The 234025-nt window shown below is 41.9% G+C and overlaps 2 protein-coding genes and 1 pseudogene across 5 annotated transcripts; 2 read left to right on the top strand and 1 right to left on the bottom strand.

The window, feature by feature from the left end:
- The first annotated feature begins 1651 nt into the window (after nt 1–1651).
- On the top strand, nt 1652–154842 carry LOC141540964 (limbin-like; annotated as a pseudogene).
- A 34442-nt stretch (nt 154843–189284) lies between these two features.
- Nucleotides 189285–202094, bottom strand: YBEY (ybeY metalloendoribonuclease). 3 transcript variants are annotated; one of them, XM_074264491.1, is made up of 5 exons: nt 201964–202094; nt 199922–200147; nt 199222–199353; nt 198422–198490; nt 189285–189562 (listed from the first exon to the last, which is right to left on the bottom strand). In XM_074264491.1, exons 2-5 carry the CDS (start codon nt 200129–200131, stop codon nt 189431–189433), a joined length of 543 nt encoding a protein of 180 aa, XP_074120592.1. In that variant the 5' UTR covers nt 200132–200147; nt 201964–202094; the 3' UTR covers nt 189285–189430. The 3 variants fall into 3 exon arrangements, with proteins under 3 accessions (XP_074120592.1, XP_074120593.1, XP_074120594.1); XM_074264492.1 differs by lacking the exon at nt 189285–189562 and adding an exon at nt 197719–197957; XM_074264493.1 differs by lacking the exon at nt 189285–189562 and adding an exon at nt 197968–198105.
- Nucleotides 202095–202190: 96 nt separating this feature from the next.
- Nucleotides 202191–232768, top strand: MCM3AP (minichromosome maintenance complex component 3 associated protein). Of its 2 annotated transcripts, none has more exons than XM_074264488.1 (29): nt 202191–202322; nt 203417–204663; nt 204784–205007; nt 206616–206694; nt 206986–207139; nt 208384–208580; nt 209565–209704; nt 211264–211461; nt 212051–212323; nt 214744–214902; nt 216203–216363; nt 217096–217337; nt 217702–217934; nt 218656–218756; nt 219037–219168; nt 219288–219401; nt 221125–221277; nt 223038–223235; nt 224940–225008; nt 225095–225229; nt 225553–225706; nt 226619–226874; nt 228014–228111; nt 228522–228912; nt 229597–229854; nt 230080–230212; nt 230742–230945; nt 231757–231907; nt 232476–232768. In XM_074264488.1, the coding sequence occupies exons 2-29, from the start codon at nt 203508–203510 to the stop codon at nt 232632–232634; spliced, it is 5922 nt and encodes a 1973-aa protein (XP_074120589.1). In that variant the 5' UTR covers nt 202191–202322; nt 203417–203507; the 3' UTR covers nt 232635–232768. The 2 variants fall into 2 exon arrangements, with proteins under 2 accessions (XP_074120589.1, XP_074120590.1); XM_074264489.1 differs by having other exon boundaries at nt 212051–212319; nt 214740–214902.
- The last annotated feature ends 1257 nt before the right edge of the window (nt 232769–234025 follow it).

A 234025-nucleotide genomic window follows, 5' to 3' on the forward strand; every position in this document is an offset into this window, starting at 1 on the left:
TTGACCAAAGGCAACCCCAAAGAGAAACTTGAGAAAGACACAAGCAGTGGTCAGAGCCTTAAGGGACCCCGTACTAAGAGAAGGTGACCGAGTCAATGAAGCTCATCTTGGCCTCTGAGCAAGAGGAGGAAGAGGAGGAGGAAAGATTAATTACAGAAAGCCAAGGAAGGAATGGGAGAGAGCGGGTGGGCAGAATAATGGCAGGAGTTACAGAAGGGTAGAGAAAAGACCAGAAGCAATTAAGAGATTCGGTGGTAAGCCAAAGAGACCAGTTTCAACGAGTGGTGAAGATGTCCCTAGAAAACCAGCAGAGAGCAGTTTGGGAGGAGTCGTTTGAGCCTGACTCCAAGGGACCGAGGAGCTGGTGGGCAGTGAAGAGGCAGGGACTCCAGGCTCTGCCTGGTAAGAGCAGGGCACGATGCCCGGGGAAGGCCAAGGAGAGCCCGAAGAGCTGCTGTCCCCACATATGCTTTTTTCCCTATGACTCAAAGGAACCGTGAGAGTATTTAGGGATGTTAGAGTCAGCCTGCATAGGTTCATGTTTATCGTGAAATTTCTGTGTGAGCTTTTCTTCCTCAGAAACAGGCAAGCTACAAATCAGGGCTTGCTTTATTTTGTTGATTGTTTTGACTTAAGAGTGATGAGGAAAATGTTAATAACAAAGGCTAAACTTGGGACAACTACATGACCCAGTGGGGAGAATTCTGTGTCTGAGTGAGGAAAACTTTTCTTCATGAGTTCAAATCTGACCTCAGACATCAGCTGTGTGACTCTGGGCAGGCCACTTAACTGCAATAGTCTTAATAAAAACCAAACAAAAACAAACAAACGAGCTATTTTAATGGACTCAAAGGAGCTGGGAGTTAGGATAATTTAATGGCACTGGAGGTTAGCAGAGAACAGAGCGTGAGTCCTGCCAGGACCACAGGCACAAACCGTATCTGTGAGACATATACCTGTGGCCAAGGAACTGATTCTAATTCACAATAGCCTCATCTATAAAAGGGGGAGAGTTCTCTGTAGTATTTACTTTGCAGGGGGCTTAGAGGTTCAAGAGATGAAGTACGTGGCCCTGCAAATATAAAGAATTATACACATAAAGGCCAGTTGTGATAGAGCTGCCAGAGCCCTTGGAGATCCCGCAGCTGGTCCGTGTTCCTCGTTTTACGGATGAGGAGGCAGTGGACACAGCAGATAGGATGCAGCTGGTCCGTGTTCCTCATTTTATAGATGGCAGAGAGAGGCAGCAGGACCTAGCAGAGGGGATGCTAGATTTTTTCAGCCGGTAAGAGGCTAAAACTCCTGATCTCAAGGTATCTTAAAGGTCCTTCAGGGGCGTGCTCCCTGTCGCACAGCGTCCAAGCAGAGGAATCCAGACTGGAACTTGGGTGCATTGGAACTTCAAATCAAATGTCCTTTCCATTGCAAATCATGCCTTCTCTCCTTCGCTAGCTTCCAGTATGGCATTAATAAAGTTGGGGCCTGAATTGGCTCCTACGGGGACTTTCCAGATCAAATTTTCTCCAGTCTCCATGGCTCTAGGACGTGGGACAATAACGCGCTGTTTTATTTTGGTTTGGTTTTGAACTCTTGCTTTATACCAAGTGCAGAGGAGGGCATTTGAGAGCACCACCAAAATGCAGACAGGAGGATGGCGAGCATCCAGCAGTCGTCAGTTCAGATGCAGCCCCCACGCTCACTCGTTATGACTCAGAGCGAGCCCCAAGTGCCCGCTAACTTTCTGGGAAGCCAGTGGAGCAGATGTGTGCGGGGAGCGGGGGTCCCCCCCCAGCTGTGCCCAAGGAGAGGGGGACTGGGTGTCCCAGCCCCTGCAGCCTGCAGATCCCGCCTGTGCTCAGGCAAACCCCAGCATCCTTTCCCCTCTGACTCATTTCCACCCCCCTCCTTCCTCCCTCCCTCCGGAGCAGACTCTTTTCTAAACAAAACCCTGCCCTAGGAGCATGCCCAGTAACAACTCCCCTAAGTCTTTTCAGAGAACACGTAGAAGTATTTGGGCAGCTGGGATCTAAAAGGAACCTGGATCTAGGATTCCAACCCTCTGTGAAAGGGCCTTGGCTTTAGAGAGAGGCTCTGCACCTTCTGGGGAAGCCTGGGAACAAAAGCACCTACAGCTCTGGGACTCAGTTTCCCCTTTTGCTAAACAAGACAGTTGACTGAATCTCTGTTTCCCTCTAGCTTTAAGCCAAGAGGCTCAGGATGCTGGAGCTGAGAAACTGGGGCTGATGACTGAGGAGAAAGAAGAGGGACTGAGGCGGCCTCCGCCCTGCATCACGCCAAACTTTGCCCACCGGCAAGTCTTTTTCACGGAAGAAACGTTTTACACAACCCGGGATACACAGGTAAAGAAAACGGGACTACAAACGTTTCCTGAATCGTGATTGTGTGAAGGCCACGTTCAATCCCGTGACTCCCTATGGGCTGTGACCCGCGGTTTCAGAATTCTTGGTTTAGGTGACGGAGCTGAAGAGAGCAGGAGAGGGAAACTGCTCTTTGGAAGCAATTTTGGCGACATGTGGTTTCCTCTTCTTAGTGCTCCATTCCTTATAGATTCATACTGGAAAAGACAGAGTAAGAATTAGACTTAGAGCCTTGAACGCTGCCTTCCAATTCTCATTTCCCTGATGAGGAGATGGAGATATTGATTGATGGAGAGATTGAGTCCCTGTAGTATTTGGGAAACAGGCGGGCGGATCATCGGTTTTGGACTCTGCCCGCTATTTCTGGGCCGCTGCTATTATTGACCATTTCTTCTGGCTTTCCTGCCTGGAGATAGGGCTGGTTGTTGTGATACAAGGTGACTTCCAGGCCACAAAGTGAGGGTCGGGGTAAGGTCTCTGAGCTACTCAGGACTGGCTCTTGTTGCAGTCGGGATCCAAGGAGGCAGTAGTGAGGTCACAGGTCATGTCCAAACGGACCTTCAGTTGTCTGATAGAGGGATTGGGCTCCTTGGGAGCACGGCACCCCGCCTCTAATGAGCGGGGACGTGGTTAGGAGAGGGAATGGAGCAACATTTGCCTCCTCATCGGGTTAGCTGAGTCAGAGAAACTGGAAATTCAATAAGTAGCTTTAGATGGCTCCCCTTCAGTGTGACAGTGGCCCGAGAGCCCAGAACAGCTGGGTTCGAGCCCCTCCTCTGGCACATGCTGGTTGTGCATCTCTGCTCAAGCTACTTGATCCTGCGATTTCCCAGAGAAGGTTCTGTCCAGCATTGACAGAAGGGGGTTCTTTGCTTAGGACTTCCCGACCTTAATGAAATCACTTGTAAATTCAGTCCCTAGCTCTTTGCATCACGAGGATGCAAAGACTGATACGAGCCAAAGTAAGTCCTTTCTCAAGGACCACAGGATATAAAGGGGAAGGAACAAATGCACAATTGAGGGTGGTGCGAGGAGAATGAAGTAACCAGTGAAGCGAGATGCGTCCATTGTTGAGTTTTCTATCACTGCAGTCTTCTGCTCTTGTTCAGTAATGTCCGACTCTTCATGACCCCATTTGGGATTTTCTTGGTGAAAAATAAGTGGTTTGTCATCCAGCTCATTTGACAAATGAGGAAACTGAGGCAAACAGGGTGAAGTGACTTGTCCACGAGTGCAGGACTAGTGTCCGGTCCAGATTGGAACTCGGAGAGATTCTTCCTTCCTCCGGGCCGGGCACTGTATCCACTTCACCACCTCGATGCCCACGGGTGGGATTTTAATTGGCACTTACAGGAACTGTAGTAAAGGGAGGCTTAGGAAAGCTACCTATTTCTCAGACCCTGGGTAATTCCTTTGAAACAAAGTATGATTATAGATTTAAATCTGGAAGAGCCTTTAGAAATCATCTTGACTGGGCACTTGGCTGCTTCCAGGAAAACAAAACTCGCAGGAGGTAAGAGACTTTACTGAAGTTCATATGGGCCAAAAACAGCAGGCACAGGTTTCAAATCCGAGTCTCCAATTCCAAGTTCCCCGTGGGACTGGAAATCTGGCTGCCAATTCTGGAGTCTGGGGTCCTTCTGCTCCTACATACCGCCTCTCACAGAACATTTCATTAGTTAGAAATGAGTGACCCCCTTCTCTGAGCCCCAAATCAAACCATACAAGGCCCCAACAAGAACAAAACTTCTTAAAATCCTCATTCGAAACCCGTGCTTTGTTCATGAAGTTCAGATTGGCCTAGGACATTAAGAATGTGTAGAAATACATATTAGTAAAGGGGTCTGCACAGGTCGGACAGACCCAAACTGAGTGCAGCTCACTTTTAAGCTTTCTTAAGTTTAAAAATGCACTAAGATTGTGTCTCTGTGTGTCTGTATGTCTGTCTGTGTGTCTGTGTAGAGAAATTCTGCCTCTGCGCCTGTTTTCTCATAAAATAAGGAGGCTGACTAAGGAGTTGTTATTTACCGTTTGTTGTTTCCCATCTCTAAAACCTATGATCATCACCATAAATTAGGGTTTGGGGGATCTCTAAGTATTGAATGTTCTACTTGATTCCTTTTATTTTTTGGTGGAATTTTTCTTGGAATTCCCGATGATGGAAGCTCCGGTAGCCCTGCAGAAGGGCACCTTTTACACAGTTGTTTGGGACACTCTCAAGGGACTTGCCTAGAGCCACATAGCTAGAGTGTTCAAAGGGAGGACCTGAATCTTCCTGACTCTATTCTACCGCCCCAGATCCATCCTTCTCCTCCTCCCTCTTCCCGACTCCCTCACTCTCTTTTCCTTCCTTTTCTGACTTCTGATTTCATTAAGTATAGATCAGTAATGTAAAAGTCAAATCAAAACAGATCTCTATAGAGCACAAATTCACTTAGAAAACCAGGAATGGGCATCATTTCTGCTGTATCGTACTTTGATGGAGTTTGTTGAGCATTTTCCAGTTACACTGTAATTCTCTTTGGATGTACTGGGGAAGTTTGCCATTTGCAGCCGTTGGTGGCGAGCTTGACGCTTCTGGCGTAGACACTTCTCAGTGATAAACTTCCTGAAACATTATGGTTCTGCATTTTCTCTTCCACTTCCACTTGGTGTGGACAGGTGAGTGAGGGATGGAGAGGTGAAGTGATTTGCCCCCAGAGTCATGAGGCCAGTTACTTGTCAGTGGGGAATCTTAAATCCAGGTTTTGTCTTGTGAGTATTTATAAATGCTTTTTAGCAAATGTTTATTTACTTTCCAATTATGATCTAGTAACCACAAAAAGCTTTCGAAATGTTTTATTGGCATCTGGGCGCCGGACTCAGATGCCTCTGGAGGGGAAAGTGAGACAAGTGACCTTGAATAGCCCTCTCTCACTTCAGTCCAACTCACTTGCATTTCATGGTGTCACCTTCCAGACCTCGTGGTCCTTTTTTAGAAGGAAGGACAAACAACTCCAACAAGAACATCAACAGTTTAATTATTCTAAGAAGGTTTTTTCCCCTCATCTTAACTCATTTTATCCTCCTAATACTACTGTGACTTAGGTAGAATAATTATTCTGTCATTTAAATTTTTTAAAAATTTATTTTAATACACATTATTTAATGAATCATGTTGAGAGAAAAAAATTAGAATAAAAGGAAAAATAATGAGAGGAAAAAACAAACAAACAAAAGTGAACGAAGCATATGATGATTTACATCTAGTCTCCTTAGTTCTTTTTCTGTTTGCAGGTGGCATTTTCTGTCTAAAATTTGAGATTGCTTTGGATCATTGAACCACTGAGAAGAACCATGTCTTTCATAGTTGATCATCACATATTCTTGCTGTTATTGTGTACAATATACTCCTGATTCTGCTGGTTTCAATCAGCATCAGGTCATGTAATTCTGTCCAGGACTTTCTAAAATCAATTCGTTCATCATTTTTTAATAGAATAATATTTTGCTACCTTCTTATACCACAATTTATTCAGCCATTCCCCAATTGATGGGTATCAACTCATTTTCCAATTCTTTTTTAACCCAAAAAGAGCTGCTAAAACATTTTTGTGCATTTGAGTACTTTCTCCTCCATTATGATTTCCTTTGGATACAGACCCAGTAATGGCACTGTTGGGTCAAAATGGTATGTACATTTTGATAGTCCTTTGGGCATAGTTCCAGATCCTTCTCCAGAATAGTTGGATGCATCATTGGTTCACCGACAATGCATTAGTGTCTCAATTTGTCCACATTTCTTCCAGTATTTGTCATTGTCTTTTCCTGTCCCCTTAGCCAATCTAGAGAGGTATGGGGTGGTACCTCAGAGTTCTTTTAATGTGCATTTCTCTGATCAATAGCGATTTAGAACATGTTTTCATGTGATTATAAATGGCTTTAATTTAATCATCTGAAAATTCTGTTCATATCCTTTGACCATTCATCTATTGGGGAGTGACTTGTATTATACATGTGACACAGTTCTTTATATCTTTAGAAATGAGACCTTTATCAGAAATACTGCCTGAAAAGATTTTTTCCAGCTTTGTACTTCCCATTTTATCTTGTTTCTGTTGGTTTGGTTTGTGCAAAAACTTTTAATTTAATGCCATCAAAGTTGTCCATTTTGCTTTTCATAATGTTCTCTAATTCTTCTTTGGCCATAAGGTAAATTACTCTTTACTCTTCTGATTTCTTTATGGTATCATTTTTTATGCCCAAATCATGTAACCATTTTGACTTTATTTTGGTATGGGGTGTGAGATACAAGTCTGTTTCAAATGTCTGACATTATTTTCCAGTTTTTTCAGCACTTTTTGTCAAATAGTGAGTTCTTACTCTAGAAGCGGGGGTCTTTGGTTTGTCAAACTCTAGATTGCTGTAGACCTTGAATATTGTGTTACATGTAATCTATTCCACTGATCCACCACTCTGTTTGTCAGCTAGTACCAACGATGATTGCTGCTTTATAATGTAGTTTTAAGTTTGATACTGCAAAGACACCATGATTTGTCTTTTTTTTTTTTTCCACTAATTCCCTTGATATTTTTGACCTTTTGGTTTTCCACATGAATTATTTTTTCTGGTTCTATAAAATAATTTTTTGGCAGTTTGTTATGACATTGAACATATAGATCAATTTAGGCAGAATTGTCATTTTGATTATATTAGATCAACCTACTCATAAGCAATTGATATTTTTGCAGTTTTTTAAATCTGACTATTTGTGTGAGAAGTGTTTTGTAATTATGTTCATATAATTCTTGGGTTTGTCTTGGCAGATAGACACCTAAACATTTTTTTTGTATTGTTATAAAGAAAATTGCTCTTTCCATCTCTTGCTTATGGACTTAGCAAGTAATATATAGAAACGCTAATGATCTGTGAGTTTATTTTATATCCTCCAACTTTGCTAAAGCTGCCAATTATTTCCAATACATTTTTGGATGATTTTCTAGCATTCTCCAAGTATAACGTCATACCTTCTACAAAGAGTGGTATTTTTATCTTTTCATTGCCTGTTCTAATTTCTTTAATTTGTTTTCTTTTCTTACACAAAAGCCAACATTTCATCCACAATATTGAATAATAGTGGTGACGATGGACATCCTTGTTTCACCCCTGATCTTATTGGTAATTTGTCCAGCTTCTCTCCACTACAAATAATGCTTGCTGTTGGTTTACTGCTTATTTTTTAAAAATAGTGCCTTTATTCCTATGTTTTTAAAAGGAATGGGTCCTATATTTTGTCAAAAGCTTTTTCTGAATCTATTGAGACTATCAAATGATTTTTGTTGGTTTTGTTATTGATATGGTCAATTATAATAATAGGTTTTTTTTCCTGATATTTAACCAGCCCTACATTCCTGGTATAAATCCCACTTGTCCTATCCTGCTGATAAGTTGCTATAATCTCTTTTCTAATATTTTATTTAAAGCTTTTGCATCAATATTCATAAAAGAGATTAGTCTGTAATTTTTTTTCTCTGTTTTGGCTCTTCCTGACTTAGGTATCAGAACCATTTTTGTGTCATTGAAATAATTTGGCAGGACTCCTTCTTTACTTATTTTTCCAAACAGTTTACATAATATTGCAATTAATTGTTGTTTAAAATGTTTAGTAGAAATCTGGCCTTAATGTTTTTTCTTAGGGAATTTGTTTAATGATTTGTTCAACTTCTTCATTTCTAAAGTGAGACTATGTAAGAAATTGATTTCATCTTCCATTAATCTGAACAATTCATAATTTTGTAAACATGCATCCATTTCAATTAGATTGTCAGACTTTCTGCCATATAGTTGGGCAAAATAACCTCTAATTATTGCTTTAATTTTTTTTCCCTTGGTGGTAAATTCACCCTTTTCATTTTTGATGTTGGTGACTTGGTTTTTTCTTTCCTTTTTCTAATCAAAGTAACCAAAGGTTTATCTATTTTGTAAGCTTTTTTGTAACACCAACTTAGTTTCATTAGTTCAATAGTTTTCTTAGTTTCAATTTTACTAATTTCTCCTTTGAGTCTCAGATTTTTTAATTTGGTATTTAATTGGTGTTTTTAAATTTGTTCTTTTTCTAGCTTTTTTAATTGCACACCAAATTCACTGATCTCTTATTTCTCTAAGAATTGCTTTGATGGCATCACATAGCTTTTGGTATGTTGTCTCATTGTTATTCTTAGATGAAATTATGTATTATTTTTGTCACTTGTTGTTTTACCCATGCATTTTTTTTAGGATTAAATTATTTATTTTCCAATTAGTTTTTAGATTTAGATTTTGCTGGCCCTTTATTGAATATAATTTTTATTGTATTGTGGTCTGAAAAGAAAGCATTTGTTATTTTTGCCTTCTTGCATTTGATTTTGAGGTTTTTATGCCCTAATAAATGGTCAGTTTTTGTGTAGGTGCCATGTACTGCCAAGAAAAAGGTGTATTCTCTCTGTCTCTATTTAATTTTCTCCAGAGGTCTATCATATGTAAGTTTTCTAGGATTCTGATAAATTCTGTAGTTTCTTTCTTGTTTACTTTGTTGTTAGATTTATCTGATTCTGAGAGGGGAAGGTTGAAGTTGATCACTAACACAGTTTTGCTGTCTATTTCTTCCTCTAACTGGCTTAAAAAATTCTATAGGAATTTGTAAGTTCTACTACTTTGGTGCATATACTTTTATTATCATTATTACTTCATTTTTATGGTACCCTTCATCTAGATCAACTGTTCTTCCTTATCTCTTTTAATTAGACCTATTTTTACTTTTGCTTTATCTGAGATCAGAATTGCTACCTCTGCTTTTTTTTCTTCTTCAGCTGAATGATAATAAATTCAGTTCTATTATCTTTACTCTGTATATGTCAAATGTATTTGTCATGTAAATAACATATTGTAAAATTCCATTTTTTAATCCACTCTATTTGCTTCCTTTTTATGGGAGAGTTCATCCCATTCACAATTATGATTTCCAGCTGTATATTTCCCTCCATCCTATTTTCTTCCTGATTATATTTTTCTCTTTTTCTATCCTGTCCTCAGTAGTTGTTTTTTGACTCACTCTACCCATTACTTTATCTCCTATCACCCCTCTTCCCTTTTCTTAAGTGCTTTAACCAACTCATTTGAACTTTTATCACTCTATCCCCTTCTCTTACCCTTTTTCCTATTGTTTCTGCTTACCCTTCTATCTAACCCCCCCCCCCTTTTCTTTCCTCTTTCTCCTCCTACTTATTTATATGGTTAGATAAATTTGTATACACAATTGAGTGATTAAGGTATTCCTTCTTGGAGTCAAAATTACTGAGATCACGCTTCAGATAATGTTGATCTCCTTTCCTTCTTTCCCTGGATTGCAATAGCTCTTTTGTGCCTCTTCATGTGATCTAATTTGTCCCATTTTACCTCCCCTTTGCTCTTCCAGTACAGATTTTTCTCCCCCTTGATGTCTTTTCTGTTGGATGCCATTACATTAGAGTCTATTCACAACCACACTGTCCATCCATGTGTGTCAGACACAGTGCTCAAGAGGCACAGATATCATTTTCCCATCTAGGAATGTAAACAGTTTGGGCTTTTAATAACATATTTTCCCCTGTTTACCTTTCTATGCTTCTCTTGAGTCTTGTGTTTATAGATTAAATTTTCTGTTTAGTTGTTTGTTTTTTTCCAATAGAAATGATTGAAAGTTTCTTTCTTCATTTCTTCATTGAAGATCCATCACCTCCCTTGTAGGATGATTCTCTGTCTCACTTGGTCTTTAATTCTTGGTTATAACCCTGGTCCTTTACCTTTTGGAATATGGGATTCCAGCTCCTTTGACACTTTATTGTAGAAGCTGTTGGATCCTGAATAATTCTGACTAATGCTCCTTGACATTAAAATTGTTTTTGTCTGTCAGCTTGCAGTAAATTTTTTTTTGAGATTGTAGTTTTGGATTTTTGCAACAATGTTCCTTGGGATTTTCCTTGGCAGTCTCTTTCCAAAGGGGATCAATCATTTTTTTTTCTTTTTAAAGTCTCTTATCAGCACTTCCAAGAAGTCTCTTTGGGTCTGGGACTAATTCATATCCTTCTTTGAGATTTCCTCTGTGGACATTTTGTCCTCATTTGAGTTGACACATTAGTTTTCCCTGTCATCATACCAGCTTTCTCTGGTCAAGGTTCTTTTCTGTTTCTTGCTCATTTTCTTTCTTTCTTTCTTTTTTTTAATGGTCAGATGCTCTTGGGGCAAAGGGAGTGCTTCCCAAAGCTTTCTGTGCTGCTCTGAGCCTTGGCTTTGAGTCCAAGCTTTGAAGGAATAGCTTTGCCTGTTCTTCTCAGGAAACAGCCTGGTTTCCCAGAGGTTACCTTCTGAGGTGAGACTGAAGGCTGCCCCACTGATCTGCTCTTCTATTGAGCCAGGACTGAAGTCTCAGTTGCTGATTTGCTGTGATTAAGACCTCTCATGAGTTTCCCAGAATCCATCTGACCTGGACTGAACACTTTTCACTCCAGTGAAAGACTAATCTTTCTTTTCCAGTCTGTCTTGAACTGGAGAGTGGTCTCATTCTATCAGCCTCCACTCAGAGGTTCATGTGGTTTTCAATGGAAACTGGGAGAGCTTGAGTAGCTTCTTGGCTTTATTCGGCCATCTTGGCTCCACCCCCAGAACTTCATTCTGCCATTTTTGCAGATAAAGAAACTAAGGCTAAAGGAAGTAAAGGGATTTGTCCAAAATGTCACATAGAAGCTAGTGGGTCAGAACTTGAAACTACTTAGAATTGCGTCCAAACTTTTGCTTTGTCCTTTTATTTCAATAATACAAGGTGTACATTTTGGCAGTATCTACAGCGAGAGCTATTTTGAAAAATAGATCTTCTATGGAGGTAATGGATTTCCTCTTACACTTGAATTGATGCTAAAGTGTTAAAGAAGACTTAAGAGTTACTTGGACAGTAAGGAGGTCAAACCATCAACCCTTAAAGAATTAATTTAAGTGATTCACTGAAAAGTCAAACACTGAAGCTGAAATACTTTGTCCATACAATTAGCTGGGGACACAGTGGGTACAGATCTGGACCAAATCTTTCCCCCACTACTTACTAGATGCAGAACGTGGGCAAGTTACTGAACCACTATCTGCCTCAGTATCCTCATCTGTAGATTGGTGTTAATTACAATATATATCTCCTGGGTTCTTACAAGGATCAAATGAGAGCGTATTTTTAAACCTTAAAACTCTGTAAATGCAGCAATAGCAGATCCCGCCCGATGACTATTACCACAAGCTGCTTCCCCAGCTCGATCCTCCTCTTGGTCTGACTTTCATCCTTGGGTTTCAGTGGAAAAGGCGGATTCTTGGAGTAGCTCCTTTCAGCATCTGTCATCTCTGGTTGTCTTGGATTGGTCCTAAGCAGCAACCTGGGAGAGCTTGCTAGCTAGTAGACATTGAGGAATTCATTTGTGGCCTCTGTGGCACATTTTAACTCTAAGTCCACAAACCCCATGCTCTGCTCTTGTGCCTGCTTTGCTGTCCCCTATTTCTCTCTACTGGGCCCTTACAGTCTGTACCACCCTTCTCCTCTCATTTCACATGCATCTGTCATGACTCCTAAACTAACACCACATCTCTAATCCAGAAGCAATTTTGTGCTCTGCTTCTCGATGATTCGGGTCTTAGATTTCTAACTGTAAAAGGAGATGATGGAGTTCAATCTCTGGTTCTATGAGCACAAGACGGCAGAGCTGGTAGGGTCCCTGCAGTGCTGGAACAGAGAGCACTGGGATGGGAGGAAATGTAACTGTAGAGTGTTGGAACGATAGCTCACTTGAGTTGTGCAATGGAGAGAGCACTGAGCCGACAGCCAGAAAAATTTGGACACTTCCTAGCTGTGTGACCCTGAGCAAGTCACTTAACCTTGTTTGCCTCAGTTTCTGTAAAATGAGGTGGAAAAGGAAATGGCCAGCACTCCTGTATCTCTACAAAAACCACAAAGTATAAGTGGGTGGAGGTCCAGGGAGATGTTACAAAGGATTTCAGAGAGGTGGAATTAATAAGGCTTGACTCATAATTGGATACTGAGGAGGATATTATAAATATTAAGTGCCCACGATGTGAGGGTGTCAGTGAATGGCTACAGGCTTGGGGATGCTCTAGAGGGAAATAAGCAAGTCAGGGAAAGGGGTCAGGGTGGGTGTGAGGGATCGATTTTACAGACAAGCTCAGTTTCCCGCAGAAGCCTTTTTCATGTGGAGGTGATGTCCAGCAGTCAGGTGATAATGGGGGAATGGGGCCCATGAGAGAAATGAAGTTTGGGAGCTATCTTCATAGGGATAGTAATTGTTCTCTTCAGACTTAAATCCAGAGGTTTAAAGAGGGAAGAGAGGGGATCCTTAGCTGAGACCCCCAGAACTAGGTGCCATAAGGCAGATGATGGTCTAAGAATGAGGCTGAAAACACAAGATGCAGGGCAGAGCAAAATGGCAAAAATTCACAGAGAAGAGTTTAGACAGTTGAGGGGAATGATGAATGTCAGAAAGTGCAAAGGTCAAGGACAGAACAGTATCATCCCCTGTGGCCGGCGGCAGAGTCTAAAGAGTTCCAGGCTGGTCAGAAGATGTGGCTTAATCCTGGCTCCACTCTTTACCATTTTTAATGACTGCTGGCTTCTTAATTTTCATATTCCTGAGTCTCTGTTTATTCATTTATGAAATGAGAATAATAATCCTACCTAATTCACCAGTTCGTGCAAAAAGTAGTATAGACATATCAGTTATTAGATCCTTTGTTCTCATGAGACAGTAGTCCTCGAAAGCACAGACCAACCATTTTTGTCTGGAAAATTTAAAATGACATTAGGTCATTTGAAGAATAAGCCAATTTAAATTTTGGTATGCCTTCTAATGGTTTTGTGTTCTTTTATTCTTATATTGTATTCTTTTATTAAGAATCCTGGGTAAGACTCAGGATTCTTAATCTTTTAGTGCAACGTTAATTCTCTTCAGCCCTCTCTAATGCTGTGAATTCTAAACTTACCATAGCCCCTTCCTTATTTACAATAACAATGGCAAAATTGGGGAGTGGAAAAAGGCATTTTAAATAATAACATATTCTTAGAGATTAAAAAGTCAGAGATGGAGGGAACTTGAAACACAAAACTGAGAATATTTGTGCCATAAGGAAATCTAGAATATCTGAGATGAAAGAACTTTTACTACATAGAACAGATTTGACAATCGAGGTATTTGTCCCTTTTACTATTGATTGGTCTTCAAATAGATTTCATGGACATAACTAAAGAAAATGGAAGGAGTTCAGCCTTTGAATACGCAGCGGCTTCATTTTATTTGGCTAGGAATGGAAGTAGCATATGAGTCATAGGATGGGGCGAGGAACAACCTGGGAGCCCACGTCCCATAAGCCCCTCATGTCACATGTGAAGAAATTGAGGTTCAAGGAACTTATGTGACCTGCCCAGGTTGACCAAATACCAAGCAAGCCTTGGGCTGGGATGTTTGTCTGTTTTGTGCTTTTAAGTGTTGTGTTGAAATTGGAAATTTCTCTTGTATGGGTCTCTGTCTCTATTGTCTTCTAGTTTCTAAACATCTGAATATAAAGATTATTGCCAAAAAAATCTCTTTCTTTGCTTCTCTGCTTGTCTCTTCTCTTGTGTGTGTTTTCTTATTCTCTATATAGATGAACACAAAGACTAGTCCCCCAAAACATAAGAATCTGTCTATTTTCTCATCCTTTTAATTATTATTAATCCTTTAATTATTAATTAATAATAATTAAATATTAATTAATACTTTTGAAGAATTTTTAAAACCTTAATATACCTTACTAATTCTAGCTACATGTTTACCTGCTACATTCTGGGACTTTGCCAGTCTTTGCCTTTATCATGGTTTAGGATGAAACACTGATTCCATCAGGAAGAGCTGGATTTGAGTACAGAGGTTATCTTAGTTGTACAACTGATGATGTCAATGTCCTTGAGCCTTAGTTTTCTTGTCTGTTAAATGGGAATATTACTGCTTGCAGAATTTACCTCAAAGGATTGTTATGTAGAAAACACCTTGAAAACTTTCAATTATGATGTGAACTTCATCTGCTCTGCCAGCGCTCTTCATATCCCTGGGCCTTTCCAGCTGCCCTGAAACTACATTGTCCAGATGCATAGAATGAGGATGTAGTGGTTGTTCTGTGCCCTGCTCCGGTTAGAGCACATCTGGGATATTGCATTCCCTTCTGGACTTGAGGAAAGCCATAGAAGTAACTGGAGAGTTCCAAGAAGAGGGCCTCCAGGATGGTGAAGGCCCTTAAACCATTCATCCAGACTAAGGAAATTAAGAAGATGGGGGTCTGAGGCTCTTGGCAATTCAACAAAAGGACTGGGGATATTGCTTAGGAAGACCCGGTAAGGGAAGCCAGATTATAGTGGTTTTCAAGTGTTTGAAGAAATTCCATCTGGAAGAAGGGTTTGTTTTATTCTCTTTGACCCCAGAGAGGAGAATGAGTTTGGAGCGATGTGTGGACATTTTGGAAGCAGATTTTTGGTTCAGTGAGAGGAAAGATTTCCAAATTGTGGTTGTTCTTCACTCATTTTCAGTCATATCAAACGCTGTGTGACCTCATTTGGGGTTTGTTAGCAAAGATTCTAGAGGCCTTTGACATTTCCTTCTCCAGCTCATTTTATAGATGAGGAAACTGAGGCAAACAGGGTGAAGTGACTGGCCCAGGGTCACATAGTTAGGAAGTGTTTGAGGCTGGATTTGAACTTGGGAAGATGAATCTTTCTAACTCTAGACCTCGGATTCTATCTACTAAACCATCTAGACATCTTCCAAATCATCAACAATCTTGCACAAGTTGAATGTCTGAATGAAACAGGAGGACTGACATTCATTCCACTAAAGGGCAACACCTCGTCCCAGAACCTTCGTTATTCAACCACTTGCTATAGATTTTTTTTTAATCATCTTCTAGAAAAAAAGCCTGATTATTTAAGGAACAGTACTGAGAGATCCTGAGACATGGGGGTCTTTTTAAGATTAACCTGGAAAACCTGTGTTTTTGATTCTTATAATTCATGTTCTTTGTCAAAGGAGGAACTTTGTATTGTTGGAGCATGCTATGAGCTATTGGAGCGTGCATGAGCTAGCTCATCCGTGACTGGCGGTCATAAAAGTTGCTAGAACATCCCAAATGGTGATGCTGAAACCAAGCAGTTCCCTTTGTAAACCACTTCAGTTATTAGAAAAATGCCCCCCTCTTCCCCCCACACAATGCTTTAAAATCAGACTCCAACTTGCCTGTGACAGCTCTTTGGATCATTCTAAGACAATGTCCTTCCTAAGCCTTCTTTCTATCTCAAAATGATTCAACAGGTGCTTGCTTCTAATATAACCCTGAGAAAATGATTGGTAAAAATATTAGTTTATATAAAAATATTAGTTTATATAATCAACTCTCTTTATGTATATATATATTTATAATCTTGTATATTTATGAAATAAGGTACACACTCATATATGCTATATATATCTAAGGGATACATATATTGTATAATACGTATATATATAATATACCTAAAATGTGTATGTGTGTATATGTATGTGTGTGTGTGTGTATATACACACACACACACACACACACACACACACACACACACACACACACATATATATATATAAAATTTAATCTTGCATTATAGTGAAGCTAAAAGAAATATGGGCAACTTGATGTCTCAATGGATAGAGTACCAGGGCTGGAGTCAAGAAGTCTCATCTTCTTGAGTTCAAATCCAGGCTCAGTCTCTTAATATCTGTGTGATACTGAGCAAGTCACTTCACCTTGTTTACCTCAATGTCCTCATCTATAAAAATTGTCTAAAGAAGGACTCTAATACTGCTGCCAAGAAAATGCCAAATAGTCACAGAGTCAGATACAACTGAATATAACTGAACAAGGACATAAAAAGAAAATGAAAGCTTGCACCTTATGATTTATAGTCACCTGCAGCATCCTGACAAATGCCCTCCTAGCTCTCCCCATCACTTTTATTAGACAGCACATTCCACTTTTGTATAATCCTAGTGATAGCTGGCATCCTCTTCAGAGCTCCAACTCGTGGCTCTTCGTTTTGCTTTCTGAGACTAAGGAGAACATATTTAATCTGTCTTCTCCATGGCGGTCCTAACCTCATGGTATTCAAATTTTGCCTTATTTGCTTGCATTTATTCACCTCTGAGTACATAAAATACCCAAAGCAAGTGTGTTTAGTTCTGAAAGAACCTTGATTCTGCTCAGAAGGTGTCACTGAAATAAGATAGTTCGAAATCACAAAAACAAGCAGATTTGCATATGGCATCCACTTTCTCAACTACCTGTTTTATTATTTCTTTTTTTTTTCTCCTTTCTTTAGCAACCAAGTTCCTTTAATTGTTTTGTGTTACAGCTAGTTGAAACACCAGAAATTGCGATTTTACTTCTCAGTAGTAAAGGTGACTTTAAAATGTCTGGAGTAATGTTTGTCCATGCTTTTTCTTTTGAACATTGGCTATAAATGGGGTGGGGAGATGAATGCCTTGGGAAAAGAATTGGCAAAAACTCCAGCCCATCATTGCAGGGGGAGCAGAGATCCAGAAAGATTGTCATACGTAATAGAATGAGACGTTCCTAGATGCCAGGGAAGGGCATTAGGAGGTTAAAAATGTGTTAGGACTATTTCATGTTGTGTCCTGCTTTCTAAAGCCCCCAAATTGGGCTGACAAAATGTACTGTTTCTTTCTAGAGCCCCCACAGCAGGGTGATTAAATATCCTGCTTTCTAGAGCCCCCAAGCTGGAGTGACAAAACATACCATTGCTTTCTAGAGCCTTCACACCAGGGTGAATAAAATATCCCGTTTTCTAGAGCCCGCAAGCTAGGATGACAAAAACATACCATTGCTTTCTAGAGCCTCCACAGCCGGGTGATTAAAATATACCTTCCTTTCTGACAAAGGTCTCATTTCCAAAATATATAGAGAACTGACCCTAATTTATAAGAAACCGAACCATTCTCCAATTGATAAATGGTCAAAGGATATGAACAGACAATTCTCAGAGGAAGAAATTGAAACTATATCCACTCACATGAAAGAGTGTTCCAAATCACTACTGATCAGAGAAATGCAAATTAAGACCACTCTGAGATACCACTACACACCTGTCAGATTGGCTAAGATGACAGGAACAAATAATGACAAATGTTGGAGGGGATGTGGGGAAACTGGGACACTAATACATTGCTGGTGGAGTTGTGAAAGAATCCAGCCATTCTGGAGAGCAATCTGGAATTATGCCCAAAAATTTATCAAACTGTGCATACCCTTTGACCCAGCAGCGCTACTACTGGGATTATATCCCAAAGAGATCTTAAAGAGGGGAAAGGGACATATATGTGCCAAAATGTTTGTGGCAGCTCTTTTTGTTGTAGCTAGAAACTGGAGGATGAATGGATGTCCATCAGTTGGAGAATGGTTGGGTAAATTGTGGTATATGAAGGTTATGGAATATTATTGCTCGGTAAGAAATGACCAGCAGGAGGAATACAGAGAGGCCTGGAGAGACTTACAGGAACTGATGCTGAGTGAAATGAGCAGAACCAGAAGATCACTGTACACTTCAACAACAATACTGTATGAGGATGTATTCTGATGGAAGTGGAAATCTTCAACATAAAGAAAAACCAACTCACTTCCAGTTGATCAATGATGGACAGAGGTAGCTGCACCCAGAGAAGAAACACTGGGAGGGGAATGAAAATTGTTAGCACTAATATCTGTCTGCCCAGGTTGCATGTACCTTCGGATTCTAATGTTTATTGTGCAACAAGAAAATGATATTCACACACATGTATTGTACCTAGACTATATTGTAACACATGTAAAATGTATGGTATTGCCTGTCGTCGGGGGGAGGGAATAGAGGGAGGGGGGGTAAATTGGAAAAATGAATACAAGGGATAATATTATAAAATATATATATATATATAATAAAAAAAAATTAAAAAAAAAATAAAATATACCTTCCTAGTGGAGAAGTGATGAGGCGGGACTCTGAGGATGGTGGGAAAATGGAATCTGTTTATTTTAAGGGCTTTCCCCCTTTTATAATGTAACAAGCACAACTCTGAGCACGTGGGACCACACAAACAACTTGCTAGCAGTTTGCCACCTGCAATCCCTCTGCTTCAATCTCGACATGGCTTGTCATCGCTCCCTGACATCTCCAAAAGGCCGAGAGCCCTTAGGGGGAGCCGGGGAGCCGAATCAGACATTGCCAGCAGATTTCTTCTGGGCTGAAGGGTTTTCTACCTCACCCAGAATTCCCCCACTGACTGTGACCCTCTACTGTTTCATGGCCAGTCTTTTTATTCTACTTTGTGATGGAAATGCTTGTTTGATTTCTGAAGTTCAGAAGGAAATGAAAAATAAACAATTAAATGAATGCTGAAAAAGGAAAGAAAAAAAAAAAGAAACAACTGAAGTTCCAAATTAGACATAGCTGAGCCCTGGATTTGCCTTTTACTGAAGCTAAGTTGTGAGTGGAGGGAACACCAGCCCTGGAGGCAGCACAAGTCAATCTGGCTTCAGACACTAACTAGTTGTGTCCAGCAACTCACCCGCCCCCCCCCCCCCCCAAAGGCAAATCCAATTCCACATTGACATCTGGAAATCAGATGTCTGGAACTATTCATTGGTTCTTCAATCAAAATGCTCATTAAGCATCTACGTGTGTCAGTCCTTGGCCAGGTGCCGGGGACACAAATACAAAGGACGACACAACCTTGCTTGGCCAGGTGCGCACCTTCTCGTGAGCAGCACACCAAGTACGCGGTTCTGGTTTTATTCTCTAGGTTTTATGTATTTGTATTTCTTTTTATATTCATACATTTATAGCATGCTATGTGCAATAACTGATCTAATATACATAAATACAAATATTTGGGCACATTTCTGTGTATTTGCACATGTGTATAATATACATACAATACATGTACACATAGATATCTCAGTATATGCAGATCTATGTAATATAAAGAAAATATATACCTATGTAAAAGCAGTCAGGTGCATGTTTGAAAGGGATGATACTCTTGGTACCTTTTCATATAGTAGAAAGGCTGCCTATAGTAGGGCTTGCTTGAGGAACAGTTGGGTAGGAGAAGATATTTTCTGCAAACAGGTGAGGTATGGAGGCAGTCTCCCTGAGGTTGGCCAAGGAGCCAGATACAAGGACAGACGGGTAGGAAAATGGGATGGAAGCAATAAGGCAGGAAAACTCCTCCCAGCTCTTCATGGGGCTGGTTATTCCAGAATAGCCTCCAACTGTTCCAGGGCCTTCGGCTGCTCTCCCTCCAACTGAATGAAGAACTGGCTAACAATGTGCATTTCTTCATATGCAAACTAAAGGGGTCACACCCATGGCTTTCTAAGATCTCTTTCAGATCCAGGGGCTTGTGGGCTCTGATTTTCTATTCAAGCAGAAGGGTAGTGATTTCTCCTTAGCACCAATAGTTTCACTTATATTTTAAATTCTTTAAAAAACAAAATTGAGTTATATTACCTAGCTGTGCCTTTTATATTTTGTATTTAATTAAAAATCCTGTAGTATACATTCTAAAAAGGCCATTTCAAGTTAAAAATATTGATTTGTCATCTACCAGATGGAAACTTTGTGGGGACTTCAGAGTTAGTCATTCAGCACGCATTTTTAAGGGTGTGCTAGGAGCCAGGAGGCAGGTGGGAAGCACAGTGGACATGGCTCTGCGTCTGGAGTCAGGAAGATGTATCTCCCCGAGTTCAAATCTGGCTTCAGACACTTGGTTGTTTTGTGATTCTGGGCAATTCATTCACCTAATCCTGGTTGTCTGTCTCAATTGGCTCATCTGTAAAATGAGCCAGAGAAGGAAATGGCAATCATAGAAGAGATCCCAAGAGTCTGTCGCACAGTCATAGAATGAGATGTTCGTAGATGCCCGGCAGGTCAACAGGAGGTAAAAAAAAGGTGTGAAAACTGTTTCATGTTTCAGAGTCTTTTTTCTTTTTTTTTCTGTTCTACTGTATGATGGAAATGCTTGTTTTATTTCTTAAAGAAATATTATATAAATATATAATAATATGATATTGTTATAATATAATAATAAAGAAAAAATTACATAAAGAAGACATTTTTTAAAAAATTGAATGCTGAAAATGGGAAGTAAAAAACAACTGAAGTCACAAAGAGTCCCGGACAGGACTGAACAACAGCAGAACTCGACATTAGTAGGAAACCAGAGTGGGACGTGCAAATGACGACAAATGCACCAAAGTGTAATGTGTCAGGAATAAAAGAAAGAAAAAATAACAGCACAATCCCTGCTCTCAAGGAGTTTATTGTCCAGTGAGGAAGAAATGCGCAAAACAACAATCATCAAGAAAAAGTGGGAGCAGAATCCAAGGGAAAGTGCTAAGATTAGGAAGGACTGGAAAGTCATCTTGCTCAATGGAAACTTTACAGAGGTCAGGGAAGCTAAAAGGCCAAGAAAAGCAGAGAACATAACAGGGTGGTCCATGTTCCTGGCCTTCAGAGGACCTGAAGGGACTCAGGGCTCAGAAAACTGCAATAATGGGCAGTGGTTGGGCTGTGAAGGCCGGGGAAAGTCAGGCAGCAGCTCTCCACATCATCTTGGAAGTGAGCAGAAGCCACTGAGATGCCTGCAGTAGGAAGTGACATGGTCAGATTTATGCTTTAGGAAGATCGGGCCGCCCACCAAATGGGACGTGGATTGGAGGGAGGAGAAAGCGGAGGCAGATCAGCGGCTATGGCGACAACCCCACCTGAGAGCATGAACCACGGCCCCCATCCTCCCTCAGGTCATCAGTGTGGTTAAATAACCATCTCATCCGAATAGCAATAGAACGAAGTATAATACATTAATATAATGACATTAAAGAGATGCCAACTAAGAACTGTCTTTCTGGAGGAAGATTGTCCTAGGCCTAAGAATCGGCAAAGGTTTCCTGGAGGAGGTGGAGTTGTAGTTGGCATCCAGAGGACGGGTAGGAATTCCCTGAGGTAAAGAGGACGGGGGTCATTCTGGCTAGAGCCAAGTAGACAGAAAAAACCCAAGAGACAACAGAGAGGCAGAAGGAAACTTAGAACGACTTTGGTCGTGCTAGCTCACTCTTACTCTGACCTATGACTGGGAGTTTTCTCATTTATTTTTTCTTAACTGCACTGCAATTTTCCCTTCTCATTTATTTATGCCATTAGCGACAATCCTAATGGAAAGCTTGCTCTGCAGAAGGGCCCCGGACAGCAGTATATTTTTAATAGTGCCAATATTTTCATTAAAAGTGATAAATGTTGAAGACCATTCATGAATTGAAGTCATTCAGTACTCTATCTCCTTCATGCCCTTCAACTCAATGTTAATGTTTCCGGTCGGTCCGTTTTTGGATTCCTTGCTGAACACGATGACAATATGGTTCTCCTCAAGATCAAAAATCATTCTGGGATGCCCCCATTTTGTCCAAACAATTGAACCATGAGTTTGTCTCGCTGTATTTTGGCTTCCTGTTCGTTTTAGCACCATTGGACTCAGTTCACAAATCGAAATTTGTTGTCTTTCTGCCATCTTTGCTATGTGACTTAACTAATATGTTTATTATTAGTTTTATATCTTTTGTGTTGTATATCACTGTCATTTCTTGAACCTACCCCAGTGAAACTTTGTGCAAACACTTAAGCCAAAGTGATTAAATGCTTGCATCTGGTAGAATGTGCATTATTTCATTCCATCACCCCCCACTCTCTAATCAGCCGAGAAATATTTGTTTCTTCACTGGTTCTCTGAAACAAAGAGCCTGTGTCTCTGTATGTGATAAGTTGTCTCTGTACCATCTGCCACCCAGATCTTTTGAGAGTGGCATTTGTCACACTATCACGTGAGAAGATTAAAGGTGGCTTATTTTATAACAATTCTGTAAGGCAGAGGTGTGCTACTGTTAGCTCTAATATCCTGCTGGAACATGGATTGACTTGTCCAGGAATTCTTATCCTAAGCATGCATCTTTCCCGCCCTCTCCTATCCCCCTAAGGATTAGTTCATAAAGCTGTGCCCCATTTCAGCGCTGATGATTTAGTATCGTCAACAAGAGCTTCCGATTTTCTCTCATCCTTGTCTCTTGGGGCTCAGTAAATGTGCTGGCTACATATAATCTCTCTTGGAGGATCCTAAAATCAAGTTGCTCTATTGAATTGTAACCTTACTTAGAATATTATAGATTTATGTATAAGAGATTTATTTAAAGTTTCATTTTTTCATTAGATATATGACATTACACGTCCCTAAAAGAATAGAGTTCTCAATCAAATAATGTGTACTACTTATTTATTGTAAATGTTTAATACTTATAAGTATTATGAATGTTTAATAATTAATATTCTTATAAGTATTAAACATTTACAATAAATAAGAATAGCATAATAATTACTGACATGGAGTTGGGACAATGGCCCATTGTCCCAACTCCAAATCAATAATTATTATGCTATGCTCTGGGTGCTGAAAAGAAGGTTCATTTAAATCCTTGGTTCCAAGTGACATTCCCAAGTTCATGCCACTGCTAAGTGGCATCTGATTCCAGGGCCATTCCTTTCACTCCATCTACAACTATTCTAAACCTTCTCTTCCTGTCTCAGATCTCTCCCTTCCTCCTTTGCTCTCTCGTAGTTGAAGATTTCACCTTTCCATCTTAACAACTTCTCCAATTCTCTTCATTTTCAAGTCCCTTAATGTGACATCCAACCTATCCCCCCCCCTCAAACTATTGCCTCTGTCAGTATCTGACAATATGGTAGCATTAGTCCTTACCAGAACCATTGGGTGCTTATATATGTTCTTTTAAAAAGTATTTTATTTACTTTTCTATTAATCTGGGTAATTTATACCTTGGCAAATTTCCATCCATTTATCTTAGATCGTCAGATTTATTATTATCCATTTGGGCAAAATTTCTTCTAATTATTGCTTGATTTTTCTCATCATTTGTGGTGATTTCACTTTTTAAAAAAATTGATACTGATAATTGGGTTTTCTTCTTTCTTTTCTTTTAAAGCAAAAGAATTAAAGGTTTATATTACTAGGTTTTTTTTTTTTCATAAAACCATTTCTTTGTTTTCTTAGAGTTAGGGCTCTATAGTTTTCTTTCAATTTTATTACTCTCTTCTTTGATTTTCAGAATTTCTAATTGGGGTTTTTTAATTTGTTAAGTTTTTTTAGTTGCCTGCCTAATTCATCCATCTTTTCTTTCTCTGTTTTATTCATGTCAGCATATCAAGTTTTACAAAATTCCTCTAAGAATTGCTTTGATGTATCCTATACATTTTCATGCTGTCTCATTATTGTTATTCTCTTTGATGAATTGATTTTTTTCTGTGGTTTGTTGTTCCACTCTGTGATTTTTTTAGTTTTCAATTGTCTATTCGAGGCCTTTAATGACTTAATATTTCTGCCTTTCTGCATTTGATTATGAATTTTTATGCCCTTCTACATGGTCTTGCTCTTATGTTTGCTGCTTTAATTAGGTCCCTTGCCTTTCAAAAATTCAACCTTTCCATATCTGCTGCCTCCATGTGTCCAAGTCTCTCCCATCATTGAATACTGCCACTAGGCCCCCTATTAGCTCTAATTACCCTACGTTTTCCCTAAATTTATCAAATGCCTAACAGTAACCCGTCTACACTTGGTGCCTGTCCTTCATCTCTCCTCTTCTGTTCCTCAATGCATTGCAGTCTGGCTTCTGACCTCCCCACTCCACCGGAATTGTTTTTCCCAAAGTTCCTGCTGATCTTTGATCACTCAGGAGCATCCTTCCCAGCCTCCCTTCCCCATTTCCCACCTGTGCCCCTTCTCTCCTCAGGTCCTCCTATCTCCAGGCTTTCATGACACGACTGTCTCCTTCTTCTCCTTATCTTCTTGTTCCTTCTCCATCTTCTGTTCTGGCTCACGGCTATGTCCTCCCCTAATGATGGATGCTTCCTGAGGTTCCGTGCTGATCCCTCTCCTCTTTTTTTCCCACACGTTCTTCAGGCAGCCTCATCAGATCTCGTAGATCTAACCCTGATCCCTCTGTAGATGTAGCACATATCTGTGCCTCTGGCCGTGGCATCTCCCCAAACTTCAGTCTGGCTTCCCTGATGGCATTTTAGATACCGTAAACTGGTTGCCTTAGAGATATGCACAAACCAAACGTGTATTTTCCATGAATCTTTCCCTCCTCCTTTAGTTCTCTTACTGAATGCTTCAGGACTTGGAGTACAGTTTGAACCTCTCTCCTATACTTCCCCCATCTTTGCAAACAGGTGGGCAGAATCGAGGTCTACTTTCTCTGCCACAAAATGGTCTGGGGGCAGGGATGCTGACGGATCCTGCAATCCCAGGAAGAAGATGATTGGATGGATCCCAGAGTGCAGGCTCTTGGGTCACATTGTGGCTAGAGAAGGGGAGTAGTGAATGAGTAAGCCTGGTAGGAGCCCTCATGGCTTCTTGATGTCTGAGCCTGTGGAGGTAGTTGTCATTGCTTCATCGTGGGCACATAATTCTGATTTTGGGAAGATTGAGAGTTACTAAGACTTGGGTAAAAGTCTCAGTCTCTATCTTGTTGACCCCGAATTCGGTCTGGTTGACTTTTGACCAAACCCATGAGGTTTACCCTCTCCCCGCTGTTATTGAACCGGCACACAGACCAATTTAAACAAGCAGGACAAAAGACATGCGTGTTGTATTTTATTGCTTTTCCTGTTTCCTACTTTCATCATTGGGAGGGAAATTAAACTGCATGTATCGCTGCAGCCCAGACAATTTATTTGTGAAGCTGCAAACCAAGCATGGACATCGCCTAAATATTAGTAGCTGAGGCACAGAAGGGAAGCTGAATGAACTGACTTGGGTAAATCATTTCCATCTGTCGTGACTCTGGATATCTTAGAATCAGCCGGAGTCAGGATAAGCAAAAATCCTTATTCTTGGTTTTTTGGGGTCGCAGTCAGGGGATTAAATCTAGGAATCTCAACACCTGATCCTGCTTGTCCTACTCCACCCTCTGATCTCCCTTCCCCTTCTCTGTTCACACCAGCACAGAGCTGAGTAGGGTCATCCTCCAAGCATAAATTAATAGAGAATTGTCCAATTGGTAATTAGCCCTAAGTGCTGGGTTATCCTGCATTAAGTGCATCTGCTCAGTTCTAGCCCTTTACATCCATCAATCATGAATATTCAGATGATGATAGACATAAGGACCGGCAAACTTCCTTTGGATCCTTCCCTTCCTTGTCCTAGTGAAGGGAACCCACTCAGTTGGGCTCCAATCTAAGATCAAGTGTTGTTATATTGACTTATTTGGAATGGCAAAGCCATTTACAGCCCACAAGGCTGAGCATGTCACTGGAGTTCTCCATCATTCTCTGAAAAATGGAGTAGCCTTCTTCGGGGAAAGCCACCGTGTAAAAACTTGAACTCTCCGCAGTTCTGGCTAATGCCGTGCACTTGACTGCAGAGTTTGCCATGGTGTCCTTTTAACTGATGCTGTGACTCCTGTGTGGTTGAATTTTAGCTGAAGGGCCCCTTGGAACAGGAAAGGACAGAAGAACTGAGGATTCTGATCTGCTCCTGACTTCAGCAGCCTCCAATGAACCTTGGAGTCATTCAGTATTTTCTCTGATCAGCTCATGGACCAAGAAGACTTTATTCAAAAGAGATTCTTCTATCCCGCACAACCCGGTCAGTGAACCATTTAACATAGTAAAAATTGACATTATTGCTTCATTGTCATTTTTACAGACTTCAAAAATGTACCCCAAAGACTCAATCGATGGCACATCTCTAGTGATGCTTAATGCCCATTTAATATTCTTCAGAACATTCTTGTGGCAGTTACAGGGAGACAGCTCAATGAGGGAAAACACTATTGAAGTTTAGGGCTTGCCAACCCTAGGACGGCGTGCCTCATGGATTCCTGGGGATCTGGGGGGAGAGGAGAGAGTTCAGTGTAGCAGATCTCCAGACAGTCTTCTGTGAAATGAAGGTACTTTTGTGGGTAGAGAATTGGACCTGAATTGGGAAGACGCAAGTTCAAATCTAGCTTCAGATCCTGTGTGACCTTGGCAAGTCACTTAACCCTCTTTGCCTCGGTGTCTTAATATGTAAAATGAGCTGGAGAAGAAAATGGCTGTTCCAAGATCTTTGCCAATAAAATCCCCAAAGAATCCCAGAGTCATGCAGGACTAAAAACAACTAACCAATCAACAACACCAAAAGCCAGGTGTTAAATCTGTTGGCTTCTAAGGGCTCTGCCGTTAAGGCAAGCTGTATGTAGGTCTAAAAATCTGGGATGCTCAGTAGCAGCCAATGGGAATCTTCCCTTAATACGGAGAAGCTTTTGATTAAAATGAGGGCCTGCTATAGGAAAGGACAGTCAGGCAAGGAACATTGCCTTAGGTGTTGAATTTTGGAGTCAGGATCTGAGAAGCTGTTGTCTTCGATGTCACAAAGCTCCAAGTCATCGAATTAAAGCTGCAATGTGTCTTTGGGTACAGTCCTGAGAGGCTGAGAGTAGAATATATTAGTAGCCTCATTTTAAAAGGGGGCAAATTGATTCTTATAGAGTGGAAGTGAATTGTCAATGGTAATGTATGTGCAAAGTCTAAAATAGCCAGCTGTGCCTTTTTCTCCATATTATTGATCTCCCACACACCCTCAGTCAGTTTCTGTTCTCACACAAAAGCAAAAGCAAAGAACAATTGAGATATTTCTTACGGGCCATTTCTTCAAGTTTTACAAATTATATATGCCTCATAACTAAGCAAATATATTTCTGATAGAGATTATGAAGACAATGATATTTCCCACAATGCTTTCCAAAAGTTTTCATTATTTCATTTTGAATTTTATTTCATATTGAATTTTGAAATAAAAAAGAAATAAAGAAGATTCTCTGTCTTTAATTTGACATTCTCATTACATAAGTATTTTGGAATTTACAAAGTGCCTGCATAGACATTGTCCAATTCTATCAGCAAAACAGTGACATGACTTGGAGAGATTCGGTATTATCCACATTTTTAGGCATCTAAAATTCAGGGGAAATATTAAGCGTCCTGGTATAGAGGAGGAAACATGCTTTAGAGTCGGAATATAGAGAAGTTTGGAACTGGTTCATTGGCATTGAGGAGTCCTTGGTAAAGAAACACCTTCTACCAATGCACGTTGGCAGTTGTCTGTCCCTTTGCGTTTTACAGAGATATCTAGAGCACTTTAAATAACTTGCCCAAAGTCACAAGCTTCTAGTGTCAGTGGTAAGACTTAAATTCAAGTCTTCTTGACTTTGAAGCTCACTCACTTTCTAGTATGCAACATTTTCAGGAGACTTAGGTTCAAATCAGGACTTTGCTGTGTATTTTGTGAATGGCACTGATCATAATATTTCACCTCTCTGAGCCTCAGTTTCCTCATTCATAAAATTAAATCACTGAGTAATTTGGTCTCTGAAGCCATTTTCTGGTCTAAATTCAGTAACTTGTTCTGGAATCCTCCAGATAAAGTGGCAAAGCCGTTGGACAGAAGCAAACACTCTGCTTGTGGTCATTGGCCTTTCATTGTCGCCGCTTCTCATCTTCATCTAAGTGTTCTGTAGCCCCGTTCTACAAAGAGTACATGCATAGAGTGGATTTCTCTGACTGAGTCTTTTTTTTTTTTCCAGCATAAATTTCCAGAATTTCTGTGACTTCCGAGTATGGGATAGTTTTCCAAAAATGTGCAATGGTAAATTTTCACGTGTAGGTTACATTTGAGGAGAAAAATGCATTTTGTTTCAATAAATGATAGTAATTTTGTGTATTAAAGATGAATCCTCCTAGTTCCATACATGTAATAAAACATAGGAACCTTGAATGATGTAATATTCTTTTAGAGTTGATCCTGAAACACTCACCATTTTATTAGGGACACATTTCTTCCATAATTGAGAACTTTAGCTTCTTTCTGACTCTGGAGACAACATTCGTGCCTTTCTGTAGCTGGAAAATGATGTCCTTTGGTGGCTGCACTTGAGACCATTGCCTTCCTGAGCTTCAAAGAATGGTACCAAGCCCTGTCCGTTTGGCAGGAGAGACCGTGGAGTAGAGTAGAAAGCACTCTGTCAGGGAAGGGAAGACCAAAGTTTCGGTGATGCTTTGGATACTAGCCTGTCATCCTACCCACTGTTTGTTTCTTGTCTGTAAAGATATTATGAATGGCCTTTTCAAATTCTCCGCTCAAATGCAGGTGTGCTTTTCCCCGTGGTCTCTACCAGTCTTGTAATTCAATCAAAAACAGAAAATGAGTCTAGTTGGGCATAATTTCATCATGAAGAAGCCTTCTGACTCTTAAAGATCATTGATAAATAAAGAGACAAAGCTTCCTTAACATACTTTGTCTCTTTAATTATTTATTCTAAAATTTCCTAAGGAATCAGAGAGAAACTAATCATATTATGGTTTGGAAAGTATCCTTTATCCTTTTAAAAAATATAGAAATAGCATTTTCTCCCTTCCCGTGGCATTTCTTCTCCTCTCCATGAAATGGTTATTCGCAGTGCTTTTACCATGTAGTTTATCTCAGCCTAGTGACTTGTATTTACTGATGGTAGCAATGGACTCTCACTATCTCCTCATTAGTCTTGAGTTTCACTTTGTAGAAATTACGTGTATTTTCTTTTTCCTCATTTGAATTAGTGGCAAATTCATGAACAAAATGACAGCTGGTTCCTTTCTTTTTTCATCTGTTCTCATCCCACCTTCCATGAAAAGTGTGCTCTCACTACTTGGACCCATCCCTCCAGGGTAGCAGATGAAGGCTTTGTGCTCATCTTGCATCCCTGGACTTGGTTTGTTCCGATCATCTAGGTTCCCAGCCCTTTGTAAAGGACCACATCACCCTTCCAGAGGCAGCCTTCATTTCCATGGTCTCAGCATCTTTTCTGGTTGGTCGACGAATCCCAACTAAAATCATAGAATCCTGCCATTCTTCTTTTACCTATCAGAGAATCACCATACAGACAAGTCATGAATTTCATCATGTCTGTTTGTGGAAACGAAAGAAGCCTAGCAGATGACTGAGGCTTCCCTTCATTACTGTGTCATGCTCCATTGGTGTAATCTATTTTTTATATTTCCTAAACTATCTGTTTCCTTTTCTACCTCAGTAGTCTGTACTATACATCTAAGACTGTATTGCTTAGTTTCTCCCTTCTTTCATCTTCCACCAAATATTTCTTTTGAATAAATTATTCCATTATATTGCCATATTCCAGTCATAATTCATATTCTACCAATTCTTACTTATAGGAAAAGCATTCAGATGTTTCAGCAGTGATAGAATGAACATCTGTCATATTTATTACAGAAGGGACTCTTGAATTAGTTCAGAGGTCAAATATAATGATCTCCAAGGTACTTTTCAAATCTAAAACTATGAAATATTATGCTGAAATATATCAGCTAAAACACGACCAAAGGATCACAAGTCACATAGGGGAAATAATGAGGGTTGTGTTCAACAAGAAAAATCTTTACGACATATCAGGATGCAAATACAAGCAACAGTCTCTGCCCCTCAGGAAATTATATTCTAATAATGGAAGACAAGGTACAAAGTTGAAGGAAAAGGGCTTAATTTCCTATGTAGTGCTCTCCATCTTTTCATTGCAATAAGCTCTTAAAGATAAGAGAAAGCAAAAAAGCAGCTATATTTAAGACCTTATCTTGATCTTCCACTGAGGCAGGCAGTCCATAATGTTTCCATCATAAGGCTGCTTCTTTTACTCCTATTAATGTTCACTCAGATGTTTTCCATCATGTTTTTTAAGTGAGATTGTTATTAAGACATCCTTTTGTTTTAGATTAAATTAAAACTTCCCTCATGATCCCCAAATTATCAGCACAGAATCTGAGAGCAGTAATAAGTGTAAATTAGTTTCACTTAGGTCCTTTAAAGGAAAGATAGTTTCCATTTGGAAATCTAATTAATATCTTATGTTTTATCTTGCCTGTTTTTTAAAAAAATATTTTAAATATAGCTGAACAGATGCTTTGTGAACAGTGGTCAAGTTAGCCATCTGGGTATTTCCTTATCATTTAGCTGGAAGACAACCTTAAAGTTTTTAATCGGTCATCTTCCTGGAAAACATTCATTTTATTGATTTCTAAACAGTTGAGGGAATCATCGTTACTATTCCCCAAATATGTCTTTTTTTAAAAAGGTATTTGCAAAGTTCTGTTAATGATGTTTTCTCTTGGAAAGGATTTGTGGCTCATTGGATTTCTCTCTTGCCATAATTATAGGCCATTATCAAGTGGCCAGTTGAGCCTTTTGGTCTAGTAAGGAGAGATATAGTCACCTTTTTTTTTTAGAACTGCTGTAGGTTAGAGGCAGACATTTTACCTAAGTCAGCAGGGGTGATTTAGGCTCCTCTCCATTAGCACCAGGCCAGTCTTGGACTGAGAAGGGACGCCTGTTAAAAGACAACAAAAAGCTACCTCCCCAGCTCAATCACATGGGACTCTCTTGGCACCTAACCAATCCTCTCCCACCTTTTCCTAATCACTCTTGTTCTCGACCTAGAACTTCCCCACAGCTAGAAGATTGAGATTATGAAAAAATATCAATATTGGGATTTTCTTCAAAGCTCTTTCCCACTATGGCTTGCCCTCACTATTTGAAACTTGCATTTCTTTTCCAATCACCAAATGATCAGAACCAAAGTTTTAGCTGGAATGGTACTTGGAGGTCAAGGAGTCTAACCACCTGCAATCATCCCTCATAAAGCTAATTTCGGTATATCTTGATTCCTTGCCCCGCCATCGTAGTCATCACAATTACATCCATGTGTTAAGCTTTCCTAAATATCGAATGTAAAATGTCACTAGTGGATTAGAATATCCGAGTCTTTTCTGTGCATGTTCTAGCATGGCCCACCATGCTACAAAGGCCTCGAGTATCACCCCTGTACCCCAGATAGAGAAACTGTCTCACAGACATGGGAGTTTGTTCACAAGAACCCTGATGGGAGCCAGGACTAGAACACGGATCTGTTTCTCTTGGGTAGCGAGGCAGCACAGGGCATAGAGTGCTGGACCTGGAGGCGGCGAGACGCTTCTTTGAGTTCTGATCCGACTTCAGACACTTCCTGCTCTGGGCCAGTCATTTCACCCTGCTGTCCTCAGTTTCCTTCTCTAGAAGATGAGCTGGAGAAGGAAATTATAAACCGCTTTAGTCTCTCTACCAAGAAACCCCCCAGGGAGGTCAGAAAGAGCCAGAAACGACTGAACAACTTGTGTATGCCCAGGGCTCTTTCCACTATGCCATGCTTCCCGTTTAAATATAATGGAGAGATTAGGCCAGGAAATGTCTGTGGGTCTCAAAAAGAGAAAGCCACATAGCCTAACTTCACTTATAATTCCTGAAGGATTCTCACCTTAATGATAGGCTCTCCGTGCTAAGTGATGGGGCGCCGGCCACGCTCTGATTTTGACATTACACCTTGTGCCTTTCCCACCGGGCGGGGGCGTGGGTTCCCGAATTCCTAATTGCACCCACAGCTAACATTTCTCTGCAAAAGCTGCTGTGCTCTATCTTAAAATGGGAGGTTTTCCATCACGGGGTCTCCAGGCAACAGCTCGTCATGTATGAATTCCCACCTCCCTGGGAGTTGATCATTAGCACGGTCAACGCCCCAAGCAGCCCCCTTGCCAGAGCTCCCATCTCTCTGGCCCATTTGACTGTGTGCCCCTGGGGGGAGGAGCGCCCCACTGATTTCTCCTCCGATTTGCTTTAGGTGTCTGGGCAGAGGGAGCCCGAGACGGCCTTCGTGAGGCTGCTCGTCAACCACTCCAGGACTCCGTCCACAGCCAACCTCTTGGACCTCGTCTTGCTGGACAACGTTACGGGTCTCACTGGACTCCTCTGGAAATAAGACTTCAGAAGGGCTCCAGGTGTTCAGAAAGAAGTTTCTCCAAGGTAACTCTGGCCTGGGCTTCATATAATAAAACCCCGCTAGATTAGATTCCACTTATTACAGAGGGAGACGGCGGCGTGGTAAAGCAGAAAAGGTGCTGCCAGGCTCTGGAGTTAGAAGACCTGGGTCCAAAAGCTGCCTCTGAAGCTTACGCCCAGAATGACTTCAGGAACTCCTCTATTTTCTAGTGCTTCCTTTTTTTTTTTTTGGCTAGAGTTGAACTAGAGGGTCTCCGAAGTCTCCGATTCCACAGTGTATGATCCCACGTAGTACACTGTGTCCCCCCTTAAATGTGTGTAAGGGAAAATAAATTAGTATGTATAGTATATATACTATTACATACATATTATATAGACTATAAACACACACATAGTACATACATGCACGTATCCTATTCATTTGGTTGTTGAACTGCAATACAAAGAGCTAGTTTTGGAGTGAGATACAACTGAGTTCGAGCCCTGTCTGCAGCTCACGTTGGCTGTGTGACCAAGGGTAAGCGGCTTAGCCTCTCAGTGCCCTGTTTGTATATCTGTCTACACACACAAACCCGCACAGATGTGAGAACGTATTTATTGTGACTCTCGAGTTTGTTCAATCACGTCCGACTCTTCACGAGCCATTTGAGGTTTCCTTGGCAAAGATAGGAGAGCAGGTTACCATTTCCTTCTGCAGTAGGTTATTTTACAGCTGAAGAAACTGAGGCAAGCCAGGCTAAGTGACTTTTACAGTATCACACAAATAATAAGTATCTGAGGCTAAATTTGACCTCGGAAGATGAGCCTTCCTTACTCTAGGCCTGACACCCTATCCACTGTTCCTCCAACTGTCCTTTTGGTTATTAGGTGGTAGGAGATAGGATCTCACAGGGATTTTATGGTTACTAGGTGCTGGGAAAAAAGTTTTCAGTCTGATAGAGGAGATAAGTGAAGTAGTGATAGAAGTAGCTAAAATAAAAGGAAAGTGTGGTGGAGTCACCCAGGGGAGAACTCCCTTCTAGGCCGAAGCATCCTGTGAGCTTTATGTACGAGCTGCCACGTCTAGAGAAGCTCTCACTGGTTGTATGTGCAGAGGTAAACGAGCAAAGAGTTGGGAGGAAGGTCATTTTAGACACAGCAACGATGGAGTTTGCGAGGCAGGGAAGCCCCAGATGCATCTAAGAGATGGGGAGGACCAAGAACTCGGACCCGTACCATGACCAAACGGGAGTCCCAAAGCCTGAAGCCCAGCCTGCCGCTCTTCCTGAGACAGAGGCCACAGAAGTACGTCTAAAATTAGGCATGCCATCTTAGGAACTTGTTTTGTTTTCTTTGGCATATTTCTTTTCTTTTTTTAAGAAGAGAAAAAAGCCTTCTTTATAGAATTTAGAAGCAATTTCATTTTACAGAAAAGGAAATAAAAGCCCTGAAATAAGATCATACAAATGATTTAACTGAGTCAAGATTCATATTTGGGCCCAAAGATTCTAAATCCATTGTCTTTTCCAGTCAAAAATAATGACATTTATATGGTTCTACAAAATTTTGCCAAGCATTTTACCTATCTTATCTCATTTGATCCTCACAATACCTGGTGAAATGATTGCTATTCACTATACAGATTAAAAAAAATTAAGGTTGGGAGAGGTTGATCGTCACTGAACATTTATTTTGAGTGCCTAAAATGAGCAAAAAGGCCAGCTAATTGGCATAGTGGCTAGAATTCCAGGCCTGGAGTCAAGATTTATCTTCCTGGGTTCACATCCGGCCTTCGACACAAGATGTGTGGCTTGAGCAAGTCATTTAACCCTGTTTGCCTCAGTTTCCTTAGATGTAAAACCAGGGTCATCTCCAGTTATCTCGATCATTATCTTTATTTTAAGTTTTCAAGAGTATCTTATTTTCCCAAATACATGTAAAGTTAGATTTCAGCATTCGTTTTGTGAGACTTTGCATTCCAATTTTTTCCCCTTACGTCTCCCCCACCCCAAGACAGTAATCTAATAATAACCAAAAGGACAGTTGGAGGAACAGTGGATAGGGTGTCAAGCCTAGAGTAAGGAAGGCTCATCTTCCGAGGTCTAATTTAGCCTCAGATACTTATTATTTGAACATATTTGAAACATATTTGTCATATTATGCAAGAAAAAAATGAAACCAAAAGGAGAAAGCCACAATAAAGCAAAAACAAACAAACAAAAAGGATAAAATCTTATGCTTTGATCCACATTCACTCTCCATGATTCTCCTTCTGGATATAGAGGACATTTTTGTAACCCAAATCCATTGGAATTCAGCATATTTCTTTTTTTAGCTTTTTGCTTTCAAACATATGCATAGCTAATTTTCAACATTCACTCCTGTGCTCCAAATTTTTTCTCCCTCCCCTAGACAGCAAGTCATCTAATGTATGTTAAATATTTGCCATTCTTCTATACATATTTTCACAATTATCACAACATATTTATTTCTTTCAAGAGATTTTTTCTCCTTGACGAAGAAATGGGAAGGACAAGAGGATTAGGCTTTAAAGTGCAGAGAGTGAGAGAGACAGGGAGAAAGCCAGAGAGTGTGAGAATGACAGAGAGCCAGCGAGATGGAGAGAGGCAGAGAAAAAGGGGAGAAGGAAAGAGAGGCAAAAAAGGAATGAGAGAAATGGAGAGAAGAAACAAGGGTCATTAAAGGATGTTTAATAAATGCATATAAAAAGACCACAAAGAAGGCCAGAAGTAATCACAAGACAAGTAGGAAGCTTTGGAAGTAACACTTTTAATTATATGCCTACAAAGAAAAGCAAACTATATGTAATGGAGATTCAGCATTTCACGTAGTCCTGCTTCAATTCTACCAGGTACATGAAAATGTATTTTTATTTGGTGTTAAGTTCAGAGTTCAACAAAATTGAAAAACAGAAGCAAAAAGAATCTTTCAAAATATATTTGGGAAGCAGAGAGGAGGCTATTTTGGCTCAAACGTGAAGTACATAAGGATTAGTTTTATGAGCGAGAGTCAAAAAATAGGTTGGATTTTAACTAAAAGGAAAAAAACTTAAAATGCCAACATCCAACTCACCATCCCTCACCTTTCGTACCCGCATATAGAGAGACAATACAAATGGTGAGTATGAGCCATAAACAAATGATTCCTTCTCACGAATGAATGTTATTCTAAACTCAGCTAATCTAGTTTAGGCCTGAAGTGCAATTCCCTCTATAGCAACCTGGCAAATGACTATCCAGCTTTTGCTCACAGTTCATAATTCTGACCCTGAGATGCTGAGCCTGTCAACTGATGCTCAGCTCCTGAAGAAGGACGAGGGTCAGAGTCAGTGTTAACCCTGCATTAGCCACAAAATCTAGTTAATTAACATGCCATTATCACAGGATCTCCTCAGAACCCATTTATTCCATTGCAGTACCTGAACAAACCAGAATCCCATCTACAAATCCCTTAGTGATACCCAGGTCTTTGCTTTAGGACCTCCAAAAAGGGGGACATCTACCTCGCTGCTTCTCTGGACAGGCTATTCCACTGAGGCACGAAGTTAGGTACTTGATAAAAAATACTTGACTGATTAAAGGAAGACCAAAACTGCCTTTCTGGATCTTTTCTCCCTTCATCTAATCCTGCCTCTCCAGGCCAAGCAAGAACACGTCTGATGAGACTTTTCCCCTAAGACAGTCCTTCAGGTGTTTGGAGAGAACTTGAAATTTTGTCTTCTCTAAAATTCCCCATTTGAGTAAGCCAGCAATGCAATTTATGACTCAATAGTTTTGCAGATGTTCGCTATTTTATGTTTTACATATTAGATAATGTATAGCTTATATTATTAGCCAAAAGACTTTATACGTTACATGGCAAAGCCTTTTGCAAACTTGAAAGAACCATGTCTTTGCTCACTATTCCTCCTCCCCATTGTGCCATCAGGGTTGTTGTCACTGGAGCAACAAGACTGACAGCCATGCGCAAGTCTTTTTACTCCTCAGGGTGTTTGATTCCACAGCCTCTGCTGTTCCAGATCTGCAGTGCTATCATCCACTGTCCTTCAGAAAGTAGCATCTAGTACTTACAAGATATTCTAGGTATGACTGGAGAGCAACCTGAAGTGGTCAAGAACTGACCTTGGGCCAAAAAACCTGGGTTCCATTTCTCCTGGGAAAGTCCCAACTTCAGTTCCCCAGGACACATTTTAAGACTCTTGATTTGCAAGCTGATTCTAATCATTCCATCAATAACCAATAAACCTTTAATGAGCATCTGCTCTTTACCAACTAGATGGCACTTTGGGTACAACGCCAGGCATAAAGATAGGACGATCCATCTTCCCGAGTTCAAATCTGGCTATGTGACCCTGAGTCACTTCACCCTGTTTGCCCCAGTTCCTCATCTATAAAATGAGCTGGGGGAGGAAATGGCCGATCACCCCAGTGTCTTTGTCAAGAAAACCCCAAGTGGGGTCACAGAGCCAGATGTGACTGAAATGACTGAACGTACGTGCCAGACATTGTGCCACGTGCTGACTGACAGTGGTAGAGGGAATTCTTTCTCCCTATAACAATAAATAACAGATGGAGTAAAATCAGTGGTTTGTGCTGGGCCACGTACTGAAGAACCAGCACTTCTTTATTAGAGATATTATTGGTTTTCTTAATGCAGCCTACATTTGCATGAGCTTCCATGGTTGCAGTGTCACATTATTGAGTCAATTTGAGTTTGACATTCATTAAAACACTACTAAGTAATTAAAAAAAATTTTTTTGGTGTATTTGCCATCTTCCCACGTCCTCCTTGTGTGGAGTTTGCAAAGCTGATTTTTTTGAACCGAAGTTTAATGTGACATTTTCCACTATTAATTGTCATCATATTGGATTGGACCCAATTTGGATTATTGAGATTGTTCTTGGATTCTGTCTCTTCACCAAAGGTATTAGCCATCTCTTCCAGTTTGACATGCAACAGCAAGCTTTTTTCTTTCTTATAGTTGACAAACATGCCATTTTCTATTGTTTATTCTCTCAAATATAAACCATGTAGTATAGAAGAATGAGGATTTGACTTTGCTGTCAGAAACCAGGATTCAAATGATGACTTTGATGTGATCTCTTGTGATTTTGGGGTACGTCCCTTCTCTTTCCTTGGCAGGTCAGTGTCCTCATATGCAAACTGAGAAAGTTGGATTACATATTCTTAAAGTGCTGCCAGCTCTATGTGCACAACTGGTTTCAATATATCATCACAGAGAATACTTTGCAATCTAGTTAGAAGTTCTGCTAACTATGGGGATAGATAGAAAAAAGGAATTCATCTCTTAATGAGAAATTATGAATACATTTTAGTGTTTCCTAAAGATGATGCTGGTAAAATAGTTTAACACAATCTTTTAATTTTCCTCTACCTTTTTTTGGGGAAAAATCTTTTAAAATCATCCAGTTTCCTCAACTTGTAGCAGTTTTTATAACAAACCAGAGGAGAAAAAATGACTAAAAATAGCTTTTTTTGTTTTGCAATACTCATCTCTAAATATAATGACAATATCCAAACTTTTTTACGTACTTAAAAAAAAAATTGATGAAGTACTTTCATTTACACTCATAAATGCCTTATTTGGTTATAATACTTTTTACGGGGCAGCTAGGTGGCGCAGTGGATAGAGCACCCGCCTTGAATTCAGGAGGACACGAGTTCAAATTTGGTCTCAGACATTTAACATTCCTGGCTGTGTGACCCTGGGTAAGTCACTTAACCCCAGCCTCAAAAAAAGGAAAAAAAAAAAAAAGAAAAAAAGAGAATAATATTTTTTACTAGCTATAAAAATAAAAAAATAAAAAAAATATAAATAAATATAAATATATATAATAATATAATAATAATATAAATATAATATATAATAATAAAATATAAATATAAAATAATAAATAAAATATAAATATAAAAATAAAATAATAAATAAAATATAAAAATAAAATAAAATATAAAAATAAAAATAGCTTTTTACTAGACAATCGCATCTCAACTTTGTAGCATGAATTTATGTACATTGCCTTGATTTTCATTAATACTCTGCGGATTAGAACAAATTGTATCATCAACATTGTACAGGTGAGGGAAGTTAGCGTCAGAATGGTTAAATGGTTTCTCTAGAGTCTTGCAGATTATAAACCGCATTCTGGGTCATAAATAGACTAGAATCTAGGAATAATGGCAGCTCTATTGATTCTTAGGTTAAAGATCGAAGCCTTTGGCAAAGAAAGGTCGGAATTGAGCCCATAGTACAACATGCAGATTCATTAAGAAAAATAAACTCATGATTCATAAGACAAATCCAACTTACACATTTCACTCGGTTTGACAAATTGGAACCATTGTGTGGGTTGGCAACAACTGCTGAAAAATTGCTCTCTTTCTTCATGAAGAGAGAAGAAGAATGTAAAAAGAATTACCAAGGGATGGAAGTCAAGGGTCTATTGTAATATTCACGATGGATACTTTATAAGTAATAGTTCTCTAGACCTGGAGTCATGAACAATAAGATTTAGATTGAAAATAATGGGCATGATAATAAGATCAGGGATTTAGAAAAGGATTTAGAGATCATCTACATTTACCTCCTCATTTTATAAATGAGGAAACTAGGATTCAGAATAGCTTAAGTGACTTACCCAAATGGTAGAGCTAAAACTTCAACCCATTTCCCCTGACTCTAAATCTACATCTCTATCTATCCATTTGGAACTTTAAATATTTTTGGTATCATGGAACTCTTTTTTTTTTTTTTTTTAATTTTTGACATAGATTGGGTTTTTTTATTCATTTTTATAATTATAACATTTTCTTTGACAGTACATATTCATAGGTAATTTTTTTTTTTTTTACAACATTATCCCTTGCACTCCCTTCTGTTCCAAATTTTTCCCCTCCTTCCCTCCACCCCCTCCCCTAGATGGCAGGCATTCCCATACATATTAAATATCTTATAGTATATCCTAGGTACAATATATATGTGCAGAACCGAATTTTGTTGTTATTGTTGCAAAGGAAGAATTGTATTCGGAAGCTAAAAATAATCTGGGAAGAAAAAAAACAAAAAACAAAAAATGCTCACAGTTTACACTCATTTCCCAGTGTTCCTTTTCTGGGTGTAGCTGATTCTGTCCATCATTGATCAATTGGAACTGGATTAGCTCTTCTCTATGTTGAAGATATCCACTATCATGGAACTCTTTTGACCATTTATTGAATCTGTGGCCCCCTTTTAAGAACAATTGTAATTGTCTAAATGAAAATAAATAGTATTTCAGGCAAAATAAGTTTATATTCAAGCACAGTCATAGCAATGTTCTTTTTTAAAACCAAGTTACTGACCGCCATACACTATCACATTAACCTGCTAAATTTATAGATAAGACAAATGAAGACCAAACAAGTGGCCTTCTTCAGGTCACACAGGTGATACAGAGGAGAAATGGTATCCAAAGCCATGTCCTCCAATTCCACATCCAGTGTCCCAAATACGGCATCAAGAGAACCCGGATAAAATTCTGACTCTGAAGCAGTTGTGAGCTTGGCTACGCTCTCAGAGTCACCATTTCTTCATCAGGAAAACAGAGGACATTATACTTATAGTGCCTTTTCCATAGCACTGCTGTGGGAGAAAATCAGTTTGTGAATCTTAGAGCCTTTTGCAAATTTGAGGAATTATTTATATAACCCTTTCTAAGACCCAAAGTTTTTCAATTCCAATTTGTGGCGTATAATATAGGAGAGGGAGAGAACAGAGTTAGAATATCACATACTTTGTAAGGATGAGACGGCTCAAAAAGGCTACAACTTACCCCCATGCGTGAAAGGTGACAAAGCTGGGAATAAAATACAACTTTCCCAATTGCTGTTCTAATACTTTTCTAATATTAGTGCATTGTGTGTAGATTTGTGTAATTTGCATAGAAAAATATTAGAACCAATCCAGCCATTCTGGAGAGCAATCTGGAATTATGCCCAAAAAGTTATCAAACTGTGCATACCCTTTGACCCAGCAGCGCTACTACTGGGATTATATCCCAAAGAAATACTAAAGAGCGGAAAGAGACATATATGTGCCAAAATGTTTGTGGCAGCTCTTTTTGTTGTAGCTAGAAACTGGAAGATGAATGGATGTCCATCAGTTGGAGAATGGTTGGGTAAATTGTGGTATATGAAAGTTATGGAATATTATTGCTCAGTAAGAAATGACCAGCAGGAGGAATACAGAGAGGGTTGGAGAGACTTAAATCAACTGATGCTGAGTGAAATGAGCAGAACCAGAAGATCACTGTATACTTCAACAACGATACTGTATGAGGATGTATTCTGATGGAAGTGGAAATCTTCAACATAAAGAAGATCCAACTCACTTCCAGTTGATCAATGATGGACAGAGGTAGATACACCCAGAGAAGAAACACTGGGAGGGGAATGTAAATTGTTAGCACTAATATCTGTCTGCCCAGGTTGCATGTACCTTCGGATTCTAATGTTTATTGTGCAACAAGAAAATGATATTCACACACATGTATTGTACTTAGACTATATTGTAACACATGTAAAATGTATGGTATTGCCTGTCGTCGGGGGGAGGGAATAAGGGAGGGGGGGTAATTTGGAAAAATGAATACAAGGGATAATATTATAAAATATATATATATATATAATAAAAAAAAAATTTAAAAAAAAAAAAAATAAATAAAAAATAAAAAAAAATAATAATAAAAAAAAAAAATAAAAAAAAATAATAATAAAAAAAAAAATAAAAAAAAAATAAAAAAAAAAAAAAAAAAATATTAGAACCTCAAGTATTATTAACTTCATTTTGCAAATGAGGAAACGGAGTCTCTCAAGATTTATTTGTTCAAAGCCCTTTTTGTATAGGCAGGGAACTGGCAATTGAGTGGATGCCCATCAATGGGGGAATGGCTGAATAAGTTAATGTATTTGGATGTAATGGAACATTATTATAAGAATTGATGAGCAGGCTGATTTCAGAAAAGCCTAGAAAGACTTTCATGAACTGATGCCGAGTGAAGTGAGCAGAACCAAGAGATGTTGTACACGCAACAACAAGCTTATGTGATGATCGCCCATGATGCACTCTGCTCTTGTCAACAATGAGATGATTCAAGGCAATTCCAATAGACTTAGGATGCAAAGAGCCATGAGACAGAGAGGGGGAGAGAGCGAAGGATCAAAGCATAATCTTTTCACCTTTTCTCATTTTTCTCTTTTGATTTGATTTCTCTTGCACAGAATGATTAATATGGAAAGATGTTGGGAAGAATTTCACATGTTTAGCCGGTATCAGATTGCTTCCTGTCCTGGGAAGGGGGAAGGAAGGGAGAGAGGGAGAAGAATGTGCAACACAACATTTTTTGTAAGGGTGAATGCCGAAAACTTTGCGTGTAATACAACCAGTGAGTGTGATCAGGGTTCAGATCGTGGGCTCTCCTATTGCCAAATTCCCAATAACTGGGTCTCATAGGTGACCATCTTGGCGGTTAGCCAAGGAAGCATTCCATTTTGTGCAAAAATTGTTTCTTTAGTGTCTCAGATCCAGGTCATCCAGCCTCTGAACCACATGATCAGAATAATAGAGATGGAAAGGGTCTAAATGACGATCTAGCTCAACCATTCATTTAGTGAAGAGGAAATGAAGGCTTCTAGAGCTGTGGAGGCTGGTATAAGGTCTCTGCTCCTAAATCTTGGGCAGCCCCAGGACTCCAGGCCTAGTCTTCTGGCTCCAAGGCCAGAGACTGCTCTCAAAGCCCAGGCCCCTCCAAAGCCCCACTGGGAAGCTTTGCGGTGATTGCTCTGGGCACCACAAGCATTGTCAATGCTGATGGAGAACAAAATGTGACTTGTTTTCTTTCCTTGGGAGCCAGGAGTCGGCCGTCAGTCAGACTTAAAAGGCTTTTCCTGCTGCCAAGACTGGCTAAGAGAGTTGCATTATCATGAACTTCAACCTCTGGGATGAAGGAGGCTGGTGGGAAACGGACAATTTATTTTGTGTCCAGTGCTTCTAATGGTGTTTCTTGTGCTCTCTGTTTCAGCAGCTGGTGATTTCTACACAGTCACTTACCGCGCTCGGCTGACGGCCAAAGAAGCCGGAGACGGCAAGATTCTGAGTCTCCCTGCCCAGCTGACCTTTCAGACCCATCTCTGGTACTTGGCTTTTGGGATTTTTCCTTTTGGCTTATGATTGGTCTTGGGTTTTGAGGAGGACCAAAGACATCTGGTGCCTTACAAACAGTAGGCATTAATAGGTGCTTGTTCAATCGGGTGCTTTTAAAGTGGCTCAACAAGGAAAACAATGGTCCTTGACATCTGTATATCTCTGTGTATTCCTCAGCTCATTTTTGAGTCTCTTCTCACTTGATTTTCCATGTAACTGTCTACCCTGTGCAGCAGCTGGTATAGGTAAAATCATCCTGGTTTTATGGGTAAAAGAAAGATCAACTCATGGGCTCCCATAGACACTGATCCATGGCTGGGGTTTGTTTTTCTTGTTCTATCAGAAACCCTCATTGCCTGTGTTGTATTTCCCAGCTGGAGTTGGATCTCGAACCCACATTTGAATTTGATCTCGGGTCCTCGCCATCATGGGATACGCTGAGCAATGATCAGTTTCCATGAATCCTTACTACTGGTATTTCTGTCACAAAGGCTTAGAAATGGAACTGGATTTAAAGTCTGTGGTCCTGACTCCCAGCCAGCTTTGCAATCTCAGGCAAATTCCTTCTCTCTGGGCCTTGGAGTCTCATCCATGAAACAAAGACCTCTCCAGAAGGTCCCTTCGCGCTCTGGCATTCACTGCTTCCTAGGTACTACGGGGATGACACAAGATAACCTGCCAAGTACTCTAATTAAATAAGCTTAGTTGTCTTCTTCTGAAACTGGCTAGTTTCAGCTCCTTTCAGAATGATTCCCCATTAATGGGAAGTTATGAGTTAGAAAAAGAAGGACTCCTAAGGATTACCGAATTTGGACCCTCTGCCCTCATTTTAAAAAAGAGCTGAAGGAACCTGGCTGAATTCCCAGAGGTAGTAGGAGGTTTAACATTGAAATCAAGGTCCTTGGGCCCCAGAGATATCGTCATTTCCTCTCTGCGGCTGCCCAGAAGATCCTAGCTCTGTCTTTCTTGTCTTTGCTTTCATGCAATTGCAGAATCAAATATTTGAAACAGAGAAACTAAACTGAGCTCCTCTTCAGTGTTTGGTCCCCCAAGCATCCAACTCCAAACCCCAGGATTTTGCTGAAAGCTAAACAATCCCCAGATTTAATTTCAGGCCATCGTTAGCTGTGATTCTTGTACCTATTAATTATTCATGTGGGAATGACTTTGCAGGCCACATGGGCTGTTGTACCTAGGAGGAAAGAAGCTGTCATCTGGAAATGGCTGGCACTTTGCCTTGAGTTAGAATTTTTTTAAGTCAGAATTGAATTTAGTGAGCAGACCAAAAAGTGTAGTTGATAAAAGTGGTAATGAATCCTCTGACCATGCAAGTCGAACGCTGACCCTTTCCCATTCATTTGTTGTCTCATTTCGCGTAGTAGATTCAGAATGCTTTTTGGCTGGGATGCACCGAAGGGAATTGAGATTCTTTTTCTATGTAATAATGGCTGGCCTTTGTCTTTAATACCTACTGTATGCCAGGTATTGTGCTAGCTATTTTCCAGATATCTCATTTTGATCTCAGAAATGGTTGGGAGGTAGTTCTATTATTATCCCCATTGTACAGCTGAGAAAACTGAGGTAAACAGGGATTAACTGGCTAGCCCAGGAGTACACAGCTAGGAAGTGTTTAGGCCAGTGTGGAGTCCAGGTCTGCCTGACTCCAGACCCAGCTTCATAAACCTCATCAACATGGCCTCGGTTGGAATGGAAGAGGCATAAATCCTCCCATCACTGGAATTCTTGATTCCGGTTCCGAGGTTTTGTGCTTTAAGTTTCCTTTCATGGGAAGCTTTGAATCCCACATTCTTTGGCTACGAGGCCCTTGCTCCGGAGCTTTAGCAGAGATCTTGTCACTGTAGGCACGTGCTGGATGAGTCAGAAAAGCCGAGTTCCCATGCAGGCTTTGGCCCTCACACCCTGAGTGATGTGGGGCATGTTATTTAACCTCTCTCTGACTCAGCTTCTTCAATCTCCTCATTCAGGGAAAGGGATTCTGAGTTCCCTTACACCTCTAAGGCAGTTATCATATAATCCCAGTTATAATCTATATGATTACAATCCTATAATAAATCTAGCCCCATTATTTGACTGGTAAGAAAAGTAAGTGAGAGAGCTGGCCTGAGGTCCCACAAGCCAAATCTGAATGCAGGGCCTCTGATTCTAAAATCAGCACTCATCCCACTCTAGTTCCCTTAAGGGCCTCCTACCTTTGCCATCAAAGTTATATGGCTAAGATCTCATATACCAGAATACTGATCAATCTTTTTTTTTTCCCCCATTTCCTAGAATAAAACCCAGCTGAAGGCGCTTTTGACTGTAAGAGGACAAGGAAGGACAAAGGTAAAAGCAAGACTGTAATTTGTCGTACTCAGCGTCTCACAGGGATCTTCCCCCCATCTCTCTAGAGCTGGTCTCCCACACAGTGTTTGAGCTACCGAGGGATGACATGCAACCGTGACAGCAATTAAGTGTCAAACCGAAGGCCTTTAAATGGACGATGTAGCCCAGTTGGGTTTCTAAAAATGTGCTGGGGCTTGGTGTGCTGCGGGACTCTGAGATTCAGCCTGCAGGACATGTTCTATAACTTGTGTAGGAGGAACAATTCATTTTATTTCAACCAGCTTTCATTGCACTGGAATTGGGTTCACAGGCTCAGGAGTCAAATCCTAGAATTCTAAGGCAAAATGAGATAAATTCAAAGTAAGGTTGGCAAAGTAGTAGGAGAAATTTGGGGAGGATGAGATCACTGGCAGGGAAGGAATCATGGATTCCTTAACTAGATTTCTCTATGGAAATGGCGTTAGAAATAGTGGCGAGCTTCCCATGTGAATTCTCCCAAGGCTTCATCCTTGGCCCTCTCCAAAGCTTCCCTTTTCAAGGAGCCCATCTACTCCTGGGGGTTCATTTATCTGGATGCAGATCACTGCTAACCCTAATTTTTCTCCTGACTTCTAATCCTGGATCATCAAATACTTGTGACCCTCAGTGCATTTCTAATTCATCATGACAAACAGAAAATTCTCTCTGACCCCCAGATCCGTTCCTCCTTTAAGTCCGCCTCTTCCTGTTGCAGGGACCTTTCTTGTCCCTTCCATTGTCCTCTTCTCTCCCCTATGCTTGGTTCCCAGGTCTTGTCCCATTTCCACACGTCCCTTTCCCTCTGTTTCTCTCACTTTCTTTCAGCTTTCTTTTTTCATCACTTAGATTTCTTCTTTTTTCCCACTTTGTGTTTGTCCACAGAGAATCATTCTTTTTATATGTTTGTTGTTCTTTTTAAGAAAAAGAGAATGAAGAAAAACCCAGCAAAACCAATCAATATATAAAAGAAATAGGATAATGTATGCAATGTTTCACATCCCCCAACTCTTGAGGAATATGAGGGAGGGAAGAGTATTTTTCACACTTCTATTTGGGGGTCATCTTTGCTTTTATGATCTTGCAACATCAATCTTTAATTATTTTGTAGTTGATCTTTATATTTATGTTGTTGTAGTCTTTATGTGGGGGCAGTTAGGGGAGCACCATAGTACACAGAGTGTCAGACTGGTGTCAGGAAAACTCTAAGTTAATATGTGACTCCAAACACTAGCTGTGTGACCCTGGGCAGTCCACTTAACTCTGTTTCTTCAATTGTAAAATGAGCTGGAGAAGGAAATGGCCTACCTATTCCTTACTTGGTCAAGAAATCCCCAAATGGGGTCAAAAAGAGTCAGATGAAGCTGAACAACAGCTCAGTACGTCTTGATATGTGTTGCTTGCTTGGCCTTATTTTATTTTTCCTCAGTTCATCTAAATCTTTCTGTGCTTCTTAATATCCATCATATTCTTTGTTTCTTACATCCTGACAATTTTTCATTTTATTGATGTGCCAGAATTTGTTTAGCCATTCCTCAAACAGTAGTCATCTACTTTATTTATTTATTTATTTTTGTGTGGTTCTTTGTAACTATAAAAATGCTAGTGTAATACTTTAGCACATAAAGACTCTTTTTAGCCATGATTTCCTTGGGATATATGCCATTATATGTGCTACATATAGCACAATATCTGGTTCAAAGTTCAAGGACATTGTATTTACTTTATTTACATGATCTAAAATTGCTTTTAAGAATGGCTGAACTAATTCACAGGTCATCCACCATTGGTTTAGTGATTCGTCTCTCCCAAACACAAGATTATTTTTCACTTTGTTTTCCTACCCCTCGGGCCTTGAAGAACTTAGATGCTTGTTTTTTGAACTGAATAGATAGGTTCATAAGATATTAGAATCTAGAACTAGCAGAAACATTAGCGACCATTGAGTCTACCACATTTGATTTTATACATATATGAATAACCTCCTGCCCTAAAGAGCTAGTTTTCTGGGCATTTTGCTTTCTTTGAAATGGAAAGATCACTGGCTGGAGAGGCAGGAGACCTCGGATCTCCTCTTGGCTACTCTATCAACCTGACTTTGGACAAGTTATTTTTCACTGGCCCTAGCTTCTTCTTTTTTCTTTTTCTTTTATTAATTTTATAATTATAAATTTTTTGACAGTATATATGCATGAGCAATTTTTTATAACATTATCCCTTGTATTCATTTTTCTAAATTTTCCCCTCCCTCCCTCTACTCCCTCCCCCCGATAGCAGGTAATCCCATACATTTTACATGTGTTACAATATAACCTAGATACAATATATGTGTGTAAATCCAATTTTCTTGTTGCACATTAAGTATTAGATTCCAAAGGTGTAAGTAACCTGGGTAGATAGACAGTAGTGATAACAATTTACATTCACTTCTCAGTGTTCCTTCTCTGGGTGTAGTTATTTCTGTCCATCATTGATCCACTGGAAGTGAGTTGGATTTTCTTTATGTTGAAGATTTCCACTTCCATCAGCATACATCCTCATACAGTATTGTTGTTGAAGTGTATAATGATCCCCTAGTTCTGCTCATTTCACTCAGCATCAGTTGATTTAAGTCTCTCCAGGCCTCTCTGTATTCCTCCTGCTGGTCATTTCTTACAGAGCAATAATATTCCATAACCTTCATATACCACAATTTACCCAACCATTCTCCAACTGATGGACATCCATTCATCTTCCAGTTTCTAGCCACTACAAAAAGAGCTGCCACAAACACTGTGGCACATACAGGTCCCTTTCCACTCTTTAGTATTTCTTTGGGATATAATCCCAATAGCAGCAATGCTGGGTCAAAGGGTATGCACAGTTTGATAACTTTTGGGGCATAGTTCCAAATTGCTCTCCAGAATTGGTGGAAATGAGTGGAATTAAGGAGAGTAAATGTACCCAAAATGGCTTTGTTGAATAATTTTTCTGATTATTTATTATGCATGAGAAATCTTGTTGGACTGAATCACATAAAGATACCATTGCAACTCCACCATTTCCAGTTGTGCTTAATTGCTTCCTCTAAGATCATTTTTAAAAAAGTTGACTGATTTGGGGGAAATATATATATATATATTTACTATCAAAAGTACATGTAGGGATTAGACATGATGATACCTGAGTTTCTGGTTGCCTCTAAAAATAAAATGCTATGACCTTAAGTTAGTCATAATATGGTCTACCGTAATGGAAGACAATGGCAACCAAAAGAAGTTTTCCAATGGGGGAGATAGATAAATCCACACACATGACATGTCTTTTTAGGCACACGTGTGTGAATATGGATATGTATCATACATGTAAGTAAAAAACAAATACTTCATTTATTAAATATTTTAAATATAATGCATACACTAATGCCAAGCGTATCTCTGATGAGGAGATTAGAGAAGGTGCAAAAGGTGGTCTACAGAAGATCATTTTAAAGAAGATTTTCTTTAAAATCACTTAATTGACTGAAAGAGTAGATCCCTCTATATTTATAATTTCAATATATTTGATTCAATAGAGTCGGGTGGCTCAGTGGATAGAATACCAGACTCTATGTGAACCAGACATCATGCTAAGAGCTTTATGACTATGATTCCATTTGATTCTTACAACAACCCTGGCCGAGAGATGCTATTATTACTTCCATTCTATAGATGACAAAGTAGAGGAAAATAAAAGCGGTGTGAGAGAATTGTACCATAATCTACACAAGTATTCAGGAAAATCGTTATAAAAGATGGCATCAAATAAATACATGATGAAAGGAGGGGCTAACTATGTGTCTATATAGACTGTGTGTGTGTGAGAGAGAGGGGGGTAGAGGGGAGAGGAGAAGAGGGAGCAGGGAGAGAAGGGAAAAGGGGAAACTAGAAAGAGAAAGAGAAAAGAGAGAGAGGGGGGAAGCAGAAGAAGAGGGAGAAGGAATGGCAGGCAGAGACAGGGACTAATCCACAGAAAGGCTTATTATCCACAGACCCTAGCAATGAATACAGGCAAATTTCTGCTTTTATGTTGCAGTCTTGTAGAATTCACCTCAACGTGGATTATCATGAGACTCAATTCCCCTTCATGTAGACTGTTACAATCTCCTGATTCCGAATGGTTCCATTTCCTCCCTTACAGTTTCTACACGACACCATCCCTACTTCACTAGTTATCTCCCATGAGTTTTGACAATTTCTCTTTCTATAATCTTTGTATTTATGGTGAAGTGATGTGGGCCAGCTTCCTATGGATTTAGTTGTGCTTATGACTTGTTAAATACAAAGTAGTAGGGGTGTGTGTCTGTCTGTGAGAGCAGAGATTATTCACTTAGGTTTTGGGTGACTCTTAGAATTAGGTATTTTCAGAATTGGAAGGGATCTCAGGATCTAGCTCTTCTAACCTATTTTTACCATGTCGGTTTTATGGATAAGAGAAAAAATTACGACCAACTAAGAGAGAGCATGTATGTAAAGTAGGTGATTTTGATGCATCAAATTTAAAGATTTTTTTGTACAAACAAAGCTAACGTGGACAAGATTAGAAGGAAAGCAGAAAACTGGGGGAAACATTTTATAGGAAATTTCTATCATAAAGGCCTAATTTCTAAAACTTTATAGAGAATTGTTGCAAATTTATAACATCATTCCCCAATTGACAAATGATCCAAGGATATGAACACATAGTTTTTAGAAGAAATCAAACTATCTATAGTCATATAAGATATTCTTTTTTTTTTTCCCTTCCCTGAGGCTGGGGTTAAGTGACTTGCCCAGGGCCACACAGCTAGGAAGTGTTAAGTGTCTGAGACCAGATTTGAACTCCGGTCCCATATAAGATATTCTAAATCAATCACTCTTGATTAGAGAAACACAAATTATAATGGCTCTAAGATACCACCTATACCTATCAGATTGGCTAACGTGACACAAAAGCAAAATAAGATGTCGGAGGGGACGTAGAACAATAAGGACCCCAAGGCATTGTTGATGAAGTTGTGAAGTTATATGTAAACTGATCTAACCATTCTGTTGAGCAATCTAAAATTATGCCCAAAGAGCTCTAAAACTGTACATCCTTTGATCCAATGATACCACTATTGGGTCTATACCCCCCCAGGAATCAAAGAATAGGGAAAATGATCTCTATGTACAAAATGTTTATAGCTGCCCTTTTCATGGTTGCAAAGAATTAGAAACTGAGGGGATGCCCATCAAATGGGGAATGGCTGAACGAGCTGTGGTATGTGACTTTAACAGAATAATTTTGTGCCTTTAAAAATAAAAGGCAGCTAGATTTCAGGAAAAAAAACCTGGACAGACTTACATAGACTGGTGATAATGAAGTGAGCAGAATCCAGGAGAACATTTTCTACAGCAGCAGCAACATTTATGATGATTGACTGTGAATGACTGGGATATCTCAGCAAAATAATGATCTAAGGCGATTCTGAAGGACTCGCAATGAAAAATGCTATCTACCTCCAGAGAAAGAACTAATGGAGTCCGAATGCGGCTTGAAGCATACTATTTTTATTTTATTATTCGTCGTGTTTCATTTTTGGTTTTTATTTGGTCCATGTTTTCTTTTGCAAAATGGTTAATATGGAAATGTTTTGCATGACTGCACATGTGTGATCTATATAAAATTGCTTGTTTTCTCAAGGAGGAGAGTAAGGAATTTAGTAAGTAAGAAATATTTTTATAAAATAATTATCTTTTCAGCATTTTCCTGCATGGTTTGCTTTTATAGAAGGCTCTACCCTAGACTTTCTTCTTAACTACCCAGTGATTAATACTCAAATAGGAATCTTAGATTATATGGGTTTATACTTCCACATATAAAAAATAAAATTTGTCCTTATTGATTCCCTTATAATTAAACTTTGGTGTTTACTCTTTATTTCTCATAGGTCTTATATGTTAAATTTTCTTTTAAGTGTAGGTCTTTTTTTGCAACAAATTCCTGGAAGTCTGGCAATTTGTTAAATGTCCAATTTAAAAAAAAATCAGCTTTATGCTTCACTTTTCTGGGTTCCCTGCTTCTTTATGATTCAGGCTTACATATCCCAGGAGAACTGTATCCTTCTCAAGATTAGATAGCTAGGGATGTCAACATAAAATTGAAACAAGCAACTCAGACAAACAAAGGGAAAAATTAAGTCTACTTTGCCCATAGAAGCCATATTCCGGAACCCATAATACTGTATTCCTAAGCTCGTTGTTATAGTCAAAGTTTCCCTTCCAACCAATTAAAAGATTATAAGTTCTAGAGAGAAGAGGTGTTGCATAGGTAGATGAAGAAATATGGTGCCAGATTTCTGATTACTTCTATGGAGTAGAATCTGGCTTGTGGATTTTGTTTTATTTTGTTTTTGCCTTTAAAGTCCTTTACACTTTGTCTAGATTAATGGAGAACCTTAAGATGGGTTTATGAAAAAGTCATTTAATGGGAAGGGAGGCTATCACATTGAAGGACAGCTTGGCTATATTTGCTTGTTACCTCATGCAATAGACGACTTGAATGAAGTATTGAAAAAATGAAGCCTGGATTAAAAAAATAAAGGTGCCCATATTTATTCCCAGCACCATGGAAATGGTTTTATGTAAAAATAGGTTCACGGAAACAAAATTGGCTTGGGCGTTTCCAGTCCTGTCCATATCTATTTTCTTGACTTATGTGATCACCTGATCTTATCCTGCTTCTTCAAGTAGGTTTCCCTAATGAAAAGAAAAAGGTGGGCTGTTTTAGGAAAGCATCTTGGGTTCCTATATCGTGAGGCAGAAGGGATCTTAGAGACCATCAAACTTGATCTTCATATTTTACATAAGAAGAAACAGGTCCAGAGGAATTAAGTGAAGTCTAAAAGTTCACATAACTCATTTATTCAAGTTGAACAAATATGTGCTAATCCTCTACCATGTATAAGCCATTATGATAGGGCTAGGAATAGAAAAATGAAAGATCCTCTACCTTCAAGGAACTTAAGAGTCTGGTGGCAGAGGATACAAAATAGATACAAATCAGAATTATATGAAGTCCAGCAGGGTGACAGAGGCAAAGGAGATAGTCAAAAAGTAGACTAAGAAGACTTGAAAAAGGAGAAAATGCCTTCTGCTGGGCTTTGGCTATGGCTTGTCCTTTAATCCTTCCCCTTCAGGAAAAGGCAGCCATGGGAGAAGATGCCATATGTCAGTGGCAATAGTACTCAATGGAAGTTACTCATTTGTTTCTCTGATCTAAAGCTCCTCATGCCAGTTTGGGCAGTGTATTTTTTGAGAGGATCATTGAAGGCAGAGCCTTCAGTGGGCTAGTGGAATGGGATTTGAATTGGGATTTGGAAGGCATGGATTTCAGGTCTAGCTTTGTCACTAACCAGCTGAGTCATCTGGGCCAATCAACTGGAAATCTCTGGCCATGATATTTCTAGTTCATAAGATAATGGGCTTTGTCATCTTCAAGGTGCTTCCAACTTTGAAATCTGTGGTGGTTCTTCTAACGTCTAAACCTTGTCACATTTGTAGTTTATAATAATAATAATAATAACAACCCACTTCTATAGTATTTTGTTCACTATGATTCTGGAAAATAGTGATTATATTATTCTGGATACATTACAAATAAGAAAGTTGAATCCTTGAAAAAAAAAGTGACTTTCTTTGTGTTACCCTGAGATTTAAGTGTATGAACCTAGTTCTTCTAGGCAAAGTAAGGGACATTCCCTTGATCCTTTCAGATGACTGTGGAAAAAGTATCGGTGGCTTCTGTTATGTCCCCAGCTTTTACAGTTTTTATTCCTTGGCGTGGATGCATTGATTTTATTTCAGATTCTTTTACCACCCAATAAAGCCCGTTTATGACCACAGCTAAACAAAAATGTCCAATAAACCATGGCCATTGGATGGGCATTAATATACCTAGAAGCCTTTGGATTCGTATTTTTCCTGAGATACTGGGGAGAGGAAGCAGCTTTGATAGCTGATTTTATTATGCATATAGAAATTACTGGGTCCTCTGGCCACTCTAATCCCACCACAAGCTGATCCATCCTGAGCTTATAAATTGTCTCCCTTGCTTTTTAAGGGTAGTACTCCTGTTGGTACATGTGACATGAATATGCCATGAAGGCAGGATGTCGCCTATCAGTTATTACAATATTTTAGGACATCCTGTGCTGTGATTTAATGGGTGCTTAGACAGATGGCTGGCCCAAAGAATTCTGCTTAGAACTACTCGAGCTGGGAGACAACGTAACACAAAGAAAAGTCCGCCAATATTGGAATGAGCATCCCTAGGCTTGCGATCACATCACTTCCTCTAGCTGTGGAATTTGGGGCACAGTCTTCTCTGAACCTCAATTTTATTTTTTTATTTTTATTTTTATTTTATTTCATTTTTTAGGCTGGGGTTAAGTGACTTGCCCAGGGTCACACAGCTAGGAAGTGTTAAGTGTCTGAGACCACATTTGAACTCAGGTCCTCCTGACTTCAGGGCTGGTGCTCTATCCACTGCGCCACCTAGCTGCCCCTGAACCTCAATTTTATCATCTATATTTTTTATTTCCCTAGCTTTCTCTTTTTGCCTGGGTTTGGTTAGTTACAAAAACAACAAAGCCAGGCACATCGAATGTTAGTGCTGAAAAATAATTAGTCCCATTTCTGGAGTACTTTAAAATTTACAAAGTGTTTTCTCCTAACAGTCTATGAGATAGGCAATACAAAGATTGACAGAGAGGAAAATGAGCCTCAGAGGGGAGGATGCTCTTGCTCATGCTTACAGACTCAGTGTCCAATACCATGGAAACTCTGATGTCAGAGCAGGACCCTGGAGAATATTTCTTTAAACTCCCCAAATTCATAGGTAAGAAAACTGGGATCCAGAGAAGGGAAATGATACAATTTGCTAAGAACAATGTTCAGAATGCCAACATAAGTCAGGAGACTCACAGCTGAGTTCTTCTCACTGCCCCATGTGCCATCAACTTACTGGAGATTGAAAATGGGTTGCTGGAATAAATGACTGTGAACATTATGAGTTTCAGGCAATCCCTGGGGTTTGTGCACTAAGTTCATACCAAGGATGGGATTTCCACTTGCAGTAGGAGTTTCCCTCTCTGCCAGAGCCCACAGCTTTGAGGATGTGCATGCACTTGCTTTGATCACAAAGCCTCTAAAAGGTTGAGAAGCATATGAGACAAAGTTAGGTCTAGAACATCAAACATTTATGACTTTACAAATAATTTATGGCACACTTGAGCTTTCATTTATTCTTTCCATGCCTTATTTTACTCAATCCTTCCAATCCATTCCCCCCATTTTTGTGAGGGGCGCAGGCTCCGAGAGGTTTAATAGTTTGCTTGACACAGCATCACAACCTAGATTTGAACCTGAATCCTCTTAACTAAGTACCAAACATTCTCTTTCGCCTTACCGCTTCCCAATTATTTCTCTTTCTTGAACTTCTTATGATCTAGAATAAATTGGCCTTATATTTTTATGTCCTCTGTAACCTAAAATTCCTCTAACCAGCAAGGTGGCAGAGCAGAAAAAAAAGGATTAAATGGGGTCAAATTATATTAGAGGGCTGAGCAAGAGCAACTTTTCCAATGGAGCTTCCCTTCCTTAGATGCATTCTGCTAGCTATACTACTTGATTTATATGTTACAGTTTTAACATTGGAAGGTATCTTTGTCCTACTATGATTTAAACTGGGAATCTTTTCTACTTAAAATCAGAAAGTAAATGTATTTTGCCTGAAGAACATCTTGGAAGAGAAACTCGTTATATCCTCGAGGACTCTTATTCCACTTTTGGACGAGAAAAACTTTCTCACTGCATGAAAGAATCTCAGTTGGGAGGTACCGCGAGATCATGCGGTCCAGTCTGTTTTTGACCAAGATTTCTCCCTTACAACTTCCCATTCAAGTCACCCTCCAACCTCTGCATCTGGGCAGGCTTTCTATTGATGTAGAAGGGATTCATCCTTTAGATAAGGCTTGAACTCTGAAGCTCTTTAGTAAGCACTGAATACCTCCTAAAGCAAACCATTCCCTTCTCTGAAGAAGTTATGATTTTAAGAAGTCTAAATACATCTGCCTCTAAGTGCTACCCATTGTTACTATTTCTTCACTTCATTTCCAAGCAAAAAATTTTTAAAAATGTTTTGTGCTTTTCCCACATGGCAGTTAATAAAATACTTAGAAAAGTGATCCCAGGCTTCTTAAAGATTCTCTTGGTGAGATTGATGTTTGTAGTTCCTTCATATGATCCTCTCATGACGTGGTCTCTTGTACTCTCCATAATTTCTTTACTACCCTTTGGAAGTACTATAGAAAATCATAGCTTTGTATCTGGAAAGGATATTAGAAGGGATCGATAACATCCCCCTCTTCCCATTTGTAGATGAGGAAACTGAGGAATAGCAGAAGCCAGGGACTTGACAAGGATCACACAACTAATTAAGTGTCTAAGATGGAATTTGAACTCGTGGCTCCAGATCCAGTGATCCTTCTGAGACATGCTATGTCTCGGTGATCTTAACATGGGGCACTCTGAATAGGGTATGGCATTCTGGCTGTAATTTGATTATGGAATAAGTGAGTGATACATCCTCACCAACCGCATTCTGTAAGTTAGTTTTGTTATTAATATCAATTAAGATGACAACGGAGCTGTGAATGGCCACTTCCCTTTCGGGTTATATTGAGCCTCCTTTCCCTAAGACTCTGAGTTCTTTGTGAGACTTGTGAGCACACACCATCTCCATTATGGAACTTCACCATTGATTTTGTGAGCCAAGTGTGGGATTTTGTGGAACTAATTTAAACATTATTAAACATAGGCTCTGAAAAAAATTCTCAGAGGGGAAACTTTCCTTCAACACAAATATTTTTTTTATTCATTTTTCCAAATTATCCCCTCCCTCCCTTCACTCCCTCCCCCCGATGGCAGGTAATCCCATACATTTTACATGTGTTACAATATAACCTAGATACAATATATGTGTGTAAATACCTTTTTCTTGTTGCACAGTAAGTATTAGACTCCGAAGGTACAAGTAACCTGGATAGATAGACAGTAGTGCTAACAATTTACATTCACTTCCCAGTGTTTCTTCTCTGGGTGTAGTTGTTTCTGTCCATCATTGATCACCTGGAAGTGAGTTGGATCTTCTTTATGTTGAAGATTTCCACTTCCATCAGAATACATCCTCATACAGTATTGTTGCCTTCAACACAAATATTGATGTCAATTTCTCGCTCCCTTAAAACTGCTAATAGAATATTATCTGAATGATATATGTTTTCTCAAGATGTTCCAATGGATTGAATAGTTTTTCTTGTGTTCTTCCAAAAAAAAGAACCATTTCTAAATGATTGGCTCCCCTTAGACATTTTAAATTGATTTTTGTAACAGTTGTTAGTATGTGTGAAACTCAATAAAAGGTTAGCAGTTACTGCCGAATCATGGAATTTTAAAGTCAAAGTAATTGAGTATCCATTTAGTCCAACCCATTGGGTTGGCATTGGGCAAGAAAACTTTTCACCTTTCACTTGAATGGAATGAGAAAGTCATTACCTCTCTTTGCAGTTCAATCTATTTTGGGGGCAGCTCTAATTGCTAGGAAGATTTTGACTTGAATCTTGAATTTGTCGCTTTGTCACTCCCACTTGGGATAGCTAGGTGACACAATGGAGCACTGACTTGGAACGTGAGAGGTACAGGTGGGACGCTGTGAAGATGACTCAGTGGAGAGCGATTGCAGTATGAAATCAGAGTCTTTGCTGGCAAGTGCCATTCACTAATTAGGATGTGGGGAAGGTTAAAATGTGGTAAAGACGACATTTTACTTCTACCTCTGTATGACTTTCAAAATATAAATGATCTTCCAAGCAAAATGAGAGTATTGGCTAAATAAAACCAATAATAGATGCTGTTTCTACCGAGCTTTAAAGTTGACAAAAATGCTTTCTTCATAACAACAGTGTGAGACAGGTAATGAGAGTATTTTTATCCCCATTTGGGAGATGAAGAAACTAAGACTAGGAGTTATATTGTGGCTTACTCAGTCATAAAGTTTAGAAATTGGCAGATCTGAAATTCAATCTAATCTCTATTTGCTAAAATCTAACTTTTAAAGATTCCTTTGGAAAACTGATTTATTTGCCTATCTCTAATTAACTTAGGATCTTTCCCATTCTTTGCAGTTGTTCAAAGATTGCTAGAAATGATTCTATGATAACCCCACAAGCTTTTCAAATTTTAGCACAAAATAATGGACAATGTAATAAATTAATTACTACTAAGTGAGAATATCCAAAAATGGAATAGTAATAAAAAGTAGAGAGTTCTGTCAGTAAGTGTACCTTTTTGTCACATATATAATTGGATGGATTCTTTTCCTGATTAGAAAGGTAGAAGGGGTGACTAGGTGACTTTTTACTTTCTTTCTAACTTTGATCATTTACAGTTCCCTCCATTCATCTTCATTATCCCCTAGAGAAACAATTTTGTCCCTCTGAGGTATATCATAAACCTTCACAGACTTCTAAATAAAAATTTCCTGCCTTTTTTCTTTGCCAAAAAAGTAGCATCAAATAAATTATGAAAAAAATCAAGAATTTGAAAATGAAATAAAAATGCATTTTTCTTAGTCTTATATCTCAAGCTTTATAAGGATCTAGGAAGATTTTGAATAATTTAAAATATATATATATATATATATATATATATATATATATATATATAGTGAATGTCACTTTATCCTGACTTCTCTATCAAGGAATCTTCCTCCAGTACATTGGGTTGATTACTCTGTGCCAAACAGATGGGAGAACATGGACCAGAGGCACACAGGGCAGGCAGGATGGGTTGTGTTCTGCATCAATGAAGGGAACTTCCAAAGTCTTGGTCTTAGATCCATTTGGGTATAGTACAAAATGAGAGAAAATAGATAAGGAGCGTGGGAAATGACTGTAAGCTTGGCAGAAGCCACAATGGAGTATCAATAAGGGAGTTTGCTTATTGGCCTCCAGTTGGGAGCTTTCTCTCTACAAGCAGTAAAATTAACAATTTTTAACTTGCCTTAATGAAAATCTGGTCTTCAAAAAGTGGGGAATCAGTGAGGACAGCTGTCCCTTAAATTTTAATCCTAACTAACAGTGAAACTAGGGTTGAATATGTGAAAGAGAAAGATAGGAAAACCAACAGAGTCCAAAATGCAACCTAGATTTTGAAACTTCAAAAGGTTTAAGAGCAAACATGGGCAGCATTTTATGCCCTGAAGTTCTTTGAGGAAAGTAAATCTAACAAGAGTGGGGAGCTCTCGGGAATGATTTCTGAAAACACAATGAACTACAGAAGGAAGGAAGCAAATATTTAGCACTTACTATGTGCTAGACAGTGTGCTATAAATTTGATAAATGTCTCATTTGAGCCTCTCAATTGCACGAGGCAAATGTTACTATTTTTCCCATTTTACAATTGGGGAAACTGAGGCAAACTGAAGTGACTTGCTCAGGTTACATAGCTAGTAAAAGGAGGAAAAGGAACCATTGTTGAAAGAGTTTGAAAGGAAACAGCAACATAATACTGTTCAAAAAGGGAAAAAAAAGATCGACTCTTTGTGAGTCCTTTTAAAACATAGTATAAATTTTTTCCAGGAACTGAGATCATATTTTCTGTCCTAAAGATTAAAAATCCATTTTCTTCCTGTTTAAAAAAGAAAACATTTCCACTTGCATACTTCTTCTGTAACTCTCCTGTTTTCCTTAAGCTTTCCAAGATCCCAGAGACTCGGCAACCACAGATGCCGCAGAAAACCCTCCCAACTTCTGGGACATGAAACCAAGGGGAGGGAAGTATTAGTTTAGTGTTCATACCAGAGAGTGTCAAAGAAAGGAATTAAGAAATAGAAGGATTTTTAAAAGCTAATAAACTGAGCTAGGTTAAGTAAGCAAGTCTATGTTGGGACAGTGACCCCCAAATGCAAAGACAGAACTCTTGAACAGAGCATATCACTATTCAGCATAACACACTTTGGAAGACATGGCCAATTTCAACATTGAAAATGAAGCATTTTAAGGGAAAAATTCAATAATGGCAGATGTGTAATAGGTCAATTTGATCTATCTTTAAACTTTAAACTGTATGTGTGTGTGTGTGTGTGTGTGTGTGTGTGTGTGGAGAGAGAGAGACAGAGAGAGAGAGAGACAAAGAGAGACACAGAGAGAGAGAGAGAAAGGAGAGAGAGAGTGTGTGAATGAGAGAGAGAGAGAGAGTGAGAGAGAGACACAGAGACAGAGAGAGAGAGAGAAAGGGGAGAGAGAGACAGAGAAAGGAGAGAGAGTGTGTGTGAGTGAGAGAGAGACAGACAGACACACAGAGAGAGAGAGAGAGAGTGTGAGTGAGAGTGTTAGTTTTCTATTATACATTCTATGAGCCGTGCTATAAGGCAGCTCAGGGACTTGATGCATACAAAGAACACCATGCCTGAATTCAGGTCAGCCTTGTCTCTCTTCCTAGTTATGTTGTGCTGGATAAGACACGTAATATCTGTCAGCCTTATTTTCCTCAACTGTAATATAGGGATAATAATAGCATCTCCTTTACAGATTTGTTGTCAGGAGCAGAGGACATGGTATTCATAAAAAGGCTTGGCACGTAATAGGCACTTTGTAAAGACCTTTTCCCTTGCTTCCTCCCTTTCCCAAATATTTAGACATATCAATGCACCTCTTTCGTAATGGATATTTTGGGGTAAATTGGATATGTGTGAGGGGGAATTATCCTAGTCATTAATTACTTTATTGATACCCCTTCCATTAGAAAATGAATTTCTTTGAGTTGGGCTTTGACTCCGAAGGTAAGTATAATCTGTGGATTAGAGACACTCTTTCCCTCTTAAATATTTTGAATATTCCAAAGAGAAAGCCACAAAGAATGTTCTATAAATATTTATCTCACAAGTTTTTTCTTTTTCTTTTTGCAAAGGAACTGTAATTTTATGATGTTTATTATTTATGTTGTTTAGGTTATGAGTTTTATTTCACATCTATATAATGCAATTCATGGAAAACTGAACTTGGCATTGGGAAGACTTGAATTAAAATCCTACCTCAAATACTGTGTAAATGAGGGAAAGTCATTCAACCTCTTTCCCTTAGCTTGCTTCTTTGGAAAATGAGTAAGTTAGATCTGATGACTTGTAAGGTTATTTCTAACTCTAAACCTTGTTATTCAGTCATTTTAGTCACGTCTGATTCTTCATTGCCTTATTTGGGTTTTTCTTGGCAAAAAGTAGTGGAGCAGTTTTCCATATCCTTCTCTATCTCATTTTACAAATGAGGGAACTGAGGCAAAAAGGTTTAAGACTGGATCAGGTTCAACCAGTGAGGAAGTGTCTAAGGCCAGATTTGAACTCATGGAGATGTCTTCCCGATCCCAGGCCTACCCCTCTTTTTACTATGGAACCCCCTAACTGTCCCATCTCAAAATCTGTGATAATAATATGAAAAACAAGACTTGAACACATGTCTTTGACTCCAAGACCAGCCAGATACTATCCATTCCACCTTTCAGGTAAATAGTGACTATGAAAAATGGAAATTTACCTCAATTCATCATATCATCTTGCCATAGTATTTCAAAATGTATTTAAAAAGCATAAAAATTACTTGAAAAATATTTGGGTTTCTAGCTTTATTTTTAACATTATGATTTGCCATCAATAAAATTTCTTCCACTTGGATTGATGCTTTTCATTTTGACTTAATTCTGTCATTTGCATCATTAAAGATATAGAAGATGGAATTACCCCTAAGCCTCTGCTGCCAATCACCTAAAATCCATAGCTCATGCGAATGATTTATAGGATGTGTAGAAACTTACCATATTATCTTTCTCTGTAAATTAGTTTAGGGGAAGGAGCGCAAAAATCAATTTTTACTAATATTGAATTCATATTTATCAGTCTTACAACTTTTATAACAACCAAATTTGAGACAGATACATTTATACTGTAACTTTGTCATAGCTATTTGAATTTTCCTTTGGAATTAATTACCATCTTCATAAATAAACGGTGCTCCTCCTCATTCAAGAGAACATTCATTGTTCTTTGTCGGCCATCTTGTCTTACTTTCCTTCCAGATACTTGCTGATCTTCAATGTGAAAACTTGATGGTTTTCAGTGGACAGAGGATGTAGTAAGGGCATGATTTCCTTTTTTTATAGTCAGTCGCTAATCAAAATATTCATCATATTTGGGCCGTTTTAAGCCATTGTACTTTTTTGAGGGGGAGATATGGACCTTCCACAGTTCTTTCAGGAATTATTAGTATTCACTGATTGAAGGAGGGATAATTCAACTGGAGCAACTGCATATGTATTCAATGTACTCATTCAGTCAATCAATGTTTATAAGGTCCCACGAGTAATGTCTACCTATTGGAAATGTGCTGTGTTGGGAGAGGAAAACCATTGTCCTCAATGATATTATCACTTAATAGGGTTGGTGAGCCAGATACAATAGTGAAAATTAAAATGGGACAAGAGCAGAAAAGAAGGCCAAAATACAAAAAAGCAAAAAGACGGTATATACCGGGGTAAGCACAAAAGTCCAACAAGTGATGAATTAAAAGGAAAGAGAGATCACTTCCAGAGAATGGGTTTCTCTTTGAATTATATGTTTGTGAAGAGGCAGAAATCGGGGAATGGGAAATCTAAATAACAGAAAAGGGCAGAGCCAAAAGGTGGGTGTTAGGAACATGTTCAGGTGGATAACAAGTAGCTCGCTTTATCCTGGGCAGGGATTGTAAGGTGGGCAGCTAGGCTGCTTCCTGGTTATGAGGATCTTAAAGTAACTTGATTTTATTTGGTAAACAATGAAGAATCATTGAAGATTTTTCCAAGAGAAGTGATAGAATCCTATTGTACCCAAAGCAGTGAGAGAGAAAATAAATTGTTGTATTTGTTAAATCATGTTATGCATGGCATAATATATTATAACAATAATAATATAACCTCTAATAATAACAATAATTCACATATAGATATTTTGGGGTTTTCTGGTTTACCTAGACACCTTTCCAAACAATACTCCCACAGGGTTATTAATGTGAATATTACTCCCATTTTATAGATGAGGAAACTGAGCTCACAAAATTTATTTAAAAAATGAAAAAGAAAAAATTCTTGGTTTGAGGTGAAGCCTAGATTTGAAACTGGCCTTTTTGATTCCAAACAGTTGTCTTGTGCTAGGTGGTGCAGTGAATAGAGTTTAGAAGCTGTTTTGACTTTCAGATATTTTCAGCCCTGTCTGACTCTCTGTGATCCAACACTGTGATTTTCCTGGCAGAGATACTCGAGTCGTTTGCCATTATATTCTCAAGTTCATTTTACCAGTGAGGAAACTGAGGCAAACAAGAGTTACGTGACTTGTCCAAGGCCACATAGCTGGGAGGTGTCTGAGCCTGGATATGAACTCGCAAAGCTGAGTCTTCCACTCCAAATTCAGGGCTCTGTTCACTGAGTCTAGAAGATCTGGGTTCAAATCCAGTATTAGATACTGTGTGACTCTGAGCAAGTCATATAATTCCTGACTGTCTGTTTTCTCAACTCTAAAATAGATGTAAAAATAGCTCCTATCTTCAGAGTGACTGTAGACCAAAGCACTTAGCATAGTGCCTGGTATATAGTAGGCATTTAATAAATGTTTAATCCCTTTTTCTGACTCTTTTCTTCTTCCTTGTACTATGTAGAATCTTAGTAAAATCCTAGAATCCTTTCGCCTTTAATAAAAATAGCAATGATTCATGTTTATTTGTCCTTGATCGTTTTAAAGCACTTTTGAATACCTTAACTCATGTAAATTCAACTCTGTAAAACAAATCCACATTGAATTCACAAGTCCCAGTGCTAGACACTATACAAATTATAAAAAAGGACAGTTTCTGCCTTCGAAGTGCTTCCTGTCCAATCAAGGAAGGAAGTAGAGTAAAAAGTACTTGAGAGCAAGGACTGTTGGATTTGTATTTTTCTTTCTATTCCTAGCATGTACCTGTCCCATAGTAAGGTGTTAATAAATGCTGGGGAATTTAATTGAAAATGTTTTAAAATATTGGAAGTTGGAACTATGAGAATACCACCCTTCTAGTCCGACCTCTAAGTGAGTGAGCTCCCCCTCCTTTATAAGTCATTCAGCAGACTTTCTTGAAGAACCCGTGATGGAGAGGCTAATAATTCCTGAGGTAGCCCGTTCCTCCTAAGTGCAGGGGAGATTTTGCTATTGTTTTGTTCCTTATGTGTGACTAAAGCCTACCTTACCCTGCCAGTAACGCACTGCTTCTGTTTCATTCCCTTCCAGTAAGGACTTAGTCATCAAATGCTTCGTCCTGTACGAATCTAGTGGACTGACTAGTCACGGACTCAGACTTAGTCACAGGGTGATGGATTGAGAGCTGCAAGACATCCTAGAAGCCATCAGCTGCCACTTCCTCACATTACTGCTGAGGAATTGAGGCCCAGGGTCACACAAGTATCATGTGCTGTGGGATTGTCCTAAAAGGCTTCCTTCCTTCCATTGCTCTGTCTCTTGTGCACACTGCCTCCCCTGGAATGCAGCCTCCTCATCCTCGGTTAACCACCCTGCTCGGGACATGTCAGATGATATTATCCTTCCTCAAATGTGTCCCACAGAACTCTGGACTCCTTCCCATGTGTCTGTGATGCTTTTATGATATAGATTCATCACAGAACCATATTATCTTGAACCCTAGAGTTGAAGGGACCTTGGAGACCAGCGATTGGTCTCCATCTCCCTACTGCTCAGTTGGGGATCCTGAGGCACAGAGGGTTTGCAAAACTCCTCCAAGTCATACTGCTAGGTCTGGGGAAGGTCCTCCTGACTCCAAGTCTTGGGCACTTTAACCACTAGGCAATACTGCCTTTCCCAGTTTTTAATTTTCTGTAGATCCCATACTCATATCAATAGAGAAATAGAGGCTGGATCACACTGTGGACTCTTAGAAAACTTGGAGATGTTTAGAATATGCTCCTAGTATGGTACAAGATAAAGTACAAAGGCAGGCGATCTGAAATGGAGAATCTTACAAAGATATCTATTTCCATAGGCAATGTAGACTTTATGAAAAATGTTCTTTTCTCATAAAACCTTGAAGCAAGTGGTCTGTGTGTCACTGAGCATGCTGGATTGCCGCCAATTGGCCACATGCCCATATTTAACCCTGAGCTTCATTACCACAGTTAGGAGGCGGCAGGACAAAGCAGGGAAACCCTCTCCCTGCAGGCTGGCAGCCAGGGTTTGGGGACTGGCTTTTACCTCCTGTCTGTGTGACTGTGCGAGGACTTCATTGCTCCGGATCTTGCTTTGTTTCTGGGAGTAAGGAATCGGACTGGATCAGCAGCTGGTCCCTTCCGGCACTAATGCTCTCCTGTATGTGGGTGTGCACACTCAGGTTCTTCCCTAGTCCCTTTCATTAATCAGGCAGGTTAACAAATAGTGGCTGGAAGCATTACCATTCCTACTGTTGGCTTCTTGGAACACCTTTCTTTCTTTTGGAGGGTTTGGAGCTAATGGCTGTTCCTTTCTGGAAGTACATTTTATCTCTACTGAAATAAATGCTATGAGCTCTGGCAGAATTGGGGGGGAAATAAAATAGCCTAAGTTGAAAAATCTCTATGCTTGAGGGGCCAAAATTGAATTGGGAGGAGGGAAGAGAGCCAAGCAGAGAATATTGCCGTGAGCTATATAAACATTTATCTCGTCAGAGTATGATCTATGGTGGGAGCACTGTTCATTCCGGGTCCCGGGAGGGAAAGCAATGCCATTAGACCCTTTGGAGCTTGAGGGCTCAGGCTGGCAGAAATTATGGGGGCTCCTGCGTGCCTTCTTTTCCTGCCATGGTCTGCTCTTTAATGTGCTCCTCCCTCAGGTCAATGCAGCCTGCTGGGGAGTTCCAAAGCTACAGCATTTAGCATGAGGAGGCCACAAGCCGACCCATGAGGCAGCCCTCATGCTAGTCAATTGACTTTGAGGGACTTATTTGAAGCTGCTTCCTTCACAGTGGAGGGCTCCACTATCCTGGCTCGCAGCAGGAAGCACACCCTTGTCTAGGAGAGCATAGTCTGCCACCGTAGTGACACCCTGGTCAGAACCCTGGAGAGCTACAAGTGTGCTGGGAGTCATTGCAGGGCAGGGTGAGGTGCCACAAGTCCCTTCTTGGGACATGGATGGCTCCCTTAATGTCATCAGATAAAGGAGCTTTCCGTGTTGTGAGCAGGCAGCAGCACCTGGATGAGGGGGGGGTGGGGCAAGATGCCAGGGCTCTGTCCAGACCTGTGCTGTGCCTGTTTTACGTAACTCTTGGTTCAGAGCTCAGCATCGAAAGTTTTAAGCTGCTAGCCTTCTAATCTTACAAGCACACGTGCGTATTTGAGCACATACACACACAGATTTACACATGGGCATACACACCAAACATACATGTACCACATGCACACAGAGCACGGGCCTGTCTCTAAGACTCCCAATGAGAGACGAGACTGCTAAGCTACCTGCATGGAGGGTTTTCCCAACTGATGAAATGGGACGGGACTTTGCAAATGTTCACACGTATATAGTGTTCCCGAATGGATCCATACACGCCTGTGTGTACAATCAAATGTGCAGGGCAGCCCCTGCATTCAAACTCCAGTTCTGAGAGAGTTGCCTCTGGAGATACTCTGTCCTTTGGATGGATTGGGTGCAAAGCAAGTGCTCCACATGCCAGCAATCGCTCGTTTCCCATCCACCCACAGCGGAGGAAAGCTGTAATCACTTTAAGAAGAGCTCTAGCAATTAGCATCCAAGAGATGCTTTTGAAAATGATATCAATGTGTTAACAGAATGGATGACATTTTAGTTGAATACTGCGGCTAGGTCGATACGAGTCCATTAGCTGAGTGAGCTCCTGGAATAGGCCCTCCATAACCCTGAGGTCTAGGGGAGAACGTTTGGAGGGACTCCTCTGTGGCCCCATGCACTATTCGGGGCCACATCCCATAGGATTGGCTGCTACCTCACAGCACGATATCAGGCGATTCCCTTCTCTTTTCTGGGCCTCAGTTTCTTTACACACCAAGTGAGACGGTCCGAATAGCTGATCGCTAAGGTTTCTTCCGACTCTAGTGTTCTGTAATTTTTATCATATTCTGTGATTTCCCTCGCATTTGTCAGGAACTGAATGAATTGCCGCCTCATCTTATGTAATTACGTGATGGTAGCTCTTATTCTGGTAGAGACCTCCGAGGTCACCTAGTCTGGTGTCCTTCTTTTAATGACAAACATAGTGCGGCTGCAGGAAATTAATTTGACTAAGATAACGTAGGGAGTGAAGGAAGGCAGGCGGGATTAGAGGCTGTGTGCTCTTTCTAGAACCAATCCTCTCTCCTTATCTTTGAAATGTGGATAAAAACAGCATCTACCTCACAAGGTGGGGTGAAGATGGAATGAGAAAACATGCACATGTACATGTATGTGTATGTATGTATCGCATACTCACGGCTATCAAGTTATATATCTTTTCAGTAGGGTATAACTGCTAGCTGTTGTTGTGGCTGCCATACCGCGGTTTACTGTTTTACATTTACACTGAACTGTCTTACATTTGAAAGAGTATTGTTATCCTAGATGCATGGAAAGCACCTCGTGGGCAGACATCTCATAATCCTATTTCCCCATGCACCTAGCCAAGTTTCTTGTATCTCATAAGGACTCAGTGAAGTGTTCTTGATCTAGGGATGGGTTTGAAGCTAGATCTTTCTGTCTAGTCATGCAAGCCGGGACACTTACAGCAGTGGAAATTGCATGTGTTCCCAGGGTCTAAACATTTCTCCTTCCACTCTGTAGCATGGAGATAGCCACCCTGCCCCGGGCAGACGCGGACCTGCAGGCCTGTTGGATGCAGATCAGCAAAGACAAAATGGGCATGCCATTGAAAAACCCGACTCTCCATGGCAACTTCTCCCCCCACATGGAGAAAAGGATGAGCCCCGTTTTCAAGAAGCAGTTTCTCATGATGGAGACTGAAGTCCAAGAGGAGGATGATCGGAAGATGGTTGCTCTGACGGCAGATGCACCTTGGAGATGAGGAAGAGAACAGAGGCTCAGTGTCAGAGGGAGATGGCAGCCATGGAGGAGGCCGAGGAGCTGCTGAAGCACGTCAGTGAGAGAGTAAGTCGGCCCCCCTTCCTTTAGTTCTGTCTCTGTTTCTGAATCTCCTTCTCTGACTATACGAGGAAAAGTGCTTGTTGGTTCACAGTTTTTCACGGAATATCATCGTTTTGCCACGTAGCGGTTTCCAGCTGTGCCTGAAAAGCTTTTTGTTGGAAACTTTAATGCCTTAACCACGACAGCTACGCAGCCTCTTGTGATGAAATGAATGAATAGAAAAAAATAAAACATATTAAGCATTGAGAATACAAAAAGAAAAGTACAAATAGCCTTTGCCCTTTGAGAGCTTAAATTCTAATGGGAACCACAACTCACAGAGCGGGGTGGTGAATAAGGAGCAAGCATTTGGTTCAGAAACTTGCAGAAATGGGGAGTGGAACTGAAAGGGCGTAGTTTGACATACTCCATCCTGGGAAAATGGCAGAGCTGCTCTGCTCTTGACTCATAATTCGAGAACTGGACATTGTGGGGAGGTAATAGCAAGAAGATGGCCAATATGGAAAACTCCCTCTGGGAGGGCCTTTTCCATTGTACTAGAGAATGACTCACTAATGTGCTAAATAATATAAGGGTAATGATAATCATAACCAACATAAAATAAATAGCTCATATTTCTATACTGCTGTAGAGTTTACAATGTGCTTTCCTTAGAACAATTTACTTCATGGAAGTATTATCCACAGATGCAAAAAGCTATGGGGGGGGGTAAAGAGTTTGCCCCAAAATTACAGTTAGTAAGTAAAGCTCAAACACTGATTATTCAGTCTCTGGCAAAAATATTATTCCACAGAAACTTATGAAAGATTACTTTGGAATCGATTAAACTTCTCCTTGGTGAGAAACTTAATAGTCTGTTTCCCCCCACATTTCATCTCTATTGACCTAAAAATGAATGGTTCGTGCCTGTCACATTTGATCATATCAAATGAGGGGATGACATTGATGGAATAACAAGTGTCCATCATCACTGAATCCTGGACCCTTTTTCATCACATGCTCTTGATCCTGCTTATCTGTTTTGTGTAGGATGAAAAGAAGCCAGGAATGATGGTCTGAAACAGACGTTAGATATTTACTCATTCAACATTTTGAGCCCAGACCCATTTTCCAAGTTGATTTTCTGTCTCCCACTATTCCCCTTTGTGCTTTGAAAACTTTATCCAAATGGGACTTCTTGGGCTCCTCTCAACTGTAGTCAAACTGTTTCCCACATGCCCGGTGAATTCTGACCCAACATTCAAGCTCGAACATCATCTCTCCTTTTATAAACTTTCCCACATCCTTTTCCTAGGAGCGATCCTTAAATTTCTGCTGCATTTTCACATTTTGCCTTGTACTGTAATGATATATGAGCATCTCTTAAGTCTCTTATTCAATAGTAAACTTCTAATTCCCCTGAAGACAAAGTCTATACTTTACTCTATAAGAAAAATGCTCATCTTTGCCTTGTCCTTAATACAAAATAACCCAAAAACCTCCCCATGCCATTTCTTACTGTTATCCCAATACAGTTCTATTTTGATTGACTGCTAAACTCCCAGTCTCCCCTGTATTCACAGCTCCTACCTCTTTGCCACTTTTAACCCCTTTGCAATATGACTTCCAAAAATACCACTCTTCTCAACTGTTCTCTCCAAGTACTCTGGGCATCTTTTTAAAAATTATATCACTGAAGTTGATAACAGTCAACAAATGTAAACAGCCCCAAACAAAACGGAATAGGAAAGAGGACCAAAAGAGCTGTATATTAAGCTAAATCTCTACTTTAAAGATACATGCGTGTATTCAGTTCTATGTGTTCCTGGGAATACTACTTCTTCCCGTGGCAGAAAACCAAAAGGCAAAAGCTAGCATTGGCAGGGAGAGGACCAGGTCCTCTTCAGTGCTGCAAAGCAGCTCAGCCAGACGATTGAAGAAGAAGGAACCAGAACAAGATGGTGACATTTGTTTGTATATCACCACACTAGGCTGAGGGAAGGAGTCATGTGTCCAGTTGGGACCAGATCTGTATCACTTAGAAGTTACTGGAGGCATAGAAACTGATTGTAAAGCATGCAAGGAGAATGTCTGGAGATCTCCCCATTAAGGAAATATCTATTGAAGGGGAGAGAGTCCAAAAATGAACAATAAAAAGGAACATAAGGGGTCCAGGAATGGAGAGATTGAAATTGCCAAAAATCTCAGCAGGAAGAAAATTCAGTTCAAGTCCTTGAGCTCATACACTGCTAATCACATAAGTCAATAAGGAAAATATTAACAACAGGGGGGAAAATGGCCTCCAAATGAAACAAGGCATCTATAAATAAGTGGTGTAAAATTAATTAACACCTGATGAGGCCTTGTGGATTTCTAGGAAAGCATGGAACCACAACATTATGTTCTGATTGATTTAGAAGAGAAAAAAGAATTGGGAGAGACTTAAGTATTTAGAATTTCAAGGGGATTTACCATTGATTTGTCCAACCCTGTTGTATTACAGATATTCAGAGATATAAGGTGATTTATTCATAGTAAACATAAAACCACATATTCACACATTTCCTTGAGACAATATATTTAAGACTATTGCTACTACATTACAATACATATATTTTACAAGAGCCTCACTTATAGTTAAACATAGATCTTCTAAAGGAGGACACATTTTGATGATATTTCTGTAATCAACAGTTTTCTCATTGTTCATTGATAAATATATTTGTATATGTGTGTGTGCGTTTTAGATCTGTTAGCCATGAAATAGACATTTCTTTTCTTCTTTCAACAGTCTGCTTTAGAATATAGAAATTTGCTGCACAATCCCGATGTGAGCAGGACCACTTGAGGAAGTCTCTCTTGCTCAAAAGAGAGGAAGATTTTGCAGAGAGCTGGCAATTTTCTAAACAAATGAACTGCACAACATCTTTTTTACACAAATAAAAAGTGCTGTTTCGAAGGGAGACCTAAAGTTGGAAGCTGCTAAAATGCTCCTTCAAGATTATTCTAAAATACAGAATGTCATAAAATGTAACCTCAACATTATGATAGAGTAATTTTCAAAAATGTTTCCTTAAATGTCACTGTTCAGAGAGACCTTTTGTATGTTTACCACTTTTGCTGTTGTTGATGACTATTGAACTCTTCCCCATCCTTGTTTCCAATCTGTTAACTCTTCTTTCTCCCTTCAATGGCTCTCCTTTTCTTTCCAATTCCCCCCTTTCCCTTTTTTTATTCTCTATGCTTCTCTTATTCATTCTCTCTTTTTCTCTTTCCACATCTTCACTTTCTCCTTCCTTCCTTTGCTCCCTTATTCCTTCTTTTCTTTTCTTGCTTTCCCTGATAATCAGCACAGAGGCTTTTAGCTTCTCCATTTACAACTAAGCTGGTTCACCCTTCCTTAGGCAGCCTGATGACCCCCATTTCCCAAAGGCTTATCATATTGGTACTGAACTTAATATGGATACAGTAAAAATTTGGTCTACTGCAGTTCTTAATGTCCAAGATTAAGCAATATAATAGCTTCACGTTCCCCCAAGGCAGAGAGTTTACAGGCTTATACCATCCTTTCTGGAGATTTCCCTTTGTTGTTCATTAGTCTTCTTTTCCCTCTCTTCCCTTCCCCTTGTGTTTTCCATTTCCTTTTCTTCTTTCTTCTTTCTCTATATTATAGACTCATGAGACTCATGAATATCATGAATAAGAGAAAAGCATGTCAGTGATCCTCTAATCTAATCGTCATTAATTCTCTCTGTAGCATCTCTACAAATACCCTGGTATTTGAGTTCTTAGGAAGAAAGCAAAATAATTACATTTATTAACATCTAATAAACCTTAAAACAATATATCTTTCATAACTATTAACATAAAGTGCATCCTATTTTTTATATAATTATTTGTTTTATATTACTTACATCAAGTTCACAAGTATTTGACCCTTTTCCTTAATTTTTCATCATGAAATTGTATTCTTCTCATACTGAATATTAATTATACCTTTGGCATAATTTTCCAAGTCTATCCTTGATTAAAAGCCATACTTTTTCAAAGGTGTTTAAATGACTGGTTCCTAGGCCATTGTAACATGTTTATCTACATCACCTGGATAAGCTTCTTAACCTTTTATGATGTGTGATATGGTGAAAGGTTGTGTTACAGTCAGTGTTCCATCTCCTTATTAGTGAAAGATCAAGGCTATTTTTCTCAGTATTCTCAGAATGATCCTACGCTTATCAGAGTTTGTCAGTCTCTTAAAATGTAGCAGATTTCCAGATCCCTGGAGAGTAAAAAAAAATATCCCCAAATATTTTTGAGGTAAATATTTTACACTTTTATAAAGATAATCAAATTCTTTAGTTTCACCTACCTTCTCTGACAGTGGTTTTAGTATAATCTTGCCCGAAGGAAGTAAGTTTCTTTAGTATAGACAATTGTTTTTAAAAACCTTTAGCAATCCACTCTTGGTATTATCTTGTCCACTATGACGAACATTTTTTCTTTATAGCAATGATTAAGTTTTCTTTTTTCTTTTTGTTTTCAGTGTTCCTCTGACTTAAAGATAGATAAAGGTGCATTGTAAAAGGTTCTTTAATAATACACTTCCCCTTTTCTCTAAACTACCTGTTCCTTTGGAGCTTTTCGCTTATTTTCTGAGAGTTATTTGGACTGCTGTGCAACGATGGTTTCTCATTTATTTCTACCAAGAATTGGTTTCATTTTGGACTCGAATAATATTTGGAATGCTTGATTTCTCCAAATCAACAATGGCTAAAGCAGTATGCTCTTAAAATACGACAACTTGTGTATGTTCTCTTGTAAGGAAATACTTTCCTAAAAATCACAGAATTTAGATACACAATAAAAACAACAATCCAACAACTATATAGAGCATGAAATCTTATTCTCACTGGACTGAGAATTCACTACAGTTAGCGGAAGCAGCTCAGTCTAACTATTTCTGATCAAAGTTGGATGATCTGAGTCAGCCATCAGTAGAAGGACCCTCACATGGTCATTGCTGTCACAAAAAGAAACAATCAAAATTTTCAGTTATCCCAAGTAATTTGCACATAGTCTGGTCATTCTACCTCTACTTGAAAATCTTCAGAAATGGAACACTCTGCTTCCTAAGACAGATTGTTTGGAATCTCTCCATTTTCTCTCTTATATTGAGCTAAAATGCCTCCTTATAATTTCTAGACTTTGGCCCAATTTTTTTTTGCCCCTGGGGACAAGCAGAATATATCTAATGTTTTTTTTGTTATTGTTGTTTTTGTTTTTGTTTTTGTTTTTTTGTTTTCCTGAGGCTGGGGTTAAGTGACTTGCCCAGGGTCACACAGCTAGGAAGTGTGAAATGTCTGAGACCAGATTTGAACTTGGGTCCTCCTGAATTCAAGGCTGGTGCTCTATCCACTGCGCCCCTAACTGCCACCTAACTGCTCCCTATCTAATGGTTTTTTAAAGTGTAGAAAGTGTCCTCTGCCATCATTTTGATTCCCTGATTAAGCACTTCTGGGAATCCTCTGGATTTGCAGTTTTTCCTAAAACCTTATATCCAAAATAAGACAGCACCCCAAATGGGCCGTGGCCAGATCTCAGTGATTTCCTTTTTCATTTTGAGTGATGTCATTCTCTTCCTCAACTCTACAACTTAATTACAGCTCTTGCCTCCTCTTTTTCATAGGCAAACTCCTGGAAAAATCTGCCGTATTTGTCACCATCACTTTCTCATTTTTACTTATTCCTTTATCCCTTACAATAGAACTTCCTTTCCTATTACTGTTACAATATCTCTAATGTCCCTATAATCTCTTTCTTGCTAAATCAAATGCTCTCACCAATCCTTATGCTTCTTGACTGCTCTGCAACATTTGGCACATTGATAATATCACCTGCCACATGACCTCTATTTGTCTTGCTGGTCTTCCAAAACTTGCTATCTTTGAGTTACCCCAGGACTCTGTCATTATCCTTAACGTTTATTTTTACAGTTTTTCTTATAGTAACCTCATTAGCTTTGATGTATTCACTTACCATCTCTACAAAAATAATAGAGTAATTTTGGTGTGTAAAAAAAATATAACTTCACACAGTTTACGCTCATCTCTCCTCATGAGCTCCACTACTGTGTCTCTAGCTGCTAGCTGGACCTCTCCATTTGGATATCCCATAGGCTTCTAAAACATGCCCGTGTGTCCAAAGCAGAGAACTAGATGTTTCAGAAGATCCAATTGTGGCCTCTTTGAAAATATCCTTGAGTTTTTATGTAGCCTGAAAGTTTCAGAAGAAATGAGCCTTTTTATGATCCCTCTTTTTTCTACTCTCCAGTGGGACAGTACTGATAAGAATTTTTCTCTGCCTTCTCAGAGCTCTCTTCTTAGTTATCATGTTTAAATAATACTCCCATCTGATGAAATAATACATCATTCTTCAATTTTTAAAAATCCAGTGGGGGGGGACAAACCTTTTTACTTTTTATTTCTAACAGGAAGACAATATGTTTATATACCAGTCGTAATGGCTCTGGGTAAAACACTATTTATCAAAACTTGCAGAGCCAAACTAGGATAAAAGTGCTTGGGATTTTGGTCTTCAGTATTGACATCTAAAGGAGGGGGGCACATTTCTTTCCTGAGGAGTTAACCTCTCAAGCTGTGTTCTCTTGATCCCTTCCAGTAGCCTCGTTTCTCTTGTGAGTTCGGCTAAGATAACCAAACATAAACATGTAGACAACTGGATTTGCACAGGCACCAGAATTCCTGCTTATTTGTCACCAAAACATTCTCCTCGTCCATCTTCTAACATGGAGATCCACACTTATGTTTTGGCTGTGTCTTGACCTGTTCTGAATATAGCTTAGGTGCGTAAGCTATAAGATTATTTTCCCCAGCTTTCCTTATATAGGCAGATTACTGAAGCGTGACTGAGAGGGCTTAGCAGGCAGGACTTTCAGGTTTGCCATTTGCTACCAATGTGACCTTGGAATACTTGATTTCCTCATTTGTAAACTAAGGGGTATAATACCTACATGTTTTAGGGATATGTCATAAGGTTCAAAGGAAATGAATGGTTGTACGACCTCTATAATCAAAAGTCAAGTTCCTTCATATTTAAAGCCCTTCCCAAGTCCTTACATCTGCAGTCTTCTTACATATTTCTTCCCCTCTCACATCCACTTTTTGATCCAGCTACAATGACTTATTTGCTGTTGGTTTACTGCACTGGAATTCCCGTCCCTTCTAACTCTGCCTTTTACCTGGAACGCCCTTGCTAACCACCTTTCCTGGCTTGCTCAAATCCCCCCTTTTGCAGGAGGGCTTTCCAGGTCTCTACCCCTAGCACCTTCCCTCTAAGATTGTCCCCCATCTCTGCTGTAGGATCTTCTATCTGTCTGGTTATTTATGAGTTGACCCCTTTTAAAAAGTGAATTCCTTGAAGATCTGTTGGATAGTGGTTTTCCTTTTTTATCCCCACTTCCTGGCACAGTGCTGAGACTGACTGATTCCACACATCCTGGGGCACAATCATTCAACCTGCTTTGTGCTCCTTGTGCATGATGCTCTGGCTTTGTACCGACTATTCAACACACATGGAAACACTCTCTCCTGTGCCTTCTGTTCCAGGATCCCTGATTCTTCTTAAGGTTCCATTCAGATGCTGCATCCTGCAATCAGATCTCCCTGGACTCCCAGCTGCTAGTGCTGCCTTCTTCAAGGGCACTTTCCTCACCCTCTGAATGCATTATAGAGATTATACCTATCTTTATTCACGTTGCCTCTCCTTTAGAGTATATATTTTATTGAGGGCAGTGACTGTTTTTACTTCTTTTCTGTATCTACTGAGCTTCACAGAGTGCCAGGCATATAGCATGCACTTTACAAATGCTATTTGATCCATATTGTAATTTGCTAATATAAAAGGCAGAATAGACTCTGTGAGCGCACATTATCTTCTCACTGGCTCCCAAGTCGGAGGAACTGGATTCAAGATTACATTCATGTCCTTCAGAATCTGCTCTTTGCCTAAATGTGATTTCTTATTGAGATGATACAGTTGGATGGATTCTTCCTCACGACTAGATAAATATCATGTTGGCAGGAGGAGGTTTCCAGTGGTGTATCCCAGGATTCTCCTTGGATCTGAACTATTTAACTTTGGTAGCAGTGATTGCCATTTGCCATACGAAGACACCTTTCTAAATTTTGTGAGTCATCACAACCAAAAAGAGCGAATATGATAGCTAATAGAATAAAATTCCAAATTGTTTTCACCAATTGAAACAATGATCCGAAACCAACAAGGTAATGTTCAACAGTCATTTAGGTCAATCAGTGAGTTGTAGAACTATAGGATGGAGGAAATATGCTTGGTCAGTACTCCATCTAGGAAAAAAATCTGCTGATGACTTTGGTGGACTTAAAAGTTTAATAGGAGTCAGCATTTAGATACAAATATTAAAAATATATTTAAAAGTACCTTAATACTCCTACTCTGCTTTAGTAAAAATATTATTCAGATCAGGACTGAGGACTGTCCTATTATACCCTGCATTATTTAGATTGCACCTGAATTATTGTGTCCTGTTTTCAAGGGCTTTTTTTTGAAATAAATATCAACAAATTAAAATGTATTACAAGGATGTTTTCACAGTGACTTCAGTAGTTATGGAGCACAGACAGTTGTAGAGCAATAGATGAAGGGACAAGCTTGGAGAGACTTATATCAACTGATGCTGAGTGAAAAGAGTAGAACTAGGGGATCACTATACACTTCAACAATGATACTGTATGAGGATGTATGCTGATGGAAGTGGATATCTTCAACATAGAGAAGAGCTGATCCAATTCCAATTGATTAATGATGGACAGAATCAGCTACACCCAGAGAAGGAACACTGGGAAATGAGTGTAAACTGAGAGCATTGTTTTTTTGTTTTGTTTTGTTTTTTGTTTTGTTTTGTTTCTCTTCCCAGATTATTTTTACCTTGCGAATACAATCCTTCCTTTGCAACAACAACAAAATGTGGTTCTGCACATATATATTGTATCTAGGATATACTATAACATATTTAACATGTATGGGAATGCCTGCCATCTAGGGGAGGGGGTGGAGGGAAGGAGGGGAAAAACTCGGAGCAGAAGGGAGTACAACGGATAACGTTGTAAAAAAAAATTACCTATGCATATGTACTGTCAAAGAAAATGTTATAATTATAAAAATTAAGAAAAAAAAAGAAAAAAAAAGGGTTAAGGTAGAATTAGCTATAAAACTGCCAGAAAAAGTAAGTTTTCAAATTATAGAAAACAAAGAACTTGTGAGCAACAGATATATTTTGAAAGTAACTTTTGAAAGTCAAATTTCCAATATGCCTTTTTTTTAGATAGTGATCTGTATGTAGTAGAGATGCATGGTTTTTCACATATCCCCTCTGTATATAGAAAAGTTCTCCTTTTTGTAAAATTTAGAATTATAAAATTCAAAATAAAAAATTATAACATTGACCTCAAAGTTCTTATGGAAATCTGATAAGATGTTTCAAAAATTCTTCACAATCCTTGAAGTACTTTAGAAATGATATAAATGTGTGATATGAGTTATAATTATCATTATTTAGTTTTAAATTTGAATTGTTTATTATGTGTCTTTGTTATGTAGAATGTTTAAAAATAAAGAAAAAAGGGAATATTAAAAAAATAGATGAAGGGACAGATTTGAATTTAGTGAGGACTTTCTAAAATTGGAAGTGAATAAGAATGGTTCATACTATCATACACTAATTTACCTACACTATTCAAATGTATTTATGAATACAGTCAGTATTCTAATGACAAATTCCTGGTTAATTTCTGTCTCCTAGAATCATAGATTTAGAGCTGGAAGAAAGTTAAGAGATTCTCTAGTCTAATTTCATCAATTTATAGGTAAAGAAATTGAGGTTCATAGAGCTTAAGAGATTGGGTCAGGGTGATGTAGTAAGTTGGCAGAGTTGGGATATTAACTCAAATCTTCTCAAGTCAAGATTGGGCGTGCCCAAAGTATTCAGTGTTATTGACCTAATCCTCAAAGGTCCTTCGTTATCCTTGTGGCCAGGAACGGATCACATAATCATCATCTCAAAAAGCAAAGACATCTTGGGTGGTGGATGAGAGCCCTTCAGTAGAAAGCAAGGAAGCTGGATTCTGGTGCCATCCCCCCTAGGAGCTATATGACCTTGAAAAAAATCACTTAAGGGCTCAGTGCTAACATCATGGCTGCCTAGAAGCAGGGTCAGGGTAAAAAAAAGTCTTAAAGTCCCTTTGAACACTAAGATTTCTTAGGTTCGTACAATGTAGTCATACCACCATGGAAGATCCTTGCAGATGAGATGGTTTTAGGAAATCTGAATCTATTAAGTCCCAAAGTCTGCTTTTAATAATGGCAGGTTAAGATTACAGAAAGACTACTGAGCTCACAAGTCAGAGATGGAATTTTCAGTCCTATTTCTGTTTGATGATTTGCTGACTTTGGCTTTGGATAAGTCATTTAAATTACAAGCTACAGTTTCCTGATTTGTAAATTGGTCTTGCAAAAACTTCTACTAGTTCATAGAATGATCATGAGAAATTTTCTCAGATGAAAAGACTATGGAAATCAAAAATGTTCTCGTTGTCTTTGCTGTTGTTAATAGAATGTAGAATATTGTACACTGGTCTCTGAATGAAGAAATTCTGGGTTGTGGTGCAATTGATAGAACATTGGGCTTAGAGTTATGGAGGTGTGTTTAAATTTCTCCTCAGACACTTCCTTGTTGTGTGACCTTATCTTAGTCTGTTGTTCATTTGTGAAATGGGGGTGTTATTATCCATAATACCCACTTCACAGGATTCCTATGAGGACAAAATAAAATACTAGATATTACTCTGCAAGTCTCAAAGCTTTTAAAAATACCTATCATTACTGTTTACTTTTACTCCTATTAAGATATGTAAATTTAAAACCATATTTCTGTGATTCTGAAAATATGCTGGGGATATCACAAGCTGTTGAGTCTAGAAGCTAGGAGTTCTAGTCCGAACTATTACTAACTAGCTCTGTGATCTTAGGAGAAGAAAAAGTCAGTTCACCATTGTGGGCCTTAATGGATAATGTCACTGGATTAAATGACCTAAAATTACCCTTCAACCTTAGTTACAGTGTATGCTACTATTCAGTTAATGAGTTAATTGAAAAAAATGTTGCTAGAAATGGAAAACAGTAATTAAGAAACCTAGTTCCTCTTTATCACCTTTCATGAAGACAGTGGTAATGATCAATAATATCTTTGAGTTCTTGAGGTTGAGTATCTGCCAAGAAGTTTTTCAGTCCTTCTAGGACACACAAATTTATTTACATGATGTCTTCCTTATAAATAATGAGCCCAGAGCCTCCATGATACAATGGATTATTTTATGAATTAATTGTTATGACCAAAACAATAAGATAAAATTTATCCCATGGGGGGGGTCAACCTTCTGGTTGTGAGATTTTCTGAATTTTGCTATTGTGTTCCTCAAATAATAGACACACAGATTCTCCCTGGGGCTATACTAAAACTCACTCTTGCTCAGTAGGGCCTATTAAATGTTCAATTCCACTGACATAGTTTTTGAGAATCGAGGGTAATCTCTATACTACAATAAATCATCACAAGAGGACTGAGGTCAAGTATGTAAGTCATTTACCATTTATTCCTAAATGGCCTCGCCTTTATAATCTTGTTGTTGTTCAGTCTCTCCATCATGCATGAACTATAGCACCTTGGATCTTTCTATCTTCTACCTCTGGAAATCTGTCCAAGTTCATTGTTTCGATGGCACTCTCTATCCATCCCATCTTCTGCTCGGCCTTTCTCCTTTTGCCTTCAATCTTTCCCGATATCAGGGCCTTTCCCAATGAGCCCCTTCTTCTCATTATGTGGTCAGAGTATTTAAGCTTCATCATCAGTATTTGAACTTCCAGTGAATAGCCTGAATTAATTTCTTTGAGTATTAACTGATTTGATTCCTTTGCGATCCTAGGGATTCTTAAATTAAAAGTCTTCTCCAGCACCACGATTAGAAAGCATCAGTTCTACAGTGCTCACTTTTCTCTATAGTCTAACTCTCAGAGTCATACATTGCTACTGGAGAAATTTTAGTTTTCATCTTAAGGACTTTTGTCAACAAAATGATATCTCTGCTTTTTTAGTCCAGATTTGCCATAAGTTTCCTTCTAAGAAGCAAGCATCTTTTAATTTAATTTCATGGCTGCAATTGTTGTCTTAATGCTTTATAACTTCTACCTTCCAGAAAACTGAAGTTTTCAGTCTTAAATATTAATTTGGAAACTATGGTTTAAATTGCATGTATTTTTTATGTAGAGCCGGGTATTTGGATGAAGACCAGATGGAAACACTGTTGGCTCGAGCTCAGGCAGAGATTCTTTCTGTTCAACATAAGCTGGAAAATGATTTGAAGCAAAAAAAGAAAAAACTTTGCCACAAACTGATAATTAAGAGAAGATGTGAAATGATGCAAAAAGGTAATATAATTAATGGCCAGGATACTAAATAGCTCTTTTTGATATATGACAGCAATGCTATTATTTGTCAATAAGGAGAAATGCTAACCTTAAACACAGATGATAGTTGGACATTTCAGTTCAGGACTTGTCACTGATAGTCCCCTAGGCATGAAATTCTTAACATCTTCATCTCTGTCTCCTGGGATCATCCACTTCTTTCAAGTTCCAAGTTAAGTCTTAACTCCTCCAAGAAGCTGACCCTGATCTCTTTCCTCTATTTGTTATTACTGAATGCATATCACATACATGTGATAAAATACATATTATTTACATATATTTACCAGTTACCCAGCAAACAGCTATGTACAAATAAAATCGGTAGGAAGATGTTATTTGTATATAGTTTTTTTTTTCCACCATTAGACTGTGAGCTCCTTAGAAGCAAGAACTCATTTGTGTGTTTGTTGCCTTTCTTTTTTGTCTTCAGTCCTTAGCATAGTGCTCAGAACATATAAACATATAATAATCTTTAATATTGTTGAGTCGTTATAATCATGTCCGACTCTCTACGATCCCATTTGGTGTTTCCCTGGCAAAGATACGTAAGTGGTTTACCACTTCCTTCTCTAACTCATTTTTACAGATGAGGAAATGAGGCATTAGCTGGCTTGGCCAGGATTGCAGTCTAGTCTGAAGCTGGATTTGAACTTGGGTCCTTCTGACTATAAGACCAGCACTCTGTCTACTATGGCACCCAGCTACCCCAATTTGGGTTGACTGATTAACTTGCAATCTAGGTTAAGCACACAAATTCTGGAAGGAACAACTTTACTTGCCCCAGAGACGGTGAGCATTGTCTAGTTTAGTATATAAATTATAGCACATTATTAAAGTTCTTCTGATATGTAGGTTAGTATTCACAAGCATTTATTCATCAATCATTTAGGTGAGGTTCACTGTGTTTATATGAAGAATATAAACTTGAATTTAGACGTGATTAACTCAATTTAACCAAAATTGATTGTGTTGTCTCTGCTTTGTTCAGAACTTTTCTAAACTCCTGAGGGAAATACAAGCTTTTCATAAGATTTATCCCATGTGGTATTTGAGGCACTAGAAGGAATAGGAAGAGAGCCTCAGAGTCTGGAAGGCCTAGATCTAAGTATCGCCTCTGCATGAGTTTGGAAAACCTACTTAATCGTCCACTATCCAAAGCAAAGCTCTAAGACTATAAGTTAGAAATGAATTTCTGATGCGCATCTGAGGAAGGAATTTCCACACTGGGAATTTTCTTATTAGATGAAATTATAGTCCTAGAATAAAACAAAAAAAGTTATCTAATTCAATTCAGCTAACGTATTTTAGCTCACCACTTATTGTGTGTAGAGCACTAAGATACAGGGTGTCTCAAAAATCTCAGTGCCAGTTTAAGTTTTGTTAGCCAAGAACTGCCTTAAGACTTTTGGGACATCCTCTATAAAATGTGGATAAGACATAGCGAATACAAGTAAATTCAACGACACTTATTAAGTGCCAACTGGATGCAGAATCTTGTATTATTAGTTCCTGGTATCAAGCAAAAACTCAACTCTTGTACTCTTGTCTGTCTGCAACGACTAGGCTAAGAAGGAGATATGCCGTCAGCCAGGATGTTTTAAAAGTTAAGGGGATCATTGGAATGATTGAGCTGTACCATGCTAAATGGAAGGGGGCTGTTATCATGGATATGGTGCTAAAGAAAGTATCCATTGAGAACTCTCCATAACTTGTCCCATGCAAAGTGAGCCTCCTTGGGTCATCTGAAATTCAAGCAATGATGCTGCTCTGTGGTTGCACAAAGCTGGAGCGTAGAAAAGGGACTAATGTATTCAAAGCAATTACTTTACTTTATGCAAAAATGCCCAATTAAGCAATTTAGATTCTTGCATGCAGATTTCTGTGAATTGAACTGGCCCTGCTGTGTAAATTGATAGATCAAACTAACTGTCTATGCAAGTGAAAATTATTAAGGCTCTTCATGGAAGGCAAAAGCTTTTTGGTTCCATGAATCATACCCAGAGACAGTTTTGGGAGAAAGGATAAAATTCCTTTCAGAGACCTTAATTACCGTACCGTGAGAGACCTTATTTCGACCTAGAACCATCATGAATACTAAAGAATTGTCATTCTTTCTTCATCCTTCGTAAGAATTTTTTCTTTCCTTGGGAATCATAAAATATCAGAGTTGTCATGAATTTCAGAGGTCAGCTAGTCCAATTTGTAGCATTCATTTTTTGCAGATTTGGGTTTCATGAAGCTGGCCAATTGGTCAGAAAAATATCATCTAGGATGACAGGGACAACCCGTCTTTGATGCAGAGGCAAAAAGTGGATAATTTATAAATAAATCCATGAATAAACAGTTTTAGTAGTATTGTTGTAGTTTAGTATGAGCCAAATACAACATCTGTGACAAGCAGTTGTCCAACCTTTTCTTGAACATTTTCAAAGAAGAGGAATTTACAATCATTCAAGACAGTTCATTCCAGGACTGGTTGTCTTTCGTTGTGAGGAAATTTTCCCAGCTCCCCTGCCATTCCTCTACCCAACACTCCCTACCCCTTAAATTGAGCCTGACAATCTTGTCATTTCTGTTCACTAGTTGGAGTTTTCCTCCTGAAATCAAGTAAAAATCTCATTCCTCCAATATTTGAAAAATTTTAGCTGACCTTTGTATTGCCTTTTAGAGTTTACAAAGCATGTTTCCAATACCTTTTGGAGCAAGTCAGGGAAAGAATTATTATTCTCATTTTAAAGACAGGGAAATTGAAGAAGAGAGAAATAATATTCTCATTCTGCTGCTAAGGCTTTTCTTTTCTGGGCTATATATCTCTGGTGTCTCCAGCAGATTCTCTCATTCCCTATTTTCTATTCCTCTCACTCATCTGGACAGCCTCTGGCTTGTGAAGGTTTTTCCTAAAGTGGCTCCCAGAACTTTATACCACATTTCAAATGTGGCCAGATAAGGTGATAGTGAAACCATCAACTCCTAATACTAAAAAAAAATGCTTAGTTATTAGTCAATTAATGAACTTTGGCCTGAAAATGAAAAGTGGTAGAAAGAAGTTCTAATTAATGCCAGATCATGAAAAAAAATTGCTAAAATTACAGAAGAAAGCCTTTATAATATTGAGAAGATATACCAGGGAAGATTTGGGGGATGATATGAATGAGAATTATATAGGAGAAGTAGGCATGGAAGGAAATGGCCATTTTGTTCACATCATGGTTCCATCAGAATCAATAACTGACCCAGAAAATGGATTTAAAATAACTCCTTCTTGGTGAATCTGTCTTTATTTTGTTACTTTATCACGGCTTTCCTTCTTTGGATAATAACAAGATTTATGTAGCACAATCTCCTTCATTTCTTCAATTCTAGTCGGTGGTGACTACCCCACTTCTGCACTCTCATAATTACTCCTTACCAGTCTATCTCTAAGCCCCTCCACACACACTTAATATTTTACAAACTATAACAAGATAGCACACTCTTCAGTATGGCTTTGCTTGTAAGCTTAGCTTTTTCAGAAAGTTGTGTTTGTTCCTGGAAATTGTGTATATCAAATTATAGTGCTTGATAATGAGTTGCAAGGTCCTCCCACAATCAATGCCAGATCCAATTGTATCTCCTCCCATCCCCACTAAACTATAGCAACACTGACAACACTTTTTATTCATGCTCTTATTTACAAACTATCCTATTTCTGCCTCTGCATCATACACAGGTTGTCCTTCTCATCTGAGATGTCATCTTTCTGACCAAGTGGCCACCTTTAAGAAACCTAATTTCTTTTATTGGAAAAACATTTCCTCCATGCAGCCATCCCAGATTAATCTCATCAATCTCTAGTTTCTTCCTTTATTCCAGAAGCTCAATTTAGCCAATATCTTCAAGTTCCTAATACGTACATAGCAGACTGAAGCAAGATATGGCAGAGAAAACAAAGATTATTGTTAATCAAGAGGAAGAAGCAAAGGTATCACTGAATACGATATCAGAGGGCTCAGCTTTGGTGCTCAGCTACTGGCATCTATTAGCTTTGGGGCTTGGGGCAAATTATTTAATATATCTGAGCCCTCATTTCCTTATTTGGAAAAAGAAAATTCTATTTCACTCTAATAAGAGGTGTTAGTTTTAGAAAAGTTTTTGGCAAGCAAAGTTCTATATAAATATGAAGAGGAGGAAGAGGAGAAGTTATATTGTTATCATTATCCCTGTAACTCTTGTTTCTCTACTATGATGATTGATCCACTTGAGATTTATTACACTGAGCTTTAGAAATAACTCTGTTAAATTGGACTATTTTTATAAGGGGGGTTATCAGGATGATGAGGAGCCTAGAAGTCAGGTAACACAAAGAACAGTGGAAGGAAATGGGGTTGATTAGCTGGGAGGAGAAAAGAGTTAAGTGGGCCATGAGACCCGTCTTCAAGAATCAAGACATGTGGATATCATGTGTCCTATTGGACCATAAACTAGGAGTATTGGGTCTAAGTTGCATTTTTGGCTTGAGATGAAGAAATATTTTCTATGAACCAGAACTGTCTGTGTTTTATCTTAGAATCTTTAAGCATGATCTATCCTATGATCGTTAACTAAATGCTCCTTGTTAAACAAAAGAGATTATTTTTTTTTCTATCAATATAGATTAGACTTCATAGTAGCTAAGGTCTTTTCCAATTTTAACATTGTTATTCTGTTAACAAGGGAAACTACATGCCTTCTAATATGGATACAGACAGGAAAGAATAAATATTAGTCTATTATTTTTTCTATTAATTAATAACAGTATTTTGATGGGAAAGAGTTTATGACCATCACTATCTACAGTACTTGAGACATAGGGGACCTTTCATCAAGGTGATGATCACGTGATCCTAATGTGATAATTCAGAATTTTCCCAAGGAAATTTGTATGATGCAATAAACATTGTCATGCTAGCTGGGAGCCACAATCTCTTTAGCCCACACACTCTTCTCTTGAGATTATCCATGGGAAATATACTATCAAAAATTCATGGTTGGTCTTCTTGATATGAATCTATAGGAAATATAAAACCTTGTCCTCAAAGATATTATAGTCCAGTAGAACATAATTAGAAGGGAAATGCTGTGATATGGTAAAGAAAAATGAGCGAGATGAAAAATTACCAGATGGGTAATAAAAAATTAACAGGTTTTTTAACATTATTTTTTTGAATACTTTAGCAAAAAGAACTGCAGAAGGAACAGCTTTCCATGAGGGATGCCATTAAAACCTCTGGAGAGGTTAGCCATTACTTGTTCCACTGGCGATCCATGCTATCTGAGCACAATGCCGCACTGGAAGAGCTAGTTGAAAGACTTGACTATGATGCCCTGGAAGAACTGAAGACCTTAAAGCAGGGGCTTACTAAGAAAGCGACTGATGAATTGAGACGCATCCAGAATGGTGTGATGACACAAGAGTTACTGAAACTCAATGTGTCCTGGCTCTTCTTGCAGCAAATTTTAGAAGAACACAGCAAAGAGATGGCCATCCACACTGAGCAGGTTGAAGGGGAAGAAAGGGACAAGAGTCAAAATTGTCCCTAAAACGTGAAGCAAAATCTATCTGATGAACTGGAGAGAAATGTGGCAGAACAGAAGGAATTAAGGCATTGGGAACAGCTAGTATTCACGTGAGTGTCTCAGTTGTTGATTTTTTTAATATCAATGTCTAAAACATGAAATTATTCAAATCAGGATATACAATCACAAACATGCATTGAGTACCTACTATGTGCAGAGCTCTGTGGGTGGGATCTGGGCTTGGAGGGGTAGAATTTAGGTAAGACACAGTCTATTCTTACAGTGCCTACCAATCTAGGAGGAAGATAAAACTTGGACACATAAAGGCTATATACAACATGACTTGTTAAGTGCTTAGGAGATTTAAGATAAAATTATATGTGGGAACTAAAAGAAAGGTCATTATTACTGCTTTGAGCGGATCAGAGTAAACTTTGTAGGAAAATGGTGTTTGAATTGGGCTTTATAGGTTAGGTTGTGAACCTGAAAACTATTGCTGTCCCAAAATTGATAATATATTTTAGAATTCAAGTGTTTTAGACCCCAGCTTTGCTACTACAGCTTCTGCACCTTTACTAAGAGCAATCAGTTGTAATAGCAGATCTGAGGATGACATGGAGCCATCTTGCAAGGCTGTTCTATAAGCTACACAAATAATGGTCCTCTGTTTTTCCACCCTCGTCCTATCCATCTTCATGCTTCATAGAAGGGAAGGAAAGAAGTCCCTGAAAGTAGAGACTGCATTTTTAAAAAATTGTGTTAATAGGTCTGCAAAAATGCTCCAACAAGGCAGATGCTTGATGAATGATAGTTTCATTTTTTTAAAAGAAGTAAATAAATAAAAGCAGGGCAGGAATCTCACTAGGTAAGGATGGGGAGGGAAGACACAAAAGGTTAGGGCACTCCTTGAGCAAAGGGACAAAAGCAGAAAGGGACAGGATGGGAAAATGCAGCAGAGAGTAGCTCAGTTTGGCTGGAGTATAGAAAGCATAGTGGCAAGTAGATAAAATGAGGCAGCTAAGATATGGTAACATCACCTAGAAGCAGCTAGGAGATGCAGTACTTGGAGAAATGGGCCTGGGGCAGAAATCTTGAATTCAAGTTTCAGCTGGAGACAGTCCTAGGGCAAAAGTCACTCGGGGTTACGGTTAGTCCATTTTGCTTTGCTCATTTTTGCAGTGGTGATGAAAATAGGATTTATTCCAGGATTGTTCTAAGGAGAAACAGAAATAATATATTACAAACCGATAACATAAAATGCTTTGCAAACCTTGAGGTGGTGTACATACATACACGTATGTCTTTATGTGTTTTTGTGTATGGATGTATATGCATATGTATGTATATTATTACTGTGAAGGTCTCAAATTTGGTTCTTTGAGCACAAATTGGAGCAGGTTTCTCTTCTCTTTTCCAGAGATTTTCTTTTTTGATGGGGAACAGCTTTTAATTATTCCTCATCACCTACCCCTTGAGGTAACTGGTTCAGTAGATAGCATTATACAGCTGGAATCAGAAAGCCTGGGGCTCAAATATGGCTCCAGAGATTGACAAGCTGTGTGACCTTGTTTGTCTCAGTTTCTTCAATTATAAAATCGAGATAATAATAACACCTAACTTCTAGGAATACTGTGAATCAAAAAAATTAATATAGGAAAGGTACTTAACATAGGGTCTGATGCATAATAGGTATTTGCATTCCTTTCCTCTTTTATAAAATCAATTCCAAACTTTAAAATGTGTGTGTGTGTGTGTGTGTGGGAGGGCAGATGGATGTCAAAGGATATGCACATTTTGATAACTTTTTGGGCATAATTCCAGATTGCTCTCCAGAATGGCTGGATTCTTTCACAACTCCACCAACAATGCATCAGTGTCCCAGTTTTCCCACATCCCCTCCAACATTCATCATTATTTGTTCCTGTCATCTTAGCCAATCTGACAGGTGTGTAGTGGTATCTCAGATCAACAGGCCTTTTTAAGAACCTCCTATGTATCAGGCACGGTGCTAAACAGGAAAAAAAATCTAGTTAAGACTAATTACTATCTAGTTATGATAGTTAATATTTAATGAAAAACTAAGTGAGAATAGTTGAAAAAATAACTGAATGAACCAATTAGCCCATGTAATCAGCAAGTTTATTTTCTACTGGATGAAGAACGAAGGGAATAAATATTTATTAATTGCCTACTAGTGCCTAAAGTACTCAGCACTTTACAAATATTGTCTCGTTTGTTCATCACGATGACTCTGTGAGGTACATGTTATTATCATATCCATTTTACAGATGAAGAAACTGAGGCAAACAGATTTAGGCGACTTGTCCAGGGTCCACAGCTAGTAATTGAATGAGATGAATTTTAATTCAGGTAGGTATTCCCTGACTCCAGGCCCAGAGTTCTATTCACTACCATACTTGGCTGTCTCCAAAGAGTTTCTAGAGATCTCCAAGAAATGTTTTCTTGTATTTCTTGTTTTTATGTGACATATGTATACACACACACACACACACACACACACACACACACAGAGTTGTGTTTATAATGTTTCCTAACTAGGCAGAATGGCAAAGGAAAGGACTGAATTCCAAAAACATGCATGAAGTATATAAAAGTTTGACTCTGGAAGTGGCAGGATTTGGGTTGTAGTTGGGGATAGAGAGAGAGAAAATAAGAGTAGGGGGAAATATTGAAAGACAAATAACATATGGTCTCAGGCTTGTGAAGCTCATAGCTTGATCATTAATATAATGAATGGCCTTGCTACTGTCCTGCTCAGTATTTGGACTAGCAAGTTGATGTGTAGTATTGTAGTAATATTATCTCCCTTAATTTCTTATATTTTGTCTATCCACACAAGACTGAGAGAGAGGTATTACAATATTCCTTTTACAGATGAAGAAAGGAAAGGAGGCATTTATTAAGTGTCTAGTTCATACCCGGCATTGTGCTAAACACTCTGTTAACATTAGTTTGTTTGATCCTTACAACATGAGGAAACTAAGGCAAACAGAAGTTGCCCAGATCCTGCAGCTACATAATATTCGAGATCAGATTTCCACTTTGGTCTTGGTGCCTCCATGCCCATTTTGGTATTCCTCGATTTGACAACCATTCAGGGGAAGAGACAAATTCAATATAAATTGACAGAAGGACAGAGTGGCTAGAACACGTATGGAATTGTGAGCAGCACTAGCACAGGAGTAGCATCTAGGTGATAGTCACAAGGCTGAGAGAGAGATATTACATTATTCCTTTTACAGATGAAGAAAGGAAAGGAGACATTTATTAAGTATCTATTTCATACCAGGCATTGTACTAAATACTCTGTTTAGGAAGTGATAATCGTGCAATACTTTGCCATTTCAAGTCTTCACCTGCACCAGTGTGTGACAGTCTAGGTAGGACATTTTGTATGACATTTGTCATGTGTGATAAGTTAGAGGATGACCTGAGGAAAAAGATCAGGAAGGGAAGAATCATCATTATATGAATACAAGTTGAAAAAAAGGGAGCATTTAGCCCGGAGAAGGGGAACCTCCCACCTTTCCTTGGGCATCCAAAGAACCATCGTGCAAATGAGGAATTTGATTTTTTTCCATGTTACTACAGATTGTGGAAATGGGAGTGATGAGAGATGGGCTCAGGGAGGCCTATCTTGGCTCTGTCAAAGCTTTCCAAAAATAGGACAGCCAGCCTTGCATGTTAGGGCAGTCCCGGTGCTCGTGCTGAGGATAGATGGCCATCTGTCAAGGATGTTTAAGTTGGCCCCAAAGGGGAGGAGTAGGAACAGTGAGGGGAAAATGTAGAGAGGCAAAATTTGTAGAGAGCATATAACCCTGCCCTATGTGAGAGTGACTTCATAATTAAGCAGAGATTTTCAAGACATTCCCAAATGGGACTGATGGAACACTTGTTGGGGAGTTGTAGGGAGAGTTTTTACTTAAGTACAACTTATATTAAATGAGCCCCTCGAAAATTCCTTATAACTCTGAGCTCCAGATATCTGAGAGGGAGTAGGGCATAGGAATTGGAGCTCTGGATTTGGAGTCAGGGAAATCTGGGTTGCCATCCTATATTGGACAGCTCCTGGTTCTGTGTTGGCAAGTAAGAACTTCTCCAACTTCTCCGAGACTGCTCATTTGTAAAATGGGGTTTTCCATGCTTTTCTCTTGGGCCTATTGAGTTCTTCAGATGGAATAATGATGCTATCTATTATGATTATTTGAAAAGAACTTCCTGCTTTGGGAGGGATCAAAGAATTTTAGGAGTAACCTTGGAGAGCAGCACCTCATGTTTTGCTCAAGGTGAAAGAAAACAAATGGCCAAATGAAAAGACAAACGCAGCCTTTCTGACTCCCAATTCCATGAGTTTATCCCCTATACCACTATACACAACCTTCAAAATCTTTATGTCAGAGTAAGTTGAATTAAAAGTTGATAATCCCATTGTCAGACTAATATACGTGCAATGACCACAAAATTGCCAAGATTGTTTAAAATGTGGAGAGGTTCTACTGTGGGCTCTAATTAGCAGCCCTGCAGAGAAGATTGAAAGATATACTGAGAGGCGTGTATTACAATCAACCCATCTGTACCAAGCTGTCATGGAACCAAAGCAAAGTCACTTCATCATTCTTGTTTTCAGATTCTTAACCTTTAAAATGAGGAAAATAGCATATTCTTATATATTTTCAAAACTTGAAGGATTGTATGTCAGCTATTAATAATAATATTACTCTTCTGACCATCATCTAATTCTTCTAGACTCTTTTGATATAATTCCAATAGAAAATCTCAGGATGAACCCATGTCCTGCTCTTATACTCTTATGTTGAATATTTTCTGGACTATCACCAGTCTACCATATCTTACCTGAGTGACCTTATGCCAATAACTTTGATATTCTTAGCCTCAGTTTCCTCAGTTTCCTCATCTGTGAACTAAGGATGTGGGATCAGCTCCTTTATAGGAGTCTAGCTTTTGCCATACTACCAATGTAGTATTCCAATTTTTCCAGCAATTTTTGTCAAATCCAGAAGCTGAGGTCTTTGGGTTTATCAAACACTATATTATTAATCATTGACTATTATGTCTAGTGAACCTTACCTATTCCACTGATCCACCATTCTATTTCTTAGCTAATACCAAAATTTTTAGATGACCACTGTTTTATAATTTAGTTTTACATCCAATACATCTACGCCACTTTCATTTGCATTTTTTCATTAAGTTTCTTGAAATTGTTGACCTTTTGTTATTTTAGATGAGCTTTATTATTTTTTCTAACCCCTTAAAGTAATTTCTCGGCATTTTGATTAAGTAAATAACTTTAGGAAGAATTGTCATTTTTATTATATTAGTTCAACCTACCCATGAGCACTTGCTATTCTTCCAAATGTTTAGATCTAACTTTATTTGTGTGAAAAGTGTTTTGCAATTGTATTCACATAGTTCTTGACTTTGTCTTGGCAGGTAGAAGTTAAAATATTTTATATTATCTCCAGTGATTGTAAATGAAATTTCTCTTTTTATCTCTTGCTGCTGGATTTTGTTGGTAACATGTAGAAATGCTGATGGTTTCTGTGGATTTATTTTGTATACTGCAACTTTGTTATAGTTATGAATTTTTTCTACTAGTTTTTTAAGTTGATTCCCTAGGATTCTCTAAATATACCTTCATATCACCAAAGAGTTATAATTTGGTTTCCTCATTATTTATTCTAATTCCTTTAATTTCTTTTTCTTCTCTTATTGCTGAAGCTTACATTTCTAATGCAATATGGAATAATAAGGTGATAGTGGGCAACTTTATTTCACCCTAATATTATTGGAAATACTTCTAGTTTATTCCCATTACATATGATGTTTGCTGATGGTTTGGATAGATGCTACTTGTCATTTTAAGGAAAACTCCATTTATTTTTATGCTCTCTAGTATTTTTAATAGGAATAGGTATTGGATTTTGTCAAATGATTTTTTTGTATCTATTGAGATAATGATATGATTTCTGTTTCATTATTGATATAGTCAAATATATTAATAGTTTTCCTAGTATTGAAACAGCCCTACATTCCTTATATAAATCTTAGATGATATATAGTATAATTTGCTGCAATCTCTTTGCTAATATTTCATTTAAGATTTTTGCACCAATATTGATTAGGGAAGTCAGTCTATAATTGTCTTTCTCCATTTTGACCCTACCTGGATTAGGTATAAGTACCATATCTGTGTCATAAAAGGAATTTAGTAAGACTCTTTTCCCTATTTTTCCAAATAGTTTGCATAGTATTAGAATTAATTGTTCTTTAAATGTTTGGTAGAGTTCACTTGGAAATCCATCTGACCCTGAAGATTTTTTTCTTAGGGAGTTCATGAGCTTTCTCAATTTTTGTATAAAATGGGACTACTTCAGAAATTCATTTCCTCCTCTGTTAATCTGGGCAATTTTTTTAAACATCCATCCATTTTAATTAGATTATCAGATTTGCTGGCAAAATAGCTTCTAATTATTGCTTTAGTTTCTTTTTCATTGGTGGTATGTTCATCTTTTTCATTTTTGATGTTGGTAGTTTGTTTTTTTCTTTCCTTTTTCTAATCAAATCACAAAAAGGTTATCTATTTTGTTGGGTTTTTTCCATAAAACCAATTCTGGTTTATTAATTAATTTAATAGTTTGCTTAGTTTCAATTGTATTAATCTTTCTTTTAAATTTCAGAATTTCTAATTTGATATTTATGGGTTTTTAATTTGTTCTTTCTCTAGCTTTTTTAGTTGTATGCCTACTTCATTGATCTCTTTTTTCTCTATTCTATTCACATAAGTATTTATATATAAAATTTCCCCTAAGAACTGCTTTGGTTGCATCCCATAGGTTTGGGTTTGTTGTCTTATTATTGTTATTCTCTTGCATGAAATTATTGTTTCTAAGATTTGTTGTTTGGCACAGTCATTCTTTAGAATTAGATTATTTAATTTCCAATTGGTTTTTAGTCTATCTTTCTCTGACCCTTTATTGAAGATAATTTTTATTGCATAATGGTCTAAAAGGAAGCATTTACTCTTTCTGCATTTTTGTGCATACTCCCTCCCTCTTTACAGCAAGGAGTAGAAATGAAAGCAAAAAGTCAGCCCATACCCTAACCAAATCTGACAGGATATTCAATGATCTCACCTCCACAAAGAAGAGAGGGGATTTTCTCCTGAAGTCTCAGAGTCAAACTTGATTTTCCCAGTTACACAGTGTTATTCACTTGCGTATTCTGTTCTTTTGAGTCATGTTGTTCTGGTCATTGTGGATGCTATTCCTAGACTTTGCTCATTTCACTGTGCATCAAACTTCTTTAAGTCTTGGCTATGCATTATGTCCATTGTTTCTTATAGCAATATTCCATTGTGTTCACACACCACAATGTTTGCCTGTAACTTGTTAATTATTGGCCATTAGATAATGCCATTTTGCAAGAGTTCTGAGCCCACAGTTGGGAAGATTCATCTTGCTGAGATCAAGTCCAGCCTCAGATACTCACTAGCTATGTGACTCTGGGCATTTAACCCAGTTTGCTTCAAATTTTTTTTTAATCTGTAAAATGAATTGGAGAAGGTTATGACAAACCACTGTAGTGTTTTGGCCAAGAATACACCAAACAGGGTGAAGAGTCAGCGACAATTGAAACAACTGAACAAAACTGAACAAAAACAATAACAAATGTCCCAGGCTTGGTGGTAGACATTAAAGATATCAATTCAAAGACCAAAATTAAAAAGACAAAATATATCAATAGTCTCATTAATAAAAAGAAAAGAAATGGGCTTAATTTTCCCATGTTTATTTAGCAGGTCTTTGATTCCTAATAACAAGTAATGTCTGAAAGCAAAGGGTCTTGTTGTAAATAAAACAAGTGGAATGATACAATTCCAGAGCATTATAGAATACTTCTGTGGTTTTGAAATGCTAAATTTTTAAGACTTTAAAAATGCAGGTTATTGGTATGCTAGAAACAATATCTTTTGATAACAAGAGGTCCATTATCTACTATTGGCTGAGAAGGACTTCAGTATTCAAAGCCACAGGATATAATTTCCTTTCCTTGCACTGAATAGTTATATTTTTGTTTGTCATTGATTCTCAAATAGGAATGTGCTGAGTTGAATTGTCATGTAGTTTTCCTATTATGAATTCATTTATATTTTAATATCACTTGCAGATTATTTGTCATACCTGACATCTGAATCATTAAAATTTAAAAATCATCTAAGACCTTGGTAAAGACCTTGTACAATCTAAAACTTTAGGCACCACATTTGTGTCCAAGTTATCACTTGATGCTTGTTTGACCTTCCTTTTGGGTTAGCACATTGGTGAGAAAATAACAATGATTCATTATAGACTGAATAGTGTCTATGAATGGTGGGGGAGGGAGTAGAACTTAATAATCTACATGAGTTATCAGTTCCATGAGACCTTGATACATAGAAGTGACATCATGGCAGTGAAATGGATAAATGAATCATTGAGTTCTAAAGTTGGATAAAAACACATTTTCCTCCCTACCCAAGACAAGCCTGAAAGAAAGCCAGACTCTAATATCATATTGTAAACCAATTGTTATCCAGTTTCTTTTGATGTCCTTCAAGGAAAGGGGAGACACTATTTCCTGAAACAGTCTGTGTCTTATTTAGGCAACTCTAAATATTAGGAAGTTTGGTTTGTTTGTTTTTTTTTTCTCATAAAACCAATAATTTTCCTCTTTGCAAGTGAGATAAATATTACCCAAAAAAGGAATTGCATTTGTTAAGTGAATCATTCCTCATACAAAGTTCTGTTGGTAACCAGTGGAGCATCCCAGACATAGAGCTTACTGGTGGAAAGAACCATATATCTGGAATTAGAAAAGTTCAAATGCTGCCTTTATGTGTACCAGTCATGATCCTCGAACACCTATTTCTCATCTAGGTCCCAGTTGCTTTATCTTTAAAAGTGGGTTGGGGGCAGCTAGGTGGCGCAGTGGATAGAGCACCAGCCCTGAAGTCAGGAGGACCCGAGTTCAAATCTAGTCTCAGACACTTAACACTTCCTGGCTGTGTGACCCTGGGCAAGTCACTTAATCAACCCCAGCCTCAGGAAAAAATAAAATAAAATAAGTGGGGTGGTAGATCTATGAGTTGGTCCACCCATCCTGGAAAGCAACTTGGAACTCTGCCCACAAGTTACTAACCTGTGTGTACCCTTTCACCAAGGAGTACAATTCTAGGCCTGTCCTCAAATAGAAGAAATAAAGAGGGAAAGGACCCCAAAGGTTAATATATACGTGTGTGTGTGTTTATAACTTTGAAGAGATCAGTTTGGGTTGAATCTCACCATCTGAAGCCAGACCATGGGGAGTACAGAAGAGAATAAAAGGAGAGCAAGTGAGTGCACTGATGCAGATGATAGTCTGAAATTTAATAACAAAAGGCAGGAGAGAAGTATTAGATAAAAGTTAACAGGGATTGGTGAATCAAGTGAAAGCTTTTTGACCATATGACATGTTTATAGGCAGTAAGGAAGCAGCCAGTAAGCAGAAGGAGACCGAATGACAAGAGAGACAGAAGGAATAACTGAGCTCTGTACTATAAGAGGCAGAGTGGAATATCACTCTTATCATTGCCTCCTGGGGAAATCTATGTAGGTTGCGCAGAAGAGGTGGCATCTCACATTGTGAACATATGAAGAATAAATAGAATTTTAAAATATTTTTTTCTTTATTTCAATAGGAAACTTCTATGTTTTCCTCTTTCCTTATCTGAAGAAGAATTACTTAAAATGAGACAGGAGTTTCACAGCTGCTTTGCTCAGATGGACAACAGCTTAGCCTTGCCACGGATCCGGGCCCGGGTTTTGCTGCAGAATTTTCAGACAGATTGGAGAGAAGCTGAGTTTCTGAAAGTGGACCAAGCCTTCACAGCTCCAGATATTCAGGTAGGATGCTCCCAGAGGTTGAATTGTACAGTTTCAGAGGCACCAAAAAGCAAAAAAGGTTTGAGCTGAAAACGACATTAGAATATGGGTTGTAGAATGTTGGAACTGGGATAGACCTTAAAGCATAGATTGTTGGCAGTTGGGATGGACCTCAGGGATTACTTAGTCCAACTCCTTTATTTTATAGAGGAAAAAATTTTTTTAAAGAAAGAACATATTTGCCCAAGCTAATGGCAGAATTCAAAACAGAAGCTGGTCTTTCTGAATAAACAGTCAAGTACATCATTTTGTGTAATATTCTTCTCCAAAGTATAATGATCTCTGGGAGCATGTTTCTCTGGGGGCTTCTGGAAGCAGCCTTTCCTTCAGTTCTATGTAAATACCCCAAATGCAGCCAGGAGTTAAAATCCAGATCCTTTATTGTTTCCATCAAAATCTTGTCTCCTTCACTTGAGCCTCCAGCCAGCACAAAAGTGGAAAATGTAATGAATCTGTCTCTCCTTCCAAGAGTGGACTTGTGGGACTGGCCCTGAGAGCTTCTTGCTTATATGCTGTACACACACCAATCATTACATCACTAGGAAAGCATTATTTGTTGTAGAATTAAATCCATGCTAAACTAGATTTAACCATTGTCTCCTCAATTCCACTCAGTGCATTGTTTCAAGTTTTGGCGCATAAGATCTCCTCGCAGGATCAGATCAATCCCACTGAACCACGCTCAATTAGATAATTATCGTCTCTATCCATTCCACTGACTTAGCACCTTGTAAGAATCCTAACAATTTTGCATTGTAGGAATATCATTTCCTAGCATACAGGAGATATTCTTACAATTGTCATGTGAGATTAATTAGTGAGGACACGAGAATACACGAGAAGCTTTTAGGGAATGAAAACTGCAAAGCTTCTGAAAGAATGCTAACAAATACAACAGAACCACATCTAGATACTCTCAGATTTTAAGAAAATCCTACAAATTTGATTTTTTTCAATGACTGGACAAAGGTTGGACATGAAAAGTTGAAAATAGTTTATATGGTGGAGCAGGGAATGGTGAATGAAGCAGGGGATGAGAAGTCAGGAAACCTGGGTTCATCTGCAGGCTCTGTTGGGGCTGCTATGTGTCCTATCGTTATCTTTCAGTTATTATGTGTAAACATACATATATATGTAAACACGTATGTGCATACACACGCATGTATGTTTATTTACTATGTTCATTGTGTTTATACCTTCCCTCTATAGCATTTATTTTATATATGTATGTTTATACATACATGCATATTATTGCTTTGTAAACCTTTATTCTCTACATAAGTACTATCCTTATTCATTAATTTCTGTGAACCTCAATTAACATGGGCTTGGTAGAGTTTTATTCTTTTATTCAAAAGTTAATTGGAAAAGTTATATGAAAAACATTGACTACTGAGTTGGGATTTTAGAGACAGGCATTCAACCATCTTGCCCCTAAACATGAACTGCATACCTGTGGTAAGGTAATTGCAGAGGGACTTTTAAAAAATCAATTTAATCAATCAAAAGACATTTTAATTGCATTTTATGAATCTGCGCATCGTTTTGAGAGCTGGAGAAACTGATAAAAATGGAAAAGTTCCTACTCTAAAGAAACTTCTATTCCAGCTTCTATTTGGGGGTGACAGGAAAATAGAAAGCAAAATTGCCCATAAGTCTGTACTATCTCTATATATTTAATCAACTGATTACAAAAAAATACAAAATCTCTTGTCCCTTGTCACTCTTGTCAGGGTGGTAGACCCTGAACTAGATGGACTGACGTGCTCTTCAACTCTGAGGCATTTTGAAAAATCATTTGAAAATAATTGAAATGTTTATATTTAGCTTTTATTTTTTTAGCTTTTGAGATAATCTAATCATATCAGAAAATTTTGAAGTTCAAGTTTTTAAATAGTTTTCCAATGATCTTGTTTGCAATGAAAAAGTATTTGTTCTTGTGATAAAGCATCATACCTGGAAATATATTCATTTTCCTTTGTATTTGCAAGACAAAAATATAAAAGTGAATTATGATTTGGTTATCCAGGAGCAAGTCTTACATGATGGTACAACAATTAATTTATAATTCACAGACTGCCTCAAAATATGCAAAAAGAGGGATCATTTTAAATTGGGAAATATACCTTGTGACCTATTCATGGGGATTGAAAATTACTTGCAAAAAAAGAAAGGCAGAACCTAAGAATAGCTCATCTCCTAATAAATCTTCTAAAATAGAGAATTTAGGTGAAGGACAGAAATGTGTTTACTTTTCTAAGCAAAGAGGCCAAAATTAATGTTAAGCTCCATTAAAATAATTCTCTGATGTCTTAGGAAGACTGGTTCAGTTATACCAGGAAGCAGCATAGAAACTCTTCTGAGTCATCTCTAAGTTGAACATCCCCAGTTCCTTCTTATGGCACAAATTCACCATATTGATTCCCCTTCGCTAAATATGCTTCAGTTTTTCAGTGACATCCCAATATGTGGTGCTTAAAATAGCACATATGGTCTAGATCTGGTCTCTGACCCAGGCACACAGTGTACAGCAGGACTATGATCTTATTCTGGTTTGCTTTGCTCCTCAAAACAGCCCAACTGCCACATCACACCTTCAGCTCGTGCTCAAAGTCTTCTAAATTTGCCATATAATTCTTTGAGTGAAGTGCATCTTTGATTCCTATGAGTTCTTGCTTTTCTCATTGAAGACATTGTGCCAGTGTGGGTGAGAACTGAATATGATGTCAGGGTGCTCCTGGGTTCAAATTCTGCCCCTTGAAAGTTCCTAGCTCTGTGACCTTGGGCAATTTACTTAACCTGAACTATAAAATGAGGGTATTGGATCAGAAGACTTTCAGAGTCCCTTCTAGTCCCAAATCTGAGATGCCATGATTGGTAATTTTTTTTCTGAATTGTCGATTAACCATGCCTCTTCTGTCTTACATTTGTAGAGTCAAATTGCAAGTTCCAATTATAAGACTTTACATTTGTCCTATTGATTTTCATATTTTAAAAAGTCCAGCTGAAATGCAAAATCTTTTCCTATTCTTTCCCCAAATAATATTTTGCAATTAGATGGAAAAAAAAACACATTAAATGGATTTTGGCTTCAAAGGGTTTTATTTAATTTAGTTAACATTTATAAAAGGAAAAAGTGAAATAGAATTGAGAGAGCACAAGATCTCAAATTGGGTGTGGATTTGAATTCTGGTCATTACTTATTAGCTAAATGAACTGGAGTAACTCATTTTAATATTATTAAGCTTTAAAATGAGGTGGTTGAATTAGATCATTTCTAAGATTGCTTCTTATATTGCTTTCTATTTTTAAAACTATGATCCAAGATATGCACTTTGTAGAAAATACTCTGGTACTGGAGATAAAATACTGAAATAGCATAGAGGTGCTCTGAAACTTACATAAATAGAGTTGATAAGAATTATATATAAATTACTATTACATGAAGAGAGGAAGTAAGAAATACAACTGTAACATCCAGTTAAAGTATTCTAAAATTTTAGAAGAGATTCTCTTTGCTGACGGGTCATAAAAGTTTCCATGAGTGAAGGAGAAATTGAAGGGACACTTTTTCAATAGGCAGAAGGGAAAACAGGGAAAAGTCATTTCCTGGTTTGGGAGATATTGTGAGCAAAAGCTAGGACATGATGGCTGGACTCTATGTAGAGATAATTAACTCTACTTTGGCTGCAATAGTATGTGATGAAAAAAATCTTGTGAGGTAAGATTGGAGCCAGAATGCTAGGATAAGGAATTAATATTTAGGCAATGGGTAGCCACTCAAATCCTGCCAATCTTTTTACATAGAGGTACCTTTACTATTCTAAATAACATAATTATTTAGAGAAGAGTGAAAAGATGGGAGACTGAAGGACCAATTAGGAGAATGTTTCAGTAAGTAAAAACTGATGAGAGCCCTAATCAGAGTAATGATCTATGAGAGAACAGAAGGGAGAAGTTGGACAAATTTGGTGATAGAAGCAATAACAACAATGGAGTCAAATAGGTGTAAAAATGTAGAAGACCACATCAATATTTTTATTTTCAAAATACATGCAAAGATAGTTTTCAACATTCACCTTTGCAAAAACCTTGTGTTCTAAAATTTTCTCTCTTCCTCCCACCCCTCTCCCCTAGACAGCAAATAACCCAATATATGTTAAACATGTACAATCCTTCTAAATGTATTTCCACATTTATCATTCTGCACAGATCAAAAAGGAAAAAGCAAACAAACAACAATGAAAAAGGTGAAAATACTGTGCTTTGATCCACAACTGGTTCCATAGTCTTTTCTCTGGATGCAGATGGCTGTCTCCATCACAAATCCATTGGAATTGTCCTGAATCACCTTATTGTTGAAAAGAGCCAAGTGCATTAATGTTGATCTTTACATAGTCTTGTTGTTGCTGCTGTGCATAATGATCTCTTGATCCCATTATTTCAATTGGCATCACTTCATTTAAGTCTTTTCAGGCCTTTCTAAAATCATCTTGCTGATCATTCCTTATAGAACAATAATATTTCATAACATTCATATACCATAACTTATTCAGCCATTCCCCAACTAAAGATTCACTCAGTTTCTAGTTCCTTGCCACTGCAAAAAGGGCTGTTACAAACATTTTTGCACATATGGGTCCTTTCCCTTTTTTCTCAATTCCTGGGGATACAGGCCCAGTAGAGATACTATTGCATCAAAGGGTATGCACAATTTGATAGTCCTTTTGGTCAAAGTTCCAAATTGTTCTCCGGAATGATTGGATCAGTTCACAACTCCACCTCTAATGTATTAGTGTCTCAGTTTTCCCTCATCCCCTCTAACATTTATCATTATCTTTTCCTGTCATCTTAGCCAATTTGAAAAATGTGTAATAGAACTTCAGAGTTGTCTTAATTTGCATATCTCTAATTACTAGTGATTTAGAGCATTTTTTTTCATATGACTAGGATTGACTTTAATTTCTTCCTCTCAAAATTGTCTGTTCATACCTTTTGACAATTTATGAATTGGGGATTGATTTGTATTCTTATAAATTTGAGTCAATTCTTTTTATATTTTAGAAATGAGACCTTTATCAGAATCCTTGGATGTAAAAATACCTTCCCAATTTTCTGCTTCCCCTCTAATCTTGGCTGCATTGATTTCGGTTGTACAGAAGTAATTTAATATAATCAAAATTATCCATTTTGCATTTCATAATGTTTTCTAGTTCTTCTTTGGCCATAAATTGTTTCCTTCTCCACAGATTTGAGAATTAGACTATCCCTTGTTCTCCTACTTCTAGTATTATCCTTTATGTCTAGAATATGAATCCATTTCAACTTTATCTTGGTATAGGGTATTAGGTATTGGTCAATGCCTAGTTTTTCCCATAGTATTTTCCAAATTTCCCAGCAATGTTTTTTTCAAATAGTGAATTCTTATCCCAGAAGCTGGAGTGTTTGGGTTTATCAAAAACTAGATTACTATAGTATATTGTGAATGTAATCTGTTCTGCTACTCCACTACTCTATTTCTTAGTACCAGATGCTTCTGATGACTGCTGCTTTATAATACAGTTTTAGGTCTGGTACAGCTAGGCCCCCCTTCATTTGCAATTTTTTTCATTAATTCCCTTGAAATTCTTAATCTTTTAATTTTCCAGATGAACTTAAATATTATTTTTTTTTACCTCTATAAAGTAGAAATTTGATTGATATGGCACTGAACAAGTAGATTAATTCAGGTAGAAATATCATTTTTTGTTCTTTTAGTTCAGCTTAATTATAAGCACTTGATGCTCATTTAAAGGAAAATTCCATTTAGTTCCTATGCTCTCTAGAGTTTTTAATATGAATGAATGTTGGATTTTGTCAAATATTTTTTCTACATCTATTCAGATGATCATATGATTTTTGTTGGTTATTGATATGACCAATTATGGTAATAGTTTTCCTAATCAACCCTGAATTCCTGGTATGAATTTGACTTGGTCATAGTGTTTTATCATGGTGCTATGTTGTTGTAATCTCTTTGCTAATATTTTATTTAAGAATTTTATACCAATATCCATTACAGAAATTGGTCTGTAATTTTCTTTCTCTGCTTTTACCCTACCTGGTTTAGGTATCAGCACTATCTGTGTCACAAAATTAATTTTGTAGGATTCCTTTTCCCCTTATTTTCCAAATAGTTCTTATAATATTGAAATTAATTGTTCTTTAAATGTTTGGTAGAATTCACTTGTAAATCCATGTGGCCCTGAACCTCATTTATAGCTTGTTTGATTTCTTTTTTCTAAAATGGGATTATTTAAGTAATTTATTCCCTCCTTTGTTAATCTGGGAAATCTATATTTTTGTAAGCATTCATCCACTTCACTTAGATTATCAGATTTATTGGCATATAGTTGGGCAAACTAGTTCTAATTTTTGCTTTAATTTCCTCTTAATTGGTGGTAAGTTCAGCCTTATTTTTGATACTGGCAACTTCATTTTCTTCATTCTTTTTTTCTCATCAAATTAGCTAAAGTTTTATCTATTTTATTTTTTTAAAATAAAAGCAACTCTTAGTTTTGTTTATTTAGTTCAATACTTTTATTTCAATTTTATTAATCTTTCCTTTTGTTTTCAGAATTTCAAAGTTGATATTTAATGGGGAGTAGGGCTAATTTGTTCTTTTTCTATCTTTTTTTAGTTTATCTAGTTTAGCATGCCGAATTCATTGATCTTCTCTTTCTCTATTTTATGCAAGTAAGCATCTAGAGATATAAAATTTCCCCTAAGAACTGCTTTGGGTGCATCCCATAAAATTTAATATGTTATCTCATTAATATCATTTTCTTAGATGGTATTACTGATTTTTTCTATTATTTGTTGTTTCACCCAATCATTCTTTTGAATGAGATTTAGTTTCCAATTCATTTTTAGTCTATTTTCCCCAGCCCTTTATTACATGTAATTTTATTTTATCTTGATCTTAAAAGAATGCATTTACCATTTCTGCCTTTCTGAATTTGATTTTGAGATTTTTATTCCTTAATACATGGTCATTTTTTGTGTAAGCTCCATGTACCACCAATAAATCAGTATATTCCTTTCTGTCCCCAGTCAATTTTCTCCAAATGTCTATTACACCTAACTTAGAAAATTCTATTTACTTCCTTAAATTCTTTTGTGTTTATTTTGTAGTTCTCTTAATCTAGTTTTGATAGAGCCAAGTTGAAATCCCTCACTAGTATAGTGTAGTTTTGCTATCTTATTTCTCCTTGCAACTCTCTGAACTTCTCTTTGAAAATGGATATTTGTACATATATATTTAATATTGATATTACTTCATTGTCTTTAACAAGATGTAGTTTCCTTTCTTATCATTTTAATTAATCTATTTTTGCTTTATCTGACAGCAGGATTTGTTATGGGCCAGAACTCTGAACTTGATTCTTACAAGGTGCTAAGTCAATGGAATTGATAGAGGCAATAATTATCTAATATTGTATGGTTCAACATGATTGATTTCATTCTACAAGGAGATATTATGGGCCAGAAGTTGAAACACGGTACTAAGTGGAATTGAGGAGACAATGGTTAAATCTAGTTTAGCTTTGATTTAATCCTACGACAAATAATGGTTTCCTAGTGATATAATGATTTATGTGTGCTCAGTGTGGAGCATATAAAGGAGAAGCTCTCAGGGCCAAAAAGAAGAACAAGCATATAGAAACTCTCAGAAGCTGAGACAGATTCATCCCATCTCATACCAGCTTGGTGGCAGGCTCTCCTCCTTTACTTCTCCATTGAAACCAAGACTCTGAAGGCCTCTAGAAAACTACCAAGCCCCAAGTGAAGGAGACAAAACTTTGAAAGAGACAATAAGGGATTTGGACTTTAACCCCTGGCTATACTTGTGGTGATTACTGAACTGAAACGAAGGCTACTCCCAGAGACCCCAAGGAAACCTCAACAGAGACCATTACATTTTAGAGAGCGTATTACAAGGATTACTACCGCTGCTTTTTTTCTTTTTTACTTCAGTTGAAGCATAATAGATTTTGTTCTAGGCTTTTACCTTTACTCTTTTTGTGTCACTGTACTTCAAATGTGTTTCTTGTAAGCAACATATTGTAGGAGTTTAGCTGTTACTCTAGTCTGCTGTATACTTCCATTTTATGGGAGAGGTCATCCCATTCACATTCACAGTTAAAATTACTAACTCTGAATTTCCTGTCACCCCATTTTCCCCAAGTTATACTTTTTCTCTCTCCTTTCCCTCTTTTCTTCCTCACCAGTATTTTTCTTCTGATCATCACCTCCCTCAATCTGCCGACCTGGTATTCACCCCCTCTCCTACTTCCCTAGAGACAAGTGTCTATATCAAACTAAATATGTATGATATTCCCTCTTTGAACTAAATCTGATGAGATTAATGTTCAAATAATGCTCATACTTCTATCCTTTGAGATTTTATGATCCTGATTGTGAGAGATGATCATTGATGGGACAATTACCTGTGGGAACATATAGGATCAAAGGCATAGATAAGACTACCCATGGCAAAAAGGAGGGCTATTTCTTCCTCTGAGACTCAAAGAAAGAGAGATGATGAATAAGGGCACAAGAAAATTTAAGAGAACAAAAGAGAGAACTTGAAATAGTTCATGCCAGATAACCTCAATTTTCCCAATAAAGTAGGAGGCAAATTCATTTTATGGAAATGAAGCAGCAAGTGATAAATAACAACTGCAATACTTCAGGGAAGATGGTAATGAATTAAAAAGAGCTTAATGAAAATTATTTCCAACAATCATGACTTCTTTGAGGTTATATATTAAAATTTTGAGATGGAGGCAGTAATCATAATTTCATTTGGCAAATCAAGAATAGGGTGGGGGTGAATGGGAAATATTTTGGTTTTAGCCAGAAGTATAATAGAAGTAGTAGTAACTTTCTGCCTATGGTTCTTTATTATTCAATATTATTTCTGAATAATATTTTGCAGCAACAAAAGTCAAAAAGCAACGTGCCAAGAACAAAAGGAAGATAGACATTTTAAAGAAATGCGTGGCAGACAAAATTCATATCTTTGCAGAACAGGCCAGTGAAGACCTCCTTGAGAAGGTAAGTTAAAATCTCCAGATTCCTCTTCTCCTATGAAAGATGGCCAAGATAAAGTGGCTCAAAAAACCAAAACACTTATTTCCCTTCCTTACTTCTATTATTTTTAGTTTTACATTGATTCTGCATTTCTCTACATATACATTTTAAAAATATGAAGTAAGTTATGCTAAAGTGGGAAAACCAATGGATTAGAGACAGTCAAACTTGGATTCTAAGCTCACATGCACAATAAACTAGCTTTGTGACTTTAGGAAAGTCATTTCTCCCACTATGAAGTTCATTTTCCTCATGGGTAATAAGAATGTTAACTACTTATATTTACAGAATGATAAACATTTTTCTTATTAGACAGAAAAGAAAACTGAGGAGAAAAGAAGTGAAATCATTCCCCTAAGTTTGTGGGGCTAGTACACAATATCAAGATTTTAACTCATCTATCTCTATGACCCCAGCTCCTAGATAGTCTTTTATGATAGTTTGCTAGTGGTAGAGAAAGGATTGTAAAGCATAAAATGCTATGCCAAAGATTCTGTTCCTTAGAGGTGATAAACATGATTCTTTCCCCTCTTCCATTTTTTTTTTTGCATACACTTTCTTCCTTTTCCCTGCCTCCTGATCTCTACTACAGATACTGTTTAGAAACTGGCAGCTGGAGTTTGAGTCAGTGCTAACCTTTAACAACTGATCCTGTGAATTGCCTCCAAGTGACACTCAGGAGCTACCTCAATGTGAGGCTTTATCTATCCTTCTAGTCTCATTTTGGAATGGTTTCTCCACTCTTGGACAATGAAGTAAATAGAGATTCTCCCCCCCTTTATATAGGTGAGAAAACCTAAAAATAGAAAAATAAGAGATTACTTGGTAAGAATATATCGAATAGCAGACCAAAAGAAGCCTTTAAAATCGAGTGCTGATCCTGTGCTGGGAAGATTTCATCTTCCTGAACTGAAATCTGGTGTCAGACATTTATTAGCTTTATGAACCTGAGTAAGTCACTTGAGACTGGGTAAATCACTTTACCCTATTTGCCTCAGCTTTTTCATCTGTAAAATGAACTGGAGAAAGAAATGGCAAACTACTCTAGTATCTTTGCCAAGAAAACCTCAAATACAGTCATGAAGGGTCAGGTATGACTGAAAGACTACAACCCTTTTGGACCTTAATCCCACTCATAATAATCTTTGATTATATGAGTGAGGCAAAACCATTTTCTGTATTCTGTTGAATTTTTATTTATTTTATTAAATATTACCAATTATATTTTGAGCTGATTTTATGCCTTTGGCGAATCCATTCATTTTACAGATGAGAAAATTGAGATCAGTACAGAAGTTACTTCATAGCTGGTTGTGTCAGAACTAGGACTCAAACCAAAAGCTTCTGGGCTTTTTTCTGTGCCCTTTATATTTGTGTTTTTCCTACCTAAAAAGAACTTTAAATTTGTTAGCATTACCTTAGCAAAATGAATCATATTCAAAATACCATTTTAAAAAATTGTTTCTTTTATGGTGACAAAGGCCTGGGAAGAAGTGACCATTTCAGTTAGAGAATGGCAGAGGAAATGGAATGGAATATTATTCTGTAACAATCAATGATGATATTGGGAATTCAGAGACATTAACTAGAGGCATTTAAGACTGCCTACTGTTTACCAGGTATTGGGCAGGATGCTAAGGTTGTCCTTGAAAAGAGTCCCTGTTCTCATGCAGCTGACTTTCGACTGAAAGTATAAAGTATGTTCATAAATAAGTAAATATTAGCTCCATGTAAAACAAGATCTACAGTAATGCTTTGGGGACAGATGGCAAGGAATACTGAAACAGCAGAAACTGGGAGTCTGAAGAAAGCTAATGGAAGCAAGAGCTCCAGGGAAAGCATTCCTTCCATTCTTGACAGAAAGCTTTTCTAGGAGTGTGGAGGCAGGAGATGGCTCTTATGTATAAGAAAGAGCAAATGGTCAGGTCAGCTGGAACACTGACGTTCTTGTCAATCCTGAGAATCATCCTGAACCAGATTGTGAAATGCTAAAGGATGAACAGAGGAGTTTTTATTTTATCCTAAGGTATTTGGGGGCCACTGAAGCTTATCTAACAGAACAGTGACAGACATGGTGAGAGCAGTACTCTAGAAATATCACTCTGACACTTCTGTGGAGGATAGATTAGAAAGGGGATAAATTGGATGCAGAAAGATGAATGAGGCGGTTATTGCAGTAGAAGAGGTAAGAAGTGATGAGTGCCTTGAATAGAGTAGATATGGTACCAGTAGTCAGAAGGGGATGCAGGGGAGACAGATTGATTTTTGTTTTGGACATCTAGGTAGAAGTGTCCAGAAGGTATTAGGTGATTCACATCTGAAAATCACAAGGGATATGAAAGCTGAACCCATCAATTTAGGAGTCACCTGTATAGACATAATAATTTAATTTAGGGTTATTGATGATATGTGTGAATTGATGCAAAGTGAAATAAATAGAATCATAGAATAGAAACTGAAGAATCATGGAATGATAAATGAGATGATCAAGGAAAAAAACCTAATATAAAAATTAATATTAATTTCAGATAAAAGTATAATACTATTGAAAATGATGATGCTAATTATACCTTCCATTTATATCATACTTTAATGTTTACAAAACATTTAAAAATATTATGTTTTAGCCTCACAAGCACCTGGAAGTCTCTATTATATTACATATTATATTCTGTTGTTATATATAATCATGTTTTGTTATAAGATCATAATAGGTGCTATTATTAACTCCATTTTGTAGATGAAGTAAAATGTCTTCCTATGAGTCACACAGCTAGTTAGTATCCAGAGCTAGATTTTTTTCCTTATTTTTTTATTATTAATTTTATAATTATAACATTTTTTGACAGTACATATGCATAGGTAATTTTTTTTTTTACAGCATTATCCCTTCTACTCCCTTCTGTTCCGAATTTTCCCCTCCTTCCCTCCACCCCCCTCCCCCAGATGGCAGGCACTCCCATATATATTAAATATGTTATAGTATATCCTAGATACAATATATGTGTGCAGAACCGAATTTTTTGTTGTTGCTGTTGCAAAGGAAGAATTGGATTTGGAAGGTAAAAATAACCTGGGAAGAAAAACAAAAAATGCAAACAGTTTACATTCATTTCCCAGTGTTCCTTCTCTGGGTGTAGCTGGTTCTATCTATCATTGTTCAATTGGAACTGGATTAGAGCTGGATTTTAACTCCGATCTTGCCAAGTTTACATTCAGCCTCCAGTATTCTTCTCTCCTCTCAGCAGTAGGAGGCCAGAATGCTATATATCTTATTAGATAGGATCATTGTATTGGGTGATTTTAAAAAGATGAGTTCAAGTTTCATGGGAGGAGTAGGACAGCATCACAAGAAATCACATACACATGCTGTGTGTGTGTATATATATTTTAAATGATAACAAAAAACCTTTTTTAAATGAAAAACTATTATGACCAATCATGCATGCTTCCTCTCTTCTATGCATAATACAGGAGTCATGCAAGCAGCCAAGTAGAAAGTGATATGCCGTGAAAACTTGCTTGGCAGTGACCTTTATGACAGGCCATCTTTAAGGGAGCACCCTTTCACACTAATAAATGCCAGTGAAGTAGAACTTCCTCATTTAATAACTTTCATGTTCTTTTAAAATTGATCAAATCTTTTAGGGTCTGTGCATTGTTCACTTAGATGTTAATTTTTTAATACGGTTGTGTAAAATTAAATCCCAAAGCTCTCTTACTGAATGCAAAAAAAAAAAAAAAAAAAAAAAATCCAAGTTTTGGTCTTCACTGAAAAATGGGTATAATAACATCAGCTCTATCCTCATCATCAGTTCAACCTACTTACCATTATATGCTATGTTCTTGGCGTTTTCTATCTTTAGTCATTCATTTCCTGTTGAACTTTATTCTGAGAGTATTATCCTTCCTCTTCTTAGATGATGAAGTCTTTCTCTTCCATCAAGGTCTGGCTCACAAGGAACTTTCTGGATCCCTTATCCAGTTTTTCCCAGAACACTCTGTCTGGATCTCCTTTGACCTTTTACTCTTCATCTATTATTATATTTCTCTGTGTTGTATCCTCTGACATAATGTTGTGCAGTCCTTAAAGGTAGGGAATGTGTGGGTGTACATTTTTATATCTCTGGAATTTATCATGCCCTGTATGTGGCAGGAACTTATTCAATTTAATAATCCAACAAGCATTTATTATGTTTTCTCACTTACCTATTATTTTGGGTGGCAGTTCAATGTCTTCACAATTGGTTATAGCAGAAATCACTCATTTAACCATTCAGCCATCCATTATTCATTACCCATTTCTAGATTTCATAATCTGTCATGTGTGGGGCCCCCATGTATGGGGCTCATTAAAAATTGTTTCATCTAAAAGTTCAACTGCAAATAGAGAGATTTTCAGTTTTTTGGGCACCAATTCCCCTGTTGTAAAATTCATGCAGAGGTTATTATTGTTCCTGGCACTTTAGGAATTATTATATTTTACACATAAGAATCACGTCCTGGCTTTTTGGGTGGGTAAAGAGTACAAAAGTCTAACATGAATTATTTTTTTCTAGATCATAATTTTGACTTTTATACAGCTTTTAACACTTGAGGAGCCACTTCTCCCTTCTGTTCCCCTCCCAAATACTCTTCCCATTTTGACTTCTTTGGTCCATTTCTTCATTCCTTGACCAATATTTCTGCTGGATCATAATGCCTTTAGATTACCATATGCTCAAGAACTATATCTGAGATCTGTCTTCTCTTTTCTCTATACTCTCTTTTTTAGTAATCTCACCACCTCTCATTGACCCAATGATGATTTCTATGCAGATGACCCTAAAGTCTACAGATGTAGTTTTAATCTCTCTCTTAAAATCTATGGGACTGGCACTACTTATGATAAAGTCTAACTACTGAGACAAGAACTTATTATTGGGGGAAAATGCTCCAGGAAAAACAAGAGTGTAGTAGAAAATAGTTAGATCAATATTTCAAACCATATGCTACAATCAATAAGCTTCAGATTGGTGTATAACTGGGATATAAAAATGGCACATAACAAAGTGAATAGAGAAATAGTGAAGGAAGCATTTCTTACAACTTTGTATTGGGAGGAAAATTATTTGGCCAGATTTTTTAAAGTGGACAATTTTCTTTATATAAAATTGAAATTTTCCTGTAAAAGCAAAATTGGTGCGCTGATGATAGCACTTTGAGTTGATCTAACCAATGTGGAGTTCAATATGAAACTATAACCCAAATGCTACTGAGCTGTGCACATTCTTTGCTCCAGAAATGACTAAAGTAATGGAGGCAAGGATGCTGAGGGGATTAAAATGAACTAATGCTAAGTGAAAAATGCAGAACTACATATTGAAAACAACAACTTTAAAAAGTAAAGGAGGCTGATGAAGAGGCCATGCTGTCCACTCCTTAATAGAGAGGGAATTTGGATGTGGACAACAGGCACATTTATTTTGTTTGACTATACTTATTTTAAAAGATCTCATTTGGAGGGAGAAAAGGAGAGTGATTGAGGATAGGAGGGTGATGATAATACCAAGAAAAAAAGAAAAGAAAATCAATGGGTTATTTTAAAATATATAAAATAAATCAGATGGAAGTTCAGAAAGAGAACACAGAAAAGTTATGCTATGTTAATTTTTGAAATACTCAAAAAAAAAAAAAAAAAACCAAGCTCTAAGAAGTTTCATTAATTTATAGTTTCATATGCAGTTCTCCTTTTCTATTGTTTTTTCCCCATAGGAAAGTTTGTTGATTTATTAAATTCATATTATTTAACAGTAGAGAGCCAGAACTCTGGAGAAGTATACTTGAAAGAAGTATACTTGAAACAAGTTGCGTTAACTCAGAGGAATTGATGAGACAATGGTTATCTAGTTTACATACATTTAGTACTTAGCATGGTGATGTAATAATTCTCTAGTTCACACATATTCAGTACATTATAATGATGTAATTGTAAGAGGGTATATAAGAACTGAGGACAGGAAGTCAGCAGTCTGTCAGTCTGACTTCTGACTTCATCTTTTTAGGCAGGACTGCTGTTGAAGGCCAGCCTGCACTCTCAACTGTTCCCATTTAGTGGAAAACTGATACCCCAGGGTGGGTGGAACAGTAGCTCTTAACAAGTGAAAAAATTCAGGTTTTATTAGATAAAGTACAAGAGCAACTTGGCCAAGGAGACTTACAACTTTGTCTAAGTCCTAGGAATTCCCCAGTATTTGTTGTAAAAAAAAATCTGGAAAATGGAGGAGAAAAGTAAATGGATAGAAACTATGGGAACTCTTTAGCCTGGGTTTCCAACTCTTACTTAATTGCCTAGAGAATGGCCTCTTTGGGTTATAGACATTAAGGATTGTTTCTATTTTCTCCTTCTAGATAAGGAGGATATGAAAAGATTTGCCTTTTCAGTGCCCAGAATTAACTTAGCTCAGTCTTATAAAAGATATGAATAGGTAGTTTTGCCACAAGGAATAACAAATAGCCCTACTGTGTGTCCGTATGTTGCTGCTGCTCTTACTCCAGTAAGAAAAGCATTTCTAAAAGTTATGTTGCTACATTACATGGATGATATCTTGGGGTGTTCACCTGAGTAGTAAATGTTAGAAGCATGTCTACAAAAGACCATGGAAACACTAAGGGTCTACAAATTGCTCCAGAAAAAATTCAAAGGCACGCTACTTTTCAATATTTAGGATATGAAGTATACCCTAAGGTGCTTACAGTACAAAAATTTTCTTTTAAGAACAGAGAAGCTAAACACCTTAAATGACTTTCAGAAATTGATAGGAGATATCCAATGGAGGGTCCAGTGTTAGGCTTGACTACCTATTAATTACAACTATTATATATTTTAAAGGGAGACAGTGCTTTAAACTCACCACATCAGCTTATAAAAGAAGCTCGAGGCTTTAAGAGAAGTTGAACTGGTTTTATCCAATGTGGTTGAAAGAGTCACTCAAAACCCCTTGGAAATATCAGTTTTTGCTACAAAAGAGGCACCCACAGCAGTCCATCAAGGAGACAGTGTGATAGAGTGGATGAACCTCCCAGCACAACCAGAACAAAGCCTTACACCTTACCCAGTGCTTGTGGCTAGAATTTTATTAAAGGCCATTAAGTGAGCAGTACAATTATCTGGGATAAGACCTGACAAGATATACACATTTTATACCAATATACAAATTCATGTGTGCTGTGAAACCATCCCAGAGTGGCAAATTTTATTGGCCACGGCTCCAAATTTTACACAAGGGTCTCCATTATCATTAAAGATAACTCGACTATTATGTAATGAGCAATGAATTTTTGAAGAAAAAGTTTCTACATTTCCTCTTAAAGGACCAATAATCTTTACAGATGCATCCAAATGCAACATTTGTGCTTTTACTCTAGTAATGACTGCATTAGTATCCTGGATACCTTAGAATCAGCCAGAGTCGGGATAAGCAAAAGTCTTTATTCTTGGTCCTGGTCTTTTGCAGTTGCCATCAGGGGAATAGATATAGGAATCTCCACACCTCTTTTCTTTCTCTCTGCTGCCAAAGAATGATCCCACTTGTCCTACTCCACCCTCTGATCTCTCTCCTACTTCTCAGTCTACACCCACAGATCCAGGTAGCACAGAATAGTTGGGCAGGGTCATTCTCTAAGCATATGTTAATAGAGTATTGTCCAATTAGTAATTAGCTTTAAGTGTTAGGCTATCTAAGTGCATCTGCTCAGTTCCAGCCTTTTACATATTCTCAAGATTTAAGTATAAAGAGGGTAGTCAGAACTCCTTTTCAGTCCACTCAGCAGAATGAATTGTATGCAATCATGTTACTTCTTACTTGTTATCCAGGAGATATAAATATAATATGATTTGGCTTATTCAGAAGGTGTGGTACAAACAATTGCTATAGCCAAATAAAATTTGTAGCCTCTAATATATATCAGCTCTTTAAGGAACTTCAAGAGCAAGTGAGAAAGCATCCAGGCAAGATTTATATCTTGCATGTCCACTTTTCTAGTGGACTTCCAGGTCCTATTTTTGATGGTAATTAAAAGGCAGATAGCCTTCTAACCATCTTGGCCAATACACCTTTATTTCAGGCAGCCCAAGCATCTCATTCTAAGAATCATCAGGCTGACCGAGCTTTACGTTTGCAATTTGGGATAACAAGAGAGGAAGCTAGGAGCATAGTAAAAGCCTGTCCAGCTTGCCTTCCTTTCCACGCTCCTACACTCCCTCCAGGGAAGAACCCTTGTGGTTTGAGACCTAATGAAATTTGGCAAATGAATATGACCCATTATTAATCTTTTGGTCGTCTATCTTTTATCCACATCGTGGTAGACACCTTATCAGGATTCACTTTTGCAATACCAGCAGCAAAAGAGACAGCCCAAGTGGTCACTGAATTCCTTATACAAGCATTTGCAATTATGGATGTGCCCCAAGCAATAAAAACAGATAATGGGCTTGCATATACTTCTAAACATTTTGCACACTTTTGTGCACAGTATCAGATTTTACACGCCACTGGCATACCTTTTAATACTTAAGGACAGGAGATAGTAGAGAGGAGAAACAGAGACAAAAGACAAAAACAAAAGAAAGGGGGAACCACAGGTAACCCCAGAGAACTTCTAAATTTAGCTCTTTATACAATTAACTTCTTGTTTTGTTTTATTTTTTGACAAAGATGCACTGGCTCCAGCAGACAGGTTTTATAACCCACCAGAAGGTCAGTGTCCAGTGCGAGCAGCTCCACGATCTTTAGATAATCATCAGATGATGTGGAGAGATCCAGAAAGTGGTGAATGGAAGGGACCAGATAGGTGTCACTGCTTGGGGGAGAGGGTTTGCTTGTATCTTTACAGATGGAGATGGAATCAGATGGATGCCAATGAGCCATATTCGCCTTGTCCATCAGAGAGAGACGGAGCAGACCCTTGAAACATTGTGTGGTTCCATAGTTAACTGTGCCCACCACTGAAAGAGCATGGCAGTTATAGCAATTGACCTATGAACATCAAAAATTGGTGATGAGAGTGTTACAATTTAAGATGGAAAAAATTTATAGAGCACATCCACAAGATTATTTTTTTATGATCAAAGGGTTCCTTTACAAGCATAAGACAGTACTGATATTAGTAATTGACCCTATGGTTGTATTATTAAAATGTCATGCAAATTAATTGAATTAATCAAAAAACTAGAAAGATAATCTCTTGCATTGACTGAAGAGTATTCAAACAAAGAAAAGCAGTGTCTCATATCTTCCTAGTTTCTTAGAATCATAGAAAAAATAGAGTTTTAGAAACATAGAATGGGAAAAGAGCTTAAAGGTAAGTAGTTCAACTTGGGGAAGCTAAGTAGTGCAGTAGATAGAAACTAATTCTAAAGTCAGAAAGACTAATTTTCATGAATTCAAATCTAACCTCAGACATGCACTTTGTGATGCTGGGCAAGTCATTTCACCTTGTTTCTCAGTTTCTTCATCTGTAAAATGAATTGGGGGAAAAATAGAAAACTACTCCAATATTTTTTGCAAAAAAAAATCTAAAATGAGTTCATAAAGAGTTGAACGCAACTGAAAAATGACTGAATAAAAGTTCAACTCTGATCCCTCGAAGAAATCCTCTCACAATTTTCCCTGATACATATTGAGTATTCCAGGTTCTGGTGGATACCTCTAGTGTTCATAAAAATCTATTTTTGTATCTCTATTCCAGAGGACAGAGAACTGAACTGACAATTAGGAGCCTAAATTCCCAAGGTGTCTCTAGAGATACTCCCTCTGTCCACTTTTTCATTGTTATTGATATTAACCTCATCTGCATCACAAGATTGCAGACTTGACACAAGAATGGATCATCTGAATTCAGCTTCTATTACAAAAATGGAAAGTGAAATGATTTACCCAGCAATCACTCATCTCTTCACAAAACTGGTGTGTGAATCTGAATTTTCCTACTCCAAATAGAGCAAAAACTCAAGTACATTTTGCCCTCTCTGGCCTTTAGCAGCATTTCCCTGGAATATCTACAGGGTCATTAAATATTAAGCTCTGTGACTTCCAAGCTTAGAGGTTGCTGAGCAAGACCTAACTGAGCTCCTGGATGCTACCCAGTGGTTAGCAATACAGAAAGCTGAGTTGAACCTCAGCTCTCCCACTTAGGTCTGTACAGCTCACTTTATCCTTGTCTTCCCCTATTCTTTTCAAACCTGCATTACAGCTAGGTCCTGAGTAAGGCAAATAATGAGCACGTTACTCAGTTTTGCATCTGCTTGCATATTTGACTTAATTATATCTTCAAATAATGTGAATTTGAAGATGGGCGATTCCTTGTGCCGTATCTACTCTGGAGGGGTATGGTCAGGAGAGTGCTTTGCTTTCTTTCCTTCATTTGCTAAGATTCAGTGAGTGCTCACTATGTGCCAGGTACTTTACTAGACTGCAAGACATAAAGATAAAAAAAGATAGTCTTGCTTTCAAGGAGTTTACATTCTGTTGAGGGGAAGGGACAGGATAAATACAGGTAAATGGACAATTACAAAATTAATACCAAATAATTTGGAAGATGGGGAATTAGTAACTGGAAAGTCAGCATAGGAATACTCTAGGAGATCAAACTGAAGTTGAACAAAGCTAAATTTTTAGAAACAGAGGTAACTATAGAGTCCATTTAGGGTTGGGTACAGTGCATGGAAAGACACAAAGGCGAGAAGTAGAATGTCATATATGGGTAACCAATTACAAATAAACAAAAATACTGGGAAATTTGGTATTTTAGGAGGCAAGCAATAATTAGTTCTTGAATGAAATGCTTAAAAAAATTTTATATCTGTGATCTTGCATTTCACAAACTCATTTGAGTTTGTGGGAATGGTCATAAGGATGGTGTAAAGATCCTGAAAATGAGAAAGAGAATGACCCGTGAGGGAAAAGTAGATGAGCGTGAGTATTGTCAATGTGAGGAAAGCATATTCTTCCCACAGAAAAAAAAAACTTCAGAGGTCAGAGATATAGAGTCATGATCCTCAGGCCAAATTTTTTTCCACTAGTTACAGGTAACCCCCAAATAATTTCATTTCTATCTTGGGGGAGATCTCTATCATGGTCGAGACTAACCCCCTGACAAACCTGACCTTTAACACCTTGCACACCTCCCATTCTCTTTGGACCACTGGGTGATGGTGTTCTCTAAGCAAGCCTAAAATGTGCACTGAGGAGCTGAAGCTGCAGCTGCTACCAACCTAAGCAGGCTTCCTTAGTACATTCATGCCTTTCTTTGTGTTTCTGCCTGGTTAACCAAGCTTTGATATCCCTACTAAGTCTGGCAGTCTTGGTTGCAGGTGAGAGTTCTCCTGGGGTTCTCCAAGAATCTAGACTGGAAAATTTTCTCATCTAGAGTCTGAGATAAGGATACATCCTCATGTTGTTTTTTGAGAGACTAAATCAAGGAAAATAAGTGACTAGAATTCCCTTTCTGTCTAGAGTAACAGGAGAAAGACATGGTTAGGGATATGTGCGTGTGGGGAAGGGTCTTTAGTTCAAAGAGGGGAACCATACTCTGGTTCCTCCAGGTACATTTTTCTCCTGAGCTCCTAGGCTGCCAAAGATCTGGGACACTTGCACCCTGAGTTAGGGACCAGGAAAGCAGATTCCAGAAGAGCTGAGGCAGCTAACAACCTTTCCCAGTTGAATTGTTACCTAGAAAACTACAGTTTGATCTAGTATCCAGTCCAGAAAGTATTGAGCTGAGTGATGAGACCTTGTAAGATGAGGGAGTTAAACTCAGTGGCCTTGCAAGTCCTTTCCATTTTGAAAGCTGCTCTCCTGTGATCCTGTGAAGACCTACAATTCTGTCCCCAGTTTATTAGACTACTGACTATTCCAAGCAGATTCTAATAAAAATATTTTGTTGTTTGTTTTTTTTTGGAGGTTGGGAGAGGGAGGTGGATGGGGTTCTCATCTTTCCCAATCCTACTCTGATCACCACAGAATCAGAGGAAACCATGGGGTATAATGGATGTAGTGGTGGTACTAGAGTCAGGAAGGCCCGAGATCAAATGTGCCCAGACTCTTGTTGGCTATGTGACGTCCAAGTAATTAACCTCTGCTACCTCAGGTTCTTTAGCTGTGAAATGGGGATCATAATGGGGTGGTTGTGAGGATAAAATGAGATGAAATATGTATGGTGCTCTGCCTGGTACCTGTTACAGAGCTGGTGCTACATATCTTCTAGTTCTGGCTGTGATCCAGTTCCTAGCAGAGCCAGATCATCTCTCCTTAGGTACCTACTAGTGCTGCCCCCCACCCCTGGGTCCCACAAAAAAGAGGTTCAGCTTCCCTTGATTCCCAGTCAGGAAACCAAATGAAGAGGTCAGGGTTGTGTCCCCAAACGACGAGGGTCGGTGTAAGGAAGAGAGTTATGGGAACCCCTTTGGTAGGTGCAGAAGGCCTTTGAAAGGGAATTTAGGAACCCTAAAAGCTAGTTTATTATTTTCATTGGGAAGCCAGCCTTTGCTGGCTTGGTGGCAGGTCCCAACAGATAGAAAGTTTGAAGTAGAGAAAGTGAATAAGGTCTTGTTAGGGAAATAGGAGAGAGAGATAGAGGGAGTAACGCTGAAGGAGAATATCATTTCAGCGGGCAGGGAGTCGCAGCTATGCCAACGGAGGAGAGAGGTTCCTCAGCATGGTAAGCTAGGTCCTGTGCAAGTTGCCTCTCTTTATAATTGAAGCCTTGGCCAGAAGCTGGGGGCAGTTCTTGGTGGGGGCTGGAATCAGAATAGAAAATCTTGAAACTGAATGAGTCTCTGGGCTAATTTGCAACTCAGGGTTAGGAGTCAACCAGTCCCACCCAGATAACAGAATGAAGACCACTTTCTCTTGATTCCCTGGAGGACATCTCTCAAGGGAGACCTTAGCATCCCCCCCCCCCCAAGGTCAGAGAGAGAGAGAAAGAGTTGCAGGGCTCCTTTAGTCAACCCCATCAATGTGAAATGAGTGCAAAGGCCATCAGCTGTAGCCCACTGAGCTCAGAACTCTTGAGTATGAGAGCTCCAGCCTCCCTAGCAGAAGGGGTTAAGTGTCTCTCCCACCACCACCCTACAACCTGCCTTCACAGAGTTTTATGGGATGCATGATGTGTCTTGTGGTAGAATTCTTTCCACTAAAACAAATCTTGGACCTTTATTTCTTAAGATGTTTTTTAAAAAAATTCCCTGGTGGCCAACGTTCTGGTGCCCAGTATGAGCCGATAGTTAAGGCAGGTTTCAGGCAGAAGGCACAGCATTCATCCTCAGATCCTTCCTGAAACGCCTTCCGTCCTCCTAGGACATAGCAGACCTCACATTGCATTGCCAAAGCAAAGTAGCTCCCAGACAGCATCACTTCTGCCTCAATCGCCCTGAAATAAAGCAATCTGTAGCTCTCATCTGCCCCAGTAATGGGCAGAGATGACTTGTTAAATCTTTGCAGCCAGTGTCTTAGTGCAGCATCTAGTTACTGCTCGCTAATCACAGCTTGAGTATAGAACTCGGCATCTTCTCTCCACCATAATGGATGAGCGTGCCCATATAGCAGATGCTGACCTTTAAGGCCCTAAAGAACCAAGCCCACTTGAGCAAGAGGGAACAAGAAAACTGTTCATCTCAAAGCAGGAGGAGAACCTTCCAATCTCTCCTCTGCTCCCTTCCTCCCCAAGTCTTCCCAAGCTTCTCTGCACTGTGTGGTAACCCCAACTGAAGGGGGGGAGTGGGTGAGGAGAAGCCTGGGAATTGGTGGTAGGAGAAAGGAAAAAGGGAGAGGGGTTTGCCTACCACTCTAGGGGCCGCTATTTGAGCAGCATTTTACCCATCTTTCCATGCTAGTGTTGGATGGATTCTTTTTCTCTTAGAGACAAAAAACATCAAGTCCCATGTGTTGGGAGTGTAGTGTTCTTTGTCCGGTGCTCAAAGGTCACCACTGTGAAGGGGAAGGAACAGGGAACAGAATGAAATGCGAACTAGAGAGGACTTGCCCCAAAATCCTCCATCATTTTGCAAATCAATTGGTATTCATTTACATAGTCTAAATATATAATGAACCTTGTCCATAACGACACAGAGAAATGCAAATGTCCCTCAGGTCTTAGGGGACTCCTTAAACCAAGCTAGAAAAGCCTGCCTGTACATAAACATCCCAGGAACGAAAGCCAGTCGATTGTGTTTTGGGGGGAGGGGATATGAATTTGGGGGCTCTCTCCTTACCCACTCTATTGCAATACGGACAAAGATCTCAGGCTCTGTGTATGTGCATGTGATAGGGTATAGCTTCTAGGGAAAGCTAGGGGTGGTTTTGGGGTCCCCAGACTTGTATTACAAAATATTTTACACATAAATGAAGTCAATATCAAGTGTTAGTGGCTAGGCTGAGCTAACATAATAAAAATGACAATTCTACTGAGATTAATCAAATTATTCGGTGCCATACCAATCAAACTGGGCCTTGTATTACAAGATCGTCCTACAATCTAGCTTTGGAATCTGCCTCTGCCCATCCTTGGGTAATTTCTGGCTTCAGGAGCTCCCACAGATCAAACTCTGGAGACAATAGTGAATAAGATCCCTCCTGCATTCCTTGCTGCCTGGCAAAATTGCCCCCAATAATCCGGTCAATGAGAACCAAGTGGGGGAGACCACTCCTTCCTACCTCTGAGCCAGGGGATTAGCCTAGCTGCCATGGCAAGCGGCGACATCTCTGGGCTTCTGTATGTCTGCTGAATCCCCTTACTTTCAGCCCCTCCACTAGGGACATGGGTTCAAGCCTGCAACTTTTTGAGATACCCTGTTTGTACCCTTTAATTATTTATCAATTGGGAAATGGTTTGTGTTCTTATAAATTTGAGTTAATTCTCTACATAACTTAGAGGCCTTTACCAGAGCCCTTGGATGTAAAAAGGTTTTCCCAGTTTCTGCTTCCCTTCTAGTATTGGCAGCATTGGTTTTGATTGTACAAAAACTTCTTGATGTGATAGAATCAAAATTATCCACTAGTACTTCTTTAGCCACAAATTCTTCCTCAGAACGGAGAGGTTCACCGTTCTCCTAATTTGCCCACAGTAACATCCTTTATAGCTTTAAGTCTACATCATGAACCCATGTCAAGCTACCTTGTTACAGGGTATGTAGGTGTTGGTCAATGCCTAGTGTCTGCCATCTTGTTTTCCAATTTCCCCAGCCATTCTTGGTGAAGCTGGAGCCTTAGTTTATCAAACATTAGGTGACTATAGGGACCATTTTGTCTTGTGAACCTAAGCTGTTCCACTTCTCTTTCTTAGCTAGAACTAAATGGTTTTGATGACCCCTGCTTTATAATACAGTTTCAGGTCTTATACAGCTAGGGTCTTTTGCATTGGCAATTTTCCCATTTATTCCCTTGAAGTTCTTGAACTTTTGTTCTTCCAGATGGATTTTGTTATTGTTTTCCAGCTCTAGAAAATGATTTCTCTGCAGTCGGATTGGTACAGCAGCAGAGCAGTAGATTACTTTCAGTAGAGTGGTCATCTTCCTTATGTTAGCTCAGCCCAGCCCAGCCACTAACACCTGCTATTCTTCCAATTGTTTAGATCTGACTTCATTTATGTGCAAAGGATTTGTAATTGTGCTTATATAGGGGAATTATCTGGGGAGGGGAGGGTAGGGAAGGGAAGCAAGGGAAGAGGGGAAGAAAGGGAGGGAAAGGGTGGAGGGGAAGAAGGGGAGCAAGAGAGGAAGTAGGAAAGGGTGGAGGGGAAGAAGGGGAGCAAGGGAAGAAGGGGAGAAAAGGGTAGAGGGAAAGAAGGGGAGCAGGGGAGAAAGTAGGAAAGGGTGGAGGGGAAGAAGGGGAGCAGGGGGAGGAAAGGGTGGAGAAGAAGAGGAGCAGGGGAAGAAAGGGAGGAAAGGGTGGAGGGGAATAAAAGGTAGAGGGGAAAAAGGGGAGCAGGGGAGGAAAGGGTAGAGGGAAAGAAGGGGAGGAAAGGGTAGAGGGGAAGAAGGGGAGGAAAGGAAGTGGGAAAGGGGAGGGAAGAAGTGGGAAAGGGTGGAGGGGAGGAAAGGGTAGAGGGGAAGAAGGGGAGCAAGGGGAGAAGGGGAGGAAAGGAGGGGAGCAGGGAAAGGAGGAGAAGGGTGGAGAAGAAAGGGTGGAGGGGGAAGAAAGGGTGGAGAAGAAGTGGGAGCAAAGGGGACGAAGAGGGGAGGGAAAGGGTAGAGGAAAGAAGGGAGGGAAATGGGAAAGGGAGGAAAGGGGAGCAGGGGAAGGGAGGAGAGGGTGGGGGAAGAAGGGGAGGAGAGGGTGGAGGGGTGGAGGGGGTGGAGGGAGGGTGGAGGGGTGGGAGGGGGTGGAGAGGGAGGGAGGGAGGGGAGGGTGGAGAGGGAGGGAGGGGGAGGGTGGAGGGAGGAGGGAGGGGAGGGTGGAGAGGGAGGAGGGAGGGGAGGGTGGAGAGGGAGGGGGGAGGGTGGAGAGGGAGGAGGGGAGGGTGGAGAGGGAGGGAGGGTGGAGAGGGAGGAGGGTGGAGAGGGAGGGAGAGGTGGAGAGGGAGGGGAGAGGGTGGAGAGGGAGGGAGGGAGGGTGGGAGAGATGGGAATAGCAGAGATTCCTTCCTCTCCCACCCTCCCTCTCCCTCCCCCTCCTCCCTCACTCCCCTCCCCCTCCCCCACCCTCCACCCTCCCCCCACCCTCACACCCTCCCCCTCCCCCACCTCCCCCACCCCTCCACCCTCCCCACCCTCCACCCTCCCCACCCCTCCCCACCCTCCACCCTCCCCCACCTCCCACCCTCCCCCACCCTCCCCACCCTCCACCTCCCCACCCTCCCCCACCCCTCCCCACCCTCCCCACCCTCCACCCTCCACCCTCCCCCACCCTCCCCCACCCTCCACCCTCCCCCACCCTCCCCCCTCCCCCACCTCCCCCACCCTCCCCCACCCTCCCTCCTCCCTCCCCCACCCTCCCTCCTCCCTCCCCCACCCTCCCTCCTCCCTCCCCCACCCTCCCCCACCCTCCCCCCACCCTCCCTTCTCCCTCTCCACCCTCCCCTCCCTCCTCCCTCTCCACCCTCCCCTCCCTCCTCCCTCTCCACCCTCCCCTCCCTCCTCCCTCTCCACCCTCCCCTCCCTCCTCCCTCTCCACCCTCCCCTCCCTCCTCCCTCTCCACCCTCCCCTCCCTCCTCCCTCTCCACCCTCCCCTCCCTCCTCCCTCTCCACCCCTCCACCCTCTCCTCCCCTTCTTCCCCTGCTCCCCTTCTTCCCCTCCACCCTTTCCTACTTTCTCCCCCTGCTCCCCTTCTTTCCCTCTACCCTTTCCTCCCCTTCTTCCCTTGCTCCCCTTCTTCCCCTCCACCCTTTCCTACTTCCTCTCTTGCTCCCCTTCTTCCCCTCCACCCTTTCCTCCCTTTCTTCCCCTCTTCCCTTGCTTCCCTTCCCTCCCCTCCCCTCCCCAGATAATTCCCCTATATAAGCACAATTACAAAATCCTTTGCACATAAATGAAGTCAGATCTAAACAATTGGAAGAATAGCAGGTGTTAGTGGCTGGGCTGAGCTAACATAAGGAAGATGACCACTCTACTGAAAGTAATCTACTGCTCTGCTGCTGTACCAATCCGACTGCAGAGAAATCATTTTCTAGAGCTGGAAAACAATAACAAAATCCATCTGGAAGAACAAAAGTTCAAGAACTTCAAGGGAATAAATGGGAAAATTGCCAATGCAAAAGACCTAGCTGTATAAGACCTAAAGCCGTGGTCATCAAAACCATTTAGTTCTAGCTAAGAAATAGAGAAGTGGAACAGCTTAGGTTCACAAGACAAAATGGTCCCTATAGTCACCTAATGTTTTATAAACTAAGGCTCCAGCTTCACCAAGAATGGCTGGGGAAATTGGAAAATAAGATGGCAGACACTAGGCATTGACCAACACCTACATACCCTGTAACAAGGTAGCTTGACATGGGTTCATGATGTAGACTTAAAGCTATAAAGGATGTTACTGTGGGCAAATTAGGAGAACGGTGAACCTCTCCGTCCTGAGGAAGAGGAAGAATTTGTGGCTAAAGAAGTACTAGTGGATAATTTTGATTCTATCACCTCAAGAAGTTTTTGTACAATCAAAACCAATGCTGCCAATATTAGAAGGGAAGCAGAAACTGGGAAAACATTTTTACATCCAAGGGCTCTGGTAAAGGCCTCTAAGTTATGTAGAGAATTAACTCAAATTTATAAGAACACAAACCATTTCCCAATTTTTAAATAATTAAAGGGTATAAACAGATTTTAAAGTCATTTCTAGTTACATGAAAAAAATGCTCTACATCACTATTGATCAGTGAAATGCAAATTAAGACAGCTGAGGTCCCACTACATACCTCTCAGATGGGCTAAGATGACAGGAAAAGATAATGACAAATGTTGGAGGGGATGTGGGAAAACTGGGACACTGGTACATTGGAGGTAGAATTGTGAACTGATCCAACCATTCTGGAGAACAATCTGGAACTAGGCCCAAACTCTACTGGGTTTATATCCCAAAGAGATCTTAAAGGAAGGAAAGGGACCCACAAGTGCAAAAATGTTTGTGGCAGCCTGGTTGTAGTAGCTAGAAATTGGAAACTGAGTGGATGCCCATCATCTGGGGAATGGCTGAATAAGTAATGGCATCTTATTGCTCTATAAGAAACAATCAGCAGAATGATTTCAGAGAGGCTGAATCGACTGATGCCAAGTGAAATGAGCAGAAGAGCATTTTACACAGAAAAACAAGATAATATGATGATCAGTTCTGTTGGACTTGGCTCCTTTTATCAATGAGGCGATTTAGCCAATTCCAACAGAATTGTGATGAAGAGAACCATCTATACCCAGAGAGAGGACTGTGGGAACTCAGTGTGAATCACAACATAACATTTTTGTCTCTTTCTGGTTTTGTTGTTTGCTTTTTCTCTCTCATTTTTTTCTTTTTGATCTGATTTTTCTTGTGCAGCCTGATAAATGCAGAAACATGTTCAACCTATGTCGGATTACTGGCTATCTAGGGGACTGGTTTGGGAAAAGGAAGGGAGAAAAATTTGGAACAAGGTTTTGCAAGGGTGAATGTTGAAAACTATCTTTGTATGTATTTTGAAAATAAAAGGCTATTATTTAAAGAAAAGAAAAATTACTAAAAAATGTGAGTCATCCTCTGAGGCTTCAATGACTCAATCTTTTTGCTGATTTTGCCTTGATGACCATGGCTACTGACTCATCAGGGTAGTAGTAACTGTGGCTATTTCCTAAAATAAGACAGCCATTCTTCCTTTCCCAGAAGGCTTCTCTACAGATGCAATGCTGTTTGGTAGCATTTCCCTCACAATTCAATTTTTAATTTTTCAAAACTAAAGCCAATCATTTCCAATCCTACAATTACTTTATCCATCAAGTTTATGTAATATTCTTCAGTATTCTCTTGTCTCACTAAGTTGAGAGGCTAGAGGAGAGGGAGACAGATGACAGAATAGCCATTCAGTGGAGCAGGCAGAACACATCCAACATTTCTCCATTATGTTTGCTATTTTACATGAAAGTAGTTTGTAGCACCCCCCCCAAAAAAAGACCAATTATTATAGTAATCAAAGGTCACAGATCACCATGATAGAGCAATAACAACATTTGAAATATTGTGCAGATTATCAAGATGCAAATTTAAAAATACAACATGAGAACAGGCTAATGGGCAAAAATGGTGCTGATAAATTGGGTCAACACAGGGTTGGCAGAAACCTTTAATTTGTCAAAAGTACAATGTCCTTGAAGGTCAATGAAATGAGATGTGCCTGGAGGTTATTTCCATACCTAAACTTTCAGAGGGATAATCTGGTTTCTTGTTCACTAAAGGAAACTGGAGCTAACATTCCTATAGCTCTTTAGAGTACAAGACATTTTGCTCACAATATCCATGACGTAGAAATGATAAGTAGCTTTCCCAGCATCTTATAAAGATGAGGGCACTCAGCCTTGGATCTATTCAGTATTTTGCCCGAGGTCACGTAGCTAGTAGAAAATAGGCTGGTATTTCAACAGACATGGGATAAGAACACCAATTATGGATATTGAGGACCTAGGTCTCAGCTCTTTCACAAACTGCCCCTGTGACCTTTTCCTCGGAGTCTCAGTTTCCTTATCTGTAAGATTTGGGCTAGATGACTCACAATCTGTGATTCTGGCTCCAAATCCAGAACTTTGCATAAGGCAAAACTGCCCTGAACTTCCCCACCTTGTGGGTTTAACCAGTGAAATAGTTAAAGCTTTTTCTCCCATAAGCCTGAGACCCATGGATCCAGCTATCAACTTATCAGAAGAGATCTAAGCCCTAGTGTTGGTTAAGAGAAAAATATAAGCCCTGAAACTTAGCAGCTTTAATTCAAAGAGTAAGATATAGTCTAATAAAACCAGACTCTAGAGCCTGGCCATTTATATTTCATGTATTATCATCCTGCTTAGGATGTCTCCTGAGGAGAAAACTTTATGTTTTTTATTGTTTGCTGGAACTTTGTAAACTTGCTGAAATGCAGCCTCCTCCTTTTTCCCGATTTTTCTTCTCTTTCAGGCTTCCTCAGGTCCACAGGGAGTTACCCTTGGAAAGAGTTCAGCAGCTGAAGACCCTGGAGGACAAACTCAGAGAGTATGGGACCTCTGTGCAGCTTCAGAAGGTAACAAAGACATGGAAAACTCAGGAAATTTACCACACTCTCGGCACTGTCCAGGGTTTGCTGTTGGAAGAACTGAGCACATCAGAAACCATGACAAAGTCGGCCTGTACTCAGATCTTGGAGTCACACAGCCCTGTAAGTAGTGAAATCAGGGCGAGCAGCCACTGTCTAAACCTCCCTCCCTACATGTTAATAGGTTTTCCAGATTTTTAATAGTTATTTTGAGTGATTCTATCATTGAACAGGGCACTTAACAAGCCCTGCCATTGCCCAACCCCAATTCAGCAAGATATCCCCAAGTGCCATTGTGGTTTCAGGGAATACCAAGTCTCTGTTACACATCACCTTGGTACTTTCCACTCTGCCATGGTTCCCTCCTCTATCTCCTCCGATCCAAAAAAATAAGCTAGACTTTGTGATAATCAACATTATTATTTTCTAAATAGAATCTATTAACTAAAAAGATGTCATAGAGAATTTTACATCAGAAGTTTAGTATTATGCATAAACTAACAGATAAAAATCATCTTTTTACAGAAAAATCTTTGAAATTTGAATTTTGTAATTTGAAAACTAATTTTTAAAAATTCTAATAAAAATAAGTTTTACTAAAAACAGTATGCTATTACCGTAAATTACTTGGATATAACATTGACTGGGGCTAGGATGCTCTGCAGTTAGAGTATCTGATCTGGAATTAAGAAGATCTGAATTGAAATCCAGTCTCAGACACTTATCAGCTTTTGGGCAAGGCATTTCACTCTACCTCAGTCTCTTCATCTACAAATTAGTCGGAGAAGGAAATGGCCAAGAAAACCCTCATGAAAAGTAGGAAATGACTGAACAAAAGCAACAACTTTGATTCATCAGGAGTTTCAATAATTGATGTTACTACTTTGAATGTTCATAATCATCTTCAAACTATATGTAATGGAAAGCTTTCTAATAAAAAATATGTACAAAGAGGATGTCATCCTGTTTGCTGTTCAAGTCATCTTAATGATGCTTTCAGTAAGTCTCTAGAAACTTCCATCCCAACACTTTTACTCAACTACAAAATGGAGATATTTTGTCTCTTACAAGAGTCGATAAAATGCTAAATATGCAAGAGCAAGACAACAATTTGTGCCGAGAGTTGCTGTATTAGTAAGATTAATAACAAACAACAACGGCATTTAAAAATTTTTGCAAAACATTTGCTAGAAAAGGTAAAATTGGTCAACTCTGTCCTCTCCAGTAACACTAACTGCTGTTGAGCTACAAAAAAGTTTTTTAAAATTCACTAAATCAAAATATATATTTATACTTAATCATTTCAATGTAAAGACAAAGGTAAAAATATAACAGAATGTTGCAAAATATGGGTCAGAAGAAATGAAGGCCCAAAGGCAGGTGGAACAAGTCTTGTGTCTTTAGATAAAAAGTATTTCCTTTTAGAAAAGAATTGGAAGGTAACAGCTTAATGTGGCAGTTATTTAAAGACCTTGCAAAAAAGGAAAATTGAGGAAATCACTGATTGATTGCCAATGCAAAAGTCATTTCTGAGTCAGCTGACTTTATGCAATCATATCATTAACTTGTAGAATAAAGGTTGAATTCACCATAAAACCTGAAAGAGCAAAAGGGAGACCAATTATGCTTAAAGACATTGCAGCAGTTCTAACATGACCCAATGCAGAAAAATAGAAAGGCATGAAGATAAGATAGCACAATTTCCTCAAGAAGTTTAACTGACTGTATCTAAAGCAGTTGACATAAGGAAGTGATGAAAAGAACCAAGAAACTGGATTAGCCCACACATTTCTGGTGAATAGTCAAGCTGAGAAAGATGACAGTCAAAGCCACCATCCTTTTAAAATATAAACTCATTTAGAAATGATTACAGAAGAAGTTGAAAGATTGTGATCAGTATTATTTCTCCAAATAAAAATTGTAGAAAAGAAAATGAATTTAACCGATAACCCAAATAAACCTAACCATATTGGAAGAATTTAGAGATGAAAGTGGAATGAGAATAACAAAAACACAAAAAAGGAACAAATCTTTTTTTAACATTCTCATAATTAAGAGCTGTAAGAAAGGTCCCCCTTCCTGATCCATCTCCACTGAGCTGCCAATATCATTTTCCCTAAAGCCCAGGCCTATTTTATAAATTTTGTTTGTCATATAAAGCCCTTCTATCATTGGGAGTCCAGCCCACTTTGGGAGCTTGTTACTCATTAGTTCCGTCTGGTGTCACTCTAGTCAGCCACATTGCCTTCTTGTTCTTCCTTCACTCTCCTTCCCTCACTTACTCCCTACTCTTCTCTCCTTAGAATCTCTGCTTTCTCTTCAAGCTTAGCTCAAACAGCATCTTGTACTTGAAGTCTGTTCCTGACCTTTCTTCCCATGATCACTTCTCATGGAATTAATTACCTTACATTTATTACACTTACATGCATAAGAGACTCTCCCTAATAGAAAATAAGAACCTCAAGACCTTTAAATTTTGAAAGCTTTGGGAAATTGAGTTATAATATATTCAAAAAAGGAGAAGATGTTGAATGATTGGGGGAAAAAGGTATCATGGACTTCCTCAAAAAGATGACTGAAAATACCAGTAGCTATCACCATGACTACTTTCTTAAATTTGGAAAATTTTTATGCAAAAGGTCAACTTATAAAATTGAGAGTAGTTGACAAATATATAAGCAGAGATTAGTTAAGACTTCTGAAATTTTCTTTAGTAGACTTCATCTCAAAAGGAGCATAATTAATTAGCATAAAAATGTGGATAATAAAATCACTTTTTTGTGATTTAAAAAAATGACTTAAAAAGTCATTAAGCATATCTCTTATGTATAATATATGTATGTGTGTGTGTATCTCTGTGTGTATATCTCTGTGTGTATATCTCTGTGTGTGTGCATATCTGTGTGTGTGTATCTCTGTATGTATGTGTGTATCTGGGGTTATCTGTCTGTGTATCTCTGTGTGTATCTGGGGGTATCTGTGTGTATATCTTTGTGTGTGTGTATGTGTGTGTATCTCTGTGTGTATATCTCTGTGTGTGTGCATCTCTGTGTGTGCATCTCTGTGTGTATATCTCTGTGTGTATATCTCTGTGTGTGTGCATATCTCTGTGTGTATATCTCTGTGTGTATATCTCTGTGTGTGTGCATATCTCTGTGTGTATATCTCTCTGTGTGTGCATATCTCTGTGTGTGCATATCTCTGTGTGTGCATATCTCTGTGTGTGCATATCTCTGTGTGTGTATGTGTATCTCTGTGTGTGCGTATATCTCTGTATGTATGTGTGTGTATCTGGGGTTATCTGTCTGTGTATCTCTCTGTGTGTATCTCTCTGTGTGTATCTCTCTGTGTGTATATCTCTGTGTGTATCTGTGTGTGTGTATCTGTGTGTGTGTATCTCTGTGTGTATATCTGTGTGTGTATGTGTATCTCTGTGTGTATCTCTCTGTGTATGTGTATGTGTATGTGTATCTCTGTGTGTATCTGGGGGTATCTGTGTGTGTATCTGTGTGTGTGTATATCTCTGTGTGTATGTGTGTGTATCTCTGTGTGTGTACTTCTGTATGTATATATCTGTGTTGTATGTGTGTGTGTGTGTGTATATATATATATATATATATATATATATATATATGAGTGTGTGTATATATGTGTGTGTACACACACACACATATATATCTACTATGTATATGCCAGTACCATGGATTCTTTGCACTCTGCTGAAACCTTTGGATCCCTCCTTAAAATCTTATTTTTCAGTTTATAAAATAAGATATCGAATTATAATAGAAACCAATTACATGAAACTCTAGGTGGCAGAGTAGATAGAGCAAGAAACACAGAAGGAAATGAGGATCTATGGGGTGATTCTGCAGAGGTGAGCCATGTTACCTGTGATGTTTTATTTTCAAGGAGTGCCACAAAAGGTCTCATCTCAAACATATGTTGAAATTATACGGCAGAAACTGTGCTAGGCAAAAAAAAAATAAAAAAAAATACAAAGATTTGCATTAGCCATAATGTACAGCTTTTAGGGGGAAAGTGTTTTGTACAAATTAATATTATTTGAGAAAGTTATTCAACTACTCAGCAAATCATGAACTGCATGCAAAGATAAAGGACTATTGCTCTATTCTTGGCAAGGACTTCAGTACCAGCCTTCTGATTCCCAGTTATTATTACCTCATTGTTACTCTTTATAGGACTACTTCAATAGTCAATAGTTAACAAATATCCAATAAACTTTTAGTAAGTAGATGCTAAGTGATGGAGACACAAATACAATAGAAGAAAAAAATCCCTGCCTTGCAAGGAGCTTACAATCTAATTGTAATGCATCAGATGCTTTACAAAGAGCCCAATAACCAGACTTGGACTAGTAGCTCATCTTTGAGGTGAAGTGGAAAAGCACCCCAGAAGAGACCGTGAGGAAAATAATCCTGAAACTCTTTAGTTAGAAGTTTGTTACTAGCTCTTCATGCCCTAATGTAGATGGTATTTTACACCCCCAGATGCACTGCCCTGAAAAACCTAAGACCTTGACAACTTAATAAACATAAAGAAACATTGTCTTATCGCCTGTTGGTGAATGGCACCCTTGTATGATAATCGGTGCCTTCTGTCTAGAATAGAAATTCCTTTTATTATGAAAAATGTATCAAGAAACATTTTGATGTCTCTCTCTTCTTTCTATAAATATGTGGCCCTGAGACCACTCATTCACTGGTTCCCCTGGTCTGGTGGGATTCAGTCACTAGCTAGCAATAAGCGCTCTTAAATTTCCATTATTTTGTATTTTCTCTTGCCTGGTTACTTCAGAAGTGCTTAGGGGTTTTTTGGAAGTCATTTTTTAGCATAACACATGCATTTTCAAATTTGTTGAAAAGCTTATTTAAGAAATATTGTAAAGGTCATATTTACAGTATGTGCACAGCAGATGACAGTAAGTATTGAATTGGATGCAGTTGATACTCATCAAACAGTAATTTAGTATGAAAATAAATCTCAAGTCCTAGTTTGTATTGAATCTACTATTCAATTAGCACCTCAATTATACCCTTAATGTCAGAATGCAATCTGCCTGGGGAAAACAACATTGAACTTGGCATCAGAAGGGATGGGTAAGGTTTAGCCTTGGCCTTGGTTCCTCATCACCAAGGGGCTCTCTCAGTTCTCTCCCAGCTCTTAACCCCATAGGACTGTGATTTTTCATTTGTAAGGTTTGGATAAGGCCTGGTCAACAGTAGGTGCTCAATTTCTGCTTGTTGACTTGTATTATTTCCTTAGGAAGGTAACAGTGCCGTGGTGGGAAGCATTAGGTTCTTACTAAGTGCTAAGTCGGTACTTAATTTGAAGTCTGCAGCTTTGGGTTTGAATGTCAGCTACATCTCATCCAACTTTAGCCATTATTTCCTCTTTATAACGAACCGGCTTTGTCATCTGGACAATGGGGACATCAATATGTCTGGTATCAATCTCATGTTGCTATTTTATCCAAAAGCTCAAGGGACTAAATGTCTGAAGCAACAAATAAACTACAAACCACTATATATATATATATACACACACATACACCTCCCCCCAACTTATCATTCTGTTGTTATTTTATAATTAATGTCCAATTAGTGAAAGTGAATCATGGATCCTACAGTCTCCAGAACATTAAAATTAAATGTTACTCAGAGGGCAGTGAAGTTCATGGTAGACATGACCCATAACAAATCAGGAACCCCGGGGATGTCTGGAATAAAGGAGATCTAAAAGATGCTCTAGGATGTGGCAATAGCAAGGGGTCACCATGGGCAGCTGGATGTTCTTCTCGTATCCTGAAAACAAAGCTAAACATGAGGTTAGTCCAGAAAGGGTCTAGTGCTTCATCAGATGTCACATAGATAGCCAAGGGCTGAGCCAGGATTTGAACTTGGGTCTTAAAATTCCAAAGGAATATTGGGGGAACACCTTGGGAGGGCTATGTAAGAGCATAAATTAAATGAAGAGGAAAGCAGAGTAAATCAGGATGGAGAGCGAAGTAGCTTCCAGATTGGGCCTGTTTTATCTGCTCTCATGGAGATATATTCTCATTTTCCTGTAGAAAAATTAATTTTAATTTTTTTCACGGACAAGTATTTTTTCTTTTTCCATTTTGTTTCATTCCACCAAAAAACACTTATTCTTTTTTTTAAAGCAGTCAACACCAGGAGAGACAGGTTTGGCTCTGGTTTCTGGCATCAACTATTGACCTTGGGAAAATTGCCTAAAGATTCCCACTTCTCAATTTCCTCATCCATAAAAGAAGGATGCAAGTACTTCCATTACCTACGTCACAGGATTACTGAGATGACTAGATACCCTGGGACCATGAGTCGGGTTCAATGGCAACAGATCCTTACTGCTGCTTTGGACTGAGAATACTATGAACACTCTCTGTGTTGCATCGTGTTATTATTTATTTTGTTAAACATTTCCTAATTACTTTTTCATTTGGTCAGGGCAGCATTCAGGTGATTTTTGGAGGAATGGCAAGTTGGATACTTCTGCTAAGGCAGAAATTTCAGAGAACTTTATGGAGGAATTATTATTCTGGTAATTTATTAATAATATTATCATTATTACTTTTTATCAATATTAGATCACAGTCTTTCAAATTGAAAGGAGCATTATAAATTATCTAATCCAACCCTCTATTTGAAAGATGAGGAAAATGAACTCCAGAGAATGACTAATCCAAGGTCACTGAGTTAGCAAGGGTCAGAGCTCAGATTTCCCCTCCCAGGACCTCTAACTGTGAATCTTTCATTGTTGCTAGCTTCACTCTAGCGACAGCCTCTCATAAAGAAGACAAAGAAATCCAAAATACAAGGAAGCAATAAAGCCGCCCTTTCACTTTAGAGCCTTTCTAATGTTCCTTTCTAATGTTCTACAGCTAACAGGGACAGATAATACTTTTCTGCCCTTTCCTACACCACTGAAATGGGTTTTGGCCAATATTGAAATTTTGAAATGGCCTCTCTCCAACACAGCTGGTGGAACGGACATTTCACAATAGCCTTTGCTGACAAAAAATTTAATTTGGAACAGTCTACTCAGGTGCTTATTCAAGGATCCATTCTTGGGTGAGTTTTCTCCATTTATTCTCATGGGAGATTGAGCCTAGGGGACTAGCTCTGGAGTCTGTATTGCTGAAGGATTTACAAAACAGTTTTCCTCACCACTTTTCTATAAGGTCAATGACTCCAAGATTCTCAGGATTCATAGGATTTGGAGCTAGAAGGGATTTGGTAGTTCATTTAGTCCAATCGCCTTTATTTTATAGATGGCTCTGCTAAGGTTTAGATCATAGAAGTGTCTTACTCACAGTCACTCAGGTAATAAGTGGCTGGGATGGGGTCTGCACTCATGGCTTCCCGACTCACGTCCCACTTTCTAGCTACCATACTCTCTCACTTTTATACACAAATATAATATTTCTAAACCACTTTTTACATCATCTCTATTAAGTGGCAAATACTAGTAGCTACTAATGGAGAATGTGAGACTCAGAGGGAATGGTCAAGTTGCCCAAAGACAAACTAGAATACAGTAGACTTTGTCCTCAATATCCTGAGTTTAGCATTACATCTTTGAACCTTCCACTTGAAGGGGCTTTTGGGGGGACACATCTCAAGAATGAATGTAGGTGTTAGACAATTATGTGAGGCTCCGAGAACAACATTATTGATATCTCCAAGAGGTTAGAGCGGGGACATAGGGCAAGTAACTACTTATTGCATCTGAAATACTGAAAATGTTAGAGTTCTCTCAGGTTACCTTGTATTATTTTTTTAAATTAATTTTATAATTATAACATTTTTTTTTACAACATTATCCCTTGCACTCCTTTCTGTTCCAAAATTTTCCCCTCCTTCCCTCCACCCCCTCCCCTAGATGGCAGGCATTCCCATACATATTAAATATCTTATAGTATATCCTAGGTTACCTTGTATTATAAATGGAAGTTGAGAGTTCTCTTTCCAACCATCTGGTCCTTCTCAAGAGATTAATCAAGTAAAGGAATTTAATTTTAATACAATTTTTTAAAAAATTAAATAATTCTGCATAGTAAATTTTCATCTCAGCAGTCTCAACTAAACTAAGATGACATGTTAGTGGAGATCAGGGGTCATTTATTTCTCTCTCAGTAACATGAATCCTGTAATAGGACCTTACACCATTTTAGGACAATCAAAAATGAGGTTCTTAAACATAAGTTATCGAGTAATGAGTTATTATTCAGGGCAACTAGATTGTGCAGCAAATAGAATGCTAGGCCTAGAATTGAGAAAATTCATTTTCTAGAGTTCAAATATAGCCTCAGAAACTAATTATATGACCTTGGGAAAGTCATTTCACCTTATTTGCCTCAATTCTCTATCTATAAAGTGGGCTAGAGAAGGAAATAATTTAACATTTCTCTTAATATTCAATTAATATTTCTAATATCTTTGCCAAGAAAACCTCCAAAGGGGCATGAAGATTCAGGCATTTCCTAAAAATGATTGGACAGTAAACATGAGTTATTAAAAAGTCCATTTGGGTCACAACTCATGGGAAATTTTGGAGTATCATCTCTTGACACTGATTTTGATAATCATAAGGGTGGCTCCATATTTCTTTAGTGCTTTATACTTACAAAATGCTTTCTAGTCAGTGTTTCATTTCCTCATCACAATTGTGCCATGTGAGCAAGGTAGCCTAGATCTCCTATTTCCTTCATTTTGTACCTAAAGAAATCAGAGCTCAGAGAATTTTAATTCCATAAGGATTTACACTAAGTGCTATTCTCAAATAGCTTACAACGAGATAGAGTGATTAGGCACATACACCAAGATTCGTCATATAAGACATACTGTGGAAAGCCCAAATACGAGATTCAGGGTGCTATGGCTCATTTCAGGATGTGGAAAGATTCATTTCCATTAGACTATAAGTTTCTTGAGAATAGCAAATGAATCCTGCCTTTCTTTGAATCCCTAGTACTTAATAGAGTGCCTGGCACATAATAAGTCCATGAAAATACTTATAATTCAACAGGCAATTATTAAACACCTACTATATTCCTCGTACTATGCTAGAGATAAAAGTTTTTAAAAAAGAAAAATGGCACTTTCCTCAAGGAACTTACATTCTATTGATGAGATGTACCATTTATAAAATAAATAAATAAATAAATTTGATGTCTATATAAGGTAATTAAAAAAAAAAAAAAACACTTGGCACTTCCTAGATCATGTGGCATTGGAACAGTGCCTTGAGAGGAACAATTTAGTGTCTGGAAATTGGAATTTGTAAGATTACCTATAATAAGCAAAGGCAAGGAAGAGAAAGGGCCAGACAAAATGAGCATGCTGATGAGTAGTCCAGGGTGATTAGAATAAGTAGCAAGAAGGGCAATGGGAGATAAAATTAAAAAGGAGTTGAGTCTAAATTGTAGAAGGCCTTAAATTCCAAGATAGGAAATGCCTTACAAAGGTTCTAAAGTGGCAGAAATGGGACTCAAACCTCAATACTATTTTCATCAGTTTGTGCTCTGAAAGATTATAGAATTGGAAACTGAGAGGCCCAGATTTTCGTTCTATTTCTGCCACTAACTGTGTGACCCTGAGCAAGCTCCTGACATTGTCTGGGCCTCGAGTTCCCTATTTGTAAAAATAATTTAGAAACCCCTGAAATTTCTAATAGCTCTAGGAATTGTCACCATTGCTTATGGTTGTTCAGTGATCTCAGTTATGACCAATTCTTTGTGATTCCATTTGAGGTTTTCTTGGCAAAATGACTGCAGTGGTTTGCCTTTTCCTTCTCCAGCTCATTTTATATATGAGGAAACCCAGGCAAACAGTTAAGTGCATGACACCGGGGTGTGGAGCTAGGAAAATGCTGAGCCTCCAGGTTCAGAGCTCTCTCTGAAGGTGCCATCAGCCTGTCCCTCCTATGACAATAGCCAGGGTCTGGGCTAGAAAGGGAACACGAAGCCATAGAATTCTAGGCCTAACAAAAGCAGATAATCACATCTCTGTCCAATAACCAGACGGATTCCTCATCGTGGTGAGTCTATAAGAATCTATTTGTGTTTGAGATAGACTGTTCACCTGGCCCTCCTTTCCGGCACTCTGCTCCGTCACAACAGAAAAGCTTATCCCCCAGACTGAGTCACTGCTTTTCTTCTCCATGTGGCATGCTGGAGGAGATTGAAGAGCTTAATAGGAAGCTGGGATACGAGTTGGTACACAGAGAGACTGCCCTGCAGCGGCGAGCCATCATGGAGAGACAGCAGTGGATTTCAGAAGTTGATCTTTTGTCTCAGACTGGAGAAATAAAGCCAGAAAGACAGATTTCCGCTGTGCTTTGGCAGGCCCTCACCAAGTCTCAGAAAGTACTAGAGCTTCATAATTGAAGGTAAGATTGTGGCAAGGCGTGTTTGAGGGACACTGGGAAGTGACAATAAAGATGCCCTAAAACAGTGATGTGTCATTTTGGATAGTGATTTTCCTGTCCTGGGAAGTCTGTAAGCAAACAGGGGATGGCAATGATCTAAGATGTCTTGTTTTGAGTGAGAAGTTGGCTTAATTGACTGATAAGTCCCTGAAATTCTATAGAATGTTTTCAAATTTTGTTAATAAGCTGTAGATCTGGCAGAAAAACTGAGTATTTCCAATCCTTACCGATCGGAGTCAAGGATGGCTAATGGTACTGTAAATGTAGTCCATTCAAATGAACAAACGTTAATTAAATAACTACTCTGTACTAGACAGTGGGGGATACAAAGGTACAAACAGACCGATGTTCACTTTTCAACATTACCTCATGAATTTCCTTTTCCTTTTGTCTTCCCACAGACTTATATCCAAAAGATGCTGTCAATTCAATGAGAGCTTTAACTTTTTCCTCTTGACCTGAAAATAAAAAATATATTTAACTTAATGTTATTTTCACTTCAGTTTAAGGGAAGAGCAGCAAAACAGCATTGTGCTTGAAGACTTGCTGGAGAATATCGAGATGGACACATTTTTGACCTTTTATAACCAGGTAAACCCACATTTCTCCCTTAGAAAGGAAAAGTCATGATTCTCATGTGGACAAGGATAGTAAAAAAAGATTTGGAATAAATTTATATCCTGACAAAAGTTCTAAAATTGATGTCCCCCAGAATTCCCATTCTAGAATCCAAGAGCAAGAAAGACTGCTATTTGATTCCAGCAGTAAAACCATGCCAGGGGCTGAAGTTGCAAAGGTAAAGGGCAGTCTGTCCTTGCACAGACAAGTGTGCCCTTGGGCACAAGACATAAAGCTAGTGGTTCCCAAAACAAGGAAGCTACTGCAGCTTTGGGCGTTAGAAAAAATCTGGGATGTGGCCTTTAGTTTCTGCCTTGTAGGATTAGGGACTTTAGAAGATCAGGTCAAGTCTCTTTTGGAAAGCGATGCTTCCTTACCATTGCTGAAGAGAAGATATTTCTGAGACCCAGTCCCATTCCAATCTGGAAAATCTCTCTGTGCATTGCAGTACAATCCTATTATGTTAAAGGACTAATCAGGGTCCTGATCTGTGATGTCACTGGCTTCAAATGGTTCAAATTGGCAAAACAAAATATGAAGCGACAGAATTGTATTATTTTTCTAAAAGTCCCTTTACATTTATTTTTAAAATAGTTTCTTGATGCTTTGTGTGTTTATTGCATTTCCAGTCCCTCCCAGGAACCTTCAGCCTTATACTCTGTACATGTGTAGGTGTGTGCATGGGGGGTGGGGCGGGCAAGAGGGTACAGCCTTCCACAGCCAGAGCTCACCCACGATCTACTGGGAGGAAGAGTACGAGCTGGCATCTGTCCCGGAGATTTTAGAAAACAGCCTAGAATGTAGGACTCAGATGCTCTTTATGGTGTAGAACAGACGTTAGGGCCACAAGAGACTGGGGTTTGTCTCCATACAGTGCCAGGAACTCTCAGCTGCCAACATCTCTCTGGCCTGCCCTCCTTATCCAAGGCAAGCTACAGGTCCCCCAGCAGTCACACATATGACTCTGGTAAAATCCTGTGCCCATTTAGCACATCCCATTTTGTATCAATCCATGACCTCAGCTGATGCCCTCTGGCATCCACTTCTTTAGCAAGAAACCTCCCCCTCCTGAATTTCCATTTGGGTTGGCTCAGACCAAGTCTCCCAACATGAACAGGTGTGTCCCAGAGATTGACCCCAGATGCCATCCTTCCCTACTCTCACACCGCCCTGCTACTGCCCAAGGAACCCAGATGCAAGCACAATGGCCAGTCCTCACTCTCATCCCCTTGGTGCAGTCAACTGCTACATCTTATCATCCCTCTCTCATGATCACCATTCCAGCCCAGGCCCTCTCCTTCCCTGCTGTGGCTGATGACAGTGTCTCTCCTCTCCTTCCTCTCTCCCTCTTCTCCCTCTCCCTCCTTTTCCTCTCTCTCTCCCTCCTTTTCCTCTCTCTTCTTCTTCCTCTCTCTCCCTCCTTTTCCTCTCTCCCTCTCCCTCCTTTTCCTTTCTCCCTCTTCTTCCTCTCTCTCTTTCCTCCTTCCTTTCTCTCTTCTTCCTTTTCCTCTCCCTTCTTTTCATCTCTCTCTTTCTCCTTTCCCTCTCTCTCCCTCCTCCTTCCTCTCTCTTCCTCCTTTTCCTCTCTCTCTCCTCTTCCTCTCTTCCTCTCTCTCTCCCTCCTCTTTCCTTTCTCTCTCCCTCTTCTCTCTCTCTCCCTCCTTTTCCTCTCTCCCCTTTCCTTCCTTCCTTCCTCCCCTCTCTCTCCCCTCCTTCCCCTCTCCCTCCTTTTCATCTCTCTCCCTCCTCTTCCTCTCTCTCTCTCTCCTTCTTCCTCTCTCCCTCATCCCTCCTTCCTCTCTTACATGACCACCATTCCAGCTCAGGCCTTCTCCTTCTCCTGTGGCTGATGGCAGTGTCTCTCTCCTCTTCTTCTCTCTCTCTCCTCTTCCTTTCCCTCACTCCCTTCCTCTTGTTCTCCTTCTCTCCCTCCTCTTCACCCCTCCCTCTTTCACATGACCACCTTTCCAGCCCAGGCCACCTCCTTCCCTCCTGTGGCTGATGTCTTCTTAACTGCTCTTGCTGCCTTGTTTCTCCCCTCTCCAATTTATTCCTCCAACCACCAGCATCTCAATCTCGGGACAGGTCACTTCCTACTTTAAATTTCACCAACTTCCCATACTAGAATACTCTGGAATAGATTCATGTTCATCACTTCCTGTTAAAATGTGGGTCTGTGGTAGCTTTTGTAATGTAAATAATTATTAATAGCATTAACAGTTGGGGAAGCAAGGGAACCAAACAGTCGTTGCTTGGGTGGACTCTGTGATAGGCTCCCTGCGGAGCATTTTCTCCTCACACAGCCCTGAGACTCTTGTTATTCTCATTTTGTCCTTGAGAAAACTGAGGCACACAGAGGGGAAATGACTTGTTCAGTCCCACAACCAACAAATGCCTTGAGGTCACGTGTGGGCTCAGGGCCTCCTTATTCCAGGAATCAAAGCCAAGAGAGGAGAAAGCAAAGAGACTCCTTAAGAGAGGGTCTGGTGGGAAACCCCTAAGCTTCAGAGCTCTCTCCTGCCTCTGATTCCTCCATTTGCTTCCTTATTCCAGGCGATACCACCGGCCTTGATCAGTCAACTTCTGAGCCAGAATCTTAAATTGTAGAGCAGAAAAGAGTCCTGAAAGTCTAGTGAAGCCCAGGAAAATAAATTCTAACTGAAAACACGAAATCATGTAGTGGCCAAAGTGGGAGAACACTTTCTCCTATTTCATTTCTATAAGATGAGTAGCACTTTAAATGCTATTCACTTAATACTTAAATGATCTTTTCTCTTAATCCCTCTTTTGTTCTTAAATGTCCTTGTCTTTTTTTCCCCCCCCTGAGGCTGGGGTTAAGTGACTTGCCCAGGGTCACACAGCTAGCAAGTGTTAAGTATCTGAGACCAGATTTGAACTCAGGTCCTCCTGAATTCAAGGCTGGTGCTCTATCCACTGCGCCACCTAGCTGCCCCCTTCCTTGTCTTAAAATAATGGAATCTGATATGTCTTATGCTGCTTATCTATGCTTGGATTGGGAGAAATGTTACATCAATATTAAGACAAGTAAAAGTAAGAAAGTTCAAATAAGCAAAACTTTTTAGGATCACTGTAACTTTATGAAATATGGAGAAATCATTATATTGTATTAAAATGAAAACTTACCTTTAAGAACATCTTGTCATCTTGTCTAGCATTGCCACTTTATTTTTAGTTAACCAAAAAAATGATTTTCTTTCCTTCCCAAAACTGCCCAATCCTAGGAGAAAAAAGAAAACAAGAACAATTCTAATTAACATTCAAAAAAAAAAAGTTTTATTCTTCATCCTAAATCTGTCCTCTCTAAGGAGATGGATGGCAGGATTCATCATTGCTGGGCCTAGCTTTGATCAGTTTTGGGGGGGCCTTTTCAAGTGCTTTTTTTTTTTTAAACATAGCTGTTGAATAGATAGTTCTCCTTGTTCTACTTCCCTCACTTTGCATCAGGGCTGACAATTCTTTCCAGGCTTCACTCACACTGCCCCTTTCATCATTTCTTACACCAGAGTAGTTTTACATTCCAGCTATATACCATAATTTGATCATCCATACTTTACCTGAGAGATTCCATCTTAAAGTTCTTTATTGTTACAAAAAGAGCTTTTGTATAGTCTTACATTGTTACATCTAGTTGTTACACTGTTGTTATAAGTAGTTGTTATATCTAGTTGTTACATACACCTAGTTGTTACATCTAGTTGTTACACTGTTGTTATACCTAGTTGTTACATCTAGTTGTTACATACACCTAGTTGTTACACTGTTGTTATACCTAGTTGTTACATACACCTAGTTGTTACATCTAGTTGTTACACGTTGTTATACCTAGTTGTTACATACACCTAGTTGTTACATACACCTAGTTGTTACACTGTTGTTATACCTAGTTGTTACATACAGTTGTTACATACACCTAGTTGTTACACGTTGTTATACCTAGTTGTTACATACAGTTGTTACATACACCTAGTTCTTACACCAAGTTGTTACATACACCTAGTTGGTTGGTTGCTACATCTGTATATAGTAGAACAGCCTTTTGGACATAGTTTCACAGTATGTGTCTGAGGCCATAGTTGAACTCGGGAAGGTGAGACTACAGAACTGGCCCCTCCATCCACTGTGCCGTCTCAATGCCCCATGTACCAGGGAGGACTTATTGTTCACGGAATAGAATAAATTTAAATCCAGCAAAGCAAGCTGAAGAACATTAGACAGAATAAGAACTCTAGGAAGAAAGTCCAGATCCATTTCAAATCCACAAGAAGGAGGCGGTTGATCAAAAATAGTGCATATGTAAGCTATCATTGTCATTATCATTAACACTTGAAACATCAATTACCGTGGAGTTACTGTAAATTTAGACTATAGAGCTGCATCTGTATTTATACAAATTCAAATATTAAAAGAAAATTGGTCTTCCAAACAAATGTCTAATAAAATTTTGAAAGTATAATATAATTCAACATATTATAAGGCCAAAATTATTTACCTTATTTTTCTTTGCATAAGTCTCAACTCAGTAAATTTAGCCTCTTGTGCCTTTATCCTGTATGCTTGATATTGCCACTGAGCTGTCCTTGAGGTATCTCCAATTCAACATTTTCCTGAAGGAACTTGTTCCCTTTCCTACAACACAACACCCCTCGGAGCGCCATCATTTTTTTGGTCACAACCTAGAATCATCACAGCGCTTCCCTTTTCACAAAAAGGTTATCTCCGTCTCTCCTCCAATTAATTGCCAGGTCTCAGCTTTAACTCGCCTACACCTCTCATCCAGCTCCTTTTGTTCATTTGTATCCTGTCCTAGCTCAAATCTTGATTTCCCTTTGCCCAGATCATTATCAAGATCTATGCTTCTATCTTTCTCCTTTCTAACCCAGTATCTACATCTGTTATATTAATATTCTTGTATTCTCATGATGCAAGTCCAACCATATGACTCAGAAAATTTCATAAGCTCTTCGATAACAGGAACCGTCTTCCGCCTTGTCTTATGGCTCTTAGCACTTTGCAGACACTCAATAAGCCCTTCATAAATACTAGTTGACTGACTGACTTATCTATCCCAAATCATCAATAGCTCCCTATTTTCTCTAGGATAAAATTCAATCTCCTCAGCCTGACATTTAAGCCCTCTATAAACTGACTCCCATTTATATTTCCGATTGATTTCCTACTACTATTTTGTGCACACTCTACATTCATGCACCTTAGCCTGTTTACTAGTCCCTAAAGTTGACGTTCTATCTATCTCCCATCTTTCTGTCTTTTTTCCAGGCTTTCCCCCACTCCTGGAATGACTTCCCTCCTCACTCTGCTTCTTAGAATGCCCAGCTTCATCCAAAACTATGATGTGCTTCCTTCTACATGAAGCCCCCTTTCCCCCTGAGCTGCCCAGTTTTTAACGCTTTTCTTCAAATTATTTTGTATTTCCTTATGTTGGAATGTTGGAAATGACCAAGCAATTATAATATTTTTTAAGACAGGGATAAGGTAATTTTTCTTGTCCTATATATAGCAGCTAGCAGAGTATTGCTAAATGAATTTATGGTCTTGACGTATTATTTCCCTTCTTGATGACTTTGTAGTTTATAAAGTATGATTATCCTCATTTTATAGTTTTTAAAATTGAACAAGTCATTTTCCCCCAATGAACATCAATGTCACAGGACAAATAAGCAGCAGATCAAAATTGCGACCTGGTGTCTCGATTCTCATTACTTTTAGGGTTGCCAAGATCCCTGCTGGAAATGATAAGGATAGATACCAATTTCAGCTCAACCTAAGAAAAATGGTGCACAGAAATGGAATGAGCTGCCGCTAAGGGGGATGACTTCTATGTCACTGCAGGTGATAGAGCAGAGGCTAAATCTAGAAGGAAATATCCCCGATATTCCTTTTAACTTTAAGTCTATGAAAGATTGGATTCCTGACAAAAGTTCTACTGCATCCTTGGTAGTATCATGTAGAACGTTGGGAGAGGGAGAATGTTCCAGATTACTATTTCATGTATATTCTATCCTCTGTTAAGCTAGCTCCTGAATTTGCCATTCTATATCGCATTTTTATATCTTTGAACAGGTTTTTCCCCATTCTAGAAATGTTTTTCTCTCCCGACCTCTGCCTTGGGGACCCATTTCAAAAATCTATTGAGGAGAATGACCCATGATTGTAAATATATGTATGATATTTGTTATGGGGAGTTCAAGACTGATTCTTTTTTATCACTTCTCTTTTTCCATTGGTTTTCAAATTAACTTAATAATAGTGATTGGGAACATGAAAACATTCTTTTCTCCATGCTGCTTAATTAAAAGTTTATTTTCACATTTGAGGAAGAAAAACTGATCCCAGATCAACTGTAGTTCAGAAAACTCATTTCCAGATTGTTATGTTAATCAGTCCTCAAATAATCTGCTCAGAAGAGAAATATATTAGTTAATGATTGGTGAATTTTGGCTAAATACAAGGAATGTCTGGTTTGCTTTAGTGGAATCTTTGAACATATTGATTTTACTTATTCTCTCAGGGCGTGTTTCTGTCTCGCTCAGTATGTGGCACTTTGTCACCGCATCCATAGCTCTGATAGAGCCGTTCTTCTGCTCCCAACTTGCTTCTCTGCCCTCCATCCGCTCTGTGTGCTGCTAGCACTCCATCTTCCTGAAACAGTCCCCGCATTATGGGCCCCTAAAGCCAGACTGTACACTCACTGTTATCTTGAAAAATAACAGATTTTTATTACTGTGGGGTTTAAAAGTTCTTTATTTCCAAAAGCCCTTTTGAAAATAATTTCAAACTCATCTGTAAATAAAATGCAGTAAAGCACTGCCTCTCACAGCATCACCTAACAGTCCTGTTTAGACAGAGCACTCTATTTGAATCCCTACTCTCTTAATGAGCCACTTGACCAGGAACAAGTTCTACCTGGGACTTCAGTTCTTAGGTAACACATGATATTGAGCTGAATAGCCTCTAGGAATTCTTCCAGCTTCCAATCTTCCCGATTAGTAAGGAGTAGGTATCAAGGCCTGACCCAAGGGGCTCCGATGCCAGGATTCCCACGCATCATGCTCCAGCCTCCCCACGACAAAGAGAAAGCCCTAGAACATCGGAGCTGAAAAACCTCAGACTTTGGGACTAGCTGGAGCATTTTGCAGATGGGAGAAGAGGCTTGTGGGAGGTCCCAGAGATGTGAGGGCAGAAAGGGGACAGAGCTGTGGGCTCCTCTCTCAGGGCTCTTCCCAGCAGCCCAGGCTTTTCCCTTCCCAGTGGGCCGGTAGCCCCTTTGACAGCATCCTGCCTTGTACTCTTGCCAAAGTTCTCTCACCCCTATTCTCTCTTGAGTTTCAAGGCATCCCAGAAGATAGATTCCCCAAGGGGCAGAGGGAGGGGAGAGAGGGGAGACTGAGGGGGCAGCCCGGACCAACAGATTGAGACAGATGAGCTGAACTGCCAGCCCTTCTGTCACTGAGGAGAACATTTAGGCTGAGAAAAGGGACATCCCGCTCCCCAGAAGGTTCAGACCTGCCTTTGACCTCTGCCTCTCCCCCATCAGGAGCTGCTCCTGGCGTCTCACTTAAGCAAGCTGCCCATGGCGAGGGTGGGGACACTGCCCAGGCTGCTGAGCCTGACGCTGCTTTGGAGCTCCCAGAGATAGCTCCTTGTAACGAGCTGTTGTCTCCAGAAGCTGCTGATCGCTCTCTGGAAGGAGATCTGCTGTGTCAACTCAAATCTCTCCAACAGATTCTTCTTCCTGTAGTGAACCGTTGTCTCCAGGCAGTTGCTGTTAACTCTTGTCCAAAGAAGTGACTTCCCTTCCTGCAGAGAGCCCCGTCAAGCCTGATGCAATTCAGAGTCTTCCTTCTTGAATCCTGGCTCTGAATCTCCTCCAGCTCTTATCCTTCTCCAGGCCGATCTGCTCTCTGCGCCCACTGCTGTCTCTTTTTATCCTCCCAGAGAATGGGCGTGGGATAATGCAAGGGCTTCTGGGAAGAACCACCCCAGCCAATGAGCTTGCCCCCTCTATCAAGTCAACCTGAGTTCTCACCTTGTAATTGTCCAGAAAACCTCAGTTCTCACTTAGTAATCCTAACATCTCCCCCTTTCTTTTGATTTAGAACATAGGACAGTCATGACCTTGAAACATAAATCCATCAATATGGGAAGTATTACAGATAATTACATAAATGACCTTGAAACATAAATCCATCAATATGGGAAGTATTACAGATAATTACATAAATTACATAAGCACATAGTAACATAGTAACGTAACACATGCTAGAAGTATATAACATAATCATAAATTGAAAATTTATAAATGTCCATAAGTCCATTGTCCATTAGTCTCATCTTGTGTGAGAAAGTCCAATGATTCCTGCTGGTTTTTAAAGTTCTTTAACAGTCTTCTTATTATCCATGCTCTTTCAGTGTCAGATGTTTCTTAGATCTTTTCCTTTATTTTGAGGCCTCTTTTTCTGTCTCTCTCTGATGGACAAGGCGAATATGACTCGTTGGTACCCATCTGATTCCTTCTCCTGCTGAAGAAATACAAGCAAACCCTCTCTCCCAGGCAGTTAACCTATCTAATTACCTTCTATTTACCACTTTCTAAATCTCTTCTCACCATCTGGCAATTACATTGGAATTGTTTGCACTGGACACAGCCCTGTTGGTTTAAAAGGCCTGTATTCTCCCCAAGTGTAATCCATTTTTGCAATCTGATTGCCTTTTGGCTCACTTATCAGGTAATCCCGTTCTGCCATGTGATTGCTTTTCTGCTGGTTGATCAAATCAGAGTCCTGGCCTTCTAAAGGTTCTTTGGGTGTAACATCAGCTGCCATCATGCCCCAAGTCTTTTTTGCCTGGGGCCCTGGACCTGGGCCCCTCATCCCATTTCCCTGAATTATTCTACACTCTGATGCCCAATGGAGTCCTCTGTTGCATTTTGGACATGGGGTTTTAGGTCTTCTCTCACCCTGTCTTCTCACTGTATCTCCATACCTACACTGAGCTCTTAGATGTCCAATTTTTCCACATTGAAAACATCGCCGAGTTTCTCTAGAAGTCCCTTGCCAGGAGGGACCCTGCCTTTCCACATTCATCATTGTCCGGGTGTAAAAAGCATTTGTTCCCACTGTAGCACAGCGTCTTATGATCTCCTCTAAAGGAGCATCTTTGTCTAATCCCCATATAATTCTTTTGCAAATCTCATTGGCATTTTCCTTAGCCAGATGTCTTGTCATTATTTCTGTAGCTGAATTTTCTCCAATAGTTCTTTTGACAGCAGTTTGCAAACGTCCCACAAAATCTGCAAAAGGTTCATTGGGACCTTGCTGTATTTTAGTGAAAGCCTCTCCACGATCTTTCTGTCCAGGAAGGACACCCCAAGCTTTTATTGCAGCCTTAGCAATTTGTTCATATATTGTCATGGTATAATTAATCTGTTCCGAATTCTCTCCATACTGACCTTCACCAGCTAAGTGCTCAAAAGTGAATTGTGTGTTAACTCCTATTTCCAAATTGCATCTGACTTGAATTTTACATAATTCATGAAATTCCGCAAGCCATAATAAATTTTCTCCAGGTTCCAGGCATATCCTTGCTATGGATTTCCAATCATTTGGGGTTAGGACTTCATAAGACAAACCATCTAGTAACATTTTGACATAAGCTGATGTAGCCCCATAAAGGGTACAACCTTTTTTCAAATCGTTAATTTTATTCAAATCTAAAGGTGCATATCTTCTCCTTTTTTTACCTACAGAGTCAGTATTTTCAATCACAGGATATGCATGTATAAAATCACTTATATCCTGTCCTTCTCTTTTAGCTTTAACCAATGCTTTTTCTAATCTTGTCATAGGCTTAGGCTGCTTCACAGACAATTCTGTTTGTGTGTCTGCCTCTTCCTCTCCTCCTTCTTGCTCCACCCCTGAAGGGTTAATTGAGGGAGGAGATGGGAGGTGCTCCTGTTGCTGTTGCTCAGAATTGTACTTAACTTCATTGTTATCTGATTCATCCTTTTCACCTAGTTTAGTTGACACTTCCCCATTTTGCTCCTTCATCTCTTCCTTTAGAATAACATTGTTTAAAGCCAATTGGATTACATTGTATATATGAATTGTATCTTTGGAAATTGAGTTTGGCCTGGAATTGTAGTGTTCACCTAATTGCTTTCCTACTAATTCCCATTCATCTGGATCCAATTCTTCTTCCAGAGAAAAAGAAGGACATATAACCTTCACAGTTCTTAAAAGTTCAGTAATCTCCTCTAAAATTATAATCAATCCTTGGCTTTTCATAACCTTGATGATGCTCTCTAAACATTTTCCTTGAACAGAAGGTGTTTGCCCCATTTCACTATAAGAGATTCCTCGTTTAGCCCTTAACAAGTTAAGTTCCTTGTTTATCTATTAGCACGCTCACTTAATCTTTAACAAAGTTTCCTCGTTACTCACGGTTCTGGGTCAGAGAGACTGAGATCTAGATTGGAAGCTTTTCCACTGGAATCAGGACTGTGTCTGTCCCTGTTCGGGCGCCAAATTGCAAAGGTCTGGTCTAGCTCCTCTTGTCAGGATAAGCAAAAGTCCTTGCCCCACGTGTGGACGCCAATTGTAACGAGCTGTTGTCTCCAGAAGCTGCTGATCGCTCTCTGGAAGGAGATCTGCTGTGTCAACTCAAATCTCTCCAACAGATTCTTCTTCCTGTAGTGAACCGTTGTCTCCAGGCAGTTGCTGTTAACTCTTGTCCAAAGAAGTGACTTCCCTTCCTGCAGAGAGCCCCGTCAAGCCTGATGCAATTCAGAGTCTTCCTTCTTGAATCCTGGCTCTGAATCTCCTCCAGCTCTTATCCTTCTCCAGGCCGATCTGCTCTCTGCGCCCACTGCTGTCTCTTTTTATCCTCCCAGAGAATGGGCGTGGGATAATGCAAGGGCTTCTGGGAAGAACCACCCCAGCCAATGAGCTTGCCCCCTCTATCAAGTCAACCTGAGTTCTCACCTTGTAATTGTCCAGAAAACCTCAGTTCTCACTTAGTAATCCTAACAGCTCCTCTCAGTTCTCGACGTGGCCAGCGACAAGTACGCCAACAATCTCGAGTGTGAGCTCAAGGGAGCGCCTGCCGACGGTGCCCTGGAGAGGTGAGCTCGGGGAGGATGTCCGGCAACGGGGACCTGAACGCACTCTGCTACTTTAAGGAAGTCAGGGTCCTTCTCCCTGGGTGTTAGGAGGTGCCCTTTTTAAGGTCCCTCTCCCTGGCGTTTGGAGGTCCACTCTTTTAGGGTCCTTCCCCCCTGAGTGTTTGGAGATACCCTTTTTTTTAGGGTCCTTCTCCCTGGGGATTTGGAGACATGCTCCTTTAGGGTCCCTCTCCCTGGCGTTTGGAATTGCCCTTTTTAAGGTCCTTTTCCCTGGGTGTTTGGAGGCACTTCTTTAGGGTCCCCTTCCCTGAGTGTTTGGAAGTGCCTTTTTAGGATCCTTCTCCCTGGAGGTGCTTCCTTAAGTCCCTCTCCCTGGGTGCTTGTAGGTCTTTCCTTAGGTCCCTCTCCCTGGGCATTTGGAGGTGCTTCTTTAGGTCCCTCTCCCCTGGTGTTTGGAGGTGTACTCCTTTAGACCTCTTTCTAAACACTTATCAGATGGGAAAGGCAGAAGGTACCTGAGTGATGGCCATCTAGGCTTGCCCCAAACCCTCATCACTTTTCAGAAAATAAAAGTGAAAGCCAGAATCTCAGCACCTTGACCGACATCTACAATCTTGGGCAGCCCAGTGGTAGAGAGAGTCTTGGGCCTGGAAGGTGATTGTTCCCAAGTTCAAATCTGTCTTTATATTATGGAATATTATTACTCTGTAAGAAATGACCAACAGGAGAAATACAGAGAGGCTTGGAGAGACTTACATCAACTGATGCTGAGTGAAACGAGCAGAACCAGAAGATCGCTGTACACTTCAACAATGATACTGTATGAGGATGTATTCTGATGGAAGTGGATCTCTTCAACATAGAGAAGAGCTAATCCAATTCCAATTGATCAATGATGGACAGAATCAGCTACATCCAGAAAAGGAACACTGGGAAATGAGTGTAAACTGTGAGCATTGTTTTTGTTTGTTTGTTTGTTTTGTTTCTCTTCCCAGATTATTTTTACCTTCCAAATACAATCCTTCCTTTGCAACAACAACAACAACAACAACAAAATTCGGTTCTGCACATATATATTGTATCTAGAATATACTATAAGATATTTAATATGTATGGGAATGCCTGCCATCTAGGGGAGGGGGTGGAGGGAAGGAGGGGAAAAACTCGGAACAGAAGGGAGTACAAGGGATAATGTTGTAAAAAAAAAAAATTACCTATGCATATGTACTGTCAAAGAAAATGTTATAATTATAAAAATTAATAAAAAATAAAATTAAAAAAAAAATCTGTTCTTATCAGATACTTACTGAATGACCCTGGCAAGTCACTAAATCATGTTTGCCTCAATTTCCTCATCCCTAAAATGAGCTGGAGAAGGAAATGGCCAACAATACCTTTACAAAAAAAGACAAAAGCAAAAACCTAAAACTAAAACTAAAAGGAGGTCATAGAGTCATATGTGATTGAACAAGTCTCATCTCTCCCTTTTTACAGAGGGGGAAATGAGGCCTACAGAAATGAAGTGAATTTCCTTGAGTTCCCCATGAGCAGAGTCATGATCTGCCCCCCAGATCATCGATGCGCTCTACTCTACTGCCCCCCCTCCCCCAGGCTCCAAGGTCCATGGCCTTTCTGCTCCACTTCCTAACTCCATTTAATGCACATTGGAATGAATTGTTCAGCTTCAATTTTCAAGTTTTGTTACCAATTGAGCTAAATTTCCTTACTGGGTACAAATGGAGAGCAGAACATTGCCGATCACTGGTGATCTTTGGGTCAAAAAACAATAGAAAAGGCAAAGGGACATGTGTGAAGGAGGCGGTTGGCCATGTGAAGCCCTATACTTATCAACTCAGAGGAAGTCTAGTGCACTTGTTCTGTATGACAGGAGGCTGCAAGCTCCATTAGGACAAGGGACCATTTCCGCACACCGTCCCTGTCCTAGAGAAGGCATCCTTTGGGACAGCAGTGGGTCATCCAGCCTCGGGTCCCATAACATGAAAAGGCTTGGATGGGTTCTTATGTGTGTGCTTGGTTCACTCAGATCCAGGTGTTGAAGGATAATAATCTAGTGAGCTTTACTTGGCAATCAATACTGCTCTCGGTTTTATAAGATTACTTCTGTAATTGTCATTGATCCTTCTGGTCCTTTAGGGCTCACCCTAATCTTTTTTTATTAATTTTCTGAAACCACTATGGTAGAATTACCATCCTGGAAAGGATACAGAGCCTTTGGCTCAGGCCTCCTCCACCAGAAACATAGCTCAGGGGTCATTGTGCTGGATCTCTAATCAAAACACCCAAGGCAAAATTTGAATATTCCCAGTTTGGGACACTGATACATTGTTGGTGGAGTTGTGAAAGAATCCAGCCATTCTGGAGAGCAATTTGGAACTATGCCCAAAAAGTTGTCAAACTGTGCATACCCTTTGACCCAGCATTGCTGTTATTGGGATTATATCCCAAAGAAATACTAAAGAGTGGAAAGGGACCTGTATGTGCCAAAATGTTTGTGGCAGCTCTTTTTGTTGTAGCTAGAAACTGGAAGATGAATGGATGTCCATCAGTTGGAGAATGGTTGGGTAAATTGTGGTATATGAAGGTTATGGAATATTATTGCTCTGTAAGAAATGACCAGCAGGAGGAATACAGAGAGGCCTGGAGAGACTGACATCAACTGATGCTGAGTGAAATGAGCAGAACCAGAAGATCACTATACATTTCAACAATGATACTGTATGAGGATGTATTCTGATGGAAGTGGAAATCTTCAACATAAAGAAGATCCAACTCACTTCCAGTTGATCAATGATGGACAGAAATAACTAGACCCAGAGAAGAAACACTGGGAAGTGAATGTAAATTGTTAGCACTACTGTCTATCTACCCAGGTTACTTATACCTTTGGAAGCTAATACTTAATGTGCAACAAGAAAATGGTATTTACACACATATATTGTATCTAGGTTATATTGTAACACATGTAAAATGTATGGGATTGCCTGCCATCGGGGGGAGGGAGTGGAGGGAGGGAGGGGATAATTTGGAAAAATTAATTAAAAAAAAATAAAAAAGAATATTCCCAGTTTACTACCTGTGGGAATATGCCCCTGAACCTTTAGAGTCCTTCCTTTGCCCATCTGTGAAAAGAGATCGGCCCAGCAGGTCTCTAAGTTCTCTTGTAACCAAGCACATCAGCCCCCCAGTTCTTTCTTTGCCAAGCAGACATCTCGAGAAGAAATTTGGAGAGATAAGGAATAGAAGGGCTCATCTCTGTGTGTGCGTCTGAATTCAGGGGAGCTCAGAGGCAGATTGAGCTCTTAGGTTTCCTCTTTCAACTAATGACTCATTATTTTTCATCTGAAAATGCTCTTAGCCCAAAAGACAGTACGCTCTCCTTTTTTGCTTGTAGGAGGCACCAAGAGCTCTGGGAAGCTTTAGAGATCAAACTAAGAGGAGATCTGGTCAGCACAGGATCAGAAGAGATAGTTGCGGCTCAGCAGAAGAAAGAGAGGTGATTATGGCTTTCAGAATTTTCCAAAGGGGGACTAATGTATACAGCTGCCCATCACCTGCATTCCTTGCAGAGGTTTGGGGTGCCAGGCTTGATTTAGAAGAGAGGTTCTTAATTTTTTTGTGTTGTGGTAGCCTTTGACTGACTGATGAAATCTGTGGACCCCCTTTTGGGAATAGACTTCAAAATTTCCAATGGAAAGAAGCACTCCACTTCACTTAGAAGCCAGGGAAAGTAAAGGTACCATTTTCTCCATCCAGTTTCACAGCCCCCCCCTCCCCATTCCCCCTCACAACATGTCTATTGAGAGGGGCAGGGAATGCTCAGCATCAGTGATTTCAGCATCGGAATTCTGGCAAAGAATCTAAGGGCGGGTCTCGTGATGAAGTATTGAGACGGGAATGTTAGTGGCTTTAGAACGGTCTCCATGTTCAAAAAACATTAATTCATGAAGAAATGATGGAAGGGGAGAGGGGGAAGAGGATTGTTACGAGACGTCCCAATTTGGGATTTTATCAGCAGCGGAAACAACCCGGGAAGAAGCTCCCTCCACAAATGCAGATGGGTAACTGCTCTGCTGTCTTACTTAGGATCTCTCACACATAGGCAGGCGGTGGCCACCTTCGGAGATGTCCGAGTTTCCCACGCTTCCCTCTGCCTGCTTAACCATCTCCACCAAGATCTCCTTGCTTCTTACTAGCCTCCCAACTTGTCTCCCTACCTCCCCACTCCCTTCTCCAATCCATCCTCCACCATAAATGTCCACATGACTTACCTCAGACACTTGTCATTTCTTTACTCCTTAAATTCCCGTGCTTCCCTGGGAGTCAGGGCCAGCCATGAGCTCCTCCATTTGACACCTGAAACCCTTCAACCTGCCATAGCAGCCCTCTTCTCACTCATCTGACCCTTGGCTTCTCCTCTCTGGCCTTACACTGATAGGGTTCCCATGATCCCATCTCATCTCTGTCTTAGGACCATTAGCTTCACTCAAGGCTCAGTTCAAACAGCACCTTCCACATGAAGTTCTTTGTCCCCTCTCCCTCAGGCTTACAAAGGTGACTTGGTGACCAGAAATTTTCTAATTTGATTTTTAAAAATCCAAACTGGTCCATTCCCACCATGCAAAGGAAATGCCTGAATTTCTCCCTTCTCAAAGCCATTTCAACATAGCTTGTGAGCAAGTACAGTTGATTAAACGTTAATATTTGTTCTCCATTTATTCCTTCATTATCCCAAGAGTGGATGTTGTTTGTACCCTAAAAGAATAAGCAATAAAAGCCAGATTTGACAAACACTTTTTCCTTCCCAAGTAAAGGAAACAAGATCATCACTTTATTGCGTGCTGTTTTAGTTCTCTCAACTGACATTATGGTTATTTATTGCTTAAAGCAAGGAATGGCTAGCAGACATCCACAGAGCAGCCCTGACCAGAGGGCTCTTGTTCTACTGTCCATCTCTCGGCTCCATGCCTCCCCCTACCCGCCATTTTCTCCTTAGCCTCCTTTGGGGTTGCCCTGTATTGCCTTGTATTAGCACAGGGACCTCCTCCATGAGGTCATCTCTGTGCCCCACTCCTCAGCTGAAAATTTCTCCTAAAAATCTCCACCTAAAAATCCTTCTGGACATTTAATGTGGGCATTTCCCTTATCAGACACTCCTACATAATTCCATGTGGACATACATGATTTCTCCATTAGATTGCAGACTCATTGAAAGAAGGGACTTCGGTCAAAAGATATGAACAGACAATTCTCAGATGATGAAATTGAAACTATTTCCACTCATATGAAAGAGTGTTCCAAATCACTACTGATCAGAGAAATACAAAATAAGACGACTCTAAGATACCACTACACCCCTGTCAGATTGGCTAAGATGACAGGAACAAACAATGATGAATGTTGGAGGGGATGTGGGAAAACTGGGACACTGATACATTGTTGGTGGAGTTGTGAAAGAATCCAACCATTCTGGAGAGCAATCTGGAACTATGCCCAAAAAGTTATCAAACTGTGCATACCCTTTGACCCAGCAGTATTACTACTGGGCTTATATCCCAAAGAAATACTAAAGAGCGGAAAGGGACCTGTATGTGCCAAAATGTTTGTGGCAGCTCTTTTCGTAGCAGCTAGAAACTGGAAGATGAATGGATGTCCCTCAATTGGAGAATGGTTGGGTAAATTATGGTATATGAAGGTTATGAAATATTACTGTTCTGTAAGAAATGACCAGCAGGAGGAATACAGAGAGGCCTGGAGAGACTTACATCAACTGATGCTGAGTGAAACGAACAGAACTAGGAGATCATTATACACGTCAACAATGATTCTGTATGAGGATGTATTCTGATGGAAGTGGATATCTTCACATAGAGAAGAGCTAATCCAATTCCAATGGATCAATGATGGACAGAACCAGCTACACCCAGAAAAGGAACACTGGGAAACGAGTGTAAACTGTGAGCATTTTTTTTGTTTGTTTGTTTGTTTTTCTTCCCAGATTATTTTTACCTTCTGAATATAATTCTTCCTTTGCAACAACAACAACAAAATTCGGTTCTGCACATATATTGTACCTAGGATATACTATAACATATTTAATATGTATGGGAATGCCCGCCATCTAGGGGAGGGGGTGGAGGGAAGGAAGGGAAAAACTCAGAACAGAAGAGAGTGCAAGGGATAATGTTGTAAAAAAAAAAAATTACCTATGCATATGTACTGTCAAAGAAAATGTTATAATTATAAAAATTAATAAAAAAAATTTAAAAAAAAAGAAAAGAAAGAAAGAAGGGACTTCCTTAGTTCATCTTTCTATCCTTAATACCTAGTGTAGTAACTTGAACATTACAGTGGGGATGTGGGTGGGGGCGATGGTGATGATAGAACTAGCATTTACACAGCACTTTTAAGTCTGGGCAGCATTTTTACCAATGGTATCTCAATTGGTCCCTACACACACTTACAAGGTAAGTACTATTATTATCCTTATTTTACGGATGAGGAAACTAAGACAAACTGAAGTAAAGTGTCTTTCCCAGGGTCACACAACTATTATCCTAATGATTGTCTGAGCTTAAATTAGAACAAGTTGTCTGACTCCCTGTCCAGAACTCTATCCACTGAGCCATTGAGCTACTATATTTTACATCTAGAACACGTCTATGTAAAAGGTCCTTGGGAGGGGTAGGAAGGGGGAGACTAGGAAAGGCTTCCCATAAAAGCCAGGATTTGAGCTGCTCTTTTTAGTTTCTATTCTATTTTAGTCTAATCCATCCCATCTACAACAAGGCATTGCTTCGAGGTAGACTGAGAATATGGCCTTAGAGTAGGAAAGGATCTGTGTTCCAGTCCTACATCTGACACGTGCTATACAGAGAACCATCAGACTGCTCAGTAGCCTGGACAGCTCTCTAGGAAGCTGGGTTAGAACAGAATCCTAATCTGAATCAAAGGAGAGAGTTTCTGCACCTGGATGGAATCATCTCTCTGACAATATACAAGTCAAGGTCATTCCATTCCCCAGGATGTTATTCTCAAGATTCTAACTCCATATTCTCCTTCTTTTAGGATGTTAAAGACGACACATCTTCCCTTCTTGGAGAGGGTAGCATTGTTCCAAAGAGGAAGTTTGCCAAAACTTTCAGCAGATTATGTTGGGCAGATTTCTGAAGTCCACATTGCAGGGGCAGAAAAGAGAGACTTACTAAGCACAGGGGAGAAGCTCTTCATATTTCGAAATTCCGAAGAGCCTGCCATCTCCCTGTGTGCCCCCCCCATCAAAGAGAAAGAAGAACTTTCTGAACTCCAAAAAGGCCTCATTGGTTACCTCGATACCTGGCAGTAAAGAAGGCAGGAGACTCTATCCTTCCACTGAAAAGCAGAACACTGACCACTAAAAGCCAAAAAAAAGTATGCAAACATGTGAATTTTTTGTATATCCTGGTTATAAGATGCAAATATGACCCCCACACATCCATTGGCCCATTTTCTGTTTGAATCTTTGTCCAATTGGAATGAGTCTGAGAGGAAATGCTTGCTTTCTGGGAAGGCAACTCTAGGGCAGGTTATAAAGCCAGGACAACAGCATGTGCAATTCTGTGCCTCAATCAATAGATTCAAGATCCTTTATCAATTTTCCCTGACATTTAACCAGGTCAGCTTTTACACATTGAGAAAAAAAACCCAATTGCTCTATGTTTGCTAAAGTAAATCATTGTCCCCATGTTTATTGTATATTCTATTTTGTGTAAATATGGACCATTTTAAAATAAATTTCATTTTGAAAAAAGCTATGGAAAAATGTTTCTACTCTCACCTTGGGTGCAGATTCATTCTCTTTGGGTTATGAGTGTGTGTTCCTCATGTGAGACGGAGCAATCTGGAACTATGCCCAAAAAGTTATCAAACTGTGCATACCCTTTGACCCAGCAGCGCTACTACTGGGCTTATATCTCAAGGAAATACTAAAGAGGGGAAAGGGACCTGTATGTGCCAAAATGTTTGTGGCAGCTCTTTTTGTAGTAGCTAGAAGCTGGAAGATGAATGGATGTCCATCAGTTGGAGAATGGATGGGTAAATTATGGTATATGAAGGTTATGGAATATTATTGCTCTGTAAGAAATGAGCAGCAGGAGGAATACAGAGAGGCCTGGAGAGACTTACATCAACTGATGCTGAGTGAAACGAGCAGAACCAGAAGATCACTGTACACTTCAACAATGATACTGTATGAGGATGTATTCTGATGGAAGTGGAAATCTTCAACATAAAGAAGAGCCAACTCACTTCCAGCTGATCAATGATGGACAGAGGTAGCGGCACCCAGAGAAGAAACACTGGGAAGTGAATGTAAATTGTTAGCACTAATATCTGTCTACCCAGGTTGCATGTACCTTTGGAATCTAAAGTTTATTGTGCAACAAGAAAATGATATTCACACACATGTATTGTATCTAGACTATATTGTAACACATGTAAAATGTATGGGATTGCCTGTCATCGGGGGGAGGGAATAGAGGGAGGGGGGGATAATTTGGAAAAAATAATACAAGGGATAATATTATAAAATATATATATATAATAAAAAATTATTAATTAAAGAAAAAAAAAAAAAAGCCTAGAAACTTAAAAATTCTCCCTTTCTTCCTCCTATTTCTTGAGGTTTTTTTTTTTTTTCTTCTTCCTATGCTTAACACAATACATAGGATGCTATTTCAAGGCAGGGAGAACATTTCACTGAGTCCCAGGATCATTTACATTAAGAAATCCCAGTTGAGATCAAGTTAAGAAAAAGAGACTACACAGCAGGTCCTTTGGGTCTACAGGGAGGGTGCCAGTTATTCCAGAAGTTTGCTAAGTTTTATGGCTACATGGGAGCTATCAAGTTTAAATTTCCAGGTGTTGCTACTCTATAATTCTATGCTCTCTATGCTTGGTTGTTTTTGTATCCTCAAATACTAACAAAGTAGTTTTGAAAAATCCTGTATCTAATCAAATGATTAAAGGAAAAAAAGAGCATATATGTAGTCCAACAAGAGAAATGTAGTGAAACTGGAAGCTTCTGGAGGCCAGAGAGACCTAGGTTGGCAGCAGTATCAATGAGATGACAACACTGGCAGCTTTGGAGTTGCAGCAAACAAAACTTTCGGCCTTCCAGACACTAGTAAAAATAGAGACAAATAGAGAAACCCTGGCAGAATTGCTTCTAGCTGGTCTCCTCCCTTTCTGGGGTCTTCTTCCCTACCTGCTTTGCTCTCGCTGATGTAGTGAATGCTAATCCATGTTGTCTCCTATTGGAAGTTATTCATTATCACTAGAGGACCTCTGGTACCTCTACAGCATTACCCCCCGGGACCCCCATGAGAAGGACAGCTCTTTTGCACTCAGAATGCTGACTGATTGAAAGGCCATTTCTCCAGCATGAAATAAGAGCCTTCACATTTTCAAGATGTCTTGGCACAATAATGCAAATATCCAGCTGTGAATTCTAACTTTGCATATATATTACAGTTTCTACTTGGCTAAATGAGAGTATTTGAATTTCTCTGGGTTGGTTATAAAAACTTAATAAGGACGAATGGTCCCCATTCCCATCACCGTTGAACCATTTGCAAAACAGATGAGTCACCAATTTATGAACTGGTTGTGTTCCAAAAGTTTGTTCTTGTAAGTCAGTGTTTAGAATTTGAAATCCACTTTCCAATGGAAATAATAGTTTCCCGGACTGGCCCACGCAGCATAGGAAGAGGCACCCAAGAGAACAGGGCAGAAAATATCTGAGTAGGGAGTTTGGGTTGCAAATCTTACCTCAGCTGCTTACTGCATGTGTGGCCATGGAGAAGTCACTTCAGGAACAGATCCTCTGCGTCCAGTGATTCAACCTGCATCATCATCGACTCCATGAAGTTGTCACTCTATAAAACCTTTCAACAAAGGGGAAATGGGGCTTGTCATTATATAAGCCATTATGTACTTTTCTAGAAACAATATCAAAAGCCTGAGTGTGAGGGAAATGGAAGCTTTCCATGGGAGTTTGAGACTGCGTCTTGAGAATCCAGTAGAGGAGATATGGATGCTTAGCTCAGAAACGTGAAGATGTGTGTGTGTGGGGGAGACAATTATTTCCCCATATGTGGATCTTATTGAAGGATTAAATGTATTTTAATAAGCATTAGAGAGAATAAGAATCAAACTTAGTGCTAGAAAAAACCTCAGCAAACTCTCATTTGACGGATGAGGATGATGAGACAGAAACATGGAGCGACTTGGCTGTGGCCAGTCAGGAAGTGACAAAGCTGGGAACACAACCGAGATCAGCTGAATAACCGTCTTGCACTTGTTCCTTCCCAGTACCCGCTACCACAAGAGACTGAGCAGAGGACATTTGTGCTTTAGAAAAGCCCTAACTTGCTGACAATTCAAGCCATCCATCAAGTGGAATGATCCACTTAGGCAAGTGCCAAGTTTGCCCTAATCAGGGGCATCCAGGCGGAAATAGGAAGGAATCTTGCCAATGATGATGTGGAGAGAGATGCTTAAGCTCAAGAGTAGAGCTCATGGTCATCGAGTTCTCCAGTTTTTAAAATATGACTGTGGAGTTGTTCAGAGTTACGATTCCCCCAAATTCTGCAAAGTAATATTATTTCATATCTTCAAGGAAGGAGGGAAGAAGGGAGAAAGAAAGAAGGGAGGGAGGGAGGAAACAATAAGCAAATCATTTTATTTGATCCTCATCCTCAATAAATGACGCATGCTATAATTATCCCCACTTTATGGTTGAAGAAACGAGGCAGGCAGAAGTTAAATGTCTTGTCCAGGCTCACACAGCTAGTAAGTATCTGAGGCTTGATTTGAATTTAGTTTGACCTACCCATAGGTCTGGAAATCTATCCTCTGTGCAACCTAGCTGCCCCCATATACTCTTAAGATATAAGCTTGGCTGGCTCGACCACTTCCATTAAGGCTTCAAGTTTTAGGAGGAGACCGTATAGATTCAACCTGATGTCCAGGTCTCAGCCTCTCTAAATGCTGAGAAACTCACCATCAACAAGTCATAGGCATTAAATTCTTTGGCCATAACTCATAAAACAAAGAAAAATCATAAGTTGATCTTCAGTTCTTCATGGACCGAGTTGTAGAAAAGTAAAGATAGGATGGTATTGTCTTAAGAATATCTACAAACATGAACTGATGCTGAGTGAAATGAGCAGGACCAGAAGGTCATTACACACTTCAACAACAATACTATATGATGATCAATTCTGATGGACGTGGCCCTCTCCAACAATGAGATGAACCAAATCAGTTCCAATAAAGCAGTGATGAACTGAACCAGCTCCACCCAGCGAAAGAACTCTGGGAGATGACTATGAACCACTACGTAGAATTCCCAATATCCCTATTTTTGTCCACCTGCATTTTGGATTTCCTTCTCAGGTTATTTTTACCTTATGTCTAAGTCTGGTTTTTCTTGTGCAGCAAAATAACTATGGAAATGTAACATATTGTATTTAACATCTTTTAACATATTTAACATGTATTGGTCTACCTGCCATGAACTAAAGGTGTGAACTCTGAGCTAGAGAATTGTTAAGTACCCACTTAGCACCTAGTAAGGATCCTAATGGGGGGGGGAGGAGAAGGGAAGGAAGAAAGAGAAAAGTTGGAACAGAAGGTTTTGCAAGGGTCAATGTGGAAAAATTATTCGTGCATATATCTTGTAAATAAAAAGCTATGAAAAAGAATATCTATAAACTTTAACTGTTAGTGCTTTAATTTTGAGACTGTTTTCTAAAAATTTATCTATACGTTACTATATGACTACAGGAAGTGAAACATTAAGATCAATGTTCTTAAAATAAAAGATATGAGTAATTTGTGGCTAAATGAAAGATTTTTAAGAGGTTCTTGTATGATAAAGGAGGTAGAAATTAGACTAAGAGACTGATAAAACACTATCTAATAGTCAAGGTTAAAGGTGATGAAGACCTCATCTAGACCATGTGGATGGAGAGAAGAGGGCAGATGTGTAGAATGGACAGAGTTTGGCAGCTAAATGGGTACATGGTAAGGAAGAGAGAATTGAGGCTGACATACGATCGGGAACCTAAGTAATCAAAATAATGATGATGCAGTGGAAAAAAATTGAGACACTGAAAGATGAAGGGCTTAAGATAGAAAATTGACGTTTTAAAAACAAATAAATGTGAGCTACTATTTTTTTTTAATTTTATTTTTAATTTTTTGGAAAAAAAACTGGCATTTTAAAAAACATAGTAAAACAAAAAAGCCAAAGTGTATTGTTTGTGGTGTTTTCCCCCTTATGTCTATGATTTTATTGACATAGGAAATTCCAGTGAGGGAATTCTCTTTTCAGGTGTAGACCATTTGCTCAGGACAGTGAGAGCTAAGTGACTTATCAACAGTCACACAACCAGTGTGTAAAAGGGGCAAGACTAGAACCAGATCTGGGCTCCAAGGATTCATTATACTATTTACTCTCAGGAGACAGTGTACTAATATTAAATATTTTTTTGTGACACAGGGGGAAATCTGGGTTTTTGAAGATAATGCCGGCAGCTCTTTTCGTAGTGGCTAGAAATTGGAAGATGAATGGATGTTCATCAATTGGAGAATGGTTGGGTAAATTATGGTATATGAAGATAATGCCAGTGGAAACAAGGCCAATATGTTTCACATTAAAATGTCTATAATGGCTTTTACCCAATAAGCAAGCTGGTTAAGTATAGAAAAACTCAAGGAATTGGATACTAGAGGATGATTTTTACTCACAAATTAATCGAAAAATGTATTAAAATGTGTGGGTAAGCATGCCCACAATGGCGAAAACATATGCTGAAGTATTGTTATAATTAAGCTATTAACAAGCAGCAATGATAAATAATTATATAAGCTGCTTTGAAGTCTGCAAATCTATTTAAGAACCTTATCTCACTAAAGTTTTATAATAAAAATTCTATGATCTAGATACTAAAGATATTACCATGTGAAAGATGAGGAACAGAGAGATCCAGTAGCTTGCCTAGAGTCATAGAGCCAGCGAGTGTCTGAAGCAGCATTTAAATTGAGGTTTTGAGTCCTTAGTGCCTTTGAAAACCAGAATAAATGCTCGCACTGACCTCTACTGCAACATGCCACCAAGTGAGGGGAAGCAAAAATCATAACTAAGAGTTATAATGGAACTTCTTAATATTCTTTTTTTTAAGTCAAATTTCCCATGTGATAATTAGGAAAAAGGGGGCAAAAAGTACTTCAGTAAAACCATACAATACATAATTTCTGACAGTATGTATTGTATTCTATACCCGTGATCCCCCATCTCTGTAAGAGAGAAGAGAATGTGATTTTTTTTCCAACAAAAAAGAATAAGAATTGAGGTAACCCACCTCTTGATTTTACAAATAGAAAAACTAAGGTCATTTCAGACTAAGTGACAAAATTGGCATTTTAAACTCAGGTTCTCTCATCAGAACGTAGAGTATCTTGGTCTGAGGTACCCCCATGTCTTCTCGGAAGAAGGCGAAGAATCTTTGACGCACATGGGAATACCATGGGCTCTCTCAGAGGCAGTAACCTTTCCTCATTTCACCTTTCTAGCAGGTGCTTTGGATCTAGCTATCCACTAGGGTCTGACTTACTATGAAGTAGTCAGTCTGAGAAAGCCCTGCCCCCTTTCATCCAGGCTTTAGAGCCCCTCCCCCAAAAAAGTAAAAAATAGTTGAAAAGAAATAACCCCAAATGTTACCATTGCAGCTGTCATAATGTGCTCCTCCCTTCTCTAGATCCTCCTAAAGACTTGATGCTGCTTCATTGACTTGCCTATGGTTATTCCCAAAGACTCTTTTCCGGGGTAGTCTATGTGATAGCTATGTATAGTCTATGTGTAGTCTGTGATCTCCATCACTTGGGGTCCTTGTGTCCTGAGAGAGCCCGGCAGAGAGTTATGAAAGGGGAAAACAGAGGGAGGAGAAAACTAACAGAGAAAGCAGGATTAGGGCCAGATGGACAGACACCGAAAGGGGAAGAGAACGAGACAGATATAGGGAGGTGAATAGAGAGACAGAGACACTGATCTATAGAAAGAGGAGAAATATACCCAGATAGAAACAGAGGAAGATTAAGAGAGAATTCAAGGGTTGCCCTGACTTGAGGCAACTATTGGTTGGTTGTGTTTGGATTTTTTTGGAGGTGGATGCAGAGCTCGGATTCCCACTGCTTTTCCCAAATGCTGAACAAAGATGCTCTGAATGCCCTGAACGATGGTATCACAAAGGATGCCGAAGAGCTCATTCATATCAACCAGGACGGTCATTAATGCAAAGGGGAACGTTTCTCTCCTGCCTAGTCAGCTTCAGAACTGACTGTAACAGCCTGGGGCACCAGCCAAGGAGAAAGTGGAGTCCCTCAGCCCTGCTGGCTCCTGGCCAAGCCACAACACTTTCCTTGCAAAGCGGTAGCATCAAAATATAGCTAGGCTCAGGCAAGATCTCCTACACTGGAGTAGGAAGGGACCTCAGAGATGGCCTAATGCAATCCTAACCTGGCCAAAGCCCCTCAGAAATGATTAATGAGAAATGAATTTCTCCTTGTGGAAGACACTTTGTTTGCATGAACAGTGGTGGTTTACTATTCTGAATCAAATTCTCTTTACAGAAAACATGCAATTTTTACAGATCTCCGATTTTCTCCGCACCTTTCAGTCAATTGTGTCTCTGCCATGATGTTACAGGCTGTGGAGGATTATTTGAACAATCTACCTGCTAAGGGTATTCTGGATTCACATTCAGGTTATTCTCATAAAAATTTTATAGAGATAGAAAAAAGTGGGCCCTTGGGTTGGTAGCTTTTTAATAGTCTTGTATCACTACAAGACACAAAATACTGAAGTCTTTAAAGAACTAAAACTTAGTAGTCACCCAAAGGGCAAAAATGAAGCACAAGGAGGATGTTAGCCTCTGGTCACACATTAAAGAGGAGGCACTATGTGGAAGAAATGTTCTAAGGGAAGGCACCAGAGAGATACAGAACCAGTAAGCTGGACAGGCAGTTCCTCAGGGAGAACAGATGAGTGGGTATAGAGGACGGAAGATATTGGGGAACTCTGAGAAAAGTCTACTTGAAACAAGGATACTTACAGCAGGGTGTTAACTCAGTGGGATTGATGAGATACTTAGTACTTTGCATGGTGATGTCATGGTTCTCTAGTTCATACATTTAGTGTGCGGTAATGATGTAATCATACTGAGGTATTAAAGGGTCGAGAGGCCTGGAAATGAGACATTCTATCTCTGACCAGCCTCAGTTGACCATCCTGCCTTCATCACTCCTCCTCTAAGACCAAGGACTCAGGCTGATCCCGAAGTCCTCCAGAAAACTAGCCCACACATTACAGATGTGTAGCCATCTGGTCCATGGGTGCACACTGCACTTAGCATCTGCTGCTCACCTGGGTTTCAACTCCACAGAACAAGGATGTTCCTCCCAGGTTAGGCTCACCTTTAATCTCCTAAGGATGCAGCTAACTGATGCTTGAGAAATACCTCCTTCTTCAGGCTCCTCCTCCCTCTGACTAAAGAAGAGACTCCTTCCAACATCTTCCCTTATAGAGGGGGCAGGAAGTGAACTTTTGGGCTCACTCCACTCTGCATCTGCTTCCCTGCTTGGTCTCAACTCCAAGAGGGAAAAGAATAGCTGAGCATCCCCTGGTCTCCCCACTGTTTTCCAGGCTTCTTATGTATGCTGTCTCCTACCATTAGACTGTGAGGTCACTGAAAGCAAAGACTCTTTATTCATTGTACCCCCATTAATCAGCACAGGGCTTGACATTTAACAAATGTTTATCAGATTGGATTGGAAAAGGATAAGAGATACAGAGGAAAGCCCCAGCAAATCGACCTTCTGTGTAGAGTTTATAAGATGTCACTGGCAAGATTTGTATGGGATCAGCAAGTAGGGATGAGTTGAAATCTAGGCCTAATAAAAAGAGTATAAATATTGATGATATTATGAGTCTATTGGAATATCAAAGACAAATCAAATATTCATTCAATAAATTATATTGAGAATAGATGCTAAAAATGTATTTATTATAGCATTGTTATCATAATACCCTGAAAGTACAATAGGAATAGAGACTGAATTGTCTTGGACCCTTAGAAAGCATCTAGTCCAAATATCCCTATTACATAGATATGGAAACAAGTTCCCTAAAGATTAAGTAACTTGCTTAAGGTCAAATAGGGAACATGTGCCAGAAAGAAGATTCAAATCCACAGACGGTAAATCCGATGTTCTATCCAGTGAACCACTCATGGAAACAATAAAACAACAAAAACAACAAAATGTATTAAGGACCAGGGCATCAAACTAGAAGAAAAGATCTTAAAACCAATGTTCATATTTCTACACAAAACAAGTAAAACCTTATTTAAAAACTGGGGCAACCCCGAGATCACAATATAGATGCATTTCTGATTCTGTGTTTATCTAATCTGGGCACTTTTCAACAAATCAATCCTTACCTAGATTTCTTTTTTGTCTTATGCATTCTTAGGGAGGCAATTTCACTTTGTATGTTCACCTACATATTTTATGCAAAACTTCTAAAATCAGATTTCCTCCCCTGGAAAATGTATTTGTTTAAATTGCATTTGCTACTGATGTGCTTTTTTAGGCAAGGGCATAATTATGAAATCATTTTCAAACTATGACAACACCATTTTTTTACTTCTTTCTAGTCCCCTTTGTATATTAATATGCTTATTACTATGCAAAATCCCAATTATTCATTAATAGAATTTGTAGATAGCTGAATCATATTTAGCTAACTGGCTTCACTACCAAAAGGATTTTTATTGTTTGCTTTTCAAGCATATTCTTGTTCTGGTCTGCTTGGAGGAATGATGTTTTCTATATTAAAAAATTACATCCTTTAAATATTTTACATTTAAAAAATCAAAACAGGATTCCCATTTATTTTGACATTTCAAATGATTTTCGTATAACTCCTACAAGATAAGTGCAAATAGATCAAAACTTTACCAAAATTTGAGGTGTATATCAGCATGAACTACAGAATTGAGATAATTAGAAAAGGATATAGCTACAAAACATAAGACACAGAATATTAGCTCCTTAAGGAGCTTTTGGTCTTTATATTTCCAGCAACTAGCATAGTTCCGGTCATATAATAGACTATAAATATTTGTATTAGAACAAAGTGAATGAGATCACTAATTTAAATGCAAACCTTAAAGTGCTATACAAAATATGGATAATTAAATTATTTTATGTGTTGAAGTTCTTTTATTTATAAGTAAATACTTGTAACATGTTTGATAAGTTTTGTTAGTAAGTAAGAGTTCATGACAACTAATTAACACAGAATAAATACATATTAAAAATTCTAAATCAAAAAGAAAATCTTAGCACATAATATTTTATTGCTTTGGTGCTGGCTGGTGTTTAAAAACAATCCCATGGGGAAATCAGAGAATTCAATTGAAATAATGGCTTCATCACTTGTCTATGTGATCTGGGGCAAGGCACACTATCTCTAGATTCCAGTTACTTCAGCCACAAAGTATTTTTGATTTAATGTTCTCTGATACCCCTTATAATTCTAAATCCTTCATCTTAAGATCTTAAGAATAGTATGAATTTGTCATATATATCCTCTCCATCCTATCTGATAAAAGAGATGTTTTAAAAGCAAAGAATGTTAATATTGGGAAATATTCTTTCCCCAATTTTTTGTTTATGTATATATAAACACACACCCACATACATGTATGTGTATTTTAAATTTTGAATTCCAAATGCTCTCTTCAACCCTTATCCCTCTTGACAAGGCAAGCATTTTGACATAGGTTATACATGTGCAATCATGCAGAACATAATTCCATGTTAGTCATGAAAAAAAAAAAAAAAACAGACCAAAAGAAAAAAAAAATTTTTTTAAAGTATGCTTTGAGGGCATCTAGATGGCACAGTAAATAGAGTATTGGCCCCGGAGTCAGAAGCAACCAAGCTTAAATCTGGTGTCAGGCATTTAACACTTAAGTCACTTAACCTCAATTAAGCCCCCCAAAAAATAGGCTTTGATTTGCATTCAGACTCCATCAATTTTTTCTCCATCCCCCCTTATGATTGGAATTGTCTTGAATCATTGTATGCTGAGAATATCCAAGTTATTCATAGTTGGCCATTATACAATATTGCTGTTACTATATACACTCTTGTCCTGGTTCTGCTCATTTTACTTTGTATTAATTTATGAAGATCTAAATTTTTTTCTGAGTACTCTGATCATTTTATCTTATAGTACAAGATTATTTCATCCCATTCATATACCACTTATTTAGCCATTCCTCAGTGGACATCCCCTAAATAGGCAATTCTTTGCCATCACAAAAAGCTGTTACATATATTTTTGCACTTACAGACACTTTTCCTTTTTGATTTATTGAAGATATTTTATATTGAAAATATTACAGCATTTTCTCCTTTATCTGAGAGCTTTGAAACTTGGAATATTACTGGAAGTTTTTATTTTGAGATCTCTTTAAGGAAAGGATCATTAGATTGTTACCATTTCTGATTTTAGACTGTAAGGGCAGTTTTCTTTCATATTTTCTTGAAAGAGAGTGTGTCTAACCTCTTTTTTGTTTGTTTGTTTTTTTAATTATGGCTTTCAGATAGTCACATAATTCCTTAAATTATATAATTACATCCTCCTCTATTTTCCTGGTCAGTTTTTTTTTTTTTTTTTAATGAGATCACATTTTCTCCTTCCCTTTTTCATTAGTTTGATTTTGTTTTTATTAATTTTTTGATATCTCAGAGCCATTAACTTCGCTTAGCCTAATCCTAAATTTTAAAGAATTATTTTTTCAATTAGTTTTTGTACCTCCCATTCTCCCTTTGGCCAATTCTACTTTTTTAATGAATTATTCTCTTCAATGAATTTTTGTACTTCCTGTTCCCCTCTTTACCTTCTGGGCCAATTCTGCATTTTAAGGAGTTCTCTTCAGTGGATTTTTATATCTCTTTAAATAATTTAACAAAAGACATTAGTAGACTAACAACTGATTTCTTATGAAAAAAATTGTTAAACTTTAAAAAAAAGCATTCATACTTTCATTAAGTATCCTCTGTATACTGAATCCTTTATCTCTTTTTTGTTGTTCAATCATATCTGATGGTTTCTGATACTATATGTGATTTTCTGGAGTTGTTTGCCATTTCCTTCTCCAGTGGATAACAGCAAACATAAGTCAAGTGACTTACTTTAAGCCACACAATTAGGGAAATTGCTGAGGACAAATTTGAACTTAGGTCATCCTGAAGTACAGGCATATTACTCTATCCACTGAGACAAAAACTGTGCCTTTATTTCCTCTAGCACCTAGCAAACTTTAAATAAGTGCCCTTAAGGAACTTACCTACTCTTAGGTAAAATGTAAACATAGAAAATTAGGATATACCCATCATTAAAAGTTAACAGTCCCCAAAATCTTAACGTATTAATAAGCTTTTAAAGCTTAGTGGAGCTATTAACACTTACAAAGTATTAAGATTTCTGGGACCCCATGAATATCAGAAAATGCTAAAATTGGGGGGAGTGCAAGATGGAGGGGCAAAGCTAGAAAGCAAGTTTTCCTCAAAAACCACATGAAACCAAGCCTCTCAACAGAGTCTGACATAATGGAAACACTCTCCAACTCAAGATAGACTGGAAGAACTTCAAGAAAGATCAGTCTCACTGTGTTAAGAGGGATGTTCAGGCCAGCTCAGATGGTATACAGGAAAGCCAATGAAAGGGTCTTAATGATAGCAGATCAGTTACTGAGACCCTTAGTCCTGGGCGAGGTAGTGGATCAGAACAATGGGGCAGCCAGGAGAGAAGGCAAATTGCCTTCTGGAGAGAACAGGCACAGTACTACTTCTGCTGTTAGCAAGACACCAAACACAAGGGACACCTGTGCTCAAAGCCAAGGCTCAGAGTGGCACGAGAAGCTTGGAACAGCTCCTGTACCCCAGGACCTCAAAGTAAGGGAGAGAGGAGAAAAAGTGAATAAGAAACAGAACAGTACCTTAATCATAGGAATCTACTGTGGTAAAAGGGAAGACCAAAACACCATTTCAGAAGAGGATGAAATGCCACATGGGAAATCTCAAAGGGTGATATAAATTGGTTTCTGTCCAAAGAATATTCTTGAAAATTCTCAAAGGATTTGAAAAGGCAAATGAGAGAGATAAAAAAAAAAAAAACTTGGAAAAGAAACAAGATATATACTTAAAGAGATTTAACAGCTTGGAAAAGTAAAGACAGAAATTGAAGAAAAAAATTCCTTAAAAAAATGCAATTGGCCACTGATAAATGGTCAAAGGATATGAACAGGCAATTTTAAGGTGAAGAAATTAAAACTATTTCTAGTCATATGAAAATGGTGCTTTAAATCTTTATTGATAAGAGAAATGCATATTAAGACAACTCTGAGGTACCACTACATACCTCTCAGATTGGCTAAGATGAAAGGAAAATATAATGACAAATGTTGGAAGGGATGTGAGAAAACTAGAACACTAATACATTGTTAGTGGAGTTGTAGACTGATCCAGTCATTCTGGAGAGCAATTTGGAATCATGCCCAAAGAACTGTCAAACTTTGCATGCCCTTAGATCCTGCAGTGTTTCTACTGGACTTGTATCCCAAAGACCATAAAGGAGGGAAAGGGATGCACACATGCACAAAGTTTTGTGTTAGCCCTTTCTGTAGTGGCCAGAACCTGGAAACTGAGTGGATGCCCATCAATTAAAAAATGGCTGAATAAGTTATAGCTCATAAATGTTATAGAATATTATTGTTCTATAAAAAACAATCAGAAGGGCGATTTCAGAGAGGCCTGGAGAGACTCACATGAACTGATACTAAGTGAAATGAGCAGAACCAGGAGCTTATATATGGCAACAGCAAGATTATATAATGATCGGGGCAGCTAGGTGGCGCGGTGGATAGAGCACCAGCCCTGAATTCAGGAGGACCAGAGCTCAAATCTGGTCTCAGACACTTAACACTTCCTAGCTGTGGGACCCTTGGCAAGTCACTTAACCCCAGCCTGGGATGGGGTGGGGTAAAAAAAAAAAAAATTATACAATGATCAATTCTGATGGGGATGTCTCTTGTCAATAATGATATAACTCAAACCAGTTCCAATGACCTTGTGATGAAGAGAGCCATTTGCACCCACGGAGAAAGGACTATGGAAACCAAATGTGGACAACAACATTTTCACTTTTTATTGTTGTTTCCTTGTATCTTTTTTTCCCCTCATTTTTTTCCCTTTTTGATCTGATATTTATAGAGGAATTGCACATGTTCAACAGATATTGGAATACTTGCTGACTGGGGAAAGGGGTGAGGAGTTTTGTAGGGTTAGGGTTAGTAGGGGTGGGTGAATGTAAAATAATTATCCATGTATATATTTTAAAAATAAAAAGCTTTTGCTAAAAAAAAAAAAAAAAATACAATTGGACAAATGCAAAAAAAATTCCACTGAAGAAATAAGTTTCTTAAAGATGCAATTGGCCAAATGCAAAAAAGGAGAATTAATCAAATGAAAAAAGATATACAAAAGCTAACTGAAGAAAATCATACATTAAAAATGTAAATGGAAGCTAAGAACTCTATAGGTCTTTTAGAATCAGTCAACCAAAAAAAAAAAAAAAATTAAAATGCCTCAGTGGAAAAAAAAAAAAAAAAAAAAGCAATAATCTGAAAAATAGATCCAGAAAAGACATTTTAAAAATTGACCTATCTGAAGGCCTTGACAAAAAAAAAAAAAAAAAAAAAAAGTCTAGCATTTAAACAATCCTCTGATCACATGCAGAAAGAGATCCCACAAAGAAAACTCAAAGGAACATTGTTGCAAAACTCCAGAACTTTAATCTCAAAAAACAATTAAAATATTAGTGAGCAATAGTCAGGATTACCCAGGATATGGCAGCTTCTAATGTTGGGGATCCAGGCTTATGATGTGAGACAAGGCGCAGGTCTAGTAAAAACAATTTACTCATTCAATTTTTTTAAAAAAGGTTTATTTTGGATCACTAAGAGAACTCTTAGTGGACAAAACTCCAAGATGAGATTAGGAGTTTGGGGAGTTGGTACAGCCAAAGTACTTAGTTTTATGATCAGAGTTTAGGTCTTGGGGGCTTTTGAAACAATAGAGAAGTTTGGGGCTTGAGTAGGCTTCAGTAAAGTTATAGAAAGTTTGATTGGTGGTAGTTCAAATCTATAGAAGACTTATGTGGAGCTGCTTAACATTAATTCAGTTCTTTTGAAAGTTAAGTAGTGGTACTTAGCTTTAGTTCAGCTCTATGGAAAAATTTGGTTAGTGTCAGCTGAACTCTAGAGAAAGATTAATTAGTGGTACTTAACAGAGGTGGGGGGGTGGTTTCTAGTTCGAGATAGGATTAAGGAATCTGGGTTCAAGGTGACTGACTTCTAGAAGAGAGAGGTTTCCCCGGATCACTAAGAAAGAATTGGAGCTCTGGAATACCATATTCCAGAAGGCAAATGAACTGGAGTTACAACCAATCAACTATCCAGGAAGACTGAACTCCTTTCAGGGGAGGAGATGGATCTTCAATGAAGTAAGGGACTTTCAGTCATTCCTACCAAAAAGACCAGAACTTAACAGAAATTTTGATCTTCAAACACAGAACTCAAAAAAGCATAGAAAGTTAAACAGGAAAGAAAAAAACAAAGTTAAGCTGTTTATATCCTTAGATGGGAAAATAATAATTATGACTCTAGAGGACTTATCTTTTATTGAGGCAGTTGGAGGGGGCATACATGGATAGAGGATGTGGGTATAAATTCACTTTGATGTGATATCAAATACAAAATATTAATGAGTTGATAAAGAATAATTCTGGTAAAAGAGGAAAGAGGAAGTAAAATGGGATTAATTAGGTCACATGAAAAAGCACAATAGAAGATAAGAAAGGAGGAAGATGGATGAGTATTGTCTCAAGCTTAATCTCTTCAATTTTGGTTTAAGGAAGGAATAACAATCACTCAGCTGGGTATAGAAATTTATCTTCCTACATAAGAAAGAAGGAGAAAGGAAAAGAACAGGAAGGAGGGGTGATAGAAGGGAGGGAAGAGTGGATTAGCCAAAACATTATTAAGGAGGGGCTAAGTGGAAAGAGAACAAAAGTATATACAGGGGGAAGATAAAATGGAGGGGAAAACAGAGCTGGTAATCATAATTATATTTGAATGGGATCAACTCTTCCATAAAACAGAAGCAGCAGATAGGCTGTATGTCAGAGTGCTACAATATGTTGTTTACAAGAAACACATTTGTAATAGAGAGATGCATATAGAGTAAAAGGCTGGAATGTAATTTATTATGCTGCAACCAAAGCAAAAGAAGCAATTCTGATCTCAGATAAAGCTAAAGCAAAAACATACCTAATTAAAAGAGATAAGGAAGGAAAGTACATTTTGTTAAAGGTTATCATAGACAATGAAGTGGTATCAATACTAAATGTATATGCGTCTAGGGGTACATCATCCAAATTCTTAGAGAAGTTACAAGATGAAATAGACAGCAAAACTATACCACTGGAGAACTTCAACCTCCTATTAGAATTAGATAAATCCAGCCACAAAATAAGCAAGAAATAAATTAGAGATTAATAAAAATCTTAGAAAACTTAGATATGTAGACCTTGGGAGAAAACTGAATAGGAATAGAAAAGAATATACTTTTTTTCCTCAGCAGTACGTGGCACCTACACAAAAATTGACCATGCATTAATGCAGAAAAGCAGAAATAGTTATGATTCTTTTCAGATCATGACACACAAAAAAATTATACTCAATAAAAGGACAGGGAAAGATACATTAAAAGCCAACTGGAAATATGATCTAATTCTATAGAATGAATGGATCAAACAATAAATCATAAAAAATAACTTAATCCAAGAAAATGATAATAATGAGACAACATACCGAAACCTGTGAAATGCAGCCAAAACAGTTTTAAGGGGAAAATGTTATATTTTTAAATACTTACATGAATAAAATAGAGAAAGAGAAGATCAATTAATTGGGCATGCACTAGAAAAAGAAAAGCTAGAAAAAGAGCAAATTAAACCCCCCTTCATTAAATACCAAATTAGAAATTCTGAAAATAAAAAGAGATTAAATTGAAATTAAGAGATTTGATTAATAAGCTAATAAACTGATTAATAAAACTAAGAGTTGTTTTTATGAAAAAAAACACACGACAAAATAACCTTTGGTTAATTTGATTAAAAAAAGGAAAGGGGGAAATCAGCATTATTTTAAAGTAAAAAGGATGAACTCACCACTAATGAGGAATAAATTAAAGCAATAATTAGGAGCTATTTTGCCCAACTGTATATCAACAAATCTGCCAGTCTAACTGAAACGAATGAATATTTACAAAAATATAAATTGCCCAAATTAACATAAGAGGAAATAAATTTAAATATTTCCATTTTAGGAAAGAAATGGAACAAGCTACTAATGAACTCCCTAAGAAAAAATCTCTAGGGCCAGATGGTTTTACAACTGAATTCTACTAGAGTTAGAGAACAATTAATTCTAATACTATGCAAACTATTTGGAAAAATAAGCAAAGAAGGAGTCCTGTCAAATCATGTGATACAAATATTATACCATTACCTAAACCAAGAAGAGCCAAAACACAGAAAGAAAATTACAGAGAAATCTCCCTAACAAATATTGTTGCAAAAACTTTAAATGAAATATTATCAAGGAAGTTATAATAACCTATCAGCAGAATAAGACACTATGATCAAGTGGGATTTATACCACAAATATAGGGCTGGAAATACAACAATAACAAAACAAAAATCATATCATAATATCAATATATAGAGAAAAAGCTTTTGTGAAAGTACAGCAACCTAATTTCTTATCTTGCATTTGAAGTTTTTTTTTTTTGTTTTGTTTTTTAACTCTAGCATTGTGATGTTAGAAGTATTAAATTTAGAAGTAAAAAAAAAAAATTGAATGGAATCTTCCATTTACAAACTATAAGATCCTGAATATATGACTTAACTTTGCACTGACTATTGATTTAGCTATAAATAATATTTGTATTTTTTTGAGGATAATATTAAATATTCAAATACTTTGATGGACCTCTGTTCTCAGACACCCGGATACCTCCTCCCTGGATTACAATCCAATCATACTATCTCATCACCTTGGAACCCTTTATCATGTTTTCTCCTAAACACATTACTGGGGTCCACCCAAAGAATAACATCCTCAGATAGTTATCTTGATATAATAGATTTACTAGTGTGATATACTACCTGATTGGGAGAAGAGGTATTGGGTAAGCACAAAGAATCTCTTATTCTTTCTGCATGAAAAAAACATTTTCTTTCTAGGTCTGTATGTCTTTGAAATCTTTTACTTTGCTTCTGGGGCATAATGAATGCTTCATTAAAAGTATGTAGAAATTCCTGGCACATGCCAAGCACTAAAATAAATGGCATCCAATTGTTTTTCAGTTATATCCAACTCCCTGTGATGCCATTTGGGATTTTCATGACAAATATACTGGAATCCTTTGTCATTTCCTTCCTCAGAAGCTAATGCATCTTCAAAGCAAAGATTTTGTTTTGTTTTGTTTTGTTTTTTTTCCTCTACCTCTGCTTGAAGGGGAATTCAAGAGAAGGAAACAGCACATGCAGAAGCAGACCATTGTACTGGAAGGCAAAAATTCCTTTGATGCACCTTTCACCTGCTACTCCAGTTTGGGTCTCCAGGCCAGGCAGAACAAAGCTAATCCTTATTTAAGGTATCTGTTCAAATACTTCTAGATGGTTGCCATGTCTCCTCTAAGTTTTTTCTTTTCCAGAAAAAAACATGCCTCTTCAACTAATCCTTATACAATGGAAGCTCTTTGAGGGCAGGATCTCTTTCATTGCTGTCTTTGTACCCCCAGAATGTGATATAAACCTTTTAGCTTAATAAATTCTTATTAATTGATTCATCTGTTGAAATCAACTTAAACCCATTGTGTCTTTCTCCATTGCCTTTTGAATGGTTCACCACTTAATTTCTTTGGAAACTGTGGGATTTATGTTATAAAAGCATATATATTTAGAGAATCCTAGAAAATCATCCAAAAATATACTTGAAACAATTAACAGCTTTAGCAAAGTTGCAAAATATAAAACCCACACTAATCATCAGAATTTCTACATATTACTAATAAAGTCCCACAGCAAGAGATAGAAAGAAAAAGTGCATTTAAAATATCCATAGACAAAATAAAATATTTGGAATCTATCTGCCAAGATAAACCCAGGAACTACATGAACACAATTACAAAACATTTAACACACAAATAAAGTGAGATCTAAATATTTGGGGAAAATATCAATTGCTCATAGGTAGGCTGAGCTAATATAATTAAAATGACAATTCTATCTAAATTATTCTCTTTGATCAATGCCAACAAAATTTCCAAAATATTTTGGAGATCATGGAAAAAAAAAAAACAATTAAAAATTCATTTTGAAGAATAGAAGGTCTAAAATATCAAGAGAATAAATGAAAAAAAAAATATTTAAAAGAAGGTTGCCTAGCCATACCAGGCCTAAAACTCTACTATAAAGAGCAGTCATCTGGAGGAAATAAAAACATTTAAAAAGAAAGTCATAAAATAAAGAAAAAGTAAGTTAAGGCAATGCTTTCCAGGCCAAATAGAATTTAGAAAACAATAGACAGGCTTGAGAGAAAAGATGAAGAATGACAAACTAGAAATATGTGAACCAGCAGGTAGATTGCCATATAAGAGATATGTTAAATAATTTCTCCTACAAGAGGAAGACCAGGTTCCTTACTATTCTAAGGAATATGACAGATGTAAATACAATATTTTACCCTTTCAGGATTTCTGGCCAACTCTATTTATTTTTCCCCCATTTCTCCAGTTGTAACTCTTTTCTGAAAAAACTTGCTTTCAAAAGAATTAAACTTAAAAAAAAAAAAAAAAAAAAAAAAAAAAACCTGATTAGAATGCAACAAAGCAGAGCAAATAGTAACTGAACATTAGAATGGCAGTTTCTCCTCAGAAAGAAAGTGCACAAGTATATGTGGTCTGGCAGAATGCCCTTTAACACCCTTTAAAGAGTAACACTCTTCTTATATTTTGACCCTGTCACAAGTTTTTTTCCCTTATGCTCTTCTTACCAGGAAGAAAATAAAGTTAATGAGAAAAGAACACTAATTAGCCCTCAAATGGTCCAGCTGGGGTGGAGGGTATGAAGGATCCTTTATTTTATTTTATTTTTCAATTAATGAAAATCTGCATTATATGTCTATCACCTCTTTATAAACAGATGGTTAGCATTTTTTTTTTTTTTTTAAATCACGAGTCCTTTAGAATCATGGTCTTTAGAATTCTTAAATCTTTCAAAGTTACTTTCCTTTACAATGCCATTTTCCATATTTAAGTTATTATTCTGGTTCTGCCCACTTTACATTCCACAAGTTCCTATTAGTCTTTCTAGGTTTCTCTGAAACTACCTGGTGAAGAGACTATTATAGTGGATGCAAATTTTCTGTTGAGAAAATCAGTTCATGTGTTTCTTTCCCATGAATCTATACATGAAACAAATCTTTGGATAGTCTGATGCATTTAGTTTGTAGTTCACATAGTATGTTGAAACACCTTACTTCTTTCCAGGATTAAGGAGTAAGCCAGCAGAGTATATTTGTAAAAATGGAAAGTATGGTATCCTAGGAGGAAAGAAACCTGGGTTCAAGTCTTGGATCCAAAGTGGTTTTTGGAAAAGATGCTTTGGTGACAGGGAAGATCAAGACACAAACCCAAAAAATGACAATGAAATCAAGCAACTACATGCAAAACCTCTGAGAAAAATGTGAATTGATCACAAACTTAACAAGAATCCCTTGAGGATCCTAAAAAGGAGTTATAAAATCAAATAAAAAAGACAGAGGAAAAATTGGGAAAAGAAATAATTGATGCAAAAAAAAAAAATTATGAAAAGAGTCAATGGATTGGTAAAGGAAGCATTTTAAAAAACCTGAAGAAAATAATACCTAAAAAAATTGAATTGGTGAAACAGTAAAGAAAAAGAAAAGGCACAAAAATCCACTGAAGAGAAGCATTCCTTAAAACAGAATTGAACAATTGAAAACAGAAATTTTTAAAATCACTGGAAAAAGGAACTTAAGATGTAGAATTGGCCAAGTTGAAAAGGAGGGACAATGAAGAAAATAATTCCTTAAAAATAGAAGTGGAGTAAGTGGAAACTAATGAGTCTATGAAATCAAAAAACAATCAAGCAACATCAAAAGAATAAAAGAATAGAAGAACATCTTATTGGAAAAATAAGTTGAAAAATATTTAGGAAAAATCATTTAAGAATTATTGGACTATCTGAAAGCCATTAAAAAAAAAGAGAGAGCCTTGATGCCTTTCAAGAACTTATCAAGGAAACTGTCCTAAATATCCACTAAATATTCTACAACCAGATGGTAAATAAAAATTGAAATAATCCACTGATCACCTCCTGAAAGAGGTCCAAAAACAAAAACTCCCAGAAATATTATAACAAAATTCCAGGTCCATCAGGCCAGGAGAAAATATTGCAAGCAAACAGAAAAAAAAATATCATGAATAGTTAAATTCAGACAAGATTTAATATTCTCTAAATAAAGAATTGGAGGACTTAGAATATGATAATCTGCAGGTCAAAAGAGCTAGGAATAGAACCAAGAATGACCTAGCCAGTAAAACAGTATAATCCTCCAGAGAAACAAATGGACATCCAGTGAAATAGAGAAGTTTCAGACATTCTTTGTGTAAAGAACAGAGCTGAATGAAAAATTTGATTTCCAAATAGAAGACTCAAGAAAAGTATAAAAAGCCAAAATAAATGAGCAACCACAGCAGAATCAATAAGATTAAAATATTTACATTTCTGTACTGAAATGTAATTATTACTTCTAAGAATTTTATCATCATTAGGGCAGATAAAATGAGTATACATGGACAGAAGGCACAGGTAGATCACGATAGCATACTTTCAAAAAATGAAATGAGTCAGTTCTTTCTACATATGGAAAAGGAAGAGGAGTGAGCTCCTCATTTCCCCAGATCAGGAAAGGGGGCTGGGCAGCTTGAAGTCTACCTGCTTCTTATTCCATTCCCTTTCATCCCCACAGCTTCTATTCATTCCCAGGCCCCCTTCTCTTTGCCTGACTAATCTCTGTAGAATCTAGCATTTGGATAAGTATATTGTAGGAGGGAGAAAAAAAAAAAATCAATCCAACAGATTTGGAAAACATATGCAATGTGTAAAGCCTATGGACCTCTCACCTATAAAAAGAAAATGGAAATAAAAATGTCAGCCCAACTACAGGATACTCAGAAAATAGGCTATTTGTGGTTGAGGACACAGACACTCTAACAACATTCTGGTTACCATAATCTTGCTCTCGGTAGAGATATAGCTCAACTCACAACACTCGGAGAATAAGATATTTGTGATAAGAGACTCTGAGAACATTTTGGTTACTACATCTTTGTTCTCTGTGGAAATACATCTATCTAGTCTCAGAACGCTCACAGGACAAGATATTTGTAGCAGGAAACACTGAGAACATTATCATTACTACAGCCTTTCTTTCTATGGAAATACATCTTGTCTCAGGACACTGAGAAGACAAGATACTTGAAGTATAATCCACTTGATTAACATTCAGTTGCCTTAAGCTTGATCTCTATAATCTTGAGAAAACCCAGACCTTTCATCTCACATTCTATGAGAAATAAAGTTAAACTGAGGCACAGAAATAAATAAAATGAAAGAGAGAGAAAGAGGGCTACATTGGAAGAAGGCAGAATGGAGAAGACTAGGAAAAATTATTTCACATAAAAGATGGGCAAGGAAAATATATTACAATAGAGGTAGAAGGTGGGTAGAGTGGCAGGCTAATACTTGAACCTCATCAGAATTGGATCAAAAAAGGAATAACCTATAAACTCAGTTGGGTATAGAAATTCCTCTTACCCTACAGGAGTGGGAAGGGAAAGAGATAAAAGTAGTGGAAGATCTAGTAGAAGAGAAAGCAAATGTGGAGAAGTAGCAGTGAGAAAAAAACAAAAACATTTACCCAGAACAGAAAAAAAAAAATTAAAAGCTCAAACAGCAAGAGAGTTGTTTGTACCTAATTTTCAGTTCATCATTCCCTTGCAGTGGTCTTTGTTAGGACCAGAACAAATTATTTCAAGGGGCTGATATGGTCCTCGGTCCCCACCCCTGCTATAGATAGTGAAATAATATGCACCAAATGATATAGCATCTAAATTCTTAAAGGTAAAGTTAAATGAATTACAAAAGGAAATAGAAAAACTACACCCCTGGAAACCCCAACTTTCCCCTCTCAGGACCAGATAATTCTAATCATAAAATAAATCAAAAAAGTTCATTAAATGAATAGAATTTTCTTAATGTTAGATATGATGGACCTCTGGTAAAAATTGAATAGGAATAGAAAAGAGTATACCTTTTTCTCAGCTGAATATGAGTACACAGAAATTGACCATGTATTAGGGCATATAAGCCTCCCTACCAAATGCAAAAAATAAAAAAAATAATACACAGTTCTTTTTTAGATCATTATACAATAAAAATTATCAATAAAGGGCTGTAGAAATATATATTAAAACTTAATTGGAAACCAAATCTAATTCTAAAGAATAAATGGGTCAAAGAACAAGTAAAAGGAATAGTAAATAAATACATAAAGAAAATGCCAACAATGAGGCAAACATATCAAAATTTATGTGATGTGCCCAAAGGATTTAAAGGAAAATTTCTATTGCTAAATACTTACATCAATAAAATATAGAAAAATCAATGAACTGGCAATGCAAATTAAAAAAATAAAAACTAGAAGGCCAAGTTTAAAAATTCCCATTTAATTGCCAATGTAAAAAAAAAAAAATAAATCAAAGGAGAGGTTAAAAAAATTGAAGATAAGAAAATCATTGAAATAATTAAAATTGGACCTGGGTTTGAGAAAAAGACCATCTACAACAATAAGACAAATCATTCGTTGATTTGATTTTTAAAAAGGAAATAAAAATAAGTCACTATTATTAAAAATGAAAAAAGTGAATAATAGATACAAATAATAAAAACAAATATAAAATTAAAGCAACTACTAAGAGCTATTTTGGCCAATTATGTCACTAAATCTAACCATGTAAATACATGAATATTTATAAAAATTAAAAACTTCCCAGATTAATAGAAAAGGAAATAGAGATACTGAAATAACCCTATCTTAGAAAAGATTGAACAAGTCAATGATATCCCTGAGAAAAAAAATTCCCAGTCCCACATAGATTCACAGATGAATTCTATCAAAAATAACAATAATTAATTCCAACATTGTATAAATCATTTGGTAAAAGTAGGCAACAAACACTATGGAATATCTTTTTGTGATGCAAATGTGTTAGTGATACCTAAATCAAGAAGAACAAAAACAGAGGGGAAAAATAACTATAGACTTACTTCCCTAAAGAATATCAAGACAGAAATTTAAAATAAAATACTATTAAGGAAGTTATGAAGAAATAGATCACAAAAATCATGCAGAATGGCTAGGTGTTATTTAACCAAGAATGTATGGCCAGTTCAATAGTAGGAAAATATCATATTTGACCATAGCAATAACAAAACTAATAGAAATCATATACTTATCTCAACAGATGCAGAAAAAGCTTTTGACAAAATGCAATGCCTATTCCAATCTAAGGACCTGAGAGAGAACAAATATAAATAGACTAAGGATGCCTATTATCACCACTATTTATCATCACAATTTTCAATATTATACTAGAACCATTAGCTTCAGCAATAATAGAAGCAAAAAAAAAAATTGACAGAATTAGAGGAAACAAAATTATCAGTCTTTGCACATAAGATGGTATACTTAGAGTCCTTGAGAATCAACTAAAAAGCTATGTGAAATAATGAACAACTTCAGTGAAGATGCAGAGCATAAAACAAACCCACATAAATCATCAGCATTTCTAAATATTACCAACAAATCCCAGCAGGAAGAGAAAGAAAGAAAAATTCTATTTAAACTAACTGAAGACAACATGATATGTTAGAGAGTCTACCTTTCAAGACAAACCCAGAAGCTAAATGAACACAATTACAAAACACTTTTCATGCAAATAAAGTTATATCTAAACAATTGGAGAAATTAATTGCGCAGGCCAAACCAATGTAATAAAAATGACTAATCCACTTAAATTAATTTATTCAATACTATATCAAGTTAGCAACAAATAATATAATTAGAAAATATGACAAAATTCATCTGGAAGAACACAAGGTCAAGAACATCAAGGAAATTAATGGGAAAAAAATGTTAAGCAAGGTAGCCTAGCTGTATCAGAACTCAAGCCATATTATAAAACAGTACACATCAAAACAACTTGGTACTAGCTAAGAAATAGAGTGAGAGATCACTGGAATAAATTAGGTATGTTACCATAGTAATTTAATGTTTGATCAACACAAAGATTTAAGATTTGGGGGCAAGAATTCAGTATTAGAAAAAAAATTTGGAAAACTAGAAAGTGGTTTAATAGAAACTAGATATAGACCAACAACTCACGCCATCTATCAAAATAAGGTCAAAATAGGTACATCATTTAGACCTAAAGGGCGATATCAGAAGCACATTAGGGGAGCATGGAATATTTCATGTGTCAGATTTAAGGATAAGGGAAGAATGTCTGACCAAACAAAAGAGTATATTATAATAAGGAAAAAGATATGGTTCTCAAAATTAAAAAAAGAAAAAGAAAACAAGTGTTTAAAAATTTTTGCTTACATGGAATTGAGAAAGAAAATAAAAGATGACAGGAAAAAGCATTTTGAAGAGAGGGACAATTGGAGCAGAAGTAAAAGGAAAGACTTTTTTGTTTTTTGGGGGTTTTTTGGTCCCTATCACCAAAAATGGGAGCTTAAGAGAGTAGTAGAAAGATTAGCTTTATTACCTGGTATTATTAAGTGTGTGTATCTGAGTAAGAAGATTCTAGGGCCCTCAATGTCAGAGGGAAATTTTTAGAACTTATCTCTGAAGAGATAGGGATCCATCGATTGTTCTTGGGCAGGAAAAACATGTGATAAAAATATAGTTTTAGGAAGGCTGGAATGGAAGACCTTCCTAGTGTCACTCCAACTGAACTTCCAGTATTATTTCACATATCTCACGTCCATAAGCTATTTTAGCCAAACTATTGGCTATTAGCCAATTCCCCAGTTATATCTCGCTCTCTCCTCTCTGAATTTACACAAGCTATTCTTGCCCCCTCTCAATTCATCGAACACAATTCCATCTCATTGCAGACTGTTAACTTTTTTTCCCTTTCTTTTAAGCCAAGTGCCCCATTCTCCTCTATGAAAGCTTCTCTGACTCCACCTACAAAAGAGCACTCACCTTTATTCGTTTTATCTGGGTCTCTGCTCTTTCTATATGTACGTGCCATATTCTTTAGGTTAGATTATATATTTAGATATATATATTATACACACATATACTTCAGGGCAGGAAATGACTTATCCCTTCCACCTGAAATAGTTTCTTGCATGCACTTCATACTAAAAAAATGCTTTTTTGAATTGAAAGATATAAAGTTTACTGAAATGAGAAGCCATGTGGGAGATACAATGCTGGGCTTAGAGTAGGGCGGTCCCAGGTTCAAATTCCACTTAAAATACTAGTTGTGTGACCCTGAGCAAATCATGTGCTTCCTCCAAGCCTCAGTTTTCTCATTTAGAAAATAAGATAATTTGCCTAAATAATCTCTCAGCTTCATCCTAGTTCTAAAGCCTATGCTCCCATAAATAAGTCCTTTGTGCCTCAGGCTCCTCCAAGTGAAAACAGGGCATCATTCAATGATTTCTAAAGTTTCCTTTCAGCCCTCTATTTCTGTTCCCAAAAATTGGGTCTGGCAGGGACAAGGAATATCTTTTTTTTTTTTTTTTTTTTTTTTTTTTATTATATATATATATATATATTATAATATTATCCCGACAAGGAATATCTTAACGACAAAGAAACTAGATAGGAAAGTTTCTCTCACCTCTGCTTATCTTCAGGCTGAATCCCAAGTCTCCAGCTCTGAATACTAGCCATGGCAGCCCTGCAGATCCTCCCACGTCTGGAGGCGGGCTCCCAGTGCTCCTCTTTTTAAGCAGTAGCATTGATTGCTCATTCCAAGCAGCTGTGCTCCCTGACAAACCAAGTTAGCACAACAGCATCATCAATGAGTGCAGCTCATCACACTCCCTTCACTTGGCCATCCCTAAAATGAGTTTTGCTCATCGCTCCTTCTCTGTCTTCCTATGAAGTTGAGCTGGGGAACTAGTGACTTCAGAGAATTGCAGCGTATGTCAAGGAAATGAAGAAGAAACCATTCGTACTCAGCAATTTGGCCTCCTGTGCTAACTCTCCAGCTGCTTTCCCTTTAGAACACCTCTCAAGGCTCAACAGGAGAATGAGATTGGATTTAGTGCCAAAAGGTCTGGATTCAAATTCTGAATTTATTACTGAAGACCCTGGACAAAGAAAGTCCCTTCTCTTGATCCATTTTCTTTATCTATTCAATGAAGAGCTTTGCCAAGATGATTTGTAAGCCTCCTTTCCAGTTCTGGGTCCTACTCACACCCATGAGTCACTACTTCTAGAACTTTTTTAGATGGAAGCATTCATTCCTCTCTAGAAATCAGAATTCTTTCAATTGACAAAGAAACAATTTCTAAATAAACTAATCCATTTTGAAAGACTGGGCTGTGCTATATACAACTTTTGAATTGTCCCAAGTTGCAGGTTGTACTGAATGGCTGTTGATGTATCCGATTTAAAAGAAATGTGAACCATTATAAATCAGGGAGAGAGATACAATGGAGTCTCACCAACCCCTCATCTGTCCTGTGCCTCCATTTTCTGCTCTCCTATTTAGGTCTTTCCTTCTCCTAGGCAGGGAAAACAGAGGCAAGTCAGGGTTTAATAGCTTTACCTTCTTCCAGGTGTGGATGATCATTGTCCCCACATGTGGCTATTTTATTCTTTGATCCTCCTAATGCTCCTACACACTTTTAAGAGCTCTTTTTGGAGTGCTGGGCACTTGAGGCCATTCGTATTACAAAAGTCACTTTTATAGGATGGTATTAATGTTTTTATTTGTCCTCAGTTCCTTGTCCCTCCTCTCTTCCACTTCTTGAAATCATTAGCTCTATGCAAGGCCCTGCAAAAGTACCACTTCTCCAAGAAACTTTTCCTGATTCTCCATGTTGTTCATGGAAACCAAGATACAGAAATAAATAAGAATCAAATACAAAATAAATGTATCGGTTGTCCCCCTGCTTAGTAGCATACAATCTATTGATTTTGCTTAATGAGGGCAGGAGCTAGACCCTCAGGATTGAAGTGAACAATAAAACCAGTCGCTGAGCAATTTACCGGAGGATTCAAATATGTAAAAAGATAAACACATAAATGCTCATTTGAGAGGGATGGTAGAATCATAACAATTAGTCAAATTGAAGAAAGGTTTACCACAGGAGATGACACATTAACTAAGCCTTAAAGAGAGCTTCAGATTACATAGAGATAACGGTGAATGATGTGAGTTTAGGAATGTGGCTTTATTTCTCTGAGCCTCAGTTTCCTCATCTGTAAAATGAAATGATAGATTTAATGATCTCGAAGGTCTTTCCCTTCCAGCACTAAATCACATAAGGTTAAAGAATAGAAACACAACTACAGAGCCAGGAATAGGGCCCATGTCACCTGATCTGAGCACCATACTGTTTCTGTACAAGAAATGTCATAGTGGAAATCCACACCAAGTGTCCAGCTTAAGTGACACCTCTGGAGTGTGAAAAAATTAATGCAGTGTCTTCATTAGCATATTGGACACCATCCACAAAAGTGGCTGCTGGTTTTCCAAAGCATTCCCTTGGAAGTCAATTTGCTTATTTAAGATAATAGTTCTATGGCTTAAATCACAAAAGCCTGAAGGCTACGGTGAAAAGGCATTTAAAATACACAAAGTTGGGGCCAGGAAGAGAATTTTGAAAGCAATATTTTACAGCTAAAAAAAAAAAAAAACAAAAAACATAGGATTTAGAATGGTAGAGGTAGAAAGAACTCTTAGGATCATCTGTTCCAAACTGTGTCTTTTACAGATAAAAAACCCTGAAATGTGAGGGAAGACAAGCTTCTTAATTCTGAGAATCAGTAGTGTGTTGTGATTCAGTCATTTCTCCGTTGTGTCTGACTGTTCATAATCTCATTTGGGATTTTCTTCCCAAAGACAGGAGACAGGTTGGCCATTTCCTTCTCCAGCTCATTTTACAGATGAGGGAACAGACTTGCCTTGGGTCACACAGCTACGTAAGTGTCTGAGACACATTTGAACTCATGAAGATTAGTCTTCCTGACTGCAGACCCAACACTCTTGCACGGTGTAGTTTAAGCTAAGTAGTAATTCTCCCACCCCACACGCAAGGATGCCTAGAACAATCGAATCTGAAGAAACTTCAGAGACAATTTCTTTCACAGATAGAAATCAGCATCCCTTCCACAAAATCTTTGCCATGTTCTCATGACGTTTCTACTTGAAAACTTGAAAAAAAAAAAAAAAGTGTCACGGCATTTGCTTCCTAAGACAATCCATTCCATTTCTGGACAGCTCTGATTATTAGGATTCGGTTTTCTTTCATCAAAGCAAAAAAATCTGGGTCTCTGACATTTCCAATTATTGTTACCAGTTCTGCCTTCTGCAGCTACCCAGAAAATGCTTCTTTTTCATTTAGATATCTGAAAGCAGCTTTCTCCCTGTCCCAAGTTCTTTCCTTTCAGTTACAGATTCCCGTGTCCTTCTGCTGATGTCTGTGCGGTACTGCCATCAAGCCCCTCTCTGTCGCTGACTGTTCTGGAAACTCTCCCATCTGTCTATACTTTTCCTAAGATTCAGTGTCTAGAACCAAATACAATACCCACCTTGGCCAAATCCCCATTCTGAGTCCTTCACACTAGATAGTTCCTTTATGAAGCTTAGGATCAGATGAGGATGGGAAAGCATTTCCTTGGTTGGGAGAATGGCTCCCCTGTCTCACTAGACTTCGTTCAGGCTCAGCTCAGTCATGTCTGACTCCGTATGACCTGGACCCCAGCACAACAGCACTGTCCATGGTGATTTCTTGACAAAGATACCAGGAGTGGCTCACAGGGTCAGTGACTTTCCCAGGATCACACAGCTAGTAAATACCCAAATATGCCCTAAGCCACCAAGCTCCCCCATTAAACTTGTTCATACAGCTGCTTCCAAACCAGGTTGAAAATTGCACCAGGAAGTTTCTATGTTGTATTTCTTCAGTCAGATTGAGATTTGTATTTTCTCTTTTCTCGCCATCCTAGTCCTCTTCTATATACAATAAGGATTAAATAAAGCACAGAGGGACAGTAAAACTTCTGAATTCAGATAATTAAAACATGCTAACTCAATAGCACTATGCACTTTTTTAAGAATAAGAATTAAAATGATTTTAGGAATTAAAGAAAACACTGGTAAAAAGTGGTTTTGCATTCCCAGATTTGAAAATAGAAAGTGATTAATAAATCTGGTATTGGTTCAAAAGTAACTCAGTAGGACTAAGTGGACTTCAGATGCCTGACCCCCAATATACACTAGGCTTTCTTTAATAAGCCTAGAGGGGAAAAGATGCACAGCCATGAAGTGATGTGTGTCTGCCGTCAGATAGGAACCCAGGTCATGAGCAAATACTGAGCATTTTTAAAAAGAAAAACATGAATGTAGCATTGGGGAGAATGGAAAAAACGGTGCAAAACTTACATCTTAATATATGAGAAATAGATTAAAAAAAATTGACAACAGCAATTTTCAGCCTCCAATGTATAAATAAAAGATCAGCGTTTTTATTTTTTAAAAATTATTATAATTGGGTTATTATAGCTTTCTGTTTTCAAAAGATATGCATAAATTTTCAAAATTCACCTTAGTAAAAATTCTCCTTGTCTTTTTTCCCCTCCCTTAGATGTCAAATAATATGTTCTTCTAGAAACCCCACATAGTAAACTATGTTCACTTTCTTTTTCTTTCTCTTGTTTTTTTCCCTACCAACATGATTCATATGGAAATATTTTAAAAATGAATATACTTGTTTTTTTTTTTCCTTTTTGATCTGTTTTTCTTAGGCTACACTTGGCAAGGCTAGCCTTCCTTGGCTAGTTTGGATATAATTTGTATTTACTTATTTGCGTACACATGTCCTGTAGAACACAAACTCCTTGAGGTTAGGAACTATTTCAATTCTGTCTTTGTATCCCAGCAACAAATGAAGTTCTGGATCTTAAAACCTGTTGAATTTCATTGTTTGGTTTAGGGATACAAATATGAAACAAGATAAAGTTCCTGTACTTCAAGAGCTTGCAATCTAATAAAGAACATAAAACAAATATATAAATAATCCTAATAGGAGTTGTAATCTAAGTGTGGAAGTACTGAGAGGCACGAAAGTGACAGTGGAGAACCCGGAAGGCCCATAAAAGAGGGGATGCCTGAGCCTCACCTTGGGAGAAGGAAAAGATCCAAATAGATGTAGCTCTAAGGAGGGACCATAGGAGGAATCAGGGACAGCACAAGTCGGGGAGTTTCCGGATAAGATGAGAGAGTACCGAGGAGGTCATTGGGTCTATAATTATCACTGCTTAAAAGGCAGACGTCTAAAACAAGCCTGACAAAATGAATTGGAGACATTTGTTTTATTCAGTAAGCAGAGAGGCATGCAGGGCAGGGGATCTGTGCAGGATTTTTTTTAAATAAAAATTTAAGTTTAGGAGTGATCTGGTAGCACTCTCCTCCCCATCTCTCCCTGTGTGTCTGTCTCTGTCTCCCCCCCTTTCTTTGTCTCTCCCTCCATCTCTTGCCCTGACTCTGTCTCTCCCTCTGTCTCTGTCTCCCCCTCCGTCTCTCTCCCTGACTCTGAGGGTCTCTGCTGCCTCAGACATGGTGGAGATGATGCTGATGCAGAACACCCAGATGCACCAGATCATTATGCAGAACATGATGCTGAAGGTCCTCCCGCCCGTGACCTCGGCGGCCTCAGAGGCCAGTCCGCCCTGGCCCCGGCCCGCTCAGCAGGTAGGCACGCCAGAGCGGCCGGGCCCAGGTGGACCCGGGCTGGCTGTCCCCCGTCGGTCCGTGCCGGCTGTGCCCGTGCCTCCGGAATGCTCTGACCCCAGATTGACCCCGAGTGCTCCACCGTGCCCATTGCCCAGACCCCCCCGTCCCTGCCCCCTCCAGGAAGTCCTTTGTCCCATGCCCTGACAGCTGGGCCTGCCAGCCCGCACTCCCCAAGCCCCGATCTTTCTCCGCCTCGAGAGCTGTTCTGTGGGAGGGAGCCCGCTGACCCGAGTCCAAGTGCCCGACTTCTCTCCCTGCCCGCTGTCTGCCCGGCGTCCCAGCGGCGGCCTTGGTCCTTCTTAGCAGAAGTTCTCTTCCCTTCGCTCCGGCCCTGTCCCCGGGCACTGCCTTGCCAGGCCAGGGCTGGGGTGGAATGGGTTATTGTGGCTGGGACACCCCCCCCCCCCCCCCCCCGCGCTCTCCCTTTCCCCGGGGATGCCATGGGGTGGGGCCGGTGCCCCCAAGGTCCCTTTGGACACTTCTTAGCCGTGTGACCCTGAGCAGGTCTCTGTCTCCATGTTCTGGTCTGGGCCCACTAATGGCTCCTGCTTACAGCGCTTGCTGTGCGCCCCCTGGCCTAGCCACGCCCCCTGGTCCCATGGCCCCAGCGCCTTGGGGCCACCCGCCGACAGCAAGCAGCCTCCGAGGGGCTTGGGGAGCTAACCCCCACCCCACCCCCGGTGATTTCTGTGCTCAGGAGCCCCAGTTTCTGCTGCCAAAGCCCAGGACATCCTCAGTCCACCATCATCACCATTACGGCCCCCCTGGCCTGCCGGCTCTCCCTGCCCCTGTGCCCCCAGTGGGCTACCCCCTGTGGCCTTCGCTGCTTCCGGCCCCGGCCGTGACCCAGGCGCCAGGCCTCCAGCCCACCATCCGGCACATGATGGGGCCCACCACCACCGTGCCCGCCCTCAACACGTGAGTGCCGACTCTGGGAGCCCCCGGCCCCGCAGGGCTGCTCAGTGAGGAGGAGGAGGAGAGGTCTTGGCTGGCTGGTCCAGGCCCAGCAGAGCCGGCTCAAAGGGGGTCCCCAGCGCTGGTAAGTAGTTTGGGCTTCATTCAGGGCGCCTTTTCAGAAAAACCAGGCAAAGTCTGGGCCGAACACCTTCCCTCAGCATTTAGGAAGCACCTTCTGTGTGCCGGGTACTGGGGAACCCGGGATGAAGGGAGTGGGCCTTCCAGGAGCCCCGGCCCGGCCTCCCCTTGGGGGAAGGCTCCTTCTTGTGCAAGGACCCTCCCAGGGCTCGGACAGGAGCCTCCATGACTATCAGTGGCCTGAGAACAGGGGCTGAGTGTTCCCCGGAGTCTCCCTGTGGGAAGGAGCCTTCATGCTTCCATTTCCTGGGGTCCACCCAGAGGGTACAAACATCCCCCGGGCAGAGGCAGCTACTTGTGGCAAACTGGGCCCTGCCCTCTGTGGGCAAGGCCCCGTGGTGGAGTCCGGCCCACCTGGCAGACAGACCCTCGGGCCCAGGATAACCTGGATTTTCCACTGAGGAAGAGAAGGCCTGGACGAGACAGCCCCAGAAGCCGCAGGTCCCTCTGTTTGAGAGAGAATCTATCTGTACAATGGGTGTCCTGGGTCTTCTCCGAGGATGGAGAACGGGGGCTTCCTAAGGGTCTGATCAGCTGGTCAGACACACTGCAAGTTGACCCCAAAACAGTGTATGAAGGCGAGCCGGGGTTCTTTCCCTAGGAGCCGTTGCCCAGGGTCACTTCCGTCCCAAGGAAGTCGATTCCCATTGGCTTTTTGGGGGTCACGAGCAGCTCTGGGCTGGACCCTGGAGGACTCAGCCAAAACAGAAGGGGTCTCCCTTGGGGAAGCTCGGACTGCCCCAGACAGTCTGGGAGAGAGACATACTTCTTCCACCTCTCGTTTTTCTTCTTTTAAGCCACATTTCCCATGAGCCCTGGCCTTTTCTCCCCCTGTAGAGATCCTGGATATCTTAGAATCAGCCTGAGTCAGGATAAGCAAAAGTCTTTATTCTTGGTCTTTTGGGGTGGCTCTCAGGGAATTAGATATAGGAATCTCCTCTCTCTCCACTGCCAAAAGAATGAATAATCTCCTCCTACTCCACCCCCTGATCTCACTTCCCCTTCTTTGTACACACCCACCGATGGAGCCAGCACAGAACAGTTTAGTAGGGTCCTCCTCCAAACATGTTAAGAGAATTGTCCAATTGGTAATTAGCCTCAAGTGCTAGGTTACCTTGCATCTGCTCAGTTGGAGCCCTTTATATCTCCAGCTTTCTTTTGTTTTAGAACACAGGTGGTCACACCATCCCTGACTTCTCAGAGAGGTGAGAATCCCAAAAAGGTGATCACACCCTCCCTGACTTCTCAGGGAGATGAAAAGCACCAAAGGGAAGTGGGGATTGCTAGCAGGTTTCTGGGCTGAAGGGTCTTTAAATTAGAGACAAGTATGCACAAACCCATCAGTGTGGGAGTTTTACACAAGCACATTAGCAATAACGCAGAGGCTATTAGTGATGACTCTCCCCACAGTCAGTGCAGGCTCGATGTGGTGTAACAAACATGAATTGTACATGCAAGTAGTGATATAACAAATAATATGAATCAACATGGTTTTGTAAAAGGTTTCCAGAAGTCCTAGAAGGAGGGTATGTAAACATCAGTCACACATACGCCTTCTTCAGCAGCCAAGAGACAGTCCAAAACCAATCTATTGTCCATTGCTTCATGTGTTAGGGAATCCAATGATCCCCACAAGTTTCTGAAGTCCTGCAACAAAAATACAGTATTTTTGTATGTTAGGGAATCCAATGATTCCTAGTCATACAATAGTCTTATCATGTCTCAGAGAATCCAATGATTCCTGAGAGTGTTTAAGTCCTACAACAGTCTTATGATGTCTCAGAGAATCCAATTATTCCTGCGGGCTTAGAAGTATTTGTACACACCCACCGATGGAGCGAGCACAGAATAGTTTAGTAGGGTCATCCTCCAAACATGTTAAGAGAATTGTCCAATTGGTCATTAGACTCCAGTGCTAGCTTACCTTACATCTGCTCAGTTGTAGCCGTTTACATCTCCAGCTTTCTTTTGTTTTAGAACACAGGTGGTCACACCATCCCTGACTTCTCAGAGAGGTGAGAACAATAGTCATATCACGTCTCAGAGAATCCAATGATTCCTGAGGGTTTTCAAGTCCAACAATTTTTGATGTGCATGACTCTATGGTCATGGACATATATAATATAGTTATATATATATATATAATTATATATTCATAACTCTATTCAGACTAGTTATAACTGCCAGGCTCTTTCAGTGGTGGGCACAGTCAGCAATGGAACCACCTGATGTTTCTTGGGTCTTCTCCTTCAAGGGCCTGCTCTCTCTCTCTGATGGACAAGGCAAATACGGCTCATTGGTACCCATCTGATTCCTTCTCCATCTGTAGAGATACAAGCAAACCCTCTCCCCCAAGCAGTTAACCTATTATTATTATTAACCCTTCCATTCACTATTTTCTGGGTCTCGCCACATGACCTGGCAACTATCTAAAGACAGTGGAGCTGCTCGCACTGGACACTGCCCTTTTGGTGGGTTATAAAACCTGCCTGCCGGAGCCAGTGCATCGTTGTCAAAAACTAAAAAATTAATGGTATAGAGAACTAAATTTAGAGGTTCTCTAGGGTTACCCGTGGCTCTCCCTTTCTTAATATCTGTTTCTTCTCTCTACTATTGCCTGACCTTGATTAAAAGGTATGCCAATGGTATGTAAAATCTGATACTGTGCACAAAAGTGTGCAAAATGTTTATAAGTATATGCAGATCCATTGTCTGTTTTGTTTGTGGCACACCCATAATTGCAAATGCTTGTATAAGGAATTCAGTGACCACTCAGGCTGTCTCTTCTGCTGCTGGTATTGCAAAAATGAATCCTGAAAAGGTGTCTACCACGACATGAATAAAAGATAGATGACCAAAAGACTTATAATGGGTCACATCCATTTGCCAAATTTCATTAGGTCTCAAACCACAAGGGTTCTTCCCTGGAGGGAGTGTAGGAGCATGGAAAGGAAGGCAAGCTGTACAGGCTTTTACTATGCTCCTAGCTTCTCTTGTTATTTCAAATTGTAAATGTAAAGCTCGGGCAGCCTGATATTTAGAATGAGATTCTTGGGCTTCTTGAAATAAGAGTATTGGCCAACATAGTTAAAAGGTTATTTGCCTTTGAATTACCATCAAAAATAGGACCTGGAAGTCCACTATGAGAGTGGACATGCAAGATATCTTACATGGATGCTTTCTCACTTGCTCTTGAAGTTCCTTAAAGAGCTGATATATATATATATATATATATATATATATATATATGGGAGGCTACAAATTTCATTTGGGCTATGGCAATTATTTGTACCACACCTATTGAATAGGCTGAAACGGATATTATATTTATGTCTCCCAGATAATGAGTTAGAATGATTGCATACAACTCATTCTGCTGAGTGGACTGAAAAGGAGTTCTGACTACTCTCTTTATAGTTAAATCACAAGAGTAGAGGAACTTTAGAAACCTTTTCTTTAAGAATCCATCGCCAATTATGTAACAGTCTGGTTATTTTTAATGGAGACCCATGTGTAAAACTTGGGGCCATGGCTAATAAAATTTGCCACTGTGGGATGGTTTCACAGCACACATTAACTTGTGCATTAGCATAAAAGGTGTATATCTTGTCAGGTCTTATCTCAGATAATTGTACTGCTCACTTAATGGCCTTCAATAAAATCCTAGCCACAAGCACTGGGTAAGGAGTAAGGTTGTTCAGTTGTGCTGGGAGGTTTACCCACTCTATCACAGTCTCCTTGATGAAGGACTGCTGTGGCTGCCTCTTGTGTAGCAAAAACTGATATTTCCAAGGATTTTTGAGTGACTCAACCACATTGGATAAAGCCAGTTCAACTTGTCTCAAAGCTTCTTGAGCTTCTTTTGTAAGCTGGTGTGGTGAATTTAAAGCACTGTCTCCCCTTAAAATGTCATATAATGGTTTCAATTGACAGGTAGTCAAGCCTAGCACTAGACGCATACATTGGATATCAATTTCTGGATGTCATTTAAGGTGTGTTCTTGAGAGTTTTTGTACTGTAAGCACCTTAGGGTATACTTCATATCCTAAATATTGAAAAGGAGCATGTCTTTGAATTTTCTCTGGAGCTATGTTCAATTTATAATTCCTTAGTATTTCTATGTTTTTTTTTTTTTTTTTTTGTAGACATGCTTCTAACTTTGTTCCTCAGGTGCACATCCCAATATATCATCCATGTAATGTAATAACATTACTTTTGGAAATGCTTTTCTTATTGGAGTAAGAGCAGCAGCAATATTCATTCCCTGTGGCAAAACTGTCCATTCATATCTTTTATAAGGCTCAGCTAAGTTAATTCTAGGCACTGAAAAGGCAAATCTTTTCATATCCTCCTTATCTAGGATAAAATAGAAACAATCCTTAATATCTATAACCCATAGAGGCCATTCTCTAGGCAATTGAGGAGATTAAAGTCCAGGTTGAAGAGTTCCCATAGTTTCCATCTGTTCATTTACCTTTCTTAAATCAGTCTACATCCTCCATTTTCCAGATTTCTTTCTTACAACAAATACTGGGGAAATCCAAGGACTTAGAGAAGGTTGTAAGTGTCCTTGGTCAAGTTGCTGCTGTACTATGTCTAATAAGCCCTGAATGTTATCACTTCTTAAGGGCCACTGTTCTATCCACACTGGGGATCAGTTTTCCATTGGATAAGAACAGGTGAAAGTATTGGCAGGCCTTCAACAGTAGCCCTGCCTAAAAAAGAAGTACTCATTTTTAACCCTAATTGTTGTAAAATGTCTTTTCCCCACAGATGGGGATTTTTTTCAACTATAAAAGGAGTAAAAACACCTGTTTCACCTTCAAAACTCCACCTCAAAGGGGTACTTCAGTTGCTATTGATCCTCCTACCCTAGACATATAGGTGTCTGCCTTAGTCTTTGGCCAGTGACTGGGCTAGTTGGCACCTCTAATGACTGTGCCATCTGCACCTGTGTCCACCAGTCCTTCTAATGCTATGCCATTTATATAGATGGTGAGCATAGTTCAGTCAGTTGTCACAGCTGCTGTCCAGTAAATTCCTGGGTTTTGCTGCTTGGAGTCAGAACGTGGGTGACCATCACCAGGTTGCTTATTAGGGGTCTGTATCGATAAACCCGATGCTACTACTTCCCCTGGTTGATAAGTCACACATTGTCTCCCTGTGTTAGTGACTGGGATATTATCTATACATTCCCCAGTTTCCCACATCAGTGTATGAATGAACACTGTTCTTGTAATGAACACTCTCAGGAGGTGAAATGGTCAAGCCTACTATCCCTGGAGACAAAGGATCCATAGGCTGGAGAGGAGCAGATTTCACCTCTACAAGTGGTATCTCAGTTGTCCCAGCAGCATACCACTCGATTCTCCCCAATTGTAATCCCTTTCTCCTATCAGATGGCTTCCTGGCTGATTGGTCATGTCTGGATATTGGACTTGGAGGCACTCTCTGGGCATGGCATCGGCTGCCATCATGCCCCAAGTGTTTTTTGCCTTGGGCCCCTCATCCCGTTTCCCTGAATCAGTCTACACTTTGATGCCCAATGGAAGCCTCCATTGCATTTCTCCCACCCTGTTTTCTCACTCTGTCTCTATGCCAACATTGAGCTTTCAGGTGCTCTACTTTATACCACATTGAAAACATTGAAGAGTTTCTCTGGAAGTCCCTTGCCAGGGACCTTGTTGGGATCTTGGGAAGTCTGCATCATAGCCTGGCTATAAAAGGTATTTGTGCCCACTGTGGCGCAGCGTCTTATGATCTCCTCTAAAGGAGCATCCTTGTGTAGTCCTAGTATAATACTTCTACAAACCTCATTGGCATTTTTTTTTTAAGCAAGTTGTCTTACCAAAGTGTCTGTTACTGTATTTTTACCATTAGTTCGTATGACAGCTGTCTGCAAACGTGCCACAAAATCAGTAAAGGGTTAATTTGTTCCTTGTACAATTTTTGTGAAGGTCTCGCCCTTGTTATTGGGGAGAGAAGCCCATGCTTTGATTACAGCAGCAGCAATTTGCTCATATGCTGAACCTATTCCAGTCAGTCACAGGTGATTAAAGTATTAACTGCACTTTGACTATTTTGTTGGGCTTGTATCCTACAGAGCTCACTATATTCAGAAAGCCACAAGTTTTGTCCAGGTTTTAAGCATATTTTTGCTATGGATTTCCAGTCCCTAGGGATTAAGATTTCATAAGCTAAATTGTATAACATCTTCACATAAGCTCATGTAGCCCCATAAAGAGAGCAAGCCTTTTTCAGGTCTTTGAGGATTTCTATATCAAAAGGAGCATATCTTCTACTTTCTTGACCTGAAAAGTTAAAACTATTTAATCATAGAAAAAATTTGAACTCAGATCCTCTATATTCCCTTCTTCTGTGGCTTTAATTAGTGCCTTTTGCAATCTAGTTATATGAGTGGATGAATGTTGGGGGAGGAGGTGCTGACATCACAGCCCTTCTGCCCCTCCCACTAGTCTTCCTCTCTCCATCCATGAAGGTGGAGTTGATGGGGACCTGTCAATAATCTGCTCCATAGGTGGGGTTGAAGCTGCCTCCAGAGAGCCAGAATCACCATGCCCTTGAACCTCATTTAAGGCCCTGTTGTCCTTGGGCAAAGTGTTGAGGTTTATTGTCTTTTTTTCCCCTCACACTTCATCTGGCTTTTCTAAAACTTTTCCTTTTTCTAAACTTGCAAGATTATTTAAGGCCAATTGAATTATGTTGTATGCATAAAATGCTTCTGTGGAAAATGAACGAGGGCCTGTATTATTGTAGAATTCTTTAAGTTGTTCTCCAACAAGTTTCCAATTATGTACACATTTCTTCTTCTTCTAAGAACAAAGGGGACGTGCATTTTAATGTACCTAAGAGTCTAGCACTCTTGTTTTCTGGACTGGCTGGCTTCTCTGCCTCTGGGTGCACTTGCCCCTGTCCTTGGCCGGACTTGAAGATTTGTCTCTGATGGGATCCTTTTAGGAGGCAGTGAGTTGGGGCATTTCTGTCAGGTAGAGAAGCCGGAGGAGGGTCACTTGCAGGCCCCACCCAGGAAGAGACCAGCCTCCAGGAAGAGGTCAAGCTCTGGGCCCCTCTGCCTCCACAGTTCTCCCTTGTCAGCCTGGCTCAGCTTCTCTTCCTAGTTAGCCCACAGCTGCCCAGTTCTCTCTCACTGCCTGGTGCCAGCCTCTGAACCCGTGGTTGGAATCCATTCTTCCCGATTCTGGGATAGTGGTTGTCTTGCGGGCTTCAAGATTCAATTGCTTACCAAGTGTCCCGGTCACATGCTAACGATGTTTGAGCCAAGCCAGTCACGGCCACACAGCCAAACAGGCCAGCTCTGTTGATAGCTCTCACTCTTAAAGCTGGCTCCCCAGGGTGGAACCACCTACAAGGAGCCCTCGAGGATTACAGCTCCCTCCCCACCCCAAGTCATTAGCACTGGCTCCTGCTGCAGATTTGCTCATGGTCAGCAAACATTTATGAAGGATCTACTGTGCCAGGGAAACCAGGTCAAAGACGGCCCTCCAGAGGGGTGAGAACTGTGTTTGGAAGGCGGAGGCGATCTGAGAGGGATTGGACTCGGGAGGAGCACTTCCCTTTGATGGAGAATGGAGGTGCCCTGAGGACAGGACCTTCGGGTTTGCCTCTGCCGGAGGACCTTCCCTTAGCCTTGGAGAGAGATGGTGCCGGCTGGGAATGGATGCTCAAACCTCTCTCCAGACTCACTCAGTTGACCCTCTTCCTTGCCTTCTGTCCCTTCCCCGAGGCCAGGCGGGTGGCAGGAGGGCTCTGCCATGAGGCTGGCATCCAAGTTAGGCAACAGGGTCATCCCATCCCCTGCAGCCCTGGTGGAAGCGATTCTGTCTTTGGGCTTCAGACTGAACTGGATCAGGACTGAGCCGATCTGTCAGATGCAAGGCTGGAATTTCTACCAGAAATTGCTCAGCCCCAGCCAGGGCTGCCTGCCTGGCTCCTAGTGCCCCTCTTACCCTCAGGCACCAATGGGCTTTCCTAAAGCAGGAAACTGCAGACCCTGCCTTGCCCAGGACTTTTCATAGCTCCCTGCTACTTCCAGGGAAACTGCAAGGGGCAGCTCTTCTGGTTGTTCTTGGCACCAATTCATGGCATCGCCCAGGAAGTCCCCTCAGTGCCCCCTGAACGGCCCCGGCCCACAGAGAGGGGAGGGTCCAGCCCAGAGGATGATGGGAGCAGGGGCACCCACACAGGAGCAAAGATATCCAGAGGGATGGAGAGATGGGAAAGGACACTTCCTTTCACTGAAAGGTTTAAAATGGACATCCCACAACAGTCTCAGGGAGTCTTGCTGAGCCAAAGGGACACATTCGGCATCATTCAATCACTGGGCTTCTCCAGGTTGTGAGGGCTTCCTGGATCCTCCAATCCTGCCTCAGGGCGCTGACTGACAGAGATAAGGTTCAGGAGGAACAGAATGGGACTGAACTGGCTGCTGGGAGGGTGTAGATGAAGCAGGAGCCCTGGAGACCCTGATGTTCAGCCCTGTGTGGGCAGCAAGGCTCCGAGCCTGGAAGTGTCCAGGGAGGGCCCGATGCCAGGAACCGCTAAGCCAAAGCCTGGCAAGGCTCCTGATCGGGAGTTACAGAAGGGGAACACGCTGGAGGTTTGGGGGAGCACTCCCCAAGTCAGAGAACACCCGGAGGGCATGGGTGCTGCAACCTTCCTCTCATCCCAACTGGCAGAGGGAGAACCCACACATGGTACTGGAGGGCTTGGTCCTAACAGAACAAACTCTGAGGGCACAGGAAACATTCGCAGCTCTTCCTGCAGGAGCAAAGAACTGGGCCCAAGGGGGCCGCCCTCCACGGGAAAAGGGGGCCCAGTTGTGATGGAGCCTGCTGATGGGCAAGACTGTGCAAGCACTGCAGAAGGGTTAGGGTGGTACAAAGAGGTTTGGGAGCCTTGATGAGCAGCAGGATTCCAGGGCCCAATGGGAGCACGAGCTCTCAGAGCTGAGGAACCGCCGCAATAGCACCAAGAAAGAAGCCAGTAATCGGCCTCAGCCCGGGGTCACGCGGTTCTCCACGTGCAGACCGACATTCCTGAGCGGTGTTCCCTCTGGGTGGTAAAAGCAGTAACGAGATGCCCGCTATTGCAGGGGCATTTCTGCATAGGGAGCAGATACCCGACAAGCCAGGATGCCATGGCAGTCTGGCACCACGGGCTGTCTCTGTGACCCACAGGAGGGGCCTCCACTTCTCCATATGCAAACCATGGGGGCCAGGCCCCAAGGCCCTCTGGGTGATTGTAGGGCTTTCTCCCGTGCCCTGCACCAGCTGCAGAGACAAGATGCCCGAGCATCGTGACTGGCTCAAGCTTGTGAGAGCTCTAGGCAGAAGCAGTGACGCTCACAGAGCTCTGTCCTGTGGGGGCTGCCAAGGAGCCCTCTTGTGGGGCGACCAGTGGGCCTCCCGGCTCTGCCCAGGCCTAGGCCCGAAGGCCCTGAAGGGTTCTTCCCCTGTAGGAGTCTAGGGGATGGGCACATATTGATTCCAACAGCCAACATGGCCCTCACCAATGGTTGGAGGGTGGTGAGCCCCACGGCCCTGGGGCCCCTTGCCTGCTCTCCTAGCCTGACACAGCTGTCCTATTTCCCCGCCCTCTTGCCTTTTAGCCCAAAGCTCTAGGGGGCACTGCCTATGTCTTCGGGCATTCTTCCCTTCCTGGGCAAGGCTCATGGGGGCAAGTGGCAGGACCTGTGCTTCCCGGTGCCTCAGGAGAGTGGGGGCCCGCCCTTGGGGGCAGCTGCCCTCATCTCCCCCCCCCCCCCAGGGGAGCCGCTCTGCTCTGCGAGGCCACAGCTACTTGGGGCACCCACTCCCCTTTTCCTCGTCTAGGGCTGCCATCCCGTCGGTCCCTGTGCATTGCGCCACCGGCCTGAGCTCCAGGGGCAGCTACGACAGATTTGTGAAGAGGATCATCTAAAAAGGTTCTTGGTCAGGGGCTGGAGGCTGGTCCCGGCGACCTTGTTCAGTGCTTCCAGAGTGAGCTTTTCTTTGCGATACATCTGAAGAAGAGGAGGGCAGGAAGGGTCAGGGGCGCCGCGGAAGCGAGCCTCGAGACTCACATATTCTGCTGCCCGGCCACGGAAAAAGTACCGGCGGGGAATGGAACAGGGCCATCCGACCACACTTTCATTTCAACAGTTTCTTCTTCTATTAAAGAGAGTGTTTGTTTTTGTGCCTCCTCTGAGTGATTTTATCCCCCAATCCCCCCTCTCCATGTAAGATGACACCCAGCCCCACCCCCGGTGGCCAGGCTGGCACAAGAAAGACCCCAGTATTCAGACCCGGCTCCTCCCCCTAAAGCCCACGGCAGCCCCTCAGACGGGCGATGCCGACGACTCTCTGGAGTCCCACAACCCGGGGCGGGGGGAGGAGGCTCCTTCACAAGGTGGGACGGCGTGGGGTTGCTCACGAGCAGGGTCTGCGTGGGAACGGGGCACTGTGGGAACCGGAACCTGGCACCTACCTCCTTCCACTCGGCTGCTGTGCTGTGCTTGTACCCGAGCAAATGGCAGAGCCCGTGAGCCGCTGTCACCTGGCAAAGAAACAGACTCACATGTTCCAGGAAAAGACCAGCAGGAAACACGAAGGAACTAAGTTAAAGAGAGCCCCCTCCTCTGGCCCCCCCACCTCTCTATTCTGAGTTAAGATCGGGCTGAGGCACCGGGGCGAGCGGGTCTGGACCGTGGTCTGGATCAGTGATGAGGACATGAGGAGCTTGGGAAGGGTGGGGCCATGGACCCCCATCAGGGACTTGACAGGGGCCCTCCTGAAGCCCAGCCCGCGCCCCCTACAAAGTCCAGGCAGGAATAGCCGAAAGTGGGAATTCACTTCACAGGCCTGGCCCTGAGGCCCTGTTGAGTGAGGGGGCTGGGAGGGATCGTGGAGGGGAGGAGGGAGCATGGGAGGACTGGAAGGATCACGGGAGGGCCGGAAGGATCACGGGAGGGCCGGCAGAACAAGCCTGTCTGGGCTTTTGGCTCTTTACGCTCTTGCTACCTCATTAGGACACCGCTCTGGCTGCCGCGCCTCCTGGACCTCATTCCTCTTCAGGAGAGGTCTCAGAGGTCACAAAGATGGCCAAAAGGCTAATGGCCTCGCAGTGCCCGAGGGTCTCCCCCATCTTGCAGCCGGCCCCAGTGGGCCTCTGCTTTTCTTCTCTGACATTTGCTGCGTGCCCCTGGAGGAATGATGGGGCCCCTGGCGCACAAACCCCGCCCCCGTGGCCCTCCCTAAAGGACCACGGCCGTGCTCCCCACCACTCACCGTCAGGATGTCATAGTAGTCCTCCCCGTTCTCTCGGCACTGGTGGAAGATGTACTCCACTCCCAGGAAGAGGTCTCCCAAGTTGAAGTCGTCGGGGCGCTCGGGCTGAGGCACCGCCCCTGCCCTCAGGTTCTGCCAAGGGGAAGACACGACCCCCACCGATATCAGCCCCGGGCAGTGCTGGGGGAGCAAGTGCAAGGCTGTGGTCTCCGGGGGCCTGAGGAGAGGCTGGGAGCCCACTGCGACACGACCAGGTCACCCGAGAAGCCACCGTCCTTCCTCAGAGGATGAGAGCTAGGATCTGGGGGGGATCCCCTCCCGCTCAAACCCTGGCCGGCCCCCCTTTCTCCAGGCTCCGTCACGGGAAGGGACGACCGCCCAGGCAGGCTGCTCTGAGAACGCAGCGACCACAGCCCTCGTCCACGTCCCGTATTCTTGGGGAACCCCCCCGGAGCCCCAACTTTCACCAACAGCCCCCCAGGCAGTCCTTTGCCATCTTGGACACCTCCTGACTGTGCCATTGAGGTGGGAACCCCAGAGGCTGCTGGGAGAGCTCTGCCAAGAGGGAGAAGCCCGAGACAGGCGTCCCGGGCTGGGAGGGATTGTTTCCTGCCACTGCCTGAATCAGAGGGCGGAGAGACAACCTCCAGGAGAAAGGCCTGGTGGGGAGGACCTGGGGCTCTGGAGCAGCCTCCCTCACCTCGTGAAAGGGAAAGGAGAGCACGTCGGTGGGGCCGGGGCTGCCTCGGTATGTCCTGTTAAGGCGCTGGATGCCCTCGTTGTCCATGCATATCACGCCCAGGTCAAACCGCCGGACGCCCAGGATGCCCCGGAGCAGCTCGATCCTGGCCCGCAGCGGGACCCTCCGGACGGGGACGGCGCGCTGCAGGTTCCTGAGCACGAGGCTCATCTCGAGACCGGAGGCCCTGTGGATCACGAGAGGTGCAAACGTCAGCTCCGGCGGGTCCCGGACAGGCTCGGGCGCTCGCTGCGGGCTCATCCCGGCCCAAGGTTCCCGAGCGGGACCGGCCGAGGTTAACCTCAAGGCTGAGAAGTCTGCTCTGACCGAGGTCAAGGTCAATGCTCTGAGCACGTGCAGCATCCCGACAGTTCGAACAGAGGAGGAACCCAGGCCGCTCTGCCGTTTCTGCAACCCCCCCCCCCCCCCCCCAGTAAACGAGGCTCTGCCCTCTGCCGGCCTCGGGTCTCCAGGAACGTCTGGCTCGGAGCCCCGGGGTCAGCGGGGCAAAGGCCGACACTGCGCGGCAAAGGCCGACACTGCGCGGGGCGCTGGGGTGGGACGCGGGGCGCTGGGGTGGGACGCGGGGCGCTGGGGTGGGACGCGGGGCGCTGGGGTGGGACGCGAGCACTTGCGGCTAATTGGACAATTCGCTGCCAGCACGTGCTCGGAGAACGGCCCCTCCCACTCTCCCGTGCGGGCTCCAAGGTTAGACAGAGACTTGTCGGGGGAGGGAGACGTCCCTCTGGGCGGCAGAGGAGGAGGTCAGAGACCCTGCGACCCCGGCCCTTCTGCCCCTGGAGAGCGAGAGCAAAGACCCAGCACGGCCGCCGGACTCCGCTGGCTCTGGGCGTCTCCCAGGCGGGACACCCGCGCTCTCTGGCACAGTCTGTTCTGTTAAGGCGCTAAAACCATCTTTTAAAGGAAAAACCCAACCCCGGCTGGGCTACGGGGCCGCTGCCCACGAGAAACATCGAGAACGTTCCTGGGGCAGCTCCGTCCCTGGGCCTCCCCCCCCACTCCATGGCAGCGCTCCCTCTGCCCCTCCCCCCAACCTCTCACAGCTAATGACCCCTGACCCCGTCCGTCCCTCTCAGGCTCAGGTCTCCATCCACCACCTCCAGGCCTGACCCCCCCCCAGCTCCCGGGCTCCCCCGAGTCTCTCACCCCCCCCCCCAGCGCTGTCTGAGCCCCGAGCGATCCTAGATCCGGAGACCCGATCTCCGAGTGCGGGCCGGCCGGCGTGCCGGGGGAGGGGCCGTGCAGAGGCGGGAGAACAGCCCTTACTGCGGCCGGGGGAGCCTCGGGGGCAGAAGCCGGGCCCGGACCGGCCGTGAGCGCGGCAGACGCCAGTGCCCGCCCCGGCGATGCCGCACGTCCGGGGGACACCGCGGCCACCCGGGGTCGGATGCAGGGTCAGCCCACAAGGAGGGAAAGTCTCAGCTGCTCCGGCGGGACCGGCCACACGGGGGCGCAAGCGCTTCAACCGGGAGCTCCTTCGGAGGCCTCAGTGCAGCCGCTCTCAGAGGGGCCTGAGGCAGAGACAGCGGCCGAGCCTCCATCCGAACCGGGCCCGGGTCCAAAGCCCGCCCAGGAGAACCAGGCCCTTTCTCTGGGGCCGCGCGGCCTCAAAGAGCAGGAAAACGGGGCCTTGTGGAGGGGGCACAATAGCGCCCCCTGTGGGCGGGGCACCGCCAGGCAGAAGTGACCAGAGGGCCCTGGGGCTCCCTCCTGGTGCCCACGTGGCGCCCCCTGCCGGAGACCGCGCTTGTCACTGACTTCCAGTCGGAAGGTTCCCTGAGCTCCTTCAGCCTGAGGACCGCAGCGGTGAGGCAGAGGAGGGCGGCGGCAAGATGAAGACGAGTGGGGGAGGGGGAGGGGGAAGGCGGCCAGGAGGGGGGGGGGGCCGCTCTGGGGGTCGCCGTGCCCCCCTCCCTCTGGCCCTCCGCGTTCTCCCCGCCCCTTCGAGAAGCCCCTCTCACTCTGGGCCTCAATTTACTCGCCTGTTACAAGGAGAGGCCTGGCTTCCGAGTCCCCCCGCAGGCTTCTGGAGCGGCCTCAAACCCGTGCTTCGGCCACTGCCCGGCTTCCACTACGTCCCCGGGTTCCTAACTCAGGCGCGCACGCAGGAACGCAGAGCGGCGAACACGTACCGCGCACGCGCAACACGCATACGTCGCGCAAGCGCGAATTTAACTTCCGGTCGCGGGTAGGGGCTGGGAGAAGCACTTCCGCGCGCGACCGGAAGCGCTCCGGGTCCGTCTTTGTTTACGGCCCCCCGGGCTGGCGGCTCCTCGCTTTCTCCTGGCCTCGGACCGGAGCCGGCTGAACGTCCGCCAGTCCTTCTGTTCGCGCTGCGGAGGTGAGTGTCGGCGGGGGCCGGGGGGCGGGGCCGGGGGGCGGGGGCGGCGTCTCCCCGTAGGGTCGGGACTCTGAGGGCGGCTCTCCTCCCTTCTTCCCTTCCTTCCCGTGTGTAAGACGGGGAAACTGAGGCCGCTTGGAGGGCGGCGGGCGCGGCCTCGCAGGCGGGCGGAGCTGGCAGCCAGCCTGATGCCGGTTCCGCCCCGATTCCCCGCCCCTCCTCCCCCCAAGGAAACTGAGGCCGGGAAGGATCGGGGCCTGCCCTGGGGGACAGTGGGGGGAGGGGCTCTCCTCACCCCGCCCCCTGCCCTACCTTGGCCCACAGCCTGGTACACAGTCGGCGCCTAACTAGTGCTTGTTCTGCTCTGGGACTGAGACATGGGAGCCTGAGGCCCGGCCAGGTCCAGGCGGTTGGTCAGCGCCCCTCGTCCGGGCGGGGACTGCCTGGAGACCCCTCCCCTCCGCAGGGCGGTGACTCTCCCCTCCCTTGGGGGCCTTTACCGTGACTCACCCAAGGTCACACAGCTCGGACCCCCCCCCCGCCCCTCCCCCGAGAGCCCTGCGGGGCGGGGTTCGGGGTGGAGCTGGGAAGGGTGGGAGGGGCTGGAGGATGTACTGGAGAACACCCCCAGAGGTTTCTGGGGGGGTCAGGCGTGGTGGGGGGTCCCCGAGTTGGAAAGTGCCTGGGAGAGGGGAGCTGTGCTGGGCCCCTGCTCGAGGGAGGATCGGGCGTCAAACGAGACAGCAGCGAGCAGGGGTCTGGTTGCTAAACTGCCCCATCTGGAAGGGGCCCAGACACAAAATGCCGGCCAAGCCCCTTCCCCTGCTCCTCTTCTCCCTCCTTCCCTCCCCCTCTTCCTCCTTCAGTGGGACCCGGGAGGCCTGAATTAAGCCCTGCCTCAGACTGCGTGTCCTTGGGCAAGTCACTTCAGGAGTGAGCTCCCCCCCCATCCCCTGTAAGTAGGAATGGTGCGCTCCCTTCAGGCCGCTCCTCTTCAGGGTCGGACCAAAGCCCCCGGGGGTTCCCTCCGCAGGCCTCGGAGCCGACAGCGTCTCGCCCCTAACTCGGGACTCCTCTCTCCCTCTGTCTTTCAGCTCCTGGGACGGCAAAGATGGAGGCACACTCAGAGCAGGAGGTGCTTTCGTCGCTCCTGTGAGTTTTGCTTTTCGAGGATCGCTTTGGAACATGAACCCCAACAATCCCTTTGGGGGACAGCAGTCAGGCATGTTCTCCTCGTCTGCCAGTGGCTCCCTGGGAACGTTCCAGGTTCAGCCGCCGTTTCGATTCGGTCAGCCCTCGCTTTTTGGCCAGAGCGCCGTGGGCTCGGGGCAGAGCACGGGATTCGCCCAGACTTCCGGGGGGACCCAGTCTTCCTCAGGATCTACGCTCGGATTCTCGGCCACCTCCGGAGCCCCCCAGGCTCCTGTCTTCACGGCGGCTTCCGGCCCCCCCAGTACATCTGCCCCCAGCAATGCGGGATTTAGTTTCAAGACGCCCACCAACATCGGAGCGTTCCCCAGCACCCCCGGCTTTGGGCACGGCAGCGGGGAGGCAGCCGGCGGTGGTCTGGGGCGATCCGAGTTCAGCTTTAAGCCTCCCGAAAGCGCAACCTTCAGACCGATCTTTGGGGCCGACTCGGAGCCGGAGAAGACGCAGAGCCAGATCAGTCCGGGCTCTTTCACCTTCTCCCACCCAGTCAGTGGGGGGCCTGAGGCGCTGGGCTCCTTCGCGTTTTCCCAGGGCTCAAGCAGCTCAGGCACCAGCCCAAGTTTTACTTTCTCCAAACCAGCCAGCAACACTCCCTCGTCAACTTTTGCCTCTCTAAGTCAGACTGTGGAGGAGGAAAAGAGGGGCCCTAAACCAGCATTTGGGAGTTCAGGGAGCAGCTTCACGAGCTTCGCCTCCCCGGGCTCGATAGGGGAGCCCTTTTCCATGAGCAAAGCAGTGGGCAAGCTAGGAAGGGATGATGCTGGTGGCCAGGGAGGGTCGCTATCTGGGCACGTGAAAGGGCTGAAGAGGAAGGAAGACCATGACCGGTCACCCCGGAGACGAGACTACGACGCTGTAGATGACATGGAGCTCTTGTCCCGGGGAGATCATCCTCCAGAGAAGCGCCCTCCCCGCCTGGCTCGCCCGCGGGGTGGCGGCCTGTTCGGGCGGACGCTGCAGGACATGCTGAGGAGCAACAAAGAAGGCGGCCGTCTGGGAAGCAAAGAATTGAAAAAGGAAGTGGGGAGTTTAGAATCCAGCGAGACGGATCACGGCGCTGGAGCAGCCTCGTCCATGCTGTCCGCCTCCCGGCTGAAGGAGGAGGAAATGGATGGCAAAAGTGGCCAGGAAGGTACGTACTCACTGCAGCCCCTGAGAGCAGCGGGAGGCCAAAGGGAAATGCATTCTCCGGTCCCCGTGTGGCCACCTCGTCGGCCCCTGCTGACCCAGCTCCCTTCTGCTTCCCTCGCAGTGTCTGCCAGCAGGGCTACCCCTTCCCGCCGAGGGAAGAAGGAGTGCGTGGATAGCTCTAGCAGCCTGTCACCCAGCGAGCTCACCGCCATCCAGTGCAAGAACATCCCCAATTACCTCAACGACAGGGCGATCCTGGAAGAGCACTTTGGCCGATTTGGGAAGGTGCAGCGCATCTATCCCCGGCGCAACCGGAAGCTCGCCATTGTGCACTTCTCAGACCACGTGAGTGTCCTCCCTGGGGGGGGGGTGCCCTCTGCTGGGCTTGTCGTGGCCCAGTTCTGCCTCCTCTGGGTGCTGCCCCTCCTCCATTCCCTCTCTGATAGTCTTTGCCTTCCTTCTTGGGCATGATTAAGACATTTACTGAGTACCTACTGTGTGCCAAGGGCTGTAAAGAAAATAAAGTAAAGACCATCCTGCCCTCCAGGGGCTCATTGGCCAAAGCAAATCACAGTAAGCAAACACACGTATGTCCCAACAAATGTGGGTGAGCTGGGGGGTGATTGATTACCAGATGGAAGGCAGGGTTGGTGTTTGGTATTTGGAGCAGAGGATGGAGAACATTGCAGGCCCAGGGGCCACAAGCCGGAGGCCTGTGTGGCTGGATCAGCCTCCTGGAGGCCTCTGATTCTGTGCCAAAGGCTTGAACTGGAAACCCATTTCCTGTTGTTTGGGCTCCTGCTCCTCTGACCCTGCTTTATGTTGGTGGTCCGTGTCTGCCAGTGCATGTGGCAGCTTGGTTTGAGCTGCAGCCGGTGCGGTGCCCAAGTTGCCAGTCACCAAATGAAAGCCAATTGATTAAGGACAGTGGACAGTGTATCCACCAAGGCAGATCAACCCTGCCTGTAACATGACAGATGGTTTTGGAGGATTGCTCTGGCCACAGCCAGCCTCTTTATGCCCAGTGAGCTGATCCTTCGGAAGCTTCCTGCTTTGGCGTTCCGCCCCATCCCTCCAAGTTTCTGTCTCTGCTGATGTAGTCTGGGTGGGTCCCTGACATTGGGAGAAATAGCTTTCTTGTGTGGCCTCTGCTGCTGTCCCTTTCCTTCTCTCTCTCTTTATTTCTTTCATTCAGTGTTTTCCAGGGGCATTAAAAAGTTTAACATTCATTTTAAAAAGTTTTGAGTTGCGAATTGCTGTCTTCCGCCCATCCTCTCTTCAAGAAGACGAGCAGTTTGCTTCAAATGGCACACATGTAGTCATGCAAAACGTATTTCTACATTAGCCACGTTATAAAAGAAAGCACAGACTCCTTTGCCCTGCCCCCCAAAAAAGAAAAAAAAAGTGAGGAAGTCTGCTTTGGTCTGCGTTCACCTTTCACCGGTTCTTTGGAGGCGAAGAGCATTTTCCACCATGAGTTCTTTGGCATTGTCTTGGATTACCATATTGTTGACAAGGGCAAAGGCCTTCCTGGAAGATCATCCCACGGTGCTGCTGTGACTGTGCACTGTGTTCTGCTCACTTCACTTGAGGTGAAAAGGAAGCAGTGGAAAGTAGCCCAAATTTTTCTGGACTCCACCTGCTTGTCATTTCTTCCAGCCTAATAGTATTCCATGTAGTCACGCCCCACACCTTGGTCAGCCGTCCCCCACACACGGACATCTATCAGATAAAGAGCAGCTGCCGCCGCATGGGTACAATCCATCCTTTTGTCTTCCTTCCCCTTTTCTGCTCCAGGTCAGCCACATATTCTCCACAGCATAACCAGCTTTGAGTTGGGTCATTTTGTTCCCAAACATTTTTCTCGGGGTGGTTTCCGCTGCTTCCTTTTCCGCTCAATTATCGTCCCTCCCTTTGGTGTTCCAACTTATGGGTTCTGGAATTGATTTTCAGGCGTCTGCAGCCCTGGCTCGGAAGAAAGGGAAAGGCTTGCATAAAGACGTAGTCATCTTTTGGCACAAGAAAAAAATAAGTGAGTTGAGTTGGCCTTTTTCTGCTAGATCTAAAGCTGTGGCTGGGTGTTTGCTTTGTAGTATTGGGAACAGATTGGGGTGACCTGGAGGGTGGCTTCCCCAGTGCCCAATGATGCCCAGCCTAACAGCCACCTGGCAGAGCCAGCCTCTGCTCTCCTCTGTGAGCTGCAGACCCTTTCCTCATCACCTAGGTGTTCTTTGTTCCAAATGATAATGTCTGGTTGCTGGGAGCACCTCTTTCTACCTCCCCCCAGGCTTAGAAACTCCTGATCTAAGTTGACTCTTTTCAGGTCCCAGCAAGAAGGACTTTTCCCCAAAGGAGAAAATATCAAGTGAGGGAGAAGCTAGTCAGAGCTGCGAAGACTCGCCTTTCCAGCGCTCCCCGCTGCGCAAACCCCTCTTGAGACCTGCAACTGGTGGTAGCAGCAGCCTTCTGAGTAAGAGGTAGGCCTAGTGGTTGTAACTATGAGCAAAGCTACAGAACACTTGCATATGTTCTCATCTGCGCACATGAATTTCCTTCCCTTAAATGGGGGTTCTCCAAGGAGAGAAGTTGCCTCATTTTGGTCTTGTCCCTCGTGTTCTGCCCAGTCCCCAATAGGTGCTTAATAAATGCTCATTAAATTGCCAAGTGGGATCTTGTATAGACAGTCAGGAACTGATGACTATTTATGTGGTTAGGAATGTGGTTTTGAGCTGTACATTATAAATTGGTAGCGTTTTTTGGGTCCATTTATACTTCAGAATTCTGAATCAAGGATCTGATCTTACGAATGGCAAATGTGCTTTACGACTGTGAAGCGAAAATGAACAGAAGGTGCTTCCACATTGAATCTTAGTGGAAGCTGCTTTCTAAATGAGGGAACTTAGCAAGTGCAATAATTCTGCAGCACTCTTCCCACCATCATCCCACTGTTCCACCATTGCAATAAAACGTTTCTAATAAATACACAGAATTAGGCCAAACGAATCCCTGCTTGGTCATGCCCCTAAATGGCTTCCTGAGGCAGCCCCTTAAGTCCCTTGCCCCTCGCTCAGGAGGAAGAGAGAGCAGGTCAGCTTTGGGTCTTTGGAGGCAAGCTTGCATTGGGCTGAGCAAGAGAGTTCTTTTAGAGGTGCTCTGATAGTGCCGACATTTTGCAAATTGTTTTCCTTGCTCATTCAAATTGAAGGAGTTTGTTTGTAGACCTAACCCCTTGCCTTTAGTTAAAATGGCAGCAAAGGCTGTAGTCCTGTCCTTGGCTTGTCCATTTAAGGTTATGCAAGCTGCTTCCCAGCCAATTAAAAAAGAATCCTGGGTGTGTAGAAGAAAAGCATTGGCGTATTTGGCAGTTTTTCCTCTTAACGGGCTTTGGGGGCCTCGCTCCTAGCTGGACTGCAGTCAGGTGGGAGCTCTATGGGTATAGGGCCTTCCAGAGCCCACAGAGAACTCAAAGTAGGACTTTGTGGTGGAGGAAGAAACCAAGGGCTTGTGCCCCTTGAAATTCACGCAAGGTGGGGGCTAAAAGGAGGTTCCCAGGGGCTTTAACAGGAGATAGGGGATGGGCAGCCTTGGGGTGCAGGCTGGGTTGGCGAAGGAGGCGTCTGTATCGGTGACAGTACAAAGCTATGGCTGAAGCTTCATAAGAGAGCAGGCCAAAGTCAAGTCAACTCCGGGATCCAACCAAGCACATTGTTCTGCTTTGTAGTTCTCCAGTTAAGAAATCGAGCCATACCAAGTCTCTGCAGTTTGAGGGGGAGCCCTTTGATTCTGGGCCTGAGATCCCGAGCTCAGACAACCTGGGACTGTCAGCGACCACCCTCAGCACCTTGATGGGCACGGTGGCCGAGACGTCGGAGGACAAGTACCGCCTCCTCGACCAGAGGGATAAGATCATGAGGCAAGGTAGGCGGTGGGTGAGCTGGGATGGGTGGTGGGCACCGGGATGCCCCACTGTCTCAACTCCTACGGGAGCCGCCAGCACTGTGGTAGCTGAGCCGCAGATCCACGAGGTGCTTTCTCGTGTCTCTTGGCTACAGTGAGTGAGGACCGAGGACGCTGGTGGCTTTGCCATTTTCCTTGGCGTTGCCATGTTGATATAAATGACCGAATCTAAGCTCCTTGTGGGCAGGGGTGTTACACTAGGAAGTGCTTCCCAGTTGGGAGGTGAGTGGCGGGTTCCATGGCTGGTGGCTTTCTTGGTAGGTGTTGGAGCACCACACCTGTACAGTGGAGAGCTGGGAAAGCTGGGGCCTGCAGGGCCCTGACTCCTGATTTGAGGTTTATACAGGCCAAACATGGAGAGAAGACACGGCTCGCTCTTGGACTGAGAGGAGCCATCACAGTGATTTCTAGTTCTCACCTAGAGTCATTTTCCATGTGTTAATGAGACGTTTCTAAACTCCGTCAGCTGATGGGACAGTGCAGCAAGCGCTGGGGCCGGAGTTCAAATTCAGCTGCAGACATTTCCTAGCTGTGTGACTTGGACTAGTGATTTCACCTCAGCTTAGAGTGGGATAATGTTGGCCCCTGCCGTGTTAGGAAGATCCAGCGAGATAAGATTTGTGAAGCGCTTAGCACACAGTGGACACTAAATAAGAGTTCACTTATTTCTTCTTCCTCTCCCTTCCCCCAATAACAAAGATTTTTGTGTTTGCTGAGAGCTGTTCTTGGGATTCCCACTGCCCTGAGGCCTTCAGGAGTGACAGTGAGGCATCCCAAAGCGCTCTCTAACTGCACAGCCTCAATTTGGCAGCTTCTCCTCCATAGCCTCCACGCTCAAGCACAGAGGGGGTTTGTGCACCGGGTGGGCTCTTTGAGCTGCTTCCTTGTTGTCCTTGGTCCTTCCAAGCGAATAGTGATCCCTTCCTTCTCTTTGGCATTGGCTAGCTCGCGTCAAGAGAACGGATCTGGACAAAGCGAAAGCCTTTGTTGGGACGTGCCCAGACATGTGTCCTGAGAAAGAGCGGTACATGAGAGAGACCAGGAACCAGCTGAGCTCTTTCGAAGTGATCCCTGGCACAGATCAGGTAAGGTCCCGTGGGGGCCGAGCCCGGCCTTGACTTCTCCTGTCCTGTGACCTCATTGGCGTGCCCTTCCTGTCTGCTCTGGGTGCAGGGACGTGAGATCCCACTTCCCGCCCACTTTGTCATTGGGAATCTGCTGGGGGCTGGGGCCACTTGTCCTTGTCATAGCAGGTTGGGAAATTTGGAGCCCAGAAAGATTGGGATTCTGTTGTCGGCAGCATTTTGAACATCTCCAAAAGGATGCGTGGGGGGCAGCGGCAAGCTGGTGTAAATCCGGGCCACTTGCCTTCTCCTCTTCCACGTCATCAGCTGCTGCTGCCAGAGCCCAACCTGGCAACTGGTGCCTGCTCCTGGGGATGGTGTAGCTATGTGGCCACATGCCCCTAATACAAGGGTGGCCTAGCGGCCTATGGCCGGGGTGAGTTGTACTCGGGGATGCCTTCAGGTGTCCACGTAGTGACAGGGAGGCCACGTGGACATGTAGCTGGAGGGCATGGAAGGCCTGGCAGAGGTCTCTGGTTCTGGGTCATGGCAGGACCGGGATGGGCGGGGCCCCACTGGACACACTTCCACATATAAGTCATGCTGGGCTCAGCAGAGGCAGTGGTCTGGGCTGCCTGATGAGGTGGAGCATGGGAAGCTTTGGGAGGCCGGCCTTTCCACCTGGTGGGAGGCCCTGTGTGGACCTGTGGATCTGTGCTTGGGACAGTGTGCTGGGGGAAGGGGGGAGTCCTTCCTTTGGCCTCAGGCAGGGGCTGTGGAGAGAAGCTCCCTCTCTAGACAAGAGTTTGGCTGCCCTGTAGGCGGCCCCTGCTTTCCATCGTTGATCTTTCTCGAGTCTTTGTGGGCATCCTGAGGGCTGTGGAGGAGGCTTTTCTCATGGATGGTCACTGTACGATCTAATCAATCCATTGCTGCTGATGCTTTTGGAGCATTCCTTTAATTTGAACCAGGTAGACTGAGCTCTTGTCCCGGCCCTGCCACTGATGACTTGTGTGACCTCAGTTACTTCCCTTCCTGGCCCTCTGTTTCCTCATCTGTGAAATGGGGGGAGGAGTTGGACTAGATTGCTTTTCAGTCCTTTTGGTGTTTAGGGTCCTGGGAGCCCGTGATGTTAAACAAGACATGTTCTGTATCTTTATCAGAAAGTTAAGAGTCTTCTTTCAAGAAGCACGAGGCTGGGTATAGGTTGTTATCGGGAGAATGTATGAAGGGAAAAGGAGGCGTGCCCTTCCCCCAGCCACAGGGACAGCTGACGAGCACAGCCTCCACGCCCCACGGTACCCTTGTGATGGCAGGGCAAAGAGGCCCTTTTTCAGTTCCCCAGTGAGGAGCTCAGGGGAGGAGGAGAGTCACCTGGGGTGGCCCGGGCGAGTCTCATGGGCCCACCCCGCTCCTGCGAGGAGCTCCCTACTGGCGAGGTCCCCTGTTTGCTCCTATGCCTTGGCCTCCAGGCCGTGATGGGTTTTAGTCCTGAGTAAAGCGTTGGGCGTGTGGGCCTTCCAGGGCGAGCAGGAGTCACAAAAGCTAACTAACAGAAGACTTTCTTGCCCTCTCCTCAGGTGGACCACGCGGCAGCAATAAAGGAATACAGCCGCTCCTCAGCTGACCAGGAGGAGCCTCTGCCTCATGAGCTGCGTCCCTCGGGGGTGCTCAGCATGACCATGGACTACCTCGTCACTCAGATCATGGACCAGAGGGAAGGGAGCTCACGCGACTGGTACGACTTTGTGTGGAACAGGACCCGCGGAATAAGGAAGGTATGCGCCGAGCCTCCTCCCATTTTTGCAGCATAGCCCAGCTGGGGGGGGGCTTGCTCGGCTGGGCTGGCCCTAGGCGGCAGATACAGGAGGCTTGTCCCCATCTCGCAGATGAGAAAAGTGGGTGTCAGGTGAAATCCCTTCAGGTTCTGCAGGACCTCAAAAGGCGCTCCACTAAGGCTGGTCATTCCTCACCACCTTCATAATGATAACTGAGTCCCAGTATCATCCTAAAACACCTCCAAATCACAGGGCGTGTGTGTATTTGTGTGTATGTATGTCTTGTCTGCGTCTGTGTACGTTCATCTGCCTGTGCGTGTGTTTGTGTTTGTGTATATATCTCTGTATGTATGTGTCTGCCTGTGTGTGTATCTGCCTGTGTATCTGCCTGTGTGTGTGTGTGTGTGTGTGTGTGTGTGTGTGTGTGTGTGTGTGTGCGCGCGCCTGCATTTATGTGTGTCTGCTGGACCCTTGTTGCCACGATCCTGAGAAGCAGATGGTCTATACCAGTTGGGCTAACCCTGCTGACTTGGATCCACAATGCCCCTCTCACTGCCTGCTTTTATCCGGCTCTGTTCTCGTTGGACAGGACATCACCCAGCAGCACCTCTGTGACCCCCTCACGGTGTCGCTGATTGAGAAGTGCACTCGCTTCCACATCCACTGTGCGCACTCGATGTGTGAGGAGCCCATGTGCTCATTCGATGCCAAGATCAACCACGAGAATATGACCAAGTGTCTGCAGAGCCTTAAGGAGATGTACCAGGACCTGGCCAACAAGGGTGTCCTCTGTGCCAGTGAAGCCGAATTCCGAGGCTACAATGTTCTGCTCAATCTCAACAAGGGCGACATCCTGAGGCAGGTGCTCCTTGGGGGGTGGGGGAGGAGCATAGAGAGGGTGGAGGTGGGAGGAGATGGAGCAGGAGTTCTGAGTGAAGGAGAGCTCACTTAGTGAGAGATGGAACCCGAACCCTGTCTCTGGGGCAGCTGCAGGGTCAGGCAGAGGGGATGGCTTCAGGACTGGGGAACTGAAGTAGGAGAAGCTGAGGGGGAAGTCCATGTCCTGGTGATGAGTGGACACACAAACAAATGGATGAGCGCACCTGGAGCTCTCACAGTCAGAGATGGGTGTTGGCCAATGTGCTGGAGCTCTGAGGTGTTTGTATTTCGACACCTGGCTCTTTTTACCTCACCTTTTCTTTTCTCATTATTTTATAATGTCTGTATTTGAGATGAAATCTAAGTTTTAAAGGTAAGGCTCTGGGGAAAGAATGTAGGTAGAAGATAGAATTTGAATGGCCTGACAGGGTCCAACAGACCCTTGTTGCCCTTCTGGAATAGTTCAAAAAGGCTTTTTTGGGAAATTGTATTACTTCTCCCTCAAATACTCATGAACTAAAATTTCTATCAAGTTTAAAGGTGTTTGAGGTTTGACTGTACAAATAAAATCATTGTATGCAAAATCGTATCATCTATTATATACAAAGTTACTTTTAATCAACAAAATGTGGTAACTGCAAAGTGCTGGAGACAGAAAGGGGAACATGAAATCGATTATGTTGTATACAAAGTTACTTTCTCTCTCTCTCTCTCTCTCTCTCTCTCTCTCTCTCTCTCTCTCTCTCTCTCTGTCTCTCTCTCTCTCTCTGTCTCTCTCTCTCTCTCTCTCTCTCTCTCTCTCTCTCTCTGTCTCTGTCTCTCTCTCTCTCTCTCTCTCTCTCTGTCTCTCTCTCTCTCTCTCTCTCTCTCTGTCTCTCTCTCTCTCTCTCTCACTTTTTCTTTTTTTTAAAGCTTTTTATTTACCAGATATATGCATGAGTAATTTTTCAGCATTGACAATTGCCAAACCTTTTATTCCAATTTTTCCCCACCCCCAGATGGCAGGTTGACCAATACATGTTATATATGTTAAAGTATAAATTAAATACAATATATGTATCCATGTCCAAACAGTTATTTTGCTGTACAAAAAGAATCGGACTTTGAAACAGTGCACAATTAGCCTGTGAAGAAAATCCAAAATGCAGGCGGACAAAAATAGAGGGATTGGGAATTCTGTATAGTCATAGTCATCTCCCCGAGTTCTTTCTCTGGGTGTCGCTGGTTCAGTTCATTACTGCTCTATTGGAACTGATTTAGTTCATCTCATTGTTGGAGAGGCCACGTCCATCAGAATTGATCATCATGCAGTACTGTTGTTGAAGTATATAACGATCTCCTGGTCCTGTTCATTTCATATACAGTTATTTTTAATCTCTTTCCCCCCCCCCCCGAGGCTGGGGTTAAGTGACTTGCCCAGGGTCACACACCTAGGAAGTGTTAAGTGTCTGAGATCAGATTTGAACTCGGGTCCTCCTGAATTCAAGGCTGGTGCTCTCTCCACTGCGCCACCTAACTGCCCCAGTTATTTTTAATCTAACAGCAAACGTGGTGAGTGAAGCCTGTGTTCCAGACACTGCCAGATGAAAATGAAATTGGTGCTGCTCTGGAGCATAGATTTTACAGGGGAGATCTTGGCTGTCAGCAGGGGAGGCACATGAGGGAAAGAAGAAGGCAGCATGGGCCCACCCATTCCCACCCCCATCTCCCCTTCAAGCCTGAGCTAGACAGCTTAGGACCCAAGGACTGGGGGAGAAGCTACCTTTTTAGGCCTGTGCCCTCCAGCTCCTGGAAGCAGCCCTTAGGGAGAGGAGTCTGGGTGCTGTGGTGGCAACTACTGACGATCCAGAAGGAAAGTCTCTGTCACCAGAGTCCTGGGCTTTTGCTTCCGTGTCAGAAATGGCTGACATTTTATCAGTGGAAATGGCATTAAAGAGCAGCCTGGCCATGCTGGACCACTGGATCAGTAGTTGTCTCTGCCCCGGAGAGTGTGGCTGGCTGGCTTCGCTCTTTGTGTGCCTTGCTCTTGGCACTGATCTTGGCAGCCTGGGAGCACTGGTTCATTCCTTTCTCTTTGTGTGTAAGAGAATGTAGCGATGCGTCTCTGGGTCTGTACTCACGTTCTGAAGGACTGCCCCATGAATAAAAGGAGGCCTCCCTCTGTTGATGGCCAAGGCCCACGGCTATCTGGCTAGAGTGGTCTGGAGTTGTTTCTTTTGGTGTGCACTTGCTGGGAGCACTGAGGGTTCAGATTGTTCAGATTGTTTGACTGGTGTAGACCCGTACATCTTTTTCAGTGTATGCCCAGTTTGACATGTGCTTATCGTAGTGATCCTCTCTTCTTTTCTCTGTCACATTTTGGCATTTCTTCACGAATCCCTTTCTGGTTGTGTCTCCAGAGAGGTGCAGCAGTTCCGGCCTGATGTCCGAAACTCCCCTGAGGTGAAATTTGCAGTCCAGGCTTTTGCGGCCCTGAACAGCAACAACTTTGTCAGGTTCTTCAAGCTGGTGCGCTCCGCCTCCTACCTGAACGCCTGCCTCCTGCACTGCTACTTCAATCAGGTGGGTGTGTTGTGATGGAAAGGCTGGAGAGTGCATGTCCTTTGCTTTGCCACTGACTGCCAGACCTTGGGCAGCCACTTTCTTTGGTTCTCAGTTTCTCCGTCTATAAGATGAAAGATTGGGCTAGATCACAGCTTTCAAAACTCATCATAGATGAACCAGGTGAAAATGTTATTGGGAAATGTTTATCCAAATAAATAAAAATGCAGTACATGATGCCAGCTTGGTTTTTTAGGCAACTAGGTGCAGTGGATAGAGCACTGGGCCTGGAGTCAAGAGAATCAGAAACCAGCTTCAGATACTTCCTCTCTGTGACCCTAGGTTTCATCTCTGCTTGCCTCAGTTTATCCATAAAATGAGACTCATAAAAATAATTTCCTTCCAAGAATGTAACGAGGATCCCATGAGATGATAAGTATAAAGCATTAGGTCAAGACCAGGCACGTAATAGGCTCTCTGTAAAAAGTCAGGTGTTTTTGTTAGCGTTAGTATAAGTCAATATTCAGATTTTTGTTTGAGTTTGATGCTATCTTCGTCAGGTCTCTTCAGATTCTATGATTCACGGTGACGCCATCTAGTGGTGTGGCTTCCTAGTGATCCAGGAAAAGCAAAGACGAATATCAGGGCCCGAAGAAGGTGATCCCAGAAAGCCATTCCCCTTCCTAGCACAAGTCAGCGTTTCTAGTTTGTTGAGCTCTGCAGGAGTTGGGAAATGGCATAGATGACTAATCAATTACTGGGATTTTCCATGCAGAGTGGGCAACGTTTTCTATTTAAAATGCCATCTCTCATCTAAGCCCAGGCTTTCTTGGGCTTAGAATCTGGAAATCAGATTTTTAGCTCTAAAAGACGTTTTCTGGATATTTTTCAAGTGTGGGTGCTTGAGAAATGACTCGTGTTGGAGAGAACTCAGTTTTGGGGTGATGTCAGCCGGGGTTTTCTATTTTCTCAAAGCAAAAGGCTCCTCACTCACTCACTGTTTGGGACTTCATGGGTCACTTAGGAAGGAGGAAAGCATGTGTTTCATGACCTTCAGCCCACGGTGCCGTTGTCCAGGGACCAGATTTCTCTTTATTTGTGAGGCATATTGGTCTTATGTATAAAAACGGCGCAGGAAGGGTTTGTCCCCAAGCCAAACAGCTTGGGTGCTTTCGCATCTTTCTTTGATGAAGCCCATGAGGAGTTGGCGATCAGGGGAAGAAACAGTAGCGTCCATGAAGCGCATGATCTTGGTTTTGGAGTGACTGGCACGTCTGTGGGTGTTGGCCAGTCGCCCTTACATGCACCATTTTTCTTCCAGATCCGTAAAGATGCATTACGGGCTCTCAACGTGGCGTATACAGTGAGCACTCAGAGATCCACGAGCTTTCCCTTGGATAACTTAGTGCCCATGTTACTGTTTAGAGATGCCGAGGAAGGGACTGACTTCTTGAGTTACTACGGCCTCAGTGTGTCTGATGGGTGAGAAAGCCCCAAGAGCTGTTGGGTCTGTCTGGAGCCCCCCTCCCTTGCTTTTGCCTGGAGCCTTCCTCTGCTGACAGAGGCCGTGAGCTGCCACAGCTGAGCTTTTGTCCATGGACTTGGTGCCCCGGGTCCCCTTTCTTTATCACATACCCGCCGGCTGCCGACAGAGACGGAGCAGGGATCGACTCCCCCCTTGATGGTGACCCTCGCTCGTGCCCCTCTGATGCTTTACAATGGCTCAGAGATGGCCTAGATTTTTCAAAGGGCTTGCAGTGGCATTGGGGCCGGGGAGCTCCAGGGCCACCTTCACCAAGGATGGAGAGGCTCGTGACCAGCTTGGCTCCTTCTGTCTTTGAGACAGCTAAGTCTTAGAGGCGTTGTGGTGGGTGTGGATAGCTCCTAGATATGGCCCAGGGTAAATAGTCCTGTGTAAGCACGTTATTTCCAGTTTGTCTCTGCCTTTTCAGGCAGATCAGTTATTCTTGTCTCCAAATGAGACGTTCTCTGCATCATATTTGTTCTTTGTTGATGTCACCAAAATGATGGCCCAGGAGTGCTGGACTCCATGCGGCCACCTGAGTGGCGCCTCCTCCTGTCTTCCGTGAGAGCGTTGACCCCTGCTCGGGGGGTTCCAGGTTCATGAGTTCAGAGGGAGTGCAGTGATGGGCACATCCGGGCAGTCGGTGTTGGGAGGTAGCTTTGATTTCCTCTGGTTTGTTTTGGTGACAGCTGTGTTGAGCTTAATCGGTCCGCCTTCTTGGAACCCGAGGGCTTATCCAAGGCAAAGAAGTGCACTTTTATCACAGAGAAGCTCACTGTCTCCGTTGGAGAAGTGGTGAATGGGGGGCCGTTACCCCCCGTCCCTCGGCACATCCCAGTGTGTAGCTTTAACACACAGAACAAATACGTGGGAGAGAGCGCGGCCCCTGAGTCTGCTCTGAGTGGACAGAAACCCAGTGTGGAGAGTGGAGGTGAGTCAGTGAAGTTATCTTGGGGCCGCAAGTTCATTTTGGATGGGACTGGCCATTTAGTTACCCCCTTGTATGGATGAGGCCTAGGAAGGCTCAAAGACCTGCCCAGCATCACCCAGGGAACAGATTCAGAGCCAGGTTTTGACGCCAAGGCCTTTTGACTGTGCCATGTGGGAGTTTGGCCCCCTGAGATCCCCCAGAGACATTCTCGAAAGCTGGAATGATCTGGCTTTGTGCTTCGCCGCCATTCATGGCACTTTGGGGAGGTTCTGTTGCTGCCTAGCCGCCTGGGCTTGTTTCTTGCAAGGGAATTCTAGCTCCGAGTCCTCCCTACTGTGTCCTTGATTCCATGTTACCCCTTCAGGAGGCGGGAAGATGGAAGAAGCCAGCCCTGGGACCGAAGTGCTGGCGCTGCGTGTTCCGCCGCAGCCCTTGCTCCCCCCACCTCAGCCGCTGCTGACCCAGACCGCCGGGCTGCCTCCAGCCCTCGTGGCTCCTGCATCTGTACTTCCTTTGGCTGCCTCGTCATCTCTGTTCCAGCCCATCGGGCAGCCCGAGCTGCCTCCTCCCAAACCTCGGCCTAGCTACACTGACACGGTATGCAAGAAGGACCGTGTGACCTTCCCTCCTTGGCAGGTGCTATCTGTAGTTGGGAGCCCAGGGGTGTCGGGGAGACCGCCCTCTAGTGGAGAAGCGATGGCAGCTGATCCAGGCTTTCGTGTGAAGGATGACCAGCTGCTCCCTAGGCACGTTAAAAGCCTCGTTTTGAAGAGGCTCAGTCAGTCTCTGGCAGGTGTTTCCTGGGGGATGATCTCCAGTTTACCTGCCAGTGTCTTGTATGTGCCCAAAGTAGCCATTTCACAGATGCCTGCTGATTGGGAGAACCACGAAGGGGACTCCCTGCCCAAGGGCAGATCTGTCAGAGATGCAGAGAGTTGGCGACCTTAGCCAGGAAGACACTCCCCAGGGGAGGGATGTCAGCAGGGTGCCAGGGAGTTTCCTGGGGCTGTTGGCATTTGAGCTACGGCTCGAAGGAAGTCAGGAACTGGCAATGAGAGGGCTGGGCTGGGCCTTGGGGATAGCCTGGACTGAGGTTCAGAGAATGGCGATATGAAGGGGAGAAGGGGGGGGGTGAGGGGCCTCCAAATGGCACACCGAGGCAGAGAGAGATTCTGATGCTCACCAAAGCACGAGTGAGTGACAGAAGGGAGCAGCTTCTAAGCTGGCATTGCTCACACCTGTGTGGAGCCGAGATAGGTGAAGAACACACAGCCCGAGGCCCAGCAGTGGGAACCACTTATCTTCTCTTTTGTCCTAGGACCTCATGGGGGTCCTTGAAGACCTTCTCCAGGACGTCCTCAGAAGCTGTTATGAAGAAGTTGGCCGGGCCGGAGCTGCCTACGCTGCTGCAGCCTTGGGGTGCGCTTCTCTCCTTGAGCTAGAAGGGTCTGGGCCCCTTTGTCCCCCCTCGGTGGGCTGCGTCCCATGACCCCAGCTTTTCTCAGAATGACTCCTCGGCAGACCCGTCCTTGGGGTCCATCTGCCCCTGAATCTCAGAGCTGGAGGGATCCAGCCTCTCTCTGGGTTAGGCAGAGTCCAGTGGCCTATAGGTCCATCCTGGTGCTGACTCCTGGGCCTCTGATGGGTCGGCTGGTGCTTGGAGAGGGCCGCGTGACTTGATGCATTTGTGTTTGTCCAGGGTTTCCAAAATGGCCATGGAGGAGCTCTTGGCCACAGTCACAGTGGACATGTTGAGGCAGATCGCCGCTGACGAACTGAACAAAGAAAGAGCAAGAATTAAAGAAGAACAGAAAAGAGCTGAAGAACAAAGGTAACGTCATCTCGTGCCGACGGGATGGCGGCTTTGGGTCCGTTGGACAGTGGAGGTGCTCTGGGCACTGTGGACATAGGTTTTCGGTGACCCGCTGGGCTTTCTTTTCCCTCGGGCAGACGGAGACGGGAGAGAGAGCGCCTGCTGGCCCATCTGAGCCAGGTGCTGGCGGCTGAGCTGATGGATCTCGTGGTGGCCGAATGTGTGCGTGAAATCTCTTCCCGGGAGCTGAAGTGAGTGACAATTGGAACTGGGGGTGGGGGGGCAGTGGAACAGAGGAGGCCATCCCTTTTCCTCAGAGCTCATTGCTGGGGTCATGCAGTCTCTGCTTCAGACTCATCTCGGCAAGCTCAGACTCTTCAGCCAGCTTTGGAGTTCAGGCACCTGAACTCAGGGCCCATTTTGCCTTTGCCCAGGAAGGGGTGTGGCCCCTATGGCCACTGAGCATCCCGAGCTCTGCCTCTGGGGTAGTCTCCAAGAGGGGAGGGCTCTGCAGTCCGTGGAGTGTCTCTCCCTAATCTGCTGGGGACCTGCCTGTCAGTGGGAAAAACTTTAGGAAGAGGGCTCACCTCATGAGACGGGCCGAGTCTGATGGCCCTTGGGAACAGCTGTGCTGGGCTTCAGTTCCAGGAGTTTGGCAGTTCGAAGGTCCAGACTCCTGCTTTCTTTGACTTAGGGAACTCCTAGGAGGGATCTCTATCAGTGCAGGTGCCCACTGCCTGGCAGCAGCCTGAGGGAGGGGTGACAGGTGCAGTGGCCCCACGTTTGCCCTTTCTCTCTCCACTGCCCTAGCCTACCTTGTCTTAGCCAGGTACCCGTCCATATCCTAGCAAGTGACATTTTTGCTTCCAGTCACTAAAGGAGGGGGCTCCCTTCCAGAAGTGTTGTCCTTGATATGGGAGGTTTCCTGTGGGCCTTCTGGCAGCCCTCATAGGGATGTCGGCTCTTCGTTACAAATGTGGAAACTGAGGCCTGGGATGGAGGCCAGGAAGTACCCTTCTGCAACTCAGGGACAGAATGAAGGAGGTATTTGAGTTGACTTTGACAGGAAATCAGTTGTTTAGCCATTAGCTAAGTTGCCATTTATCCCAGCGTCACTTAAAAACAAACTTCTGAGTGAAAGCCAGTTTTCAGTAGAATTTGAGGAAGAAAGAGGAAGCCGGTAAGCCATGGCTGCTGAGGTCGGTACGCTTTTTCTGACGCTGATCTCGCTAGTGGCAGAGAGGCAGATAAAAGCCCAGAAGGGCCTGCAGCATCTCCGAACCAGCAGAGGTCCTCCTTGCCCTGCCTCATCCCTTCCCTGGTGGGGTGAAGGGCGCGGGAGATGCTCGCTGGGAAGCCCTTTCCTTACTAAAGCTGTCACGCAGAAACGTGAACCTGATGCTAAGGGGAAGGTGGGAGGGGGTCTCAGTGACTGTAGCCGCGGAGCCGAGCTGCCCGGAGAGGCCAGCAGAGACAGAGCGTTGATTTTGGAGGGGGGCATCCTGGCTTCTGAGCTGGGGAGAACTGGCCGATCTGGCGCATGCTGGGGATTGGAGAAGAAACCATTTTGCTTTGGGGGCCGCTGGGGGCACCAGGCCTGGAGTCAGTTTGACCCGAGTTCCGATGTGGCTTTAGACAGTCACTAGCTCGGTGACCCTGAACAAGTCAGTTAGCCTTAGAGCTGTGATTAGCACCTACTCTACTGGATTGTTGGGGGAACCCTCCTGCCCCTCGTGTTTGCAGAGCATGTTTTCCTGGGGATCCTTGGGAGCTGAGAACTCCCTAAATGAACGACTATGACCACGGATGGCTGTGACTTCATATTTCTTGTGAAAAATAGAAATGGAAGGGCCTTTTGGGGTTGTGTTCCATTCTGAAATCAGTGTGGGGGACTCTTCCTAAGTATGGATGCCTTGCCGAGGAGATTCAGTGTCATCTTGGGGCTGGACACGTCTCTGCCTTTGTCATTGCCAGGAGCGCCGTGGAGACTGAGAGGAGGGCCTGCGTGGCCCGCTGTTCTGAAGACGTCTGGGATCGTCTCATGGATCTGTTCTTGGCTGAGGAGATTTTCCAGAGTGCCCGAGAGACCCTACAGGAACTTCAGTGCTTCTGTAAATACTTGCAGCGGTGAGTGAGCCCATCCCCCACCGAGAATCTCTCCTTGGTGTAATGGAGAGTCTCCCTCTGTGCCTCCGTCGCCTTCTGCCTTCCGGCCCACCAGGAGGTCAGGCCCGGGTCTCAGCGGGGTCCTCGACTTACTCTGCATCACTTCACGAGAGTCTTTCCAGAATTCTTAGTCCTTTCTATTTGGTGTAATTCCAGATTTCATGTCTTAGCAAGTGCATCTTTTGAAGAGAAACTTGCTTTCGAGATTTTTTTCCAACTTAAATGTTTCCTTTCTGATTTTAGCTGCATTGAATGCGTCGTAGAAGCTTTTCGATTTTTTTGGAATCACAATTGTTCCTTTCATCTCCTGTGGTCTTCTCTATCTTTTGCTTGGTCGAGACCTCTGCCCCTCTAACTGGGTTAGGATGTGACTGTGCCTGATGGCGACCATCCGTCTCGTGCCAGGCTATACTAGATGTTGGTTATTTCTGTTGGCCTCCTTTCCAGTTTTCCTAGAAATTTTATGACCAGTCGTGAGTCCTTACCCAGTAGTTGGAGACTTTGGGCCTATTGAAAAGATCATGCAGCTTATTGGTTTGCTTCTTGCGTTTCTAGTTTGACAGCTGCTTTTTGCTGGTGTAGTTTGTGATTTGGTTGGGTTCCTTTTTTCTTCTCCAAGTGAGTTTTGTTATCTTTTTCTACATCTAGAAAGTAACTCTTTGTTGATTGAACATGTCGCTCAATATCTAAATTAAATTTTATTATATCAACACAGCCCAACCATGAGCAACTAGTGGTGCTCTGTTTATGTAGAATTGTTTATTTCTGCACAAAATATTTCACAGTTTAGTCATATGGTCATTTTGTGTTTTTTAGTAAGTAGATTCCCAAATATTTTATGCTGTAATTTTTTCTGCCTCTTCCTGTTGGATTGTAGTAGTAACATAAATAGACTGGTGAAGATTTGTGTGGGTTTATTTTATATCCTCCTAAATTACTGGATTGAGCCATTGTTTCAATTAACTTGGAATCTCCGTCATATCTGTAAAAAATCATTCACCTTAATCTATTGGTGAGTGAGAACCAAATTGCGGAGATGCCCACTCCTCGGTCCTACCTCTGGGCCACAGAGTCATCATGTCAGCGATGGAAAGCTGGATAAAGTCTGTCTCATCTCTCTTAGCGCTTTGCTCATCTCTTCTGGAACTTAGCTCACTTCCGTTGGTGCTACAGTTAGAATAAACTTTGCCCCTAGACCAGGAACAAACCAACCCACCAACAAAATGAGTTCACCTTTTTCTTTTTTATTTATCCTATCATTTATTCTGGTGACTCTTAACCTTTTCCCTTAGGACATTTTGTCCTTTTGTCCTTCTACCTCTGTTGACAGTCACATGACATCAAAATGGTTTTTGTTGTTATTCAAGACCATTTTTCTAGCAGATACTACCGGATACCTGTGTTTCTCTCGCTCTTTATCACTCCGATGCTTCCTCCTTGGAGGACCATCTTTTCATTGGTCCAGTCACATGGGGGCAGTTGAACCAAAGCGGGATGGTGAGTGAGTGGGCCGGGAGCCTGGCCTTCTCATGGTAGATTTGGTCCTTTGGAAACAGGGCTTACCTGCTGGAGTAGCCAGAGGCGGGCCGGGTTCCCCAGAATGAGACCTTACGTGGCCGTGCTTGCGCTTTCTCCACTGCCATCTGGAGGTCTCTGTGCGCTCTCATTGCTTTTTTCCAAATTTGCCAAAGTCACCAGAACTGGATGTTTTTGCTCTCAAGGTGGAGGGAAGCCGTTGCAGCCCGGAAAAAACTCAAGAGACAGATGAGAGCATTCCCCGCGGCCCCCTGCTGTGTGGACCTCAGCAACAGATTGCAGGCCTTGTCCCCCAGTGCCGAGTGTCCCATTGCTAAAGAGAACCTGGCCAAAGGAGTCCTGAATCTGGGGCACGCGGGAAAACTGGGGCTCTCCTGCACCAGGTAAGCTTCGTGTGGGGTGTTCTCCTCTCCCCCGCTGTTCTGAGTCCCAGCGATCTCTCCTTCACACCCCACCCCTACCCGCCATGATTTTTAAATTTTTCAAACAAAATCCATTCCTGCATTTGGCATATCAGTTTAGGTGACCAGTAGCGGATACGCTTGGAAGGTACATTGGAAAGCCGCTCTAAGTCAATGAAGTGGATCTCAGGAGAATCTAAGTGTATTTTAAAATGGCAAAAACCAGGAAAGAAATGGCCCAGGCTTCCTCTCTCTGGCATTGTAGATGGTATTCAGACCTACTCCCTTGGCTTCCCTTGCCCAGTTCTCCCAAGCCATCTTCCATAGAAAGTGTGCCCAGAGCCATCCGAACAGCTCAGGCTGGTCCCTCTGCCCCCTCCCCCCCAGTGCCCTCGGCTCCTCTCCCCTTTTTTCTGGTCATGTAGTCTTTTTCGTGCTCTTTGTTCTTTGTTCATCCTGCTCAGTGTAGCCCTGCCTGCTCAGGCTCAGGACTTGACTCTCCCCCTGCCAGACTCCTCAGTCTCTTCAGGCTTTGTCTCAGGTGTTTCCCATCACTCCAGATTTTCCTTGCCCCTCTTCTAGGTGCCCCTGCCTTCCATAAGAAGTTGTCTTTGTGAGCAGGGCGCTTTGCCCGACAGCGTGTAAGCTTCTGGAGGATCTTTGTTGTGATGACTGCGTTAGCCCCCGGGAGACCTTAGAATCAATCGGAGTCAGGAGAAGCAAAAGCCCTTGGTTTTTATTCTTGGTCTTTAGGGGCAGAAGGAATGGATGTGCAGGATCTCCGTGTCCTCTCCTCTTTGTCTCCCACCCAAAAGTGGCCCTGGCTTGTCTTACTCCACCCCCTAATACTTCCCACAATTCTCTGTATACACCAAACGATTGGGCCAGCACAGAATAGTGGGAGGGGCCATTTTCTGAGCATATGCTAATAGAGTATTGTCCAATCAGTTATTAGCCTTAAGTGCTCCGTTTTCGACCTCAGTGCATTAACTCAGTTTTAGCCCTTTACACTTTGTCTTTCTCCAGCACACATGCGTGTCTCTGTCTAATGTATCACCCATGTAAACACGTCTCCATGTTGAGTTCTCTCGAGGCCTTTATTCATCTTTTAAGAATTTCCCTCGAATGGTCTTTGCTTAGAGGAAAAGGGGAAATGGCCCGTTGCAGGCTGCTGGTCACGGCCTGTGCTGGGCATCCGTCAGGGAATTGGGGCCGCGGCTTCTACTTGGAGCACTCTCTGCCGGAGAGCGTGGGGGCTGGAGCAGAGCAGGGAGAGAGCGAGCCCAGAATAGGGGTTTGGAAGGCTCATTTTCTTCATTTCCAGCGATTTGGTTTCGTTGTTCCTGTTCCCTCTCCCTGAAGAAACTGGATGTTGTGTAAACAGAGCTTTCTGCCTTGTAATGAGAACTGTGGGGGCCCCAGAGAGGAGCAGCCCGGGCCCATCAGGCCATTCTCCCCAGGGGCTGTTGAAATAAGCTGCCAGGGAGTCCCTGGGGGAAGCCGCCCAGGATGGACCCCCGTGGCGAGCCCTTGTCTGGGCCTTTCTTTGGCCTCCTCTTCCCCTGCTGCTGCTGCCAGCCAGGGGACTCCGGGCACCCTGAGCGCTTCCTCATTGGTGTGCCAGGACCCCGTCTCATGCCAGGCTGGCCAGAGCCCTCTAGGGACACCGCTGCCTCTCTTTCTTAGGTTACGGTGGATGAGAAACAAGACAATACATCAGATGAAGGTTCAATATTTCTACCAGCAATTACTCAGGTTGGTCAGTGGGGTTAAAGGTTCGTTACACTGAAGATTGGACGTGGACTGTTCGGTTGACTTTGACTCTGGGGTCTCCTTTGCAGTGAAGCTGTGTGGACCCCTCTAGACCTGCCAGCCCTTATTGCCGAGCATTACCCTGGGCAGCGGGAACAGGTGTTCTGGAAGCTGGTGTTGGTGCTGCCTGACAGTGAAGAGCCCGCCTCTGGCTATTCCAGCAGGTAAGCCCTGTTTCCGAGGGACCGAGACCCTGCCGGACCGGCTTTCCCCAAGCTCCCGCAACAAGCATTCTGTCCCTCAAACTGGCGTGCAGTCAGCGCCCCTGGCCTGTGTGGGCCCCGTGGCCTGGGTCTCTCTAAAGCCTGCCCCTCTCTGGGAAGGTTTTCTGCATGTTTGGCGGACTTTGGCCCCAAACGGGAAGGCCGTTTGCATCTTGGGAGTTGTGTGCCAGACCCTGCCTCCTGGGAACAGTCGGGCCTGGGGCTTCTCCTCTTTGTCCTGCCCCTCCCCTTCAGGGTTTGTCTACTTGGTTCTGCCTTGGTAGGATTCTAGCAAACTGGCTGAAGGTCAAGTTCATGGGTTACGAAGAATTACCAAAGGGGGCCCGTCATGATTCCGAGGGGATCCAGACGTTGACCCTGCTGAACGCCTGTGGCACCAAAGGGAATCGAACGGTCTGGGTCAACGTGTGCATTAAGGTGAGTGCCGGGTGGCCATGGGGCAGCCTGGACTTCTGGTGGCAAGTGGTGGCAAGGGTGACAGTGGCAGCTGAGACCGAACGCGTCCTCCCTCCTTGGTCTGGCCTGTGTCCATCGAGGCCTGCCTGGGGCTTTGCCCACTGCGCGTGCGGGGCCCAGTGAGGCTGGGTGTCGTGGCCTCCCAGGGAGATTGCCTCTCGTGTTTGGCAGCTCCCGCTGTTCTCAGAGATCAGGGCAGCCATGGAGGCATCTTCCACGGTAGCAGCTCTTGTCCATTTTGTGGGAACTTAACACTTTGGGCCGGCTTCCCCTTCCTCGATCCTCCTGTGCATAAAATGTGGTCTCTGTGGAGCCTTGAGAGGGGCTGGCCAGTGTTGGAGTGGCCTGGCACCTCCCCTGGCATCCGAGGGAGCAAGCAAGAGGAGCCAGGCTTCCAGCTCCTTCTGGGACAAAGGGCCCCCCCCCCAAACTGGGGGCCCGAGGGAGGGATGCCCGTAAAATACTTCCTGGTGTCCAGGAAGGCTTAGCTGGCGGTCAGCCAGAGGATTGGCACCTTAGGGGCCCAGAAATGCAGCTCACGCCCGGTGCGGTGGTGAGGGGGGTGGTGGGTGGGGGCCTCCGATGTTTACCCTACATTTGGGACCCTGAGGAAATCATTTCACTTCTCTCTTGGCCTCAGTTTCCTCATCTGCAAATGGGAATAATCGCAGCACCTTGGTCCCGCTCTGCAGTGCACTCTGGGTGGTCGCGATTGTTCTTTTCATTGAAAGGCACGAGTTGGGGCGCCAGGCCCCGTCAGTGAAAGGCCATCACCTTCAAGTGTGGGCTCCAGCCTCTCACCCTTCACATGTGTTAATGGGGTTTGCTGTGAGTACTCCCTGACCCAGCCCTGCTGCCACGGTGTTCCCCCAGGTGGCCCATGGCCTGTTGAGCGACTCGGCCCTTGATGCCACGGAGACGCAGAAGGATCTTCTGGGCACCAGCGGCCTTCTCTTCCTGCTGCCCGCCCCGGGCAAGAGTGTCATGGTGGCCGAGGAGGACACGTACTGGCTCTCGGCCCTGCTGCAACTCAAACAGCTGCTGCAGGCGAAGCCCTTCCACCCGCTGGTGCCCCTGGTGGTTCTTGTGCCCGGCCAGGAGGGGGCCAGCGTGAGGGACGTGGAGGAAGGTGGGTACGGGCCTCATGGATGGGCGAGGGCTGCCCTGGGGAAGAGTTCTTGGTGCAGCTTCCCTCCTGCCCTAGTCTGTCCAGGAAGCTGACCCCTGCGGGGCCACCCAGTCCCGTTTCCCTGGTGTGCCCCGCCTGCTCCCTGTCTCACACCGATTTGCTTTCTTTGATTTGTGTCCCATTTCCATAGAAAATCCTTGTTCTTCTCCCGCTCAGAGGAGCCTTTTCCCAGGGGAGAAGGGGAAAAAAGGCAGCCCAGCCACACTGGCCAGTGTGTGTGCAGTGACTCCCACCCACGGCCCCTTCCCTCATTTCCTTGGCTCTTCTCTCAGAGATCCTGGTCCCTGGAGTTGCCCGGGCCCCTGAGCTTCTTTGTTCTCTTCCTTTGAGCCCCCTCAGCCTCCCCTCCCAGGCCTCCCTGGAGCCATTCGTCCTTTGGGTGTCCCCACTTTCTATTCTGCTGGCCCTGGGTGCCTCCTCGTTTCCAGCTGGGTGCCTCCCGTGTGCAGGGCATCGTGCTAGGCTGGCGGTGCCAAGCCCTCGGGGCTCTCAGAGAGCAAGCAGAGAGAGCCGGCCCCAGGGTGCAGGAGGCTCGTGGGGATTCCAGGCCAGAGCCTGTCCCTGGATGGCACGGCATGTGTGGCTCGGCTTTGGGAGGGTCAGGCGTTGGCACTGGGAAGCCGGCAGGGGCCGTGGATGCCGGATATCCAGACGGGGATAGGTAGCCACCCACACGAGCTGGACTTGAGGACAAATGCCCGGCAGGAGGATCGCTCTTTGCTCTTCCCAGCTCCACTTGGGTGCCCGGCTCGCCCTGGGATTCCTGCACGGAACGTGTAGAATTAGGGGCAGAGAGAAACCTTGGGGGCCGTCTCGTGGGAGTCTGGGCTGGATCAGGGTGTCGTGCTCCCTGCCATTACGGCATTGGGGCCCGGGGCATCCCCTGGGGAACGGCTCGGAGATTAAGTCAGTTGGCAGCCTCGGGAGCCTCTCCCAGTGTGGCTGCCGGCCTGGGGGCCGGTGTGGAGTGGCTCAAGCCGAAGTGGGGGCAGGATCGAGGCGTCTCCCACGCAGAGTCCCCCGGACAAAGTGTTCCCTGAGTGGGCATCCCCCCAGCGCTGTGTCTGCTTCTCTCCAAGGTCTGATGCTTCAGGACTTGGTTTCATCCCAGCTTATCTCGGATTACATCGTCGTGGAGATCCCAGCTGCCGTCAACGATCTCCAAGGCACCAACAGGGTAAGCCGCCCCCTGGGCTTGGTGGTTGTGCTCTGTCCCCCGGAAGTCCTGCTCTTCTGGAATAGCCCATGGTCCTCCCATGGGCAGAGGAGAGCTCCCTGCCTCAGGCCCGGGTGCTGGGGCTCTGCCATTTGGAGACATGGACAGCGGGGTCGGAGTGCCTTGCTTAAGGGGTCACCCATCAAGGGGGCGAGAGGCTCAGCAGCTTTGGCCGACACCCTCGTGCTCCCCCTGAGGAGGAGCGCAGCGGGCTTAGGCCTGGGGGGGTCGGGCTGCTCCCGTTGATGAGGTGTTAAGAGTATTCCCCTTGAAGAACCCTGGGCAGACCCTCACTCTCCATGCTCCCGAGAGGCCCCCCGGGGCTCCTGTGGTTGGAGCGGACCCCTCACTGGTGCCGTGTTCGCCCGCAGGTGTCCCAGGCCGTCAAGTGGCTGGTGTCTCGCTGCCCCAGCTCCCTGGAGCTCTGCTGCCAGACCCTGCCCCAGTACATCGAGGACGGCGTCAGCCACGAGTTCAGCGACCGCTTCTTCTACGACCGGAAGGAGCGGCGTGTGGCCGGCCTGGCCTCGCAGGAGCCGGGCGCCATCATTGAGCTCTTCAACGGTGTGCTGCAGTTCCTGGCGGACGTGGCCTCCTCTGAGCAGCTCTGCCACCTGTCCTGGCCCATCACAGAGTTCGCCGAGCCGGGCGGCAACAAAATGCTTCCTCACCTGCAGTGGAACGCTCCCGGCCACCTGGCCTGGCTGAAGAAGGTCATTCTCTCCTTCCAGCTGCCCCACATGGACCTCCCCCCGCCGGGCGGTAGGTGTCCGACGCTTTGGGGCGGCTGTGGCCCAGCAGGGCGGGGAGTGGGCGTGGAGGGCGGGGCAGGTTGGCACTGATGAGGGCAGCTTCACCGGGGTGCAGCTGCTCGTCGGGGAGAGCCGCAGGGGGCCTCGGCAGTTGGAGGTGACCGGCAGTACGACCAGTAGGGTTCTGAGGGGAGACCGGACCCCAGATCTTCCTGGCTGCAGCATCCTGTGCTGGAGTCCAGGCTTGACACCATCTTAGCCTTCCCCTTTGCAAGGACACTAGGCTGACCATCAGGGTGGTGCTCAGTGCAGCTGAGGGTCCCTGGCGACTCGGGGCGTTTCCCTCATCAGAGCTGCTTCTGCCTGCTGAGGGGGGATGATCACCCGGCTTCCTCTAGCTCTCGGAGGCTGCTGAAGCATCCGTCTCCAGCCATGGGACCGGGTCTGGAAGAAAAACCAGGACTAAGTGGGGCTTAGTCCGTTCCCTGGGCAGCCTGGACCATGGGCAGTGGAGCTCTGTGCCACGCGGGCAGCCGGCCTCTCCTCCGTGACCCGGCCACAGGGGCCGCTGTCCCCTGCCTCTGTGCCTCGGCCCCATATGGGCCTTCCCACGTGGGAGGCGGGGCGGGCAGGATCTGGCCTGGGCTCCGCATGGGGGCCGTCCGTCCTAACCCAGAATCTCTGCTCTTCTCAGCTCCCTGGCGCCTCGTGTGCAACATGATCTCCCAGTACGTCTCCCAGATTCCGAGCTGTTGCCAGACGCAGCCCATCCTGCAGTCTCAGGTGGAGAACCTCCTGAGTCGGACGTACGGCAAGTGGAAGAACAAAGACTTGGGGGCCTTGGGCGAGACGGGGCCCTGCGTCGAGGAGATTCCGTGGGATGACATCATCGCTCTGTGCATAAATCACAAGCTGCGGGACTGGAAGCCTCCCAGACTGCCCGTCACATCAGGTAGGGAGCGGCCTGTGCAGGGGCCGGAGAACAATCCCTCGGCAGGAGGGGTCGCACGCTAGATGTGTAATTTCCCAGGTCTCCCCCGTGATCGTCACAGGGGCCTCGGGCACCTGAAGGGTGGGGCCTCCCCGGGCCATGGGCCGTGGCCAGGACACTGTCCGGCTCTCTACCGGGCAAGGGGCCATGATCCACGTAGTCTCATTTATGGCTTTGTCTCCTCAGAGGCTCTGAGCGAAGATGGTCAGATCTGCGTCTACTTTTTCAAGACCCACTTAAAAAACTACGAGGTCCCCAGGTCCTGGGAACACGCCAGGCTGCAGACCCAGAAAGAGATCCAGCGACACGGCCACGGACGGTGCGTTTGGTTTCCCGCCCGTCAGACTCTCACGCACCCACGTGTGAACACACATGTACCCACGGTGCACGTGTACAAATGCATGCAGGTGCACCTGCCCACGCCTGGGCTCGCATGTGTGCCCACAGATACATGCATGATGCACATGTGTCACAGACATGGAACACATCCGCGTTTGTACACTGGCGTGTCTGCAAACACACATTTGTGCAGCCACACGCTCTCTCTGCTGCCAATCCCTCTGAGGGAGGGTCTGAGGCTGCATTTGAACTCGTTTTCAGACTCCGGGCTGGCCCTCTGTGCCCAAAGGTGCCCCTGGCGGCCTCGGTGATCTTGGGATGCCGAGTGTTTGTCCGCCTGAGAAAAGCCTCTTGATAAAATGGGCTTTCTCCATGTTGCTCAATGCGTGTGTCCAGCCGCTCCGAGCTGTGCCCTGGAGGCGTGGGCCACTCGGGTTGTTGGCATGAGGGTCACTGGGGTGGACGCCCAACCCTGAATCTGCTCAAGTCACTTCTTTTTCTTCTGACAGTTTGGGCATAAAGCGTTTGCGCTCTGCCAAGAGCCTCTCCTCGTCGTGGCTCCATGTTCCCTACGGCGGGACCAGGGCTCCGGAGAGCGGCCCCGCCGGCCACGTGCCTGACGCCGAGGAGCTGGCCCGCACCGCCTCGGCCGAAGAGCTGCTCCCGGGGCGCCTGTCCGCCAGCCTTCAGCTGGAGAAGGAGGAGAGCAGGAGGTGAGGGGCTGCAGGGGCGGGAATGGGGGCGGGCCCTCCTGCTTCCCCCAGGTGATCTCCGAGATGTCTTCTCTCTCTGGCTCTGGCCGTGGGCCTCCAGCCTCCTTCCTCTTCCCTCTGGACCACGGGGTGGACCCTTAGCCCCTCAGCTCCTCCTCACGGCAGGTGGCTCAGCCTCTGCTCTTGCCAAGCCTGGGTGGGGGTGGGGGGAGCCGCAGGCGGGCGTTCCCTGAAAGATGCCCGTCTCCTGTTCTCTTCTGTTCTTGACGTCATTGCTGCAGTTGTTTTTAGAGACAGAGAAAGAGATGTAGGGACAGAGGGAGAGGGAGCAAGAACTCCATGAGGAGGAGGAGCTGGGACCCCCCACCACATCTTCAGTTTCCTTCCTTCGTCTGGGGTGTGAGGCTTCCCCCAGCACGTCCTGTCCTAACCCCTAATTCCTCCATGTGGGGTGATCCTGTGCCTGGGAGAAAGGCAGCAGCTGATGCTGGGGGACAGACCAGCCCGGGGGCAGGAGCGGGCTCTGGGATGGCATTTGGGAGGGCTCTGACTCCCTTCCCCCCAAAGTGGACAGACACGGGGAGGTATTGGCCGGCTGGACCACAGAGCAGGACCCTTCCCCCCGTGGAAGAGCTCCAGCCAGAGCGGGAGCAGGTCGGGGGCTCCGTGGGAGCCTCTCTGAGCCGCTGACTCCCCGAGGGGATGGTCGCGTGGTTAGCTCCCTTCTGCTTCTTCCAGGTGAGGGGAGGTCAGACCCTCACTTGTGCTCACCCTGAGATAGTTCCGAACATCCGGTGCTGTCTTCGTGTAGGTTTGAAGATCAGCTGCGTCACTGGCTGTCCGGAGACTGCGAGCAGGGGCTGGACTCGAGCCCCCTCCCCGTCTACCTTCCTCAAGCTCTCGTATCGACGCCTCAGACTCTGCAGCCCGTCTTCCGAGTGCCAGCGACCAGCAGCCCCCAGGTAAAGGGGAGCTCGGGCCGTGGGGCAGAGCTGGAGGTCCCGGGGGGGGAGGCCGGAGATGGGGGTCTCCAGAGGTGGACCCTGATAGGGGGAGGCGGGAGATGGGGGTCTCCGGAGGCGGACCCTGATAGGGGGAGGCCAGAGATGGGGGTCTCCGGAGGCGGACCCTGATGGGCGGGGGTTAGTGTTCCCTGAAGCTGGGCCTCTGTGACCAGCCCTGAAGGGAGTGTGCACTGTGTGCGTGTGCTTCCTCGGGGGACGCCGGTCCGCACCCACGTTGGGTCTCCGGCTCCCGGCTGTGAGAGAAGGCAGCAGCTTTAGCTTTAGCAGATCCCCCCTGCCTCCTAATATGGGCCAGCTGGGATTGGTTCCTTCCCTCCTCCTCTGGGCCTGCCCACCATGGAGCTGGCACCTCTCTCCTTGCACCCTCTCCCCCCGCCCCGGCTGAACATCAGGCCCTTGGGTGCTCGCTGTCCGGCCTCTCGCCGGCCATGGGCGGGAAGGCCCGAGACCCGCCTGTGTTGGGTCGAGGCAAGATGTGACCCCGGCTTCTCTCGCTCCCCCGCAGGACCAGAAGGCCGCCGAGTGGCGGCGGCCGGCCCCGGCCGTGGTCGTGTCTCTGACCGACAAGCTGAGACACTTAGAAAGCCTGATTCAGCGCACTCGAGAGGAGGAGCTCGTCTGTGAGCGGCACCTCTCCACTTTGTTGGACATGGTGGACATATGACAAGCCGGCCAGTGGGCAGGGGGCTCGAGGCCCGGGGGCCGGGCTCAGCGCGCACACAATAATGTTCTCTGCGGACGCTCGCCCAGTGGCTGGGATGGTGGCTGTAAATCATGGAAATAAATACTGGGACTGTGCGATGCCTTTGTCCAGTAGGGGATGGAGGGATTCCGGGGAGCGGGGCCTGCCGGAGCCCGCTGTGCCCTGAGCCCGCTGTGCCCTTCGACGCCGGGTGTGAGGAGCCAGAGCGCACCCCTGACCGGGCTTTGGCCCCGCCCCACGGGCTTTATTCTCTTAGCCGCTCTCCCTTTTTTCTGGCCTTTTTACCACACAGAGCTTGGGATCTGGAGGGCAAATCACCGAAAGCCCCCGGATCCCCCCAAGCCTGTGGAAAACACCCGGCACCAGCCTGTGCTCTTACATGCTGTGGGAGGGCAAAGGTCAGGGGACACTCTGGCCGAGCCAGATGTTGGCCAGACATATAAGGGTGACCGGAGGGGTCACTTGTGCATCTGGAAGGTCTGGGGGTTTCAGTGAGGGAAATGCGATGGAAGGGGACCACCCTCGGCGCCGGATTCTGAGGCGGGTTCAGAAACGGGGTCTCTGGCCCCCGGGGACCCACAAGAGGCCATCGACCTTTTGCTGGTCAAGCACGTGAAAGTTGTCAGCCGGCATCACACCTACTGTGTGCCAGGCCTGGTGCTAAGCACAACCCAGTCCAAAGGGGGGGGTCTCCTGGGGAGGGGTGTGGGGCTGCTCTTGTAAAGCAGGAGGGATGCTGACCGGCCGCCCAAACGCCCCCTTGTGTTGTGGGTGGGGAAAGTCTGGGTTTGGCTGTTGAATGGAGGCCTGGGCCCAAGTGACTGCGAAGGGGCTGTGTTCAGCAGGGGGCGCTTGTGGGCTTGGGGCTCCTCCCGAGGGAGGCGGCCTGGGGGCTGCTGGTCCTGAGGGAGGCCGGGTCTCCGCCTCTTATTTTGGGAGAGGATTTGCTTTCCCCCTCAGGCCCCCGGAAACCTTTTGGTCCTTCACCCTCCCAGGTCCCGGGGCTGAGTGTCAGCTACCGCCGCCCCCCAGTGCCCTAGCCAGGGGGCTAAGCCCAGGAGCGTCTCGGGGCTGCTTGGGGCAGGGGAGCCTGGTCCCAGGACAGGCTGACTGGGGGGGAGGGGCTTGGGCCACGAAGGATCTCCCGGGCAGCCACGGGCTGTACTCGGCACAGATCCTGGAGGGGTCTGTCGGGCTTATTTTACACATGAGGAAACTGAGGCACCATCCCCGGGTCACCCAGCTACTCGGAGGACTTGAACCACAGCTTCCTGACTCCCAGCCTGGAGCGCCACCCACTGAGCCATCCAAGCCCCCATTATACAGAGAAGGAAACTGAGGCCCAGAGGCTC

The sequence above is a fragment of the Sminthopsis crassicaudata genome, chromosome 4, assembly GCF_048593235.1.
Source record: "Sminthopsis crassicaudata isolate SCR6 chromosome 4, ASM4859323v1, whole genome shotgun sequence".
Classification (NCBI taxonomy): domain Eukaryota; kingdom Metazoa; phylum Chordata; class Mammalia; order Dasyuromorphia; family Dasyuridae; genus Sminthopsis; species Sminthopsis crassicaudata.

Coding starts and splice junctions, on each gene's coding strand:
- YBEY (XM_074264491.1), bottom strand. CDS start 200,131: ATGAGCCTCGTGCTCAGGAACCTGCAGCGCGCCGTCCCCGTCCGGAGG. Junction 198,491..199,221: donor ACTACTATGACATCCTGACG/GTGAGTGGTGGG, acceptor TTTCTTTGCCAG/GTGACAGCGGCTCACGGGCT. Junction 189,563..198,421: donor CAGCAGCCGAGTGGAAGGAG/GTAGGTGCCAGG, acceptor TTTTTGTTGCAG/GACTTCAGAAACTTGTGGGG.
- MCM3AP (XM_074264488.1), top strand. CDS start 203,508: ATGAACCCCAACAATCCCTTTGGGGGACAGCAGTCAGGCATGTTCTCC. Junction 208,581..209,564: donor GGATAAGATCATGAGGCAAG/GTAGGCGGTGGG, acceptor GGCATTGGCTAG/CTCGCGTCAAGAGAACGGAT. Junction 217,935..218,655: donor GGCCTAGCTACACTGACACG/GTATGCAAGAAG, acceptor CTTTTGTCCTAG/GACCTCATGGGGGTCCTTGA.